General features: G+C 44.3%; 6 protein-coding genes across 7 annotated transcripts; 3 read left to right on the forward strand and 3 right to left on the reverse strand.

Annotated features, from left to right (window-relative positions):
* Positions 1-11,112: 11,112 nt before the first annotated feature.
* LOC117055955 (collagen alpha-6(VI) chain-like) lies at positions 11,113-104,155 on the reverse strand. Its single transcript, XM_033165923.1, has 40 exons — positions 104,091-104,155; positions 96,923-97,008; positions 94,845-95,453; positions 92,112-92,699; positions 90,172-90,777; positions 88,150-88,773; positions 85,512-86,063; positions 82,474-83,031; positions 80,719-81,303; positions 77,401-77,976; positions 72,280-72,629; positions 69,882-69,960; positions 67,679-67,824; positions 67,486-67,578; positions 57,429-57,482; positions 54,840-54,911; positions 52,754-52,780; positions 51,599-51,643; positions 49,850-49,903; positions 48,548-48,610; positions 47,742-47,807; positions 47,138-47,191; positions 45,021-45,056; positions 40,834-40,896; positions 40,525-40,587; positions 39,510-39,572; positions 37,628-37,690; positions 36,636-36,686; positions 32,171-32,206; positions 30,819-30,881; positions 29,533-29,595; positions 26,797-26,832; positions 26,234-26,270; positions 24,871-24,882; positions 23,477-23,970; positions 20,808-20,898; positions 18,275-18,946; positions 16,993-17,089; positions 16,631-16,794; positions 11,113-11,797 (listed from the first exon to the last, which is right to left on the reverse strand). The coding sequence occupies exons 2-40, from the start codon at positions 96,993-96,995 to the stop codon at positions 11,625-11,627; spliced, it is 8,151 nt and encodes a 2,716-aa protein (XP_033021814.1). The 5' UTR covers positions 96,996-97,008; positions 104,091-104,155; the 3' UTR covers positions 11,113-11,624.
* An 11,902-nt stretch (positions 104,156-116,057) lies between these two features.
* Positions 116,058-151,944, forward strand: CAPN7 (calpain 7). Of its 2 annotated transcripts, XM_033165567.1 has the most exons (21): positions 116,060-116,263; positions 119,602-119,710; positions 120,969-121,120; positions 122,766-122,833; positions 124,926-125,120; positions 126,260-126,346; positions 128,459-128,585; positions 129,872-129,957; positions 132,304-132,397; positions 133,379-133,525; positions 134,275-134,381; positions 136,603-136,723; positions 136,987-137,131; positions 141,433-141,532; positions 143,692-143,827; positions 146,372-146,447; positions 147,817-147,962; positions 149,538-149,600; positions 150,393-150,523; positions 151,165-151,248; positions 151,343-151,944. In XM_033165567.1, exons 1-21 carry the CDS (start codon positions 116,162-116,164, stop codon positions 151,485-151,487), a joined length of 2,421 nt encoding a protein of 806 aa, XP_033021458.1. In that variant the 5' UTR covers positions 116,060-116,161; the 3' UTR covers positions 151,488-151,944. The 2 variants fall into 2 exon arrangements, with proteins under 2 accessions (XP_033021460.1, XP_033021458.1); XM_033165569.1 differs by lacking the exons at positions 143,692-143,827; positions 147,817-147,962 and having other exon boundaries at positions 116,058-116,263.
* A 2,582-nt stretch (positions 151,945-154,526) lies between these two features.
* SH3BP5 (SH3 domain binding protein 5) lies at positions 154,527-211,383 on the reverse strand. The gene is made up of 9 exons (XM_033165364.1): positions 211,249-211,383; positions 206,578-206,640; positions 192,299-192,427; positions 167,354-167,518; positions 164,840-164,970; positions 162,737-162,779; positions 161,037-161,256; positions 158,167-158,424; positions 154,527-156,206 (listed from the first exon to the last, which is right to left on the reverse strand). The coding sequence occupies exons 1-9, from the start codon at positions 211,339-211,341 to the stop codon at positions 156,031-156,033; spliced, it is 1,278 nt and encodes a 425-aa protein (XP_033021255.1). The 5' UTR covers positions 211,342-211,383; the 3' UTR covers positions 154,527-156,030.
* Positions 211,384-238,756: 27,373 nt separating this feature from the next.
* On the reverse strand, positions 238,757-248,632 carry METTL6 (methyltransferase like 6). Its single transcript, XM_033165111.1, has 6 exons — positions 248,578-248,632; positions 245,599-245,975; positions 243,741-243,875; positions 241,701-241,871; positions 240,608-240,749; positions 238,757-239,080 (listed from the first exon to the last, which is right to left on the reverse strand). Exons 2-6 carry the CDS (start codon positions 245,893-245,895, stop codon positions 238,932-238,934), a joined length of 894 nt encoding a protein of 297 aa, XP_033021002.1. The 5' UTR covers positions 245,896-245,975; positions 248,578-248,632; the 3' UTR covers positions 238,757-238,931.
* Positions 248,633-248,674: 42 nt separating this feature from the next.
* EAF1 (ELL associated factor 1) lies at positions 248,675-260,064 on the forward strand. The gene is made up of 6 exons (XM_033165112.1): positions 248,675-248,856; positions 252,001-252,095; positions 253,658-253,794; positions 255,091-255,260; positions 257,131-257,349; positions 258,400-260,064. Exons 1-6 carry the CDS (start codon positions 248,754-248,756, stop codon positions 258,444-258,446), a joined length of 771 nt encoding a protein of 256 aa, XP_033021003.1. The 5' UTR covers positions 248,675-248,753; the 3' UTR covers positions 258,447-260,064.
* A 5,702-nt stretch (positions 260,065-265,766) lies between these two features.
* Positions 265,767-278,732, forward strand: MTURN (maturin, neural progenitor differentiation regulator homolog). The gene is made up of 3 exons (XM_033165485.1): positions 265,767-265,961; positions 275,972-276,094; positions 278,180-278,732. Exons 1-3 carry the CDS (start codon positions 265,797-265,799, stop codon positions 278,288-278,290), a joined length of 399 nt encoding a protein of 132 aa, XP_033021376.1. The 5' UTR covers positions 265,767-265,796; the 3' UTR covers positions 278,291-278,732.
* Positions 278,733-288,358: the final 9,626 nt, after the last annotated feature.

The following is a 288,358-nucleotide window of genomic DNA, read 5'->3' on the forward strand; positions in this document are numbered from 1 at the left end:
ATAATATAATTCAAGTACTTCCTTTGCTCCAGGGGCAGAGGGCCTTCTCGGTAGTGGCGCCCGCCCTGTGGAACACCCTCCCAGCAGAGGTCAAAGAGATAAATAACTATCTGACATTCAGAAAATACCTGAAGGCAGCCCTGTTTAGGGAAGTTTTTAACCTGTGATATTTTAAAATGTATTTTAATATCTGTTGGAGGCCGCCCAGAGTGGCTGGGGGAACCCAGCCAGATGGGTGGGGTACAAATAAATAAATAAATAAATAATAATAATAATAATAATAATAATAATAATAATAATAATAATAATAATAATAATTGCTCATAGCTCAAATCCTGCTCATGAGTTCATCATACTACAATATTTCTTTTTTCTTTTAATTGATGTTCAATTTTATGCATTTCAAAAAAATTAGTTACAGGTAGGTAGCTGTGTTGGTCTGCCATAGTCAAAACAAAACAAAATGAAATAAAAAATTCCTTCCAGTAGCACCTTAGAGACCAACTAAGTTTGTTCTTGGTATGAGCTTTCGTGTGCATGCATGCACACGAAAGCTCATACCAAGAACAAACTTAGTTGGTCTCCATTTTTTTTTTACAAAACTCAACTTCCTTCCCCCTCTTTCTGCGGTTCCTTACATTTCTTTTTTTATATTTTCCGCATATTCCAGATTATCTTAATTTACTCATTTATTCATCTACTTTAAATATATGCTCTTATAAACTGCAGGCTATTACAATAATCCTGCCAATGTTCTTATCTGTTTGCAGTTTTTGTGTGTGTAAATATTCGATAAACCATTTCCATTCTTTTATAAAAAGTTTGCTATCTTGATTTCTTATTTTTTTCTGGTAAGTTTCACCATTTCTGCATATTCCATAAGTATCCATTTTTCTTTCGCTGGGACTTCTTCTTCTTCTTTCCCTTTTTGGGCAAGTAACATTCTTGCCACTGTAGTTCCATACATGAATAATTTCTATATAGTTTGGGTAGTTCTGTCCCTATAATTCCCAATTCTGGCTTCTCTTCAGATCGTATAAATCTTTCACCCATTTACTATAATATTTCTTTAAGTAGTCTGAAAAAGGCATCCTTTCTTCCACAAAGCACTCAGCATTAGGTTCTCTTAATTTTGCTGTTAATGTTGCCAGCTCTGCATTGTTCATTATCTTATCCATTCGTCTTTGGTGGGGACTTCTTCTTCCTCCCATTTCTGTGCATAAAGAATCCTAGCCGCTGTTGTTACATACATAAACAACTTTAACATTTCCTTTGGGATTTATACCCCTATAATCCCTAACACCACTCTCCTCACTCTCCCAGCAAGTGGTATTCAAAGGCATATTGTCTCTTGGCAGTGTATGTAAAACAGAGCCATCATCCCCCTCCAAGTGTCCCTAGTTTCCAGGGACAGTCCCGGATTTACAGAAGCTGTCCTGGTTTCCGATTTGATCCCGGAATGTCTTGCTTTTCCTTAGGACGTCCCTATTTTCATCAGAGAAATGTTGGAGCATGTGGAATAGGAGGTCCCTATTTTTCAGCCAGAACTCAACGGAACTCAGTTCCCGCACCTCTCAGGTGGGAGTCATAATCATTATAAGAGAACAAGGTAGGCATTTGTGGTGAGTTATGGTACCTATTTTTCTGCAAAAATAGGACCAGGTGTCCCTATTTTCATTGGAGAAACGTTCCATACTAACACAAGAATGGTGAGGGAGTGAGACAGCAAGGACACAAGGTCTCCTCCTCACAAAAGAAAAATGTCTGAAATGGGTTCTTGGAAAGGCATGCTGTTCTCTTAAATCCTTGAATAAGGTGCCATTGGTTGAGGAATGCACTAATTGTTCTTTCAGGAGAATGCTCTCTGGCCTCCGATAACAGTTTTTGAATGAATCAACTATGCTAAAAGAAAACGTTGTCATTTGCTGGTCAACAACATCATAATGCAATCCTTTGTTTGAACTGGACAGCCACACAAATTATTTGTTTATCGAGATTTTCTTTTTTGCTTTACACTTCTCATTACACAGTTGCCCTTTCAACACGTTCTTGAAAACTTTCACACAATCTTCAAGTCCTGAGGTGGTAAAATACTGGCCCAGACCACTTGTCACTACATTGAAGCATCCAATTTTGAATAGTTACTCCTTTAGCCTCTTCTGGCTGAGCACACAGAAGTTCATTCATTTTGCAATGCAAGGCCTGGTCAAAGGGCTGTTTTGCTGCTGCCTGAGACTTCCTGCCATTTTTGGTATGCATACTGTTGGTACGCTTCCAAAATCCATCCTTCAGTGATCATCAAGTGTTATCAGAAAGCAAATGGCGAAATGCTTTCTGCTCGTTGTGGCAAAGTTCTCCCCAGATTACCCCGGACATCTGCTGAACAACTGTATTATCAAAGGTTTTCATTCATCCCAACAGGTGGCTTTCAATTACTTGCATATGGATCAGTATTGCCAGAATGGTTTTGTTAGATGCTGGAGGAACATCTTCCAAGTTTCTTTTTCTTCCTGTTTATAGTCACACTGAGTTCAGTCTCAACTTCATTCGATGTAGGACTCTTCTTCAAATTGTTACGCTTTGCACTGCAAGAAATATTTGCTTTCCATCCTGTGTCTATTGAAAGACGACAAACCTGCCTGATGAAAACTGAACAAAACGACTAGGAACAAGATCCTTTGGGATAATAAATGCATTTCTCCACTCCCCTCTACAAACACTTTAAGCTTTCGTTAGCAATAGTGATCCCAATGTGATCAACTGTCATGGGCTATACTGCATCCAGCAGCATGGAGACTTTAAGTTCTTAGATCTAGCTGTGTGGTGTATTGGCAAGTCTAACATGACACATTTCGGCATTTGTCTTCTCCTGCCCCTTTGTAGGTAAACCTAATCCTGACATATATTCAGTGTAGATCCTTATTATCTACAGCTTTCAACATCTAAGCCCTTGTTATATTTCAAAACCACATGGATAAAGACCACCAGGCCCAGATTTCCCTGATTAACTTTCCAAACTTTGATCCTAAGTGTAACATAAGCACAAGTTTTAGACACCTGCAAACACCTTCCTGAACTGAAAGCATCTTCATAACGTTTATGCAAGAATATGAATTTCTTAATAGATACCTTGGATTCCAGTGCTTGTCAAACTGGCAAGCCAGTCTTTTCCAACACAGATAGACAACCCCTAACAGAAATTTGTGTTTGCTACTTGTAGCAATGGATGACTTCAGACATCATGCAAGTCTGGGGTCACCTCCAGATGTTGTTGGACTCCAACCCCCAATAGCCCGAGCAGGCATGGCCAGAGGTCAGGGATGATGGGATTTGTAGTCCAGCAGAGGACCACATGTTGACAACATGAGTAAGCTGAGCCTTATCATGAACTTGCATGTTTCCCACCCAACAGGCAGCCAAGGAAAACACTTGGTGGAATTTTGCTTTGTCTTTCTGGAGAATTTATATACTAATATATTTCCTCGCACACAAAGTAAGATTTACAGAATGATTCAATGAGCCAATTGGGTGCATAGCTACTTCTCAGACATCTGGGGAATAGTTCAACATATCTTTCTAACTGGTCACAAGATGTTCACATAGCAGCTACCATCCATTTTTTGAATATTTGGTTTCTGAAGATGGGTTGGGCCACGAGATTTGTGGCTATTTGCACAAAGGAGCCAAATAAAATAGGCATCTTCTGACAGAAACCCAGTAAAGGCGTGCATACAAGTGCCATTTGTCTGGCCTTTGTGAAGCGTGAAGAACAACTCTTTAAGCAATTGCCCTGATGTGAAACAGAGCAGTCTATGCATGCGAAAACGCTTAGCTCACACTTGACAGGTACAACAAATATTGCCAACTTCACTTTGTGTATGTTTTGGCTTGGATCCTTAGATATTTTAAATTTCACATTCCACTTTATGCTGCAGTCTCTTGCACCTCTTCAAAAAAAAAACCTTCTCTGGGTGGGTGGGGGGAACTCTATTCAACAATGTAGGATGGAATATAATCCAGAACTGGTCTTGGAACCTGAGATAAGTTCACTTAAGGACATTACTCAAGAGCCCATCCACCCCCTACCATTTTGAAAGGCTTTTTTTTTTTCCTGAGGAATGCAGGTGGGAGGAAGAAATGGGAAACTTTCCTCACATGAACTGCCTTAAGGATCCAAGCTACAATGCATTTGACTTAAAACACACACACACACACACACACACACACACCACCACATTGCAGTCACAACTGGAAATAGATTTGCTTTGGTTCCCAGAGTTTTCTTTAGTTCTTAAGCCACTAAGTGTGTTGGTGATGTTTTAAATGGGACTTGTTAGGAGACATCTCTTGACAAGGGGCAATGCAAGGGAAAAAATGTTCAATCATTTTCTGGCCACGTTGCCCTAACATTTGGGGGGGGGGCGTTGGGAAGATGATGGGAGTAGAAAGACAGGCAAGGGTTTAGGGCTTCTCTGTTGACTTGTGTATATAATATTGGCATTTTAAGAAGGATAAGTAGGATATACAGGTATTACTTGATAGGACACAAGTTGATGCACACGTGACCTAGCAAGAATGTATTTACTCATTGTCATTTGGGAAAGCTTTGCAAGTTGTTCTATAAATGTATCTACATGATTTTTTTTGGGGGGGGGGAGAGAAGGAGAAAGGGAGAGTATAAGAGCAGAGTCACTCACAAGTAAAAATACAAGCAATCCTGCTCTACTCTGTTGCCCAGATTGGAGTTGTAATATGAAGGCTGACCATGGTACTCCGACATCAGAGGGGGAAATGGATTTTGAGAATGGAAGAAATACTTAGGTTTTTGTTAAAATGTATTGATTTTTATATTTTTTTGAAGTGGGAATCAGAAGTAACGAGGGCAACAGCTTTACTAAGTTAAGTGAAGAAAGGATATAAGAAGTTAAGATTTGGAATTTGATATTTTATTTGATAAGAACAAATTGTACGATTTGAGATATGTTGATTAAAATTGCAAGATTAAGTTTAGATGAAAGAAATAAGATTTTACAATGTTACAAAAGTTACCAAAGAAGATTAGAATTGAACGCATAAGAGAGGTCGTGAGGAAGTCCCAAGTTTAGGATTTTAAAGAAGTGAAGGATTTTTAATTAATTGTGCTGTTTTGTGTGCATTGTGTTTGTTTTGTGTGTATTGTGTGTATTTGTAATCTGGATAATTTTGAAAATCCAATAAATTCTTATTTTTTTAAAAAAAAGATTTCCTAAATGATCAAGCAAAGGAGGGGACCCTCAATGTCCTATTCAGCACCAAAGACAGTTGCTGCTACTTACCAAGAGAACAAAGAAGAAGATGCTTCTCAGGTCAAAACCCATTCAGCGGATCTCAGGAGCAGTGGAAGCCTCTGTAGAAACGATTTGCCGCAAAAGGCTCCTCCACATTGAAACGGGATGCATTTTTAAAGTTCTCCAGAGCACTTTCCTGGTCTTTTCCTCCCTGCTACCTAACCTTTCCCATCTCCAGCATGTCTTCTTTGTGCTGATTCCACCACAAGAGAGGAGAAGAGTGAGAACTACCCTTGCCCCGGGAGAATCTCTTACTAACCTGATTTGCTCTTTGGGAATCAATCCAGTCCTATAAATTCCTTAGCCAGCAGCGGTAGAAGATGGTTCCGGCGTTTTGCAGATTGTGTAGAGTTGGGGCGTGAGGGGTGAATCAGCATCCTAACCTAACTCCTTCAGGTGTGGGGCTTCCCCCCTCCCCAGCACTGTTTTGGCTGGCAAAGCCATGCCCGTTGGCAATGGCTCTGCAAGGACAATTTGGAGATGTATCTGAACTGCTGGTGAACCTTTCGCTGGTTGCTGCTGAGATGCCGGAGTTCCAGTGGGATGATCTATCAAGTGATTTTCCTGGCCTCGCTTGTCCACCGTTCTTGGCCAAAGAACACAGAGAAAATTAGCTGAATAGTTTCTACCTGGTTCTCTCCAGGAGCGGTTTTGGGGCTTGTGGTGGAGGGCAGGATGTACAAATATGATACATCCCTCTGGGGCTTACTGGAAAATGAACACTATGCCCAATTATTTACTTTCATCGGCGTCATAATTCTAACAGCGTTTATTGCCATTTCCAGCTATGATAGTGAGGATGTGCCGTTTTAAAAGGAGGTTTCGCATCACATTGTGACTACCTGCATCCTGCAGTGGGACCAGAAGCCAAAGCAGGAATGGGGAACCTGTGACCTTCCATCAACTCCAATTCCCATCAACCTCAGCCAGCATAAGCCCATGATCAGGTATGATGAGAGTCATAGCTCAACATCTGAAGGGCTGTTCCTAGTCCTGTTACAAAAGTTGGGTGCTACCTCCCACTCTCTGCCAAGCTGCAGCAAGATTCCAGGGGGTTCCAGGGCCTGTGTTCCTTTGGTGACATGGCAGAGACTGTTGTAGCTTTAATTAGAATGGTTCATTCACCTGTTTAGTGGGACGCGGGTGGCGCTGTGGTCTAAACCACAGAGCCTAGGGCTTGCCAATCAGAAGGCTGGCATTTCGAATCCCCGCGACGGGGTGAGCTCCTGTTGCTCGGTCCCAGCTCCTGCCCATCTAGCAGTTTGAAAGCACATCAAAGTGCAAGTAGATAAATAGGTACTGCTCCGGCGGGAAGGTAAACGGCGTTTCCGTGCGCTGCTCTGGTTCGCCAGAAGTGGCTTAGTCATGCTGGACACATAACCCGGAAGCTGTACGCCAGCTCCCTCGGCCAATAAAATAAGATGAGCGCCGCAACCCCAGAGTCATCCATGACTGGACCTAACGGTCAGAGGTCCCTTTACCTTTACCTTTATTCACCTGTTTACACCTTCAGTCTGCATGGAGGGAGTACAGACCTTACCACATGGTCATTTCAAGAGGGGCTTGTTCCCCACAACAGTGCAGCTGGAGTCTGGGTCATCTTTCCCAGTCAGCCTTTAGCCAGCCTGCCCAAGATGGATGACAGCCTTTCTTCTTCCTTCCTCTTCCCAGAACACCTTGCTAAAAAAAAAACCTTTCTTTTCCTATCTCCTCACTCCCAGTTACCCTGGCAACCTTCCAAACACCCAGTCTCTGTGTATTTTTCCACCCCGGACCGCGGCGGTGAGAGCACCGAATCCTAACCACTTGACCACCAGGGAGTCCCCAGTCTCTGTTCACAACTCAGGGCAAGGGGAAGACGGTTCTCTTGTATTGCCAATGGCCCAACTTGGCCTGGCAGTTCTGCCCAGGAATTCCTCTACAGCTTGTTTTTCTCCCTTCACATCTCAAGCCATCCAAATCCTACCATTTATTAATTTCTAGGGTTTGGGGGAGTCCGTCCCCCCAAATCTGTAACACCAACAACCAGTACCAACCCGGAGTGGGGGTATATTTAGGGCAACAGCCTGGGGAACTGGGTTCAAGAGACTCATGCCATGGGCTAACTACTCAACAACAACAACAACAGTTTCACTTCTTGCAGTGAGGGAACCGCCAGAAGGCTCTCAGTGTTGGACCTCAGTGTCTGGGATGAACAATGGGGGTGGAGATGCTCCTTCAGGTATACTGGGCCGAGGCCGTTTAGGGCTTGAAAGGTCAGCACCAACACTTTGAATTGTGCTTGGAAACATACTGGGAGCCAACGTAGGTATTTCAGGACCGGTGTTATGTGGTCTTGGCAGCCACTCCCAGTCACCAATCTAGCTGCCACATTCTGGATTAATTGTAGTTTCCGGATCACCTTCAAAGGTAGCCCCACGTAGAGCTCATTGCTATAGTCCAAGCAGGAGATAACCAGGGCATGCACCACTCTGGCAAGACAGTCTGCAGGCAGGTAGGGTCTCAGCCAGCATACCAGATGGAGCTACTCACCTACTCAATAGATGAAACAAATATTACAAATATTGGCCACACTGACCTGTGCTGTATTAACACTAGAAGATTAAGATGGTGGGTGTGTTGATTGTAATCTGATCCTGCCGCCTCTAAATCATGCACACCAATCAGACATCAAAAGCCATTCAAAATACGATGATCAAATGTTAAAGTAGTGCTAAGACCTTCCATGCCTGAGCAGCCATGGTTTTCCCCACAGAATCCTAGGATCTATAGTTTGTTAAGGGAGCTGAGAGGTTCTCCCAAATCAACACCTCTCAGGATTCCACGGAAAGAGGGATTGATTCTTATACCACTCTGAGAATTGTAGCTCTGTGGCAGGAATAACACCTCCTAACACCTCTCGGCACCCTGAACAAACTACAGCTCCCAGGATTCTTTGGGAAAAGACTTCACTGTTTAAAGTATTATGGTGCCATTTTAAATGTATAATGCAGACATGTTTAGTTTCAATGGGATTTATGCATCCCAGCTGAGTGTAGGACTGCAGCCGTGGTTCACGACATGCTTTTTGCTTTACTGGGGTATGTTTATTTTATTTTATTTTGTTCTGGGCGCCTGTAAGATATAGCATATGGAAAAGCCATTTCGGATCCTTTTGAGAAACCCAATAGCTGGGCTTCTATACACTCCAGACAGTTAGATTTATGAGCTTAATGAGCATAAAGAAGAATATGAAAAAATGCAGGAATGTAGCATGCTGTAAAATTCTTTATAGGCATCCGCTAGAGATGGTTTGCAGAGTTCGCTCATGGCTTCTCCATCAAGACTTTCTGTGTTTATTTGTACTACTAATATCAAATTCACTCAGACAGGTTTCAATTTAAAGCAGGCTGTGTTCCGGCGTTGTGACTCATGTCTACAGCCTCTTGCCCCCGAGTAGACTAATGGGAAAAGGAGGGATTGGGTCAGAAAGTGTTCCCATCAATTATTTTGGTTAATTTTAAACAAACCAATGCCCCCATTTTCATTTCATTCAGCCACGCATTACAATACAAGAGGGACTTGAGGGACACGGGTGGCGCTGTGGTCTAAACCACTGAGCCTCTTGGGCTTGCCGATCAGAAGGTCGGCGGTTTGAATCCCCGTGACAGGGTGAGCTCCTGTTGCTCTATCCCAGCTCCTGCCAACCTAGCAATTTGAAAGCATGCCAGTGCAAGTAGATAAATAGGTACTGCTGTAGCAGGAACGTAAATGGCGTTTTTGTGCACTCTGGTTTCCGTCACGGTGTCCCATTACGCCAGAAGCGGTTTAGTCATGCTGGCCACATGACCCAGAAAGCTGTCTGTGGACAAACGCCGGCTCCCTCAGCCTGAGAGAGACATGAGCGCCACAACCCACAGTCACCATTGACTGGACTTAACTGTTCAGGGGTCCTTTACCTTTTTACCTTTACCTTTTGCAAGACAGACTGTGTGAGGTGATATTTAGGAATATACAACAACACAAAGGCATAAAGTTTTTAGATATGCTGTAAGCTGCACAGAGTGGCTAGGGAAACCCAGCCAGATGGGCAGTGCATGTATGTATGTATGTATGTATGTATGTATGTATGTATATAAAAAATAAAGGTTTACAATGTCCCCATGGTATGGCATAGGGCAGGAATCCCTTCAGCAGCAGCCAGGCTGACTGATGATGGGAGTCGTAGTCCAACCAAAGTTTCAAGAATAAAAACTGAGAAAGATTTGTTGAAACTTAATCAGCATTTTAAAAGAAGTTTGGTTTTGGAGTTTTTAACAATGTTAAGCTGATTTACTATACTGGAGAAACTGACCTTTTTTCTTTGGATATACGTTTTTTCTTTATGTTAAAATTTTACCTAGTCCCTTTTTTAATGAATTGCTGGTTTCCAAGGCAGTGAACACAAATATTAAAACAGCAGTTAAACATCCCAAACAGCTAAAAGGTTAGAGAAGTGCACGCTTCTATTTCAATGAATGTATCGATTGGATTTTAATAATACTCAGCTAATACTAAGGTTTTGGGTTCGCAATAGGCATGCTGCATTACATCGCTTTTTCATATATTTTGTGTTGATTCTAAAACTGAAACCTCAGTGGTTTTTTGGAAATAAATAACACACCATTAAAAAGGACAATACAGTGGTACCTCTGGTTTAAGAGCAGCTTAGTTTATGAACAACTTGGATTAAGAACGCTGCAAACCTGGAAGTAGGTGTTTTGGTTTGTGAACTTTGCCTTGGAATAAGAAAATGTTTTGCTTCCTGTTGAGTGTGTTCCATTTGTAAATTGAGTCCCCCGCTGCTATGGGAAAGCACACCTTGGTTTAAGAAAGCTTTGGTTTAAGAACGGACTTCCGAAACGGATTAATTTCGTAAGCCAAGGTACCACTGTAACTTGCCAATGCAACCCTGTGGCTGTTTATTCAAAAGAAAGTTCCATTGGGTTCAATGGAACATACTCCAAAATAAGTACATTGTTTTTATCTGCCCTTTATACAGTGATGTCAGGAGAAATTTGTTGAGCCCACTGGTCCAAAAATTCTCTGGACTTCCAGCTGAGATCCAGCTTACCCTTTTACTCCAGGATTCTAACCCAACAGTAACCTTGCAAGTGGCAAGGTATCTGACTTCGGTTCTGAACCATAAGAGGCAAAATGGCCTATTACAGGAATCCTAATGGTTCTTTTCCATCCCTTTTGGGCCTATAACTCCTGATAGTATCATAGGTTGAATTTATATTTATTTCTCCTGATTGTAAATATTGTATGTTATTATTTCTATTTTAATGTAATTATTTTAGCTGTTTTTGCATGGATCGTAAGGCAGGTATGATTTGCGTGTCTATTTATGTATGAGCTTATAGCTGCAATAAAGTTTTATTATTATTATTATTATTATTAAATACAGTGGTACCTCGACTTACAAATTTAATCCGTTCCAAATGCACATTCGTAGGTCGAAAAATTTGTAAGTCGAAAAAAGCGATTTCCCCATAGGAATGCATTGGAAACGAAAAATTCGGAAAAATTCATAAGTCGAGTAAACCCCATCGAAAACCGCCGAAGGACCGAAATGGATGTCCTTCGGATGTCCAAAAATTCATATGTCGAGTAATTCGTAAGTCGAGGTACCAATGTAAATTGCATATTTTATATGAAACGGCAATGTGGGCTTCATATTCATAATATGTTGTTTTGGAAGAACTGCTTTTATTCAAATAGATTGTGTTTATTTCAGACAAAAAAAAACCTGGACTAATAAGAATCAGTTGCATGAAACATTTATTACCACAATTTTGTAATTTTACACCTTGGGGGGAAAAACAGAACAGTTCTACTAGCCGTGACATTGTGTCAGTGGCAACCCAGAGCTCACTTTCAAATGTCTGAGGTATCGTTTGTCTCCTGTACAAGGTGCACATCTTGGTAATGAAGTGATATCAAGTTTTAGTCTTTTTTTTTAATGTCCGCAGCTACTTCCATAGTCAACGAAGAAATTACTTTAACCCCTACAGAGCTGTGCTATTAATTGATTATAGCAGGAAAAAAACAACAAAACATCCTAAGGAAACCAGAAGTTCTGGTGGATAAATATGTCAAAATAAATTTGTCGCGTGTTTAAGGTGCCACAAGACACGTTGTTCTTATCAGATGCAAGCACCAAATTTTCTCTCTGCGCCACAAAATTTAACATCTGTTTCATTTGATCTTGGGTATTCATATTTGGGTTTATTAGTGGATAACTAGGCCCATTGTTCATGGCTGGCACTCTCCACGTTAGGATGATTTGATGCATAAAGCTTCGCATTCTTCTCGAGTTTCAAATCTGTTGGCGTTTCCTCCGCAGCCACCATACCAGAACTGGGTGCAGATGTGCAGCTTTTTCTCAAAATACCACTTCAGGGTGTAATTGTCACACTCACCATTGTCCATATCCACTATGCAAGCATCTGGTGGGGGGGAACAGGAACAAAACAAATGGGTTCATGGTTACCAATGTGAAAATGATGCATGTTCCTTTTAGAAATACATCATAGAATCATAGAAATGTAAAGTTGGAAGAGACCCCAAACCCCCTGCAATGCAGGAATCTCTGTCAGTTTGCGTTTCTTAGTACAATGGTACCTTGGTTTGCAACCGTTTTGGATTACAACCGTTTTGGATTACAGCCACGTCAAACCCTGAAAAGTGTGTCCATTTTTTTTGGATTACAACCCAATTATTATTTTTTGAGGCCCCGTTGGTGAAAGCGCACCTTGGGTTACAACCTGTTTTGGTTTACAGCAGGACCTCCAGAACTGATTATGGTTGTAAACCAAGGCATCACTGTACAGAAAGTATTGATCTGATGTGTAGAGATCTTTCCTGTTCTGCTTAGTTCAAGAGGGTTCTGGAAGCTTCTGGAAGCTTCTCTGTGTGAAAGAAGATTTGTGAATTGTGCTTTGAAATGGAACCTTAGCCAGTGATGTTGTTTCAAGAGAGACAAGATGTATTCCATTGGTCCTGGTCAACAGTCCTGCCACTGTGTGTGAAACCAACTGAAGTTTCTGAGTAGTCTTCAAAGGCAGAACCATGTGCATCCCATTACAATGGTCTAAATGAGATATTACCGGACCAGGATTAACTATAGTACTTACTTTGCCAAACTTTTATTAGGCATTACAGAATAAGTATAGTCTCTGTCTATGAAGGGTTCTGCCCCTTAGGGACCTATGAACACTATGGAGGATACTGTATGTGTTCCAAAACATAAACACACCATAACATAAGGCTTTAAAGAATGAGATATGTTATGTATTGAAGTTCTCACCCTAGGCCACTAGGGGTGTGTGTATATATTTCATTCTGCTGCAGTTTTCACTCAGGTCCGCATATGCAAATGAGGAATTGAAAAGTGACGTTCAGGGATTGGGTAACTACAGAAAGTTGTTACTGTTGCTTTGTAGCTGAGTTCTATATAAGCAGGCTGCTGAGGCCTTCAGCTCACTTCTGTTCCAGCCTGAGAATAAACAAGAGCTGCTTGGAAATCACTGTGTCATCTGCTGTGTCCACCCACAACTTAACAAGATATATCATATAAAAGAGCTTTTCTGTGTTCCAAAAAGTATCCACAAAGGAATCAGCATTAACAAGTCAAACTTCTTGCCATATTTTTTCTGCAATGTTCGAAGAGGGAGTTCACTCTGGCTTTGACGTTGGCAATAACCTCAAGACTCCTCTCCAATTCTATCAATATCTCCTGGCCCTTAAAGCCAGAAGGAAGCTCATACATAGGAGTAGCAGAGGCCAGAACATGATTTTGTGATTTCATCCTGTCCCCAGCCTATGACCTGGACCGTCTCTTTTCTAATCAGTTCCCATCTTCAATTACCAACATCAAAATCACTGAAAGAGTCCTGAGATCAGCAGAGGAGCCCCTACTGGTGGTCCTGCAGAAGCAACAACAACTGATATTTTAAAGAAATAAAAACAACTCAGATGGACAATACCTTTTTGATGCAAATCGGAAACCACTTATGACAAAGAACTTGTTGTCGAGCTGTTTCCCCCATAGACTTCAATGGCCTCAAATCAGTACAGAAAGTATAAGGAAGTCAAATGAGCTGTCAGCTGCAGGCTTCATTTGTGGAGGGAATGATAAACTCTTCTTAAATGTGTTGCTTAATGGACGGCCATCTGTCATGGATGCTTTAGCTGAGATTCCTAAGGGTCCTCTAGTCCAGGAGTTTCGACTAGAGGACCCTTAGGGTCCTTTCCAACTCTACAATTCTATTATTCTAATTGTCTCCAAGTCGGAAATATCCAAAGTCTATTTCACTAACGCAGGGCTAAATCCTCTGCTCAGAGCAGGACATGGTTGTTCAATGGCTCGGTTCCTGCCAGAAAGAGGTCAATTTATAAAGAAAGAGGTCTTCCCATGGGCCACTTGGATCTGAAGAAGACCCAGGAGTAGTGCTCCAATGTACTAAGAATTATAAAAATCTCTTCGAACTGGCAAAGACAAGCTCTTGTTGATTTGTAGGCTGTTTTCACAGAAAGAGCTTACCTCATCGTCAATTAAACACATGGGGTTTTAGCTAAATGTTGCCTTCTTCTGAAAGGAGGAACTTCTTCCAGAGAGGCAAGAGTCTGGCAGAAGAAGGGAATCTTTGAATGAAACCCACTTTATCTCATCAGCCTACATTATGCATGGCCAAACATCAGTATTACTACACTTTCGGGGTCAGTTGACACATGTTAGCCAAACTGGCAATCCTTCCCATGAGACAGAATGTTCACACGAATATCCCAATTATGTTGTACAGTGGTACGTTGGTTCTCAAACGCCTTGGTTCTCAAACACCTTGGTTCCCAAATGCCAAAAACCTGGAAGTAAGTGTTCCAGTTTTCTAACGTTTTTCGGAAGCCGAATGTCCGATGCAGTTGTCGGCTTTTGTTTCTGGGGTGCCTGCACCAATCAGAAGCTGTGCCTTGGTTTTCGAACATTTCAGAAGTCAAATGGACTTCCCGAATGGATTAAGTTTGGTGCTTTTGCTATTTATTTTGCGTTTTTGTTTTTGAGGCTTTTTCGGTTAATTTGTTTTTGTGACTGTGTGGAACCCAGTTCAGCTACTGATTGATTGATTGATTGATTGATTGTATGACTATGGAAATGGATAGAAGCCCCCCATCCAAACAATGACTATCATCAGTGAGGGTAAGAAAAATAATAATTTTAATTTCTATCATCTACAATACTGTCTAATTTATATTATAGTACAGTACATTGATTACAGTACATTGGGGGCGCGGGGGGCGCTGTGGTCTAAACCACAGAGCCTAGGGCTTGCCGATCAGAAAGTTGGCAGTTCGAATCCCTGTGACAGAGTGAGCTCCCGTTGTTTGGTCCCAGCTTCTGCCCACCTAGCAGTTTGAAAGCATGTCAGAGTGCAAGTAGATAAATAGGTACCGCTCCGGCGGGAAGGTAAACGCCGTTTCCGTGCGCTGCTCTGGTTCGCCAAAAGCGGCTTAGTCATGCTGGCCACATGACCCAGAAGCTGTCTGTGGACAAACGCCAGCTCCCTCGGCCTATAGAGCGAGATGAGTGCCACAACCCTAGAGTCGTCCACGACTGGACCTAATGGTCAGGGGGACCTTTACCTTTACCTGGATTATTGCTTTTATTTTATGGATCAATGGTCCCATTAGATAGTGAAATTCATGTTAAATTGCTGTTTTAGGAGTTGTTTTTTAAAAGTTCTGGAATTGTCAGATCTACCTCGCGGTTGCTCACGACTAAGCAAGTGTCGCGGTCACTCTCTCAGACCTGAGCAGCACCCCCGGACGTTTAACGGTCTATTGGTAACTGCCCCAACGACATATGGTATATCCGCTGCCACCAGCCAGTATTCACTCTGGCAATGAATAACTCACTTCAGATTCGGATTGTGGTAAAAATAAAACATAAGTTTCTTTATTGTTTGTACAAAGCGTAATGGTTTCAAATGACTTGGTAAAACGTTTAATATAACTGTATGGTTATTAAGATAAGTATATTTCAACTCTCTACCTAGTATTCCAATAACTATCCCTAATGCCTCCTGTTAATTATTCAACCTGCTCTAGCTCTGCTCATTAGCTCTATCTCCCTCTCTCTATCCCCCTCTAACTCAACTCAACTGCCTAACTTCCAACCTCTAACTGCCTTTTCTATCCTCTCTAACTGCCATCCTTCCACACTCTAATTGCCTGGAGATCTCCCATTGGTCAATCTCCTCCCTGCCAAGTTAACCCTTGGAGAACGTTCAGGGGTGAAACCAAGCATGAATCCCAACTGTCTTTTAACGGTTTATTGGTGCAGACTATTTACAGTGTAGAGAAACAGAAAAACATGACCGTCCTAGTCACTAGCAGAATCCAGGAGTGCCAGTTTCTGGCTGTGACCCCAACAAAGGAATTTTGGCATCCCCAGGCACCTCCTCCCCTGTCTCCTTTTAACTCCCCTGTGCAACTGGGGCGATGGAAGTGGTGTGCTCCCCTCTAAACGAATGTTGCGGGAGGCGCTGGGGCTCTCAGCAACATCCTCAAGCTGCTGCCTCTCCGGACTGCTGGTTCGCTGCCCTTCCCCACCAGAGGAGGAGTCACTTTGCCCGCTGGGAGATGTATCGCTGCTGAGGAGGTGTCAAGGCTCTCTGTACATCAGTGAGACCTCTCGTGGGGCCGAGGGCATATGACAGGAATGATCTGTTTTGCATCACTTTCCATGGAAAAGTGCGCCTTGGTTTTGGAACGCTTTGGTTTCGGAATGGACTTCCGGAACAGATTATGTTTGAGAACCAAGGTACCACTGTAATGTGTGGCTTGGCAGAACGCATATCCAGTTCTTGGATTTATTTCATGAAAGGGTTGTAACTGAAATATGCCTATATGCCAGGAATCACCTGTGGCACCATACATGATGGCAGTGCACAGATTTGATGACTCACCCTGAGAATAAGATTGTAACTTTATCGAACATGTAGGAAGACACAAGAAGAAAGGCCAGGTACTGTTTCTCTACGGTAACAATGTGATAGACATCACAATGACTGGATCCCTCTCTAGATTCCATTCTGGGGGGAAACAGCAGAGGATCGTTCTGCTTGCTGCAACCCACCTCAAACTTTAGCGCAGCAGATTGGAGTTACCAATGGGAACTATAACTATAAGGGGTGATGGACATCACAGTCATTCTTTCTGTCTATCTGTCTATCTATCAATACAAGCAAACATACCTACTGTTCTCTGAATTAGCTCAAAACGTCATTCACCTTGAACACCGATGTCTGTGAAATCACCATACTGTTTCTCCTCTTCTCTGTGCTTAATGGGTTCTTGGGTGGCTGCCATAATTTCTTCTGGCATGTTTCCTCTGGGTGACGTTGATGGTTGCAAAGCATCGTTGTAAACTATTTCAGGGAAAATGATACTAAAAAGGGGAGTGGAGTGCGGGAGAGAGAGAGAGAGATAGCACTTCAGATATGTTGGGCAGAAGATTCATACAAAACATTCTATTATTCTAAGATATATGGATACTCTAGGTCATTTCCAAATATTGCTTCCTGCACCTGCTAAAGCTTTTGTCCCTAATTCTAGAGGAGAGGAACAGGTTTATTTATTTTTCTACCTGTCAGTCCTCCTTATTAGCTGCTGGTAAGTGTCTCCTCGATCCAGGGTTTCACATTCTTCCTGCAGGCCTGGAGGAGGATAAGGATTCACTTCTCCTGAGGGGAAAAGAAAGGGAAAGGAAAGCAACAATGTAAGTGTCATGTGACAAAGACACATGAGAGCAGATGCAGCAAAGCATGCTGGGAAGTGCTGGGACTGCACAACCATTCAGGCCCACTAAAGTTATTCATGTGACTCATTCTCCTAAAAAGTAGCAGCCATTTTCTCTCTGTGTCAGTAAGTTCTCAGTAAGATTTCAGTCAGAGTCGGTCTGCCTCAGCTGTGAGCAGAGTCAGTATGTAATCTCAGTCAAACTGTTTGGAACCATGTTGTTTATGAAGGAGTTTACTTTAACTCAGTAAAGCCCTTATTCTTTCACCGAAAAAACTCTGCGTCGTTAATTTGCGCTGCGCGACAGTAAGCACAGAGTTCTCCGGGTAAATCCAAACTGAAAATATGGACTGCCATAGAACATGTTATTAGGAACTTTCAAATTTAGTAATCTCTGGACATATGGGGCACCCTCCATAAAAGTGTTGAGTTAATAATAATAATAATAATAATAATAATAATAATAATAATAATAATAATAATAATTTATACTAAATCCTGCCTAACCGTGGTTGAGAGCCACAGCTGCTTTCTTGCCGCAAAGCAACAGCAGCGAAGCTTTAGGAATGATGCACCCAGGAAACACAGACGGATGCCATTGCCTGGGTCTCCTTTAATATGCTGTTGTGCCTGTGAATGTTTTGATTGTTTTTCTAATAGGGACAACACCCTGAAAAACACTCAAGTGCAAACTTTGCAGCCTCTTCTGAAGAAGCTTGATGGACGTCCGTTTCATGCCAAGCTTCTTCTGCACCAAAACAATTCAAATCCTGCCCCAAGAAAAATCACATGCTGGGATCAAATTTGTGAATTGCTTAAGATAGGCAACCCATGACATGCTTACTCACTTCTGAGTGAATCCCACCATGTTCAATGGGGCTTATTCCCCTGTAAGTGGGTAAACAGCTGCAATTTTCTACCCACTTAACTGGATGCAATCCCCATTGAGATCTACAAGTGAGTAGGCATTTAGAGTATGTGATGGCACTGTAAGAGTATAATCTATCCTATAAATGGACCGGGGCAAATTTATGTATGAAGCAACAGGTCACCTAGAATGGCAGATAAACAGCCCCTAGCACAGCATCACTCAGTAGCAAAGGAAGCACGCCAAACTGCGTAGCACTTACGTTTTAAAAGATTTAAGAAGGCTCGACTAAATTGCAGAGCATATGGCAATTCAAGTTTACCAGTCCTGCCCAGTGCCAATAGGTGCTGCTCTACTGGAGCGCTGGAGAGTTCAGTCATCTCCATATCATCAACTCTACTTCCAAGAGCTAAGGTGAGCATGGTGAATCCTTGGCACTTGGCTTCTAGTGACATTTTTCTCAGTTTCTCCCTGTCCCAGGAACTGGTCTGACTCCCGAGTATTGTAAAGATGACCCTGTGTTTTCTTGGGTTGGGGGCTTCCAAAAATACGTTGCTGATGGTCCAATCTAGAGCATGTCCTACTGCTGATGGACCTTCCAGCTGGTGAATGGATTCTTCAATGTGCATTTTCATCAGGTTCTTATTGTCATAGGAGACCAACTCAAACTCTGTCTTCACTGGCCTTGAGAATCCATCAACAGTGAAATTTTGCGGAGCCTGCTGCACCAATGCTACCCTCGCCCCTCCGTCCGACTCCATGGGCAGGGAAGCAACGACGAAAGAATCCAACATGTTGCTCACAAAGGTCTTCATGGTCTCAAAGTCCTCGCTCCCCACGTTTCGAGAGCTGTCGAGGATGTATGTGATGTCCATGTTGATTAGAACGGGAAGGGAATCTGTTACCTGGCATTCTGGAGCGGGGTTACACTTATCTGTGAAAGAAGCATTAGGCAGGAAGGAATTGCATGGAGCAACAAATGAGATGTGTTTAGACACTGCTCACATTTTGCTTTGCTTCTCTCTTAAAGCTATTTCTAAACAATTATTTCTGAAATGCTTGCTATTTGAGACAGAGAACAGACAAAACAGCTCTAAACATATTTATTCTCTCTCTCTCTCTTTTGCATTTTTCAGTGTATAAGACTATAGTTTTTCCTAAATTTTTGAAGTTTAAAATAAGAGGTCGGATAGTGCATAGTGCATTTTCTTAATTTTGGGTTAAAAAGCATAGCTGCCAACTTTCTCCCCTTTTTAAGGGAAATTCCCTTATTCCGAATAGGATTCCTCGCAAGAAAAGTGAAAAGTTGACAGCTATGTTAAAAAGGGGGGGTTGTCTTATACACAGAAAAATCCGGTATATATAAGAGAGACTATATTTTATGGTGTATATCAGGGGTCAGCAACCTTTTTCAGCCATGGGCTGGTCCACCGTCCCTCAGACCATGTGGTGGGCCGGACTATGCACTTTCTCCATATGTTTAAAAACTACAGCTGCAATGTTTAGTCAATTAACCTGTTAGATTAAACAACTGGCAAAGCATGCATTCTAACCCCAAAGGGATCCTGACCTGAAATAATCAGCAATGTTTTACAATTATTATTAACAGGCATACGTCTAAAAACAACAGGTAAAGAGTATGTTATATGAGAGACGATCGAAAAGGTGTCTTCTAAGATTATACCTGCGGTGACATATGCTTTAATCATCCAGAAGCAAAATATGCTTCTTCTTGCAACAGTAATGGCAAAGCTACACCCTTTCCTCCTTTATGTACAAATTAAATGATAAGTGTAGATCATTTATGGTAACAGCCTTAGGGCTTGCCCAGGTGGCTATAATTTTGGCCTGTGAGTACGCTGAAATGATATGGGGCATTTGATTCGTATAGACTGGACATATAGGGCCATGCCACTGGTATCCTGGCAACTTATGGGGAAAGGTATCTGCTTTGGGGGGAGGGGGCAGCTCTCATGCTCCCAGTTGGACTCTACTGTGATGACGTCATTACCTACACAATCCTATGAATGCTTACTTAGAAGTCCCACTGAGTTCAATGGGGCTCTCTGTCCCATGCAAGTGGGCAGAAGATTTTAGCCTCAAGGTCTTTGTTGCCATCTTGACCTGAGAATTGCCACAGTAGCTTTTCCACTAACGACAATTAAACTCACTGTGCCTGTGAAGAACTTATAATTTCATTGTATCATGTTGAACATTACTGTGAACTGAAGCAGCTCTTGCGAAACCTGATAGATATCCAGAATTCAGGTCTTCAGATCCATTTTCGCCAAGGGACGGTGAAGGGGTGCCTGCCTGTCTGCAACCACCATCACGCATGACCATGTTTTGAAGCCCACCTTGCGACCGTTCCCTCTAGCATAACTCTGCACGTCCAGTTGTGAACTATCAGAAGCACTTTTTGCGTATTTGCACTGAGCTAGGACACTACCATTATTGGCAGAGTTGTGCCACGAGTATACTATTTGTTCATAGTTTCTCCAGGCTTTGATATGCACACTGCATTTTAGTATGTTTTATTGAGTAAATTGTTTCCTATATCTGCAAGCCACTTTGGTGTTTCTGTTTTTGTTGTATCTATTGTTATAACACCCGATACTTTTTTTGAGAATAATTAAACAACGTTTAGAATACTTGGCGCTTCTTATCCACAAACTCATCCAACTTCCAAATGAATAAGTTTAAGTTCTGAAATTAAGAAGACCTGTCAGAACGGGTGGGCGGGGGGATTATTCTACATACACTAATTTAAGAACAAACAAAATGAATGGCCTTACCGAAACAGAGAGCACAACGTGAGACGGAGTTCAAGTTCTCATCCTCCTTGGTTTCCCAAACAAATAACTGAAATCGCAGAGTATCATCTGCCTAAATAAATGCAATAAAAAAAATAAAAATAAAAATTACATTTAAACAAAAGGAAATGCATGAAAAATGTAGGGTAGAATCCATTGGCTCCCTTTCATTCACAGAAGGGTTTTTCTTCCGTAGATGCTTCTAGAAATGGAAGGAGGAAGCTGATTTTCATCCATTCTTCCTCTTCCCATCTCTACCCATTGATAATCCACTCCAGAAGGTTGAGGGGCCCTTCAGAACAGTATGGAAGGTAGGATGAGAGGCTGGGAAGGTTTGAGGTCAACCAAAATTGACAACCTTCCTCTCATCAATTAGCAGATGATCAGATGTCTCTGTTCATCACTAGGTATGACCCATGGTTTCTATAAACAGCGCTTTCTCGGTGTTGGCACCCTGGTTGTGGAACTCCATTCCTAGGCAAGTTCATTTGTCCTCCACATTGATAATTTTCAGGTTCCAAGACATATTTATTCACCCATTCTTGGGGACATAAAATATGTCAGAGGCTGATATGGTGAGCTGGCTGTGTTAAATTAGGTTTCTTATTGTAGATTGGTAGTTTTTAGACATTTTAATTTGAAATTTTATGGTGTTTGTATTGTAATCCTGCTGGGATCCTATGAGAGAAAGGGCAACACAGAAATAACAACTACTACTACAACATTGCTGTTGGAGGATAAGAAAACCATATTTATGCAGAGAATAACTGGAAGGTAAATTAAGAACTCATCATGTATTGCTCACACTGATAAAATAGAAGAGAGATGTCTCAACTTATGTAACTTGTCTTTCCATATCGTACTCCAACAATCGTACTCTCTTCAGAATTGGCTGGACATCTTTTAGGAGGTTTTGCTATTTCAAATCTGAATTATTATTTCCTCGCTGCTCTTTCTCGAGTTTACAGCTTGAAAAACTGAGAAGATTAAAAAGTTGGCAACCATTCAGAGGAAAATCTGAGACTCTGTAGAAGTCGTTAAATTGTTGGAATGGGAGTCAAGCATATGCTTTCACTCTCATGAATACATGCTACGGCAATTAAAAGAAATAGACAATACCGGAATAAACTATTGCTATATTCTGCCAGCCCTAACTTCCACAGGGGTTATGACTGAGGTTCTGTTTACAAACAGTGCTATGCAGACTGAGGTGGAAGAAAGCCAAATCAGATACTGGAAGAACAGATTTCTAGGAGTGAAGGTGCAGAGTGAGTTAATGGAAGTATAAATGCAATGTTTCCATAGAGATTAATTATGCTTTCATCATTATATGACTATGTTGAATCCATTCATACTGCCCAGATTTTGCTTCAGTGTGCTGTTTTTCTGGTGCAAACACAAATACAGTGGAACCCCGGGTTACGCACGCGATCCGTTCCGGGTCGCCGTGCGTAACACGGGCGTGCGTATCCCGAATGCACGGGAAAAACCCCAAAAACCCAGAAGTAGCACGATTTGAGCGCTCCAGAAATGTTTCCGGGTTGTGGGCATTCTTAACCCGAAGGTACGCAACACGGAGCATGCACAACCCGGGGTATGACTGTACTCAGTTGGCAATGAATTAAGCTCTAAGTCCTGCAAATTACCATTCACTCCAAAAAATGTAGATGAACTTCCACGTGTCACAAACCAAGATTACAAGCACTTAGAAACACTTAGAAACTGTGGAGTTGGAAGAGGCCCCCGAGAGTCATCTAGTCCAACCCCTTCTAATGCAGGAATCCTGCCCAAAGCCGTCCCTGGGTGGGTTTGAATCACCAACTTTCTGGTCAACAGCCAGACACACCAACCCATTGTGCCACCTCTGAAGTCCACTTGTCTGAACACGTTGCTGCTGTTTGGCTATTCTGGTGATGTCTAAAGCAACGTTTTTCTTAAGAGATACAAAAGAGCTTCTTGATCCACCCTCAAAAGCTGCTCAACATTACCCCAGAACAATTCTGTAGGACACTTCAGAATCTTGCTATATGTTTGTTAGGGAGCAAGCAACACAGAAACTAGAGCTGAAACTGAAATTCAAAATTTAACCAATGTCTGATTTCACAATTTGGATTTGTCACTGAAATCAGACCACAAAATGTTGACATTCTGATTCAGAATTAAAATTTGAATTCCGCCAGTCTGATTTCCATCTGCTAGTCAAGAAGATGCTTGGTTAAAAAAAAAAAAATAGTGCAAAATTTACTAAATGCTGTTGTAAATTAGCTGTCAGATTCTCCTGCAACTGATGTAATTGAATCCTGGTCTTTACAAACATCAGATGTGATCAGGTTTCTGCTTCTGAGATGCTTGTAGACTGTGCATTTAGATGCTCCCATTTAAATGCTTCTTGGGTGCTTTAAAACAAAAACAAAAACCTACCCCTGCAAGTAGAAAGCTAGATATTAAACAGATGTATTCTAGCCTGGCCTTCTCCCTGACATGCTTGCTCTCAGTACAGGGATGTTTTATAGTTCAGAAGAACCAAGCCAGAGAAGCACCGGACAGGAGCCTATTTAAGTAGCAAGACCCATTCACTCAGAATGCATTTGCTGACTGGTCGTTAATGATTATCATAATGCCAAAAGAGTTTCCGATTGCAGCCCGCTTACCGAAAAGGCTTGTCTCACATTAGGCACTTCCCTGAGGGCAATGACCACAGGTGTGATATCTAGGGCGCTGAATTCCAATACGGCTGTATTGATGGAGGTGGCATCCTGAGAAGGTCCAGCGGTGAGGAATACCGCAACGTTCCTCATGAGGGCACCTTGACGATGACGCTTAAAGGCATTCCTGGCCACAAACCTCATGGCCCTTCCGATATTCCGCCTGCCGGAGGACTTCTCCAGTGGAATTTTCTGAACTGCCTCCATCAGAAGCTCCTGCCTCTGGAAGTCAGAAAACCGGATGAGGTACTTCGTATTGGTGTTATAGGACAGAACCGACACCCGTGCGCCAGTCGGGCAGTTGCTCCTGCTAATCTCGATACCCTTCAGCAAAGACGTCATGATGTCTTTCATCCTGTCAAAGGATTCCGGGGTAACATCTCCAGACATATCAAGGGCAAACGCTACTTCGGTTGGGTATACTGGACACTTGTTCATACCTTGCAATTGTGGAGGAGAAGAAAAAAGTCAGAGGATTTTCAGGGGGGGGGGGGGAATATACCTTTTCCTATATGTCTGTAACGAAACAGATCTAAGTTAAGGGATTTTCAGAAACCCACGGTGTTTTATGAGTTAATGGGCACCCCAGTTTGAGTGGCAGGTATCTCATGGGAGGCGGGACATTACGCTCTTTAAAAGGAAGGAACAGCCGTTAGAGAGGGGTGTGTGGTGACTGGAAGAAGGAGGGCGTGGGGCCAGGATAGTGGTGGGTAGGTTAGGATAGGTTAGGATACATTGAAAATGTGTATATGATGCTGAAAGAAAGAGTTTACACTGTTATGAAAATAAGCTTTTAAACCATTACTGAAACCGTTATGTTCTGAAAGAAATAAAGACTTCTTATTGTTGAGCTAAGAAAATATCGTCGTTCATTTGGTCCAGCGAGCTAGGTATGCTCATGAGGAAGTGAACTCAGGGAAAGGACAAAACTGACCTGCAGGGTGATAGTTTGTGTCTTGGAGTTCCCTCAGGAGGGGCTAGTGGGCGGAAAACCCTGGTATTGCCACAGAGTTGCTAAGAGGGCTTAGCTAACTGATATAGTGAGGGATCTAATTAAAGAGAGACCCCGAACTGTAGGCAAAGAAGAGTTTAACCCCTGAAGCCCAGAGCGGAGGATATAACCGGCCACGGCCGCTGGACAGGAAAACTCCCATTACTAAGAGGTTCCCAGATTATAAATAAAAGGGGAGTGACATAACAGACGGACCTCAGAGGGACAGGTGGGGTGGATTGAAATTTGACCCAGAACACCTGATTAGAAATTCACTTAGTAACAAGGGGAAAGTGTGAAGGGGAGGTTCGTCGGAATGTCCAAACAGAATCTGTTCAAAGCTACTTACCTATACAGCAAGCTGGATGGGATGAAAGAAAGTTGGTTTAGTGTCAGTGTCTCTTGGTTTTGTTCATTTACATACAGCATATCCAATAACAACCCTCAAAAGCACACGGGACAGAACTTGTGTTGAGCGTTTCGCTTGTTGCGACATTCAATGAAAAATTCACTTTTGTCTTTGGATAGAGCAAAGTACCAGGAATAGAAAGGATGCAGCCATAGCATGTCTTATTTAAGCCGTGGAATTGTGAGTTCAGATTTTAGCCCAGCCATGAAATCGTTGGCTTGGTTTTCACATAACACTAAGCCATGTTTTCTTTACGAGTTCAACACAAGCTGTTCCTTAGATGATCAGTTAAATCCTGGCTTGTTTCTCTAAACTATGTTTTGTTTCCCAGCAGCTCTTGCCTCATGCCTTTGTAGGTCGGTAAGCATATGGGGTGGGGGTGGCCAAGCAAGCCATGGTTAAGGAAAGGTGCTGGGTTCACACATATTGCCAAACCATAGTTAACACAAGCAACTATGGCTTCCGATTATGGTTTGTTGGCAGTAAACAAACCACAGTTAAGCCGCTGAAGAGGGTTTGGACAATCAGCCAAAACATGCTTTAACATATCATGGCTCATTGTTGTGTGAACGAGGCCGTTGAGTAGCTACGAAACCTTGTAATTTTAGGCTTATTTATAAAATAATACCTCACTATAGCCATTGTGAGGATTAAAGACCATCTGCAAGCTGAAGATTTCAGGAGAACATGACCGATTTGAGACAGGTCCTAACTTGAATGGTACTAGTAAATAAAGTCAATTTAGATGCAAAAAAATATAATGCATGTATTTGTAAAGGTTTAATAATTTATCGTTTTCTATTTTTGTATATTGGGACAGTTTCTACGCAAAAATGGCAGGTGTATGTTCAAAGGATTGACAAAATTAGAATATGTGAGAGGGAGGGAGGGAGGGAGGGAGGGAGGGAGGGAGAGAGAGAGAGAGAACTTTTAACCAGTGGGGTGATATTGTAAAATATAGATCAACACATTCCAGTGCTGTGTTTCCGCTGTCCTCCATTTATGCTCCTAACCAAGGGCAGATGCAGAAGAGAGACAGGATTCTTCCACCTTTAACAGCAGCATTCATGAAAAAGTTAAATCTGCTGAGATACCTCTTCCAGACAACTATTGAAGGTGCAATAATTCTGTCTTCTTTTGGACACCACAGCTTTTGAAAGTAAGCTCCTTTGACAGAACTTGAAATCCCCCAAAGGATGGAGAATCAAACCTATTTAGTGCACACAACCTGCGTCAAATTACAACTATCAGATTGGCAAGGCCCTCTGCTAGTCTTTACTACTAAGAGAAGGTCATTACTTACGGCAGTTTCCTCTGGTGAAGTTAACAAGTTCACAAGGCTGTAGATAAAGGGGGGAAACCAATGTGATCAACGGTGCAATCCTAGGCATGCCTAAATCACAGCGAGTTCAATGGAACTTACTCCCAGGTGAGTATGCATAAGGCTGCAGCCCATTCTAAAATATAGCTCTCAATTTTAACAGCTACAGCAAATTTTTGCTGTCAAAGAAATGTCAGTTGCCATGTGGGCATCGGAAGGCTGCGTACAACAATCCTAAGAAAGCATGCAAAAATTAAATAAAATGCAATTAAATTAACCTAATACAATAAATAACCACCAAGCTGTCAAAAAATGAAGCTCTACAGTGGCAGACATTAGTTGGAACTGTACCAGGTTCCATGTTTCAGCCCAGATTTCCCACTTCTCCCATCCAATGACTCCTTGACTGATCATTTGTTGCCCTTTCCTTTAGGAAGGAAGAATTTTGAAGCTCGGCAGTTAAGAACACAATTATATGTATATTTTCATTTACTAGTTGATAAGTTTCTGATGCATCAGAAGTGAGGAAGTAGCTTATCGCATACCGTCATTCCTCGTTCGCCTTTTTGTCCTTTGTGGCCCTGAAAAAAGTAGAGTTTAGAGTTTGGATTTGATATCCTGCTTTATCACTACCCAAAGGAGTCTCAAAGCGGCTAACATTCTCCTTTCCCTTCCTCCCCCACAACAAACACTCTGTGAGGTGAGTGGGGCTGAGAGACTTCAAAGAAGTGTAACTAGCCCATGGTCACCCAGCAGCTGCATGTGGAGGAGCGGAGACGCGAACCCGGTTCCCCAGATTACGAGTCTACTGCTCTTAACCACTACACCACACTGGCTCTAATGAAAAAAGTATGTACACATTTAGGAAATCAAATCACCCTCTTCCCCCATTTCTGTGTACACTCATACATAAATACATACACACATGCTGATGAACACACCCTGATATGGTGTGTGTGGGGGGGGAGTTTCATATATTTTCCCAGTTTGCATCAGTCGGTAGAGCCTGAGACTTATAGTCATGGGTTCGAGTCTCACGTTGGATGAAAAGGTTCCTGCACTGCACAGACCAGATGATCCTCGCTGTCCCTTCCAACTCTACAATTCTATAATTTTATATCATGCTAAGCCAAACCACAAACAAACAAACAAACAAACATGTGGGTTCTCAAGCAGAAGATGGCAGCTGTTTTTCTCTGCTTAGTCTTACACCCAAAGTAGGGATGGGTGAATATGTCGGTTTCAGTTTCTCATTTCCCCAATCTTAAATTGTGTTCTCCACATTTTCAAATCAGTTTACAATTGCTATTTTTTTAAAGCCTTCATGAAGATTCATCAGTGTTTTTGTGTGATTTCTCCTAATAGATGTATTTTGCTTAATATACACATCTTTGCATGCAATTTCCCTTTAGTATAATTTCTGTATGTTATTTTCACTAATATATGCCTTTATGGGCACAACTTGAAGCGGTTAAAAAGCGGTTAAAATGTCTGTGGAAAGCTGGGTGGATGGCAGCCCGTATTGGAAAAGTTTGTTTTGGGGAGAATTTCCAAAAAAATAGCTTTTAAAAAAGTTTTTAAAAACCCCAACTTTCCCTGCCCTTCCCCCGAAAAAAGCTCAACAAAATACTCAACCACTTTTGTGTCCGGATCTTCACTTCTTGAAATACAACAAGCCTAGTTTTTGAACACATTACTTGGCTGAAGAAAGTAGGGAGACATGTAAATTTCAATGGGTGACTGTGTTTGATCTCACGTATTGCTTTGGAAAAGTGAAGATAGGCAAATTTGCCTTTAAGATGGAAACCAAAGCAATTTTTCCCCTCAACCCTAGTAAAAAAACAATTCTTGGCTTATCTGGCTCCAGCCAAGGTTGATTCTATAATTCTTACGGTTTGTCAGGGGCAGAGACATAATACAAAATTAAGCTGTGACTTGGCTCGCCACCTAAGAAGGAGCAAAGTTCTCTCTCTGGGAATCCATGCTTCCTAAGTCATGTTTTGGCTAAGCGTTACATGCAAACTGGGTCATATTCCCTAACCAATCACGATTCTCCAACAGGACAGTTTGCAATGCTTCCTTCAGCTTTCAATGCTGGTATTCCTTCACAGAGCACAGATGCAGGGAATACTTAGTATATTTTTCCACACATCGTAATTCTGTAAGGTAAAATGCCTTACCCCTCAGGTAGAATGATACAGTCCATGGGAGAGAATGTTCAGTTCAGAATAAATTGATTTCTGTGTATATCCACAGTTTGCTGTTGCTATCAATATTCTAGATTGAACTCAAAATCATTCCTTACCCCACCCCAGATTCTTTCACACATATGTGGAGCAACTTTGAAAAGGAAAGCATGATTTGAATTCAACACTAAGCTGCTTCTATACTGTGCTCTTGATTTTGCAGATGAAACTAATAGCCATATGTTTGTTTATATCCGGGAAAATATAATTTGATAATGTACTTCCACAGTTCAATATTAATCTGTATTTTTGGAATATGATACATGAAGAAACTCAAAAGTTGATCAAAATATCATACAGTAAAAAGGCAGAGTTGTATTTACTGGGTTTAGTAAACAATGAAATCCCAAGAGATAGAATAAGTATTTTTCTCTATGTGACAACTGCTGCAAGAACGCTAGTTGCGAAATATTGGAAAGGAGATCAATTACCATCAAAAGGAGAGTGGATTAGTAAAATAACAGAATATCTGGAACTTGCGAAGCTGACGAATATTATTAGAGGTACATCAAAAGATATAGTTAAAAACCAGTGGAAATACTTCAACGACTATTTGAATAAACAAGAAATGAATGGAAGATATTGGTTGTGTCTAGAATGAGGAGATGAATTAAGATCAGTAAAGTATAGAGTGCAACATTTGTACAACTCGAGATATAATATAAAAAAGACAGATATAACAAGAGATTTATTAATGATCAGGAAACGTTGTTAAAGCAGCGGAAGTACTTGTTGGAATTTAATTAAGTATCTTAAGTGGAAACCCTCTGATCTCTGAGGGTTCTGTTTTTCTCATTTTTTTTCTTTTATTTTTTCTTCTTATCATCCTTTCTTTGTCTTTTACTTTCTTTTTCTTTCCTTTATCTTTTGTCCTACTTTTTTTCTTTCTTTCTTTTTCTTTTTTCTTTTGTTGGAAATGTAAGCTGTAAATTTGTATATGTATATATTCATGTGTATATGTGATATATGTATGAATATTTTTAAAGAATTAAATAAAAAAATTTAAAAAATAATATTAATCTGTATTTCTTTTACCATTCTTCCAGGTTCTCCCCAGCGCCCTGGATCACCAACTGCTCCTGGTGTTCCACCAAGGCCCTTTAAAAAAATGCAAAGGCTCCATTAAAATAACACAACTTGTTTCAGTCTTCATAAGTGAAAGCAAAAGGTTTGGAGGTTTTTTGGGTTGGCTGAAAATTCCATTTTTTGAAAGTTTCATTTTTTAGGTCCCTTCCAAACTCTTGGAGAATTTCAGCTCCCTTGAAATGAAATTTCAGGTACCAGTGAAATGCCTTTTCTCTCTCTCTCTCTCTCTCTCCCCCTCTCCCCCCCCCCCCCCAGTTCTCTATCTGTGAATAAAGTAAGGCAGCTGTGGATTAAATATTATTTCACATTATTTTAATATTGCTAAATATAGCAAATGAGCTTCTTCTTTCTCAAGCATCGTTCAAAACTCCCATTGTTCTAGGCGCGTTTTGCAACAGGGAATTTCATAAAGGTAAAGGGTCCCCTGACCATTAGGTCCAGTCGCGGATGACTCTGGGGTTGCGGCACTCATCTTGCTTTACTGGCCGAGGGAGCTTCTGGGTCATGTGGCCAGCATGACTAAGCCGCTTCTGGTGAACCAGAGCAGTGCACGGAAACGCTGTTTACCTTCCCGCCGGAGCGGTACCTATTTATCTACTTGCACTTTGATGTGCTTTCAAACTGCTAGGTGGGCAGGAGCAGGGACCGAGCAACGGCAGCTCAACCTGTTCCATGGATTGGTGTGGGGATTCTGTGCTTTTTTCACGGCGCCATTTTTTTTTCTCACCATAGGGACCGACTTCCATCCTGGAAGTGCGCCAGAAATAGCGTTCCTCACCCACAGGAACGCCCGTACGCGTGTGTACACGCTATTTCTGGCGCACTTCCTGGACGAAGGAGCGCCTGTGCGCATACACACACACTATTTCGGGCGCTCTTCCAACCGGAAGAGCGCCGGAAATAACTTGAGCGCACGCATGGCCACACACGCTCCGGCCCACTGTGAGGTCTGCCGGGGAGTGGACCGGACCAGCCTCAAAAAACATTGCCGACCTCTGCAATAGACTGTCGCAAATTGCGGTGACTGGATTCTAGCCATAGTAATAATAATAATAATAATTTATTATTTGTACCCCGCCCATCTGGCTGGGTCTCCCCAGCCACTCTGGGCGGCTTCTGAAAGCAACCATGCTCATAGGCATCTGAAAGAAACCATCAGGAGTTTTAAGAACCGTTATAAAGAGAACTCTCCTTTCTCACATATCAAACCGCTTAGGATCGTTTATCATCCTCACCCGTTGTCCTCTAATTCCTTTGGCGCCTTTATCTCCAGGAATGCCTGGATCTCCATCTTCTCCCTAGAAAGGAATCAGAAGTAGAGTTTTGCAGCTAAGAGCCAAGCTGAATATTGCTCCTGTTTGGATTGCTTATCCTTTCCTTGCACAAAAATAAATTTAATTTGGATCAAAGCCATTGTGTGTGGCGTGCCTTTGTCCTTCTATGGCAGACCTAGTCCAACGGGTTCGTTTCATTTATTGCCCATAGCCTCGTTTTCCTTCCTGAGGGAAACCCAAAGCAGCTAACAGAGAATGGAAAAAACCTTATTGATACTGAATATGTTAATTATGCTGGTATTTTGTTCTAATTATGAGAATAATCAATATAACAAAACATAGCATCTATCGCAATACAGTGGAACCTCTATCTACCACCGTCTCTTCTTACGGTTGTTCCAAGTTGTGACCGCCGCAAACCCAGAAGTAACAGGTGGGTTTGCCGCCGTTCGCACATGTGCAAGAACGGCGGTCACTGTTCGCACATGAGCAGAAACGGGCAATCGCCGCCCACGTCTGCACACAACGGCGCCTCTCCCAGCGACCCATTTCGACCTCTGGAACGGATTATGGTCGTAAATAGAAGTTCCACTGTATTCCAAAGCAACCTTCATGTCTAAACAATAATCCATTCAATTGTATTAAATACATAAGGATTAATTCAACAGCAAGGGTCCTCTTTCTGGCCAGGATGTCACCACCCCAAATCTAGCTTAATGTGTGCAAAGATCAGAGCTGCTTCTTCGCTAGAAAGTTTTATACCAGTGGGGAGTACATTGTCCTGCTGCTGTCCCAAAGCTGCTATAGGCTGCAGAGGAGAATGGGGGTATGTGTTTAGCCACGTTGTGGCTTCCGAACTGGACCAGAGCTGTGGTGCAAGGTCAAAGTGTTAGGACTCCCCACCTCACCCTGAACCATGGCCCCAATCCACACATCTAGTTAAAGACTATGAAATTAAGGGGTGTACCAATCTAAAGGTAAAGGACCACTGGACAGTTAAGTCCAGTCAAAGGCAAATATGGGGTTGCGGGGCTACAGAACACCGTGACAGAAACCAGAGCACATGGAAATGCCATTTACCTTCCCGCCACAGGGGTACCTACTTATCTACTTGCGCTGGTGTGCTTTCAAACTGCTAGGTTGGCAGGAGCTAGGACACAGCAACGGGAGCTCACTCCGTCGCAGGGATTTGAACCGCCGACCTTCTGATTGGCAAGCTCAAGAGGCTCAGTGGTTTAGACCACAGCGCCACCCGCATCAAAACAACCCATACAGGAAACATAAATGAGTCACTTTAGGAGTATATGCAATACCTGCAGTCCAGGGTTTCCAGGAAATCCAGGCTGCCCCTGGAATTTAAGAAACAGAAACAAAACTTTGATCTCATGTGACTTCCTTGCTGGCTGTTTCACAACCTTTTCTTTGCTGTTGCTTTAAAAAGAATAGAAAACATGTCTCTCTCTCTCTATATATATATAGATTAAACACATTTGCAATTTGGTATCTATATTGGAGTGTGTGTTGTATTGATTTACATATGCAACGATTTTAACTATAAATGCAAATGCAATTATATATGTTATATAAGTTTTACTCAAGGCTAGCCCATCGAAATGAATGGGCCATACATAGTCATGTTCATTCATTTCAATGGGTATACTGTGGGAATGCTTAGGAATGTGGATGAGGATATATTGATTAAGATATCCTATCCCAGCTTGTGTTAACCAGCTCCAAACTTTGCAAAGTTGCATTCCCTTTCTAAAGCACAGCAGAAATGGTTGCACAGGCTTGCTAAAGCCTCAGAATAACATATATATTCCAGGTATATTCCCCTTCTTCCCTCTTAAAAGTAAAGGCACAACACAGTGCTTCTTTAAAAGTATAAAAAGAGTTTACTCACAGTTTTCATCCTGAGTTACAGTACAGTCTCAGAAGGCAGGCTAGCTTAGATAAATGTATTTACATGTATTTACCTCCCATAAGGGAGCAGGCTTCACCTGGCCTCTCTTGGCTGGAAGCCATGAGAACATCCTGTCCTAAGGTGTTCTTCCTTGAAGAGACGAATCCAAAAGAGCGAGGTGGCATCTGGTCTCAAGAGTTTTGTATACAGGTGAGACCACACCCACCTCTAGTTACACAGGAAGTTATCTCAGTCCAGGTAAACAGGAAGCTTTGGCTGGAGGACTGAGATACCCTTCATGTCCACTCTAGCAATGGCATGTTTTGACTGCTCTGTGTTTACATCCCACATATACTCTGAGTAAAGCCAAGTTGTCATCAAATGTGTCTGGTGTCATATCCCAGGCAGCTTTTCTTACATCTCATGGCCAAACCAACAGTAACTGAGTTATCTGCTTCATTAGAAAAGTTAACCATCAGCTTGAGAAACCTGATCTGCTGGTACTGTATAGTGGGCAAGGCTCCTCTCTTCCTCCGTATGATCCTAATCATATGAAGGATAATGTCTGAATAGGGTGGAGCACATGAAAATGTCACAGGCAATGACATTACACCAGTCGCCCAGGTGAGTTACTCTGGCATCAAAGGAGAGGTAGAATAATGCAGTAATGGAGGTGCAGATTAGTGCACTGTCAAAATCATTAATGCAGCACAGTGGTGAAGTGTAGAGGGGATTGCAGGGAGGTTGCCCTGGGCACAAAATTTGTTAGGGGCGTGCAATTTCAGCACCCGGTGCTGCCTCAATACAGCTAAGTGCTTCCAACACTGGGCTCTGTTGAAAACAGCTTCTCCATGCAAAGCAGGAAATGACCTCGCCAGACAACGGAACAATTCTTCTTATCTCTACGACTGCGATCTCCTGCGTAACGCAGATGCTTTAGGCAGTTGAATGCACATGCGTATGCTGTCTGTTTCCTTCCTTCCCTCCCTCCCACCCAGCCCCGGGCACTGGCAACCCACGCTACACCACTGATGCACCATCAGGAAGCAAGTGAAAGAAAGAGCAGGAGAGCGAATCCTGAGCTAGTCACAATAAAGCCGGTAGGATCCATTTGGCCTGCCAAAGCATCCTTCCACATTCCACCAGAAGGACTAACTTTCCATGAAATTAGTCCTTATACATCTCCCTCTGTAGTTTTTGGACGACCGTCAGACTGCAGAATACTATACTTGATATAGGAAAGATTGCCGTGCTTCTTTCCCAATCACAACTATTTATCATGCATTGGAAGTGTTGAGTGTTGCATTCCATTCCACTGTTTGTTTTGGACACTAGAAAAAATCGGCAGGCAAATATCCAGATCTCCAGGTAATGCAACAAAACAAACATTTATACTGGCTTTTAATGTTGGTTTCGAATGGAATCTATTTTGTTATATGATTCAGCAACATGGGTCCCTTGTCAATTATGGAATGGGTTGTGCTTGTGGCGTTGCGCTGTCCACAATCAACAGTGGAACGTTACCAAGGTGCTCTGCCTCACTCTCATCTGAAGGAGGCCTCTTGGCACTTTGTCTCATAAAGCTTCACTCCACATGTGACTACGCAAAGCCAGGACCTGAGCCAGAATGACAAAGGAAGCACTACGAATTGGCTGCCCTCTCTTCTGGGGATGGGGCGATTTAGGGCTCTGCGAGTGGTGTGCACGCATTGGGCCCTGAACGCTGTCTCAAAGCCCAGAAAGCGAGGCGTTGGGCTTTGGGAAAGAGGCATGAGGCTCTGGTAGGGTTCCAGAGTCCTCCCACCTCTTTCGCAAAGCCTAGTTAGCACATTCCCAGCTTTGGGAAGGAGGTGGGAGGGCTCCAGGATTTTGGCCTCTCACAAGGCACCAGATCCACCACTGAGCTGGCCTTACCAAAGCATAACAACTTGGATGTAAGCGTTGCTTTGTTCTGCTCCTGACCCTTTTTGCATGCAGTCACCACAAGCACGCTTCTCTGATCCCCACCAGTAAATTAATAAGCATCCCTGCATTAACAAAGATTAGGATTCCCACACCCAAGCAGGCAAACAGACCCAAGATTTTGGAAACTGCTCGCAGTGGTGACATACATGCAGGGGCGTAGCAAGGTGGGGGTGGTTTGCCCCATGTTCCATAATGGAGGGGGTGACAAATTATCAAGGAACAATTACTGCCTTACTAGGGCGGTTCATAAAAAACTTTTTTAAAATGCCTGCTCCAAAGGTCTTATCTTACTATACTAGGGATTATATAGCTATATGTGAAATTTCATGCATATAGGTTAATATCTTGTCCCTCCTCCACCAAAATAGCTGTTTACTTGACTGTTTTCCTATGTCGTGAAGGCTGAAATTTCAGTTCAGTGGAGCACTTACTGTTCCCAACCCTGACCCTGTGGAAAGCCATCTAATTAGACTTTAATTTGATTTTGAGATGTTTTCAGGAGGTAATTTAATTATTGTTTGATTTTATACCAATGTTATGTATCTGGTGTTAGCCACCTTGAGCCCGACTTCGGCCCGGGAGGGCGGGATATAAATAAAAGTTTTTTATTATTATTACTTGTTACTATTCCTTTGTAAGAAAATATGAAATAACATAAAACCATTTTTGTGGGGGGGATTAATGGGGGGTGACAATATATTTTTCGCACCGGGTACCACCTGACCTTCCTACGCCTCTGGGGGGGTGTGTGTGTGTGACAAAAAACAATTTGCCCCCAGGTACCAATTTACCTTGCTACGCCCCTGCATACATCCATGTATGGGTGCAAGTGTGATCAGGGGCACTTTTAACAGACTGGTTGGCAAGCATGGGCTGTGTTTTCAAAAAATGAGAATCCCCAATGTGTGCATTAGTTCAGCCGGTAGAGCACGAGACTCTTAATCTCAGGGTTGTGGGTTTGAGCCTCACATTGGCCAAAAAAAAAAAGAGGGGGGAAACGGTGTAAGAGAATTGGAATAAATATATAATTATTTGAAAGGATGTGATTAATAAAAATTTGAAATTGGAATCAGAAGAGATTTAGGCTACAGTAATCAGAAGTTAAGTTAAGGGAGGTTATAAGAAATTGGAGTTATATAATGTTTATTTCATTAGGATTAAGATTTTAGGTATAAGATGATTTGAATTGTAAGAGTAAGATTAGTTGTGAGAAAGAAGATTTTACAATGTTACAAAGTTACTAAAGAAGATTAGAAATGAACGCAGAAGAGAGGACGTGAGGAAGTCCCAAAATAATGATTTTAAAGAGGATACGGATAGATAAATAAGTGTGTGTAAGTGTGTGTAAGTTTTTGTTTTGTAGTTTTTTTTGTAGTGTGTGTAATTTGTGTATTTTTATTGTTAAAACCCAATAAATTCTTATTAAAAAAAAAAAAAGATTCCTGCGCTGCAGGACCAGGTGACCTTTGTGGCCTCTTCCAAGTCTACAATTCAATGATTCTATGAGTCTATTCAACAGTGCTCAATAAATCCATATGACTATTGGAGGCACAATCCACCAGGAACATCTGCACAAGCCCAACAGCAACTAAAGAAATCTGTGCAAGGGCACTCTCGTTTTCTTTTAATGAGGTTTCCATAAGAGACATCCTAAAAGATTGTACCGCCTGCTGTTAGTGGTTGTCATCAATGCTGGTGATGATCATCATTGTGTTGCTGTATAGCAGGGATGGTGAAGCTGTTGCCCTACAGATGCTACTGGACTCTAACTCGCATTAACCCCAGCCAGTACAGCTAACGTTCAAGGTTCATGGGAGTGTAGTCCAAAAAAATCTGTAGGGCCACAGGTTCCCCACCCCTGCTGAAGAGTGATAGTTGACTGCGACCGAAGCTTCACAGATGGCTCTCACCTTTGCTCCTTTTCTTCCTCGTATACCATAGCCATTGTCACCATCTAGCCCCTGCAAGGAATAGAAAAATCAAAAGAATTTTTTAAAAAAGACTTTCAGGGCCAGCCCTACCATTAGACAGAATGAGTGTAGTTAGAGTCATGAAAGGACAGCAAATTGCTAGGATTGCATTCAGCTAAGTTCTATTCAAATTAGACCGGATGAGACAAATGGAGCTGAGTTAGCTATGTCCATTAACTTCAGTGTGTCTTACTCTGGGTATGACCAGCTCTGGACACAACCCTTAATCACTAAGTTTATTATTATTATTATTGCGTTTTTATTGATAAGCTTGTGGATTTTCTTCCTTTAGTGCCAAAACAACACCACCAGCCTGAGGTACTGTTCAGATAGATTGGAAGGAGAAAACATTTACCGGTCTGCCTCAGGCAGCAAATTATCTTGGGCTTCCCCTGATTGTAAAAATGGGACTCTGAAGTCTCTGCAGGGCTTTGGGACAAAATCCTGATTGCAATAGCAAATGGATGTATCTGAGAAGAAAATATTGGCATCTTAGCATGAAACCCACAAGCTGTACCCCTGGCACATCTTGACTTTTTATATTTCACTCATTCTACAGGACAAGTTGCTTGTTGTGGATTTACTCTTGGGAACCATTGTGCCAGATCCTGCAGCAATTTCTTAAAAAGTGTCCAAATTGGTGCAGTTTGGAATGTTTTGGTCTGCCACCTGGATTCAAGATGGCGGCTCATAGATTTATTTATTTTTTAAGTTCCTCCATCTTGGGAACCAGCGTGCCAAGTTTGCCAATGATATCTCAAGAGGTTTCCAAATGCATAGGGACCAGACAGAAATATGGACAGACACATGACTTTCCAGTAGAGGAAGAAAAAGGATGAAGGAAAATCAAACGGAGCAACAGTTCTTTTTCAGAGGCGGAGAGAAATTCAGTCACAAACATCAAGACTCAGAATCAGAAAGGCAAAACTCACAGTCAAGCCTCTTGGTCCTGGTAGCCCCCGTTGGCCATTTTCTCCAGGATCACCATGTTCTCCCTTTCACACAGTACAAAACAGAGATTAACCATTAACCATTAAATACGGACCAATAGTATAGACCAATTGTATTGCTTTGGTGTCTATAGTCTAGCTCTCAATGAGGCAGTGAACTTAGGACTGTCTGTACTGCCACAGACTGAAAGTAGGGGCTTCCATAATGGATAGCTCCTCCAGACAAAATAATCCCCTTTACATAGAAAACTATGTAAGACATAGCCTTCTCCCTGACAGACTGCTGATTATATGAAACACTGGCTACCATTAGAGTTGATGAAGCTTTGAGTGAAATGTTCAGACATGTGAGAAGGGGCATGTTAGCACCTCATCCTAGTACCCACCTATAGAAAAACTAGGCCTCAAGTTTCGCCATGAGAAAAAGGCTGGGCCAGAGAAGTCTACAGAACTTATTTAGGGTTGCCATATTTCAAGTACAGTGGTACCTCGGGTTAAGAACTTAATTCGTTCCAGAGGTCCATTCTTAACCTGAAACTGTTCTTAACCTGAAGCACCACTTTAGCTAATGGGACCTCCCGCTGTGCCGCCAGAGCACAATTTCGGTTCTTATCCTGAAGCAAAGTTCCTAACCTGAAGCGTTATTTCTGGGTTAGCGGAGTCTGTAACCCAAAGCGTCTGTAACCTGAGGTACCACTGTAGTAAAAATCCAGACACAAAGAGCATATGGGGTGGGGGATCGCCCCAAAAGTTGTTGAGCCTCCTGGTTCTGTTTGCAAAACACCAGACATTTTGCTGATTTTTCAAAATTTCCCCCTGTATACTAATTTCGCTGTTTGGAATCACAGGAAAAACTGGACAGATGGCAACCCTAACTTATTTTAAATGGCAGATGGTACCAAATAATAGGCTACCTGTAAGAGTTATTTTCTTTTATTTTAAAATACCACACACACACACACCCATGTTAGACATGGATGATCACCACCATGAGCTCCACAACTCGGTGAGTCATTTGAAGTAAAGACAGCTGATAGCAACCAACAGCATTTTCATTCCAGAGAAGTTTAGTGAGCTTGAGCAGGGGACCGAACAGGGTGGGAGGCAGGGAGGTAAACAGTAGCCTAGGTGCCACCAATGCCAGGTAGAGCCAACAGAGTGGCAACACACACACACACACACACACACACAATCCTCTTCAGCTGATCTTAGGAGAAGATGGCAGCCCTTTTAAGTATTCTGACCTCCTCCCAAATCATTTAAGGCAGGGGTTGCCAGCCTGGCACCCATGGGCACAAGGGTGCCCACCAATGCCAGCGAGGTGTGAGGGCGACTTTTTTCATTCATTCATTCATCCATCCATTCATCCAGCGTTTATTGGGATAACAGGGAGCCTTCCCATACTGTTCTGTGTTGCTGTTTCTTTTTCTGCCCTGCCATTTTGTGTCATACAATGCCCCTAACAGCCACCATTTTGTGTTATGCCACACATCCCACGGCGGCCATTTTGTAACTGGCGCCCAAGGAATTTTCTCAAAGTTCCGTATGTCCCCACCAGCCCCCAAAAGTTAGCGGCCCCTGATTTAGGCCATTCATCGAGGGGTTAGCTAGTGCTTTGAATTGCAAGACAAATAGGCAGCAGACAGTGAAGTTGATACAAAAGTGGACTCGCATGTTCCAAAGGACCAGCTCCAGATACATTTTGTACCGAGTATAAAAGTACAAAAATATTCACAGCCCTGCTCAATTGCTACATGGGGCTGTTCTTTATACTGGACAAAACGAAGGCTGCGTTTTACTTCAAAAGAAAGGTGTTCAGACACTTTGTTGGAACACAAAAGGTACTGTTGAAATCAGTTCTTACCTTTTGACCTCTAGGTCCTTCTTTCCCCATGGAGCCGGGTGCGCCATCAATTCCTTGACTACCCTCCAATCAGAAACACATATCGAAAGTCACATTAAGAAAACCACAGCAATCATTGGCAGCCAGTTAAATAGCTTTTGTGTTTTCTCTATAATCGCATCCAGGTCTCAGCAGTCCTAAATGATGTCTGTTCAACTACTACGGAAGAAAAGGCAGACATAGAATCATAGAACTGTAGACACATATATACACTAAAGGCATTTATGTCTTTTAAAAGTGTCGGTCCACATCTTATGATAGAATGCAGCTGAGCAGATGAATAGGCAACGTGAGGCCCCAAAGTTGTATTTTGAGGGATTTTACTTGTTCAGAGAAAGTAGCAGTGAGAAAGTCATTTCAGAGGAAAGCTTTGGAGATGCGGGGAGCTGAAATGACTCAGAAGACTGGATGGATAGGGGGAAAGGGAACACTAGGAACAGGGATCTCCATAAATGATCCTAGAAGCAGCTTGCAAATTTAAACATGCATTGGCTGAAATGCACATATAAATCACTGGAAGCCGCCCAGAGTGGCAGGGGCAACCCAGTCAATTTGGGTATTATCATCATCATCATCAATGCACATGAGCAAAATTCAGGCTCAAAAGCACTCTACATAATTTTGCGTAGATCAAAATTAAAAACCCATGATACAGTGCATAAGCAAAGTCAGGACGCTCTACTACAGTTGTAGAGTGTAGACTACAAAACCCGTGACTAGGAACAAAATACTCGTGCACAGAAATATCTGGGGAATGTATAAGAGGCAAGAGGCCTTCGCTTGGGGCCCACACGGTCTCCTCCTCTCCCTGCTGAAATTAGGCTTGCAAGAAGCTTTCTCTTGAAGCCAACAGCAGAATGGGTTGTGGTGTGCGATTGGTTATGTCTGTGGTACCCGCAACAGTTTCTCCATTTTGCAAATGTTCCCATGGACTAAAAAAGCCTGGTGAAGTAAGATATATTATTTTAAGACATACTTGGGGTCCTGGAAAGCCTTGGAGTCCTCGAGGTCCAGGTATTCCTCGTAAACCTGGTGTACCCTGAGGTACAAAGGAGACAAAGAAGTACAATAGGTTTTTGATGCATGTTGACCAGGCCCCAGATGCAGCCTTATTTTAGTGACTCTGGCCTGTTGAATCAACCGCTTCAATACATGATGGCTACTGGAAACAGTGCCTGCCTGTTTCGATTCACAACCTGCAGAGAGTCAGTCACTACGATATGCAGAATTCAGCTTTGAAAAGACATCCCTTTAAGAACTGCGACAGAACACAAATTTATATTACCTGGTTTCCCTGTAGCCCCATCTCCCCAGGAAGACCTGGGTCACCTTCATTTCCTTTTAGGCCCTGTCAAAGAGAAGACAAAAGAACTAAAGGAAACATGCGTTTCTGACCTGCAGCATTCTGTGAGAGTGAATGAAATGAAGTTTGATCTTGCGCACAGTCAACCACAACCTCGACAACAAAACAGCAACAACCTGCCACTTTTGAATACTATATTGTTTAGACAGTATTGTTTTGCAATATGACTTTTTGTTAATTTTTTTGAAGTTTTTATGGACACTCTGGTTGATTTTACTCTTATATGTTGTATCCTTTCTTGGGTTCCATGATCACTGCAGATGGTGACAGCAGTCACGAAATTAAAAGACGCCTGCTTCTTGGGAGAAAAGCAATGACAAACCTAGACAGCATCTTAAAAAGCAGAGACATCACCTTGCCGACAAAGGTCCATATGGTTAAAGCTATGGTTTTCCCAGTAGTGATTGATGTATGGAAGTGAGAGCTGGACCATAAAGAAGGCTGATTGCCGAAGAATTGATGCTTTTGAATTATGGTGCTGGAGGAGACTCTTGGACTGCAAGGAGATCAAACCTATCCATTCTTAAGGAAATCAGCCCTGAGTGCTCACTGGAAGGACAGATCCTGAAGCTGAGGCTCCAATACTTTGGCCACCTCATGAGAAGAGAAGACTCCCTGGAAAAGACCTTGATGTTGGGAAAGATTGAGGGCACAAGGAGAAGGGGATAACAGAGGATAAGATGGTGGGACAGTGTTCTCAAAGCTACCAACATGAGTTTGACCAAACTGCAGGAGGCAGTGGAAGACAGGAGTGCCTGGCGTGCTCTGGCCTATGGGGTCACGAAGAGTCGGACACGACTAAATGACTAAACAACAACAAATGTATCCTGCATTGTTATATTTTGACTAAAGTTGAGAATTATAAACATGTCCATAAATAAGTACTTGTCTCCTCTGTAGAGTTGGTGGTCCCAGTTGACTCATGTGTAGCAGCATTGCTACCACCCATTGCTGCCATTTTAACTTCCCACAGTGTCCTCACCGAAGCATCACTCCTAGGCATTGTGGGAAAACTAAATGGTGGATCCAAACTGCATGGCCTGGAGAGATGAGCCCAGGTGTTAACAAATCTGGGGGCCCAGGGGCTGCCCAACCATGCAGTGTCCCAGGCTTAACAGATGATGGGCCCTCCATTGCTAAAAGAGTGTTCACATGTTCATCATGGGTTGAGCATTAGGGATGTGATTGAAGGTACTTAAGTATCATGGAGGAGGGTGCAGCTGAGCCCCTTGGTCTGATTTTTCCTTTTGACATAGAGATGGGGAAAGGAAAGCAAACAGACCCATAATTACCACGCTTTCAAAACATCAGGTAGTTCAACTGGCACTTTTTGCCTGAATCCCTGGAGCGAAACTGATGGGAGCTGCTTTCAAAGCTTTTGTTTGGTGACAAAAGAAAAATTACCAGGAGGAGCTGTGATCCAAGAAAACGTTTATTGACACCTAAGGCAATCATGAACCGGCGTGGAGTTTGTAAGGAAAGAAAGAAAGAAAACTAAGACGTTGCATTGCTGAGTAATGCTCAACTTTGGACAGAAAAGCAGTCTGCTGTGACAATTTAAACGTGTGTTTGTGGCAGGATGGGGAGAAGTAAATTCAGATAAAAGCCAAAGCCTGCAGGGCCCTCTACGGCTCCAAAGTAATATTGACACTGCAAAGAAAATATCTTACAAAGAAGCTAGTGTGGTAAAAGTTGGCAGAAGCAGGTGTGTAAGAGATGTGTAAACTTTGGGCAAGCGACATTTCATTTTGAGGCCAAACTCCCTTCATCCCACTGCGAAAATGAAGAACATAAGATGAGTCTGGCTGGAGTGGATTATTCAGTCTAGCATTCCATTTCCCACAGGGACCAGCCAAAAGGCCCGGGAAATTTGTTTTATTTATGTCAATGTCACCTGCATTCATTCGTCTTTTACATCCTGTTTCCACATCGTTCTGCAAAAGCATTTTAGGGCATTTTACCCTAAAATACCCTTTTCTGGCATATAGACGTTTCTCTAAAATGCACATTCTTACCGTGTTTTCCCTATTTTAAGACACCGTCTTATATTTTTTCCCCTCAAAAAAAACAACAACAGTATATCTTATTTTCAGGGGATGTCTTATTTTTATAAGGAGCATCCAGGATTCGGGCGAGAGGCGTCTGTTTTTTCGCGCCTCTCACTGGCTCGCTGGCTCCCTGCGCGCCAGGAAAGGAGGTGGCGGCAGCAGGTTGAGATTGTCCCCTGAAGGGACTCTGCGGAGGTTGGCTGGAGAGAGAAGGCTGCCTGAGGGGAAAGTGTGGGCAGGTGGCTGGGGCTGGATCCAGGCAGACATTAGGCGGGAGAGGGCTCCTTATTGGTGGGCGGGAGCGGGGATGTTCCGAGGGGAGGGAGTGGCGGTTGGGAGGGAGGGAGGGAGCTCCTCTGAAGGACTGCTCTCTCTCTCGCTCTCCTCCGTGGCGGCGGGGCCCCTGAGGTGACAACGGGTGACTTGCCTTCTCTGTGCCTTGCAGCTGACCGGCCTCCAGCTCTCCCCTCGCCAGGAGGGGAGGAGGGCATTCTCCAGAGGGGCCTGGCAAGCATGGGTAGAGAAAGAGAGGGTGCGGGCCAGCAGACTCTCCTTTGCTTTCAAAGCCCCCGTCCCTTCCAGCATCCCTACCGGCTCTGGAGGGCAGGTGCTGCTTGGAGTGGGGAGGGGGGTCTCTGAGGGCTTTGTGGGGGCTTTTGGCGCCCTCCAGAACTATGGCTTATTTTCGGGGTAAGGCTTATATTTTGCAAATGTGAAAAAATCCTGCTACGGCTTTTATTTTATGACTATTTCTTAAAATAGGGGAAACACAGTATATGCATTTTGGTGCATTTGAATCAAGAAACGTATCACAAAAGCAAAAGAAATGCAAAGGCTGAATGATAACTGCATGCTGATCCACGTAGGCAGACTGGGCAAAATTCCTGAGGAACTGCTAGTCAGTCACAGTCTGCCTTTGGAAGAAAAAAAAAGTTTCAAATGGTGATTTATTCTGCTTCATTCAGCCCAAGGAGATCAGGGCAGCTTATAATAGCCCTGCCAAGTAAGTTAGGCTGAAATGTAGTGAGTGGCTCAAGGACACCCATCCAGCTTCATAGCTTGTTTGCAAGCAGTGGCGTAGCATCAGTTGCTGGCACCCGGGGCGGGCACAATTGCGCTGGGTGGGGGAGCGCCAGCCCAGGCCTCACCGGCAACACCACTGGAGTGACCCTACCCCTACCAGAGCAAAACAGAGCTGCGTTGAGCTGCCTTCCTGCCCATGCAGGGGAGAGCCTGGCCGGTCAACACAGCCTTTGATGAGTGGAGAGTAGGACCGGGCCAGGCCGTTGTGGGGTCACCTGATTCATGCCCACTCAAAAATTGTGCACCCTGGGCCACACACCCCCTGGCAGCCTCCCACGCTACACCCAGTTTGCAAGAGCTGCTCGCATCTATAGCCAGTGCACAGAGGTGGCAGCAGGAGACCCCGATACCCACACACTTCCCAGACCCATCCTTGACGTCCGCACAGTGCACTGAACACTGGTGAATGTTGGCTAGCCTGGTTCAGCTGAATTCGCATAGCATGCCCCCTCCCTGTGATGTTCTACTCAGCACACAGACACTGGGGAGCAGCATCAGAAGACATGTGGCCATCAGAGGGTTGCTAGCGGACACTCCTCTTGCTACCCCCTCCATGCATTTGCTATATATAGGGAGGGAGATATTTTGAACACCTCTACATTTAAAAAGCAAAATGCACGAGCTTAGATGAGGATTTGAGAAATGCCATGAAGCCTAAACCAGGATTAAGAATAAACCACAAACTCTGATCTTGAAACAACAGTTTTCAAACTGCTGCATGTTTCAAACTGTGGTCCTTCCAGTGTTCCTGATCAATTTCCACTGATCAGTTGGGCCACTGGATTATCAAGAACAAACAACGCCCTTGTTTTCATGAAAGGCACATTTCTCCTGTCGGTTTCCAGCTTCAGAACAGGAACGGAACACAAGCCATTACTATTCAGAATGGCAATGCCAGTTCCTGCATCGGTTCCAGGAATAAGGGGCAAAAGCTAATAATAATACATTCAGCATTATGTGAGCACAGTGGCTACTGACCTCTAAGCCAGGACGACCTCTGCGGCCATTGGGACCCTAAAAGAAAGGGGAGGAAACAGCTTTTAAAACAAGTTTTAAAGAATGGCACTTTAGATAAGATGTCCATTTATACATCATCCAAAAAGAAGAAATGCATTTCCCCCCAGCACCAAAAAAGAGGGCAATAAATGACATACATTTGCATTACAATTTGCAAATGCCAAGTTATATTTACAGTACAGAGTATCACTCATGCAGAAGGACTTCCCTTTCCTCTCCTCTCCTCGCCCTGCATACCTGCAAAATCTGCTCCAGAGGGTCTTCCAGCTCCTTGGAGAAGATTTTGAGGGTGCCCAAGAGCAGGCCGCAGAGGAGAGGAGGGGAAATTCTGTTGCACAAGCAGAAGTCTGATGCACTAACAGAACAGCAGCGCTGGATATGACCCAGTTACTATTATTTAAACTGTGAGGTGCATTGTACTTCTTTAACAGGGAAGACTGCCAGTAGGTGACAAGCGTGGGTGGCCAATCTGCTGTTGATGGGTAGCTCCTGCTCTCCCTTATTATGGTTCTTTAAACCAGACTTGGACCAGGCAGCCCTTCAAATAGGGGACTCCTTCAAGTGGAGGACTGTTCTCTGTAAAGCATGGCCACCCTAACTGTAGACTATTACCTATGGGAAATATTCATCTTACATCAGACCCTTCCAAGTCAATGAAGGGGCTAGTCAGCTGCTCCAGCTTCCGCAATGGGACGGTCGCTACCTCTGCTTACTTGGAGGTGTTTTGTCGATCAGCCCTGCATTTTAAACCACCAGGAGTTAAAACCAGCTAGCCAGTTTGCAGTGAAACTAAGTTAGTTTATAGGGGAACAAAAAGTCACCAGCAGATGAAAGAGGACCATTTCCTAAAGTGTCTAAGATGAGCAGCGAAAGGCCTCAGGTTGCAGTAGGCCACGAGTTGGCACCTTTCTGAGAAACTCAGCCTACCAATGCTGGGTAGCATTTGGGCCCAATTACCTATGGCTTACAGGGACACGGGTGGCGCTGTGGGTTAAACCACAGAGCCTAGGGCTTGCTGATCAGAAGGTCGGCGGTCCGAATCCCCGCGACGGGGTGGGCTCCCGTTGCTCGGTCCCAGCTCCTGCCCACCTAGCAGTTCGAAAGCATGTCAAAGTGGAAGTAGATAAATAGGTACCGCTCCAGCAGGAAGGTACACGCCATTTCCGTGCGCTGCTCTGATTCACCAGAAGCAGCTTAGTCATGCTGGCCACATGACCCAGAAGCTGTACACTGGCTCCCTCGGCCAGTAACGCGAGATGAGCACCGCAACCCCAGAATTGGACATGACTGGACCTAATGGTCAGGGGTCCCTTTACCTTTTCCTTTTACCTATGACTTACAGCACAAGCCCATGTGTAATTGATTCAAAAGTAATTCAGTGGGGCTTATGTCAGGGAATGGTCTGAATCAGAGGATTGGGAAATGCATTCTCAGGCGGATCAGCTCCTCTTTGAAGAGGAGCGGGGGGAGATTCACCCTCCCTGTTTCCAGCGGTTTCAGAAGCAGAGGGAGACATAAACACTGAGCAGCTTAGACAGGAGTTACCTAGCTACGAGATAATGGGCAGAGAAACAGAAGGGAGGGAACAGCCAGCAGAGACGTCATTAGAGAGTGTGGGGGGCCCTCCCTCCCCAAGAACTAGGAGGTCCATCCGTTTTAGAGAACAAAGAATGCAGAGAGGAGGAACTTCTCGTTGGTGCCCAGGATGTTGCGGGAGACAGAAGGGGGAGGAGTTAGAGTAGTTTGTGGGTCCTATCTCTCCTTGTGGAGAGATGTGGATTTTTGCTTGCAACCAGATGATTGAATAAAAAGGACTATAAAATATAAACTGCTCGTTAATTCTTGTCTGTGAAGTCAGACTCTCTACACCTGACAGCTTACTTGTAGAAAAGAGTGTACAGGATTACAACAAAATCTTAGGGGGTTCTGTTCTGGGTTTTTTGGGTTGGGTTTTTTTTTTTTTTTTTTTTTTTTGAAGTAGTTACATATGAAGAAAGGAAGAGTTTGTCCCCTGTAAACTGAATCATAACATTTCCTTTATGCATTTGGTACATCTTCTCTATTACAGCTGCTCTTACATTTGCACCCTTCTCGCCTGGCTCTCCTTGCACGCCATCGGTCCCCGGGTCCCCCTGCAGAACACAGTGAGATTACTAAATTACATTTGTGCCTTTGACATACTCCAGCATCAGACATGTGTGATGAAAACTGACATGTAATTCAAGGCAAACATACACATCTGAATAGTTGTGGTATGGCATTGCTTTGTAAGCAGTTTCACCGTAGCCAATTGAATCAAAGTATATAAATCATATCTCCTTTGATGGAACAGAACAATAGAGACTAGTCTAGTTCCAAACTAAGCACATTGTCGGAGGCGTCTTCTTCCATTTGTCTTCACTGTGTCCCGATGATCTGCCAAAATCCACAGTGTTCCTGTGTCTCCAGTAATCAGGATTAAGGTTGCAAAATAGGTCAACTGGATCCAAGCTGGCAAGACTTTGGTGGAGTTTTCGCCCCCAAGATATATATTAATAAATATTAGTGAATTAATAAATAAATCCCTGTTTCAATGAAAGAAGCTATCAACATTCAATCTTGCAGAAATGATGACATCTCTTTTCAGATATTTCTAAATATGCACATTAGTTTGTTCTTCACGATTTCTAGATATTTGGATACCTGCCGTCCCGTGGTTCCTTTTGCACCAGCTGAACCAATGGCATTGTTGTCAATTCCAGGAACCCCCTGAAACAAACAAAAACACACTTAAGTGTTTCCAGTGACCTCTGCTGTGCTAGCATAGCTGAAAAAATGGGTGACCAACATCAACATTCATTTTAAGTTGAAATATAGGCCTGCAATCAAAAAGGTCAAATTCTTTCCCTGAAGAAATGAAAGGAGTCATCTGGCAATGAACTCAAGCGGGCAATTTGAGCTGATGACTTGATGATTGGAGATACAGTTTCATAAGGCAAAGAGGTCAGAGAGGTTGAAAAACACTTTAAATCTAAAATAAGGTCTGTGTCATATCCCTTTTAGAAATCCATTTGTGTTCTGTGCCAATAGTAGAACAGCAGATTGTGTCCACCTTCTTCTAACAAGGTGAAATGGATCTTCTGAAAGCACAGGCCAGCCATATGAGAGAGAGCTGTGTCTTGGGACACACAATGGCTGTGTTTTCCCTCTACAAGTGGGGAGACGGTTGTTGCACTCAGGTCATTCTTGCAGACTTCCCACAAGCCTCTGGTTGGCCACTATGAGTATCGGATGCTGGACTCGATAGGCCTTTCGGCCTGATCCAGCAGACCGCTTCTTATGTTTTTATAAGTCCAGCCACAACAAAATTTGGGGTGAGGGAAGGGCTGTCAATAGTTGCAAAGGCCAGAACTGGAAGCAGTCAGTTCTGTAAGAAAGGTGGGGTATAAATCAGATAAATGCATAGATTTTTGATTTAAAAAATAATAACAGCAGCCATCATTACTCACATTGTCTCCTCTTACACCAAGCTCTCCATGCTCACCAGGCTCTCCTCTGGGTCCTTTTCTACCCTTCAGCCGGGGGGGGGGGGGACAAACAGCAGTTAAAATGTTATGTACCACCTCACCTTATCAAATGCAATCTTTACCTCCTCAGGCTTTATTTCAGAATGATGAGGGCTGCTGGCTGAGTTAAGCAGTCTTATGCTCACTAACTGCAGTGGAGTTAAGTACATTTATCTTTCTACTGGATGGGGCGGAAGAAATGCTGACTAACATCAGTTCCATTTCCTGTGAATTAGATATATATTCCAAACTTGGGTCCTATCTGCAGTAGATGTTTAAAGCAGTACGATAGCACTGTAATGGTAATGGCTTCCACCAAAGAATCCTGAAACTCATTTGTTTAGGGTGCTAACAGTTGTTAGGTGACCCCTACTGCCCTTGCACAGTTACAGTTCTTAGAATGGCTTAACAGTCAAATCCTCTTCCCAGGTAACTCTCGAACCTGCAGCTTGGTAAAGGAAATAGGTGTGTCCTAAGAAGTCTACAGTTTCCAGGATTCTTTGAGGGGAGTCATAACTGTTTAAAGCATATGATAGCTCTTTGAACGTATAGCAGACCCTCCAAGTGTCCCTATTTTCCAGAAACAGATTTGGATTTAAAGAAGCTGTCCTAGTTTCTGATTTAATCCCAGAATGTCCAACTTTTCCTTAGGAAGTCCCTATTTTTGTCAGAGAAATGTTGAAGGGTATGGAGATATCCAATCCCTGAGCCATCTGAAGATAGCCCTGTATAGGAAAGTTTTTTTAATAAAAAAAATTATGTTGTATTATGTTTTTATACAACTTGGAAGTGACCCAGAGCGGTTGGGCCAACCCAGTCAAGTCGTGGGGTATAAATAGTAAAATGATTATGTTGGTGATGGAATAGGAAGTCCCTATTTTCATCAGAGAACTGTTGGAGTTTATGGTATAGTACGAATAGGGCCTCAGTCATTAGACAGTTCAGAGACATTTCCAATGGTTCAGAGGCAACCGTACACACAGGTGCAAGTTATCTCTACACATCTGCAAGTGTTTGTGTGAAAGCATGTACACTCATTTATTTGTGCAGCTCAACAATTGTGTGCACAGGTACATGGACTGTACATTTGTTGGGTGTTGCATGTGAATAAATATACAAGCAAGCATGCAGCTCAATTATCTGAGTACACTGGTACACAGGTTGTACCTTTGTTAAACGTAAAGAAGTTTGAACATCCCTAGTGCCTTTTGCCAATGGTCAGTCAAAATATATAATTATCTTTACCCTTCGTCCTGAGCTGCCCTTTTGTCCATGTGATCCAGGAATTCCTCGTTCTCCCTAGAACCCCAAAAGAAAAAGAAGTACAACTCAGTAATCTTGTGCAATATGCTTATCATAGAAATCTCAGGCAGAGTCTCCGGACTTTTAGAAGACATATAAAGCCATTTAAACATATAAAGCAAAAGGGAAGCTCCTGGGATAGCTTAGTACACACAGCACAAGACTCTTAATCTCAGGGCCATGGGTTCGAGCCCTGTGGTTGAAGAAAGATTCCTACACTGCAGGGGGTTGGACTAGATGATCCTTGTGGCACCTTCCAACTCTGTGATTCTATGATTCCTCCCCAAGCCATGAAAACCACCAACAAGTGATCAAAATCCCCCACCAAGCACACTTTTAATTCTGCTTGGTCCCGGTTTGCATTTGGGGAAATAAAAATGTAGATTTATATACTGTTCCGATTTAGACTGTCATTTAGGATTTGCTTTCTTGTTATAAGCAAACCCTATAACCTGTGGCTTAATCAGACCTGATACTTAAGGGAATCTGGAATTCAGGGCACGCTTGCTGATTAAGCTACACAGAAATTGGTGTTCAGGTGAGGTGCATAATGCCCATTGTTGACAGACATACAGAACAGATTTCAGCAAGCTGCAGCAAAATACCTTAAATTGACAAGGATTGTGTACCAGAGTCTTTCCAGGGGGGGAATGTTACATTTGCGGTTGAAGTGTGTGAACGGCAGAAAGTGATTTTCTGAATTGCTCCATCTCCCACACTGGAGTGAATTAGGTTTTTCTATGTCTGGGCCTCTTTGCCAGCTGTTGCCTATCACTTCTGGCACGGTGCAAAAATATTTTACTGGACAAAGTACGGACAAGTATGGCAACACAGAGTTAATGGGTGGCTAAACATAGGTCCCACCTATGCAGTTCAAAAGCATGTTAAGTGCAAGTAGATAAATAGGTACCGCTCCAGGGGGAAGGCAAACGGTGTTTCTGTGTGCTGCTCTGGTTCACCAGAAGCGGCTTAGTCATGCTGGCCACATGACCCGGAAGCTGTCTGCGAACAAACGCCAGCTCCCTCGGCCTATAGAGCGAGATGAGCGCGCAACCCCAGAGTCGTCCGCGACTGGACCTAACAGTCAAGGGGACCTTTACCTTTAAACATAGGTCTGTATGGGTTTGGTACAACCTATTATAATCCCCAGCCTGATATTGTCAACTTCCTTTCAAACAGAGGAAGGAGACATCATTAGCCTGTTCCAGAGTGATATTTTGAAGTATATGTGGGGAGGAATCTTCTGCAGCTCTGGACATTTGTGGTTAAATTTCAAAAGCCAACTTTCTTGAAACTGCAGTTGTTTACTATTAAAATGCATGTTTCATGACATTTATTTAAACAAATGTGTGCATAATTATCTAAATACCCTTTCACATGGTGTTAAAGTGCCCTTTGGAGTTTGCTGCCCTGTCCCACAGTAAATGTTCCCTTTTTAAAAAGCTCTGCAAAGACAAGCCTGTTTATGAAGACATCTGGGGAATGTTTATGGGTCTGCTCTCCTCTTTAAACCATTTTGAAACATCCACAAGATTTCAGTATTATTGATTTGTAACTTGATGATTGTTTGACTTTTGCAGTTCTTTTGAAAGTGGTACACTTCTTTGAACCATTCAGGAAAGGAGACTATCACACACACACACACACACACACACACACAAATCCACCATCAAATGGTCTGTCAAATGTTACCTCTTGTCCATCGATCCCGTCAAGTCCACTGTCACCATTTTCACCCTGTTGAAACAATTTGAAAACATGCTCACCATTATTTACCCCTGTAAATGAAATTTATGGGACATTTCTGCTGCAATAAACAGTAGGGGGTTATTGTTTCATTTGTTGCAGTTATGTTATGTTATGTTATGTTATGTTATGTTATGTTATGTTATGTTATGTTATGTTATGTTATGTTATGTTATGCGCATTTGTGTTTTTACACTGTAAACTGCCTTGCAATCCTCGGATGAGGATTTAATAAATAAAATATATAAAACAAAGAGAGTAATCCATAGGTGGTTATACAATGTATCCATTGCATATTTGGTATAGTGATCCCAAAGCCATCTCAGGCCACCTGTAAAACTGACTGCAAACAGTATTTAATAGTATCTAACAACCTTCCCCAACCTGGTACCCTCCAGATATTTTGCACTACGACGTACATCATCCTTGACTCTTTGGGTGGTCATACTAGCTGGGGCTCATGGAAGCAGGAGTCCAAAACATCTAGAGCTCACATCTATATTTTTTTATTATTCAAGCCATATCCCCAAACAAGGTGTGCCACCAGGTATTAGGATGCTCAGATCTCTGTCCTGCTGCCTCTCTTGGCTGCTCCATTCACCTCTTAATACAAACACATTACAGCCCCTCTAGGCCCAGCACGTTCCCTGTATCAATGACTACACTTCCTAGAAGGTCTGAGTCACTCCAGGAAGTCAAACTGTGCTGTTTCGCTCTGAAGACATTGTAGGAAACATAGGCATGAGCAAGACTGTCTAGGCACCTTGTATCTTTATGGTCAGAGGCAGCCCTGCCGCTTCCTTCTCCAAAAACAGCTGAGGCTTCCTCAGTTTGCTTGAAGAGATCCCAGAGGCACCTCCTTCTAAACCACTTGTTGCATAGCTGTCAACTTTTCCCTTTTCTTGCGAGGAATCCTATTCGGAATAAGGGAATTTCCCTTAAAAAAAGGAGAAAGTTGACAGCTATGACTTGTTGTTATACAAAACCCCACTTCTCATGTGAGGCTTTTGTAAGTACTTATGGGAAAGAGGCCAAAGTGAAACACCGGTGAGCATTATCAGAAGAGAAGTCTTCGTTTCCCTATTTTAAAAGCGTACATACCTTATTTCCTCGGAATCCTCTTGGTCCCTGAAATGCAAAAGAGACACGCTGCTAGTGAGCTACCAGAAAGAATGCATAAATTCTCAGCAGAATCCAAGTATAAAGGTGTTTTCCCCCCTGAAGTAATAATACTAGAAACCAGGGCCAGATTTAGGTTTGATGAGGCCCTAAGCTACTGAAGGTAATGGGGCCCTTTATATGTCCAGCTGTCCTTTGTAAACAACAAATTGTTGCTGTTTTTTTGAGTTGATTATATGCTATAATTATATGGTGCTGGAGGAGACTCTTGAGAGTCCCATGGACTGCAAGAAGATCAAACCTATCCATTCTCAAGGAAATCAGCCCTGAGTGCTCACTAGAAGGACAGATCCTGAAGTTGAGGCTCCAATACTTTGGCCACATCATGAGAAGAGAAGACTCCCTGGGAAAGACCCTGGTGTTGGGAAAGATGGAGGGCACAAGGAGAAGGGGACGACAGAGGACGAGATGGTTGGACAGTGTTCTCAAAGCTACCAACATGGATTGGGGAAACTGCAGGAAAGAAGAGAGTTCAACGGAAGGTGGTAAAGACTTTGGACATTGTTGAAAAACTCTCAAGGACATATGCGATAAGAATGGAGCAGAGGCCAGTTTCCCAGGACAGTGGAACTTTGGAATTTGAAAGGGTGGGGGTGGGCTGAAAAAATGATGGTTTTATGGAAATTCTCTTTGTATTATGGTATAAACATACGGTTTGGTAATGGACAATGGCTAATGTGTTTAAATGAATGGTGAATAGGAGGGAAAGGGGGGGGAAGAGTTAAAGTAAAATTAATTTCAATTTAGTCGTTGTAATGGATTTGGGATTAGACAATGGAGGTTTAGAAATACAGTGAATGCGGAGGATAATTTAAAATGATAAATTAGATTTGTAAGTTGGAAAAGTATTTAGTAAAAGATATATGGAAAATGTATATATGGGGGGGAATCGGGGAAGTCCGCGAAAGTAAAAATGATATGTGTAATGTAAGTGGTTAAATTGGGAAAGTATTATTGATTACCCCAGTGAGAGGGGGGTTTGTTTAGTATGCTCCTCTTAGTGAGAGAAAGGGGGGTTAGAAAAATTTAACCATGTATTGTAATTTGGATTTAATTGGAAAACCTTTAATAAATATTATTTTTTTAAAAAAACAAAGCTACCAACATGAGTCTGACCAAACTGCAGGAGGCAGTGGAAGACAGGAGTGCCTGGTGTGCTCTGGTCCATGGGGTCATGAAGAGGTGGACACGACTAAACGACTAAACAACAACAATCTCTCTTCCTTCTGGTGTGGTGTTCTGTACATAGTATGGTTATTGTTAAGTTTTAGACTTGTTATAAGTTATTGTAAGTTTAAGTTAAGTCTGCCACAACTGAATTTCTTATGGACAGTGCCAATCCTGGATGTATTGGATTTGTGACCATTATGCTCATTTGCCTTCAGTAGCAGTAAAGCTCTGCTGGGTGAAATATTAATTGCCTCTGGACTGTTTTTTGGGAATCTGGCAATGTGTTTAAGTTGCTACTCTGCTAACTATACATTGGAATCTGCTCTGGATCAATATTGAGTAGAATTTCCATGACAATCTTTTCTAACAACTCATGCCTCAGTCAAGAGGTAAACAGCTATACTAGACAGAACTTTTATAATGAATTTGCACCCATTCATCGAGACTCACTATCAGTTTAGTTTGCACATTGCTTTTAGTGGAACAGGGGTTGTCAATGTGGTCCCCTGCAGATGCTGCTGGACTCCTACCCTTAACATCCCTGACCAGTGGCCATGACAACTGGGGCTGATGAGCATTGGGAGGGTACCACATTGGCTACCTGGGTCTAAGGGATTTATCCCTGGAAATGGATTCATCCAGATAAATGAATGGCTTTAGAGATTGAAAGGCACATGTTCTGCATTCCTCAAGGGGAGGAATGTGAGCCCCAAATCCTCGAAGGTGTATGCTGGAACCGCACAAAAATCCACAGCAAGACATGGAGGGACAAAGGAAAATGAAATTGTGGCAAGAATAGTGATCTGAGGAAAAATATACTTCATGACCATTCACTTGCCTTTAGGCCTCTTGCACCAGCACAGCCTCTTTCTCCTCGTTTGCCAGTGATACCCATTAGACCCCGATCTCCCTAATGAAGAAAGAGAGATTGGTAAAAGCCACACTTTCTACATAAACCACTGCGTAAGGCTGACAGCCTTTGTCTCTGGAGGACCTTTGACCAGAGTGTCTGATATCTGCTGAACCACCCGCCGCCCACATAGCTGTGGCCGGCTTTTACTGAGTTAGGGGGTGTCAGCCTTAACAATAATAAATTAAAAGCTATCGTGTCACAGCGTGAGGTCTTAACATAACACAAACCATTTGCTCTCTCTGTGAATATTCAACTGATTCTCTTGAGTGTGCGTTCTTGATCCAGCCAAAGCAGCAGCAAAAAGGGAGGTGTCAGCAAGCACAAGGGAACCCCAAAATTTGCAGAAGTTAAAAAATATACAAGGTGTGACTAGAAAGTTTGGTGAACAGTCACAGAAATCGGACAGCGAGAAATATTCGAATATACAAACCTTACAGGCCTTCTGATACAATGCACCATTGACAACATTCATAGAACTGTTGGAAACTTCTAGAGAAGCCCTCTTTCAGTTCCCTCATCACAGCAGCTTGGACATGTGAAATGTTGGGAAATCTGTGCCCTTTCAGTGCAGATTTCAGTTTTGGAAAAAGTAAGAAATCCAGTGAGGCCAGATCGGGAGAATATGGAGGGTGGGACAACTCAGTAACCCCAGTAATGATTTCACACAGAATATGTGACTCTTCCGCAATCATTCGGATGGACAAACGCCGATCCCGCATCAGTAACTCAATAACTCTGTTGGCATTTGCCGTCATTCTGCCAGACCGAGGGTCATCTTCAATGGTTTGCTGCCCTTCACAGAAACACTTTAACCATTCATACGCTGTCTTACAGCTTCATCTCCGAACACAATTGTGAGCATTTTGTGGGTTTCCAGTGGGTTTCCAATGCTGATTGTGTATTTGAATATTTCTCACCGTCCGATTTCTGTGACCATCCACCGAACTTTCTGGTCACCTTGTATGCTTAGTGGGTCATGGGATACTGCCCGGCAGCTGAGAAGTGTGGGGCAAATGGAAAAACCAGGGGGTAGTAGCTATGGAATTGAGTTTCAAGGAAAGGGAAGGGCTGGTGGTTTGGCCCCTTGAACATTCGAACTTCACTCTGCAACATTTTGTTGTAGATCCTTGTTTCACTGCTGCTACTGCTACTACTAATAATAACAATAATAGAGATGGAAGGGCCTGTCAAATTCTATATTCTCAGTTTCTCGTTTTTCCAATGGTAAGTGCAATTCTTCACATATTTCATAATTTGGGGGGGGATCCCCACGGAATCTATCTTGCCGAACACATTTTTATACGCATTTGTGACCAATGTGCACATTTCAGCAACCCACTTTCCTAATGTAACACATTTATGCACATTATTTTCAGCACATTAACTTCCATGCAAGGTTTTCCTGACCGTATGCATTTCTGTAAAGACTGGAAAACTGCATTGCAAAATTCGGAAACGTATACATTTCAAAGTTTAGATGGGTTTCAGCTCATATATTGTTTCAGAAAGTGTGAATTTGACATGTTCAGCTTTAAATGTGTACTGAATCAAATTTCTCCTCCGTCCCTAAATAGTAGTAGTAGTAGTAGTAGTAGTAGTAGTATAGGAGAAGGAGCAGAAGCAGTAGCTTCTTCCTCCCACCATAGCCAATCAGCATTCTCATGCCACTGAGCACACAGCTCTTAATGGACTGTTTAGGGTAGGCATGTCCAAAGTCCATTTCGGGGACCTAATCCGGCCTGCCAGTCAGTTTAATCTGGCCCCTGTGGCAGTTTATTTCCTGGGGTAAAATCCAAATAAAAAAAACAACCTCAAAAAGTCCAACCATAAAAAAAAAGCTCAACAACTTTGGTCGGCCCTCATGGCCCTTCACTTCATCAAATTGGGCCCTCTTTGAAAAAAGTTTGGACACCACTGGTTTAGGGCTTCTGCCAACCTAGCCGTTCCAAAGCACACCAGCGCAAGTAGATAAATAGGTACCGCTGTGGTGGGAAGGCAAATGACGTTTCCGTGCACTCTGGCTTCCATCACGGTGTCCCATTGCGCCAGAAGCAGTTTAGTCATGCTGGCCCCATGACCCGGAAAGCTGTCTGTGGACAAACACTGGCTCCCTCAGCCAGAAAAATGATACGAGCGCCGCAACCCCATAGTCGCCTTTGACTGGACTTAACCATCCAGGGGTCCTTTACCTTTGCCTTTTTACCTCAACTGCCACCCTCCTCTTTTCTCCTCTTAGGCATGGCTGGTCTCATTTTGCCCTCAAGTCGACCAGGACTATGAGAACTGAGATTATTATTTGTGTGTATGAGAAAGCTAGCCTGGAGGTCCCATTCTCTCGAGACAGCAGGATGGGCTGTAAATTGTTATATGGGCTGATGAATAAACAAATAAATCTGCGTTTGGAATGCTTTTAAAAGTCGTACTTTACGCAGATTCCCAGGAACAGAACCAGGCCGCTCTCATGTAAGTGAGCAGGGCATTGCTTCTGTCCCACAGAACTATGTGTTTACTTACCGGTCCTCCTTCCTCACCCGGATGACCAGCGTGCCCTCGATAGCCCTCACGTCCCTGAAAAACAGCAGTTCGGAGAGAGGGAGTCACATTTAATTCAAAAATGCTGCTTCTTGCAAATTACAGAGCTTCTTTGGACTTATTTAGAAGACCTGAGGTGACTTCTTTTTATTCTTTATTCTTAAGTTATTCCTTTTTTAAAAAATTCATTTTTATTTGGCTTTGCAAATTCAAAGTTATATTTAAAAAAAAACCCAGATATATATCCATATAAGGAGATTTCTTCGAATCTTAGGACTTCCCCCCCATCCCCTCTATGGGGTCCCATTTTAAACCACAGAGCCTAGGGCTTGCTGATCAGAAGGTCGGCAGTTTGAATCCCCGCAACGGGGTGAGCTCCCGTTGCTCAGTCCCTGCTCCTCCCCACCTAGCAGTTTGAAAGCACGTCCAAGTGCAAGTAAATAAATAGGTACCGCTCCAGCGGGAAGGTAAATGGCGTTTCCGTGCGCTGCTCTGGTTCACCAGAAGCGGCTTAGTCATGCTGGCCACATGACCCGGAAGTTGTACGCCGGATCTCTTGACCAGTAATGCGAGATGAGCGCCGCAACCCCAGAGTCATCTGCAACTGGACCTGATGGTCAGGGTCCCTTTACCTTTACCTTTTATTCTTCAATAGTCCAACTTTTAATCAATCCATATTATCCATGGTAATTGTTACACTACAAGTGAATTCAAAATCCTGCTAATGTTTCCATCTGCTTATAGTGGTCTCCTAAATAACTTATTTTTTAAAATGTCCCATTCTTTTATAAAGTTTTTGTCCTCTTGATTTCTGAGTTTTCCCATCAGTTTTGCCGTATCGGCATAGTCCATCAGCTTGGTTTGCCACTCCTCTCTGTTAGGGACTTTGTCTTCCTTTCATTTCTGGGCTAGTAACATTCCTTAAGATATTTTCATCTCTCACTCCTGAAGGAGCCCAGGGTGGCAAACACACAAAAGATGAAATTAAATTAAAATGCTTAAAAACAATTCCAATATATATGCAGCCTGTGGTTTTTGTTTTGCTTTTAAAAAACTGCATCCTGTTTTTCTATCAGTTGGTGCTCAAGGCAGCAAACCAGTCAAATACAAAATGGCAATCTACCCCTCTATTACTATCCGCCCCAGATTGTTCAACCATTTTTTTTAATAAGAATTTATTAATTTTCCATAACAAACAAATAATCCAACATCATCACCAACATTAACCCAACACCTAACTACAAATAGACAAATACAAATATACCAATAATTCTTCTTCTTATACAAAAAAAAAATTTCTTGTTCAAATCTTTGGCTTTGACTTCCCCTGCCTTTTCACCTTCGGTTCCAATTCCAAATGTTATTTTAATAACTTCATATTTCAAAAAAAATTCAAATTCATTTTAAAAAGTTCAAAACTAAACATTCTTCTTAAAAATCTTATTTTCTAATATACAATATTTTTCCCGTTCTTAGCTTAACAAAAATCAAATCATATTGTAACTTCATATTAACTCATCACAAAATTCAATATCTTAACACATTATTCTTACAACAGATCATAACAAATATCCTCTTTCCCTTAAACTGCTGCTAATAACAAAAATTAAAATATCCCTTTTCTTATTCAAAAGCTTAAATTCTTGACACACCGGTTTCAGGGTACCATAATACATCATTTTTTCTTTACCCTTAACACAATTCACCCTATCCCCCTTCTGTCCATTTTCTTTACCCGTCTTGCTCCGGAGCCGCTTCTCAAGATGTCCTTTTTCCTTGCAAATCCACAGATCCAGACAAAGTCCATGACAGTCCTTGCATAGAGCTTCAGGGTACACACTTCCTCTTCTTCCAGCTTCTCCGGTTCAAAGTACCATTCTTCTTTTATTTGTAGACATATTAGATTATTCACCAACGCTCCCGAGCTCTCACCTTGAAAGTTAGATATAGCAATTTTCCCCGTCCTGGGTCTGCCACCCCCAAAGGACGTTTCATTTTTCCGGAGTCGCCAGGCCATTTTGCCCTGTTCTTCAATCATCCCTTTCAGCTCTTTGCCAAGGCTCTCTTCCAATGCAGCCATTTCCTGAAAAGTCTCCTCTGTGGGGTATATCTTTTCTGACATGTCCCGGTTCAATATCACCAATTTTTGATTAAGCAGTTCCAGTCTCAAGAAAGTAGTCCTTTGATCATCACTCAGTTCATAGTTCGTAACCAACTCAAAGACGAAGCCCAGCATGGCAGAAGCAGGCATAGGTGTCAAATTACAGTTTCAATTTCCAAACTTTTCCATCTTAGTGCCAGTAAATTTCCACTCAGTCACAAACTTTCGCAGCCATTTTCCCTGTAGCCAGGGCGCAAGAACCACAAATTTTAAAAAGAGATATTCTCCACAAACTTGCTCCCCAAAGGGAGATCGAAAAAGTCTCACTTATCAAAATTAAAATACTTTGTACCCATCATTGTAACAGCAGCCTCTTAAACCGGTTATTTTCTATCACCGAGGGGAGGGAGGCAGGCTTCCTTTCCAAATACAGCTCCCGGATTGTTAAAAACGAAATACGAGTCATATACTCACAACCACCGGGTTTCTTTAATTCCAATCCTGACAGGGAGAACATTGACGCTCGTCGCGAGCGGCGGCCGCCGCTCCACGTCCCGGTTGGGGCATATCCCCTATAGCCCGGCTCTGTTGTCCCTTCACCCCCATTCCCCCTTTACAGGGGGAACGAGGGAAGGGTTCAGAGCCATAATGGGCCCGCCGGGGAGCCCGGGGTGCGGGACGCTCTTCCCGCACCCCACCGGAGCCCCGCTTTGCGGTAGCGGGGCTCCAACCCCCGGGACGGACTGGGTCGCCTCGCAGCCGAGGCAACCCACGACCGCCCGCGATGGCGTCGCCACCGGAAGTCCCAGATTGTTCAACCATTGCTACGGTGTCCTTTCTTCTAGCGGATCAAGATAATCAGGTGGCGGCAAAAACTCCAAAATTTTCAGCAGGGGCAATTAGAATAAGATCTATTATTTGATTCTTGATATAAACCTCAAGAATTTTATTTTATTTCTGGATATGTTTTTACCTCTATCTTCAGCACGTTGTATTTTATTTTATTGCTATAGCTAGCGGCTGATGCAAATAAAGATTATTCTGATTCCGATTCCGAAAATGGCAATCAAAACATTGAAACAGGTAGGTAAAACATCAATCAAATATAGCAACAATAAAAGTTAATCCAGACTCAGTGAGGGGGATCCGCAGTGGTAACACAACTCCCTGAAACACTCCAGACATAAATAATAAAATAAATAAATAAATAAATAAATAAATAAATAAAGTTTAGGGGAATGCGTCCCCCTAGAAAAGAAACACACCAGACAAACTTTCCAGGCCACCAACAGACCCGCTAGTTAGAGAAACCTCTCAAAGAGCAAGAGGCCCTGGTATGATTGGTGAGAAAAGGCAGGAGCGCAGGGCTACTGAAGCCAGCGTGTCCTGCAAATGCTGTCCCTTGCTTGGTTTCCATTTCAGAAAGCAGCATGCCCACCCATCTACCCTGTATGTGGGTCCCTCGCTTGTGGGTTTCCCACTGGGATGAGGCTCTGTGGGAACAGGAAGCTGTACTAGATGAGTCTTTGGTGTGATCCAGTGGAACTCTTCTGCTCTTAAATGAGCCGAATTAATTTGACATATCCGAAATGCATCATTACGTATGTACACACAAAACAAAGCACCCTATCACCTCAATTAAATGAATATTTTGGGTAGAACAGGAAATGTAATAATATTATAGGATGTGTACACAGGGTCGCACTGACATTAGGTCTAGATGTAATGGAATGAGTTCGGAAAATTACGAGGCTGGGATAAGAGATATTCCGGTAAGTAATCTACTGCCAAAACATACAGTATTCTGAAGGGTTGAAAATGATTTTCTCCAATGAATTCTGCATTGTTAAATTTGCAAGGAGAACTTATGATTCAGAGGACAACTTGCCATTGGCAAGAGAAAGGGGCAAAAAAAATGGTAGATCATTCTTCTACCTTTTATGGTGCCTGAGTAAGAATCTTTATAGACATGCTATTTGATCTGCTATGAAAGAAGAAATACTATTGTACTGTCTGAAGACAGAAACAACGGCTCAAAGATGGCCTACCCCCAGTTGAATAAATCATAACTTCATTAACAAATTACTCTTTACACACAAACAAAGTTAGACACACTAAGAAGAACACAAACTGCCTTATATTGAATCGGACCATTGGTCCATTTAGTTCAGTATTGTCAACACCAGGGTTCCCCAAACGTGGGTCTCCAGCTGTTTAAGACTACAACTCCCACCATCCCTAGCTAGCACCAGTGGTCAGGGATGATGGGAATTGTAGTCCAAAAACAGCTGAAGACCCAGGACTTCTGGTTGAGCGCGGAGCCGCCATCAGTCGCAGGTTTTGCTCGGCTGAGCAAACCTGCGTGCGGCAGGGACGGGGTGTCTTCTACAGCACAGAAGACCCCCAAGGAACCCCAAATCGAGAGTTTTGGGGGCATGGTCGTCCGGCGGTTGCCAGAAGGGTGCTCCTCCCTCCCCGGTAAGGCTCTGTTTTGAGCCCCCGAGAGCGAGGGAGTGGAGCCCCAGCATATCGGACATACCGCTTTCCCTGCCTGCACGAAGCTGCGATACTGAGGGGCTACAGCGTTTCAATTCTTCCAAGTGAAAAAAAATGGACAAATGAACAAATCTGAAGAGAAAACTGTAAGTAATTTGAGTTGATTTGGCTTCGGAGGGGATTCTAAAAACGGAAGTCAATCCCTCTCTGCTGAGACTAAGAGACAGTGCGACTTTGTAACTGAAGCTATTTTCAATGCGATTGAAACAAAGAAACTTTTGTTTGGGTGTTTTTTAGCTTTAAAAGTGGATTGGATTTATTTTCCTCTTTCCCGGAGGTCCAGATGGAGTGGATATTATAAACTTTAGCAATAATTAAAAATAAAAATGGCGTACTTATGCAGTAAGGATCTACGTAGCAAGAAATAAATTGTTGTGACTAGCAACTTGAAGCTCGACCTTGAAATGACAAAGGGAAAACTGTCCTCGTGGTTTGTAAAGCAAGCTTTGGAACTTTTGCAGCAAGTAGCCGTGGGAATCAACAGCATTGCACAATTGGCACATAAAGAATTGGAGACTGAGACTGTGGACAATTTGGAGGACTTTACATTGGAACAGAAGGAGAAGGAAGAAGGGAACAGTGACAATGCTGAAAAAGAGGAGCTGGAACAGGATACATCAATTGGAGCCTTTAGGCAAGAAGAATTTAACACTGTTAAAGACTGGTTCCTGTTGCCACTGGATTGTGAAAAGACTACAGACCTGCGATTAGTTGGACAGTTACAGGATTTTCTTTTTTATGTCTCATGGGCCGGGCTCTTTGAAAGGGAGGGTATAGGGTAAAATATCAGAATTCAAAAACGAAATGGTATTTCATTATGGTTATGACAATTGGATATGGATACTGTGATAACGGATAATGTTTTGAAAGATAAACTCTGGGACCATAAGGGAGGGAGGTGCATGAGCAATATGAAAAATTTTGGTTAAGATAACGAGAAATTATAGAAGTATTTTGAGGCGGAGGTAGTGAAATGTTCAATAGGTAAAATGATGAGATGGATTTTAAATTAGAGTTTAAAGGTAAATAAAGCTGGAACTATGTAATAATTTGGAAATCAGTAAGAGGGGGATTGAGGAAGTCATTGTAAAGGAATAAAGATTGGAATTTAATTGACTGGCCTGGGAGGAAGGTCAGCGTGCTGTGTTGTGGAAAGTATGTGGTTAAATGTAAAATGACTTTTGCTACCTCTGTGAGAGGGGGGTTTGGTGCGTATTGCTCCCCTCGGTGGGAGAGGGGGGAGCTTGGAGTGTTTAACCATGTATTATAATGTATTGGCTTTAATTGGTTTTTTAATTGGAAAATCTAATAAATTCTTTAAAAAAACAAAAAACAGCTGGAGACCCAAGTTTGGGAAACATGGGTCTACATTGAATGGTCCTGGGACAGGAGAGAGAAGGAACCTGAGACCTTCTGCAAGCAAGGCAGATGTTCTGCCACGGAGCTTCAGTCCTTTGCTTGTCAGAACAGTTGTGTGGTCTTTCATTGGGAGGGTGAGGGCCCAAGGTATAGATAGATTTGCTATGTCGGGCTATGCAGGGCTAGTAAACCCACCGCTGTCAGGGTTGTGCAGTGGCAACTTTCAGCAAGATCTCACTGAAAGTGGCCACGCAACCCTACTAAGTGAGGGTTTGCTTACCTGAGGCAGAATAATGGGAAGGTCGTATGAGGAGGTGGGGGTGGAAGCCCATTGTGCATTTTGCTGTCCCCATCCCCCTTCCCATTACTTGCAGAGGGACGCAGGTGGCACTGTGGTCTAAACCACTGAGCCTCTTGGGCTTGCCAATCGGAAGGTCAGCGGTTCGAACCCCCGCGACGGAGTGAGCTCCCGTTGCTCTGTCCCAGCTCCTGCCAACCTAGCAGTTTGAAAGCACGCCAGTGCAAATAGATAAATAGGCACCACAGCAGCGGGAAGGTAAATATTGTTTCCGTGCGCTCTGGCTTCCATCATGGTGTCCTATTGTGCCAGAAGCGGTTTAGTCATGCTGGCCACATGACTTGGAAAGCTGTCTGTGGACAAACACCGGCTCCCTCGGCCTGAAAGTGAAATGAGCGCCGCAACCCCAGAGTCGCCTTTGACTGGACTTAACCGTCCAGGGGTCCTTTACTTTTTTATTTTTACTTGCAGGGAATATATACTATTTTCCTATGTTGCGGACTTCTTTGGTTTCTTCATTTGGAAAAATCTACAAACCACTTAATCAAAATGCTCTCCAAGCAGGGTACAAATAAAACTGTAGATTAAACATGGCTGGAACCCACAAACCCTTTTAAAAACAAAGCTTTGTAAAACCAGCATCATTAAAAACTAAGATGAAACCAATGAAACAAATATAGGTAGCTGAGTCTGCCAAACGGAAAGCTTTTTAGCAGCCCTCGCCCCGCCATTGGTGCCAGCTGAAAGCATTTTACCAGACCCCCAAACACAGGTTCCTCTTCCTAGCAAAGCTGTCCTCACTGACACTTGGGTATCAGGAAGGGGAACGTTTGAGGGAAATAAGCAAGAAATCAACTGCCTGCAACCACCTTCTCCTCCAGGGGCTTCTTTAAGTGGAATGTCAGGAGTTTAATTCATCATCCATGGGGATTGGCATCCAACCCCACTCCTAGGTCTGTGTTTTACAGACAACAGTATACAGCTCACATCATTTGCTGTCTGGGCCCATCTGCACTGTACACTTAAAGCAGTAACAAACCACTTTAAAAAGTCAGGACTTCCTCCAGAGAATTCTGGGAACGGCTGTTTAAGGCAGAGCCTCCAAGTGTCCCTATTTTTCCGGGACCATCCCGGATTTACAGATGCTGTCCCAGTTTCTGATTTGATCCCAGAATGTCCTGCTTTCCCTTAGGACGTCCCTAATTTCATTGGAGAAATGTTGGAGGGTATGGAGTTATCCGTCCCCCGAGTCAAGGAGATAAGTAACTATAGAACCTTTAGAAGATATCTGTTGAGGGAAATTTTAAATGTTTGATGTTTTCGTGTGTTTTTAATATTCTGTTGGGAGCCGCTCAGAGTGGCTGGGGGAAACCAGCCAGATGGTCAGTGTGTGTGTGTATGTATGTATGTATGTATGTATGTATGTATAAATATTATTATTATTATTATTATTATTATTATTATTATTATGAGATGCTACAAGTAGAGGAAACTGTTCTCTCTCCTCGTTTCCAAGTTTGTTGGCCAATCAAAACAATAGTGGGCCAGACCAGTAACTATAGAAGACATCTGAAAGCAGCCTTGTATAGGGAAGTTTTTTATGTTTAATGTTTTATTGTGTTTTTATATATTTTGGAAGCCAGCCAGACTAGGTGGGGCAACCCAGTGAGATGAGTGGGGTGTTGTTGTTGTTGTTGTTGTTGTTGTTGTTGTTGTTGTTGTTATTTAATAGGACATCTCTATTTTCATTGGAGAAGTGTTGCAGCCACAGAACTACCATTCCCAGAATTCCCTGGGAAGTGGGATGACCATTGCACCTCCCTAGGAACTGCAGCTCTGTGCGGGTAAATGGTGTCCATTTAAAGTGTTACAATACCGCTTGAAATGTATAATTCAACTAGGCCATACACTACTCTTGCTCCCTACCTATATAATATTTGGATTTCCTTTTTGTGTCAGCAGTAGGTCAACAGACCCTCCAAGTGTCCCTATTTTCCAGGGACAGTCCCGGATTTACAGAAGCCGTCCCGGTTTCTGATTTGAGTGCCCCGCTTTTCCTTAGGACGTCCCTATTTTCATCAGAGAAATGTTGGAGGGTATGGAGTTATGTGACCCCTGAGCCATCTGAAAGCTGCCCTGTATAGGGAAGTTTTTTTGATGTTTAATGTGTTATTATGTTTTTATACAGTATATGTTAGAAGCCTCCCAGAATGGTTGGGGCAACCCAGTCAGATGGGCAGGGTATAAATAGTAAAAAAAATATTATGGAATAAGACATCCCTATTATCATCAGAGAAATGTTGGAGGGTATGAGTCAATGGTATCTTTGCCTGCTTTACACCACTTTTTTGAAGTTTACTAAACGTTACTAAACAATCAAATTGGTATATGTTTTCAACTCAACTCAGCGTGTGTGGCAATCCACCCTTCCTTACTCTCTTTGAATCATCTCTTTGAAATGCAGGGGGCCCCAAGAGTTCGCCACAGACCCCTGCAAAAATAATTAGTGAATCATCTTTCAGTCATTCAAGTGGTAAAAGTTAACAAGAAAAACTGACAGCCGAACAATCGTGGGATCCATGGACTGACAGAAGATTCATGACCAAAGAAGCTGGAGGTTGGATTCTTATTGCACGCTTGAGGTTTGAAAGGTTTAATAAATTTTTGTACGAAGCATTCAGAATTTATGGAAGTAAGTGAAGAAACCACAGGAAACTGACTTGGATCAGTTTCGTGTTCGACCCTTACTTTTTCCAATCAGTTCATTCCTGTAAATACCACATTCTCACCATACATTTAAAGCACATTGTTGTTGTTGTTGTTGTTGTTGTTGTTGTTGTTGTTGTTGTTGTTAATATCCTGCCCATCTGGCTTGGTTTCCCCAGCCACTCTGGGAGACTTCCAGCACATCTGAAGGTTTGAAGTTTTTTTATTAATTATAATTATAATTATTATTATTATTATTCTGCTGGGAAGCACCCAGAGTGGCTGGGGAAACCCAGCCAGATGGGCGGGATATAAATAAATTGTTGTTGTTGTTGTTGTTGTTGTTGTTGTTGTTGTTGTTGTTACATAATAATAAAAAACTAAAAAGCCATGCCTTCCCCCAAAAGCATTATGGGAGCTGTAGTTTGTTAAGGGTACTGAGAGTTGTTAGAAGGCTCCTATTCCTTCACAGAACTCCCTATGAAGAGGGATTGACTGTTAAACCACACTGAGAATTGTGAGCTCACAGTAATACCTTAATATCCTTTTCATTTCTTTTAAGTCGTTGACGCCAAATGTCATCTGTATGGGTCCTAACTTCAATAGGAAATCTTGAAAGAGGAAGTCTGATGAGATCCATAACGCACCCTCCAACATTTCTCCAATGAAAATTGGGACACCCTATTCCATCATCATCATCATCATCAACATCATCATCATCATATATTCATACTTATTTATACCAAGATGTTGGACAGAATTCTGATGCCTCCTGACTCTGTATTAGGATGCTATCACTGTTCACAGGCTGGCAGAGGAAGGAAATCAGTATGGTATCTGGCTGTTCTCCTTCAAGCGATATTGAGTGTGGCAGCGCCATTTCGCAATTTTTTATCTTGTGAATCACCCTAAGATCTATTGATAAAAGGCGATATATACATCTAATAAATAAATAAACAAACCAGGCTTCGTCCCCACATGCGGTACACTCATACGCTCCACTCTCCTCTCAATTTTACCTTTATCCCAGAAGTTCCCGGCGCACCCCGAATTCCATCTTCCCCAAAACATTTGCAGCAAACATTGCAGCATTCTCGTTCAGTGACAGTATCCTGCAAAGTAATGGATTCTGGTCATTGCTACCATCGGCACCATTGAAAACCGAGGAGGGTGTCCTATCCCTTTCCCTCCTCCTTCCCAGAAGAAACTTACAAGCGCTCGCCATAACCTGCTGGGAAGTTCTGGGTTTCCGATGAACAAAGGTTCCATATATTCAAATCCTCTACCAAACTCTATTTCCTGCAGTTCATGCAATTCCTGAAAGCTTTCCAGGCCTATCGTTAGAAGCGCATTGAGCCCTGAAAAAGAAAAGGCGTTAAAACCAATTATTTGATTTTCTAAAGTGGACATTTAAAAATAAATTATTTTGAATTTCTTTTGTTTAAAAATCTTGGGAAGAAGTTTGTTTGTTTTTTTAAGAAGAAGACAGAGTTAATGATGCCTAAACAGCTTTTATTGGATGTTTAAACATTCACATTCTGGGAGTTGATTGACTGACTGAATGATTGATTGATTGATTGATTGATTAAATTTATATACCTGTGGGTCTCAGGGTGGTTCGCAGAATAAAATCAAGATACAAAACCACAAAATACATAATAGAACCGGGAAGTTTGCTGACATCTGCACCACATCACAGAACTCACAATCTCTGCTCAGTTGGTATAATATGGGAAAGTGTACTTTTCGCTTAACGGGTAAAGTTGTAGAAAGCTGGCTTTCATTCATTCCTCATTGGAACACAAACTTTAATGATAATATTCAGCCATATGTTTTACTCATATTTTTGCCGTTTCTATTGCGTTATATAATAAGATTTAATTTTGAAAGTCCCACTTGATTTCATTCCCCTTTAGGCCAAACGACTGTAGAGAATTCATTTACCACATCAATCTACGGGTGCCTTTCGTCAAATTGGGCCAAACAAGTCTGAAATCAGTAAAACCAGGATGGATCCTACAGTATGTGTTCCTGTGTGATTATTTTCTCAAGAATTGGGCTGGCCACATCAATTTCTTCATGCTTGAGCTGAATTCAAAGCAGAAGTGAAATATCATTTTTGAGCCTTCTTCTGGGAGGAAACGGGACTGCCAGAATCTGCTCTGTGCTTAACAGATGGTAGGTGTATTTTTTTCTGGATTTAAAATGAAACACAGCTGTATAAGAAAAGACGACATTCTTTATTTCCAGCGTGTTTCGAGAGAAACACTTTCTCCAGGGATGCAAACTGTACAAATCAGTTCGAACCTGACACCTATCTCTGACACCTATTCTACAGCAGCTGCCTTCATTCTCCTTTTTTGGAAACTTTTAAGACAAATGATTGATTTCTTCCTCTTTTTTTGCTTTTTGAGGACCCAAATGTGTACACACACACACACACCCCTGCAACTGATCCCTTAAGCTAAAGCCACGTCAACATGCTTTGAGGATTCCAGATAATTCGTAACCGAATTTTCCGAACACAGAAGTCTCGGGGAACATATTAGCTATCTCTTAATTTTGGACAACCAAGCTGGACAATGATCAGGCATCAACAGTCCAGTGTTTTTGAAATGTTAGTGACAGTATAAAACTATCACCGGAAGTTCTGTTTGTGTCCTGGCAGTCCGTACAAGATAGTCGGCTTTTGCAGAATGCCTAACGTATCCTGGCCCCACGCCCTCCTTCTTCCAGTCACCACTCTTTCTTCATAAGCTTAGTTTCATAACAGTGTAAACTCTTTCTTTCAGCAACATATACACATCTTCAATGATCCTAACCTAACCTAAGCTACCCAAACCTATCCTGGCCCCACGCCCTCCTTCTTCCAGTCACCACTCTTCACACTAACGGCTGCTCCCTCCTTTTAAAGAGCGGAAGGTCCCGCCTCTCAAGGGGTATCTGCCACTCAAACTGGGGTGCCCATTAACTCCTAAAACACTGTGGGTTTCTGAACATCCCTTAACTTAGATCTGATTCATTACATTTCTCCCCACCCCAAAGATATTGCATAGGCATACTCAAACCTTTCAGAGTAATGCCGGAGCAAGGAGATTATTCAATACCTTTATATTGCACACCCACTGCAGGAATCACCATTTACAATAACACATTCAGATACTCATACCCTCACTTATTATGTCATGAAATATCTTGATAGAGCATCAGCTATCACATTGTCTTTTCCCCTTATGTGCTTTATATCAAAGGTGTAGTCTTGTAGCGCATTTTGGTTATCAAAAGATAAAGGGCGGGAGGATAAGCAAGGAAAGCTCAAAACCATCATTGCATCCTTCCTTCTGCTCCTGGCTCGGCTTATAAGCACAAAGTCTTGGGTACCACCACGCAGAAATGTTTTCTAGCATCTATGTACCTTTCCTGCGAAGACCGTCGACTGTTGTTTTGAGCACTTCTATGCTGTCGTCTGGCCCATCAGAAAAAACTAAGAGAACCTGTGATGAAACGATACCAATGAGAATAGGAAAAGGGATGTGGTCGTTACCATATGCCAGAGGTTCTCAACCTTTTTGAGTCCGTGGCTCCCTTGACCAATTGCATTCCTTCTGCGGCACCCCTGTGGGGCTCAGGAGCCCAGTTATGTCACCCCTTGCCTGCAGAGCCCCTCACACTTTCTCGAACACCCTCCCTTGTGGAGTGTTCCCTCAGCCTCCACTCCCTTCTCCTTGAGAGTCCTCTGGACAGCCGCTGCTGCCACTCCTGGTCTCTGAGCTGCCCTGCCCTGCCCCAAAGAGAGGTGTCTCCTCACACAGCCCCACAGGGGCCTGGGACTTGTCTGTCCATTCCCAACAGCAAGGGCCGGCAGACGGCTCCCTTGCCTGCTTACTTCAAGGCCGCCTCAGCACCTGGCAACCAGCACCCCCTGGCCAGCCCCAGAGGCACCATTCACCTGCGAGGTTTGTAGCTAGGGCTGCTGCAACGAACAGCTGTGCAAGCCTTTGGCAGGCAGAGACGCAAGAGGGCATCAGAGGGACAGAGGGAAGGAAAGAGGGACAGAGGCCAGTTTTGCCCGCGGCACCCCTGACCAACATTCAAGGCACCCTAGGGTGCCACGGTACACCAGTTGGAAACCACTGCCATATGCAATGAGGGCTCCTATGCATCAAAAACAACCAGCAGTTAAGAACCGCCAGTACAAACATATACTTGCAATGAACAAGCACATAAAAATAGGACAATGAACAATGTAAACAGTATTCTTTGGGTGACGTCCAAATGATTCCTCAGTGGCTGATAAGAAGGCTTTTAGCTGAGAAGTTTCATTTTGACTGGGATAACCCAGTCAGATGGGCAGCATATAAAGAATAAATTATTTTCTTATTCTTATTCTTATTCTTCCTGTGAGGCCATTCTCCAGAATGCCAATTGGATGATACATTGTTTTGACAAAGGGGCATTCTTCCCAGGACAAGAGAGCATTTATAAAGAAAACCTTTCCCAAGGACCAATTGGGATATATCTAAAAAAGACTTCACGGTTGACACAGATCTATTATAACCAGTCTGTAGCATTCATGTTCGTTGTCCTACTTTTATCTGTTCTCAGAAGCATGTTAAAATATTTTCATATTGCGTGCCTTGTTGTTGATTGTCTTTGATATAATATGTATAGCTGAAAGGACAAGTTTAAGAAACATTATGTGAGGCTGCTTTACACCAGAAAAGGGACACGGTTGGTGCTGTGGTCTAAACCACCGAACCTCTTGGGCTTGCTGATCGGAAGGTCGGCAGTTCGAATCCCCGCAACAGGGTGAGCTCCCGTTGCTCTGTCCCAGCTCCTGCCAACCTAGCAGTTCAAAAGCACATCAAAGTGCAAGTAGATAAATAGGTACTGCTGTGGCGGGAAGGTAAACGGTGTTTCCATGCGCTCTGGTTTTCATCACGGTGTCCCGTTGCTCCAGAAGCAGTTTAGTCATGCTGGCCACAGCACCTGGAAAGCTGTCTGCGGACAAAGGCCGGCTCCCTTGACTTGAAAGTGAGATGTTCATCGCAACCCCATAGTCGCCTTTGACTGGACTCAACCGTCCAGGGGACCTTTACCTTTTTTAAAAAATCTTTTTTTACACCAGAACATAATACAAATTATACCACCACCAATGGGGGGGTGTTTTAAAGGCTGGTGATAAGCCACTATCTCTGACCCAGGTGGAACCAAAGAGGTCTCATTTATAGGAATATAAGAAGTTGTCCCATACTGAATCAGATCTCTGGTCCATCAAGCTGTGTATTGTCCAAAGAGGGTCTCAAGGTATTCAGATAAGAAGTCTTTCTACCTGGAGATGCCCGGGATTGAACCTGAGGTCTTCTCCATGAAAAACAGATGCTCTCTACCACTGAGCCACAGGATTCCTGCAGGTAGCAATGAGTGATGGGTAAGGTGGCTCACCAAAACCAGAATTGCCACAGCGTTTAATACCAGGCTTATGTGACTGCTGGATTTTTGACCACCTCCACCATCACAATGCAGCCATTGTGATGGCTGTGGTCTGTGGACTCCCTGGCTTGGTTGCTGTTCAGAGATGGGGCCGCATCACTAGCACCACCCAGCAACTGCCCAAAGGATGGGATCGTGCCTTTATATAATATTTTTATAGTCACTTTTCCCCCTGCAGCATACAAATCCTTGGGCGGTGATTTGGCATGCCTGGAACACAGCAAGGAACAGCTCAAAGTCCACCGAAATTGGCTGGTGTGTTGATGCATTTCCCGTCACACATAAAAGCAGGGACCCCCCCCCCCAAAAAAACCTATTACCTTCACTCTAGCGGAGGCCAGGCTGAGGGATCTGTCCCAAATGGACTGCAGAAAGTCTGCATTCAAGTAAGTGTCCACTGTTGTTTGTACAGCCAAGAATTTCTGAACGATCTCGTCATTGTAGGCTTCAAAATTAGAGTCAAACAGGGACTGGCCGCTTCCAGAAAACACTTGGTACCTAAACCTGATGTTGACAGGAGACTCGGTGACGCAACTGATATTGATCACGGAACCCATTTGCCGAAAGAGACGGGGCAAATAGGCTTGCATCCTCTGCTTCAAAGGCCAGGCAGATGCAGGCCTCGCGCGCTCCGAAAAATCGACTCCGACAGAAATGTCTATGTTGCAGTCTGTAAAGAGGAGCGGGAGAATAAACAGTCAGAAAGGCGCATAATTAGGAAACACGTGTTCATTGCGATCTTCTCAATCAGCACTGGGTGTAGGAGTAAGAGGCTGAGAATTCAAAGGCCGAAATTCTGCCGAGTTCACCTGGGAATTCAGCTAATGTAAACTGTCTGCATTGCATCAGACAGTGGCTGGTCGGCTTACGCTGGCTGAGGTTTGATGAGAGGCCATACCTAGCTGCCAGCGAGGACTGAGATGCTTGACGGGACAGTTTGTTCTGCTTCCAGCCACATCGGCAGCAGAAAGCTCTGCCACAAATTCTTGCTGCAGGAGGGCACATCAAATGGTCCTAAGATTGTTATGTACTGAGTTGAATAGGATCCAAACTGCAGCAGTCTGATTGGTCCTAGAACAATAGGATTGAGATTGCAGCAGTCTGACTGGTCCCAGAACAATAGGATTGAGATTGCAGCAGTCTGACTGGTCCCAGAACAATAGGATTGAGATTGCAGCAGTCTGATTGATCCGCAGGAGCCACCCAATCCAGCTCCAGGTGGAAGTGATTCTGCACTCCGATTGGCATACAGGAGTATCCCAGAATTAGCCAATCACGTGGGGCCCATTGTGTAAATAGTGTATATAAAGCAAACATTTTGGGGGAACTGCATTCCTCACTATGAGCTGAATAAAGAGCATGAAATTCACACTTGACTCCGAGTATATTTCAGTATATCGAAACCTAGGGAGAGCAAAGGGCAGAACAGGAGAGCCAGTGCAGTGGAGGGGTTGTGCTAGCATATGGGAGACCAGGGTTTGAATCCTCACTCAGCCGTGAAGCTCACTGGGTGTGACCTTGGGCCAGACACTGCCTCTCAGTCTGACCTACCTCACAGGGCTGTTGTGGAGGTTAAATGAGGAGGGGGAGAGGACCACGCATGCCACCTTGAGCTCCTAATGTGGGATATAAATGAAATAAAGAAACAGAAAACCTAGTGCCGATACTACTGCCAAAGATGGAAAGACTCAGGCTGGATCTACACTGATCTAACAGAACGTCATATTGAATAATGTTTAGAACGCTGAATGGCAGTTTTCCATTGCTCTGCAGCGCCCTCTGGTGTCACGTTTTAATAACCCATTTGAACGTTACAAATGACGAGTGTAGATCCGCCTTCAGTGAGATGTTCTTCACATCTGTAACTGTGCTGGCTTTCTGCACAGATCCACCAGTTCTGGGCCCCAGCATGGATCAAAGCAAAACAAAAGACTCTGCTGCATGTACTGGTTCAGTTTCCCAATCCTTAATGAAACAAAACCCATGGCTGCCTAGAGCGACATCTAACGCTTACAAAGTCCACATAGCGAACCAGGCCAACCTGTGTGTGCATCATGTTTCTTGGTGGTGACCTTTTCAATAAAGCTGTAATTTATCTCTCTCTTTTGTGACAACACGGATCATACGGAGCAATGGAGCATCTGCAGGGGCTTGCTTTAAAATTATGAGTCAGAGTCTTCATCTCTGATCCACCCATCTCTCTCTGCACAAAAGCTCTCTTTCTCCCCACTGTCCACCAGGGCTGTGCAAACCGCCCCTCTTGCTCTCTGACCCACCAGTCGTCGTCCCCGCCTGGGCAAAACCCAAGACTCCACCATAGCAGGCCAATGCACTGCAACCCCCCCCTCTCACTCTCTGTGACCCACCCTCTGCCCACGCAAAAACTCTGTCAAACTTCTCCTCACAGCCCCACCCCACCCTCTGCTCTCATACTGCGATAACTCTCACTCCCAGCTCCCCTCCTCATAGCGCCCCTTCTGTCCCCACAAACTCACACAGGCTCTTGCTTGCCTCATCACACTGGACCCACCCTCTGCTCAGGCAGTTTTGAAGAGGAGGAAGAGCATGGATTGGATATGTCTTGTTTGAGGTCTAAACAGGACAGGGCACACTTTTCTCCCCCCCCCCAAAAAAGGACCATCACATTTTTATAAGGACGGGTAGCAACCCTATGTGTGACTACCTGCCATCTTTGGGGCAGGGGTGGATTAGGGTTAATTTTGCTAGGCGGAATAATTCCACTTTTCCAGGGTAACTCCATCGGAGAGTGAATGTCCTTTGCAGCAACATTTGGTTAGTAAATAAAGCTCTGAACTCTTCAATTTTGGTCTGGTTGTTTATCCTATTGGCATAGCTGTCAACTTTTCCCTTTTTTTAAAGGGAAATTCCCTTATTCCGAATAGGATTCCTCGCAAGAAAAGGGAAAAGAAAATAGCTATGCCTATTGGTGCTGACCTGTGAAGCCCTAAATGCCCTCGGTACAGTATATCTGAAGGAGTGTCTCCATCCCTATCGATCTACCCGGACACTGAGATCCAGCGCTGAGGGCCTTCTGGTGGTTCCCTCACTGCGAGAAGCCAAGTTACAGGGAACCAGGCAGAGGGCCTTCTCGGTAGTGGCACCCGCCCTGTGGAATGCCCTCCCGCCAGATGTCAAAGAGAACAACTACTACCAGACTTTTAGAAGACATCTGAAGGCAGCCCTGTTTAGGGAAGCTTTTAATGTTTGATGGATTATTGTATTTTAATATTTTGTTGGAAGCCGCCCAGAGTGGCTGGGGATTGGGAAGCCCAGCCAGATGAGCAGGGTATAAATAAATTATTATTATTATTATTATTATTATTATTATTATTATTATTATTATTATTATTATTATTATCCTGGTATCCTTGCATTCCATTTGTGCAAAGGAAAGATCCCATGCTGTATGTCTCAGGAGCACAAAACAAGGCTGCCGTTTAAAGACCGTTTCAAGTTCCTTCCCCAAACTGGATCTGTGTACACCCCTCCTATTTCATGATACATTAAATGGGCCACTCTGACGGGAACATAGAATTGTGTTTTAATTTGGAAGGGCAGGGGAGAACAATAAAATTGTGGGTGTTTAGGAATCTTCTGTCGCAGGAGACCAGAAGAGAGAGAGTGTGTTTGTGAGAGAGTGAGAGAAGCATTTATGGTCCTTGTCGTTCCAAAAGTAATCAGATGCAATTGGACTAGCTCTGCTCCAAACAAACAAGTTCAAGATTAGATATCTGGCTGCCACTTGCTCATATCGCTATGCTTCACCACTTCTCCTAACTACAAACTTAGGCCTGGAAGGAAGTTATTATCCGCTAGAGGAAATGAGACTCTCTGGGCCGCTGGAGAAGATTGTCAAAGACCATATTGAATTGCTGTGGTTTTGCTTTGAGTTGCATTCTTCGTGGAACTGGAGTTAACCCATCCTTGGCCATTTCGCACTTTTTTCTTCAAAGAAAATGTTTGCCACCCACTTGCAGTACCAATTCTGCCACCACCCCCTCAAAAAAAGGAAAAGAAATCATATTGGTTATGTCAGGGCTTCTATTCCAGCAGGAACTCGCAGGAACTGAGCACCTCTCAGATGGGCACCTTTGCCATTACAATGGTACCTTGGTTCTCGAACATAACCCATTCCAGAAGTCCGTTCGACTTCCAAAACATTCAAAAACCAAGGTGCGGCTTCCAACTGGCACAGGCGCCCCAGAAACAATAGCCGACAGCCCATTTCCAGAATACATGGAAAAAATGCTGCTCTAAAAAGAATGCATAGATGTAAAGTGGATGTGTGGATATAAATATATGGTTAGCAAGTATAGATTAAGTATGTAAGTATGTAAAGTAAAGGTGAAAATAAAATCAGAAATGGCTGTAAGAGATGAAGATGAAGATTTTTAGAAATGGAATGAAATAATTAAATTAAAAATTAAGGAAGTCGAGCCGTGGTGGGGGGAGGTCACGGGGGTGGGTAAGGTGCCTTGTTTTAGTTTGTATATGTAGCATATATGTTTCTATGTGTATTTGTGGTATCTGTATGTCCTTGTTCATATATTTTATTTTCCTCAATAAAATATTATTATTTTTTTTATAAAAAATGACAATGATAATATGCAGACCACTAGGAGGGGCTGTGGGACCATTTTGCAATTCCTTTTTATCAGGTCCTTAGTCCCCAGGCCAGTTAAGACTTTGCAGCTTCTTGCTGCACATCTGTTTTGCAAACATCTGGGCCGTACGAATGCTTAGAAACGTTTTGCTCGCGACAGACTGTATTTATCATGGCTCCAAGGTTCCAGCCAAACAGCTTTCGGGTTAAAGAGAGGAAAAGATTCCTAACCGAAAAGCTGCCCAGCTTCTTTCTGAAACCCCTGCAGATTCCAAACCTGTTTTACCGATGGCTTGGGCCGTTTCTACCATCGCTTTCTTTGCACACCAGATATAAATCGGCCTGATCTGAGCCGTCATCATTCTCTGAACAGAGATGGGAAGCTCAGATTGTCATCCCGCTCAGCAAACATGGGGTTCAAGCCTGATTCTGCTATCCCGATTTTAATCTACCGAAACTGTTTCAGAAGTCACTCCTGTGAGGAACATTGACACGTCCGAGCAGAATTTGCACACGTGTCTACTTGCAAAGTATTTGTTTATTGTGTTTATACCCCCCACATGCACACACCTTATTCTTCAAGGAGCTCAAAGTTGCATACATGGTCCTCTCCTCCTCCTCATTCAAATCCCACCACAACCGTGAGGAAAGTTAGGCCCCGTTGTCACGGGAACCCAAAAGGCAGGTGCCTGCTCTGCTTTGCCTATGTGGTAATCCGGCACTGCTATTAATGGTGAATAATCGCCAACATTCCTATGCTAGAAAGAATGTATAGATTAAAAACACACACGCACATACAAAACGGCTGAAAACTTACCTCGCGTAGGCAGGTCTCCGGGTTTGCAGACCTCCTTGACAATTTTCCTCTCAATGGTTTGCAGCACTTCGAAGTTCTGCACCACAAACACTCTCCGAGCATCGCCAGCAATTCGAACCAGCTCAAAGGAATTGGTTGTCCCTATTCCTATAGCAAAAATGTGGATCCCGTCGTTTCTCAGAGCAGCAGCCGCCTCGTCCACAGAGTCATTGGACTTCCCATCAGTGATGACAATTAGCGACTGCAGGACATCTTTGCTTTTGCGGCCTCCGTTGACGGGTTCGAAAAAGCTCTTGACAAACCTCAAGCCCTTGCCAGTGTAGGTGCTAGCTTTTAACTGGGTGATGTTTTCAATCTTTCCCTTGATAGCAACGTCATTGTCAAACTCGTTGAGATAAAATTCTTTCTGGGGATTTTTGCTGTACTGGGCCACCCCAATCCGGACTTTGTCCTGAGCAATGATGAAGCTGTCTACGATTTCCTTCATAAACGTCTTCATCGTAGAGAAATTCCTTGGCGATATGCTTCCGGAACTGTCAATCAAAAACACAAGGTCCGCCTCTTCGGAGCCACAAGCTGGAGAGGGGAGAGAAACCCAATTTGCTTGTGAGAATTGAGTCTGTGCTGTGCTAAAGTCATGGTTAGGCTCAGACTGAAATTTGTGACGTGTTGACCTTTCATTTAATCTCCTTGTCCTGCTTTTAGTTTTATCCTCAGTAAACAGGCTTCAGGAATCGGAAAATCACAAGAAATTGGTTAGCCTCATGTCTCTAGAAGCTATAGACATTAAGTTATTACTTTTATCCCAAGAGAAATTCATTGAACTATCAAAGCTCGACTGGGGAGCAACGTGAAACTCTTTGTGGGGTTTAGGACTTGCTTATCATCATGACGCACCTTCTAAGGACTGGCTCACACATTCAAATCCTCTCACAATGCATTAAAAGTATCGTGTGATTTGGGGTGGGCTGTGTTTAACGAATGTGCGTATATGCCTGTAACTTCTGACTTAAGTGATCTTTCCCACTCAAAAAGGAGGACAGGATTGCGGAAATCAGGTGTATGGGGCATGCTTACCTTGTAGGGTCATACCTGTTGGGTTTTATTTGAATGATCAAAATTGCACCTGAGCCAGTCTGATGTCAGTATTGTCTGTTTAAGAAACAGAAGGAACAGGTGCCGGTGTTTTGTTCTTAATTGCCCAAAGTCTGTGTATATAAGGCTTTGTTGGGAAGCAGTTTCTTGTTGGGAGTTTTTGGGAGTTGAGAGGTATGGGGAGGTTGGGAGTGTGGGTTCTTTGATAAAGCGTATTTGGAATTAGTTTTAAAAGAGTCTTTGAGATAAGGCTAGCAGCTAACAGGGAGTTCTTACTACATTTGCTTAAAACTAAAGCTTAGATTAGAAAAACCCTTTTCTTTTACTCCTGGTGTCCTGCTTCAGCCAAGTCAGTTTCTGTTGCGTTTTTCTTCTTCTTTTAACTCTGCAGGAAGCGTACTTTTATGGGCCACTGTTAACTGGGGTGTGAGTTTTTCTTTCGCACCTTTGTTCAGTACCCAGTTATTTTTCCATTAATACCTTGGATCCTGAACGCCTTGCAAATCAAACGTCTTGGCTCCTGAATGACGCAAACACGGAAGTGTGTCCAGGTTTGTGAACGTTCTTTGGAACTCAAACATTTGACATGGCTTCCACAGCTTCTGATTGGCTGCAGGAGCTTCCTGAGCCAATCAGAAGCCACGCCTTGGTTTCCAAATGTTTTGGAAGTCGAACGGACTTCCGGATCGGATTCCATTCGACTTCCGAGGTACTACTGTACTTGCCAGTCTGTCAAAAGGTATTTAGGATTCCTAATTGAGAAGTAAGTGAACAAATCTTCAACTCGTGTCCTGTGCAGAAGAACTCGGCCTGCATAAACCTAGCTATCCTGAGACAATCATCCTTCTAAGCTGAGTTTGTACCCAAGCCACATTTCTTTCCACTTCTCACTCTCTTACTGATGCAAAATAATCACTCGTTTTCCAGTCACACATGAGCTCGCCTTAATTTGGCTAAGAAGCTAGTTTTCAGAGTCAGCTCTCCAAGACTGAGAATAGACTGCCATCTGTTGGAAACAGAAGCAAGCAAATGCAGAAGTACAGTTGTACCTTGGTTGTCGAACGCCCTGGAACGTGTATGTTTTGGCTCCCAAACACCACAAACCCAGAAGTGATTGTTCCAGTTTGCAAACGTTCTTTTGGAACCTGAACATCCAAGGGTGCTTCTGCAGCTTCTGGTTGGCTGCAGGAGTTTCCTGCAGCCAATTAGAAGCCACAGTTTTGTTTTCGAATGTTTTGGAAGTTGAACGGACTTCCAGAACGGATTCAGTTCGACTTCCAAGTTACGACTGTATTGTGTTTTTACTAATTTTTGTGGGGAGCTGCCCAGAGTGGCTGAGGCAACCCAGTCAGATGGGAGGCATATACACAATTATTATTATTATTATTATTATTATTATTATTATTATTATTTATTAATTCCTGCAGCAGCACCTAAATTCCCCCATTCACCTGCTGTTCCTGAGGTTTTTGAGGTTTCCTCAGGTATTTCTTCAGGTATTACTTGTGTTTCTAGTATTTCTATTAGTAAAGTATTAGTAAAGTGACAAATAAATATTGACAACAATAGTAACAGAACACTGAAGTAGGTTCAAACATACTTTACAGCAAGGTAACCGAAAAGATACTAATAATAAAATAGCTGCGCACACACTGCATGTTGCACTCCAGAAGAAAATTATATGAAAATGATGTGTAGGTGGTATTTAACTCCAAACAAATTAGTCAAAATGTATAAGAAGTTTGCGAATAATTGCTGGAAATGCAAACAGGTAGATAGAACCCTTTTTCATATGTGGTGGACTTGCAAGAAATTGAGGTCTTTTGGGGAAAAGATATATAATGCGATAAAAAAGATGTTCAAAGTGATTATACCAAAAAAAGTGGGGAAGCCTTCCTTTTAGGGATTATAGGGAGAGAAGTTCCAAAACAGACCTGCAGAATTGGCAAAGTCAACAGCCAAAATAAGTGAATCTAATTGATGGAAGCCCTTTTCGAGCAGGATTTGAAATATGGTCAACAAAAGGAATTAGAGAATACAGTACTGATGAGTTGATATAAGAAACAGAACGCGGGGCGGGGGGAATTAAAACGCCTTGGAAAATAGGTTGGGAAGTCAGGAAAAGATAAGTTTGTTATGTATTGATAGATATATATATCAATGAGAAAATTATTATAAATAAAATAGTTTTGTATAAAGTTCATTTCAAAGAATTCCAATTACCTGGCTTTGATCCATCACATATTTCACTAGTGATGTTTTCATGCAATCTCCCCAATGCATTATAACTTGAAGTGTAAAACCACCTTCCTTTGTCGCCAACAATCTCTTCTAGTTCTGTCCTGCTGGCCTCATCTATGCCAATAGCTATGACCCGGATGCCTTCTTGCCTCAAAGCCTGCACGGCTGATAGAAGATGGCGCCGATCGTTCGGTGCGGTTGGCTCATTGGTGATAAGCACAATGATCCGTGTGACGCCAAGGGATGAGGCCCGGCCACCGTAGGCTGCGTCAAACCTCTGCCTTGCAAAATTCAGAGCCCTCGCTGTAAAGGCAGGCCCTGCCAGAGGCCTTAGCTTAGAAATGGCTTCTCTGACCTGATTTTTTGTGGAATACTTAGCCAGCGGGAATTGCTCTTCGGGGACAGTGCCATAGAGAACGGCCCCAAACTGAACGTTGTCTTTCCCCATCACCGTGTCGTTCACAATGGCTTCCATGAGCTGCAGAGTCGCCTGGAACTGCAGTTCTGCAACGCCTCTTGAACCATGCACTACGAAGATGATATCAGCAACTTCCGTTCGTTTGCACTCTGCCGTTGAAAGAAGAAAGTGATACTGTTATAAATGGATTTTGACTCTCCCTCTTCCATCACCTGCCCAGACCCTGAGGTCATCTTTTTAGGCCCTCCTTCGTGTGCCTTCTCCTCGAGAGATCCGGAGGGTGGCAACACGAGAACGGGCCTTCTCTGCAGTGGCTCCCCCATCTGTGGAATGCTCTCCCCAGGGAAGTTCGCCTGGTACCTTCATTATGCACCTTTAGGCACCAGGCAAAAACGTTCCTTTTTAACCAGGCCTTTGGTTGACCTGATCAACATCCCATACCCTTTTATGATGTGGCTCTTTTCTGGGGCGGAGGGTGTTATTGGGTTGCTGTTTTTATTTTTATTATATATATATTGTGGTTTTTATGTTGATCTTGTTCTGTGAACCACCCTGAAACCTCCGGGTATAGGGCAGTATATGAATCCAATAAATAAATAAAACCACCAAGTTTTTCTCTGGCCCCCTTTGGGACAGAGCAACGGGAGCTCACCCCGTCGCGTGGATTCAAACCGTCAACCTTCTGATCTGCAAGCCCAAGGGGCTCAGTGGTTTAGACCACAGCGCCACCCACAGCTTTTCCGTGTCCCTAAATTAGCATCTAATCTACCCTACTGAAGAACCAACGGCTGGTGACACTTAATCCCATTCTGCCACTGTACACAATTATTATTATTTTACAACCGATGTACACACATTTTACAACCGTTTTCAAACGACAGATAAAAATACGGCAGGTATAAAACAAGGCAAAAACAAGGCAGTCCCTACGATCCTCAACCTGGCAGGTTATATACACAGGAGTGGCTCGAGTTATTTTGCTGCTTAACACGAAGGGCAAGGTGGACTGTCAAGCCAACTGGACTGACAAGTGAATCAAACCTAGCAAATCTTACAGCCATCAAATATAGCTTTGCTCAGGTCAGCCTTGTCATTGTGTCTGTTGAGTGTGAACACCTGGGGGTAACAGGCTCCAAAGGGAAAGCAGAACCAACTGCGTGGTACGTCCTCCGTGCGTCCTCCAACAACATACTGCTGCTCTCCCCAAATGGTAGAGCCGGCCCTGTTAAAATTCGCTCAATTTTTAAAAATTATTTGCTAGACAATGAAACGCTGGGAGAGAAGGCAGGGAGTTCCATCCTTTAGGTGTGGTCACTAACCTTGCTTGGCATTGCATATTTCAAGCAGGATAGTCTTGTCCAAAAACAGGAGGGTCTCAAAACTATCCTCGTAAAACACTCTCTCCTGTGCGCCAGCAATCTCCAAAAGTTGGGTGTCATTGGCTTTGATTACCCCAATGGCATAGATGGTGACACCTTTGTCCCTAAGGGCTCTGGCAGGGATTTCCACTTCATCACTAGATTTTCCGTCTGTGACCACGATCAGATGCTGCTTAATGCCCGGACGCCCTCCTTTGGGTGTGTCAAAGTACTCAAGCGTACGTTTTAGAGCGTTCCCAGTGTTTGTTCCTTCTTTAATCTGCTTCATTTTGATTATAGCGCTCCTCAGGTCAGCCTTGTTGTCGTGCTGGTTGAGTAGGAACTCTTCTTTTAGATTAGTGCTGAACTGGAGCACTCCAATCTGGACCTTATCAGCTCCAACATCAGACCCGTTCACAATCAAGTGAATGAATTCTTTTGTCTTGGCAAACTGGTCGTCATCCATGCTTTCAGAAGAATCAATCAGCAAAATAATGTCCGCTAGCAATTGTCTACATACTGAAAAGAGGGGAGAGAGAGAGAGAGAGAGAGAGCATATTATTATTATTATTATTATTATTATTATTATTATTATTACCACCACGCCCACTCTGGACGGCTTCCAACACACACACACACACACACACATCATCATCATCATCATAACATCAAACATTAATAGTAACAACCTGATCCAATATAGAAAGTCACAATAACTCTAACATAAACAACTAATAGCAAATAAAGTAATATTCAACAATCCGTTAGAATCCAATAGTATAAACTAGCCAGGGACGGAGAACTCTAAAGTGTTAAGATCGGAATGTGGAAAATATAAGAACAACAGAACAAAGCAGGATGAAGATATTGGAGATATACTTCAAGATCCAGACTATGGGAAGCCTGGGAAAAAATAATAATTAATAATTTGATTGTAATTTGGTTGTTTTTTATTTTAGTTTATTGTTTATTGTGAGCCAGTGTGGTGTAGTGGTTAAGAGTGGTAGACTCGTAATCTGGTGAACCGGGTTCGCTTCCCCGCTCCTCCACATGCACGATTAAGTCAAGGTGCAACATATTTGTGGGCAGTGATCAATCTGTTGAAGAATGGTGTTCTAGGTAATGGACCACCACAAGCTATAGAAAGCATCTTTAGCACCAGTCTTTTCACAGAAGCATGAAAAAGTATGATCTTGATCTCATGTTCGCTTAAAACATAAGTAGAGGTAAATATGCTAAATGAGCATTGCTTCTGTTAGGTGACAAATATAGCAAATAGGTAGGTAGCCGTGTTGGTCTGCCATAGTCAAAACAAAATTAAAAATTAAAAAAATTCCTTCCAGTAGGTATCTGAAGAAGTGTGCATGCACACGAAAGCTCATACCAAGAACAAACTTAGTTGGTCTCTAAGGTGCTACTGGAATGGAATTTTATTTATTTATTTATTTTGTTTTAAATACAGCAAATGTATGTTTCTAATCGTTATATTCAGCACTTGTTTTAACAGTCTAATGTGGACCGTGGTTTGCTCTGAAGTCATTCTTACCACCACATGACTTAATAGAAATTAATAGATTTTTTCCAGAATTTAGACTGTGGCGGCTCAGCTTTGCATTTCTGACTTTCAGCTGTTTCATGTTATGAGATTTCACCCCAAGTTTCCTTCAAAACATGGAGGATTGATGATGCAGACTTTTAAAGTCATTCTCTCTCCAGTATGAAACAAATACCGGTAGATCTGCTTCACACAGAAGAAGAAGAAGAAGAAGAAGAAGAGGAGGAGGAGGAGGAGTTTGGATTTGATATCCCGCTTTATCACTACCTGAAGGAGTCTCAAAGTGGGTAACATTCTCCTTTCCCTTCCTCCCCCACAACAAACACTCTGTGAGGTGAGTGGGGCTGAGGGACTTCAGAGAAGTGTGACTAGCCCAAGGTCACCCAGCAGCTGCATGTGGAGGAGCGGAGACGCGAACCTGGTTCCCCAGATTACTAGTCTACTGCTCTTAACCACTACACCACACTGCTTTACATAACAGCCGGGTTCTTTGGGGTTTTTGCCTGGTAAATGCATAAAAGTACGAAAACTACGCCAGATGCAGACCAAGGAGAAACAGCCAATTGTGTTTCTTTTCTGTGCCTGTGCAGTCAAATCTTTATGGAAGCACAATCCCCTCTCACACTGGATATCTGGGCCTTCTCTGTGACTCCTCCCAGACTTTGAAACTTGTTCTCTAGAGAAGCTAGACCGGCTTCCTCCTTGCTGTCCTTCTGCTGGCAGATGAAGACCTTTAGGAACTGGTTGTTTTTAAGGAAGGGTTTCCTCCCCCTAAATATTCATATTTTTAAAAGATTTGCAACCCAAACCTTTCTGCATGCACAAAGGAGTATCTCACAGCAGACATACCAAAGGATATGAATAATACTGGTGTCGCCATTCTCTTGGATTTCCCCCTGGGAAAATTTAATTGGTAAAGAAAAAATACCTCTGATACCATTTGCTTAATGCAGGGGTCAGCAAACATTTTCAGCAGGGGGCTGGTCCACTGTCCCCTCAGACCTTGTGGGGGGCCGGACTATTTTTTAAAAAAAAATTGGGAGGGGGAGAGAACGAAATCCTATGCCCCACAAATAACCCAGAGATGCATTTTAAATAAAAGGACACATTCTACTCATGTAAAAACTGCGCATGGTGCAATTTTCTGCGCTGGTGCAATTTTCAGCGTCTGGGCATGCACAGATGCAATTTCCAGTGCCACGCTACGCCAGTCCAGCCCACGGACAATCTCCATGAGAGTGATCCGGCCCATGGCCAGTAAACCTTGCCGACCCCTGCTTTAAACTCTCAGATTTAGGAAAACACCTTTTTCTGTTATTGTACACCAGCCTGATCTAAGTCAAGACTTGCTCTGATTTGTCTGTATTTGCTTTTTTTAGACTCGGGTTTCCTTTCTCGAAAACTAATAAAACAAAACTTTTATTTCCAAGGGAAAACACCTTACCCTCAGGAGAGCAGATATCTTGCGCAATATCATGCTTGATGAGCTTCAGGGAATCAAAATTGTTCACGAAGAACATCCGGTCTTTTGTCCCAGCGATATCTTCCAGTTCTTCTTGGACGGCATCCCTGACGCCAATGGCATAGATCACTATCCCTTGCTGTCTCAGTTCCTCTGCTGCTTTCGTCACCTGATCCTGTGATTTTCCGTCTGTAATGACGATGAGGAACTGGGGGATGTCGTTCCTGGCTGAGATTTTAAACAGGTGCTGCATGGCTCTTAAAGCATCTCCTGTGTTGGTCCCGCCACCTATCTGCTGGATCCTCTTGATGGCTTCCTTTAATTGTGCTTCACTATTGTACCGGGTGATCTCAAACTCTATTTGTGGAGTGCTTCCGTACTGAACAACCCCAAAACGGACTTTGTCAGCTCCAACCTGAAACATGCCGATCATTTCGTTCATGAAGGTTTTCATGTCTTGGAAGTTCTCCCAACTGATGCTGCCCGAACCATCGATCAAGAAATAAATGTCTCCCTCCTCGGTCTCCTCACAGCCTAGTAGAGAAGAAACAGGAGAAGAACAATTCATTTATGGTGGATTTTTAAAAAAATGCTCGATTCCCTTCCAAGAACTGAAATGGGGTTGCAGCTGATGTTAGTCATATTCTGCGTAGAGCTGCTGAAATTAATTGCCAGGGTGGAATCTACACGCATATTTAAAAAACGCTGTGAAAATGCTTTTTTAAAAAAACATTTTGAAAAATACATCGAATTTTGCATAGCTCACTCTCGCCATCTACTGTCACATTTGCATATTGTGCTTTACAACACATTTATAACGTTTCATTTGCAGCTGTGTAGATGAGTCCCAGGACTAACTTAGGCCCATTGTTTTCAGTGTGTCTGCTCTGAAAAGAACTTAGTTTGAGACAACCCCAAAATGCTGCATAATATAAAATTCCTTTCCCCAAACAAAAATGAGCAGTGAGTGAATACACAGCAAGCTATTATCTACCGAGTGGCGACAGTGTGCATGGAAGCACTTGCTGAAGGCCAGACTAATCTGAGTGTTAAAATGGAGATCACAACAATGCAGGAAAGAACGTCTCCAATCCAGTGGAACAGAGGCAAATTTACAAGATGGGATGACAGGGAGACATATTGAACCTATCATGCACCCAGCCTTCGCCCTCCAAAAATCACTGTCTCCCAACCGCTTCCTTTTCTGGTAGGCGCTGCATCCAGCCTCAAAGCTGTGGGGTGTGTTTTAATGGGTAGGAGAGGATATATTGATTGCAATTTATCCCTCTGAGCACCTGCATGGGTGGGTTGACCAGAGTTTCAAAATCCCATCCTTGGCAGCAAAATAAAAGCATAGGAATTAGTCTGAGAAACCTTGTTTTGAGCAAGTCCAGCTAGGAAGGAGGTTGGCTTTTCCTTTCTTAGCCCGCAACAACTTGGAAAGTAGGTTTAAAAATATGATTTACTCTTATAGTAGAGTAAATCATAAGACTGAATCAGATACAAGTGAAACTCGAAAAATTAGAATATCGTGGAAAGGTTCATTTCTTTCAGTAATTCAACTTAAAAGGTGAAACTAATATATGAGATAGACTCATGACATGCAAAGCGAGATACGTCAAGCCTTTATTTGTTATAATTGTGATGATTATGGCTTACAGCTGATGAGAACCCCAAATTAACAATTTCAACTTTGGGGTTTTCATCAGCTGTACACCATAATCATCACAATTATAACAAATAAAGGCTTGACATATCTCACTTTGCATGTCATGAGTCTATCTCATATATTAAACTCCAGTAGCTAATGAAGACAATTGCTTACATAAATGGACTTTTCCATGATATTCTAACATTTCGAGTTTCACCTGTAAGTGCTGGAGTTGGAAAGAGGTGGAGGGAACATTTTTTCATATGTGGTGGACTTGGGAAATGATCCATAATGAATAGGAAAAAATGTTTTAAAGTACTTTCCCAAAGAAAACCCAGAATCCTTTCTGTTGGGGATAATTCAGACTGAAATTCCCAGGTGTCAAAATGGTTATTTATGTATGCTGCTACTGCGGCTTGTGTTTTGTTAGCCCAAAAATGGAAAACGATTGAGGTCCCAACCAAAGAAGAATGGCAACTTAAGTTGGCAGAATATGCACAATTTGCAGACTTAACATATGCAATAATGGAACACTGAATGGTATAGTTTCTGTAAAATATGCAGGGATTTATGGTGTGTAAAATGAACCATGGAAAGAGAAGAAGGGAAGTCATTGATATCTTAAAAATGTAAAATGAGTATTTTAAAATGCAAAACAGGAAATTTAATAAGAATTATATAAAAAAATAAAAATACGATTTACTTACTTGTAATCTTGCATTGGTTCACAGCAATGGCAGCAGAAAAAACTACGCAGGCAAAATATTTGTATTTAAAGTATAGGCAGCTTCAGGCATGTGCCTAAAGCTGGAACAAGCATAGGCATGTCAATGGAAGAGAGAGAGGAACAGGAATTCCTGTATGCTCCTTCCTGTTCAGAAGGGATGTGGAAATGACATCACACAGAGCTCTCTCTACCCAGCTCGAAGGGACAGGATTTGGGGACCGATGGCGAGAGGAGTCTCTTACCTTCCTTCAGGGTACGGGACCGCACTGGGATGCTAAATGCAAGTGAAACAATATCGGTACAAATTCGTTTCTTTATCTTCCACTCGATGTTTGAGAGCTGCAACAACGATTCAACATTGGAGACGTGTTTCCTGGGGGGATGAGACGCAATCTTCTGCAGTTGGCCACTCTCGGTGCCGTTTTGGATGCCCACGGCGTACACTGTGATGCCGTTCCGTCGAAGCTGGGAGGCGGGTCCCGTGAAATCATCTACGGACTGGCCGTCCGTGATCACCACCGCCAGCTGCTGAACTCCTTCATCCTTCCTGCTCCCGGCTCTTTTGGTGAAAACATTCTCCCTCAGGAAGTTGATGGCAGCGCCGGTGTATGATTCCCCACCACGGTACGGCAACGTTTTCACATAATTCACCACCTCCGACTTGTCTCGAAATGCATTCAGGCCAAACTCCAGCCTGGGCTCATCGCTGTAAAGTACCAAGGCGGCGCGTATGTTATCCGAGGCTATATCCAGAGCCCCGATAATCTTGAGGAGAAAAGCCCTGATCAGCTGGAAATTCCTCTCCCCGATTCTGCTGGATTCGTCCACAAGGAACGCAATGTCTGCCACGGACGCGCTGTAGCAAACTGCGAACGAAACAAGCACATCGAAGTTAGAGAAATGGTGGGGTGGGGAATGTTTTCCAGCCGGAGACCCGCATCCCCTCCTAGGCTAGCTTCCAAGGACCTTATGATGGTGGGGAGGGGCGGAGTCAGAAGTGAAATATGGCAAGAGTGGGCGGAGCCATAGGTGCGACTCTTACCTTTTACGCTAGGCTGTATCCCAGCCATGCGGGTGCCAGATGTTTCCATAGTTACGTACCTCTCCATCCATCCAGGCAAGTGAGATGCATTATCACAGTTCAAGGACACGATCCTGCCAGGCAAAAGCTCTTGGAGAGGGCGTGGCCTGAGAAGAGGGTGTGTGGCCTGAGCAGATGGCTGGATGGGCCTATTTGGGGCCCAGCCTGAGAGTCCCCCCCCCATGACCTTCCATACTAAGAGATGTTGATAGCTTAGTTCTGGTGGAAAAGGTTGATAATAACTCATCTGCAGAGGAGAATTTACGCAAATACTCCACAACGAAATGCTGCGTGAGGGTTTGATTAGTCTGAAAGCCAGGACACCTCCCGAGGATATCACTTCTGCATGCCACCCCTTGCCTTATCCAGGCCATTTTCACAGGATTTATAAGGCTCATTTGAGCTCATTGGGAAAGAACTGGAATGTATGAAAGGGAAACACATGCTTGTAAATGCACATCATGTGGGGGGCACATACTGGGAAGCATACTGGGAAAATTCTAGAATCAACCTTCAGTCATGCGTAAAGGTAAAGGGACCCCTAACCATTAGGTCCAGTTCTGGGGTTGCGGCGCTCATCTCGCCGAGGGAGCCAGCGTACAGCTTCCAGGTCATGTGGTCCAGCATGACTAAGCCGCTTCTGGCAAACCAGAGCAGTGCACGGAGACACCATTTACCTTCCCGCCGGAGTGGTACCTATTTATCTACTTGCACTTTGACGTATGTGTTTTTGAAACTGCTAGGTTGGCAGGAGCAGGGACAGAGCAACGGGAGCTCACCCCATCGCGGGGATTCGAACCGCTGACCTTCTGATCGGCAAGCCCTAGGCTCTGTGGTTTAGACCACAGCGCCACCCGCCTCCCTTCAGTCATGCGTGTCCTATAACAAATGTCAGTAAAGCTAGTGGCATTTGCTTTGGGCTCTAGACAAGTTTCTTTTGATTGTATTCCTGGCAGTATTACTAACAACCCTTTTAAAAAAACAAAACATGCTATTCCAATTCAAGGAAGATTCAACTGAGGATAACTCTCCTTGCTACAAAAAGAAATGTTCAGGGAAGTTAAAGAGAACTCGCTTTCTGAATAACAATAATGCCATATTTGCAGGGGACTGGATGACTGACAGAACTCTCCACCCTATAATCCACTTTAGTGTGAAATTTTCTCTCCGGGGAAAGAATTACCTGCTGGCACATCTATGCCCAGAGCATCATCGTAGTGTTGATGAACTGATACGTCCAAAATGTCTACCACAGTCTGCTGAACCTGATTGAGGCTCTGTACATCATCGGCCTGATAAACCAAAGTGTCAGTAGCAATCTCTTCCATTTCCTCCCTGTCAGAATCCAAGATGCCAACTGTTACAACTTTCACTCCCATTTCTTTCAGCCGCTTGGCGGATTTCTTGACGTCGTCCTCAGATTTAGCGGAGGTGACGACCACCGTAAACTGTGGCGTCCCTTGGTTGAACCGGCTCCCAGCTTCCTCGGTAAAATAGACATCTTGCAGAAATTGCAGGGCAGCCCCAGTCTGCGAAGGGCCTCCCATGAATTCGATGCTGTTCTGGATGTGGTTGAGAACATCTTCCATGCTCTCGTAAGTGTTCAGCAAAAATTCTCTCTTCCCTTCTCCACTGTATTGCGCGAAGCCAATCTGGTACTTGCCAGCCCCGACATCTAGTTGTTCGACAATCTGAGCGGTGAATTTTTTGACTGCTTCAAAGTTGGGGGCGCCCATTGTGTCAGAGGAGTCGATAAGGAAAACCACGTCAGCATAGTGCTTTGCAAACGCTGGAGGAAAAAACAACATATTTTAATATACCGTTGCACTGCAACCTGCCAATCTGCAGGAGAAGTATAAAACGAAGTGAAATCATTTCCCAGAGTTCCCAGGATTTATGATCTGCTCTTGCAGTTTATAGTTGAATAATGTGTGTCATTATATGATTAAAATTACATTACTTCCATGCTTATTGAATTTCAGGAAGCAGGTCCCCTGCTATGAGCAGGTACCTGAAGCCGAAACGCAGTGCAGCACTCTGGGTTTGTTTGTATTTTTTTAAAATAAAAAAAACAATTTTATTGAAGATTTTCTTCGATTATAAAAGTATGTGCATTGTCACTTTTTCCAGGTTTCAGAGTCTTTTCTATAGATCAGTTACATTCAATTTGAGACATTAGTGTTGTATACAATATAGGTTTGTGGGAGAGAGGGGGGAAAGATTTATGTAAGGGGTAGTAAAACTTTCATTATTTTATTTAGTGTATTTGTGGGGTTTTCTGTCGGCATCACTTGGGTAGATTCTCTTTCTATTCATTTTTTTAAAAAAAAAATTCCTTGGCAGCGAGAGAGGTTGGTTGTCTTTAGTTGACTGAAGTGAGCGTTTTTTCCGTGTGTGAGGGGGTGGGCTGCGCTGTCGGAAATTATTTTGCAAAGCCACACACTGCTCTTTAAGCAGCCATTTTGTAGAGATTCAAACAGCAGCTCGGGGTTGTTTGCAGAATGACCGCTCCCAACATCAAATGGGGGGCAACGTTTGCGAGGTCGCGTGCAGCCCCATGAATTCCTGGGCAACTCCTGGTAGTTCGGCTGGCTGCACCCTCCCTCAGAAGGGATACCTGGGTGTCTCCACCTACCCAGTTAACTGCCCAATCCCGCCTGGGGGGAGGCGTTGCCAAGGGATTGGCCAGGTAAGGGGAGGGAATTCCCAGCCCACACACTAGAGAGTGTAGTGATAATAGGGTTCCCCGTTAAAGGGGTATTGGAGGGGAGGCATTGTCCATATGCCGAGAGGTTGTCATTGCTCTCCCCCACCAGTGGTGGCAAACGGGGGGCGGGCTCTCTGCTGGAACATATGTTCTCCAGAGCTAGCCCAATCCCCACACATTCTGGATAACCCTGCAGTTTCCCAGATCCCCGGCTGGGGGGCTGGGAAGGATAAACGCCCAATGCCTTAGCCAAGTTCTCCCTACATCTGAATCTTAATAAAGTTGTGGCCAATTTTAATCCCATAGCACATTGTCTTGTGTCATTATTCCGCTCGGGGGTCGCCTGGGGTTGGGGGGACTCCACGCCAAAGCTCCCGAGGAGCCCACAAGTCACCTCAGAAGACAACTTTGCTTACCTCTGATCTGGCTCTCCACTGCAAAGCACATCGTTCGGAGGAGACTGCCGGAGAGTTCTTCAAGGATATCAAATCTGTCAGTGCTGAACAGGAACTTGTTCAAAGGCCTGCTGGCAATTTCCTGCAGTTCGGTGGTGTTCTGGATGCCAACCCCCACCACATAAACAGAGATACCTCTTGCCCTCAGTTTGCTAGCGGGAACCTTGACTCCATCACTGGATTCGCCATCGGTGAGCAGAATGGCGACCTGAGGGAAGTTTTCCCGGGCTCTGCTCCCGGCAGATTCTGTGAAGTACTCTTCCCTGATAAAATCCAAGGCAGCGCCTGTGTTAGTGCCTCCCCTCCGGAATGGCAAATTCTCTATTTGTCCCAGAATGTCGCTCTTTGAAGAATACTGGTTTAAGAGGAATTCCCTGTAGGTGGTGTCGCTATACTGGGCCAGCCCAATTCTAACCTGATCCGGGCCGATGTCAAGGCTGGAAATCATTGTGTACAGAAAGCTCTTCACCTTCTGGAAATTCTCCTCACCAATGCTGGTGGAACTGTCCACCAAAAATACGATGTCGGCCACGGTGGCTTTTCGGCACACTAAACGAGAAAGAAGTTTTTAAAAGCGAGACGGGAATTGGTTATTGCTTTTCTGTTTGAGGTGGTTTCAGAATAAAACACAGCTGGCATTTATGTGGTCAGCCATTATTATTATTATTATTATTATTATTATTATTATTATTATTATTATTATTTATACCCCCAACCCATCTGGCTAGGTTTCCCCAGTCATTCTGGGCAGCTTACAGAATATATAAAACATAATGAAGCATCAAACATTAAAAGCTTCCTGATATAGAATTGTTTTCTCAAACAGCTTCTGTTGCGGATTCTCTCTAAGCTAGAACATGGTAAAAAAAAATCTCAGAATCAGGGCCACCAAAATATGAACACAGTACAAAGGTTAGCACTGTACCACATCCAGACTCTTCTTTCTTTCTTTCTTTCTTTCTTTCTTTCTTTCTTTCTTTCTTTCTTAGGAGGTGAAAGGGGTTATATGGAAATACAATGAGAAAGCCTCACTGTTGACATTTCTGTCTGTCAGATATATTATTTCGTATGTGTGTTTCCCCTGATTTTTTGGCCTCCCCAAATGAGGATACAAATTTGCAAATGACACAAAAATATACGGATTTTATGTGCATCTGTACTTCCTTTTGTGAGTGAGGTGAAGGGAGACAATGCAATGTGTACTGGGCCCAGAAAATCTTATTGGCACCCATCCTCAGATCAAGCCAGAAAAGGGCAGTTAAAGAGAAGAGATATTGGCTGATTTCACATACAACCTTTACAACTTTCTGTATATTTTCTCTTTGCATTTTGAATGTAAACATCTAAAAGTGGCTTAACTGTACCACATATTGAAAATTAGCTATCTTCCACGTTCTGTGCTGTTAATCATAGAGTCATAGGACTGCAGAGTTGGAAGGGAACCCTAGGGTCATCAAGTCCAACCCCTTATAATGCACGAATCCTGCCCATGGACATCCCTGGGTGGGCTCGAACCACCAACCTTCTGGTTAACAGCCAGAGGCACTGACCCAATGTGCCACCAGCGTTCAGAAATGACAGATTTCATTTAGTTTTCCTGGTTGTCTAATTCTTCTTTTTAAGCGACATCTCTGGCAATAAGTGCAGTACATGTCCACTCAGAAGTCAGCCCATAATGAGTTCAGTGTGATGTGTGAAAATATCCTTACCGGTTGAATTTATCTTGCATCAGGTTCTTTGTATAAAACACACACCCTCCTCTTTCTGTACACCAACCACCTAGTGTGAGGGGTTGGACTAGGGAAGAATGGTGGGAACCCACTCACCCTGCCTTCCTGCACCTTCCCGAGAAGAGGAGGACAGTATAGATTTAGAACAGTGGTTTGCAGAAGGTCATAGTTGAGAGGCTGCAGAGGGGAGGAGCTGGAAAATATTGGGAGAACAGCAGGAAGAAGCACCAGGGGAGAGACAGCTAACGCACTCAGTGTGTCTTGAAAGCATTCCTGACCCCCCCTCCCCTCTCCCAGAACCAGTCAGGCCTTGAAAGTAGTAGAACAGAAAGCTCAGAGGCAGAAAGCTCAGATCAGTCAGTGCAAGGGAATAGAATAGAAGAGACGGAGAGGGTGGGAATTACGAAGAAGAAGAAGAAGAAGAAGAAGAAGAAGAAGAAGAAGAAGAAGAAGAAGAAGAAGAGGAGGAGGAGGGGGGTGAGGAGGAGGAGTTTGGATTTGATATCCCGCTTTATTGCTCCCTAAGGAGTCTCAAAGCGGCTAACATTCTCCTTTCCCTTCCTCCCCCACAACAAACACTCTGTGAGGTGAGTGGGGCTGAGAGACTTCAGAGAAGTGTGACTAGCCCAAGGTCACCCAGCAGCTGCATGTGGAGGAGTGGGGAATCGAACCCATTTCACCAGATTACAAGTCCACCACTCTTAACCACTACACCACACTGGCCCTCACACTTGGAGCAACGCCATTATCTAAGAGAGCATTCCTTCATGTGAATATTGAATAAGCTACTTGGTAAGAACTCATTCCACAGTAAGAGGGATAGGATTCCCTGAAGCCTTGACACCTGGTAACATGCTGCCAAATGTAAAAGATTTTGTGATCTAGGAAGGATAAAAAAAAAAATCACTGTTCACACACACACACACACACACACACACAAACAAACAAACACTTTTGGATTTACCTGGAGAAATCTGAGTGATGTGTTGAGAGGCTTCTTCGCCAGTAGTACAAATCACCTGAAGCAGATTTTGGGAGATGCCCTGTAAGCCGGCAAAATCTTCCACATTGTAGACATGCGTCTCGTCCGGGTCGCTAGCGATTAACTGAAGCTCCGACAAAGCAGCATCCTTAATGCCCAAAGCATAGAGGGTGATGCCTGCGCTCTTGACCAGCCTTGTCGGCTCACGGATATCATCCTGAGCTTCCCCGTCTGTTATCACAACTGCCACTTGGGGGACGCCTTCGCGGCGCCGACTGCCGGCCACTTCGTTGAACTGATGGTCCAGCATAAACTTCAAACTCTTCCCAGTTTTGGTCCCCCCTCCTTTGTAGTGCAAGTTCTGAATTCGGGTTAAGATGTCTTCTTTGCGGTGGAAAGTGTTCAGGAAGAACTCGTTGTGAGGCAAGTCGCTGTACAGAATCAGTCCAACCTGGATTTTATCCGGTCCAATGTCCAAGCCGTCAACCATGGTGTACAGAAAGTCTTGCATGCTTTTGAAGTTCTTTGTTCCTATGCTCCAGGATCCGTCCACCAGGAACACGAGGTCTGCAATGGCAGTTTCTCTGCAGACTGAAGCAAGACATGGTAACCTTATTTTGTTCTTACACCAAGAGGCATTTGTTAGATTCAGGTAAAGGTAAAAGGTAAAGGACCCCTGGACGGTTAAGTCCAGTCAAATGCGACTATGGGGTTGCAGCGCTCATCTCGCTTTCAGGCCAAGGGAGCCGGCGTTTGTCCACAGTTTTCCGGGTCATAGGGCCAGCATGACTAAACCACTACCGGTGCACGGAGAACCGTGACGAGTGCCAGAGTGCAATGGAAACGCTGTTTACATTCCCGCCGCAGCAGTACCTATTTATCTACTTGCACTGGTGTGCTTTCGGACTGTTAGGTTGGCAGGAGCTGGGACAGAGCAAAGGGAGCTCACCCTGTTGCGGGGATTCAAACCGCCAACCTTCCGATCGGCAAGCCCAAGGGGCTCAGTGGTTTAGACCACAATTTTTACCTTTACCTTTAGATTCAGGACAGGCAAAAGAAAACATTTCTTCATGTAACCCAGAGGTTGGGGGACATGAAGTCTGCATGATGTCGCTGGTCCCCAACTCCCATCATCCCTGACCACCAATAATGCTGGATGGGGTGATGGCAGCAGGAATCCAAAAATTTTTGGAGGGCTACGGGTTCCCCACCCTTGACATTGCACAAGTTTATTTACAGTTACAGGTCGGTAGCCATGTTGGCCTAAACCAGGCATGTCCAACAGGTAGATCAGTGGACGTCTGCGGGAGATCACTGGTAGATCATTGGCTCCCTCCTCCATGAAAAAACTCAACAACTTTGATCCGAACCCCAAAAACGTGGGTAGATCACTGCCAGTTTTTAACTCTGTGGGAGTTTGGCCACCCCTGGTCTAAACCAATGTTGTACACTGAAATAGAACTATATGAAAATGATGTACCGGTGGTATTTGATTCCTTCTAGGTTATCTAAAATGTATAGAAATAGTTCAAATATCTGCTGTAAGTGTAAAGAGAAAGAGGGTACCTTTTATCATATGTGGTGGTCATGTAAGATAATAAAATCATTTTGGGAAATGATATATGATGAAGTGAAAAAAAATGTTTAAAACAACATTTGGTTTAAAAAAAAACTAAAAAAAAACCCTGAAGCTTTTTTATTAGGAATTATAGGTACCGAGATTCCAAAAGACCAGAAAAGACTTTTTATGTATGTGAGAAGAGCTGCACGAATGTTACGGTCCCGACCAGGGAAGCAACGGTCCCGACCGGGGAAGAGTGGGAAGCCAAACTGTCACAGGGCTTACTTGTTAATTAAAATGGGTGGTTGTTTTTTACCACCACCCCCTTTTTTGGGTCAAATGTAGTACCCTGCCACACCATTTTCTAAACCGCTGTTTCTTTCTGTGCTGCTGGTCGCTGGTTGCTCTGCCCTGCCCCCTGGTGTCACACTTTCATTCTTTCTCCCTCTTTTGTTATCTGCACATGGATACTACTAAAGAAGCACGAATATTGCATTACCAGTAGTTTGGGCATCGGTTGAGCACAACATGGTCAAAAGCACAAGAATAAACCTTTGGTTCCAGTTGTCCATCCTGGGAGCACCCCTGAAGAAAACAACAATAATAATAATTTTAGTAACAACAACAACAGCAACAACAACCTTTCATTCTTATTGGAAAAATCCAGTTGTATACATGCCATACATCCTGGACTTTTTTAAATATGGCAACCCTAATACACACCAAGCCTTTAACGCACATTCAGAGCACATGGCTTCCAGCAAAGAATCCTGGGAACTGTAGTTTGTTAAGGGTTACTGGTGACTGTAACCATGTCCCCTGCTATCCTAATCCACAATTTCTCCCATATCAAAGTTTCAGGATCAATGTACACATGAGGACGTAACAAGAGTTCCGTAGGTAGAGCCCTGGTCTCAGGCTCAGTCCCTTGCAGGGCTGGGAATGAGCTCTGCCTGAAACCCTGGAGAGCCCCTCTGCCAGTCGGTGTAGAAACCAGGGGTGAGGAACCTCGAGGACCAGGGAATGAATGCTCCAGGTTTCTCCATCTGGCCCTGGAGGATCTTCCCAGGCTATGCGTATTAGTGATCCTACTCCCTCCTCAAGTGCTTTGATCTGGTTGGAAGGTGTCCGTGAACAAGGCCTCTTGGTTGCCTGAATGGAGGATGGAGATGTGTCTGTAAATCTCTGGTTTCTACAAGAGTGAATTGACAATAGTATTGTGTTGTGTGATGTTTTACTTGTGACTTCTGTGTATTAGTCATGACTTGACATGGCATCTATTGAGTAGTGGACAGGCACCTGTTAATCAGCCTTCTGTGGCTCTACGTACACTCAATAAAAAAAATTGGATTGAGGAATAATCCTCTTCACAGGCTGCATTCAGATATCATGCCAAACTGTGGTTTGGCGTCGTATCTGCACCTGTGTGGCAAAACCCTGGAGTGTGACCAGGATATCAACCGTACTTTCAAGCTGGCTTCCAAGCTACAGTTTATGCTAACCATGGTTTGCTGTTATATCTGAATTAATAAGCCAAAATAAGAACCACGGCTCCACCCGAAGAGGCTGCTGCCCCATGAAAGTGCGCTGAATAGATGGGAAATGAAAACAAGTAGGTTGCCCTAAACCATGGTTTGCTGTTATATCTGAATTAATAAGCCAAAATAAGAACCAAAGAGGCTGATGCACCATGGGAAATGAAAGACCAGTAAGTGGCCCTAAACCACGGTTAGCCTATTGTATATCTGGACGTTAGTATGGTTAGGCACAAGCCATTATTCAGCACAGTTTTAGCCACTACAGAGATCTGTACTGTGATGTTGTGTCTGTGGTCTTTTTTTGATAGTGACAGGCCAGCTGGGGATCACCAAAGCTTCTGGCAAATATCTATGACAACAATTAAGTGGGGGAAATAAAACAGCCATCTCTGAATTAATGATGACAAACAAAGCCCTGCAGACAAGGCTAACATTGCTTATGGGATGCCAGATGATTAGGATCTACCTCCAAAAGACAAACTGTTTATGTCGTGCACTCCAGCAGCTGCACAGGACCCTGGAAAGTTTGTGCAAACAAGCTGGGTTTATGTGTTTCAGAAGCTCCTCCAGGTTGACCTTCTGAAACTATTTGAAACGGCACTGCATTTTTTCCACCAGACTGAGAATCTGGTTCCAAAAAATTAGGGTCTTGCTGTGCCACTAGTCAAAGCACAGCCCCAAGAACATTGTAGTCTTTGACCAATACTCCTGCACAAAAACCCTTTTTGGAAACTAGGTAAAGGTAAAGGGACCCCTGACTGTTAGGTCCAGTCGTGGACGACTCTGGGGTTGCGCCGCTCATCTTGCTTTACTGGCCAAGGGAGCCAGTGTACAGCTTCCAGGTCATGTGGCTAGCATGACTAAGCTGCTTCTGGCAAACCAGAGCAGCACAAAGAAACGCCATTTACCTTCCTGCTGGAGCAGTACCTATTTATCTACTTGTACGTTGACGAGCTTTCAAAACTGCTAGGTTGGCAGGAGCAGGGACAGAGCAACGGGAGTTTGTGGGGATTCAAACCGCCGACCTTCTGATCGGCAAGCCCTAGGCTCTGTGGTTTAGCCCACAGCGCCACCCGTGTCCCAGCCAAGTCTAAATGCCCCATCTAAAGACTTGAGAAACATTTTTGTTTCATTAAATGCAGAGGAGTGGTTGGGGGAAAACCAGTCGCAAACAGCATGAAAGATGTGCACAGATAACCCACGCCAGCTAAAGTCTAGTTAATTATGGTTCACAGGAACATCAACCTCAAGGGCAACAGATACTGGTGGGATGTAGGAAATCTATCCAAACTAATCATCATCATGAATGTTACAAAGTCATCCCAAATGTTTTGGATTCTTGCCCACTTCGCAATCTGGGTCCTTTGCTGCTTTCTCACATGAGTCCCGGCCTAAAAATCTTTGCAGAAGGATAGCCCTGCATAAAATCATATAACTTCCTCAGAATAGATGGCTCAAGTTCAGTCAAATCTTTGCTTCTTAACCGGTATGTGTTATTGAGATTGTGTTTCAAAGCACTGGCTGGGCTTGAAACCTACTTTCTTTCACAGAGCCGGCCCACCAATGAGGCGGGGTGAAGCACAAGCCTCAGGTGGCAGAAGCAACTGAGCCATCTTCTCCCCTGGAGTGGAGATGATGAGTGGCATAGTGCAAACCAGATGGATCAAGCGACCTACAGGTGAAGCTCGAAAAATTAGAATATCGTGGAAAGGTTCATTTCTTTCAGTAGTTCAACTTAAAAGGTGAAACTAATATATGAGATAGGCTCATGACATGCAAAGCGAGATATGCCAAGCCTTTATTTGTTATAATTGTGATGATTATGGCGTACAGCTGATGAGAACCCCAAATTAACAATCTCAACTTTGGGGTTTTCATCAGATGGACGCCATAATCATCACAATGATAACAAGCAAAGGCTTGACATATCTCGCTTTGCATGTCATTAGTCAATCTCAAATATTAAACTCCAGTAGCTAATGAAGACAATTGCTTACATAAATGGACTTTTCCACGATATTCTAATTTTTCAAGTTTCACCTGTATATATGCCCTTGCACGTGACCCAGAGCTTCCTCTTTCGGTGCGTGCATCAGAACACCCGCCCACCTCTCCCTACTTTTAGGGCTTGTGCGCTTGACCTTGCTATGCCATCGTGTGTCATCTGTCGTTGGGACAGGGGCATGGCAGGAATTTTCACCACTTGGCTGATTGGCTGGTGCCACTTGGGTTTTGCCTGACGCATAGCAAATCATCACAACTTGTAAGGTTGTGGATAGGCTCTGGTTCAGGTGATAGGGATGGGGGAACGCTCTCACCATCCCTATGTGAAGGGTATTCCATTTAAGGAATCTAGGGACTCAATGGTTTGGTCAACTCCTGAGAGGGGGTTGTGCCCATGCCTGAGTCCAGGGGGACATCTGGGTGGTGGACATAGCATGTCCCCGGCTTTCCGCCTATCCAGGTGTTTACCCTAGGCTGATGCCCTGGGTCAGCGCTACCTGCAACTGTGAGGGAGCTAGTCGAACCAGAGCCTATGTAACTACTCACTTGCTGTAATCAATAAAGTTGTGGCCTAAATTCTGCCAAAAACCAAACCAAAATTTGAGTCATGTCTGAATTTATTTAAGGGGGAGGTTTAAAGGTCTGAACATGCAATTCAGACTGAAATTCCCATGTGTCAAAAAAAAGATTATTTATGTAAGCCACTACTGCGGCCTGTGTTTTGTTAGCCCAAAAATGGAAAATGAGCAAGGTCCCAAATGGCAACTTAAGTTCACAGAATATGTGCAGTTTGCAGACTTAACATATAGCATAAGAGAACTAGAACATACGTTTAGAGAAGTTTGGAAAACGTTTATTAAAAACATGGGAAATAATTGTGTACAGTTGAAAACGCTATTAGCATTAAGACAAATTCAACAGTGTAAATAAGTTTTGATGGATGCAATAATGGAATACTGAATGGTATAGTTTTTGTAAAATATGCAGGGATTTATGGTATGTAAAATGAACCATGGAAAGAGAAAAAGGGAGGTCATTGATATCTTAAGGATGTAACAATGAGTATTTTAAATTGTAAAACAGGAAATTTAATAAAAATTATATATACACACACAAAAAAGATATATCACTATACCACGATATTTGGCTGGTGATACATCGCAATGTTGAAAAGCTGGCACTGCCCAGCCTTAATCCCTACTAGCTGTAGCAATTTCCTAGAGTCCTAATATCGCAACAAGCTGTTTACGAAGCAGAGTAAAGCTTCGTAGATGTAGTAGATGTAAAAAGTGTCGTAATTCTGCCATGGTAAAAGGTACCAGTTCAATGGCAACACTAACTTGGGTTTTTTTCATTAAAAAAAAGTCTTTAATAACCTGGTATCACTACCACGTTTTTATGCAACACAGAAAAAGGCATTGTGCAAGCACTGAAACTGTTTATATCTTGGTTTGGAGGCAATGTGGCCTCAACATAGCAAAAATTGTCGTCCTTTTTAAGCAAACCACTTCTTTCCTCTGGCTTATTTCCAACAAGACAATCTACAGCAATCGATTACATCTGATAAGCATCCTGTTTTTGGATGGCTTTCCAAGCAACATCCTCAATGAATAAACATCCGGAGAGAAATGTTGCAGGAGGGGTGTGGGTAAATAACCTGGGTTAGTAATTCTATTCATGTGGTGAAAAAGCTCGGGACCACACAAGAGGATAAATATAAGTCAACGTCCATCTTGGTCTGAAAAAAACAGGTTACGTTAAACAGAAAAGTAGGGCAAGTGTTCATTAGTCATGAACACAAAGGGAAGAAAGTATAATTCCTTTCTCCAGTGCAGGATATAGTTGTTATCCAACCACTTTTCAATGCATATACCTATCCTTTGAGCTCTGCTGAATGTGAATATGAGAGAAAATTTAGATTTTCCCTCTGAAAAAAGTGCTGTGTACTGCCTCCCACCCACATATTCTTAAAATTTGCTAAATATTAATAATATTTCATCCACCGAAGAATTGATGCTTTTGAATTATGGTGCTGGAGGAGACTCTTGAGAGTCCCATGGACTGCAAGAAGATCAAACCTATCCATTCTCAAAGAAATCAGCCCTGAGTGCTCACTAGAAGGACAGATTCTGAAGTTGAGGCTCCGGTACTTTGGCCACCTCATGAGAAGAGAAGACTCCCTGGAAAAGACCCTGATGTTGGGAAAGATGGAGGGCACAAGGAGAAGGGGACGACAGAGGATGAGATGGTTGGACAGTGTTCTTGAAGCTACTAACATGAGTTTGGCCAAACTGTGAGAGGCAGTGAAGGATAGGCGTGCCTGGCGTGCTCTGGTCCATGGGGTCACGAAGAGCCGGACACGACTGAACGACTGAACAACAAAATTTCATCCACATCAATGAATACTGTTTTGATACTCTTCTACCTCCATCACATTTTTAAAAATCTCTTTTTCTTAAGGATGACAGCAAGATTATTATTTACAGGATTTACAGAAGCCGTCCTAGTTTCTGATTTGATCCTGGAATGTCCCACTTTTCCTTAGGATGTTTTCATTGGAGAAATATTGGAGGTATGGAGTTATGTGATCCTGCCCCTCAAGCCAAGGAGATAAGTAACTATACAACCTTTAGAAGCCATCGGAAGGCAGCCCTGTATAGGGAATTTTTTTAATGTTTAATGTTTTATTATCTCGTTATACCTGTTGGAAGCTGCACAGAGTGGCTGGGGCAACCCAGTCAGATGGATGTGCTATAAACAGCAAAATACCGATAATAATCCTCCTCATCATCATCATTTTTGAATAGGACGTCCCTATTTTATTCAGAGAAATGTTGGAGGGTATGCGATTACCCATTCACTTCTGGGCCTCCTTTAAGATGCTCTTGGGAGAAAAGCAATGACAAACCTAGACAGCATCTTAAAAAGCAAAGACATCACCTTGCCGACAAAGGTCCGTATAGTTAAAGCTATGGTTTTCCCAGTAGTAATGTACGGAAGTGAGAGCTGGACCATAAAGAAGGCTGATCGCCGAAGAATTGATGCTTTTGAATTATGGTGCTGGAGGAGACTCTTGAGAGTCCCATGGACTGCAAGAAGATCAAACCTATCCATTCTCAAAGAAATCGGCCCTGAGTGCTCACTAGAAGGACAGATCCTGAAGTTGAGGCTCCAGTACTCTGGCCACCTCATGAGAAGAGAAGACTCCCTGGAAAAGACCCTGATGTTGGGAAAGATGGAGGGCACAAGGAGAAGGGGACGACAGAGGATGAGATGGTTGGACAGTGTTCTCGAAGCGACTGGCATGAGTTTGGCCAAACTGCGAGAGGCAGTGAAGGATAGGCGTGCCTGGCGTGCTCTGGTCCATGGGGTCACGAAGAGTCGGACACGACTGAACAACAACAACATGCGATTACCCGTTCACTTCTGGGCCTCCTTTAAGATGCTCATATAAATGTTCCTGCCCTTAGGCCCAAATATCTGAAAAACCACTTCCTTCCCTACACAAAAACTTGCCCTGGGACCATGTGGTGAAGGGCAGGCCAAAGATCCTATAACCAAAAATAATCAATAAATAAACCTCAGGCCACCTTCCTCCTACAACAGCTTTCGGAAAATAAAAAGGCAGGTGCACTTGTGGGTGTTCTTGCCTGTTACTTTATATTATCAACTATGAAAAGCAGCCATTTTGAAACTATGAAAACTAATGAAATGCTACATTTTAAAAAGGAGGGTTCAAAATGTTTCCCCAATCTTCCCACTATTGCTAACAACTGAACATACAGCCTCTTCTTAAGAGGTAACCATGTTAGGCAATACTTGAATTTTCTGCTAGAAAAATAGAAAAAAAATCTGATACACTCTTGGATTTGCCAATATGATCTCCCTCATCTTTTTTCCTAACTGGATGAGAATTTACACTTGAAGAACCATCTCTAAGATTTTGTATTAGGATGGAACTTAGTTCCCAACACCAGACAGACCATCAGTATCTCATGTCGCTTTTTACAGCTTCCTGCAAACATTCTATTATTATTATTTTTCATTTACTGAAAATATGCATCATCCTGTTTGTGGCAAGTTGAAGTACAACTGCATCCTGTTTGAATAAATTATTCCTCTTACCTGGAGAAACCTTCCTTCTTGTATACGCTTGCTTTTCCTGAACTTTCTTCCTCACAGAGTCGTATGCAAAGGCTAAAAGCCCTGAAATGCAAAAAAAAAAAATTGCGTGCAGAGCTTTGATGCAAATGTCCAGCGTATTGCCTCTTTCTAAAGTATATTTAAAAGTGGATTCCTAAACCTTATATTTCTTCTCAAAGAAGCAGCAGCAGCAGCATTTGGAAACAACGTCCTCCCTGTCCATTCGACCCACCTCTCACCTCTTCAGATTCCTATATTTTAATTCCAGAATAAATCATTTGGATCTAGACATTAAACTTGCAATGCATCTCAAGTCTAAACATTCTGTGAGATAAGACGAAACATCTTGCACTAGCCAATGTCTTCCTTATCAGTGATGCATGGGAAGTGCTTTCAGAAATTTTATTAGTACATTTTTGGGGAAAATAACATTAAAATGTCTCTGTGAAGCCATAAAAATCATTTAAAAAAAAAATCTCTGTGAAGAAAGACACCCATTTCTTTTGGGATCTGATATGAGTGTAAAGTTTATATTTTCCGTAACAGAAGGACAAACAGAACGATGGCAAATTAATGGAGAAGGAGATCCTGAATATTGCACTCACCTGACTTCTTAGAGGTCCATCTGTGCAGTGTCTAATGGTCCGTATGATGGAACATCTGTCCTCTCTCAGACCTGTCTGGAAGCATCAAAGATTCCAGCTGTGAGCTGACACTTGTGCTGTTGGAAACAGACTGGGAGCCCTCCTCCAAAGACAATCCCTCCGAGACAGAACTCTCAGTCTCTTGCGTAAACTCTGGATTGCCCCAGAAGGAAAAGTTTTCTCTGACGTGTATGCAGGATTAATAATAATTTTTAAAATGTTGCCAGTAATGGAGGTCCTAAAGTATATATTCGAGTCTATGAATTCAAGATATTCACTTGCTGGTCTTCGAATCCGAGATCAGACCCCTGATTGACCCCTTCAGTGACCCCAACTGTAAAACTGTACAGTGACAGTCGTACCTTGGATCTCGAACACCTTGCAACTTGAAATTTTTGGCACCCAAACGCCACAAACCCGGAAGTGAGTGTTACGGTTTGCGAACATTCTTTGGAACCCGTATGTCCGACGCGGCTTCCGATGAGCTGCAGGAAGCTCCTGCAGCCCATCGGAAGCCGCGCCTTGGTTGTCGAACGTTTTCAGAAGTCAAAAGGACTTCTGGAATGGATTCCATTCAATGACCAATGTATGATTGGATCATTATGATGCTGCTGATGACACTCGGCTCTGTTTCTCCTTTACATCTGCAGGTGAGGCAGTGGAAGTGCTGGACCAGTGTCTTGCCTTGGTAATGGACTGGATGAGAGCCAACAAACTGAAGCTCAATTCAGATAAGACTGAGGCACTGTTAGTGGGTGGTTACCTAGACCAGATTGGTAGGTGATCGCCTGCTCTTGATGGGGTTACACTTACTCTGAAGGAGCAGGTTCGTAGCTTGAGGGTACTTGGGGATCCTTTGCTGTCACTCAAGTCTCAGGTGGCCTCAGTGGCCCAGAGTGTCTTCCATCAGCTTCGGCTGGTAGCCCAGCTACGCCCCTATCTGGACAGGGATAGCCTAACTACTGTCCTCTATGCTCTGGTAACCTCAAGGTTAGATTACTGCAATGTGTTATATGCAGGGCCGTCTCGTCCATAGGGGCTGGTGCCGCGCCGCGCCAGGGCGGCATGCCCCCCAGGGGCGCCCCCGCGAGCCCGCCAGCATACCGGGCGCCCCCTCCCCAACCTGCCCCCGCCCCCACGGGCGGGCGGGTGGGCTGAAAGCCAGCCGCCCTCGCCTCCCGGAGCCCCAGCTGGAGCGCTGGAAGGGCGCGCAAAGCCCCGCTCCGCTCCAGTGCCACACCCCTCATCCCCCAGCCAGCGCGGGAGGGAGGCGGGCAGAGAGGCGGCATGCCGAGGGATCGCCGCGCCACAGCGGCCGATCCCTCTAAGACGGCCCTGGTTATATGTAGGGCTGCCTCTGAAGACGGTTCGGAAACTTCAGCTGGTGCAGAATTCAGCGGCCAGGTTGCTCACGGTTTGAGCATATTACACTGATTCTGGTCTGACTGCACTGGCTACCAATTAGTTTCCGGGCCCAATTCAAAGTGCTGGTTTTGACCTATGAAGCCTTAAACGGCTCAGGAGCGCAATACCTCAAGGACCGCCTCTTTCCATATGAACCTAAAGGCTTTTCAATACAGTATGGCTCATTAACAGCACAAGCCTATAGATACTTCCTTGGAAATGTTCTGCTGTGTTTAAGGGGTATTACTCCCAAGTAAGTGTGTGTAGGAGTGCAGCTTTAAAAGTCTATGTAAATATGGTCTTACCAAGAATTTCAGAATCAATAAAAGGGGCCTTTCATTGTACAACATCCTACCATCAGTGTGCTATAATATTTATAAGAAGCTGTTAACTTGCACACAGTACTTAAAATTGCCCCGGAGGCAAGGAGGACAAAATAGAGCTAATAATGAATTATAAATACAGTGGTACCTTGGTTCTCAAACTTAATCCGTTCCGGAAGTGTGTTCCAAAACTAAACTGTTCCAAAACCAAGGCGCGCTTTCCCATAGGAAGTAATGCAAAATGGATTAATCCATTCCAGACTTTTAAAAACAACCCCTAAAACAGAAAGTTAACATTAATTTTACTATTTAACGAGACCATTGATCCATAAAATGAAAGCACAATAATCAATGTACTGTACTATAAAATAAATAAGGCAGTATTGTAGATGACAGAAATTAAAATTATTATTTTTTCCAAATCTGCACTGATGATAGTCATTGTTTGGATGGGGGGGGGGGGGGGCTTTTATCCATTTCTGCAGTCTCACAATCAATCAATCAATCATTAGCTGAACTGGGTTCCACACAGACACAAAAACAAATTAGCTGAAAAAGCATCAAAAACAAAAATGCAAAATAAATAGCAAAAACAAAAACGCCAAACTTAATCTGTTCCGGAAGTCCTTTAGACTTCCAAAATGTTCAGAAACCAAGGCGTAGCTTCTGATTGGTGCAGGCACCCCAGAAACAATAGCCGACAGCCATATTGGACATTCGGCTTCCGAAAAACTTCGAAAACCGGAACACTTACTTCCGGGTTTTTGCCGTTTGGGAACCTAGGCGTTTGAGTACCAAGGCGTTTGAGAACCAGGGTACCACTGCAGAGCTAATAACTAATACCTGGAAGGTATTCATGAACTTCTCTTCTGAAATCTTATGTCATGAGAAGCTGAGAACCTGGGGCGGGGGGACGGGACCAAAAGAAAACTGACAGATCTGTCCATCCCTACCTCCAACATGACATATATCATCATCTGCTTGTGATGCCCTTTTGCACTCTGTATATAGGACAAAGAGGTCAGTCTCTACACTGAATTTGTATTGTGTGTTAATGTATGTTTGTTATTAGTTGTTTTCAGGTGGAAATACCAATAAATTTTCTTTTACAAAAAAGGACATAAATCTAACCTCACAGTTTGCAACAACAACCCCCCTCCACTATGTTTGTATATACTGGAAAATGCATCTGACGAAGTGTCATCCTCCATGAAAGCTTATGCTGTAAAAACATCTGTGAGGAGGAAGGGCAGGCTAGTGTCTGCCTCCATGGCACCATGTGACTGGCCCAACAGGAAGTAAACATGGCCAGGCTGGATGTGTTGTGTTGTGACAACGCTGGCACCCCAGTCCCCTCCAAGTGCAGTTGATGGAGGAGGCCAAAACACACAGAGGATCAGAAGCAGGAACTTCTCTGAGATGGAAAGCAGTGTTATAAGAATTCTAAGGTCCCAAATACGAAATAAGTGTTCATAAATGTACAAGGCAAACACATACATAAGTATATAAACCACGTGTCTGAAATAGTACAGGAGACCATTCCTGAAGTCATTTTGACTCTCCCAAACCATTATGATGCTCCCAGGGACCTCAAATATTTCTCTGCAAGGAGGAAGGAAATGGGAAAACCTCTCCATTGTCTTTTGCTTACCTGTCTTTAGGGCATCTTTGTGTATGAAAAGGGTGAGCCTGTGACCTGGTTTCAGGAATTAAAGCATTTACCATCACAAAAGAATGGCCAGGCTGTCCAGGTGGAGCTATCAGTGACCACTGTCAGGTATCCTGACAAACAGGATTCCTGTGGTAGACAGCCCCCTGTGATGTATTTCTGTTGGAGACCACCTCCTTCTGTGATGTATGTATGATGCTTTGGGGGTGGTCTTGAGCTACAGGGTGGGCAATTTCAAAAGCCTATATAAGGGCTTATACACTATTGTTTGGGGTCCCTCCTGCATGTGGCAGTGAGCACCCTGTTGCAACAGTTAATAAAGAGCAGGCTTAGTAGCTGCCTTGCTTCTCAATATTCTCGGGTTGGCCTCTGTTATTTTTCTCCTACTGATAGGGAACCTACTTAAGGATTCTATAAAGGCTCTTGGATACCCCATAAGGGAAAAGGAGCAGTAGGGTTGTTGTTGTTGTTTTTTTTTTTCTTATAACAGCAGGGACGTGAGATGTGTGTGTCTGATGCCAAGGGGTGAGCCAGGGACTGAAGGCCCACTTTGGGGAGTGTTGGCATTGAGAAAATCGTATGGAGCACTCAAACCTCCTACCAGGAGTAATTCAGTTACCAGCCAATCAAATTTTAAAACATAGTAATGCATAGAAGCATTTGCAATTTCAGTGAATTACAGTATATTCTGGCGTATAAGACTACTTTTTAATCCAGGGAAATTTTCTGAAAAGTCGGGGGTCGTCTTATACGCTGGGTGGAGAATCTGTGGTCGAGTATATCTCAAACTCTATATTTTAACTGGAAAAGTTGGGGGTCGTCTTATACGCCCAGTCGTCTTATACGCCGGAAAATACGGTAAATTACTATACTTAACAAGAGACTCGCCATAGCTCCTCTGAAGTAAAAGACAGGTGTGGCGTTCTGTAGATTTCTAGCTCTTTAAGACCACCAGGACCCAGGGGTATCTGGCCAATGTCTTTCAAGTGCCACAAGACTCCCTTTGGAAGTTGCTTTAAGCTGCCTTTCTATGTTTCAGAACTTTCCAAGTAAATTTGTTATCTAGTTAAGATCAACAACAACAAAGGCTGGAAAGGGTGCATGATTTGTGGATTTAGCAAACTTATACAGAGCATACTTCGAAACCTGGAAGCAACATAGTAAACAAAGAAGATCAAAGTGGTTGTTCATAACGAATTGCGATTACACCGTTTGATGTGTTAATTGTCTTGTATTTTCTTTAAAGCTTTAAAGGGGAAACTTGGCGGAAAGCACCTGCCATTTATTAAAGCTCACTGAAAAAATTAAGATCAAAGAAAGAACATGGGATACAGAGGCAACTTGTGACCATCATAACCAAGCCAGAAAAGTGAAAAAGGACATGGACATTCTGGCTACGCAACTATTCTACTGCTCTGGTCCTTCAAGAGAGAAAAGGAGAATGCAGTCTGGATGAAATAAAAATAGGTCCCTTTGATTTATTCTAGATAGCTGGGAAAATTTCCTAAATTGAGTTCCTGGATGACCATTTGCTATCCCTATCTAAGGGTCTAGATCAGAAGTGGAGAACCTATTTTAGCCCTAAAGCCAGATTCCAATTCAACCAACCTTCTGAGGACCACAATTGATCCTGATTGTTCCTTTTATTGTTTGTTATTTGTAAAAATATATTTAGTTTTTCAGTTTAAAGTTTTACAATCAATTATCCAACAACCAACATAAAAACAAGATTCCAAAGAAGTCCCTGAACTTCCCTCCACCCCTTTGTGGCTCCTTTTGTTAACCATTTCCTCCTGCATCTTTTATAATAATCCATATCTTTTACATCTATTATATCCCAAATTCAACATTAAACTACAAGTGTTATTCCAATCCCACTAATGGTTTTAGGTGTTTACAATGGTTCCTAAGAAAAATTACAAATTTCCCCCATTGCTTATTAAAATTTTTGTCTTCCTGATTTCTGATTCGGTCATTTTTGCCATTTCGGCTTAATCCATCAATTTAATCTGCCATTCTTCTCTGGTCGGGACTTTGTCTTCTTTCCATCAGGCATGGGATAGGGAAAGCTATGCTGCCCTGATTGTTCCTTTACACATGATGTCAGGTGATTCGCAGGTGGGTGTGGCTTCCCCAAAACTGTCTTGAGATTCTCCACTGTCAGTCTAGATCAAGCATGCCCAACCTGCGGCCCTCCAGATGTTTTGGCCTACAACTCCCATGATCCCTAGCTAACAGCACCAGTGGTCAGGGATGATGGGAATTGTAGTCCGAAACATCTGGAGGGCCGAAGGTTGGGCATGCCTGGTGTAGATCATAGCTGTCAACTTTTCCCTTTTTTAAAGGGAAATTCCCTTATTCCGAATAGGATTCCTCACAAGAAAAGGGAAAAGTTGACAGCTATGGTCTAGATGGAACATGAAATTGTGTTCGTGTGCATTTTAAGTGTTTAAAAAACAACAGGGGTGCTGATCCAGGTCCAAAGCATAGAACAGTTAGATGTGGGGAAACGCTTTCTCCCTGTACCATTAGTGGTTGGTGGTTCAGAGCAGTGCTGCCTATTTAACCTCCTGCCACTGCTGCCACTGTGGCATACCGGGAGGGACGAGGCAGAGGCAAGGCCGGCGTGGTGCAGACATACCAGCAGAACCGATCTGGGATTCGTGCTTGCACCACACCAACCTTGCCACCACCTCATTCCTCCCAGAACGCCACGTCGACAGCAATGATGGGGGAGTTCATACTGGAAAGTCCATCTGAAACGTGAGTGCATCACTTTAGCAGAAAAATAAGAGATGCAAGTACTGCCTAACATTGTGTTAAAGTTTTCCTCTTAAGAAGAGGCTGTATGTTCTTTAGATGAAGTATTTAGCAATACTGGGAAGATCAGAAAAAATATGTTCAATCCTCTTTTTAAAAGGTAGTATTTTATTGGTTTTTACAGGGGAAACCCAGCCAGATGGACAGGGTATAATCGTTGTTGTTGTTGCTGCTGCTGCTGCTGTTGTTTAAGAAGCACCATCCTGCCAACTCCTATTGCTAATTAATCCTAATAAAAATTATCTCCCTCCAGAAAGACTGTGGGACATGGATATAAAATTTACAGCGTGTTATGGTTTAAGAGAGAATTATATGAAAATGTTATACAGATGGTATCTGACACCAAGCAGATTGGAAAAAAAACGTATGAATCAAAATCAAATATGTGTTGGAGAATGACATGTGTTGGAGAATGACTGCCGCGAGAATGACATTTGCCCAAAAATGGAAAGAAGGAGTAATGATGAAAGAAGAATGGCTGCAGAAATTAATGGACGATGCAGAAATGGTGAAACTTACCGGAAGAAGAAGAAATCAAACAACAAACTTTTTATTAAGGAATGGAAATCGTTTATTGAGTATTTACAAACGAATTGTAAATAAATGAAGACATTAGCAGGACTATTGTAAAAACTTGCAGTTTCTAAAACATATATGAAACAGATGAGGAAAAGAATACATAGAGTTAACTGGAATATGCAGAAGAAGAAAAAGAGAGGGTAAATCTATGGAACTGCCGAAAGAGGGGGAGGGAAATCAAGGTTTGATAGGTAAGAATTGTTTTAATTTTTGTTGTGGTTGTTGTTGAAATGTTTATTTGTTAAAAATGAAAATTATAATCTCTCTCTCTCTCTCTCTCTCTCTCTCTATATATATATATATATATATCTCCCTCCAATTTGTTTATTGAGGAAAGTTGCAATGAACTTAGAACAAAGAATATACTTTTGCCACAGGTTAGACGGGGTAAGTTTAGGACAATATAGCCGGCTAACACTGACATATCGGTCTCATCTGACCGTGTAACCACAGCAGAATTGCCCTTCCTGTATTTACTTATGTCTCATCCTGTGTTAGTTTAGCTAATGTAATATATAAACTGCCGGTGCTCCTTGTGGTTTAAACAGTACATTAGCCTTTTTGCTCCACTTCAGAGAGGATGCAGATACTTTAAACAGCAGCGTGAAAAATGTGTAGCAAGCAAGAGAACTTCTGCACCGCACAGCCTGGGCTCCAGTCCAGCTACAGTGAGTTGCCACTGTCTCGTTGAAAGTACTAGATCTTGAATTACTGCCAAGTAGCTGCTTTTTCCATTTGCTTCAATGGGACTTACAATGGGCGAACAATGCTCGAGGCCATAGATGGCAGGAGGTGGAATCTGCTGCCTTTGTGGATCATGCCGCCCAAGGAAGTTGCCTCATCTTGTCTCATGGGTGAGCCGGCCCAAGCAGATGGAGGAACTGAACAGCGATGCCTAGCAGGCAAGCTGGTGGGAGGATTTGCTGGGAGGGCTAAACCAGATTGCGATGGTGGAATGAACAGCTGCAACCTTCTGTCCCCAAGGAAATTCTACCCACTGTGGAAAGCCCGTTGCAGACACCGGTTGAGGAGAAATTCCAGCCGGGATCGCAACACTTGTTGGTTCTTCAGAGGATGCAATGGATACAATGAGGGGACCAAAGCTAAAATCTGAGCTTTAGGAGAAACTCCAAGTGCGAACAATCTTCTTCCAAAGACTATCCCAAGTCTTGTTAAAACTGACCTACTCCATGTTCCTTAGCTATAAATTTAAGTACATTTGAATAGTCCAGTGACTCTAGCTTTGGAATAGCAGACATTTGGCTATCCTACATAAACAGTAGCTTTTCCAGAGAAGCTTGGAAAGACCAGCTTGCAGCTTTGCAACGTTTTCCTTCAGGATAAGCAATCTTTTCCATCTTCCACATTCTCAAGGAATGATGCCGTGTTGGAACCAGTTCCTCAGACAGCTGCTCCTCTTTTCGGAGCCTTTGAGTAGTGGAAGCAACGACTGGGGTTCGAGGGTCCTCGTCTGATTTGCCAACTACCAGATCTCAGAAAATCCAAACTGTTTATGGACATGCAGCACGTATTCAAAACACGCTCAAAAAGAACATGCGCTAAAAGACAGACACACACACACACACAGAGAGAGAGAGAGAGAGAGAGAGAGAGAGAGAGAGAGAGAGAGAGAGACTCTGCTAAACGAAGTGTCCCAATTTCCATTTCACTTCTATATAGGGTAATGGTGTTGTAGAGGGTTTTTTTTACTAAGTAGTGGAGAGAGTCCAATTGGCCAGTGGCCACAAGAGTAGCTAGCTTTAAACTCGCCATATTATAGCAAAAATAGAACAGATTCTGGCTTTCCCTGCTAGCTACAAGCTCATATTTTCTGGTCTTTACATTTTAGAAAATAGCAGCTAAATCTGTCTGGGAATCCTCAGTGTGTTGCCATATGCAGGGGGTTGCAATATGTACTGTGGTCCCAATAACTGCACCCAGTCTTTCATTATTATTATTATTATTATTATTATTATTATTATTATTATTTAAAAACAGATGTAGCTGCTAATCAGCTCTCTTCATCTCTGTCTGAACCCCCAACACAGCAAAGGAATTGCCCATTCAGGGAACCGTTCACAGTCATTATTAAACACCACTGTTCTTTTCTCAGCACCCCATATAGTACAATAAAGTTCTGGAAAGTAACGAGGCTTCTCTTTCCCTCACCATGCGACACAGATAGCCTTTAAGCTGACACTTTTCAAAAGAGGCTTATATTTAGTCGTAATACAAGTTCAATATCCATAATGAAGGAACACCACCGGCTAGTGGCATGTAAGAGTACTGGCTGTGGATATTCTGGTTCTAAATATATTATGGAAATGAGGTTGCATCACAATAAGCGAAGCTGACTTCTACACAGCATGTTTAGGATCACTAGAAGGCTGCTTGGCTCATTGTCTACTCTCTTCCCGAAATCAGACTGCAAAGGGGGAAATAGTCACAGAATCACAGAACTAGAGAGTTGGAAGGGACCTGGAGGGTCATCTGGGACATCCCAGATAGCTCAGTTGGCTAGAGTGTGGTGCTGATAATGCCAAGGTTGCAGGTTCGATTCCTATATGGGACAGCTACATATTCCTGCATTGCAGGGGGTTGGACTAGATGACTCAGGGTCCCTTCCAGCTCTAAAACACTATGATTCTATGATCTATTCTAGCCCAACCCTTGCAATGCAAGAATCACAACTAAAGCATTCCTGACAGGTGACCATCCAACCTCTGCTTTAAAACCTCAGGTGAAGGAGAGAATCTGTCCCACTGTTGAACAGCCCTTATTGTCAGAAATTTCCTCCTGGAGTTTAGTTGGAATCTCCTTTCTTGTACTGTAACTTGAAGCCTGAAGAAGTGTGCATGCACACGAAAGCTCATACCAAGAACAAACTTAGTTGGTCTCTAAGGTGCTACTGGAAAGAATTTTTTATTTTGTTTTGAAGCCATTGGTTCAGGTCCTACCCTCCAGAGCAGGAGAAAACAAGCTTGCTCCATCTTCCATGTGACAGCCCATGAGATATTTGAAGATGGCTATCGTATCTCCTCTCCGTCTGCACACCCAACTTGGGGAAATGTCAGGAATCCTCATAGACGTTATATTTATATAGACTTATATGCATTATTTCATTCATTCATTCATTCATATATAAAAATACATTGACCACTAATAATAAACCATACTGTACGTTGTAGATATTACTCCACATTTATTATGCTATTTTTGTGATATACAAATGACATGAGAAAACTTGGTATGCTTATTTGTACAGCATTATTCTTGTTTACAAAACTCAATAAAAAGTTATTCCAAAAAATATATAAATAAAATAAGAAGAAGAAGAAGAAGAAGAAGAAGAAGAAGAAGAACGAATAAATAAATAAACCACTGGTTGTAAGCGGTTCTGCGTACTTGACTAGAAAAAACAGAGACCAGCAACGAGACACGCGCTTTTCCCTTCGGAATTCCGCTGCCCTACGCGAACTCCTGGCGGATGAACTTCACTTTTGCTGACTGCGCAGGCGTCCAGGAAGGGGCTCCGGGAGCGGAGAGACGTAACGTTTCTCCTCCTTTGGGCCATAGAGTTAGAACGTTCCGCTCACACATAGCAACCGACTTCCGGATTCCCGTTGGACGCCGCTTTCCATCTCCCCGAGCCAGAAGTGAAGAGGACAGTGAACATAATAGACAGACAGGATTTTAGCGGGACTGTGACTGGGTAGCAACTCCCCAAAGAACAAAAGGAGTAACTGCGAAGGCAAGAATGCGCGTGGGGAAAAATTGCGACAAGGCGAATGCATGGAAGTTTATCAATGGAAACAGGACTTTTGCCTACAGTTGAGTGCTGAGTTTGGGAAGCCTATTTAAATGATCTTCAACAGAAGAGCTGCATCGCATGAGTTGGCGCTGTAAATCTAAACCCTTCTCTAACCTGCAATATTGACAGCAGATCCTATTGAATGGCTGCAGTAAGCCACTCTTTCCAACCATGTCCCCATGCAGGGGTTTATGATATGCGAAATGAACCGTGGAAAGAGAAGAAAGGAAGTCATTTTAAGGATGTTTAAGTGACTATTCTAAATTGTAAAACAGAAAATTTAATTATATACCTGTGTTTGTGTGTGTGGGTCAATCACAGGTACACTTTTTTTAAAAAAAAAAACCAAGAACAACCTGGATTTCCCCATAGAATTTCAGAATCATAGGGTTGGGAGGTCATCTAGAAAAAGGCATCTCAACTCGATCACACGTGACACCTCCAACCAACAGATAACTCTCTTCAGCCTCTCTCCGCCTTCGAGTCCCCAGATTCCCTGGAACTACAACTCCCATCGTCCCTGACCTCGGGCCATTCCCGAAAAGGATGATGGGAGTTGTAGTCCAACGGGCACACCTGGGACCCTAAGGTTGAGTGCCTATCTCTCTCCAGTCGGAGGTGAAGGGGGGGAGGAGCGTTCTCCCGCATTGCGCAGGCGCACCGTGACGTCGACGCCTCAGCCGCATGGGGCTGCCGGGAAGTCCCTTCCTGAGCGGGAGGCCATAGGTGGAGACGACGGGGGGCTGCCGTGACGTCAGCGAATGCGGAAAGGAGCGCGCTGAGGCGTCTGCCCGGACCCGACCATGGAAGCGGCGGAGCTGGAGCAGGAAGCGGTGAAGTTCGCGCAGCTGGCGGTGCAGCGGGACCAGCGAGGCCACTACCACGAAGCGGCCTTTTACTACAAGGTGCCCGGGGGAGTGGGGTCGTCGGGGGGGGGGGGAGAGAAGGAAATGGGGTGCTACCTATGGGTGTAGCCAAGGGGGGCAATAAAAATCAATAAAAATACAAATATAAATATAATCCAAACCACATGAGTTTCTGCCCCCCCCCAACAAAATACTTGGCCCCCTAACAAAATGCTTGGTCCCCTAACAAAAGGCCTGCCCCCCCAGCAAAAGGCCTGCCAACCCCAACAAAAGGCATCCCCCCCCCCCAAACAAGAGACTTGGCTATGCCCATGTTGCCACCTGTCCTGTACAATACAGAAAATACCCAAATGGGTATTTTCAGGAATCTTCTCAACTTTGCACCTTATCAGCTCCATTGCAACCAGAAGGCCACTCTGAATTTTTTCACGCACACACCTACAAATGAATTTGTAAATTTGCTTGTGCTTTGCTACCCAGAGCTGAAATACATGACCTTTCACACAACCTGTACAGCAATACATGCAGGTCAGGGCAAAAATAAAAATAGGGGGGGGGCATATTCTGATGAGGGGACGAGCATGTCAAATTTGGTTGTTCTTAGATTGCAGGTATCAAATGCCACAAATATTTTGAAAATGCACCTTGACTTGCTGTCAGGACCATACCAAGGGTGTGGTTATAATTCTGCAAACTAATTTCAGTCATGCATGATTTTACATTGTCCGCAGTGTACAGTCGTTTCATAAACAATGATCTTCCACCTTTTTCCATGTGCCTAGATTTTTCTGTGACTAACGGTGACCGTAAGCTAATTGCTTCTCTTCAATAAAAAAGGCAAATTGTTTGTGGAGTCAGGATACTCTGGCTGTGCAGGAAAGGTCTGGTTAGCTGGAGCCAAAGTATTTCAGACACAGAGTGGAGATCTATAATTTTGGCTGCTCTCCAAGGTCTCGGGTAGAGGGATTTCCCAGTCCTCCTTCCTGAGATGCTGTGAATTGAATATGGGAGCTTCCAAGTGCTATGTAGGGGCTCCACCACTAGGCTACGCACTCCCTGCAAAATTAGAATTGTAGAGCTGGAAGGGACCCTGAGGGTCATTTAGTCCAACCACCTGCAATGCAGGAATCCTTTGCCCATTGTGGGGCTCAGTTTAACCCACGACCCTGAGATTAAGAGTCTCATGCTCTACTAACTGGGGCATAGTTAAAAGATATTTGTGAACGCTAGATGTTGCGGGTCAAAACGTTAGCATGAGTAACTCGGGTGCAAGCCTGTGGGGACGAAAGGGCCTCTTGTATGAACTGTGATGCTTGCACTGGTGTTAAATATATGTAGAAATGGTGTTTGTGTACAGTGATGTGATGGCCTGGGAGTCAGACAGATGCTGAAGCTGAGGGATCCCAGCCTGCACAGGATTCCCCGCCTCCAGAACCAGCTGAGACAGGGCCAGGGCTTGAGCCGGAAGGATCCCCACCTGTGCTGGATCCCTAGGTGCAGGCATCAGCAGAGTCTGCTCTGGCTCCTGATGGGAGGGAGGACCCATTGCCTGCAGGTGCTCCACTCCCAGCCTCATCAGAGGAAGCGGAGGCAGCCCCTGGGTCCAGTAACCCACCAGCCTCTCCTGAGCTGCAGAGGCTCAGGGCAGAGAGGCGAAGAGAGCTAAGTACTTACAGGAGGAGTGCTCGCCTCCAGGCCCGGAGGAGAGGCGAGTCTCCAGAGGATCAGGGCCGCCCTAAGCATAGGGCCAGATAAAAGCCAGCCAGCCCCAGCCCAAGTTGCGTGAGCAACTTAGCTGCGTGAGCAACTTAGCTGCGAACGTATGCTTGACCCACAACCTCGTGCCTGCACCTGCCTTGGACTTTGACCCGCTCCCTGCCTTGCTCCCCACTGGACTGACCTCCTTTGGACCCCTAGACCCAGGACAGGACTTGGACCTCGCTTCACGAACAAGCCCCCGGGGCCAGCACAAGCGACTTCCATTTTTGGGAGGGGATTTTGTGGGAAAGAAAATATATAATTCCGTGTGCATGTTCTTAAACCTTTAAGTATGGAGTGGTTGCATAGCTCTTGTGAATAAAATTTGGTAGGATCTTACGCTCAAAAGTACCTGAAAGAATGCTTTCTGTATAGACTTGCCTGTTCATAAAGATCTCTACCAGTTGGGGAGGTCTGCTTGGGATGTGGGTGGTGCTGTGCTCTAAACCACTGAGCCTCTTGGGCTTGCCAATCAAAAGTCGGCGATTCAAATCCCCGCAATGGGGTGAGCTCCCGTTGGTCTGTCCCAGCTCCTGCCAACCTAGCAGTTTGAAAGCACGCCAGTGCAAGTAGATAAATAGGTACTGCTGCGGGGGGACGATAAACGGCATTTCCATGCACTCTGGTTTCCGTCACAGTGTCCTGTTGTGCCAGAAGCAGTTTAGTCATGCTGGCCACATGACCCAGAAAACTATCTCTGGACCTATGCCAGCTCCCTCGGCCTGAAAGCTAGATGAGTGCCGCAACCCCATAGTCTCCTTTGACTGGACTTAACCTTCCAGGGGTCCCTTACCTTTTACCTTTTTACTATCTTCAGCTGAAGCCTGCTGAAGGTGAGGAAGAGCCTTCTCAGTGGTGGCTCCCTATATATGGAAACTCCCTTCTGTGATGCAGCTGGCACATACTCTTTTGCACTTTATATACCAACTGAAGGTCTGTTCATTTCCCCAGGCTTTTAGTGGGATCTGACGCTAATATTGATTATTTTTAATCAGCTGGTTGTGCCTTACCTGCCTTGCTTTGTAGCAACTGTACTGTGACTTCGAAACTGTTTTTATTTGTAGTCCAGTTGGAAATGGCTGCACAATGGTACCGGTAATTGGGTATGAAATGTGTTTAAAGGAAGTAAATAAATAAAGTAGCTCTTCCGGTTTTTGTAGAAAGCCATGCTTTTGTATGATGCAAAACACCACAGTGTGAGAAAGGCTATGGTCAAACTGAGTCAATGAGCTTAAAGTCACCAATGAATAAGTCCTACTAAGTTCAGTGGGACTTAGTTTCTCAGCAAGGATCACATTGTGTCTTCACAAACTTTGGCTGTAGAACTTCCTGGAGAGGCTCCTGTCTTTCCTTTGCTTGGTTTTTGTAGTGGATTTTTTTCCTACGTGAGGAGAACAGTAATTGAGAAGGCATTTGTGCAAACGAGGTTATGCTTTCCCTGACTTTTGAATCCATCCTGCTCTCTTCATTGTAATTTGTTTTAATTGACTTTAATATTGTCCTGTAATGTTGTCCTGGGGGTCTTACGGTGAAGAAATCTAATAGTAATATATTTGGAGGAGATAAGCTTTCTGGTTGCCTTAACTTTTTAACACTTGTGTTGTATTTTCTCTCCTCAGGAAGCTGCGCAGTCTTTGATTTATGCTGCAATGGCAGGATCAGTCTTGGAAAATATTCCAGAGAAAATAAGTGAATATTTGGAAAGAGTTCAAGCCCTGTACTCAGCAGGTTAGTAAAGACAAAACCTAAAAGCTTTCTCCCTTCATTAGGAAATCAACAAGGCATGTTCTAGAAAAGATGTTATACCCAGTGTGGTGTAGTAACTTAGAGGTAACCGAGAAATTATAGAGTTCGAAGGAACACCAAGGGTCATCTAGTCTAACCCCTTGCAATGCAGGAATCTCATCACATGTTCTCCCAATCTGAAAACATACCAAACCCTGTGTTGTATGCAGACCTGAGAGACCAGGGTTGAAGTTACCACTTGGCTGTGAAGCTCGCTGGGTGATCTTGGACCAGTCACCAACTCTTAGCCTAATCTACCTTATAGGGTTGCTTGGAGGATAATAGGTTCCCCCTCCCCAGCAGAGACAGCCCCAGCGACCCTGCCGCTCACGGGCGAGCGGGCAGAGTATCAGGGCTCCTTTAGCCGCTCGCTGTGGGGAGCGGCAACTGCGATCCCGTCAGCTGAAGAGTTTCACAGAGCCCCCACCCTGCTGCCGGCTTACAGGAGCCAGCGCTGGTTGGGGGCTACTTTAACAGCTCGGCTGAGGCTAGGGCAGCTGCAGACCCCTCAGTTGAGCAGTTTAAAGATGCAGGGGCAGGAACAAGCTCTTGACTCCCTCCAGCGGACGCTGCTAGCAGAGGGACTTGGGAGCGGTGGCGATTTCACCAGTGGTATACCGCTGAGTGGAACCGACATCGCAGTCTGCTCCTCATACTTGTCCTAAGCGGATATTGATATATCACCCAGGCCTACCAAGAGGGATATCTTGTCGCTTGGACAACCCAGGTCCTCCATACACACTGACCAGGCTTGTGCCCCGGTGAGGTCTCATCAGTGCTGCTTAGACAGTGGTTTGACTCCCCCCTCCCCCAGGCGCACTCCATTGTCTCTTGAGACAGACAGATGCCCGCAGCCACCGTGTACATAAAAGTACAGCCATTCATTCCCTGTGCAAGGCTAGTGTTGTCCGTGAACACCATTATTTTCAGAGCGGAGAGAAGGATGCAGCTCAGTGGTGGAGCATCTTTTTCGCAGGAGGTCCCAAGTTCATTTCCAGCATCTCAGTGTAGGACCGGGAATGTCCCCCTCAGAAATCCTGGAGAGCCATAGACAGTACCATGCTAGATGGACCCAATGAAGAAGGCAACTTCCTATGTTCTGATGGAAGCCGCACAGCACATAACCTGACCTGCACCTTAACAACTATAATCATGAATCAGCTTAAATAAGGAAAGTGAATGGTTCTTCTTCTTACTCCAGTGCAAAGAGTCGACCCCTTGAAGTCGAAGCAGCAGCTGGACTTGGAGCGGGCCCGTTTTCTGGTTACGCAGGCTTTTGACGAAGACGAGAAAGGCAACGGCGAGGAAGCGATAGAGCTGTACACGGAAGCCGTGGAACTCTGCCTGAAAACGGTACGTTAAGCTACCAACTTAACTTGGTGGGATTGTGTCATGGCAAGAAACTCCTCCGTTCCTGCAAATGATTGACACGCAAGGGTGTGTCCACACATCAGGTTTCAGAAATTATTATTTTGGAGCCTCAGCTCTGCCGCGTGTAACACAAAAACAACCCCGTGGAAGGGGAATCTCACGGGTTTTATATTTTAGTGACTGTGTTTAGGCTCCACCTCCAAGCAGCGTGGCACATGAATTTATGTTATGTGTCAGAAACCATCCTCTCACTGCTTTTAGTGGAAAACATGATGGGGATGCGCAACTCTTGATGCCGGCTCAAAAAGTGGTATATGGATTTCCTGGGAGGGTTTCTCACCCCTCATTTCCCATTTTTGGGTTTATTTTTCTTTTGAAAAAACTGCACATACCATATCCCCTTTTCATGTTTATGTGTCTGTCTATTTGTAAGTAGTTTCAGGAGCGTTTTCATTACAGGTGGGTAGCCGTGTTTGCCTGCCGTAGTCGAAACAAAATAAAAAAATTCCTTCCAGTAGCACCTTAGAGACCAACTAAGTTTGTTATTGGTATGAGCTTTCGTGTGCATGCACACTTCTTCAGATACACTGAAACAGATGTCACCAGACCCTTATATATAGTGAGATGGGTGATTGGCTGATGGGTGTGGTAAACCTGTTGACGACTGTTAACAACTGCAATTGGTCTTACAGGAAAAAGCAATGAGCGTTTTCAGTTACTGCAGGAATTTTCCCACGCGAAGGAACTTCCTGCAGTATATCTTGCAGAAACAGAAATAAGTGGCAGAGAATTGTGGAAGGGGTGGCTATCTCAATTGCCCGAGCCCCAGTGTCTTCAAATGCTATTCTGACTTCTGGAGAGAAGCACCAAAAGTTGCAACAAAGTCCCATTGAAATCAATGGGATTTAAGTCATGATTAACTTACCCTGTTGATTTCAGTTCAGCTAAGGACAGTCCTATGTGGGATGCGGGTGGCGCTGTGGTCTAAACCACACAGCCTAGGGCAGGGGTCAGCAAACTTTTTCAGCAGGGGGCCGGTCCACTGTCCTTCAGACCTTGTGGGGGGCCGGACTATATTTTGAAAAAAAATATATGAACGAATTCCTACGCCCCACAAATAACCCAGAGATGCATTTTAAATAAAAGGACACCTTCTACTCATGTAAAAACACCTTGATGCCTGGACCATCCGCGGGCTGGATTTAGAAGGCGATTGGGCCACATCCGGCCCCCGGGCCTTAGTTTGGGGACCCCTGGCCTAGGGCTTGCCAATTGGAAGGTCGGTTGTTCGAATCCCCGCGACGGGGTGAGCTTCCATTGTTCGGTCCCAGCTCCTGCCCACCTAGCAGTTCGAAAGCACACAGTGCAAGTAGATAAATAGGTACCGCTCTGGCGGGAAGGTAAACGGCGTTTCCGGCGCTGCTCTGGTTCGGCAGAAGCGGCTTAGTCATGCTGGCCACATGACCCGGAAGCCACATGACACCGGCTCCCTGTTAGAAGGATTTGTGTCGCCAATCTGAATAGTATACATGGAAGGAATTAACATTTGCTACCCCCTGGCCTCTTTGTTTTTTCTGGATGTAGATTGCTGGTTAGGCTTCTTAAACCCCCCTTTTTCATATTAAAGGCCAATGAAACTTCAGAAACAGCTCTCCAGGCCAAACTGAAGCAGCTGGCTCGGCAGGCACTGGACAGGTGAGTTTTTTGAAGCTTTGTATGAGCACATTGCGTGAAAACGCTGTTTCCTAAGTAGTAGTTGTTGTTATTTATTGACTTTACATACCGACCTTTCCCACAGGTCTCTGTTGCATTAAAAAAAACAAACCAGTTTTTTCTGCCTGTCAGGTGGCTTTTAAGGGTATGGGAAGCCTTGCTGGAGAAAAAGCTTGCAACTTTATCGACACTGCGACGGCATTTCACTCCTTGAAATGTTCATTGCCTGCAGATGCAGTGTTTTGCATTATCAAAAAAAAGTTCTTATTTATACTTTTCAAATTTATACATTTCATTAATTTTACAATCATTTTAACATTTCACAGTTTGACCTCCTTCCCCCTTCTTCTACGGTTCCTTAAATTCATTTTTTAATATCTTCTGCATATTCAAATTCATGTTTTGCATTCCTTGTTAATTTTAATAAAGAAGTTGGTGCAAATCCATAAGAGTCTAAAGCAAAGTCCGCATGGCTACCTTCTGAAATGCCATTTGCTGTTTGCATTTTTGTTTGAATATCAACAGTAAGTAGTGGTTTTTTTTAATGTTTCCAAATAAAATGTTTGTGTATTAGATTTATTTCCTACCCTTACACCCAAAGGGAGGGCAGCAACCAACAACCGACAAAGCAATAAAAATGTATTTAAAACATGAGCTATATTTTTGTGAGTGTGTTTCTAATCGGATTTTTGTTTTAATAAACTGAGCTTATATAAATGTGTTAGTTGCATTCTAATCCAGAGGGTTGCATCCAGCAAAATTGTACTCGTAATAGACTTGTTGAAATGAATGAACCAACATTATTCGTGTCCATTAATTTAAGTGGGCCTGCTCTGAGGGTGGCTAGCATTGGATACAACATGGTATATTCTGAAATTCTGTATATCGTCAGCACTGCTGATATCAGCAACCATTTGTTTCTTTCATTTACAAATCGCTGCCCAGAAGGCCTCCCAAAGGGATTTACAATATAGCAACGTATATAAAATAGCTGCATATATTAAATCAGTTATGAGGATAAAAACAGTTTAAAAACAACAACAGCACATTTATAAAATACATTTGTTCATATGTTTTATTAGTTACGCATCCTTCACTGTAACATCCCAGGACGGGTTGCGGCGTTAAAAGCTGTGTAAAACTTTATCCCAAGTGTGCTAAAGGTTTCAGAAGGTTTGTCGAAAGCGGAATACCCTTAGCAAGAAAGCTAATGGAGAAGGCATCTGTCTGATATGCAGTGGGAAGGAGTTCCAAAGGCCAAATTCCAACATTGTGCAGAATGGACTTCCTGATAGGATGGCGTCCACGAGATGCCCTCTCTTGCAAAACACTATGATCAGTTGGGTATTTAGAGAATGAGCCGTGTAGATGCAGTTATTCTTTTTGGTCATCTACGGTGAATGGGAGCTGCTTCCAGGCAACTATGTAGTGATTTTTGTTGTACAAAAACCAGTTCTTCCCTCTTAGTTCAGGCCAGTCACGCCTTGCATAGATAATTGTGAGTGTGGATTTATTTGCATTGCACTAGGGTTGGTATAAGAGCTTGGACCATCAAGGATGACTGTTTAAATGAAGGAAATCCTGAAGCATATTCTGATTATCTGTGTACTGTATTTAGAATAATGGAATAGCTGTTTTCAGCTAAATTTCTGGCTGTACACAAATCTCTAGCAAGACAACACAAAAAGAAGCTTGCTAAATAAATTGTTGCATGATTCCTGTTAGTATGCACAAAACTGTCAGGTTTTTTTTTTAGTTGAAAGAGCTGTCTTGAGCGGTTTCTATGCCGTTCTTGCTGTACGTTCAGGCTGTATGAAACTAAGGTTTTATGGGACATTTAACAGATAGAGTATACAGAGAAGCCTAAGAATGCAAAAACGTAAGAAATATGCAGTCACTCTTTCCGCATTTGTTTTTTAATCATTCGTTCTCACAAAAGAAATTAATATTTTTTGCATTTTTATATAGTAAAATGAGTAGTATATGATTGGTGGTATTTATAGGTGTTGCAATGTACTGCCACCAATGAAATAAAAACTCTTGATGCATGTAAAATGCAAACTCTCTATTCTAGAGCTGAAGCACTGAAGGATTCAAAGCCGTCTCAGAAAGACAAGCCGGTCCCAGCGAAAGCAAATCAGCAAGCCAGGACTTACTTTCCATTAGGGCCCGATTTTTCCTTGAACGATAAGCCACAGGCAGTCAGAGCTGTGCAGGCCAGTGAACCTCAAGGTCAGCGATACACCGCGGAGGAGATTGAGGTGCTCAGGTAAGGAAAGGTAACGGTTTTCTAGGCGTATTGACAATGGGTTGCCTCATTCAGGCTCCAGTTGTGTGCACACCTAAACCTGGCAGCCCATCCCACTGATCACAGTGAGACTTACTTCTGAGCAAGCGTGCATGGGATTCTTGAAAGCAGCAAATTGTAGACTGATATGATGATTCAACAGCAGCCAATGTTGCTGGAGAGCCAGTGTGGTGTAGTGGTTAAGAGTGGTAGACTCGTAATCTGGGGAACCGGGTTCGCGTCTCCGCTCCTCCACATGCAGCTGCTGGGTGACCTTGGGCCAGTCACACTTCTCTGAAGTCTCTCAGCCCCACTCACCTCACAGAGTGTTTGTTGTGGGGGAGGAAGGGAAAGGAGAATGTTAGCCGCTTTGAGACTCCTTCGGGTAGTGAAAAGCAGGATATCAAATCCAAACTCTTCTTCTCCTTCTTCTTAAATATCAAGAAGGCATGCCAACTTTATCGAGGAGTTTATCCCAATGATCAAGCAACGTGTTATCCTAATCGCATTTCCCTTCGGGATACAAATGTACTAAGGCTAACAGCGGGATATTTAGCTGATAAATGTATCCACATATTTGGACGCGGAATAGCATTGCTGCTAGAGGAGATACAGGTTTGCCACGCTTGTTTCCCGCCGCCACCCCTGCTGCCCTTTTAAAACAAGCCAACACAAATAGGACTTTGTACAGCTTTGGAGGAAGTCAGGGGAAGGCTACAGTAGTAACTTCCTGCCTGGCAGGCAAGCTTCAAAGAGATGGAGCCCCCTGGTGGTCTGGGGAAGCAGTGTCTGTTTTAAGATGCTGTTTTTGCACCACACTGACCTCCCCACCTCTTTTATCTAACTCAACCATTTCTGCTCTGAACCTTTGGTGGCCAGAACATTCAGGGGAAATGACCGTGAGAACAAAGCTTTTAATGCAAAAGTGAAGGGGGAAATTTGCTGGCTTTTTAAAGCGAGACCGTCCACTGCGTCTTTCTCCCGTTCCCATACTAAAAATGGTGAAGGTATTAAGCAGGCAGGTATACCTCAGCTGTTCATTTAGAGCCTGACTGAGTGGGAAACAAATGATGCATTTGAATAGCATTGTGGTCCTGACATTTTGCATCCTGCCTTCATAGGAAGACGTCAAAGATCAACGGCATTGAGTACGTCCCTTTCATGAGCGTTGACCTCAGAGAGCGCTTTGCTTTCCCGGTACCTTTCTCGTAAGTGAACATAAGTTGCCTAGCTAAGCTATGGACTCGCCAAAATGCTTTCTCATTCCTTATTATTCTTCAGAATTGCCTCTTGGGAACAATGTTCAGATACTCCCTTGAATATTAGGGCGGTGTGAAAAGTAAGCTGTTGCCACCTGCTCATCGTAGGTGAATTCATTCAACTATAGGCACTATAGAAATAGTCTTGACATCTGAAGTACCACTGTTAAATTTTTGAACGCTGCTACTGTTAGGAAAAATGCTTACAGGCCATCCGACTTCAGATTAAGGAAATTTGAAGCCCTGACAAATGTTAGAGAGGCCGCAAAATAGTGGGCACCTCTTTGTACTTGTGGGTTTTTTTTTTAATAAAAAAAGGGACATCTCTAATAGACGAAATGCAATCAATTAATGGGCTTCTTGAACCCTGACTGATCAGTGCAGTGGAAGCTGGAAGAAAACTTTATTTTATACATACGTATATTCTTTATTGAAAGATAAAAAGTACATAATTACAAGTGCACAGAGTAAGATAAGACACAAAAAATAAGGAAAGAATTACTACCCGTGTAGAAAACGAAACAGAACAAAAACAAAAATTGTATATATTTCTAAAAAAAGTTATTGTAATTAATCAGATCATAACCTAATATGGTATTTATAAAAATGAAGAAAGCTTTGTTTTTAACTTGTAAGATTCCAGAGATCTGCTCACTCCTGTTATTAGTATCTCCAAGTTTTATCTGTTTCACACTGACTTAGGTCCGTAGAATCATGAATGAGTTCACTGGGTAACTTTTCCAAAGCTTTTTTTTTCAAAGTGTTTAGAAGTTGTCTCACCTTTGTCGTCTCTGAAGTGCATCTCTTGTTATTCTCCTACGCTCCTTGAAGTAACTCATGAGCCCTACAGCCCTAATGCTAAGGAGGCTTGAGAAGTGTTAGATGTAAAGAAAGTGTGGCAGGGAAAACACGTACACATTTGTGTCCGGAAGCTGCTGAATATTTGCTCCATTCATTTCAGTAAGTTATAGGCTGCCTTACGGAATTAACCTTCCCAAGGCAGCCCGCAGCATATTAAAAAGATAAAATTATGTGATCACACATTACAATTCATGAAAGCTACAGTCTAAGACTGTTATAACAGTATTCTGACAGCAGCAGTTGAGTGATACTGGCAGAACAAAACTGTGTGTGTGTGTGTGTGTGTGTGTGTGTATTTAAAAGCAGCAAAGAATGAAAAATTAAAAGCAGATTGTAAAGCCACTATTGCTAGGAAAGAGCTATTTTATATTGTGGCTATTTTATATTTTGGCTTTCTGGAACCCAAGCAGAGTAGACTCGTGTGCGAGGAGCCTAGGAGATAAACTCAAATGCAGATCGATAGCAGGGATCTGCATATATTACAAGGAGATTGCTTTGGTTGTTGGTCATGAGGCCTAGGTAGTGTTCACAGCAGTAAATATTGGGGCAAGCAGGGTATAATTCAGCAGGTGGCGCTGTGGTTCAAACCACTGAGCCTCTTGGGCTTGCCGATTGGAAGGTCGGGGATTCGAATCCCCGTGACAGGGTGAGCTCCCGTTGCTCTGTCCCAGCTCCTGCCAACCTAGCAGTCCGAAAGCATACCAGCACGAGTAGATAAATAGGTACCACTGTGGCATTTCCCTGTGCTCTGGTTTCCGTCACGGTGTTCCACTGCACCAGTAGCGGTTTAGTCATTCTGGCCACATGACCCAGAAAGCTGTCTGCGGACAAACGCCGGCTCCCTCAGCCTGAAAGTGAGATGAGTGCCGCAACCCCATAGTCACCTTTGACTGGACTTAACACTCCAGGGGTTCCTTACCTTTTACCTTAATTCAGTGTAGGATTCCAAGCAAGACTGATCATGAGCTGAAGGCTGGAGTTCTAGGTTTGGGGAGCTGAGAGCCCAAAGGGAGCAAGAACAATTAGGAGGGAGGCTTACGTGGTCTTTAGGATTTTCATAGGTGGGCAGAAAACCTTTGGGATGTTGCTTCCTGATTTGCCCTGATAAAAATGATGTGTGATTTAAGTGATTTTACCAGCCCATGGATTTCATACTTAGCAGTGACTTCTGGTTTGGGGTGGGGATTGTTTTGATTGCAGAGATAGATGCGGCAAGCTGCCGTTGTCTCCGAAGCAGAAGGCAATGTTTTCTCGCTGGGTGCGGCCCGATGAGATAACGAACAGCCCCACCATGATCTACACAGTGTCGAGCTTCAGCATAAAACAGGTAAGGAGGATCGTTCTGATCTGACACAGCTGGCTATCCTCAAATAAGAGAAGCGAAGCAAGACAGCAGAAGTTGACACTTTCACAGTCTGAAAAGAGAGCTTTCGCTTTTGATGTTCTTTCATACACTGTTCCCTTCCTGTGAGCAACATTCAGAACCCCCACGCTACCAGAAAGTATGAATTACGTTTCAGAGCCCTAAATCAGAAATCGAAACGGCTGTTTCATTTGCAGGCTGTAACACGGGTAGTATTGACCTCCAACTCCCATTAGTCCCGAGCAGCTTAGCCAGTGGTCAGCCAGGGTGGGAGTTCGAGTCCAGCCACATTTGGAGGGCCGCAGGTTCCTTAGCCCTGCTCTGCTGCAGTTGGGGAAGTTGTGTTTAGAGGAATGCTTCAGAGGAAAACAGAATCAGTGGCTCTTTCTCATTTGTCAAAGTGAATGGAGAATATTTTCTTCAATGCCTTTGGATCTGATGGAGAATCCAGAGGTTTGGGTGCTTTGAGGTTGGAACTGGTATATCAGAGATGGGGGCTATGTGGTCTTGCAGATATTTCTGGGCTTCCAATTCCCATCATCCCTGGCAATATGGAGGGCGTCTGGCTCCCCATACCTGTGTGATTAACTGACATTTGAGGAAACTGGAGTTTACAGTTTCAAGCATATTTATTTGCCGAAATGGCTCAGTTCTTCCCCCAGATTTCCGATCAGTTGAGAGATCTAATTTATTGTTGGGTTCCCCCCCCCTCAATTCTCTTTACAATGGCCTGCTTGTCAGTGGCACTTCATTTTTTATATATTTTATTTATGATTTTCAGTTTTACACATTTCAGTAATTTTACAATCATTTTAACAGTTCAAAACTCGACTTCCTTCCCCCTCTTTCTAAGATTCCTTAAATTTATTTTTAAAATTTTCTGCATATCCGGATTAACTTAATTTGCTCATTTGTTCATCTACTTTAAATATATACTCTTATGAAACTGCGGGTTATTACAATAATCCTGCCAATGTTTTTATCTGTTTGCAATTTATAAGTCTATATTCAATAAACCACTTCCATTCTTTTATAAAAAGTTTGTTATCTTGATTTCTTATTCTTCCGGTAAGTTTCACCATTTCTGCATATTCCATAAGTTTTTGTATCCATTCTTCTTTTTCTGGGACTACTTCTTTCCATTTTTGGGCAAGTGACATTCTTGCCGCTGTAGTCACATACATGAATAAATTTCTGTACAGTTTGGGTAGTTCTGACACTCCTTGACCCTTGACTCTTTGTGTCCTCAGACAATCGTGTCAGATTGTTCCTTCGTAGCTTCTCTTGCTATCAGTGCGGCTTACGAAAGACGATACAACAAGAAGCTGATTACCAGGTATGCTCTGTTCTGGCAGATAGATCTGCAAAGTTTTTGTTTCCAATTTTTTTTAATATAAAAAATGTGCTGGAAGGAAGTTGGCAGCTTCACTTTCTGTGTGCTTTATCACCATTAAAAAAAAAAAAAGGTTTTTCAAAGTATAATTTTACAATCACATATTCAACATTCCAAAATTCCAAATAATCTCCTGGACTTTCCTCCTCCCCTTGGTTGGTCCTATTATTAATCATTTCCTCCTGCAACTTTTATAATAATCCAAATCTTTTACATCTCCATTATATCCAAAATTCACCATTAAACTAGAAGTGTTATTCCAATCCTACTAACGATTTTAACTGTTTACAATGGATTTTAAGGTAAATTATAAATTCCCCCCATTCCTTATTAACATTTTGGTCTTCCTGATTTCTGATTCTTCCGGTCATTTTTGCCATTTTGGCCATTTTAACTTGCTCTGGAAACCTGCAGCCAGAGTCCTGACCGGTGACTTCAAATTGGTCGATGAAGCTTCACACCACCTTTTTGGGCCATGATACCCAGGCCAGATCTAGACACATCAGTTAAGCACGTTGCAAACTTTCTATGAGAAATCGGGTTGGTAAAAAATGGCCTCCACAGTGCCATCTGGTGTCACAGAGTTATAAAGCATAAACAATGCGTATAAAGCGCTTTTTCTTTGCCAGTGTAGCTGAGTCCCCAGTCTCCCAAGCACTCCTGTCTGCTTGCTCATTTCCTCACTTTCACAGAAAGCCTCCCTCTCTCTTCTAGGCCTTTATGGTGTGTTTGAATCAAGATGGCTGGTTTTAAGATGGCTACTGCATCTTCCACTCCTGTTGTGTTCAGATATCTCCCACTTTCAGTCCATGTATTTATAGGCACTCTGAAATCATAAATCCTCGGTTGTGAGAGGCATGGGGAATGCATTTGGGGAGGGACCATAGCTCAGCTGTGGGACGCAGGTGGCACTGTGGTCTAAACCACTGACCCTCTTGGGCTTACCAATCAGAAGATTGGTGGTTCGAATCCCCACGATGGCGTGAGCTCCCATTGCTCTGTCCCAGCTCCTGCCAACCTAGCAGTTTGAAAGCACACCAGTGCAGGTAGATAAATAGGTACCGCTGTGGCAGGAAGGTAAACGGCGTTTCCGTGAGCTCTGGCTTCCGTCAGTGTTGTTTGTAGCTTTCTCACCACCTCAAGGGGGACGCTCCTGCCCGTGGGGTGGGGTCCTGGCCATCTGCTCCAAAGTCTGGCTGGGATGGCACTGCTGATGTCACAATACTCTTGTGATGTAGTTTAGTCTGCAACCAGGCAGGATGACAACAAGTGCAAGGTTGCCCCTAGAAACAGGAGCCCAGTGCTTTGTGTCTATCTCTCCCAATATCTAGGGAAATCAGTGCATGACTATATCATTCTCAAGTTCCCCATTCACTCCACCCAGAGTTTTGCCTTGGCAAGGAAGGTGCTGGCTGCATTATTCACAGCGGAGCAGGAAGCTCAGTTGTGTCAGTATGGTAGGAATGACTGGGCTATTCATGACATGATCTGAACACGCTGCCCCATTGTATGGCATAAGTGGTGAGGTTATAATAGTTATATAGTGTACTTTGTACTTACTATCTATCTATCTAATTAGGATGTGGGTGGCGCTGTGGTCTAAACCACTGAGCCTCTTGGGCTTGCCAGTCAGAAGGTCGGCGGTTCCAATCCCCGTGACGGGTGAGCTCCTGTTGCTCTGTCCCAGCTCCTGCCAACCTAGCAGTTCAAAAGCACCAATGCAAGTAGATAAATAGGTACTTCACTAGCGGGAAGGTAAATGCCGTTTCTGTGCGCTCTGGTTTCCATCAGTGTCCCGTTGCGCCAGAAGCGGTTTAGTCATGCTGGCCCCATGACCCGGAAAGCTGTCTGCAGACAAACGCCGGCTCCCTTGGCCTGAAAGCGAGATGAGCGCCGCAACCCAATGATCGCCTTTGACTGGACTTAACCATCCAGGGGTCCTTTACTTTTTACCTATTGCTCAGCTGTAGAGCATCTTACATGCAAAAAGTTCCAGGTTCGATCCCTGGCATCTCTACCCTAATAATTTGTGTTTGCTTCAATTTTATATGCCTAACTCCATTGTGGTCACTGGTGTCCTTCACTCTTTGGGCTCTTCAGTTCTCTATATAACTGAGAACCTTTCCCTCTCAGGTATTAGTTTAACACCAAATAGCATACAATACCACTCTTTCATAAGCTTTAAGTTGACAACACTGGATTGAAATAGACTTTACATAGTCCACAACATGCGCACAGAATATATTCTAATATTTCCCCCGGTCTCTTTCCTTCCCCCCTTCAAAACAGCATTATTTATCCGCAGAATAAAAAAGGAGAGCCGGAATATAATCCGTGTGGGAAATACATGGTTAAGCTGCATATCAATGGGGTCCCTCGGAAGGTAAGATCCTGATTGTTTGCTTGCTAGGTTGATGTTTAGAATTATATGTAATTATACCCTATTAAGTTGTTGACTGAACACAGGGAGGTCTCCACAAGGATGAATATAGCACAAAAACAAGACAGACACACACCCCGGACACACACAATTCACAGCTTTTGCAGGGGGACAACAATATTGGCAGTTGTCTGTTACATTTACAATGCAAATGGAATACAAATGCTATTTCAAAAAGAATAAATGGTATTGGGGAAAGGAGTTGGCTGGTTATTCTGTTAGTTGTTTCTTTGACTGAGAACGTGAGTGTGTGCTGATTTCAGGCAGACGCTGTCTGGAGGAGTTTGTGAGGACAAGCAATCTGTGGATTAATACCTTAGGCACTGCTATGAAGGAGTTTTGAAAACAAAAAGGACTAAACCCTCTCTTGGGTTCAAGGGAGAGAAACGCATTGTATTCATTAATATACAGTATACAGTCGTATCTTGGAAGCTGAACAGAATCCGTTCCGTTCGACTTCCAAAATGTTTGGAAACAAAGTACAGCTTCTGATTGGCTGCAGGAAGTTCCTGCAGCCAATTGGAAGCCCCGTCGGACATTCCTTCGAAAAACCGGAACGGTCGCTTCCAGGTTTCGATCATTCGGGAGCCAAAATATCCGAGTTCCAGGGTGTTTGGGATCCAAGGTACGACTATATGAATAATACTTGTTGTTCAACTGTTGCCAACCTGACAAGCAAAGATTTATCTTGCAAGTCTTGTGTAAGGTGTCTTTTTTAATCACAAATAGCTAACAGTGTCTCCATGTCCCCCGCATCTCATGTTTTAATCAACACAGTGTCAGAACGCTTGGCTGGAGCCAATGTATCTGGTTTGTTCTCTGAGCCTGTCTCTTCTGCATGACTTACTTCATTCCACGTGAAGCTGCTGCAGCCTGTCTTATTTGCGCTCTTGGTTTGATCTCTCTCTGTCCTGTTTTGCCCAGGTGATAATCGATGACTTGCTACCGGTAGATCACAGCGGAGAACTTCTCTGCTCTTACTCCAACAACAAAAGCGAACTCTGGGTTTCCTTGATAGAGAAAGCTTACATGAAGGTTATGGGAGGTTATGATTTTCCAGGATCGAATTCTGTGAGTACCGATCTGTTCTTGGCAAGGAGTAAATGATCTGTTCAGGCAGATCTTCCCATTATGAAGAGCTCTTCCATTAATCCCAAGTAGAGAATGTAAAATAGATGGATGCCATCATAAACAAAACACGACCTCTGCTTTTTGTTCATTGTAGCATGTGTGCTTTTTTCCAGCATGGCAAATAATCTCTGTAGGAGTAAGTTATATTTGAGTTGGCCTTATTTGGGGAATGTTCTTGGCAAATGCAAGTTAGCACGACTGAAGTCTAGTATGGATGAAATTCTAGAGGGAAAAGATGCATTTGGGTACCACAACTTGTACTCTAGTTTCTGAGGCTTTGGCCCCTATTGATATCACATTTTCAGCTTCATCTCTGTGATGGTGGAGGGAAGAAACCATTATATTGTGGCAAAAGGTAAGGAGGAAAGAAGCCGAGTCAGACGGTGCAGTTCTGTCTCCTCTGAGTCTGAAAATTTCTGACGGCTGCTGCAAAATCCATGGCGTTTTCAACAGATCACCTTGCAAGCTGCTTTTCTGTGAATTAGCCTTCTGTTACTCCTAAAAAGTTTCGTGTAGGCCAGCACCGAAAGGAAATGAAAACTGGAAGTTTCAGAACTGGAACCATACTTTTTATTAAACCTCTTGCTTTTCAAAAAAAGCAATTCCCCCCCCCCCCGCATGGATGGCTTTTTCACAGTCCTGGATTATACTGCTGTTTTGGTTACCGAGGAAATCTGCTTTTATTTCAGAATATTGATCTCCATGCGTTGACTGGCTGGATACCCGAAAGGATTGCCATGCACTCAGGCAACCAAACTTTTGACAAAGACAGTTCCTTCAGGATGCTTTACCAAAGGTAACTTACAGCTGATATGTGTGTGTGTGTGTGTGTGTGTGTGTGTGTGTGTGTATGAGGCTCTGGTGTTATAAGCAGAATAATTCCATTGTATTTTTACACTTGCCAGTGCTATTGCTAAGCAAATACTGATGAGCAATTGATGAAGTTACAGTCTTTATCTATAACGAGAGAGACTGATGTAGAAAATGGCACTTAGGTGGCAGTGTGTTTCAGTCCTCTGTTAAACTTTAAAAAGAAATATGCCAATTGGCCAGAAATATTGACAAGCTTTTGGCTGAATTCTGCCTTTCTTTGGACTTAAGGCAGAAGTAGAAATATTTTTCAAAGGGGCATATGAAGTAAAAGCTGTGGTATGTTTGGTGTTCGAGCTTTTGCTGTTTCAGATGCTGCAACTAAATATGGATGACTTCAGGACAGGATTCGAATCTGGTTTAATTAGAAATGCTTTTTTATATAATACTTTTTAATAGTTTTTCATTTACAGCAATCCAATAATAGCCTCACTATAACAATGCCAAATTATAATACAATTCCTAACACAGATCATTCAAATTCCAAATTATATAATTTAGGTGCCCCCCCTCCCGCAGGCTAGAATAGATGATTTTGATGATTTTCTTTGTTTCTGCGTTCCAAAATCATACTGATTTCAATTACGTTCCCATCATAGTAGTAATCCATTATACAACAGCTGCAGTATTTATAACTTCTATTCGTGTTGACGCATTAAGTAGTTTATAAGACTACAAGTGAAGATCTCATACTGTATCATTGTTCTTCCTGTGTGTCGCATTTGTTCAGTCCATGAAGTTTCATCCTGTCCTTGTATGTCAATTCCCCCCCCCCCCGGTTGTTGCAGCAATCCATCACGGCTTCAGCGGAGCTGATATCCCAGTGTTGTTCCAGAAATTTCTCCCTCACTCAGTCCCATGCTCTTTGTTTTTGCAACTTTAACAATAGCTGCAAAAGTCACTCTATCCCAGTTAGTAACCTGTTTCCGCCAGTCAAGTGCTATTGGACTTCAATCAGGGTGGATTTGATTTAAATCACGATTTAAATCACTAGTCTGTAAGACTTGGTTTAATTTTTTTTTTTTTTACAGACTGACTCATTCTTGCATTTTTACAACTAGATGAAGGTTTCATTTTTGGAATAATAAATTTTCAGAATAGTTTTTACAGTTATATCAAAAATTACTGATTTGGTTATACTATTAGAAATTCATGGACAAATAATTATGACATTATCATGATGTTTAATAAGTTTGTTCATATTTGGACAACTTTTCTGCTGTACTTTATTGGAAGGAGAAAAATAAACATTTCCTCAATAACAATTTAAACAATTTATTTAACTAAAACAATCACATTGTAGCATCCATGTTTGTTAACTGATGTGGTTAAACAATTTTTTTAAAAAAAACTTAAGACTGAGTTTTAGCACACACGAAAAACTTAAAAACAAATCCTTATTTCCTGATGAATATAGCCTTTGGACTATACTGTAACTTAAATAGAAACCTAAATCCTGAGAAAGATTTTTCCTCCTAAAGCATTTTATTTTAAAAATTTGATTTAATTTTTTTAAAAAATCTTATTATTATTATTTTTAATAATCATTGACTTTTATCCACCCTGACTTCAATTCCCATCAGCTCCAACCATGGCGGAAGATAATAGGAGGTGGTTTCCACCAGCTACGGGAAGAGAGGAGGGGAGTTACTTTTGTTATAGCTTACAACTCCTGAAATAGTTCTTTGAGATTTCTTATCTGTCTTCCACCCCTGTGCCGGAACCTTTCAGAGGCATCAGTTTATGCCACCGCTTCGTTAAGGTTTCCAGGATGCCATTTGCCTTTCTTTTCTCCACTTTAAATGGATAAGGATAGACTAATAAGAAGTACCAGTGGTTCTGAGAGCCAGTGTGGTGTAGTGATTAAGAGCGGTAGACTCGTAATCTGGTGAACCGGGTTCGCATCTCCGCTCCTCCACATGCAGCTGCTGGGTGACCTTGGGCTAGTCACACTTCCCTGAAGTCTCTCAGCCCCACTCACCTCACAGAGTGTTTGTTGTGGGGGAGGAAGGGAAAGGAGAATGCTAGCCGCTTTGAGACTCCTTTGGGTAGTGATAAAGCGGGATATCAAATCCAAACTCCTCCTCTTCTGTTACTCCATCTGTAAGCAAACTCTGAAAGTAAACATTCTTCTTCTTTGTGGCCAGATTTCGCAAAGGGGACGTGCTCATTACAACGGCTACGGGAGTGATGACCGAGGAGGAAGGAGAAAAGTGGGGTTTAGTACCAACCCATGCCTACGCTGTTTTGGATATCAGAGAATACAAGGTACCCGTGGGAATAAATGCTTCAGAGCTTTTGGCAATACCTTCTTTAAATTGGCAGGTTTTTATATTTTAAAAATCTTGCATCCTCTTGTGCTGCTTAAAAGCTGAAGAATAGGAAACCATGGGACACCTTTTCCAAATCAGCTTTATCCTGATTGTTTTAAGACTTTCAGGTCATTTGTTTTCCTGTAATCATTGGGAGTGTGGGGTGGTACACCCTAATGGAAAATGCCAGATATTCCTTATTTTCTTTTCTTTGTTTAGGGGCTTCGATTCCTCCAGCTGAAAAATCCCTGGAGCCACCTCCGATGGAAGGGAAGATACAGTGAAAATGATATGAAGAACTGGACGCCGGAACTTCAGAAATACTTGAATTTTGATCCCAGGACGGCCCAGAAAATAGACAACGGTAAAGGAGCAAAACACTTGGAGGTTTGAGCAAGCAAGATTTTAAATGGCTCATCTGCCCCAGAATCTCCCCAGTGGAACAGGACTGGAGCTTGGGGGAGTAGTGGGGTGGCCCGATTTTCACAGCTCCCTAGAAGGATCAGATCAAAGACCTTGGCAGGCTCTTTTAGCTTTTACAGTCGAAACTTGGAAGTCAAACACATTGCCAGTTTTGACTCCCGAAATTCACAAAACCAGAAGCGAGCGTTTCGGTTTGCGAACTATTTTTGGAAGCCGAACGTCCAACGTGGCTTCTACGGCTTCCAATTTTTGGAAAAAAGATTAGAGGAAGGGATCTAATCCTTGTCTTCCCTGCCATGGTCTCCCCGCCATTGCTTCGCCCATCTCTCTGGCTCCCCTCACTAGGGCTGGACGATATAGCGATACAGTGGTACCTCTGGTTACGTACTTAATTCGTTCTGGAGGTCCGTTCTTAACCTGAAATTGTTCTTAACCTGAAGCACCACTTTAGCTAATGGGACCTCCCGCTGCCGCCGCGCCGCCAGAGCACGATTTCTGTTCTTATCCTGAAGCAAAGTTCTTAACCTGAAGCGTTATTTCTGGGTTAGCGGAGTTTGTAACCAGAAGCGTATGTAACCTGAAGCATATGTAACCCGAGGTACCACTGTATATTATCCCAAACTGGTTTGAAGTCCACCATCATTTTTGACCTGGCAATATATTGTGAATCACGATGTGTGTGTGTGTGCTATGCAAAAATCACAATGGGGGGGGGGGACCGTGGAGCCAGCAGATGCCTCTACATCAGGCATAGGCAAACTCAGCCCTCCAGATGTTTTGAGACTACAACTCCCATCATCCCTGACCACTGATCCTGTTAGCTAGGGATGATGGGAGTTGTAGTCCCAAAACATCTGGAGGGCCGAGTTTGCTTATGCCTGCTCTACATAGCTCTATCCTTATTTCAGACATTGTGATATATCAGTATATTGTGATGTTTAGCTGGTGGTATATCACAGTGTTGAAAACCAGGTATCGCCCAGCCTTACTCCCCCACCCCTCTGACTGTACCAGGTGGCCCTAGCAGTCCCTGAAACAACTTCTTCTTCTCCTCCTCCTCCTCCTCCTCCTCCTCCTTTGCTCTAGTCCTTTTACTTTCTCAGAATGCTTTTGGAGGTAAGTGGGACCCAGAGACATTTTGGAGAATTAACAGTGGCTAATGTTTGGATCTTCACCCTATTACTGCGGCAGCAATGCTCTTGCGGGGATTGCCAGCCATATTGGCCCTGTCATTTAGCAGAGCTCAGGGCCTGTGAGCCCACCAACCTGTGCCCTTGTGATCCGGCCCTAGCAGTGCCCCTATGTAGTCAAAACAGCACCACATTTACACACACACATACGCACGAGGAAGGTATTAGCAGGCTGGGGGGGAACCCAAGATTGGCAGAAGTACAGAAATAGATGGAGGAGTTCTAAAGGGGGGAACCCAGAAACACTCCCATGAGGGCTGTGTTCAGCAGGCACAGAATGCTGAATTTCTGTATGATAGGATGGAACGGAGTGTTCTGAAAGAGGGAAGCCTGCCTGGCAAAAGCACTTCACATTTCAACATTTTGCTTCAGGTCTCATTTGTTCCTAACAAGTATCTGAAGCAGAGCTGCCGTTGTTGTTGTTGTTTTTGGTAAACGTTATTATTTCATTTTTTGACGTATATAAAATAGAGAGAACAATTATTTTTTAATATTTTTATTGATTTTCCAAATTATTACAAATCAGTCCAAATTATTTAAATTCAAAACAATTCCTTAAAATAATTAGGTTTCCCGCTCCTGTTGCAGGCATATGTCCATTACTTCCTGATGTCGCCACTTCATTCTTCTTTAATCTCCTCTCCATCCTTCTCTTGATGTTAATCCATTCTCACAGCTAACCTTTATAGCTTCCTTACATACAGCACCTCTGTTATTTTTTCATAAATATAAAGCATCCATTTCACAGTTAGAACAATTATAACAGCAGGCGAAAATTCTTTTTCTTAATGGTGACATGGACCATTCATAGCGGAAGAATATTCTTCAAAACTGGGAGCAGGGCGGGGGTGGGGGGAGAAATTACAACAATTAACTGCAATGTTGTTCACCGCTCCTGCTCAGGATGGACATAAAAAGCATCTTCGTTCCCAAAATTCATTCTGATTGTGCAGATAAAATATAACTGATTGAATTCTACAGGACGTGATAATAGTGCGTGAAAACAGTCCAGGTCCCAGACATACAACTCCAGATGGTGGAGATGTCCGGCATCATCCTGGCTCCCAGGCATCTTTACTTGGTCGCAAGCGGCCAATAGCCAGGTGCAAAATGCGCCTGGCGCCTGGCTAATTTCAAACACTGCTTTAGGCACATAATATTGCTGCTATCATCCCTGTCCGCAACAACCCTAGCTACTCAATTCAGAGCTAACACTGATCAGATGTTCACTGTTGGCGTTCCTTTCTCTGTGGGATTTAAATGCCGATTTAGGGAGGGAGCCGGTGGCGACATATCAAGGTTAGCTCACTGCGTTGCTGTCTATTAATGGCACACCGGCTAACGGGGTTTATTCTTACACATGCTGAGTGTGTTGTGTGAGGGATCCTATTCCCCCCCCCCCCAATACTTCCCCAACAGTGACTCTCCCTAGGTTTCACTGACACCTTCAGTGTTCATATGGGAGTTGTCTCTGGAGTAACTCAGGGCTCTGCGTTTGAAAACCTCTTGCCACCTATGGGATCTCCCTACCAGGGTTTCCAACTACTGCAGTTTGCCTTCCCTTTAGGCAAACAAGTGGCACACTTGGCTTCACTGTCCAGCCCTCTGTATGACAGGAGAATAAGCAAACAGTTTCCTCTTCCACAGGAAAGCTTTGTTCTCTCCTCTTAGTCACACCTCTTAAGGTACTGATACACTGCCACAGTCAACGAACGTTTAAGCACATTTAACTTTATTAGGTAACTTGAAAACATGGATGTCTCGGGTTATTACTGGTACAAATCTTCTCATGTAATTCAGCTTTGTTATAATATTTCCTGCATCCCTTTAGCAATGCTAATGACCTTTCTTCCCATTCCCCAAAGCCTAACCTCGCAGTTTCTCTCTCTAATCCTCCACCCCCTACTGCCAACCCCCCAACTGCCTTTCAAGGTTGTTCCCCCTCCTTTTAGAATGCCAACTAGCTCCGCCTCCCAGGGAACACCTACTTAACATGGGAATGATGAACCTGAATCATCAGCAGGCATTATTCCGCCACATTTTGAGGGGCCTTTCAAATCCACCCCCACCCAGGCAGAGCCTTTCGCTCTTGGACTGAGCTGCGGCGCCTGAAACGCACAAACCAGATCCGGAAGCCGCTCCTTGAGCTTCACGGCTTGCCCTTGACTGAGTTGCCGAGGTTGGCGGAGGCGCTTCTTGCACAGATGCTGCTTCTGCCACCCTGAAGCCATCTAGCTGTTTCCTAGCACCCGAAGGCACCTCCATTCTGGTGCAGCTTGTGACTTCACAATCGCTTGTGTGCACATCTGCAGCTTGTCTGCAAAGGGAGAGAGGTCTGCTGTGGGCCTTCCTGGAACCTCAGGGTTAGGATGAGCAAAGAAAGAGGAAGATAAATAAACCACAAGATTATTACCAAGTGGGGAGAGAGAAGGGGGGAGCAGCAGCAACAACAACAACCAAAACGTGGCTTTGCTTGCTCCTGTTTTCTTATCAGAGGTTTGATATGTAGAAATTGCTTAGGTCCTTTTAGACTCTGGACTTCGTGGTCTTTCAACCTGTGGTGTTTGGTGGTCAGCCGTTCTGCTGAGTATGTCCCTAGATCTCTGCCTCCCAAGTCCTGCCCTGATGGTGAGGCTGCCACTTCTCAGTGCAAGGAGCTCAGCAGAGACTGTTCTGCTTATCGCAGGGCGGGGTGGGGGGGGGGAGAGAGCGAGCGTTTAAAGGGACAGGGACCGAGGTCAGCCCAGTTCAACAGCTGGCAATCAATCCTATTCAGTAACCATATAACATCGGTCCTGAAAGACCTACATTGGCTCCCAGTACGTTTCCGAGCACAATTCAAAGTGTTGGTGCTGACCTTTAAAGCCCCAAATGGCCAATCAGAAGTCCCGCTTTGGTTTCCGAACATTTTGGAAGCCGGACTTCCAGAACGGATTCTGTTCGACTTCCAAGTCACGACTGTATTATCACTGACTCCTGTCATTATGTTAAATGGCTTTTTTGAGGAAAATATAACATGTTTTTTTGACCTAGATCCTTTCCTTTCTCTTAGGGATTTTCTGGATTGCGTGGGAAGATCTATGCAAGTATTACGATGTTATATACTTGAGCTGGAACCCGAGTCTTTTTAAAGAATCAACATGTATTCACAGGTTTGTCCAACGGAAAAGGTTGCAAGTTTACTTCTTCACAGCTGTTCTGGACTCCCTCCCACCCACCCCAGCCCCCAACTTCCCTTGTGAGGGAGCATTACAGCAGTGTTTTTCAACCACTGTTCCGTGGCACACTAGTGTGCCGCGAGATGTTGCCTGGTGTGCCGTGGGAAAAATGGAAAAGTATTTATAAAATACTTTCTTTGTGTTTATTTGATTCCTATTCAAGAGAATTACTTTATATATAGTCAATATAGGCACAGAGTTAATTTTTTTAACATTTTCTAATGGTGGTGTGCCTCGTGATTTTTTTCATGAAACAAGTGTGCCTTTGCCCAAAAAAGGTTGAAAAACACTGCATTACAGTATTTGAGGCTTTATAATTTAGAAAAAAACGGTAAGGGGGAGGTGGTGAAGATGCATAAAATTATGCCCTGGTATGGAAAAGGTTCACAGGAGAAAAACTACTTCATAATACTAGAACCCAGGGCCATCCAAGGAAGCTGCAAGACAGGAGAATCCAGAATAAAGCATTTCCTCGTCATTTTATTTTTTTATTTTGGAGGTACAACTTGGGCATTGTAGCTTAAATGTTTGGGAGCATTTGGCATGCAGAATTTGAATATTCTGGCTGTCACGCCGCAATTCCACTTGAGCATTCGTAAGTTTTAGTCTTGCATTTCAACAGCTGTTTGCTTTGTTCCTTGGATGGATCGCACCAAATAATATTTCGTATTTCCTTTTGAGATCACTGCTTGCATAAAAGGAGTGATAGCCAAAATATGTCCTCTTAAGGGGTAATCAAGTTTTGTATGAATGAATTGCAATTCCAATAAGCGAAACAGTGGCGTGTGTTTATCTCTTACGTTTTTTGGGGGGGTGTTTTTTGTGTTTGATGTTCAAGCTTATATATATATATATATATTTCTGTTTTACAATTTAGCATATTCATTTAGACCACCTTAAAATACCAATGATCCCTTCTTCTCTTTCCATGATTTAATTTTGCATAATATAAATCCCTGCATTATTACTTCCATCAAAACTTACCGTATTTTTTGCTCCATAAGACGCACTTTTTTCCTCCTAAAAAGTAAGGGGAAATGCCTGTGCGTCTTATGGAGCGAATGGTGGTCCCTGGAGCTGAATTGCCCAGGGGCCAAAAGAGGATCATGCTTTTTATTTTACAAAGAGAAAAGGGAGTGTTGAAAGGACCCCGCTCAGCAGCTGATCAGCAAGAGATCGGGAGAGAGATAAGAGTCCCGGCTCCCTTTCAGCCCCGCCCTCCTTTGTTGAATGTGCTGTAGAGGGAGGTTGTTTGTTTCCCCAGGACATGTGCCTGGCTGATTAGATTATCTGTCTGGAAACTGTAGAAATGGCTCCCTTTCCTTAAGATTTTTCAGAAATGTGAGTTAAACCTCATAAAAATGGGGCTTTTCCTCTTTGCTTTTCCCCCTTTGCAAAAGGAGCTTTGCTTTTCCCCCTTTGCAAAAAAAGCTGCAAAACTTTTAGCTGATCCTTAAAAAAGCCTTTTGCCTTTGCAAAAACAGCTGCAAAACTTTTAGTTGATCCTCAAAAAAGCTAGGGCTTTTCCCTTTGCAAAAAAGCTGCAAAACTTTTAGCTGATCCTAAAAAAAAAAAAAAACACAAAAAGGGCTTTTAGAGGAGGAAAACCAGAAAAATATTTTTTTTCCCTTGTTTCCTCCTCTAAAAATGAGGTGCGCCCTATGGTCCGGTGCGTTCTATGGAGCGAAAAATACGGTATATACACTGTTGAATTTATCTTAATGCTGCCAACATTATCAAGTGTACACAATTTTCCCTCATATGTTCAGTAAATGTTTCCCAATCTTCTTTGAACGTATGTTCTTCTTGTTCTCTTATTCTATATGTTAAATCTGCAAGCTAAGCATATTCCATCAGTTTAAGTTGCCATTCTTCTTTGGTTGGGACCTCGCTCGTTTTCCATTTTTGGGCTAACATGGGCCACAGTAGTGGCATACATAAATAACCTTTTTTTTTACACCTGGGAATTTCCACCTGAATTATCCCCAAGAAAAAGGACACTGGTTATTTTGGGGAAAGGTGCTTTTTAAACATTCCCCCCCTCAATTAATTACAAATTATTTATAACAGAATATTTTCTTTTTCTTTTTTAGTACCTGGGATGCAAAACAGGGCCCTGTGAAAGATGCATACAGCCTAGCTAACAACCCACAGTACAAACTGGAGGTTCAGTGCCCACAAGGTGGGGCTGCAGTTTGGATCCTGCTCAGCAGACACATTACGGACAAGGTACCCTTGGCATGAATGTTTGAACCCTGGTATGAACAGGGGACCGAACCCTGAAATGCCGGCGCTTCTCTCAGTATTTGAGCTAGCAAGAGGAGGATAAAAGCCACCCATTGTTTCATATAAAAGGCAAACCCACACGAGTGCGATTCCTTTATCGGGCCAAGCAGAATGTTATGAAACAGCCTATGAGTTTTCGGGTCCCCCAGAATTCTTTGATCACAGCAGATGTCAAAAACACAAGGCGGGGGGAAATTGGAAATCTGCTTGCTGTTTTGTAACATTTTGACTGGCCCTATTCCTAATGTGGATTTGGGTTTGTTGTTGTTGGCCGACGGGGTTACCTTTTAAACTTTTGTCAAGCATATTTCGTAGAACTTTTCTCGCAAGCCGCTTACAGGCTTTGGTACAATTCAGCGGTATAGAGATTTCGTAAGAGATAAGCCACGTTTGCGTTAACTAGAGCAGTGTGTTCAACATCTGATCTCACAACCAGGGGTAGGCAACCTAAGGCCCAGGGGCCAGATCCAACCCAATCACCTTCTAAATCTGGCCTGCAGATGGTCCAGGAATCAGTGTGTTTTTACACGAGAAGAATGTGTGCTTTTATTTAAAATGGATCTCTGGGTTTTTTGTGGCGCATAGGAATTCGTTCAAACCCCCCCCCCCCAAAAAAAATAGTCCAGTCCACCACATGATCTGAGGGACAGTGGACCAGCCCACAGCTGAAAAAGGTTGCTGACCCCTGGCTTAGACTACTGCAATGCGCTCTACGTGGGGCTACCTTTGAAGGTGACCCAGAAACTGCAACTAATCCGGCAGCTAGACTGGTGACTGGGAGTGGCCGCCGGGACCACATAACACCTAGATTGGCTCCCAGTACATTTCTGAGCACAATTCAAAGCCTTGGCCTTGTATACCTGAAGGAGCGTCTCCACCTCCATCCTTCAGCTCTCACACTGAGGTCTAGCACTGAGAGCCTTCTGGCGGTTCCCTCCCTGCGAGAAGTGAGGTTACAGGGAACCAAGCAGAGGGCCTTCTTGGTGGTGGAGCCCACTCTGTGGAATGCCCTCCCATCAGATGTCAAGGAAATAAACAACTATCTGACTTTTAGAAGACAACTGAAGCCAGCCCTGTTTAGGGAATGTTTTAATGTCTGGTGTTTTGTTGTTTTTTAATATTTTGTTGGGAGCCGTCCAAGTGGGCGGAGTATACCGGTAAGTAATAAATAATAATAATAATAATAATAATAATAATAATAATAATAATAATAATAATAATAATAATAAATAATAAATAATAATAAATAATCTATAGAAATAAAAATGTAACGTCATTTCTTTGTCACCAATGGACTCCGAAACTACTGCACCAATTGCCTTGAAATTTTGACACAACGTTGGGTTCCATGCCTGGAGTGTTTTTACATAAAAATATTACTTAGATGTCACTTCAGTAAGCGGAACAAAGGAACAAACATACTAACCAATCAATCACATAGTGAGCAGCATGACATCACAAAGCCTCATAGCCACATCCAATCCTAACCAATCACATAGTGAGCAGCATGACATCACAAAGCCTCATAGCCACATCCAATCCTAACCAATCACATAGTGAGCAGCATGACATCACAAAGCCTCATAGCCACATCCAATCCTAACCAATCACATAGTGAGCAGCATGACATCACAAAGCCACATAGCCACCACCATTGTCACAAGGTCAGACAGCCCAGGAAGAAAGAAGCGAGGGAGATAGATAGGGGGAATTTGGAGACGACAAACACAATACAATGTATTGTGGCCGAAGCCAGCATTTTTACCGGAGGCAGGCGGGGGTTCAACAGGAGAAGCTGTGGGGAGGTAGGCAAAAACGTCTCCTTCCACTACGGGGGGGGGGGGGGGCAGAGAGGAGCAAGGCGGGAGTTCAACAGGAGAAGCCGTGGGGAGGCAAGCAAAGCAGGGGGGAGACTGAGAGGAGGCAGGTGGAAGTTCAACAGGAGAAGCTGTGGGGAGGTGTGTGCTTTCTCTTTTCTATCTATTCACTAGTTATTATTAATAAGTGCGCTAAAGTAGAACTGCTGATTTGCTGTGGGAAATGCAACAAAAAGGCTCCTGCGATTCCATAGTTTTCAGCCACACAAGAGCTGCCGCCTGTGCCTCTGTGTGATCCACTGCCCTAAACTTCCCTCGTTCCAGTAGGCCTTCAACATGCAGGCCTCCCCAGATTCGGGGGTTGGTTCTTTTTGAGAGCTGACCGTTTTTACCCTTGCATTGTCTTAAAGTAAAGCCTGCCGTGTGCAAAGTGTGTCTTGTTCTGCTCAGAAACTGAAAGTCTCTTGAGTCATGTCAGAATGTGGAGGGATTTGTGTGTGTGTGTGTGTGTGTGTGTGTGTGTGTAACTAAGACTAACCAACTAAAATACCAGATGAATAATAGGAATAATGCATAGATGACATAGCGATCGATGGTAAATGTTGCTTTTGGGTAACTTTTCTTATTTTTTTTTCTTATGGGAAGCTGATTTTGGTCATTGCTTTCGCAGGATGACTTTGCCCACAACCGGGAGTTCATCACGATGGTGGTATACAAAACAGATGGGAAAAAGGTTTATTATCCTGGTAAGTGTTTTAACAGCCCCCCACCCCACCCTACAACCTATGAATACAAAGCTTCAAAAATAATATTAAAAGATTTCCTTTTTCAAGGAGGACATACGATTGAGAAACTCATTGCTGAGGCAGGGTGAATGTAACCCTATTTCTGACGTATATGTTTATGGGCTGAATTCTCTGGGTGTCTCAATTGACAACCTGAGAAGGGTCCAGCGACTCTGCAACTAACGACTGAGTTAGGTCATGTTGACACCAAGCTGTGCCTCTTCTTGTTTCTGCAGTGCATTAACTGTGGGACCATTAGCAGGGCTGGCATCTCTGTTGCTTTGCCATGAGCATCCTCTAGAAATCCTAAATTCTAACTAAAGAATTCCATCTTCTCCAAGGATGAGGAACCTGAATGGACTCCCATCATCTTCGGTCATCATGGGGGGGGGGGGCAGAAGATATAGTAAAGAAAAGATCTGTTTACTACATCTTCTGTCCCCGCTCCCATGATGACCGAAGATGATGGGAGTCCATTCAACCCAGACACTGAGGTCCAGCTCCGAGGGCCTTTTGGCGGTTCTTTCACTGCGAGAAGTGAGGTTAAAGGGGACCAGGCAGAGGGCCTTTTTCGGTAGTGAAGCCCGCCCTGTGGAATGCCCTCCCATCGGATGTCAAGGAAATAAACAACTATCTGACTTTTAGAAGACATCTGAAGGCAGCCCCGTTTAAGGAATTTTTAAATGTTTGATGTTTTGCTATGTTTTTAATATTCTGTTGGGAGCTGCCCAGAGTGGCTGGGGAAACCAAGCCAGATGAGTGGGGTGTGTGTGTGTGTAAACATCTAGAGAGCCAAAAAAATTCTATCCCTTTTTTAAATGCATATATCAAACCAAAATCTATAAACCTCTTTATTTCTTTATGGGTGGCTTATACAATTCTTTTTTGTGTGTGTAATAATGTATTCTTTTTCCATATTGAAAGTCACATTTGTTACTCAACAGTTATATTCCAATTCAACAAAACTAGTGACTTCCCGCTTACCCAGCATCAATGTTTATAACCCAAATTACACACAATTGCGTTTTAAGGTTATGTCTTACCAAATTTCATCCTCTCCCAGCATGTTTCTTAATCTATTTCTTACTCTTCAAACCCCGCTGTGGTCTCTGCATATGGGAAACAACTTTTGAAATGGACTAGAAAGGTCTTCTTTAAAGGATTCTAAATTTGTGTCCCTTAACAATTTGTGCTGTGACTTTTGCCGTCTCTGCATATTCCAAGATTTTCACCAGCCCTTCTTCCTTGGAGGCTGTCCTCTCCTCCTTTCATTTCTGTGCATGGAGAATCATCGCCACTGTCGTCACATGCTTAAATCTTTCCTTTTCAGCCGATCCTCCTCCATATATCGACGGGATTCGAATCAACAGCCCCCACTATCTCACCAAGATCAAGCTGACTTCTCCGGGAACCCATACATTTACTCTGGTGGTTTCTCAGTACGAAAAGCAGAACACGATTCACTACACGCTCAGGGTATGTGTTTATAAGCAGCCTTGCGAAAGAAGTATTTTAAGACGCTGGCCATCCATACCATCAGCTCTTTTCAGAGTCGGGCAGGGCAGCGGGAATCGGCTTGAAGGCAATTCTTTCTACAGGGGAGCAGGCAAGTTGCTATTTTTAGCCCCGCTTACGGGGATTATATGGTAGAGCAGTTTTTGTTTCATTCAGAATCACGGGAAACACAACAAATATGTTAAACTGCTTTAACAAAAAGGCATCTCATTCCTTTTAATAATGGAGTCCTTTTAATGATGATCATTGGCGGGGGCACGGAGGAAATCTCGTTGCTGTGATGACAGCTGCCAAATACAGTTGTACCAGGGAAGTCAAACGCCTTGCGAGCTGAACGTTTTGGCTCCTGAACGCCGCAAACCCGGAAGTGAGTGTTCCGGTTTGCGGACGTTCTTTGGAACCCGAACGTCCTCCGCAGCTTCCGAATGTTTTGGAAGTTGAATGGACTTCCTGAACGGATTCCATTCGAGGTACAACTGCATAGTCACCACGTGATAACTTTGACGTGTGCAGTCGCCAGCTTTCCTTAGAGCAGATTAGAGTGACCAGGGGTGCCAACTAGAAAAAAAAATGGGGGGGGGTGGTCAGGTAAGCCTTGCCCCGCTTAATCAGTCACAGGACACAGCATACCCACACCCATTTGAATGGCAGTGCCCATCAACTTTTGGGGGGGAGGGGGGCCAGACCACACAAATAATTTACAGGGGGGAAAGGCGAAGAGACCTTTGCCCCTAGGAGTTGGTTCCTATGAGAGGGAGCGCTGGGCTTCTGCCTAAAAGCAAAACCCAAATGAATTTGCAGGTTCTCTCTTGGGTGTGACGACAAAAGAATTTTGAGAGAAGCCAAAAATGTCAAACGGGAGAACATTCCAAGTAGATATATCACATCCCTAGATTATGTGTGATCCTGGGGGAACTTGTGAGACATTGTTGAGGGCCCTCATCCCAGTTGCAGTTCCTTCCTGTAACTGGAGACGGCTAAGTCGAGTTGTGATGTGATTACATTTCTCTTACAAGAGCTCACATTAGGGCTGGGCGATATCTGGTTTTTCAACATCAAGATTTTGTGATATATCAGGGTGTCTGAAATAAGGATGGAGTTATGTGGTTCATGGTTCCTCCCACATTGTGATTTTTAAATAAAACACACACACACACACACACATGATTTGTGCTATCTTGGCCGGTCAAAAATTATAAAACTGATATCACGATATGGGATTCAAACCGGTTTTGGACGATATATCACCCAGCCCTACTTCACATCTTGCAGAAATCTGCATTTACGTGTGTGGGTTTTTCTGTAAGAGAAAACAAACCAATTAGGTTCTGCTAAGAACGTAAGAAGACATTGCTGGATCAGGCCAATGGCTCATCATGTTCTCACAGTGACCAACCAGATGTCTGTGAGAAACCAGAACAGGAACCCAAGAGCATCTTGGCCTTGTGTGTTTCCCTAGCCGTTATCTGCTTCTTCTTTTTTTCACAATGTGTGGATCCTTCTGTGTGAAGCTTTTCCATTTCTTTGTCAACTCAGGTGTATTCGGCGTGCAAGTTTAACTTCTGCAAGATCCCGACCCCGTATACTATATCCAAACGGGTAAGAAAGAATTGCAATCTCTACGGTCGTCTGCTGGGTAGATCAAAATAAGATCTACAAGTTCCTCGCTATATTCTTGCTCGGTTTAACGCTTGTCTGCGTAACAGAAAAAAACCAAAGTTGTGCTAGCTAAATGCTCATTGTAGTGAGCCTAATCTACAGACGGATTCAGGATTCAGGATAGTCATTCGTGTCTGGAGATCATTTGAATGGCCAATGCTGAATCTATCCAGGCTCTTAATGGCACGACAGCAACCTTTGCACAAGAGAGCACTTCAGTGATGTATTTACTTAAATGCAGCTATAACCAAACCAAATCATATGGCTCCAAGACACGCCTTTTCCCAAGCCATGTGTTTTGAACTTGGGGAAGACTGCACTAAGGCATAAGGCTCCCCTCTTTTTGAAACATATTAAATGTGCTTCCCGCACTCTGCTGCCAATATCTATTGATCCTGGGCAGCCCCTATTTTAAAAGAATACAGTTGGAAGGCTTTGCAAGAAATGCATACCTAAAAGGCACTTGACACTTCAGTCTGAATCCTGCAACAAAGGAAAGACTTTTGGAGGAACATTTTCCATAAAAGGACATAGCAGTTAAGTCAAGGAGCCGGTGTAAAACCTTTGCCTTGTTCCAGTGTAAGCTTGAGCGACTTTGAGATTGAAGTTCTAGTAGAGCGTTGGAAGTCAACCAGAAGGGAAGTTAAATTGGAACCAGGTTTGATTAATAATTTGTTTTTGTTCTAAATAGTATGTGCTGCTTAAGAACCTCTTGAACTTTCTTTTGCTTAGGTAAATGGGCAGTGGAAAGGTCAAAGCGCTGGCGGGTGTGGGAATTTCAGAGAGACCGCCAAGAACAATCCTATTTACCAGTTCCAGTTGGAAAAGGCCGGTCCCCTCCTCATTGAGCTACGAGGACCAAGGTTTGTGCATGTTTGAAGGAGCGGAGCCGCAGAGTTAGTGCGGTGCAACGCAAACATTGTTTGTTGGCCAAACTCAAATCATTTGTCCAGTGTTATAAACTCCCATTTGTTTTTGTTCATTTATGGGGAATCTAACCAGCAATTGCTGCAATAATAATAATAATAATAATAATAATAATAATAATAATAATAATAATAGAAATATGTATACCACCCTTCATCCAAAGATCTCAGGGTGGTCCACAGCATGAAAATACAGAGTAAAACCAGAGTACATAATCAGAGCAAAACAATAACCCCCCTCCCACACACATTTGAAAGGACATACATTCCTTCTTTTAATTAATTGTTCTAAGAATGCTGAGTTATGCGATGGGTTCTAAATCTTATAATTTTGGTGTCCATAAATACCCTTGCCCACTGCTTCCCCCCCCCCAAAATGTTTATGGGTACTTTCATTTTGATTCAAGAAAATCACCATTTTATAGTTCAAATCAGGAAAAATAAATACAGTAAATGGACGCAAGTACAAAGATTCACAAAATGTTTAGGGGTATGCGTACCCCCAGAAAAAAGCACTGCCCTTGCCATAAATCACTGTGTCTAAAAGGCAATCACAACCTCCGATTTGGTTTTTGCAGGCAATACAGTGTTGGCTTTGAAGTGGTGACAGTCTCTGCAGTGGGAGAGCAAGGCTTTCAGAAGAAAAACAGCGGTGATTACAGGTAACGCCTTGACTGACGATACAACTTTCTGGATTTGCATTGTGCTAATCTTTTCCTAAGTTTGCCCCTTTTTTTCTTCTTTTCTCCCTCCAAGGTGTGGGTTTTGCTACCTAGAACTCGAATGTCTCCCTGCTGGCATTTACAATATTATTCCAAGCACTTTCCTCCCTCAGCAGGAAGGACCCTTTTTCTTGGACTTTAATAGCGTTACCCCTCTTAAGACATCACAGCTGCAATGAGGTCACCCATTTCAATGACTCTCTTTCGACGGATGCGGCAGACCCAGCACCTTAAGACTCTTTTAAACGCTGGAGGGCAATCGAAAGAACCTACCTAAGGGGGAAAAATGTTTACATGGGCTGTGCAAAACAAATCTGGACTTTCTCAAAGGGAATTGCACCCTGAAGTTGGAGCGGATAACCGATGCTGTGGATTGATTTCGAACACCTACAGGTTTCTACCACATATGCACTTTTATAAGGTCAGGTGTTCATTGTCCATAGGAATCTCTCTTAGCCTAGAAGTGGCCAACTGGAGGGCAGGCCAAGGGAATTGCTTGTTTGTCTAAAATGTCCTTGCTTTTTGCATGGCTTTCCTTATAAGAATATTTTCATCACGTTTGGGCTTTAAAACGTTTGCCTCCCACCAACTCCCCTCCTTACAGGTTTGGTTTTTCCAAATACACCAGTGAAACAGCTCAGGTCGTTATCTGTCTTGAATTAGAGATGGCTGTACATGTTGAAATATTTCCTTGGCTCTTTGCTGCAAGGGTGAGAACCTGTGGCCCTCCAGATGTTTTGGAACTAATAATGATAACTTGTTGTTGTTCAGTCATGTCCGACTCTTCGTGACCCCATGGACCAGAGCACGCCAGGCACGCCTATCCTTCACTGCCTCTCGCAGTTTGGCCAAACTCATGTTAGTAGCTTCGAGAACACTGTCCAACCATCTCATCCTCTGTCGTCCCCTTCTCCTTGTGCCCTCCATCTTTCCCAACACCAGTGTCTTTTCTAGGGAGTCTTCTAATAATAATAATAATACAATGTTATAATAATGATAGTAACATTGTATTATTATTAATAATAATAATTAATACCCTGCTATGTTGAGGACTGGGAGAAACCCCTACCTGAAATAGCTGTTGGTAGAGCTAACCCTCACTTTAGCTCAGGGTGGATAAAAATCAAGGATTTTTTTAATATATTTAAATCAGATTTTTAAAATAAAATGCTTTTGGAGGAAAAAATATTTCTAAAGATAGCTTTCTATTTAAGTTACATAATAGTCCAAAGGCTATTCATCGGGAAATAAGGATTTTAGTTTTTCAGGTGTGCTAAAACTCAGTCTAAGGCTTCTTTTTTTAAAAAAAAAAACCACTTAACAAACATGGATACATATGCTATAATGTTACTGTTTTAGTTAAAGAAATAGTTTAAATTGTTATTAAGGAAATGATTATTTTTCTACTTCCAGTAAAGTACAGCAGGAAAGTTGTCCAAATATAAACCATTATTTCATAGTTACCATGCTTTGTATTTCTAATAGTCTAACCAAATCAGTATAATTTTTGATATAACTGTAAAAACTCTTCTGAAAATTTATTATTCCAAAAATGAAACCTTCAGCTGGTTGTAAATACTAAGATAATACCAGCAAGGAGGAGTCTTTCTGTAAAACAAACGATTTAAATCAAGTCTTACTAATGATTTAAATCGTGATTTACATCAATTTGATTTAAATCAAATCCACCCTGCTTTAGCTGATTTCCCCCTTAAATGTTGGGCTTTGGAGATGTACCTATTTCTCTTTAAAGCAGGGTTGGGGACTGTGCTCCTCTATAGTGCTGGATTCCCAGCTCCCTTCAGCCCTAGTCACCCATGTCTCTGACGGTGGGTGTTGTGGTCCCACCATCCATCTGCAGGGCTGCAGGTTCTCCATCCCATTTACAGCGCAGAGGACGAGGCTATATTTTGTTATCGGTATGTACCATTTGTGAAAGACACTTGGCATTCCCAATGGAGAAACAGAAGCTTCAGGCCAAAGGAAGTAGGGGCTGGAACAAGCCTTATTTCTACCCAATTTGCGACTTAAAAATCCATTTCCCTAGTTTGTTTTCAGCCAACTCTACCTGAATTTTTTTTTAAGTTCTGCTTTTCTCAAGAAAATGAATGCCCAAATACGCAAGGCAGCTCCTTCCCCGTTTTCAAGCGACTCAACAGGATGATGTTGCTTTTGCTATTTTCTCAATTGGTATAGCTCCCTTTGAAAAGGAAATCAAAACCGGGTGCCTTGTAATTGCTGTGCTTTGAGCGACCAGCTAGGCTAGGGGGAATTGAAACACGCTGTGCACTTACCAGTAACTCAGCTTAACTGCTTTGCAAGGCAATTAGTAAGATGAAAGTTACAGATGTAGCCCCGACTGCAAACAAGTCAGTAATAAAGAGACAGAAGGCAACAGATTTAATTGACTCTTTAGAGGACTACAGGCAGTAATATTCTATGTAAGTACCAAAAAATGGATTCTATATGGAGTTTGTCATGTATACATATAGGTACACATAGGATGGGGATTTATATGCACAGGTACTTAACAAGAATTCATCCTTTGTTTATGGCGATGCATGGTTTATTTGTACATGTACTGCTAGTAAGGTGTCTCCCATCTTACATTTGTGCCTCTGGTTTTTCCTCTCTAAGTGCAGAACCTGACATTTGTCACTATTGAAATTCATTTTGTTAGCTTGGGCCCAGTTCTCCAACCTGTTAAGGTCATTTTGAATTCTGATTCTGTCTTCTACATCATTAGCTACCCTTTCCAGTTTGGTGGCCTCTGCGAATTTGATGAGCGTCTCCTCAATTCCTTTATCCGAGTCATTTTCTAAGACGCTGAACAACGACAGGCCCAGGACAGAATCCTACAGCATCACCCTTGTCACTTTTTTCCATTGACAGCATTTGTGACTGAGCTTGTCTTTTATTTCCTCCCTCCTAACCGCTTTTCCTTTTGTGTCATGTCTCTTTAACATAGTGAGCCTGAGGACAGGGACTGTCTGGGATATATATTTTTTAAATGGCTGAAATGCTTTTTAATTCTACAACTTGGGTGCTCAAGGGAAGAGTCTATGGCGCACACAATAATATTAAATCCAGAGCTTTTGGTGGTTTTCTTTTTACTATTTATCACTGTGCCACAAATGGGACAAACAATTGTACCCCTTCGCTCTGATTCCAATCTTGAATCTTGCCATGTATCAGAGGGAAAAAAGAAAACACACTACAACTGTTTAGTTTTCACTTTATTATTGACCGTTCCATTTGGCACTCACAGAGTTCATTTCCTCAGTCGAAACATAAGCCAAATGCACAAATGGAAGTTGTCTGTATATTGAGGGGAACAAATTGGTAAAGGCTTCCCTAAAAGAATTTTAAGCACTTTCAACAGAACTGTACTGCACATGAAAAGCAAAACTGAAGAGTGAAAGATTCACTGTAGTGTGAAGGGTATATACATATTTTTTACATTTGTTTTCAGAATAGCTACACAAAGCTGTAGTTGGGGACAAAAAACACAACAGAACTAAGCTAAGGAACAGAAAATCTGAGGACAGGGCAGCCCAGAAAACAAGTAAGTTTTATTAGCAATGGCGTATGTCAGTTTCAAAAATGCTAACTACCAAAACAAAAGTCCTATGATTTTAACTACCTCTTATTAGCATAACTACCAGACATCTCTACTGTGTAACAGCTGTCACTGAACATGCTTCGACACCCTTCCCAATCTTACTCGACTTCTTTTCACTCGAGGGGTGCTCAATTTATAAGTCCTTTAATTACTCTACAAACCCTATAACATGACAACCTACAGCAATATTTCGAAGTACTCACTCACCCCCTTAGAACCCTAACTGGCAAATAGACCATCTGTTCATGCATCAAGACAACTCCCCCTTCTAGCTTGGCAGGCCCAAGGTGTAAAAATAATATTTTCCTGCTCCTACCTAGCAACGGACACCAGCCATACCGGAGGAAGTCATCTGTAACAGCTCCGATGTACATTTCATTTTGCTTACTGGATCCATAATAATTTGGACATCATCTCTTACCTCCCCGAAACATGGTACACTAAGAAAGGGCATATGCATCAATATTAACATATTTATGTTACCCTTGAGGTATAATTTTTAATCCTATATGAGGTCTAGAGACACACGGACGGTTTCTAGACTCTGCAACATGCAACAGTATCCTTTTATAATCCAAAATATAAATATAGACTTTTAAAGTACAAGGTATTTTAGAGGCTAGGCCACTGGCACCTTGAAATTCTAGGTCTAAAACAGCAGCTCGGCTCAAAAAAACGGGCATTGCCTACAAAATGGACACCGGCTCCTCCTCCTAAACATTTGGCTCAGGTCTTCCGTTTCCAGACTGGCACAGAACTCCATACGCGGACGAACGCAACTAGTTATTGCTTCTGCCAAAACTGCTACCAGAATATCTTGCAAAGGCTGCAAAGTCCGACAAGCACAGCGGATGTTTGTGACCGATTTCCGTCACGGCAAAAGATTTTGCTTGCATTTCAAAAAATAAAAAAATGCAGAAACACGTACCTCAGCCCTCGACACCGATGGAACTCTCAGTGCAGTTTCCTAAAGAGTAAATGCTTAAAAGATTTGGCATGTATTAAATAGTTATTGGCACAAGGTTCTTCTGGCATGCAGAAGAGAGTTTGTGTATAAATTAATCAACAAGTTCCTCCTTCGCTCCGAGGGGACGCCGACCTCAGCCAATTTGTACTATTTTCCTGTCTGCGCAGATCCCATCTTTGACTTTCAGGCATTGGAGGGAGAGCTGCTTCATCCGGTTGTCCAACATAGGGCCACTGGAAGAGGAGTGACTATTCCGGTTCTTGTTTGCTTTGTCAAGAGCCTTATTCTCTGCTCCTTCTGCTCTGTCCCCTGTGAAGATGAGATGGAAAGGTTCAGCAGCTTGAACCAGGGAATGACGTGGGTTTTACAGAACCTAGGACTTTTATCAAGTCAGACCATTGGTCCAGCTAGCTCAGTACTGTCTGTGCTGATTGGCCATGGGTCACCCAGCCCTACCTCAAGATGCCGGGGAATAAGGGTTGTACCCAGCTACATCCTACTCAGTCGATCCACTTAAATTAATGGTCTTAATTTAGTCATCTCCATTAATTTGAGTGGGTCTGCTCAAAGGATGACTAACATTGGAGACAATCCTGAATCCAGACAGATGCTCTACCTCTGAGTTACAGCCCCTTCCCTGGCAATATTATTATTATTATTATTATTATTATTATTATTATTATTATTATTATATTTTATTTATTCAATTTATGTACCGCCCTTCATCAAGAGACTCCAGGGCAGTTCACAGAATACTGCACCCTAACAAATACAGTGGGGGTCCCCCTTGCCGCATTCATAACCACCCATTCATCTCAGGAAATTTGGAACAAGCTGTAAAGCAAAAGGCACTGCATTCGAAGTATGAGTGGATACAACTGGAATTGGGAGAGTTTCGCCAAGAAGTACGTTGACCATTCTGCCATTTTCAACCCCACTGAAGTCCCTCCTGAACTACCTAATCTCAGCACAAGTTTGTTCTTGGTTTTTCTTACTCTGTAATAAAATTGTAATCCTGTGGTCGTGCTGCAGTTTGCATGTCCTCCAACAGGTGGCGACAGAACCAGCAGGCTATTGAGCAAGCAAGGAGTATGGGTGGGCTGGCAACTCAGGTGAGCTGTTTAAAGTAGAGGGGGAGATACTACAGAAGAAGGGGTGGCCCTTGGGGCAACCTGGGAGGGGGGGGAGGAAGTGTAAAGGGTACAGCAGAAGGGAAGTTGGCAAAGGAATTGGGGATGGCCGCCCCTAGTAAGTTCCAATTTTTGAACCCTCAGGAAGAAAAGCAGCCCAGTGTGCATGCGTGCAAATTTTTGATTATAACGTAAGCATAATATTGTTAACCTTTTAGCTGAAGGTTCTCTGAAAGCAACAGCATGTTCTCCATAGTGTGTGTGTGTGTGCACGGCGCACACACATATACACACAGCTACAGTCATACCTCAGGTTGTGTTCGCTATCGGAACAAGTTACTTCCGGGTTTTGGCGCGCTCGCTTGCGGTCTTTTCTTCACAACCAGAGGTACCACTGTACACAGCTGTAAGATTGAGTCGTAATACCCAGTCTCCTAGTCTCTCGCACTATTCTCCCTAGGACTGGTAGCACACATTTTTTTATTATTATTTTAAAAAACACATCAGTATTCCTTTCCATTTCTTCAAGCAACAATAAACCACCACATCCCATGAGCTTTATTTACAGCTGTTAGCTTTGACTCTTTGCTGCCGATTTTTGGTGACTTTAAGATACAAGCGCTATCGTCTTTGGGGGAAGAATGCTCTACGCTCCTCAGAAACCCCTTGCTGTGCAAGACTGGTCTGTCACCTTTGGAAATGGAAACTCGGGAATTTTCCTTCAGGCAGGCATTAACTTCCTGCTTTAGGAAGCAGGAATCATTCACAGAATGATTTCACACTTCGGGTATAGGGAGGGTGCTAGTTACAGGTTAAACTTGTTCCTGGCTAAGCTTGACATACTTTGCAGCATGACAACCAGAAAGATGAAGGGCGAGAGCTTTAAGAATACCAGCCAGATGGGCGGAGTATAAATAATAAAAGTATTGTTAGAGATTTTAGGAGCAGAGGAAGGCTGGGCTTTGGTCCCACCCTATTTATGTGGGTTACAAGATGCTTAGAATGTCTCCAAAGATGCACTTGGTCTCACATGCTCCATTTGCAGGGGGGAAACACACACACACACACACACACCCAGACCTTCAAGCCTGTTGATCCCTTCCCTAATAATCCCTAGCCTGGGATTCAGTCCAACTTACCCCTTTCAATTTCACATTCAGGAGAGGAAGCCCCGCTGCATTCACTGCGAGGTCCTAGTAGAGGAAAGATGCCAAATTCAGACAGCGAGATGGGGCTGGACAGATCCAGGCTTCTAGGCCGTGCCACGGGGAGAAACTGAGATGGCGTCTCAAAGGGGCTCGTCGGACCAGAGCTGAAACTGGATACGGACTGGGTTTCAGAGTCGTCTTCGGACACCAGGCTGTTGCAGGTGTCGTCCTCAAATACTTCCGAAGCAACTGTGCAAAATCAGAGCGCAAAAAAAAGTCAAGAGAGCAAAATCTGATTAGAAGGATTTCCCCTCCAAGCCCTCCATCTGCTTGTACGTCTTGTTTATAAACCGTCCTCTCGAGGGCAATAGTTACAAACGGTATACGAATGCTGGTTTTCTGAAGTCTATCCAGTCAAGAGCCCTGTTTTAGAAAAGCATTTTGCCCTATTATCCAAGGCTAGGTGTAAAGCAGGGGTGGGGAAGCTGTGGCCTCCCAAACGTGACTGAACCACAACTCTCATCATTCCTTGTCGCTGGCCATACTGATGGGAGTTATAGTCCAGCCGCAGGTTTCTTGCCCCTGCTATAAATAAGGCATGGAGCTACCACACTCGGGCGTTATGTAGAGGTTGGCAAAAGCAGTTTCTGAACGACAGACACTTAATGCTGTAGTCTCAAAAGTCAACAGCACCAGAAGGAACAGGTCACCAAAACAGTAGCAAAGTACAGCGGAACCCTGGTTCTCAAACTTGATCCATTCCGGAAGTCCATTCGACTCCCGGAACCATTCGAAAACCAAGGCATGGCTTCCGATTGGCTGCAGGAGCTTCCAGCACTGAAGCAGAAGCCATGTCGGATGTTTGGCTTCCAAAAAACGTTCGCAAACCGGAACACTAACATCTGGGTTTTCAGCGTTCGGGAGCCAATTTGTTCATCAATTAAGCCGTTCGAGAAACAAGTATGACCACAGGCAACGCCCGGTTTAGGCCCATCTGAATGGCATGTGATTGTGGCACACACTGTCAAACCCAGAAGTAGCCCACAAAAGTCACAAACGTCATGAAAAGGGGTAGAGCTGGGTGAAGTGGGATTTCCGGAACGGAAACCCCACGCAAAACGAGGATTGCCTACATAAAGAAAACAAGCAGCTGACAGTTCATCTTATACTCCGGGAACAAAACTATCAAGGGTGCCAGCCATTTCCAACCAAGCCACAGGCTTCACAACGGGGAATATTGTTTATTGACGATAAATAAATAGGAGTTTGGGTGGGAACGATAGTTCTTATCCCGAGACAAGTCGGTGATTCATCTGAACACAGCAGGTTCGATCCCTTCCCAGTTGCCATTTCCATTGTTTTAAAAGGGAAAGCAGCTGGCTTTAACAGATATGGGTCCTTCAGGGTCAACGCTGCACAGCTTTCCGTGCTGTGTTTAGTTGCTGTGGTGACCTACAAACAACACTGTTCTGCCGCAAGTATGTGTTTTGTCTTCCAGTAACTCTCCAATACAAAACGTAGCCAGAGAAGGTGCTCTGAGGTCCCGGTCAGGGTGGATGAACCGCTGGCCTAAGCTCAAACTGTATTTCAGGCAAGGGTTTTTAACCGCCTGATACAATATTTTACATGGTTAAAGGGATAACGGAAATTCAGCGTAAGCAGGAAAACAAGTAAAAAATTGAATCGTTTATGAACACAAATCACACATAGCTTCAAGCTTGCTATATAAAGAATCTCCATTGGCCCCAAGGTCCACAGGATGGTACAAAAACTGACTGATGCAAGTTTCAGAGACAAGGCCCTGCACGTTTCCAAGCTTTTTGCAAGAAGTCCAGAATTTCGCAATTGATTTCAGAACATGACCTTTCAGAGTAGTTCAATATTCAATGTTTTTTCAATCTCTGTCCCAGAAACCCTATTTTGTATCCTGGGGTTCAATCTTTTCAGACTGCAACGTGTTGTTCTGTGCTTCATAAAAGTTTATGAGGCAGAGGACTTTTGGAGTCTGAATGCGACAATATCTAGCTCGCATATATTTTGTTTTTCTTTATTACATGTTTATCCCGTCTTTTATCTTCACAATAAGCCTGAGAGGTAAGATAGGCTGCAAAAGAGGGTCATAGTTGAGTGGGGATTTGAACCCAGGTTACCCTCATTCTGGTCCGACACTCTAATCCCGACACCACACTCGCTCTCTGTGACCACATTTGTATATTAGGCTAAACTACAGTTTAGTTGCTGCTGCAGTACTCATATCTCCTGCTTCCCCTCTTCTCTGTCATGGTGGTAAGGAGGAATTCAGAAGCTTTTTCTTCAAGTTTCCACAAACCACATTTTAGTGTGTCACTGAAACTCTAAACTATGGTTAAGGTTAGCTATGGCTGGCTTAAACAGGGCAGCTTCACAACCCATGGTCTGAAGCTGGCTTGTTTCAAACAAACGATCACAATTTGTAGTGTTTGGATGATACAACAAGCTGCATTTAATCTAAACTGGAAGGGAAAGCTCCCAAACTCCTTGCAGCCACACTGGAGAAGAAGGGAGTATGCAAACCTGGCATAGGCAAACTCAACCCCCCAGATATTTTGGAACTACAACTCCCATCATCCCTAGCTAACAGGACCAGTGGTCAGGGATGATGGGAATTGTAGTCTCAAAACATCTGGAGAGCCGAGTTTACCTAGGCCTGATGCAAACCTTGGGGACACTGAAGCTTGTTCTTATTGTGCTAAACCATGGTTTACCCCAGCATCCAAACCGAGCCAATGGATGGAACCAAATTGTACAACGTGCCACGTGGTCATTGTGGAGTAGTTGTCTTTGACAGGGTGCAAACTCTACAGCTACTTCCTTCCACTTACTGGAGATATTATCCGGCTCTAATTTGCACACAGAAAGGTTTCCTGCCGACGCATTGTTGCCTTCAGCCCCCACGCCGCATCCCCTGGGCCCCATGGATGAGGCTCGCCGCCTCTCGTGGATCTCGTCGGAGATCATCTCCAAGTTTTTCAAAGCTGTCTTGTATTCGCCTTTGGCCAACGCCAACTTTGCTTGCAGATCGTCTACGGTCTTCTTCAATTGCTAATGAAGCAAGCGGAAGAGACATGTTAAGTGTAGAAATATTGAAGCGATGATTCTTCAACATCAACTTTGTTGGACTGGTCATGTTGTGCTGATAACCTGACCATCATCTTCCATAGCAACTACTCTATTCCGAACTTAAAAATGGAAAGCGTAATGCTGGTGGTCAACAAAAGAGGTTTAAAGACTCTCTCAAGGCAAATCTAAAAAAATGTGGTATAAACACCGACTACTGGGAAACACTGGCCTGTGAACGCTCCAATTGGAGAAAAGCCTTTACCCAAAGTGTCATGGAATTTGGAGATGCTCAAACTCAGGACAAAAGGGAGAAACGTACCAAGAGGAAGGCACGCTTGGCAAACCCTCACCATGATCAACTCCCGCCCAGAAACCTATGTCCCCACCATGTGGATCCAGAATTGGCCTCCACAGTCACTTACGGACCCACTGTTAAAGCTGTGCTTATGGAAGACAATCTTACTCGGCTACAAGTGATCACCAAAGAAGATTAAAGTCCTGCTAAAGAACTTCATCCACTCCAGCAATAGGGAACCTGTGGCCCTCCTGATGTGTGGACTCCAACTCCCATCAACCCCTCAACCCAGACCATGGCAGCTGAATCTGATGGGAACTGTATTCTAATGCCATCACCCTGGCATACAGGAATGGAATTGTAGAACCCTCTTCTGCAACTGCCACCACGGAGATGTTTCAAATGTTTGCTGGTAAGCCGCTTTGGGCGCATACAGTGGTACCTCGGTTAAGAACAGTCCTGTTTACGAACGATTCGGTTTACGAACTCCACAAAACCGGAAGTAGTGCCCGGGTTTGCAAACTTAACCTCGGTCTAAGAACGGAACCCGAACAGTGGAAGGGCACCAGCGGCAGGAGGCCTCATTAGGGAAAGAACGCCTCAGTTTAAGAACGATTTCGGTTTAAGAACGGACTTCCGGAACGGATTAAGTTCGTAAACCATGGTACCACTGTATAAGTAAAATCAATCAATAAATCTATTAAATATTCAGGAAAAGTCAGAAGCCCAATGTAACTTCGTTTATTCAACAGCTCACTCCCATATTAAAACAAGAACACACTCTGAAAGCCCCAACAACAAGAACTGACAGTTGGCAGTTGACAGTTGACAGAGCTTGCCATTAGAACTTTCGTCCACCTACGCTCTGCGATTGGTTAGAATCATAACGTGTTAAACCCAATACATAACAAAATCAGATGCTACAACTTCTCCTGAATGCCTGAATAGGGACCGTTTTTGCATGACGTTTCCCAACCATCACCTTTGTAGTTAAATCCAAACAAGATCATTATTATTGTTATCATTATTATTATTATCCCTACGATAGGACATGATTAAGGATACAGACAAGTTTTTTTTCACTGAAACACATCAACTGCAGTCATGATTTGCAACAGATCTGCTACAGATTGCCAGTTGCTCCAGGAAGATGTATTTGATACGTACCTCTAACTGTACATAATACTTTGCCTTGAGTTCGAAGTAAGGCCTGTAAGGAGAACACAGAGAGGGAGGAGAGAATGGGTTTTATCATTCTTGGTAGAACAATCCACAGAGAAGGATGGAGAAGATCTCTACTCCGCGCTGGCACAGGGGCTTCGCGGAGAATGTTCTAGAAACGATCAAAGCTTTGGTGGGAAGCGTACCTTCCCCTGTGCTTGGTGCCCACACACATAGGGCACAGCTCCTGTCTTCCCAGTCAGTTCCACAAAACAGTTGCTATTTTGTGGTAGGGTTCCATCCAGTGCTCTTTTTCTAGAAAAAGAGGTGCTAGAACTCACCACGAACGCCTCCCTTGTTCTCTTATAATGGCAATGGTGCCCACCTGAGAGGGGGCAGAATTGAGTTTTGGTGAGTTCCAGCTGAAAAAAACATCTGGTTCCATCGCATATTGGCAAGTCAGGTAGCACAACTATAGGTGATTGGACTTGCACAACAAACCTGCTTTCTCCAGAAGGTCGTATTTGGGGGTGGGGGGGATAAATGCAGTGCTTTGCAAATTTGGGCCCCCAGCTGTTGTTGGACCACAGCTCCCATCATCCCTGACTACTGGTCCTGCTAGCTAGGGATGATGGGGGTTGAAGTCCAACAAGTTTGAGAAACGCTGGGATGAGGGACAGGAAAAAGACGGGACAAAGCGCTGGAAAGGGTGGGATTATGCTTGCTTTGACACACCATCATCTAACCTCCCAGCAGACAAATCAGAATGAATGCTCAATGAAACAGCACCCTACATGCGACACACAGAGACCAGGAGGAAGTATATGAGGTCTAATAGAACTGGCTTGCTTACTTGGATTATTTAGAGCAAGTCTTCAGTCCCTCCTCTAGAGTAGCATTTAGTCGCAATTAAGGCACACTGCTTCAAACCTGCATATCTTCTTTGGCTGGGTTGCATGGTCCTGCCTTGTGGTACAGATGTGTGTTGGACACCTGATAACTGAAATGCCAAGTGAAGGTTTGCAGATACGAAAAGAGCCTGGGGCGTTGCTAGGTATCTAAAAAGGCTCAAGGAACAGACCCACGACACACATAAAAATTTGCAGGTGCTACTTTTGATATGTAGATGTGCAAATCTTGGCCATGTTTCAGGGGGAAAGCAAAACAAAAAGTTTCAGAAGTGGGGAGAAATTATTATAAATTAGTTTGGAGATGGTATTTAGCACCAGTAAATCAAGTAAACAAGGAATATTCGGTGTTACATTAGAGGGGATGCCAGGAAACCAGGAATTATGTTCACATGTGGTGGGGGTGCAAATATGTACAATTTTTTTTGCAAAGGGTGTTTAAGGAGGTAACAGAAATCACAGGCTAGGAAGAACTTGCTCACAAATTTATTGACAGCTGCACGAATTATGATAGCTGGGAAGTGGAAGGGGCAAGCAGAATATACAATGAAAGAATGGTATAAAGAGGTGTGGGATGTAGCTATTAACGATAAATTAACAGGTACCATTAAGGTAAGACGGGGAATATGCAGGAGGAATGATTTTGAGGAGATATGGAGGGTGTTTGTAGAATTTGTACTGTTAAAATGGAAAGGGGTCAAACCATCACAAGAGGTGTTGAAATTTTGGGAGGTTGGATAGTTACAATGGAATGGTCTCTGTGGTGGGTGCACATTTTTGTTCTTATGTATGATTATTACTTTGTCAAAATAAAATAAAAATAATAAGGGGAGAAAGAAGGGGGGGAAGTGGGGAGAAGAGGTTGGAAATCTAGGGCCGAGTGCATGTTTGGGGCCTCTGTGGACCATCCCCTAACACTACTCTTGAAAAGAGCCGCCCTAGATCAAAAACCTAAGAGTTTCACATCACCCTAGAGAGCAGTTTCCCAAACTTGGGTCTCCAGCTGTTGCTGGACTACAACTCCAATGATCCCTAAGGAGAAGGACCAGTGATCAGGAAGGATGGGAACTGGAGTCCCAAAATAGCTGGAGACCCAAGTTTGGGAAACCCTGTCCTAGACCATGTGCAGACAAATGTCCAGCGACCATCCATGCACGTGCAAAATTGCCCCGATGGATGCACTGCAAACAGCTCCACCTACTTAGATTTATTTATGGTCCTTTTGAGCTTCTTCTCCAGCTGTTTCATCCTGCCCATGGCAGCGTTGTATTTGGCAGCTGTCTCCTTGTGCACCAGCTCACTTCGGGTTTTCGTCTGCTCTGCTTCCATGACCTTTACAGAAGAAAAGGGGAGGGGGGGAGAAACCGCAGTTTTGAGTTGAAGCAACTGCAGGCCTGTTAAGATGCATCGCTTGGGTATGTTTTTCAAATGGCACTGTTTCTGCACGTTCTCAGTCAAGGATACCAGGGGTGACAATTGCCACCAAGATCTGCAAATGGAAGCTATAAATCAGGGGTCAGCAAGGCTTAACTTGCCTGGGCCAGTTCACTGCCGCGGAGCCCCCTCCGTGGGCCAGATTGCGGGTGTGCGTGAGCACACCTCTCCGCAATTTCCAGCATCTGTATCTGCGCAGACGCGATTTCTGGCGCCGCTTGGCGAGTCCCCGCACCACACTGTGTCGGTTTAGCGCAGCGCGCAGGGACTTGCCAAGCGGGCGGCTCATGAGCCGGTAATAATAATAATAATAATAATAATAATAATAATAATAATAATTTATATCCCGCCCATCTGGCTGGTTTTCCCCAGCCACTCTGGGCGGCTTCCAACAGAATGTTAAAATACAATAATCTATTAAACATTAAAAGCTTCCCTAAACAGGGCTGCTTTCGGATGTCTCCTAAAAGTCTGGTAGATGGTTTTCTCTTTGACATCTGGTGGGAGGGTGTTCCACAGGGCGGGTGCCACTACCGAGAAGGCCCTCTGCCTGGTTCCTTGTAACTTGGCTTCTCGCAGCGATGGAACCGCCAGAAGGCCCTCAGCAGAACGATGGGGTGGAGACGCTCCTTCAGGTATACTGGACCGAGGCCGTTTAGGCTGCTTGTGGCCCATGGGCCTTAGGTTGCCAACCCCTGCTGTAAATGCTTAGCAAGAATTCTTTAGTATGTGAGTGTGGTTATAGGGAGATATCCTATACATATGAGCAAGCGAGTGAGAATATGTATAAGTATTAGGGACATATTTTTGACCATCTGACTAAATTTTCAGTATGGAAACACAAATGGGTGGTGGTCATAAAGAGACAACAATTCTGCTTCTGAGCACTTGTTATGGCACTTACAAGGGAAGAAATAATTCTTAACTTAGGCCCACATTCACAGCATACATTTAAAGCACCGTAAACTGTAATGGCTTCTCCCAAAGAATTCTGGGAGCCGTAGTTTGTTAAGGGTTGCTAAAAGCTGGAAGCTGTTAGGAGACCCCTACAATTCCCAGAGTTCCCTGTGAAGAGAGACTGATTCTTAAATCACACTGGGAGCTGTAGCATTGAGAGGGGAACAGGGGTCTCTTGACAACTCCCACCAACCTTAACAAACTACACCTCCCAGGATTCTTTGGGACAACTTTTTGAAGTTGTATTTGTGGTGCTTTAAAGGTATTGTGTGAATGTGGCCATTTATCCTAAGTGCTGCCCCACAATCTGTTCCTGAACAGCTTGATCACAATACTATCGAATTTAACATATATGCAAGGGGAAAGCTATCTGTGAAATTCAGCACAGCCTCATTTAATTTCAAATGTTAATGTGCCTCAAAAATAAAATTAAAAAACAGGGGAGGAAGCCATGCATAACGTAGGCCCAACAAAAAGACTCCCTTACGTTCCATTACATATCTAAGATTGTTCAGTGGAGCTCATTTCGTATCATTTTATGTGACACATTCGAAACAAAAAGGGCACTCAGAAAGAAGCCGTATTTTTGACTGCTCTGTTCTTCTGGAGTACTGCCATAGTCAGAGCCTGAGCATCTGAAAGCCATGTTTCTCCAGGCGTCGGAGTTAGACTGACACGAGGGATTTGGGCTTTTAATGTTTTCCAGTTTGACCGTGTTTTAGTGCCGCGAAAATTACTTGGCATTTCCACAGATTGGGCTTGACAGCATTTCATTCTCAGCTATCATCCGATGGCCATGTTTTCACACCTGTATCCCTCACTGGATAGCTGCAACATCAAGTGATGGCTTAAATGTGTGAAAGAACCATCAGAGATCAAAACACATCTAAACCAGCCTTGTAGATACACCTCTATAGGCAGAGAAGGGCTTTGTTTCTATGCTGGGCACTGAGAAGGGGTGAGGTGCTCTATTCCTTCTTCACCAGCAAATTTGTCTACACGCAATTCGCATTGTGACTACCGAGTTAGTGCTTCAATACAAAGCTGATCTGGAACCCGACACAAACCAGAGGCAGTTCATACTTTCAGCTACACAACCTACACTCACAGCAAGACTCGTCCCACTTCGTAGTAGAAGCTGGAAAACGCAACAGTGCAAAAGATTTGTGCGTCTTCTTCCCTGCTTGCAAGAGCCAGCTGTAAAATGCATGCCACCCAACATTCTGCACGAAGTATCCAATAATCTTTAGCTCCCCGTTCTCCAAGGCAGCAGAGGCACAGGAAAGGAACAGCTTTTCCAAGGCAAGCCAGCAACAGATCTTACCCTCTGAGTGGCGTGGTTGAGCATCTCCTGCCAGGCAGAATCAAACTGACGCTTGTCATCTTCCAGGAGCCTCTGCTCGGCAAGAGAAATGGTCTCTTTCGCAGCTCGGAGGACCTCCGTAGCTCTCTGAAAATCCTGGGTCGCTTTCTGAGCTTCCAACTGTGCCTAAAAGGTGCGAGAGAGAGGCAGGGATTTAGCACAAACGGATTTCAACATGTAGAAAAGAAGGGAAGATCAGATACAAAATGGTATCCTTTTATTGACTTTGTTAAGACAATCGAATGTGGTTTTGACCCTCCACCGACACATGGAACCTTATGGAGAGACACAAGCATTTCTGGAGCTCTATTAACCTGTGACCCTGAAATTTCAGGTGCCCTTCCCCCCAAAATGATGCCTAAGATTTGTGCAAGTTTTGCGCCATTTTGTGCCACAAACCAGGCGTTTTGTGCTGCCTCCCAAACTGAGTACAGTGGTACCTCGGGTTACAGACGCTTCAGGTTACAGACTCAGCTAACCCAGAAATAGTACCTCGGGTTAAGAACTTTGCTTCAGGATGAGAACAGAAATCGTGCGGCGGCAGCGGGAGGGTCCATTAGCTAAAGTGGTACCCCACGTTAAGAACAGTTTCAGGTTAAGAACGGGGTTCTTGGGGTCACGACTTCATTCCCCCAAAACCTAACCTTGCCCAACTGACTTCAAACCAGTACCAAAGCTGCATGCCGGTTTGTGCAGCGGGGGGAAAGAGAGAAATGGATAATTGCCGGGTTTCAGTTTTGCCCAATGGTTCCCCATCTCGTTTTCTATTTCAGCTTGCCCTCCAATGAATGATATCCTTAAATGCCATTAGCGGGCAACTTCTAATTTGATTTACCTCAAGTTAAATATTGCAAATTTTAATGGGGCACCATTGCTACAGCCCTTTTCATTACGCAAAACAGTATACAGTTCTTCACCCATTCAGCATCACAAGAGTTTAACCATGTTAAATGAGGCCAAGATAGCAAGCTTATCAGTGCTTACAAATGTCAGGTGAAGATGTCGCTTTGTGGGGGTGTCTCCAACACATTTCACGGGACCCAAGACCTTTCACGGGACCCAAGACTGGAGAGCCAGTGTGGTGTAGTGGTTAAGAGCGGTAGACTCGTTATCTGGGGAACCGGGTTCGTGTCTCCGCTCCTCCACATGCAGCTGCTGGGTGACCTTGGGCTAGTCACACTTCTTTGAAGTCTCTCAGCCCCACTCACCTCACAGAGTGTTTGTTGTGGGGGAGGAAGGGAAAGGAGAATGTTAGCCGCTTTGAGACTCCTTCGGGTAGTGAAAAGCGGGATATCAAATCCAAACTCTTCTTCTTCTTCTTCTTCTTCTTCCCTTCTTCTCTACCACCCACGACTGCGCAAAACTCACACACAGTTATAGTTTTCCCTAAGAAGGTGAGCTGAGCTGGAAGCAGGCTGCAGGCAGATAAACATCTGAAGGCAGCCCTGCTTAGGGAAGTTTTTAATGTTTGATGTTGGAGGGCTGGACCAAGATAGCCGCAGTGTAAGGATACTCCCTCCAGCTCTCTCCGCCCCCCTCTCCTGAATTGGATTTTAAAATCATTGGAGTAAGTTTCTTTACTTTAGTTTTGCATTTTGTTAGACAAGTAATTGCTGGACTCTCCACTGGGTTGATGCCAGATTTTAATTAACTGGACGAAGGAGGATTTTTGAGATTAAGGCTGGGGAAGACGCCGAGGGAAGATACAAAGCTGAACTCTCTCAGCGTCAAGATGAGATAGAAGTTCTAATATTATAATATTCCACGCTGCGAGTTTCTATACTACTGTGCAGCCTGTGTGACACTCTATTCCTTATCTAAATTTTAAAACCAGCTACAGACCTGGCTATGGGCCTTTCCCTTCTTCTCTACCACCCACGACTGCGCAAAACTCACACACAGTTATAGTCTTCCCTAAGAAGCAGCTCCATTAACAGCCACACCTGTCCTGCTTTGCAAATGATGTTGGCTTCCTCAAGGTTGTCTATCTTTCAATCCAAAGTTGCTACTTATATCAATCATGCTTTGGCAAAATCCTTGATGTTTGCAGGTGTCCATATACATATATATCCCCGTGGGCATGTAGAAACGTAAGAATATTGGGGAATGATTTATAATGAGTTGGAAAAAATGTATAAATTTAACTTTAAAAAACAATAACAACCAGAGTCCTTTTCGTTGGGAATAACCCAGACAGAAATTCCCATGTGCCAGAAAAGTTCATTATTTATGTATGCAACAACAGCGGCCCGTGTTTTGTTAGCCCCAAAACGGAAAGTGAGCGAAGTCCCCTGTAAAGAGGATTGGCAACTTAAGATGTCAGAATATGCAGAACTTGCAGGTTTAACCCACAGAATAAGAGAGCAAGAAGAACGTATATTTAAAGAAGAGTGGAACGTATTTATTGAATATATGGAAAATAATGGTACACCGCTGAAAACGCTGGCAGCATTAAGAGAAATTCAACAGAGCAAACAATATTTGATGGATGCAAAAGTGGGAAATTGATTTGAATGGTTGTAGTAAAATATGCAGGAAAGGGTGATATATAATATGAACCATCAGAAGGAGAAGAAGGGAAGTCATTGGATATTTTAAAGTTTGTAGAATGTTTAATTTGAAATGTAGAAAAATGAAAATTAAATTATGTGTATATATAAGAGAGACTTACACCCAGAGCCCGGAAAGATACATACCTGCTGTCTATTACACAAAGGTCTGAGGACATCAGTGTCCTCGCTTACAATCAAACCTATTTGATATAGGCATCAATTTCCTGTTGACACATACTCAGATGCCCAGGGGGCTCAAATTAATGTAGATGATTAATTCCTAGATTCATGAATCTGCTATGTGAACTGATGGCGGTCCACTGTTATTCTTTGTATTTTAGGGCTGGGCAAAATCTGGTTTTCAACACTGCGATATGTCACCAGCTAAACATCGTGATATACTGTTATATGACAATGTCTAAAATAAGGATGGACCTATGTAGAGGCTTTGGCTGGCTTCACAGGTTTTCCTGCATCATGAATTTTGCATAACACACACACACACACACACACACATCATGATTTGCGATATATTGCCAGGTTAAAAAATTATGAAACCAATATCAAACTGTTTTTTTGACAATATATCGCACAGCCCTAATCTGTACATGATGGTGGAAAGGATTTTTTTTCTCTTCTCTCTCCTCCTTTCTTCTTTTTAATTCCTTTTTTCCTTTTTCTCTCCCCCCCCCTTCTAATACACAAATATGGTACAGTGGTGCCTCGTTCTGCGAGTGTCTTTGTCTAGCGATTTTTTCGTCTAGTGAAGCACCAAGGCAGAAAGCGGTTTTTTCCGTCTTGCGAGGTAGCCCCATTGACTTTTTCGTCTTGCGGGGTAGTCTTCCGCTAGCGAATGCCTTTTGTCTAGCGAGTTTTTCGTCTAGCGAGGCATTCGTCTAGCAGGGCACCACTGTACTTTTCTAAACCTCTTTGCTGCATTCGGTTGGCTTTCGGCTCTTTACCCTGAGATCGTTAAACGCTGGCGGAAGTCGGAGGCATTAGAAAACATTTAGAAAAGCTGCGCGTTATTTAGCAAATAAAATATCATGCAAATTCACTGCGAAAGAGCTCCAGCTGAGCAGGCCGGCTTGCAACAGCTTAACGTGGCCTTGGCGTTCCTAAGCTTTCCTGCCAGCTGCTTGCTTGCAAGGAATAAGTGTATGTTATGCCTCCCAAATGCCTTTGGCTACATAACATATCTAAACAGCCCACCAGCCCAGTCTGGAATGATTATCATTGTATAATCCTTAAACAGTCATTGGCTATGCCACTTATGAGCTGGTTTGTCATAGGTGCTGGGAGCGGCCAATCTACGCAGTCTTGAATTACAATAATCATATAATTCTTAAATAAGTGTTGGTTATTCTACTTTATAAGTTGTGGGGTTGCCAACAGCCAAGCCATTTGAATTTATTCCCTTTCAGGTCAATTTCCAGAAAAGCAAGGGGAACAAGACCGGGTTATTCTCTCCTTCGTGGTTGTGGTTATAGGTATTCCAGTGTTAGAAACTCACACCTTGGGCTAGTCACACTTCTCTGAAGTCTCTCAGCCCCACTCACCTCACAGAGTGTTTGTTGTGGGGGAGGAAGGGAAAGGAGAAGACTCCTTCGGGTAGTGATAAAGCGGGATATCAAATCCAAACTCTTCTTCTCCTCTTCTTCTTCTCCTTAAACGAAGGTTGCAGTCGCCAAACAGAACGCCTAGTTGCCACTGTTGGGCAAGATGGCACTCAAGTCTTATTTTTCAAATGATGGACTGACTGTGATTCAGCCTCAGTTAAGCATTTAGCTTGTTCAGATGACAATTAAGCTAAGTTATGAACTCTGAGAGCTTAAAGAAGAAAAGTCACATGATCCAAGATGGCTGTTCCGACATCTTTTTCTTAATGGTGACAGGGACCATTCATAATGTGAGAATATTCTTCACAACTGTGAGCAGGGCAGTGGGGTGGGTTAAGTGAAGACAAGTTACAACAATTGACTGTATCGCTGTTCGCCGCTCCTGCTCAGATTGCACAGAAAAAGCATTTGGGTTCTGGTACAATTCTACAGGTAAAGGTAAAGGACACCTGGATGGTTAAGTCCAGTCAAAGGTGACTATGGGGTTGTGGTGCTCATCTCGCTTTCAGGCCGAGAGAGCAGGCATTTGTCCACAGACAGCTTTCCGGGTCGTGACTGAACTGCTTCTGGCGTAACGGAAAACTGTGACGGAAGCCAGAGCGCACGGAAACGCCGTTTGCCTTCCCACCGCAGTGGTACCTATTTATCTACTCACACTGGTATGCTTTCGAACTGCTAGGTTGGCAGGAGCAGGGACAGAGCAACAGGAGCTCACCCTGTCACGGGGATTCGAACCGCCAACATTCTGATCGGCAAGCCCAAGAGACTCAGTGGTTTAGACCACAGCGCCTCCTGCATCTACAGGATGGGGTATTAGTGTGTGAAAACAGTCAAAATCTAAAGATCCCCAGGCATGCACCTCCAGATGGTGGAGATGCCAGGCGCCATCCTGGCCCCCAGGCATCTTCACTCGGTCGCAAGTGGCCGATAGCCAGGTGCAAAATGTGCCTGGCAAATTTTGAACACCGATTTTAAGCATGTCCCAAGGGGATGGATTAGCTGGGGGGGACAGATCACCACAGATTCCTGGAGGCAGAACTAGCTGCTACTCCCATCTTGTAATGGTGGCAGAAGCTTGAATGAAGACGTCCCACACCAACACATCTGTAAGAAACTATTAGGCCTGCTCAAGTGCCCCCAATTTAATTGCTGTAATCTGCTTCATTACTGGGGAGAAGACTCCCCTGTTCTTACTCATTCTTATTTGATCACTAAGCAAACTATAGATACTAGCTAGGAAAATAATTAACACCCCCTGGCCGGACTGTCAGAAGAAAACACATCATGTTGGGAGTTTGTCAAGGTCATGAGCTCACTTACGGTACATTGCCAAGCCCTGTTGCTATGTAACCAAGCAGAGCGAAGGAGACCTTATTATTTAAAACAGGATCTTCCCTTATCAGTCATTAGGGATTTGGAGCTGCTTATTTCCCTTTTAACATCTTCTGACTCTCTTATCTACACACATTAAAAACCATTTGTAGAAATGCAAGAACCCACACAATAGCTGAGCGCTGCTACAATTACACGAGCTGACATGGTCCCTGTTAGGGGGCAGACCCAGATCTTTTATGCCAGGCTCCAGATCTCCAGCCCCACCCCACCCCATTTTCACAGACAGACACACACACACACACACACACTTTTATTCACAAGGCAGTTGGACCCGCTGCAAAGTGCTATGTCACCACCTTTATTTCTCCAGAGACATCTATAAATAACCATATGTGAATCTCTGCCACAGGCCTGTGCCCCTTACCAAGTCGACTAGTTATTTTAAATACTCTGTAATCGTAAGAATTTCCTTACGTTTAATTGGCAATTAATCAGTTATGCATTTGGTGTTTTCATTCTTTATTCTTTATGTTCATAGAATCATAGAGTTGGAAGAGACCACAAGGGCCATCCAGTCCAACCCCCTGCCAAGCAGGAAACACCATCAAAGCATTCCTGACAGATGGCTGTCAAGCCTCCGCTTAAAGACCTCCAAAGAAGGAGACTCCACCACACTCCTTGGCAGCAAATTACACTGTCGGACAGCTCTCACTGTCAGGAAGTGTCCGCTTCTCTGGCGCAGCAGAAAACAACCTTTCACCCTCCTCTATATGTTGTGAACTGCCCTGTGACCTTCAGATGAAGGGCAGTATAAAAATTATTGTTATTATTATTATTAGTTTTATATGTAATTGCATTTTCTCGGTAACCCTTAGAAGAGGGCAGCCATTGTGCCATGTCCATTTAGACTGCAATTATGAAGGCCAGGAACATCTTAGAACAGATTTTTCTAAGTTGCCCCAAAAGCACTTTTTGACTTAAGGGCAGAATATAGAAGAATCAGTGGCAGCAACAGCAGAACTGATCTCAGTCTCTTGCTCTCCTCGCAATGTATGTCAGGATAGTCAATATGGAAATCTGCAGGGTTTTTTTAGAGGTGGGGTGGATTTCAATTCCCATCAGCCCCAGGCACCCCAGCCAATGGTCAGGGAAAAGGGGAGTTGCAGTCCAACCATATCTGAAGGGCACCACGTACACAAATGAACATATTTTCTGACGTGGTGAAGAGCAGGAAGTCCATCTGCAAGCACACTCTTGTTTGCTGCTAGTTTTCAGTCACGCACAGGAGCCAGTCCATGTCTTCAACATCAACTTCGATGGATTGGTCATGTTGTTCGGATGGCGGATGATTGTCTTCCAAAGCAACTACTCTATTCCGAACTTAAAAATGGAAAGCGTAATGTTGGTAGTCAACAAAAGAGGTTTAAAGACTCTCTCAAGGCAAATCATTAAAAAATGTAGTATAAGCACCGACTACTGGGAAACACTGGCCTGTGAACGCTCCAATTGGAGAAAAGCCTTTACCCAAAGTGTCATGGAATTTGGAGATGCTCAAACTCAGGACAAAAGGGAGAAACGTACCAAGAGGAAGGCACGCTTGGCAAACCCTCACCATGATCAACTCCCGTCCAGAAACCTATGTCCCCGCTGAGGAATGGCGTGTGGATCCAGAACTGGCCTCCACAGTCACTTGTGAACTCACTGTTAAGACTGTGTTTAAGGAAGACAATCTTACTCGGCTACAAGTGATCGCCAAAGGAGAAGGAAAAGGAGAAGCTGTCCAGGTACTGAAAAGTCCCGTTTTCACTTCTGTCTTTAAAATATATTACACGACACAACCATTTAAAGTTGTCTTTCCTAAGTGCTTTTTCATGTTGTCCTTTGAGGTGCTCCAGCTAAACTCCCAGCACGCACAGCATGAACTATTTCTTTCCTGCAGCATCAAGTTCTGATGGCCTACTTTACGACAGTCGTTTTCTTCTTTTCGTGAAATCCCTCGAGAATGTTACTGTTCAAGGAACTAAGAGCAGCACAGCCAGGGAGTGTGGCATAGTGGTTAGAGCGCTGAATGACGACTCGGGAGACCAGGATCTAAATCCCACACTGAATGAACTCAGGCCACTCAGGGGTCTCAGTCTAACATACCTAGTATGTTATAAGAGCAGGAGGTGGAGAATCAAGAATATAATCCTTGAACTTCTTGGAGGAAAGGTGGGGTATTAATGTCACGATTAAAAAACGCCAGATCCTTTACCAAATATAGGGGCCCAGCAATAAAACAGGAGTCTGACCCAGGGTTCAGATTCTCCATTTGCGAGTACCACAAAAAATCTTGGCACCATTTTTTCCCACCTGGCTGACACTCAAGGATTACTGAAATGAATGTGCTTTGAAGCCTTGAAGTATATGTTCAGGACAGGCAATACAGGTGAAACTCGAAAAATTAGAGTATTGTGGAAAGGTTCATTTCTTTCAGTAATTCAACTTAAAAGGTGTAACTAATATATGAGATAGACTCATGACATGCAAAGCGAGTTATGTCAAGCCTTTATTTGTTATAATTGTGATATTATGGCGTCCGTCTGATGAGAACCCCAAATTAACAATCTCAACTTTGGGGTTTTCATCAGCTGGACACCATAATCATCACAACTTTAACAAATAAAAGCTTGATATATCTCGCTTTGTATGTCATGAGTCTATCTCATATATTAAACTCCAGTAGCTAACAAAGACAATTGCTTACATAAATGAACTTTTCCACGATATTCTAATTTTTCTAGCTTCACCTGTATGTTAAGGAGATTAACAGTAAAGAGTAGAGCGTTTTGAAAGCTGAAGTACGGTACCGATATTTTTATTGTAAACGCCAAATTAAACATGTATTAACCATTTCTGCTAAAAATGTGATGCTAACAATGTGTCGCTTATGTGAATTGCGTATTAATTCGTGCTTATCAAAATAATAAATAAAAAGCGTTGCTGAACCCCCCCCCCCCCCAGGCGACTAGACATTCTGTTTTGGCACCCACAACCCAAGTCCCAGAAACCATTTGGCTCCTAGCTTTTCCACCCGCGTTTCTGACACTGGTCTGACCCCAGGTAAGCATGACTGGAACACACACCAAAGGACTCATGAGTTCTACTGGATAACAGCGTAAAATGATTTCTGAAATCATTTTCATGAATTGAAAATGACTCCACAGCTTGCGCTTTGGCACAGAACAATCAAGGTCATTTTTAAGTCTATTAACAGCAGAACTGTATGGAAGACTTTGAAGTCAAGGCCATTCTAGTGTGGGTGGTCAACATGCAGAAACCTACTTTCCTTTCTCCTGCCACCCTTTCCTCAAAGAAACTAGAAATATGACCCTAAAACAGTTCCAAGAGGGTTCGTGTGTGTGTGTTTGGAATCACTTGAGATCACAAAGAGAACTTCCATTATTCGCACACACAAAGACCACAAGCAACAGCCCAACAAAGGATGACATTATAAGAAGCCTTTCTCTCCCTCTCTCTGTTATGGTTCAAGCAAGATACAGTTCGTTCATTGTACCGGGATGCAAAACACAAGCCATGCCCCCCGCTCCCCTAAAAAGTAGCAAGCTCCTTCCTTCCTTCCATCATCCTCAAAGCTAGCATCGAGGACTGTCAAACCAGCATCTTCCCAAGAAATCTTTGTGGCACTTCCGCAGAAAGCATTTCAACATCTAAGTGACAAAGGAAGACTAGTGAAGGAACCCTTCCCCCACACACACACACACAAGGCAGTAAATCAGAATTCAGAAAGCCTTAAGCATATCTCTATGGTATCAAATGTGTCACTGAACCAGTGTTTGAAATTAGCCAGGCGCGTTTTGCGACTGGCCCGGGGTCCATTTGCAACCACATGGAGAGCTCTGGTTGCCAGGTTGGCAACTGAAATCTCCATCTGGCTGGCCCCTCCAGCTTTATTAAGCAGCTAAGCAGAAGAGATGTTGTTGTTGTTGTTTAGTCGTTTAGTCGTGTCCAACTTCTTCGTGACCCCATGGACGAGAACACACCAGGCACTCCTGTCTTCAACTGCCTCCCGCAGTTTGGTCAGACTCATTCATGTTGGTAGCTTTGAGAACACTGTCCAACCATCTCTGTCATCCTCTTCTCCTTGTGCCCTCCATCTTTCCCAACACCAGGGCCTTTTCCAGGGAGCCTTCTCTTCTCATGAGGTGGCCAAAGTATTGGAGCCTCAGCTCCAGGATCTGTCCTTCCAGTGAGCACTCAGGACTGAGTTCCTTCAGAATGGATAGGTTTGATCTTCTTGCAGTCCATGGGACTCCCAAGAGTCTCCTCCAGCACCATCATTCAAAAGCATCAATTCTTTGGCAATCAACCTTTATGTTCCAGCTCTCACTTTCATACATGATTACTGGGGAAACCATAGCTTTAACTATACGGACCTTTGTCGGCAAAGTGATGTCTGATGTATCAGGAAGCTTTGAATGTCGGGTGTATCATGTGTTCTTTATATTCTACTGGAAGCCACCCAGAGTGACCAGGGCAACCCAGTCAGATGGGCAGGATGATGGTGGTGATTATAGTTTGATGATATCACAGCTTTATGTGGATCACCACAAAATAAATAAACAGACAGGCAGGAGACCCTTGCTTACTGTGCTCTAGAGCAGTGTTTCCCAACTGGGGACCATATGGCCCCCTGGGGCCCCCCAAGATATTCCAAGGGGGCCACGAGTGAAAATCGTATAAATGGGGGGCCACAGCACAAGGCTAGGGGGCCACAGAGGGAAGTGAGAAGTGAAGAAAAAAATCTTCAAAAAAAAAAATCCTGAGTGGCTTGGCCAATCACAAGCAGGTAAGGGGGTTGCCCACCAGGAACTCGTGCTCCTTTTTCCGACATGCGTTTTATTGGAGCAGTCCTGGTTTGTTTCCAGCGGGAGAGGCCGATCATCGCGGCTCCCATTTTGACCAGTACAGCCAGCGATCCAGAACCCCCAGGTCAGGTTAAGTGTGGTGGTGGGGTGGCAATGGGTAGGGCTGGGCGAGCCGGAGCTGCTTGTTGCTGCTGCTAGTGCTGGGCCCGGTGGCAGCCTGGGCCCGACTCTGCAGGGCGCAGGCTGCAATCCACCCCAGCGCCTAGTGGATCTGGGCCTTCGGATGTTGCCAAGGGCCGCTCTGCCCATCAGCAGCATCGGCCCGGCTCTGCAAGACGTGGGTTGAAATCTACCCCAGCGCCTAGCCAAGCGGGGTTGTCTGCTGCTGCTGACTTGCATCTGGTAAATAACTAAGTGCCTACTCAGAAGAAAGTCGCAATGAGTTCAGTGGGCCTTGCTCCCAGGTAAGGGGGGGCACTATAGTGTTTTATCTAGGCAGCCAGGGCTCCTCAGGATGACAAGATCTTTTTGCACCAGGTCAGTGAGGAGTCCACTTGCTATTTAAAATTATCCCATATATACAGAACTCCCTGTGCGCCTTTTGGAGTGTATCTGTAGGTCCCCCCCCCCCAATGTCAAATAACTGGGGTTAATTAAGTGTTGTTTAATTTTTATAATACATGGAAGATGGGTTTCCCTTCGGAGGTTCTGGACTCTCCAATCCTTGGAGGTTTCTTAGCAGAGGTTGAGTGGCAGCTGCGCCCCACCCCCACACCGGCTACACTCATGGGGAGCACAGGAAGGGAACAAGGTCTGAAGGGGGACACGGATGAAAAAAAGGTTGGGAAACCCTCCTCTAGAGGCTCTTGCGAGATCTCGCAGGGCCGTCAAGAGATCCCACAAGCTCTAAGATGGCCCCGATCTTACAAGATCTTGGAGGTGGACGGTTCCAGGGATTGTTCTGACTGCGCGATTTTGCCTTTATACGCAAGCATTGGAAATGCAAGTGTCACATAAATTGCGATCTCCCTTTACAGGCAAAGTATCCTAAGAGCCCCAGAAGCAATGGGTCTTTTGGAAAATGCGCTATAATATTATTCATCTCAAAACACTTAGAATGCGCTTAAAATAAAAAAAAAAAAAATTAAAGCCACTTAAAGCGCTGCCTAAATTATCCAAGCCAAACAGCCACACCAGAGCAGCATTCAAACTGAAATTGCCCAAGACAGCCTTTCCCACAAACAAGAAGAGTTCATAGGTTACTTTTGCAAGCCTTATCACAACTGACAGCAGGCAAAGGCTATCCGCTTTAAAACCACAGGCCAGGAAGGAATATTTTAAGTTCCAGCAGACAACACAGCGCACATTAATCATTTCTGTGGCAAAAACTCTGCCTTATCAACATGACCCCATCTGCAGAAAAAAGGCATTTGGACTCTCCCTCGCGCACAAAAAAGAAATATTTGTGTTAAATTATCTTTACAGCGCTTTTACTCTCAACACACACACACACACACACACTGCAAAAATTGCGTGCTTAGTATTACTGGCAGATGCACAGAGACTGTGTCAGGCTTAAAGGTCCACCCTGGGTATCCTACCCAGTGCTATTTTTCTAGAAAAAGGGGTGTTGGAACTCACCAGGAACGCCTCCCTTGTTCAGAGCCGATGAATCAGACTGTTATAAAACTGGATTCTTGGACTATGGCTGGGTGATGTAGGGTTTATTTTATTTTTTTTATAAAGATTTTATTATTTTCCATATATAAACAAAAGAAAATACAAAAATACATAATAAACAACAAACAATAAACAACAACAGTAACAGTGACAATAACAATAAACATAAAGCACAAATACATAACTAAACATACACCTATCTCAATCTTCTTCTTAATTCTATCTTCTTTACATACTTTTAGACTTCCCCCGTTCCCCCCCCCCTGCATTCAAAACTGATATATAATTTGGGTAGCTTTGTATCTTTTTCCATAAATCTTAACCTTGTCTCTCAATAAACTTTAAGTTAATTAAACAAATATAGTTTCTCACTTAAACTCAATATCTTTAGATACTCTTAAACATTCGTAACATTCACATCTAAACTTCTTCTACACTATTTTATCTAACATACACATGCTAAAGCCAATTCTGCTAGCTAATTCTGCTCAAATATTCAATTTTACACATTTAACTAAATAATCCTTGAATTTCTTCCAATCCTGCGACACCTTCTCCTCCCTCTGGTCTCGGATTCTCGCGGTCAGTTCGGCGAGTTCCATAAAGTCCATTAGTTTCATCTGCCATTCTTCCACTGTCGGGATCTCTTCACCTTTCCAGTTTCTTGCCAATAAAATTCTAGCAGCTGTTGTGGCATACATAAAGAATACTCTATCCTGACTGGGTATCTCTTCATTGGTCATGCTCAAAAGGAATGCCTCTGGTTTCTTACTAAAGGTAATTTTCATTACCTTCTTTAGTTCGTTATAAATCTTGTCCCAGAAAGCATTTACCCCTGGGCATGACCACCACATATGATAAAAGGTACCTTTCGTAGATTTACATTTCCAACACGTATTAGACATTGTAGGGTTCATCTTTGCTATCTTAACTGGTGTTAGATACCATCTGTAGAGCATTTTCATGATATTTTCTCTTAAACTATTGCAAGCTGTGAATTTGATACCTTTCTTCCATAATTTCTCCCAGTCATCGGGTGATGTAGGGTTTAAAACCGGTTTCAAGTCCATATTGTGATATTGGTTTCATAGTTTTTGACCTGGCAATATATTGTGAATCATGGTTTGTTTGTGTGTGTGTGTGTGTGTGTGTGTGTGTGTGTGGCATATGTGGGACAAGAAGCTACAGTTAGAACCGGATATGGAATAACTGATTGGTTCAAAATTGGGAAAGGAGTATGACAAGGCTGTATATTGTCTCCCTGCTTATTTAATTTATACTGTATGCAGAATTCATCATGCAAAAGGCTGAAGTAGATGAATCCTAACTCGGAATTAAGATTGCCAGAAGAAATATCAACAACCTCAGATATGCTGATGACACAACCTTGATGGCAGAAATTGAGGAGGAATTAAAGAACCTTTTAATGAGGATGAAAGAGGAGAGCGCAAAATATGGTCTGAAGCTCAACATCAAAAAAACTAAGATCATGGCCACTGGTCCCATCACCTCCTGGCAAATAGAAGGGGAAGAAATGGAGGCAATGAGAGAGTTTACTTTCTTGGGTTCCATGATCACTGCAGATGGTGACAGCAGTCACGAAATTAAAAGACACCTGCTTCTTGGGAGAAAAGCAATGACAAACCTAGACAGATCCGTATAGTTAAAGCTATGGTTTTCCCAATAGTGATGTATGGAAGTGAGAGCTGGACCATAAAGAAGGCTGATTGCCGAAGAATTGATGCTTTTGAATGATGGTGCTGGAGGAGACTCTTGAGAGTCCCATGGACTGCAAGAAGATCAAACCTATCCATTCTTAAGGAAATCAGTCCTGAGTGCTTACTGGAAGGACAGATCCTGAAGCTGAGGCTCCAATACTTTGGCCACCTCATGAGAAGAGAAGACTCCCTGGAAAAGGCCCTGATGTTGGGAAAGATGGAGGGCACAAGGAGAAGGGGACGACAGAGATGGTTGGACAGTTCTCAAAGCTATCAACATGAATGAGTCTGACCAAACTGCGGGAGGCAGTGGAAGACAGGAGTGTCTGGCGTGCTCTGGCCCATGGGGTCACGAAGAGTCGGAAACAACTAAACAACAACAATTTTGCTTGGCTGAATAATAGCAGAAAAAGAAGCCAGATGCTCAGAGTTGATAGATGCCAGATCAATAATCAAAACCTTCCTTAGCCATTCAGCCCAACCTGCTACTCATTATTGAATGTCTATTTGCCAGATGCCCCATGTTTTCAATGTACGGCCCATTTTTCACCCCCAACATACCATTCTAGTTCCAAGACATTTATTACTTTTGTTAACACCCCAATATTATTGAACTTCAGGTCAGTAAGAACCCCAGTCGACGAGAACAGTAATACATTTATATTCAAATGTGATGCATTGGGGTTCTATCTTCAGTTAGTTTTTCAACCATCACCATCAATGTCAGTTATAGTTAAATTTAGCATTGACACAACATTACACAGCATTTTACTAAGATAATGCTCTCAGTAATCTTTACAACAGCCCTGTAAAATAGCCTGTGTTGCCATCAACATATTGCGGAAGGAGAGCACTGAGGCAGGGAGAAGAGATACTTGTTCATCAAATGAGACTCGGGGTAAAAGTAAAATTTGAGCCATAGATTTCTTCCTTCACAGTTTAGCAACTCTCCTAAATGCATGTTTTTGGAAGTAAATTCCACAGAAATCCACAGGATGCAGGTAAATTTGCACAGGTAGGTAGATGTCATTTATACACACAAGTCAATTTCATGATAACATTTGGCATTCAAGAATTGTCCTTTAGCACAAGAGATGTACACAACATCTTCAGATGCAGCATCAATGACATTCGCCAAAAAGCAACCCAATGGCCAGAATGGTCCAGGATAATTATTTGGCATTTGTTTTCTCCTCGTTCCCCCAAAAAGCTCAGAAAGGGGGTTGGTGAAAATCTTATTTACATCAAGAAAACCTGATTTATATCCAAGGGAATGAGAGTTGTTTAGTAGATGCAAAAATGTCACATCAATTAACCAGATTTACAAAAAGAAAAACAGGCAGCGGTAAATAAATTTTAGAAAGGGCCAAGATTAGACGCAGATCTGAGCTCAGTGGTGAAGGAAATAAGATCATTCCGGGATCGGATCAGATGCCAGGATGGCTTTCATAATTCTGAGACTGTCACTGGAAAATAGGGACACTTTGAGGGTCTGCATGTGCAAGTTACATGGCTGTTCCAAACCCCATAGATCCAGAGACAGCGTCGCATGCTGCCTCTAAAACTCATGGAAATTTCAAAGTTATTTTGTGCAGCAAACATGTGCAGGGCAGTTCCCACATGTTGCACTCTGCTTGCCAGGAAGTCAAACTGTGGCCCTTACTTCAGAGTAAACCTGTTTAAAGGTAAAGGTAGAAGGATCCCTGACCATTAAGTCCAATCGCAGACGACTCTGGGGTTGCGGCGCTCATCTCGCTTTACTGGCCGAGGGAGCGGCGTACAGCTTCCGGGTCATGTGGCCAGAATGACTAAGCCGCTTCTGGAGAACCAGAGCAGCGCACAGAAACGCCGTTTACCTTCCCACTGGAGTGGTACCTATTTATCTACTTGCACTTTGACGTGCTTTCGAACTGCTAGGTTGGCAGGAGCAGGGACCGAGCAATGGGAGCTCACCTGCCGTGGGGATCTGAACCACCGACCTTCTGATCGGCAAGTCCTAGGCTCTGTGGTTTAGACCCACCCGCGTCCCAAACCTGTTTAGGGCTGGGCAAAAGCCTGTTTGGGGCAGTGTGGTTTCTTTAACAGCCAGAGAGCAACAGTGTGATCATTTTCATCCCTAGCGGCGAGCGGCTTATGCAGAACAGCTCACAGCCTACGATAGCAAACCTGTAAGAGGCTGAAATTTAAAAAAAATGAAAAATCATACCCGGCTGCGCAGAGGAAAACCTAATGAGCGAAGTCATGCTTTGGCAACTCTACAAATCACTCCAGTGGCTGGTGTGAAATATTTCCTTTACCAAACCGAGAGGACATCCTGCCTTAGAAAAGCAACACCACTTCTCTGGTTGCTAAATTCCAGAGTTTGGGGGACAGGAAATCATTTTGCTTCCTCCAGCAGCTTTTCAGAAACAGGTCATGCTTCCATTCTTCCTAGAATTCAATACTGTGCAAAAATCCAATTAAACCCAGTCATCCAAACAGTCTCCCCAGGCGGATATGGTTTCAAAAGCAAAGCAAAGGGCCTGGTTTTGTCAGGCATTTCATGCCTGCATCAGTCCTGGACTCCGAGTGACATCCAGCCTACACTTCCATGTAAAATCAATCTAGAACTTTATTAACTGTGGCTCGGCGGTAGAGCACATGCCTTTCATGCGCAAGGTCCCAGGTTCAAGCCCCGGCCTCTCCAAGTTTGCTTTTAATCAGCGCTTTAGTCCATAGATCAATCAACTAGTTTTAGTTAAATGATTAGCAAAAAAAACGACTTAAAATCAGCTTGGGCAAAATTTTAACTGAATTTATGAAGCTCGGAATTAAGCAAAGTTTTTTTTCTAGACTATTTTGATTCTGGTCAAATAAAGGTTGACAAATGGCCCTTTCCTTCTAACAGTCAGTAGCCTTTGTTTAGACAATACTGAGCTAAATAGAATAATAATAATAATAATAATAATAATAATAATAATACCCCACCCATCTGACTGGGTTGGCCCAGCCACTCTGGCTAGCTTCCAGCATATACCGGTACAAAAACGTAATAAAACATTTAAAACTCCAGGGCTGTCTTCAGATGTCATCTAAAGGTTGTATAGTTATTTATCTCCTTGACATCTGGTGGGAGGGCGTTCCACAGGGTTGGCGCCATAGCTGTCAAACCTCCCTGCTGTTTCCCAACGCTATAATAAGGGAATTTCCCGCAAAAAAGGAAAGGTTGACAGCTATGGTTGGGGCCACTACTGAGAAGGCCCTCTGCCTGGTTCCTCACTTCTTATTCACAACTTGAACAGCAAACAACTTATAAAATACAGATGAAGACAGAATCATGGAATTGTAGAGTTGGAAGGGAAATTAAACTCTCTCTCTCTATATATATATATAAAGATTATATTTTTCAGAATTACATTTTTCAAAACCATATTCACATTAAAATAAACACTTCCTCATTCATATCTTTCTTTAAAATAAACCAATCATTCACAACTTCCCTTCTTCCCCTTCCCTGGTTTCTTCCCTCCCATCCTGCATATTCTTATATATCTTATATTCTTATATATCTTATATTCTTATTCCTTTGTTATGTGTTATACTGTTGAATTTACCTTAATTCTACTAACCTTTTCACATGTCTACAGTTGATTTCCTAATACTCCACAAAAAATTCCATTCTTCTTTATATACTTGATCTCTTTATTTTACTCGTTAGACCCGCTAACTCTGCATATTCTGTCATTTTTAATTGCCAATCCTCCTCAATTTTTGGACGTTCCAAATTCAATACATTCACTTATAACATATCACACATGTCTGTACAACATCAATCAACGTGAGCTGAAATTTCTCCAAGTAATCAAACTAACTGACAGGCTTGCTCCTAACTTTCTGTTCCTTTTTCATTATACATAATATATTACTGAATCATCACAATGTCCTGTAGCAGCAGATACCCGGTAAAGCGAGCTCTCTTGTGCAAACTTGATGTCATGCTCCCACAAGATGGCGAAAGCAGGAGGGCACCCAAGATTTAATGATGTTTCTCAATGAAAACGAAGTAATCTCAGAGGTGAAAGGTTGCAATGAAGTGCAGGACCTAAGGGGCTAATAAATCACACGGGGTCATGGGAGCGAAAGGGTCAAGACCAAGGCACTGCAAGCTTCCAGGGGGCTCTGCATCACAACCGACGTTAGAAGCAGCAGCAGGAGGAGGAGGAGGTTGAAGATACAAGCCTGGTTCTCTCTCACATTGGCAAGAGCTGCAGAGACACCTCCCAAACATAATATATACCGTATTTTTCCATGTACAGTGGTGCCTCGCTAGACGAAAATAATTCGTTCTGCGAGTGTCTTCGTATAGCGAATTTTTCGTCTAGCGAAGCACCAAGGCAGAATAGCGGTTTTCACGACAAAAAAATTTTTTTTTCCGTCTTGCGAGGCAGCCCCATTGACTTTTTCGTCTTGCGGGGCAGCCTTCCGCTAGCAAATGCCTTTTGTCTAGCGAGGCATTCGTCTAGCGGGGCACCACTTGTATAAGACAATGCTTTTTGCTTAAAAAAAAATAAGGCAAAAAGTGGGTGTTGTCTTATACACGAAGTGTGAATGCAGAGGGGGGTGCGATTAATGGCAGCAGCAAGCAGGGGATTGGCAGCGGCAATTGGGCGGGTGATTGGTGGCTGTGGCAAGGCCTGCTGGCAATTGGCTGTGGCAATTGGGCAGGCGATTGGCGGCTGTGGCAAGTGGGCTGTTGGTGGCAGCTGCAGTGAAGTGCGCGATCGGCAGTGGCTGTGGCAAGCAATTGGCAGTGGCGGGCAGGCGACTGGCGGAAGTCACCTCCCCCACCCCCCAAAAAAGCTAAACAACTTAATTTCATATTTTTGGGTTAAAAAAAAATAGGGGTCGTCTTATACACGGAAAAATACAGTAATGGACTGGATGCGAGCCAACAAACTGAAGCTCAATCCATATAAGACTGAGGCTCTGTTAACGGGTGGTTCCCTGAACCGGATGGGTGGGAAATTGCCTACTCTTGATGGGGTTACACTTCCTCTGAAGGAGCAGGTTCGTAGTTTGAGGGTCCTCCTGGATCCTTTGCTGTCGCTCGAGGCTCAGGTGGCCTCAGTGGCCCAGAGTGCCTTCCATCAGCTTTGGCTGGTGGCCCAGCTATGCCCCTATCAGGACAGGGATAGCCTAACTCAGTGTTTTTCAACCACTGTTCCGCGGCACACTAGTGTGCCGCGAGATGTTGCCTGGTGTGCCGTGGGCAAAACGTCCCGGCCGTTGTTGTTGCCTTCCTTCAGCCAATCAGGGTCAGCCCGCGCGTTTGTACAGAGAGCCGAAAAGAGACACCCGCCTTGCCCCAGCAGCGCCGAGGCTACACTGCACTGCATTGCACGGCCCTGGATGCGGCAGCCGGGCCAGCCGCCTCAAAAGCGCCTCCCTCCCTCCTTTGCCCTCCTGCCGGCCAATCGTCAGCGCCCTCCGGCCTGCCGGAGTTCCCCGCCTCCTCGGCCGTCGCCGTGGCCCTGAAGGGATCCTGCGCGCCGTGCGCGCTTTGTCGCGAGTGGGGTTCCGAGGCCAATGTAGGCGCGCGCATCTTAGAAGCGGGAGGGGGGGTGGAAAGAGCGGGCTGGAGATGAGGAGGAGGGAGCCGGCGGTGGACGTGGGTGGGGGCTTGGAAATAGCGCGCGCGAGGCGGAGGCCGGGGAGGGGGGGGGGGAGAGAGAGAGGATTCAGTACCAAATCGGATGCAAAACCGCATCTATAACCTCTCAAGGGAAATGTTTCCCAAAGTGCAGTAATCTCCAACCTACATAAATTAATTAAGAATTCTTTTGCTGTTTGGAGGAAATAAGAAGCCTGGCTCCTTTCAGCTGGGTGAGAGCACTTTGCTAATAAATGATGAATAATTAGGATGTGTAGGTTTCCTTTTGCATTTTTTTCGCACTTGCTGGTTCAACCTCTTTGAACTTCCCAAAGCACAAGATCATCACAAAAAAGGGAAACACCACATTGGCTGGGCTCTCAAGTGTGGCATGGCAGTTAATTATATCATGTCAGGATGTCTCAGGAGCTTCTCCACTCATGTCTTTGTCACAAAAAGTCACTCAGGTACAAGACTAGAGTCCCTCAGACCTTACTTGGGGCTGGACTATATTTTGAAAAAAATATGAACAAATTCCTATGCCCCACAAATAACCCAGAGATGCATTTTAAATAAAAGGACAGGTTCCAATTCTGTAAAAACACGCTGATTCCTGGACCATCCGCAGGCAGCAGTTAGAAGGTGATTGGGCCACATCCGGCCCCCGGGTCTTAGTTTGGGGACCCCTGCTCTTAAGTCCAAGAATTATAAAATACTTTCTTTGTGTTTATTTGATTCCTATTCAAGAGAATTACTTTATATATAGTCAATATAGGCACAGAGTTAAATTTTTTAACATTTTCTAATGGTGGTGTGCCTCGTGATTTTTTTCATGAAACAAGTGTGCCTTTGCCCAAAAAAGGTTGAAAAACACTGGCCTAACTAATGTTGTCTATGCTCTGGTAACCTCAAGGTTAGATTACTGCAATGCGTTATACGTAGGGCTGCCTCTGAAGACGGTTCGGAGACTTCAGCTAGTGCAGAATTCAGCAGCCAGGTTGCTCACCGGAGCAAGACGGTTTGAGCATGTTACACCGATCCTGGTCCAACTGCACTGGCTGCCAATTAGTTTCTGGGCCCAATTGAAAGTGCTGGTTTTGAAATATAAAGCCTTAAACAGCTCAGGACTAAAATACCTCAAGGACCGCCTCTTTCCATATGAACCTACCCGCACCCTGAGATCATCTTCTGAGGCCCTCCTTCGTGTGCCTCCTCCTCGAGAGGTCCGGAGGGTGGCAACACGAGAACGGGTCTTCTCTGCAGTGGCTCCCCGTCTGTGGAATGCTCTCCCCAGGGAAGTTCGCCTGGCTCCTTCATTACACACCTTTAGGCGCCAGGCAACAATGTTCCTTTTTAACCAGGCCTTTGGCTAACCTGTATGACATCCTATACAATTTTAAAATGTGGCTCTTTTCGGGGGGGGGGGTGTCATTGGGTTGTTTTTATCCTCATGTTGTGATCTTTTCTGTGAACCACCCTGAGATCTTCGGGTTTGTTGTTGTTGTTCAGTCGTGTCCGACTCTTCGTGACCCCATGGACCAGAGCACGCCAGGCATGCCTATCTTTCACTGCCTCCCGCAGTTTGGCCAAACTCATGCTAGTCACTTCAAGAACACTGTCCAACCATCTCATCCTCTGTCGTCCCCTTCTCCTTGTGCCCTCCATCTTTCCCAACATCTGGGACTTCTCCAGGGTGTCTTCTCTTCTCATGAGGTGGCCAAAGTACTGGAGCCTCAACTTCAGGATCTGTCCTTCCAGTGAGCACTCAGGGCTGATTCCTTTAAGGATGGATAAGTTTGATCTTTTTGCAGTCCATGGGACTCTCAAGAGTCTCCTCCAGCACCATAATTCAAAAGCATCAATTCTTCGGCAATCAGTCTTCTTTAAGGTCCAGCTCTCACTTCCATACATTACTACTGGGAAAACCATAGCTTTAACTATACGGACCTTTGTCGGCAAGGTGATGCCTCTGCTTTTTAAGATGCTGTCTAGGTTTGTCATTGCTTTTCTCCCAAGAAGCAGGCGTCTTTTAATTTCGTGACTGCTGTCACCATCTGCAGTGAATCTTCGGGTATAGGGCGGTATATAAACACTAATAATAATAATAATATTAGAACATTTTCAACAATTATATGCACTTCACAGCAGAGCCACTTTGCTACACCAACTTCCAGTGGATTTTGATCTTCCTATAGAAACACAGAAATATTTTCAGTCTGTACGGTTCTCTCTTCTGGACAAAGAAAGAAACTCCTTCCTCGAGTTACCGACGATTACCAAGCACAACTGCACCAGCAGAAGAGGTCAGCCAGCTATTGTACTGAACTACGCCAGCTCTTTCGCTTGTCACCGACTCCATGGCAGGCGGCCAAACATGAATCCAACTCTGCCCCATTTTCACAGACATAGGATTTTTGTTCTCAAAACTCATCCTTCCTCAGAGCTCTTGCCAAGAAGCGTTTTTGCAAGACGGGGCAAATCTGTACAGCTGCTTAGTTTACCACAAGTTCCAGAAAAGCAAAAAGTGAAATTTTAACGACCCTGAAGATGGCACTGGTGATTCAAACGATCGACTGATTTAGGACACATTCACACCATATGTTTAAAGCGAGTAACTTCCTCCAAAGAAATCCTGGGAACTATAGTTTATCCCTTGCAAACTTACAATTAGCAGCATTCTTAAAACACTACAGTTCCCAGGATTGTTTGGGGGGTCCCACCTGCTTTAAATGCACTGTCTACTGTCTCTCAGACCTTGTGGGGGGCAGGACAATATTTTGGAAAAAAATATGAACAAATTCCTATGCCCTACAAATAACCCAGAGATGCATTTTAAATAAAAGCACACATTCTACTCGTGTAAAACCACACTGATTCCTGGACCGTCCGTGGGCCGGATTGAGAAGGCGATTAGGCCGCATCCAGCCCCTGGGCCTTAGTTTGGGGACCTCTGTCATACTGTCAGAAAGTTCTTCCTGGTGTCTAGTCAGAATCGCCTTTCTTGTAATTTGGATTGTGTGCAATTCCACACCACACCCTTCTCCACGCAGTCACGTAACATCCAAAATGTGCAACGATGTCAAAGAGCAACTCCGGAATTAGCAAATGGGTAGGCAACACAGGCTGGGTTTACTACAGGGGTGGGGGTGACAGGGAACAATGTGTTGTGTTCTAAACCACTGAGCCTCTTGGGTTTGCTGATCAGAAGGTTGGTGGTTCGAATCCCTGCGGTGGGGTGAGCTCCCGTTGCTCTGTCCCAGCTCCTGCCAACCTAGCAGTTCGAAAGCACGCCAGTGCAAGTAGATAAATAGGTACCACTGTGGCGGGAAGGTAAACGGCATTTCTATGCGCTCTCGTTTCTGTCACGGTGTTCTGTTGCGCCAGAAGCAGTTTAGTCCTGCTGGTCACATGACCTGGAAAGAAGTCTGTGGACAAACGCCGGCTCCCTCAGCCTGAAAACGAGATGAATGCCACAACCCCATAGTCGCCTTTGAATGAACTTAACCGTCCAGGGGTCCTTTACCTTTTTTGCAACAGCAGCTCCTTATTCTACCCTAGCCACACAAGCCTTTTTCATAGAACTGTAGAGTTGGAAGGGACCCCCAAGGGACATCTAGTCCGACCCTCCTTTTTTTTTGGCAAGCTGCACTCTGCACAAACAGTGCTCCAGAGTAAGCTACAAACATGATCGGAGCAAAAGAATTGCTGACAAGTATGTTTGGGTTGGCAGTGAGCCTAATGACTTTCCAGAGGCTGATCCTTTAAATTAGTATCACAAACAAGCATGAAAAGCGACTTATAAGCTGGTAACAAGATGACTTTGAGGGGCTCCCACCCAATTCAGCTTTGTCAAGCCATCTGACGGTTTATAGAAAGAGCCACCTGTCTCGGACTGCTCACCACTACAAGCCCAGATCCCAACTCACCTTCCCATTAGTAATAATCAAGGCTTAGATTCAATTGTGACGCAGCCACCCGACTGCTTCATCGCTCACTGCTCCTAAGAGAAATGAGCACACATTGCAAATAATCCCAGAATGTGGGGTCATGAGAACTGGCCCCATGTCTCACAAAAGTGAAAGGCCTAAGGACGGAGTCGTCGTCCCCCCACCCCGGTAATCATTACAGGAGAACAAACCGACGGCATTAACCACAATTGCACCATTGAATATCATTGTTCCATTCAATGCACCATTGAGTCTAGCCATACTGTTCGCAGGTCATCAAATCAAAACTGGATCAAGTGGGGTATGGTAAGAAAAGAAAACCATCTCAGTCACTATTATGATATTTAAAAACAGTCAGCGTGTCACAATATGATGGTCACAAAGCGGCTGCTCAGCCAAGTCAAGTCACAACTGTTTTCACACCCTAACCCACAAACAGTCACTTTTAAGCAATGCCACCAGAATTTTCTGTTCTCCTTTCTGGTTCAAAACTGCAGAAAGAGAAGGTGCGAGAGAGAAACTCCTCCATATTTTAGCTTGCCATCGGTTTCCATAACAACCCCAAAAGCCCGTGACTAAGCAACGCCCAAACGTCTTCAAATTACAACACACCCACATGCTTTTTAAAATAAATTTACAATTCGAGCTTCTGAGCATCCAGGATTTTAAAAAATCGGAACAAAGACATGGAAATCCTGAGACCAATAATTAGTTGTGTTCTGACGCAATTGCTGGGAATCACAGCTGATATGTTTTTGGAAGGATCTGACAGATCATTCTTATTAGTGGGGATGGGGAAAGAGAACAGAGCAAGTCCTTTCAGAGTTCTCTTGCGCGTGGGTGATATTTACAAGCAGCCGGAGAGGGTACAGAAGGAGAAAAACGGTGTCATCAGTCCCGCGACCATTACGCACAGTTGAAACATCCACAATGACGTTCGTCAAATGCTTACACATTGCACAATATAAACAGCAACTTTGTGCAGTGGTACCTTGGTTCTTGAACTTAATCCGTTCCGGGAGTCTGTTCCGACTCCTGAAACCATTTGAAAACCAAGGCGCAGCTTCCGATCAGCTGCAGGAGCTTCCCGCACTCAAGCAGAAGCCGCGTCAGACGTTCAGCTTCCAGAATGCGTTCGCAAACCGGAAAACCTACTTCCGGGTTTGCGGTGTTCGGGAACAGATTTGTTTGGGAGCCAAGCCATTCGAGAACCAAGGTGCCACTGTACTCTTGGGTCGGCAGATCTGGATGATCATTCACTATGATTTATAAAGCTAGGAACGAGCATTGCGGCGAAGCCTTCAGCTTTGGCTCGAAGTTCCTGGCTTGTATGCAACCAGTTCTTTGTTCTGTCCAAACCGGGGAATTCTGGCTTCACAAACCGAGAGAATAAGTCAAGATCACACCCTTAATACAAAGCCAGTGCAGAACAATTGCAGTATATGAACAATCGCAGTATATGAAGCTGCCAACCATGATTCAAAGCAGGCTAAAGTGTACTCTGTGTGGCTAGAGAGTCACACCCTCCCAGCTCAATAGCGAAGGCTTTTTGGCTTACCTGCCTGGCAACCCTCCGAGCTTCCCAGTAGGGTTTCGAGTCTTCGACAGCTTTCCCAATCTTCTTCACTAGCTCATCGAGTTTTATTGTAGCCTCAACCAGGATGGAGCGGAATTTCTGGCGCGCATCCTGCAACAGAGAAGGGAAGCAAAAAGGTTTCAGGAGGATATTCTCGTAGTTGTAATTCACTAAGCCTGCCCATCCTGAACAACATAGAGGAACCTTGAGGATCACGGCTGTTGGAGTAAATAAGAAAATGTGTGCCGCTCAACCTTCTGGAGAGTAAATAAGGATCATTGTGACAGGGAAAGCCTTAGATAAATGTCCAATATGTGCATATAATATCTAACAACTTTTGCTGGCAATGCCAACTAGATTTGAACAGAGGTCAAAATCCTCTCAAGATAATAATAAAAAAAAACCGGACATGAACTTTTGTATTCCTCAAAAGAAACAAATGACTTTTGCAGGGTGGGTAGCGATTCTGGGGCCCTTTCCCCCCCTTAGCACTAACTGATAATGTCCTTTCAGCTGTGATCGTACTTGTAATATTTGTTTGGGGACTATTCGTTTTTTAACGAAAAAAGATGAAAACCGTGACAATGAAAAAATATGTCCATTGCAACTTGATAGAGTCACCCTCCATGGAATGCTATCTAGGTTTATTTGTATATAATTTTTTAATTAAATTTCCTAAATTACATTTCAAAATATTCATTTAAACAACCTTAAATCAATGACTTCCCTTCTTATTTTTCGGTGGTTCATTTTGCTTAACCTATATCCCTAACTAAACCATTCAGTAATTCATTGTTACATCAATCAAAACATATTTACACTGTTGAATTTATCTTAATGCTACCAGTGTTTTTAGAAGAACAGCAATCTAGGTTTGAAGTGTATCGCCTTGGTGTAATGTTTCCTAAACACAAGACAGATTGGGCTGCAACAACCTGCTGTTCCTATAGGCCTATTTACTGGCATTTTATACCATTACAAGTCAATACGCGATTGTTGGCCTTGCCCAATATCTCACTAGCTGCCATACCAACTCAACCACCAAGCAGAATGTTGTTTGTAGCTTTCTCACCACCTCAAGGGGGACACTCCTGCCTGTGGGGTGGGGTCCTGGCCATCTGCTCCAAAGTCTGGCTGGGATGGCACTGCTGATGTCACAATACTCTTGTGATGTAGTTTAGTCTGCTACCAGGCAGGATGACAACAAATGCAAGGTTGCCACTAGAAACAGGAGCCCAGTGTTTCGTGTCTATCCCTCCCAATATCTAGGGAAATCAGTGCTCGACTACGTCATTCTCAAGTTCCCCCACTGCACCCACGCCACCCAAAGTTTTGCCTGGCACAGGAAGGTGCTGGCTGCATGATTCACCAGGGAGCAGGAAGAAGCTCAGTTGTGTCAGTATGGCAGGAATGACTGGGCTATTCACAACATGACCTGAACACGCTGCACCACTGCGTGGCATAAGTGGTGAGGTTATAATAGTTATATACAGTGGTACCTCGGGTTACAAACACTTCAGGTTACAGACTCCGCTAACCCGGAAGTAGTGCCTTGGGTTAAGAACTTTACCTCAGGATGAGAACAGAAATTGTGCTCTGGCGGCGCAGCGGTAGTGGGAGGCCACATTAGCTAAAGTGGTAAAGGTAAAGGTAAAGGGACCCCTGACCATTAGGTCCAGTCGTGTCCGACTCTGGGGTTGCGGCGCTCATCTCGCTCTATAGGCCGAGGGAGCCGGCGTTTGTCAGCAGACAGCTTGCAGTTCATGTGGCCAGCATGACTAAGCCGCTTTCTGGCGAACCAGAGCAGCACACGGAAACACCGTTTACCTTCCCGCCGGAGCGGTCCCTATTTATCTACTTGCACTTTGACGTGCTTTCGAACTGCTAGGTGGGCAGGAGAGCTAAAGTGGTACCTCGGGTTAAGAACGGTTTCAGGTTAAGAACGGACCTCCAGAACGAATTAAGTTCACAACCAGACATACCACTGTACTTTGTACTTACTATCTATCTATTTATCTATCTATCTAGGATGTGGGTGGTGCTGTGGTCTAAACCACTGAGCCTCTTGGGCTTGCCGATCAGAAGGTCGGTGGTTCGAATCCCGGCAACAGAGTGAGCTCCTGTTGCTCTTTCCCAGCTCCTGCCAACCTAGCAGTCCGAAAGCACACCAGTGCAAGTAGATAAATAGGTACTGCTGTGGCGGGAAGGTAAACGGCATTTCCATGCACTCTGGTTTCTGTCATGGTGTTCCGTTGTGCCAGAAGCGGTTTAGCCATGCTGGCCGCATGACCCGGAAAGCTGCCTGTGGACAAACGCCGGCTCCCTTTGCCTGAAAGCGAGATGAGCGCCACAACCCTTTAGTTGCCTTGGACTGGACTTCACCGTCCAGGGGTCCAACGGCATGGAGCTGTGGTCTAGCTAACTCCAGTTTTGAAAAGCAACTATCTCTTCTAAGGGATAGCTCAGTTGATGGAGCATTTAGACTCAGGGTTGTGGGTTTGAGTCCCATGTTAGGCGAAAGATTCCTCCATTGCAGGGGGTTGGACTTGATTATTCTCGTGGTTCCTTCCAACTCTACAAATATATGACTCCTTGCAAGGATTAACACACCACACACACACACACACACACAGTCTGACATCCCAACAGCAAGCCAGAAAAGGATGGTAATTAGCAACACAAGGTTTCATTTACTGGTGAAGCAAACGTTTTAATTATAACCAACGTCTCTAAAAGCTTATTTCTGACTCTCTTTAAGAACTATGTGCTAGGATGACATCAGCTTTTATAATTGAGCAGCTGCAAAAATAGGACAGGAAAACAAGACAGGAAGACCATAATATGTACTTTCTGGAGCGTTGATGGCTGGGCATAACCTTACTGTGAGCAGCTTAATCCTATTAAATAAGATGGGGCTTTCTGTGAAATTAAAGACTTGGGTGTATTATCAGCACTTTCGTTTTTCAATAATTTCAAGTACTAGTCTGTATTTAATATAAATCCATAGAGAAGGACAAATAAAACCTGCTCTTGCGGGGGGCGCAGAGGATTTCTGTGCAGCAAAAACCAGCTGATAATTCCGTCCCCGGTATACCAGGTATGACTTCCTTTCATGGTGGATGTAACATGCTGTCTCAAGAAAGAGAAACCAGACAGATTTCAAGGCCCTTTTAAACCATGTGGTGATTTAAAGCAGCGACAACAAAGCAAATGCTACAGCCACTCACACCCTTCCAGATATCCCCAAGTGAATTTTGAATTCCAGGCCTGAAAGTCAGACACAAGATGATTCTCCTGCCCTTCACAGGATGACAGGTTTTCAGATACACAGCGCTCAATTCTCAGCTCTATGGCAGGCAAGCATGGGAATGAAATTTATTCTCTTCCCGGGGTTCATATAGCAGAGAGAGAGGCTGCATTATCCTCTTGACAGGCAGGGATTGGGATTCTGTTGACAGCTCATTACCCCAGTAGAAAGGAATAAATTATTGACTGTAAGATACGCCGGCTTTGAAGCTGGGAAGGCTCTAGCTTGCAACTGGCTTTAATAATCCAGCACTAAACGTTTAAATAGTCAGAGTAAGGCCAATATTCCTGTTTCAAGATGTCAGGCTTTGGGTTGCCCCCCCCCCCAAAAAAAACACATTAGGATCCATTCACACAGCCCCTTTCCCAACTGTGCAACTGCACAGAGTAACTTATTCCCAATGTATGATAAACTGGCAAAGCTCTGCTGACTGGATCTGATGGGAGTTGTAGTCCAAAACATCTGGAAGGCGCCAGATGTGTACATGGACCCCTTTAAGAAGTATAATGGCTTTCTGTAGCCACGCCCTAGTCTCTGTTGAGCTTAGATATGATCACATCAAATCTGCAAATAAATTCCAACTTCTCATTGGAGTCTCCCTTTGGAATTTTGACCGCCTTCGTGTTAGAGACTCTTCGGAGAGTCTGAAAATGCTCTCCCAGGGGCTTTCTCAGTATTAGCACTGAGAAATTTGAAATGCCACTGTCTGATCTACACTTGATTCTCCAGTGGCACAAAATTGTTAGGGGCGCAGTATTTCAACACCCAGTGTTAACTCAAAACAGCTCAGGGTGCCTCTGTCACTGGGCTCCATTGAAAACGGCTTCTCCATGTGAACCAAAAAGTGGCCTCTCCAGGCAATGGAATGACTCTTATTTTCTTATCTCTGCAGCTGCCATCTCCTGGGTGACACGGACACCGTTAGGCAGTTGAATGTGCATTCACACTCTGTCTTTTCCTCTCCCTTCCACCTCTGCACGGCCCCGGGCAATGGCAACCCACGGTACACCACTGGCAAGACCAGAGAGAACGGGTGGGCTGTGAGCATCTACTGGGAAGGACACTGCCTCAAACCATGTTGCCAGCCAGTGTGAACAATATTGAGCTAGATGGACTCTGCATAAGGCAGCTCCCTTTGTTGCTAACATTTGTTACGCATTCACACGATTCTCAGCTTCGCCAGTGATTTTTCAATAACTTCCCCAGTCACAGTGGCAGCTGTTCTAAACCGCGCAAGGGTAGGTCTCAAATTCTGCCTCGCGACATACTGCCAAGAACATGAACCACAGCGGGTGGTTGTTAGGCTACATCTGCCCCAAAATTGGAAGAGCCTTGACATACTCTGGCTAAAGCGCCTCATTCATCGGCTCAAAGCTCCAGAGTCATTCTGCCGTCGCTCCCAGCTGCTCTGCTGCAGGCCTCCCAGCTCTTGACCAGCTGCCCTACCTCAATGGGCCATTAAATATTTCCTTCCTTCCTTCATCACCATTGTGTGCAGCATTCTGTTTTCTTAAAAGCAGAACAAATAACCTAATTCCGTCCCCCTTTTCTTTTTTCCCCAGGCTGGTCCACATCACAGCAAATTCCGGTTCAAACTACAAGGTCACGAACGGCGGAACAAGTGAGTGGATCAGCCCAATGGAAAAACCAGTTAAGTGGGAATATGTGGTCCTCAATCAGTTTCGTTTACTGCAGTCCGCTTTGAAATGATTCCGTTTTAACTGGTTTGTTGATATGTTAAGAACTGTGAATGGGTGTCATGGTGGGATGTGGAAGAATCAGCTGAGGAACCCCTAGGAAAGAAGGTTCAGAGCCCAGGAGTGGTGGTGGGATGACAATCTGTGGTCAGAGGGAGAAGACTGGGAGGAGGAGGTGTCAGAAGCTGAAGAGGTAACAGGACTTAATGAGCAAGGAGAGTCTGTGGCGGGGAGAAGTCCACAAGAGGCAGAAACTGAAGCAGGAAAGGAAGGAGGCTGAGAGGCAGAGATGAATCAGGTTGGTGAAGAGTCACAAGTGTCTCCGCCTCCTGTTGCAACAGGCTCCCCTGCCCCAAACCCCCACCTTGTCTCCCAGAACCAGAAGAGGCATGAAAAGGGCAGAGGAGAGGTTGGCGGCATGCAGGCACAGTCTCCGAATGCTTGGAAAATGCCTTGGAGAGGAGGCAACTTAGGACGGCTGTGGGGAGGTGAGGGCTTGGTGACTGATGCATGGGCTAAGACCTGCTGGAGATGAGGTGCTGTGCTCATTAGGCCTCACGCTCAGCCAAGTGAAGATCGTGTTTTTTTGCTAATAAAGAGTTAAATCCAATTTGCACAGTGCAATTTACCGCCGGCTCACTCTTTGACACTAGCATTCTTCAACACCAACCTCATTGCACTGGTCATGTTGTGCGGATGCCTGATTATCGTCTTCCAAAGCAACTACTCTATTCCGAAATTGAAAATGGAAAGCGTAATGCTGGTGGTCAACAAAAGAGGTTGAAAGACTCTCTCAAGGCAAATCTAAAAAAATGTGGTATAAACACCGACAACTGGGAAACACTGGCCTGCGAGCTCTCCAATTGGAGAACAGCCTTTATCAAAGGTGTCATGGAATTTGAAGACACTTGAACTGAGGACAAAAGGGAGAAACACGCTAAGCAGAAGGCACACTTGGCAAACCCTCGCCGTGATCAACTCCTGCCCAGAAACCTATGTCCCCACTGTGGAAGGATCCAGAATTGACCTCCACAGTCACTTATGAATCCACAGTTAAAACCGTGTTTATGGAAGACAATCTTACTAGGCTACGAGTGATCGCCAAAGAAGCTGACGGGGAAAGGAAACTGTATCCCTGGGCTAGCTCCACTGGTAGAGCAGGAGACTTTTAATCTCAGGGTTATGGGTTCGAGTCCCACGTTAGGCAAAAGATTCCTGCGTTGTGGATGACAAACCAAGTTGATGGACTATGCCGAATTGCCAAAATTAACCGGAAAGCTCAGAAATCTAGAAGACAAGAACTTTAATAAGGAATGGAGAAAGTTTATAATTTATTTACAAGACCACTGTTAGCAGGATTTTAACCACGCTTGTAAAGCAATGGAAAGTATGGATAATTTAGGATGAAAAATTTGGATAAGTATTGATATGCAGTTGTACATAATAATCCCGTTAGGACCCACGGAAGGGATGGGGGGGAAGTCAGGAGATTCAGAGTAATCTTGATATTTGGATTCGGAACTATTTTATGTTGTATGTTTATACTTTTTTAAAATCAAACGTTAAAAAATTATACCGGGTGTGGGGGGTAGAGATGTAGATTCCTGCATTGCAAGGGGTTGGACCAGAAGGCCCTCGTGGTTCCTTCCCACTCAATGATTGTAACCCTGAAGAGGGTAATAAAAACTTGGGAGGTCAAACGCATGAGGCACAGCATCAACTGAATTGCAGATTACTAAGATATTTATGTGTAAGTGCACACTGCGATCCTTCCTAGTCCCAATTCAGTATGCATGGATGAGCTAGAACCATTTCCTGCCTCCCCGCCCGCCCCATATAAACACACACAGCTTCATTACTACCGCTAAGTCTTAGTTCTCGGAAATCAGCATTTACAACCAGTGCCCATGAACTTTTTGGTCTCAAGCACAGCAAAGGGCTACGTAAATATGGGTCACAGCTCACGGTCAAAGCATCATTAAACGCTTGCCACAAATGAGAACACTGCATTCGGTCTGAGACAGCATCAGGATGGAGTGTGGGCAAGTTAACCCTTTCCCCTCTCCGTGGTCCCAATGACCCTCCCCGAAATAAATTCTCGGAAAGGGAAAACTTGCACTGGTGCCAATGGAAGTTTGACCTCTCAGGGCTAAGGGGTTGGGTTGAGTTCCCAGCCCTGCTCCCCCTGCCCAAGCTATGCAAATGTTTAACCACCAACATCAACTGCTTATGCACAATTCATGTCATGCTAAGCTTTGCCCTCCATTTCGAGCTTGGCAAATAAGCACTCAAGTTACTACCCTGCTGTTTTATTTTTATTTTTCCAGCCTGGCGGGGCCTGGCAAAAAGGGGGTGGAGAGACCCCACCCCGTTTGCAACAGGGCTGACTATCAGAGGGGAGATCTTTCATAGAATCATAGAGTTAGAAGAGACCACAAGGGCCATCCAGTCCAACCCCCTGCCAAGCAGGAAACACCATCAAAGCATTCCTGACAGATGGCTGTCAAGCCTCTGCTTAAAGACCTCCAAAGAAGGAGACTCCACCACATTCCTTGGTAGCAAATTCCACTGCCGAACAGCTCTCACTGTCAGGAAGTTCTTCCTAATGTTTAGGTGGAATCTTCTTTCTTGTAGTTTGAATCCACTGCCCCGTGTCCGCTTCTCTGGAACAGCAGAAAACAACCTTTCACCCTCCTCTATATGACATCCTTTTATATATTTGAACATGGCTATCATATCACCCCTTAACCTTCTCTTCTCCAGGCTAAACATACACAGCTCCCTAAGCCGTTCCTCATAAGGCATCGTTTCCAGGCCTTTGACCATTTTGGTTGCCCTCTTCTGGACACGTTCCAGCTTGTCAGTATCCTTCTTGAACGGTGGTGCCCAGAACTGGACACAGTATTCCAGGTGAGGTCTGACCAGAGCAGAATATAGTGGTACTATTACCTCCCTTGATCTAGACGCTATACTCCTATTGATGCAGCCCAGAATTGCATTGGCTTTTTTAGCTGCTGCATCACACTGTTGACTCATGTCAAGTTTGTGGTCTACCAAGACTCCTAGATCCTTTTCACATGTACTGCTCTCAAGCCAGGTGTCACCCATCCTGTATTTGTGCCTTTCATTTTTTTTGCTCAAGTGTAGTACTTTGCATTTCTCCCTGTTAAAATTCATCTTGTTTGCTCTGGCCCAGTTCTCAATCTGTTAAGGTCATTTTGAAGTGTGATCCTGTCCTCTGGGGTATTAGCCACCCCTCCTAATTTGGTGTCATCTGCAAACTTGATCAGGATGCCCTCAAGCCCATCATCCAAGTCATTGATGAAGATGTTGAATAAGACTGGGCCCAAGACAGAACCCTGTGGCACCCCACTAGTCACATCTCTCCAGGATGAAGAGGAGCCATTGATGAGCACCCTTTGGGTTCGGTCAGTCAGCCAGTTACAAATCCACTGAATGGTAGCATTGTCTAGCCCACATTTTACCAGCTTCTTTACAAGAATATCATGGGGCACCTTGTCAAAGGCCTTGCTGAAATCAAGATAGGCTATATCCTATATGTTTGGTCTATTTCATATCAAAAAGCCATCGTGTCCACACACACAAAGCCAGAGCACTGCTGACGCGGCAAAGCAGCGCTCGCCTGTCTTAAAACAGTATTAGCGAAGAGTCGACTTCACAAAGGCTTCAATCATGAGAAGGAACACCAGACAAAGCCGCACATTAAAAATCCCTCGGAGGACCTCCATAATCCTTGGCTGGAGCATTAGCGCTCAGCTCTGCACTTTGTGCCAACAGAGTTGTGGATTTTAACCAAGCCCAATCAAAGGCTCATTAAGAAGCAATAGATTAATTTATACAAAACCATCAATAGCCCAGTGCCTTTCAATCCATTTGCTCTCTACCTTGCCGAGGCCACCGCAGAAATACACAGCACGCTTCCAAGTCATCGGAGGAGCAGCAAGCGCTCCAGGGGGCCATAAACAATTGGGCGGAGAGGATACAGGATGCTGTTTATCGTCTTGCAGAACCGAGGCTGCCAAGGATATTGACTTTGCAGGCTGCTAGCCAAACCTTTGCATTTTTTTAATAGGAGAACATATATGCATCAGCCACCGATTCTTGGATTTACGTGTCATGGAAATCATTTCCACCATGTCAATTAGTACCATTATTTATTAAATTTGCATACCGCCCCTCATCCGTAGATCTCAGGGCGGTTCACAGCACTGAAACACCAAAACGAAAACACAAAATACGTAAGAAAAACAAGCGAGCCAGTAACTATACTGCCGCGACTGTCGGTTCTGCACAGCCAAGGATTTTGATACAGGATCTCAAAATCATCGTCATCGTGCAAACGAGCCACAGCACACCGAAAGTGGCGTCCAGCACATAGCGGCAGAAGCTCACAACAACTATGCATGCGCTGGGAAGTGCTGGAAGTTGCCGCAGAGTAGCCTATCGCAGGCATTAAGGGATGCAGAAATGAGGAAGGCCTGCACAACTCACAATTCCCCAGACCTAACAGGACTTGTCAATCTTGTACTGTGGTCTCCCAAATGCACGACTGATTTATTGCATTTATATATTCCACCTTTCTTTGAAGGACCTCATAACGGCACTTGTGGTTCTCCTACCCTAGCGGAATTTTATCCTCACGACCCACATTCAAAATTCGCCAGGCACATTTTGCAGCTGGCTATCACCCACTTGTGGATGGGACGCGGGTCGCGCTGTGGTCTAAACCACAGAGCCTAGGGCTTGCCGATCAGAAGGTCGGCGGTTCGAATCCCCGCGACGGGGTGAGCTCCCGTTGCTCGGTCCCTGCTCCTGCTAACCTAGCAGCTCGAAAGCACGTCAAAGTGCAAGTAGATAAATAGGTACCACTCCAGTGGGAAGGTAAACGGCGCTTCCGTGTGCTGCTCTGGTTCGCCACAAGCAGCTTTGTCATGCTGGCCACATGACCTGGAAGCTGTACACTGGCTCCCTCAGCCAGTAAAGCGAGATGAGCGCCACAACCCCAGAGTCGTCCGCGACTGGACCTAATGGTCAGTGGTCCCATTTACCTCTATCACCCACTTGCAACCAAGTGAAGATGCCAGGATGGCACCTGATGTCTCCCACCATCTGGAGACACATTCCTGGGGATCCTCAAAAACCTTCAACTGTTTTCACACTAATTCTATCCATTATATTTTATCTGCAGAATCAGAATTCATTTCAGGAACCAAAAAATCGTATTGGGGAAAATGTGACTTTCACGCCACATGTCTCAAAAAAGGCAACGAGTTGTCCTGATTTGGCGATTGCAACCCTGACTTAAGGAGCCGTGTGGTGTCTGGCTTATATATCTGAGTTTCTAACGCCCCTCGCGACAACCCTTGGAGGTAGGTTAGGCTGAGAGAGAGTGCAACTGTTCAAAGATCACCCCAAATTTCATGGCTGAGCGGGGATTTGAACCATAGTCTCCCTAGCCCAGAACTCTTAACCAGTAGTTGCAGACGTCAATGCCAGGTTTATCAAGCACGCAACGTGATGGGTCGCAAGTCGTGCAGACCTAGAATAATGATGGCTCTGCAAAGATCAGGACGTGGAGAGATCGGTCCACCTCTTCCGTGTCTCTCGTGCCACAGAAAAGGATGCAAAGGAATGCCTAGCTAAACAAGGTGGTGCCTGTGGGTGGCATGGCACCCTTGAGATCTTCCCCTGGCACACACAAGGCCTCAGAACCACCATCACATAGACCCCAGTGACAAGGTGGAGACAGCGGTTACCATTTTCTCCCTTGGAAAGTACGTGGAGCTGAAAGAGGAAGCTGGAAAAGTGCGAATCCTTCCCACTTCCTCTTTCAGCTAAATGTGCTTTTTAAAGCTCAGAGTAATTCTACGGAATCCAACCTTTACCTTGGGAAAAGGGTGAGCACGCATGCTCTCTCTGCCTCCTTCAGCCTCTTGGAGAAAGGCTGGTTTGAGGGAGGGAGGAGAGAGGTTTCCCACTGCACCCGCTAAAAAAAACCCACACGGGGCTTTAAAAGGTTGGTAGCCTGGGTATAAACAGCAGCAAAGCTGTACAGACGTACCTTGGAAGTCAAACAGAATCCGTTCCAGAAGTCTGTTCGACTTCCAAGGCGCAGCTTCCGATTGGCTGCAGGAGCATCCTGCAGCCAATCGGAAGCCGCACTGGACGTTCGACTTCCGAAAATCATTCGCAAACTGGAACAATCACTTCCGGTTTTCGATCGTTCAGGAGCCGAAACGTTTGAATTTACAGGCATTTGGGCTTCTGAGGTTCCACTGTACAAAGGATGCATCCTCTAGCTACTCTGCCTTCCCACAAGGGCGCTACTGACCAAATTACTGGCATACATTAGAGAGGGGCAAATTAGTGCTTTCGTGCAATTCTCGTCTGGGAACCACCGCCTCAAAAAAATCCCCCAACCTTCATAAATTACAGTCGTGCCCTCAATTGCCCTTTGTTTGCAGAGATTGGTGCCCAGAGAACTTATTAAGAGACCTCTTCTCCGAAATGGCGACATCTGCCCAGAATAGCCTCTTCTCCTTTGCCAGGTCCCTGACTGACAACATCGGTTACCATCAGCTGGAGGTAGGGAGCTAAAGTTTAAAAGGCCAGGCGACAGGAAAGGAGCATTTAAGTAAGCGCTATGTTGCTTCTTTCGAAATGGCCTAGGGAACAACAATGTTGATATCGGACAAACGGGAGCACAGAACAAAAGGGGAAAAGAAAGAAAAAAATCTACATGATTGCTGCCTCTCTCCACCCCCCGACAAAACAAAATGCTATTACCTGCTTTCGGTCAGCATTCAATTTATTACGTTTTTACTATGTTTTTATCATTGATGTTCTGTAATGTGTTTTTAATGTTGTACACTGCCCTGGGATCTACTGTTAATGGGTGGTATGTAAATTGATATTGTTGTTTCATATGTCAGTGCAGCATAATTCGGGCATCTCGTGAACATTTATTTCTAAACAGCAGCTGAAGCAAGAAAAACCCTTTAAGGCACAGGATGTGGATCCTGTGGTCTTCCAGTTGTTGGACAACACCTCATAAAGCTAAAGGGACCCCTGACCGTTACATCCAGTCGCGGACGACTCTGTGGTTGCGGCGCTCATCTTGCTTTACTGGCCGAGGGAGCCGGAGTACAGCTTCCGGGTCATGTGGCCAGCATGACTAAGCCGCTCCTGGCGAACCAGAGCAGCGCACGGAAATGCCGTTTACCTTCCCACCTTTACCTTCTACTTGCACTTTGACGTGCTTTCGAACTGCTAGGTTGGCAGGAACAGGGACCGAACAACGGGGGCTCACCCAGTCACGGGGATTCGAACCGCCGACCTTCTGATCGGCAAGCCCTAGGCTCTGTGGTTTAACCCGCAGCGCCACCCGTGTCCTTAGACAACACCTCATAGAATTGCAGAGTTGGAAAGGACCACGAGGGTCATCGAGTCCAAAGACCCTACAATGCAGGAATCCTTTTGCCCAGCGTTGGGCTCAAACCCGCGACCCTGAGATTAAGAGCCCCACACTCTACCCATCAGCCAAAGTCAGTAAAGCCAATAACCGGCGATGGTGGAAGTTGCGAACATCTGGAGGGCTCGAAGCTCCCCATCCCTGCCTTAAGATTCACTCCATACCACCAATCCTACCAGAAACATGCATAAATGTAATTTGGGTATGGGGAGCTGCACTCTGCCGACGGGGGTTGATGGGAGCTGTAGTTTGCCAACATCTGGAGAGCCACATCTGGATTCAGTTCTGTGCTCCAAAAAAACGGAAAGCGTGGCTTGCAGGAATGAGATCGGCCAGACTGAAGTAGGTTAGAGCTTCAATTCTCATTTTGCTACCTGAGGCAGACCAGCGAATGTCACCTCCCCACACAGCTGTTTCCCTCAAGTTGAGGTACAGAGTACTCAAGGCTGACCAACATATTTGGGCACCCGAGGCAGAAAAATCCCACAAGCTTCCCCTTTTCCCTGGCAGTAAAAATGCAGTAACGGTCAAGTCCCGTAATTAACAACTTGCTGCCCTCTCATGACACTCACTCTGTCTAATGGTAGGGCTGGCCCCGTCCATTTTGCATGCAGACCAGTGCAAGGATTGCTAAAGAGCATTAAGCCCGATACCCAATACTCCTTCGGTTCTGTCAGACCTGTGGCTCATTCTCTCCCGATTTGTAAAATGGAGACGGGGGAGCAGAAGAGAAATATTCCCACAGCCCAACATACTGGTCCACTCTGTGGCTTGCTTGTTCTTACGCTCGGCTGCCGCAAGGAGAGACAAACGCCCCCTTTTCAAACCTTTCTGAGACTACTTAACGTGTAATACATTTTCGGCAACCTTTCCTCATTTTGACAATGAGCAAAGTTCTGAGTTTTGAGACTACATCCTTGCGGAACTGGGAATTTTACAAGTATGCGTTCCGCTTTTGTGAGAAAGCCGCCCTTCGGTGTGGCTGCACCCATAAATATTAGGGCAGGCGCTTCTGTCCTTTTTCCCATACCTTCTTTAAAAATAAAGAAAATCAAGCAAGCCTACCCAGATGGGAAATCTGTACCCGGCCTATCTGTATTTTAAAACTATCCGTTTTAACTATCGTTATGATATTTTCATTTTGCCTTCCGGTTTTTAAAGCCCGTTGACTTTCTTTGGCGTTTTCTTAGGACTTTCCCGGGTTGTTTTCGATTAAGCTGTATATAAATCTGGCAGAAATAATAAGAAGTCTTTCTTTCATTTCGAAGCAGCATCTCAGGATCCCGCATATGTTGGCGGAAGCGCTACAGGAGGGAGAAAGGGAGGGAGGGATCCCTACCAAATTCAAAAGCACTTTTTGCATACCTACATGTAAGATTAATTACCACTTTGATTGCTACACTCCTTATCCCTTGGTGCAAGATATCACAGGACTAATGAGATTCAAAGCACTGTGCAAAGTAACGTCATTCAGTTTCAGTGTCTGAGCAGGAGATGTGTGACCTACTTTCTCTTCATCTGCTGGCTTAGTCCATGCAGACATTTTTATTTTTGCGTTTCTCTTGAGTTATTGATGTTTTTTTTAAAAAAAAAAAAGCGGCAAAGACAAGAAAAATCCAAACAATTACCATTCTCTTAAAATAAAATAATAATAATAATAATAATAATAATAATAATAATAATAATAATCTTTAAAATGTATATACAAGATCTCTGAGAAGAATGGGTATTCATACAAAGCGGGAAAGCATTAAAAAAATGGTACCTCAAGCTCTGTTTCTCTCCGATTGATAGCATCTGTGGATTGATTCAACTTTTCTAGTTCCCCCTGGAAGAAAGCCAAAAAAAAAAACAGCACATGTTGAGAAATAAGACACCGACAGAGCTGGGATGGACTCGGGTTATTAAGTGTCATCTGGCATTTCGGGGAGAAGGGCCTCATCTGGAATGTGAAATGGAAACGGAACGGTGGAAGGTATTTTAACTGCGAGGCCGAAATTTATGGCACTGGGGCCTCTGTGGTGAGGCGGATTTGGGGACAGGGAAGAGGGAGAGACTTCGGACACCTTTCGATGACTGCAACGGAGGCTTACGTTTTTAAGAGTTATTCTAGTTCAATTCCAAAGCTGTTCCTCTTTAGGACTTGCAAGTCATGAGTGCAAATCGAGAACCGAACTTCTCCCAGAAGGGCGAGAAAGTGCATCTAATGAAGAACAAACAGTGCTTAGGGAAAGAGGCCTAAGCCATCGCTTAGCGACAGGCAAGATCCAAGTTCGAGAGAATGAAATGGATTTTCTCCCCCCCCCCCAACTACCACATTTAAGATTCCAGGTATCCAATCCTCCCCAACCCCCACCGCCTTTTCCTTTCTTCTAACCCTGCTAAAATTAAGAAGTATTTAATTACATGTTTATCCCACTCTTTCTCCACAGAGCTCAGGGTGGCATACATGATTCTCCCCCCCCCCAAAAAAAATATCATTTTATTATCCTTACAACAACCCTGTGAGGTTGCTAAGACTTCAGAGTGCATGCCTGGCACAAGGTTCACAGCTGCGTGAAGATTTGAACCCGGGTCTCTCCAGCAGGTCCAATATTTCGACCCAGGAATACTTAGTATTTATATGGGCTGTTACAACAGTCCCCTGCTTCGCGTACATTGAGACAGTAATCCTGACAAATGAGCTGCCAGATTTTAATTTAATTTTTTTTTTAATTTAAATTGGATTTTTAAAATAAAATGCTTTTGGAGGGAAAATCTTTCCAAAGATAGTTTTCTATTAAAGTTACATTATAGTCCAAGGGCTATTATCAGGAAATAAGGATTTGTTTTAAGTTTTTCATGTGTGCTAAAACTCAATCTAATGTTTTGTTTGTTTTTGTTTTTTAAAAACCTGGTCAACCACATCAGTTAACAAACATTGATACACAGGCTATGTTATTGTTTTAGTTAAATAAATTGTTAAAAAAGACAATTGTAATTGTTTTTCTCCTTCTAATGAAGCACAGCAGAAAAGTTGTCCAAATATAAAAAGTTAACTTATTAAACAGCACAGTAATTTCATACTTATCGGTCTATGTGTATTTCTGACAGTACTACACAATCAGTAGTTTTTGATATAACTGTAAAACTTACTCTGAAAATGTATTATTCCAAAAATGAAACCTTCATCTGGTTCTAAATATATTAAGATTATAGCAGCCAGAATAAGTCTTTCTGCAAAAAAAAAAAAAGATTTAAATCAAGTCTTACTGACTAGTGATTTAAATCGTAATTTAAATCGATCTGATTTATATCAAATCCACCGTGCGCTCGCATTCCCACAATCCCTAGTCGCAAAATGCGCCTGGCGCCTGGCTAATTTCAAACGGTGGGGGATAATGGTCTTTCATTCTTTTGCATACCGTATGTGCAGAGTTTTTGTGTGATAGGTTCTTTATGCATTTGTTTTTGTCGGCGGCGAGAGAGGTTGGAGAGCCCAGAGCATGTTTGGTCCTCATTTTGCAGATAGCTCACCTCAGGTTGCCCCAGAGACATCTGAGCCAGGAGACATCTGAGCCAGGGACTTTCTGCCCCACGTATCAGCTTAACAACATGACATTTCAAACATCTGGCAGCATCTCTCTTATTGTCGGTATGCATGTGTGGGAAAGGCACAAAGGCCATTTTAAAGACACTTCGATCGGGTTTTGAGATCAACTGGTGGCTATGTAGGAATGAAGGTGGACAGCTGCATTCATTTCTCACGTTACCTGTTTAGCTAAAGACCCTTTCTGACTCTCCACCCATCACTTTGCCCCCCAACTGATTTGTTTATAGAATCATAGAGTTGGAAGAGACCACAAGGGCCATCCAGTCCAACCCCCTGCCAAGCAGGAAACACCATCAAAGCATTCCTGACAGATGGCTGTCAAGCCTCTGCTTCAAGACCTCCAAAGAAGGAGACTCCACCACGCTCCTTGGTAGCAAATCCCACTGCCGAACAGCTCTCACTGTCAGGAAGTTCTTCCTAATGTTTAGGTGGAATCTTCTTTCTTGTAGTTTGAATCCATTGCCCCGTGTCCGCTTCTCTGGAGCAGCAGAAAACAACCTTTCACCCTCCTCGATATGACATCCTTTTATATATTTGAACATACTTATATATTGAACATACTTAGCATGGGTAGGCAAACTAAGGCCCATGGGCCGGATGCGGCCCAATCACCTTCTAAATCCAGCCCGCAGACGGTCCGGGAATCAGCGTGTTTTCACATGAGTAGAATGTGTGCTTTTATTTAAAATGCATCTCTGGGTTATTTGTGGGGCATAGGAATTCATTCATTTTTTTATTCATTTTTTTTTTCAAAATATAGTCCGGCCACCCCACGAGGTCTGAGGGACAGTGGATTGGCCCCCTGCTGAAAAAGTTTGCTGACCCCTGGTTTATAGTGAGGATTTTTAAAGAACTTTTTCATGTGTCAACCTCTCCTCCACAGATGGAAATATATCTTTGGTCCCAGCTGGCAGAGAAGATCCTGCTCAACTACTCCTCTCTCCTGACGGGGACATCTGCAGAACCTGTCACAGGAGAGGGAGGGAAAGAAAACAGTTTCTCTGCCGGGATAGCTCAGTTGGTAGCGCACAAGACTTTTAAGCTCAGGGTGGTGGGTTCAAGCCCCACCTTGGATGAAAAACTCCTGCATTGCAGGGGCTAAGACTAGACGACCTATGCGGTCTCTTCCAACTCTACAATTGTATGATACTATGACCCCATCCACCCCTGCAAGAACAGCTGACAAGAGGAAGGAATTGTCATTTTCATGGGCATAGGGGTTTTTTTTGTCACCAAAACAGTGCACACAATAATATCTTAATTTGGAGGAGAAGAAAACCTAAACAGTGAAATTGACAGGGATGTTATATATTTATAATTTTAGTCATAGGCCACTTGCGCACCTGAAGCCTTTCAAAGCTTGAATGTTGGATGAGATGGGGCAAGGAACTGTCTTTTCCTGTACTGCAGGTGCGGGGGACATTTAAAGCAGGGGAAGCTATTTGTGAACCGGCAGAGCGGAGAGGGGCAGTAACTGAAACTGAGAGCAGGATCTTCGTCAGAGAGCACTAATTCACTTCTGGTTGTAACCAGCTATCTCAGCGTCTAACGCTAGCTGAAGCTAGTGTCCCAGCAGGATTGCACATTTGATTTGACCCTGGTGAAACAGAGACCATTGGAGCTCGTGGTATGCGAACAAGGTTGCAGTTGATCAACTCTGTTGGTAATATAGGCCAGGAATGTGGTCAATGGTTTTAAAACTATAGGGAGGCAGTGTGGTGCGATGGTTATAGTGTATAGAGAGATCGGGGCTCAAATCTGTACACGGCCAGGAAGCTCTTCGCCTGACCTACCTCACAGGGTTGCTGTGAGGATGACGTGGCGAGGAGAACCAATGTACACCACCTTGAGATCCTTGGAAGATAAAGGAGGTACATAAACTAAACAAACAAACAACAACAACAACATTGGGGGGCCCCCCGAGAGGCTTGGTTCAGTGGCACAGCATCTGCTTGGCATTCACAAGGCTCCAGGTTCAAAATCTGGCACCTCCCCGTGGGGCTGAACCCCGGACAGTGGCTGCCAGACAGTGTAGAAATACTGAGCCAGTATAATAGTAGCGCTCGCTCTCTTCTCCCCGCCTTTCTCTCTCTCAAGAGGCCACCACGACCTTCAAAAGCGCTCTAGCGCAACCTCCGGCCTGGCATCCCTAGGCGAGAGCCCCTCTCCACCCTCATCCCCCCTTCTCCAGCGCTCGCCCGGAGCCAGATCCCTTGCCTTTGGCACGACATCCTAAAACACACACACCAAAAACCCAAGGAGCCCGACCCTCTGACAACGACCGAAGGCAGAGAGACACCGCCACCAGAACAGGGTGTGGGTGTTTCTCGCCGCTTGCACGTCGCTGCTGCTGCTTTTTAGAAAAGGAGAAGAGGGAAGGCGACGAGGAGAGGCGGGTCCTCCTCTTTCCCCAAAAGCACCCTTTGCAAAACTGCAAAGGAGAGATCGGCGGACCCCCTTCGCTTTGCCGCCTGCAGAAGCACCTTGGCAGAAATCTAATGAAGCACCCAAGGGTGGGGGGAGCGCATGGCGGCAGGCAACGCCCCCTCCTCCTTTTTCAGGAATTTACACGCGGCTTTTTTGGGGGGGGGGGGAAGAGGAGAATCGGCTCGGCTGGGCAGGCGCAAGCGAGCGCCACGCACGCACACTTTCCCAATAAAAGGCGCCCGGCCCTGCAACCTCCCCAAAATGCGCACGCTGATTCCCACCCCCCACCCCCGCCGCCGAAGCGCCCACCATGTGCGCTCCCCGCGAAGGGGCGTGAGTGAGCCGTGGGGGGGGGGGCTAAATCGGATCCCCAAGAAAGCGATCCCGAACCTGTGCCTCCTCCCTCCTGGCCATTACCTGGATCCTGGGATCCACTTCTTCCTCTTCTTCCGGCTGCTGCGGGAGCTGCTCGGCGTCCTCCGCCTTGGTCCTCCTGGTTGCAGGATCCATGTTTTTGGCGACGTTGGTGGGGGTTGGGGGGGATTCTCCTGTTCCCAAGGAGGGAGGATCTGGCTGATCCTTCTGAACTGCTGCTGCTGTTGCGGCTTTCTTTTTCCTTCCCTGCCGAGGGTCGTCGGTATCCTCCGGAGGAAGGAGAAGGGGAGTTTGCAGCAGCCGCCCCCCTCGCCGCCTGCGCTTTGCGCGCGCCTCGCTCGTCGCCAGCTGCCGCTCCGTTAGGCGGAGAGTAGAGGAAAGGAAACGCGCCTCGCCCCCTGGCTGCAGCATCAGCGGCTGCCGTCGCCAAGCGGCGCTCGCTGACACCCAGGCATGGTCCGCCTCCTTCCGACGCTGCTGAATCAGAGGCCCTGCTTTTTAAAAAGAAAAAAAAATCCATCATCCACTTTGCACTCTCCCTCCCAGCTCAGCATTTCCTCCCCTTCTGTTATATTAAAAGGAAATAGGAACAGGTGTGGTGGTGGTGGTGGGGCTTGAAAATAGGTCAAGCTTTACGGAAGAGTCTTTGCTGCTTTTATGTTCCTGGGATATTTTGTGTGTGTGTGTGTGTGATGTAATTTGCAGCAATCTACTGAGATAAAGGCACGCACCTTAAACACCCGGTTATGGTGGATTTATTTCCAGGGAGAAGCACATCCACGACAATGGGGATGCAACGCAAGTGGGAGACTTCTTGCAAGCGTTGCTTGCGCCCCGACACCTAGCTGGGGCAAATTTCCCTCTGAATGTCACCTTCGTTTCCCAATGCTCTTGCGTCGCGCACTGAAAAGTAGTGTCACCAGGAATTCGCACAACGCCGCGTCGCCAAGGGACGCCCCCCCGCATTCTGTTAACACCCTGCCATAAAGGCTGGATCAGGCCAGTGGCCCGCCCACCCGTTCCCTCATCCTGTCCTCTCACGGAGGCCGACTAGATGCTTCTGGGATGCCCAGAAGTAGGAACGCAGGGCCACAACTCTCACCCGTCCTGAGATTCCCAGCAACTCCAAGACATAATACTCCCTACGCTGGAAAAACAGCAGAACCATTACGTTTAGGAGCCGTTGATAGCCTCACCCTTCTTGAATTTATCTAATCCATTTTTTAAAGCCATACACACCCGTGGATCCCAGTCACTAAGGAACTATTTTCACGTTTGCCCCCTCAATAAAAAAAAAAAACGAAGAGCCTTGTGGCACCCTGAAGACTATTTTTTTTTAATGGCATATAAGCTTTCGTGTACTTCATGCATGAAGAGTTACCTTCAGTGGGCAGGCGCCACAGGGTAGAGACGTGCCTGGGGAGAGGAATATTCCCTTTCAAATAAGGGACATTTAAGGCATATAAAAAATCAGGGATAGCAGCGGGAAACGGCTTGGAATAAGGGAGTTCCCCGCAAAAAAGGGAGACTTGACAGCTAGGCAAATAGGCAAATAGACAAACCTATCTTCAGTTCAGGCTGGCTGGGCAGGATACACTGCAGGAAATTTCACTGTGTTTCCATCCGCTGGGCACAGCAGCTGACAGGATGCCTTCTAAATACCTCATCATCATACATTTAAAGCACACAGCTTCTTGCCAAAGAATCCTGGGAACTGTCCTTTGTTAAGGGGGCTGGGAATTGTAGCTCTGTGCAGGGCAAACTACAGCTCCCGGGATTCCTTTGAGGAAAGTGGTGTGCTTTTGCTGTATATACAGTCGTACCTTGGAAGTCGAATGGAATCCGTTCCGGAAATCCGTTCGACTTTCAAAACGTTCAAAAACCAAATTGAGGCTTCTTATTGGCTGCAGGAACCTCCTGCAGTCAATTGGAAGCCACAGAAGGCCTGTCAGACATTTGGCTTCCAAAAATAGTTCGCAAGCTGGAACACTCATTCGCAGGTTTGCGGCATTCGAGAGCCAAAATGTTCGAGAACTAAGCTGTTTGAAAACCAAGGTATGACTGTAGGAAATTCTTCTTCTTCTTCTTCTTCTTCTTCTTCTTCTTCTTCTTCTTCTTCTTCTTCTTCTTCATACCCCGCCCATCTGGCTGGGTTTCCTCAGCCACTCTGTGTGTCTCCCAATAGAATATTATTATTATTAATAATAAAAGGGATAAAATATGAAACATTTAAAAATTCCCCAAAGAGGGCTGCCTTCAGGTGTCCTTTAAAAGCCATATAGTTGTTTATGTCTTTGACATCTGATGGGAGGGCGTTCCACAGGGCAGGCGCCACTACCGAGAAGGCCCTCTGCCTGGTTCCTTGTAACCTCACCTTTTGCAGTGAGGGAACTGCCAGAAGGCCCTCGGCGCTGGATCTCAGTGTCTGCGTTGGACAATGCGGGTGGAGATGCTCCTTCAGGTACACCGGGCCGAGGCCGTTTAGGGCTTTAAAGATCAGCACCAACACTTTGAATTGTGCTCGGAAACGTACTGGGAGCCAATGTAGGTCTATCAGGACCAGTGTTATATGGTTACTGAATAGGGTTGATTGCTAGCTGTTGAACTGGGCTGACCTCGGTCCCTGTCCCTTTAAACGCGCTCCCCCCCCCCACCTGCCCTGCGATAAGCAGAACAGTCTCTGCTTAGCTCCTTGCACTGAGAAGTGGCAGCCTCACCATCAGGGCAGGACTTGGGAGGCAGAGATCTAGGGACCTACTCAGCAGAACAGCTGACCACCAAACACCACAGGTTGAAAGACCACGAAGTCCAGAGTGTAAAAGGACCCAAGCAATTTCTACATACCAAACCTCTGATAAGGAAACAGGAGCAAGCAAAGCCAGGTTTTTGTTGCTGCTGCTGCTGCTGCTCCCCCCCCCCCTTTCTCTCTCCCCACTTGGTAATAATCTTGTGGTTTATTATCTTCCTCTTTCTTTGCTCATCCTAACCCTGAGGTTCCAGGAAGGCCCACAGCAGACCTCCCTCCCTTTGCAGGCAAGCTGCAGATGTGCACACAAGCGATTGTGAAGTCACAAGCTGCACCAGAATGGTGCTAGGAAACAGCTCGATGGCTTCAGGGTGGCAGAAGCAGCATGTGTGCAAGAAGCGCCTCCGCCGACCTTGGCAACTCAGTCAAGGGCAAGGCGTGAAGCTCGAGGAGCGGCTGCCGGATCTGGTTTGTGCGTTTCAGGCGCCGCAGCTCAGTCCAAGAGCGAAAGGCTCTGCCTGGGTGGTGGCGGTTTTGAAAGGCCCCTCAACACACTCAGCATGTGTAAGAATAAACCCCGTTAGCCGGTGTGCCATTAATAGACAGCAACGCAGTGAGCTAGCCTTGATATGTCGCCACCGGCTCCCTCCCTAAATCGGCATTTAAATCCCACAGAGAAAGGAAAGCCAACAGTGAACATCTGATCAGAGCTAGCTGTGAATTGAGTGGCTAGGGCTGCTGCGAACGGGGATGATAGCAGCAATAATAATAATAATAATAATAATAATAATAATAAGAAGAAGAAGAAGAAGAAGAAGAAGAAGAAGAAGAAGAAGAAGAAGAAGAAGAAGAAGAAGAAGTGCCTAAAGCAGTGTTCGAAATTAGCCAGGCACCAGGCGCATTTTGCACCTGGCTATTGGCCGCTTGCGACCAAGTAAAGATGCCTGGGAGCCAGGATGATGCCAGACATCTCCACCATCTGGAGTTGTATGTCTGCCATCTGGATTGTTTTCATGCACTATTATCACGTCCTGTAGAATTCAATCAGTTATATTTTATCTGCACAATCAGAATGAATTTTGGGAACCAAGATGCTTTTTATGTCCATCCTGAGCAGGAGCGGTGAACAACATTGCAGTTAATTGTTGTAATTTCTCCCCCCACCCCCGCCCTGCTCCCAGTTTTGAAGAATATTCTTCCGCTATGAATGGTCCATGTCACCATTAAGAAAAAGAATTTTCGCCTGCTGTTATAATTGTTCTAACTGTGAAATGGATGCTTTATATTTATGAAAAAATAACAGAGGTGCTGTATGTAAGGAAGCTATAAAGGCTAGCTGTGAGAATGGATTAACATCGAGAGAAGGATGGAGAGGAGATTAAAGAAGAATGAAGACTCAGGAAGTAATGGACATATGCTTGCAACAGGAGCGGGAAACCTAATTATTTTAAGGAATTGTATTAAATTTAAATAATCTGGACTGATTCGTAATAATTTGGAAAATCAATAAAAAATAATATTAAAAAATAATTGTTCTCTCTATTTTATATACATCAAAAAATGAAATAATAATTTTTACCAAACACAACAGTGACAACTGCGGCTCTGCTTCAGATGCTTGTTAGGAACAAATGAGACCTGAAGCAAAATGTTGAAATGTGAAGTGCTTTTGCCCAGCGTGTCAGCCAGCCAGGCTTCCCTCTTTCAGAACACTCTGTTCCATCCTATCATACAGAAATTCAGCATTCTGTGCCTACTGAACACAGTCCTCATGGGAGTGTTTCTGGGTTCCCCCTTTAGAACTCCTCCATCTATTTCTGTACTTCTGCAAATCTTGGGTTTCCCCCCAGCCTACTAATACCTTCCTCGTGCGTATCTGTGTGTGTATATATGGTGCTGTTTTGACTACACAGGGACACTGCTAGGGCCGGATCACAAGGGCACAGGTCGGTGGGCTCACAGGCCCTGAGCTCCGCTAAATGACAGGGACAATATGGCTGGCAATCCCCGCAAGAGCAGTGTTTAATAGTTCCATCCTTATTTCAGACATCGTGATGTATCACAATGTTGAAAACCAGTTATCACCCAGCTGTACCCCCCACCCATCTGCCTGTACCAGGTGGTCCTAGCAGTCCCTGAAACAACTTCTCCTTCTCCTCCTCCTTTACTCTAGTCCTTTTACTTTCTTAGAATGCTTTTGGAGGTACCGGTAAGTGGGACCCAGAGACATTTTGGAGAATTAACAGTGGCTAATGTTTCGATCTTCACCCAAAGTTTCTGATTTGATCCCGGAATGTCCTGCTTTTCCTTAGGACGTCCCTATTTTCAACAGAGAAAGGTTGGTGGGTGTGCAAATGTTTGCGAGCAATGTGTAAGCAGGCTTCCGGCTTTGCTTAATACCGCATGGCACCAGAAGCATGCTGAAAACTGCTGCATCCAGTGTTTAACAACTTCAACACATTCCAAAACAGTATCGCTGTAGCTTATCTTTGCCCAGTAAGCCATTGGCAGGCAGAACCGAAAACAAGGGGTCATATACACTATCCCCCCCCACCCCCCACCCCAGATAACAGGCTTCCCTGATAAAGCGGCTAAAGGGTTCAAACCATGGAAACAAGTGGAAAAAGTCAATAAGCCTGTAATCTTTGGGACGAAATACCGCTCAACTAGGTGGTGGAGTTTACTTCCAAATACAAACCTAAAAAGCAGAGGTTGCCAACACACTGCTATATATATTGTTGGACTCCAAAATCCATCATCCCTGACCACTGGCCATATTGGTTAGTCCCAATAACATTTGCAGCCATTACACCAGCTATTCTAAACCTATTGTGATGGCCTGGGAGTCAGACTCTGATGCTGAACCTGAGGGATCCCAGCCTGCACAGGATTCCCCGCCTCCAGAACCAGCTGAGCCGGGGCCAGGGCTTGAGCCTGAAGGATCCCCACCTGTGCTGGATCCCCAGGTGCAGGCATCAGCAGAGTCTGCTCTGGCTCCTGATGGGAGGGAGGACCCATTGCCTGCAGGTGCTCCACTCCCAGCCTCTTCAGAGGAAGCTGAGGCATCCCCTGGGTCCAGTAACCCACCAGCCTCTCCTGAGCTACAGAGGCTCAGGGCAGAGAGGCGAAGGGAGTTAAGTGTCTGCAGGAGGAGTGCTCGCCTCCAGGCCCGGAGGAGAGGCGAGTCTCCGGAGGATCGGGACCGCCCTAAGCATAGGGCCAGATAAAAGCCAGCCAGACCCAGCCCAAGTTGCGTGAGCAACTTAGTTGCAAGCGTGTGCTCAACCTGCAACCTTGTGCCTGAACCTGCCTTGGACCTTGACCTGCTCCCTGCCTTGCTCCCCGCCGGATTGACCTCCTTTGGACCCCTAGACCCAGGACTGGACTTGGACCTCGCTTCATGGACAAACCCTTGGGGCCAGCACAGTTTGCTCACGCCACACCCGCACTCCCCCTTCGCTGGGGTGCGTTCGGGAGGAACTAGTAGCCATGGCTGACCAGGCGGCTGCGCTAGTGGCATTGGCCCAGGAGAACCAGGCCTTGACCCACACCGTGCAGCAGCTAAGCAATGCGGTTACGGCGCTTCAGCAGCGTTTGGATGCCCTACCGGCTCCTGGGGCCGCCGCCCCAGCTCCTGGCAAGTACCCAGTGGCCCTGCCAGAGAAATTTGATGGGTCCCCAGCCAGCTTTCCCATGTTTCTCGCCCAGGCCAAGCTGTATATTCAGGGGCGAGCTCGGGATTTCCCTGACGACCGCACCAAGGTGCACTTCCTGATCAGCTTGCTGAAGGACCAGGCGGCCAAGTGGGCGTTGCCGCTGCTCCGGCAAGACTCCCCCTTGCTGACAGACTATACGGGGTTTTGCAATCATCTGGAAACCACGTTCGCCAACCCTCAGAAGGGGAGTCAAGCCAATCGGGCAATTCGGCGGTTGAAACAGGGCAAGTCCACAGTGGCCACCTACGCCACGGAATTTCGGCTGCTGGCGCAGGACTTGACCTGGAACGACTCTGCCCTGCGGGACCAGTATCTCGAGGGACTTTCAGACGAGATACTGGATCAGCTGGCCACGTTGGATCGCCCTGCCACACTGGATGCCCTCATCCAACGGAGTCTGCAGATAGACGATCGGTTGGAGGACCGTCGCCAGGCCCGGGGCCGCCGGCACTCCGGGCTCCCGGCGCCGGTGCTTCCCTGCAGTTCCGTGGCCAGAGCTGAGTCATTGGAGGAGCCGATGCAGCTCGGGGCAGCGCGGCCTCGCCTCTCCCCCTTGGAAAAGACTCGGCGTCGGGAGGGGAACCTGTGTCTCTACTGCGGTGGGAGTGGACACTACGCCCGAACCTGCCCTGAGAAACGCCAGCCGCAGGGAAAACTGCCAACCCCAGTAGCCGATGGCCCAGGCTACCTGGGGACCCAAGCATCGCATGATGGGCCCTCACCAGTGGAATTGCAACACCTCATGATACCGGTGCGTCTATACCCCCCCGGTGGGCCCTGGATTCTCACCCACGCTCTGGTGGATTCGGGGGCAACCCGCTCCTATATGGACTCTGCCTTCGCCACTCAGCATCAGGTGCCGCTTCAGAACAAGCCGGAACCAGTACAGGTGGAGGCAATTGACGGACGGCTCCTACGCTCGGGCGCTGTTACTCGGGAGACCCAGCCCTTGGTCCTGTGCTACCAGCAGCACCGGGAGGTGCGAACCCTGGACATTGCCACCATGCCCCGGTTTCCCCTGGTGCTTGGGATGGACTGGCTGGAGTCACACAATGTTCAGATCGACTGGCTCAATCGGACTGTACGCTTCCCAGACCCGGGTTCCCGTGCTCAGTCCGAGTTAGTAGCAGCTGCCCCCATGGGGCAGGCTGTGTCAACGCTCCCTGCCGTGTACCAGGACTATTTAGACGTGTTCGAGGAACAGGGAGCAGACAAGCTGCCGCCTCATCGGTCCTTCGACTGCGGCATAGACCTACAGCCTGGGGCGCCCCTGCCTGTGAGCCGCCTATATTCTCTTTCGGAGCCAGAGCGTGAAGCCTTGCAGGACTTCCTTCGCAAGAACCTGGAACGTGGGTTCATTAGACCCTCTACCTCACCCACTGCCGCTCCTGTACTCTTCGTTAAGAAGAAGTGTGGGGAGCTTCGCCTCTGCCATGACTACCGGGCCCTGAATAAGATCACCATCCCAGACCGGTACCCCTTGCCCCTTATTGCAGAATTGCTGGAGCGGGTGCAGGGGGCGCAGATGTTCACCAAACTGGACCTCCGAGGGGCCTACAACTTGATTCGGATCCGTGCTGGGGACGAGTGGAAGACTGCATTCGGGACCCGGTATGGGCAGTTTGAATACCTGGTTATGCCGTTCGGATTATGCAACGCGCCCGCCGTGTTTCAACGGTACATCAACCACGTGTTCCAGGACTTGCTAGACAAATACGTGGTGGTGTACCTAGATGATATTCTGATTTATTCCCGTGACCCAGCCCGTCACGAGAGTCATGTTCGGTCCGTGTTGCAGCGCTTGCGGGAGCACCGCCTGTACGCCAAGCTCAGCAAGTGCGAGTTCCACCAGCGGTCAGTGGACTTCCTTGGACACCGACTCTCCCCTGACGGGGTGCAGATGGACCCTGGGAAGGTGGCTGCGGTTCGAGAGTGGGCAGCGCCCCGGAACCGCAAGGACTTACAGCGGTTCCTAGGGTTCGCCAACTATTACCGGACCTTCATTGCAGATTATGCTCATCGCACCACCCCATTAACCCGACTGCTGCGCCCCAAGACGCCCTTCTCCTGGGATGAGGAGGCTGAAGTGGCATTTCAGGGGTTGAAAGCCTGTTTCCAGAGGGCGCCGATTTTACAGCACCCTGATCCCTCTCGTCCCTTCGTGGTGGAGACTGATGCCTCCAGTACGGCTCTCGGTGCCATCCTGTCTCAGCAACACGGACCCGATGCGCCACTGTTACCCTGCGCTTACTACTCCCGGCAGCTCCTTCCGGCGGAGCGTAACTATACCGTGTGGGAGCGGGAACTACTGGCCATCAAGGTGGCCTTTGAGGTCTGGCGCCATCATCTGGAGGGGGCACGACACCCGGTGGAAGTGAGAACGGACCACCGGAATCTGGAGTACCTCCAGACCACCCGCAAGTTGAACCAAAGGCAGATCCGGTGGGCGCTGTTTTTCTCCCGGTTCCAGTTCCGGATCCGCTACATCCCTAGCTCCCAAAACCGGAAAGCGGATGCCCTGTCCCGGAAACCTGAGGACGTCGCAGACACTGTACAGCAGGCAGTACCGACGACTATCTTACCACCAGCCGCATTCCTGGCCACTCAGGAGGCCAAGCCGCTGCAGGCTCGGGTGCGAGAACAGCAACGGGTCGATGCTTGGGCACAGGAACGGCTTCGGGAACTGTCTGACGGGTCATGCCCTCGATATCCGGGGCTGGCCCTGCACCAGGGCCTACTGCTGCACCAGGGTCGTCTATACATCCCACCAGGACCATTGCGGGCTGAGGTTCTCCAGATGTCCCACGATGCCCCAGCAGCAGGGCACTTTGGGCGGTACCGGACCACCCATCTGGTAAGCCGGGAGTTCTGGTGGCCCCGCCTGAAGGCTGATGTGGCACGCTATGTTGCTGGTTGCGACGTCTGCCGGCGGGCCAAGGGTCCTACCGGGCGACCCCCCGGTCTGCTCCAGCCATTACCAGTCCCACCGCGTCCCTGGCACACGGTCTCGCTGGACTTTGTGGTGGACTTGCCCCCATCTCGTCACTGTACCTGCCTCCTGGTTTTCACGGACCATTTCACTAAGATGGTGCACTGTGCCCCCTGCCCGTCCATACCCACAGCTAAGGAAACGGCTCAGCTGTACTTGCAGCACATCTTCCGCCTGCATGGCCTGCCCGAGCGTGTGGTTTCTGACCGCGGCGTCCAGTTCACATCCCACTTCTGGCGAGCCCTGCACCAGACCCTTGGGACGGAGGTCTGTCTATCTTCGGCCCACCACCCGCAGACCGATGGCCAGACGGAAAGGGCAAATGCGGTGCTGGAGCAGTACCTCCGGTGTTACTGCAGCTTTCAGCAGGATGACTGGGTCGATCACTTGCCATTGGCGGAGTTCGCCTACAACAATGCAGTGAACGCCTCCACCCAGCAGACCCCGTTCCAGGCCTCCTACGGCTACCATCCACGTTTGTTCCCGGACGTGCTGCCAGCTTCCGCGGTCCCCGCAGTGACAGACTGGCTTCAGGAGCTTCAGTCCCAGCAACAATTATTGATGGAGCAACTGCGCCAGGCCAAGGACGCATACAAGGCCCAGGCTGACCGACATCGTCAGGAGGGGCCAGAACTCCATGTTGGCGATCGGGTGTGGCTCTCTACCCGTCACCTGCATCCTTCTCGGCCCTCACGAAAGCTGGATGCACGGTTTGCCGGCCCATTCACCATCACTGCGCAGGTGTCGCCGGTGGCGTTTCGCCTCCAGTTACCTCCATCGCTCAAGGTTCACCCAGTATTCCACCGGTCCCTACTTAGTCCAGTCGCCCCGCCCGACGAGTTCCACCCGGACAATCCACGACCGCAGCCAGTTTTGGTTGAGGGGGAGCCTGAGTACGAGGTGGAGCGCATTCTCGACTCACGATACCGCAGGGGGAAGCTCCAATACCTCATCGACTGGAAGGGGTATGGGCCTGAGGATCGTTCATGGGAACCAGCGGGAAACGTCCACGCACCTGCCTGCCTCCGTGATTTCCATGCAGCTTACCCCAGCAAGCCTGGTCCGGCCCCTCGGTTGAGGGGGAGGCCTGGGAGGGGGGATGGTGTGATGGCCTGGGAGTCAGACTCTGATGCTGAACCTGAGGGATCCCAGCCTGCACAGGATTCCCCGCCTCCAGAACCAGCTGAGCCGGGGCCAGGGCTTGAGCCTGAAGGATCCCCACCTGTGCTGGATCCCCAGGTGCAGGCATCAGCAGAGTCTGCTCTGGCTCCTGATGGGAGGGAGGACCCATTGCCTGCAGGTGCTCCACTCCCAGCCTCTTCAGAGGAAGCTGAGGCATCCCCTGGGTCCAGTAACCCACCAGCCTCTCCTGAGCTACAGAGGCTCAGGGCAGAGAGGCGAAGGGAGTTAAGTGTCTGCAGGAGGAGTGCTCGCCTCCAGGCCCGGAGGAGAGGCGAGTCTCCGGAGGATCGGGACCGCCCTAAGCATAGGGCCAGATAAAAGCCAGCCAGACCCAGCCCAAGTTGCGTGAGCAACTTAGTTGCAAGCGTGTGCTCAACCTGCAACCTTGTGCCTGAACCTGCCTTGGACCTTGACCTGCTCCCTGCCTTGCTCCCCGCCGGATTGACCTCCTTTGGACCCCTAGACCCAGGACTGGACTTGGACCTCGCTTCATGGACAAACCCTTGGGGCCAGCACACCTATGGGACTGGGATGTCTTTTCTCCATAGTCCAGTGCAAGCAAACTGTAGAAAATAGCTGTGTCCATTTGACTCGGTTTGGGCACTACAGTCGTACCTTGGATTCTGAACGCCTTGCGAGTCGAACGTTTTGGCTCCCGGACGCCGCAAACCCGGAAATGAGTGTTCTGGTTTGTGAACGTTCTTTGGAACCCGGACGCCTCACAGGGCTTCCACGGCTTCCGATTGGCTGCAGGAGCTTCCTGCAGCCAATCAGAAGCCGTGCCTTGGTTTCCGAACCTTTCGGAAGTCTAACGGACTTCCGGAATGGATTCCATTCGACTTCCGAGGTACCACTGTAATCAAAAATAAGGAATTGTTGTACTAGGGACAGATTTGGCTGAATGGTTGGGATGAGGACCTGTGGTTGCATATGGCCCTTGTACCAATTTTATGCGGCCCTCAATGTCATCTGGCTCTCTGGATATACTGGACCACACTTGATATACTGGGAATTGCTTCCTCATCCACTGTGTGTTTGCACGCATGTGAAAGAGAATGGGTGGGATGGCGCAGAGAGCAATTTCTGGCTGCTGCCAGCTCCGCTAAACAAACCTTTTGTAGGGGAAAATGTCCCTTACCCTTGCTGGGAGATACAGGTGACAGTTTCATGGACAGGAGGAAGGGGAGGGGGGTTGTTGGCATGCGGAAACCAAACTGGTAATGTGCACCGGTCAAAGGCAGGCATAGGCAAACTCAGCCCTCCAGATGTTTTGGGACTACAACTCCCATCATCTCTAGCTAACAGGACGTGGTCAGGGATGATGGGAATTGTAATCTCAAAACACCTGGAGGGCCAAGTTTGCCTATGCCTGGTCAAAGGCATCCCCATTCCACCCCTCTGGTGTGAACGGTATCCTGCAAAGGGTGATTCAAAACGCAGTGTGTAGGAATGATCTCACTGTGTTTTAAGCAGCTGACGTGCACATCACTGAAATTGACACGCGTGTTCATTTCAAGTTTCCACTGAGTAGGATGGGAATGACTTCAGGGCCAGGCATCTGAGCCCCAATAAGATCAGAAAAACTACTGGAGATGCTGGGAATTTAAAGAAAAAAGGCACCTTCTACCATATGTGGTGGAAGTGTAAGGTAATAAAAGCCTTCTGGGAAATGATATATAATGAATTGGGGAAAAAAATGTTTAAAATAACTTTTGTTTTAAAAAAAACAGAAGCTTTTTTATTAGGAATTGTAGATATCGATATTCCAAAGGACCAGAGAAGACTTTTTACGTATGCAACAACAGCTGCCACGGATGCTACTAGCCCAGAGATGGAAAGAAGACAAAGTCTTCTTGGCAAACTAAGCTCTTGGAGTACGCCAAAATGCCAAAACTGACCAGAAAGCTCAGGAACCAAAAAGACCAAAACTTCAATAAAGAAGGGGAGGGGGGAGTATAATTTATTTAGGAGACTACGGTAAGCAGATGAAAACATTGGCAGGATTGCAATAGCACTTGCAAGGTAGCAAATATTATGGACAAAATGGAGACAGCACTTTCCGTAGCAGAACAACAAAACATATAAAGCAATTCTGATTCCCAGCTTTGTTTCCCTCTGACATTCAGCTGCCAGTAACTATTCCAGTGTTTGTTGAAGATAAGCGTATGAGGAACCTTTCTTGTTTAATTTTGTTTAAACGTTAATGGCCTGATTAAAAATGCTGTGTAGCTGACGGTTACCCCTTCAGTCAATTTTTTTTTAAAGTTCTTAGTTCTCTCCGTCTAATAGAAAACTGAAGTGCTTGCAGTGGCTAGCACCTCTGTTTGCTATGCTGTCAAAAGGACAGCACTAAGGAACAAAAAGTTTAGAGAAGTACAAAACTTTGGGGTGATATAAGGGGACAAGCTCCCCCCCCAAAAAAAACACAGTCTGATGAGGAATGAGCAGGCCTATTAAATGTTGACTACCATGTTTCTCCTAAAATAAGACACCGTCTTATATTTTTTTTCGCCCAACAAAACACAGTATGGCTTATTTTCAGGGGATGTCTTATTTTAACCACGTCACATAGGTACGCTGCATAGGCACGCCTCTCCAGGCTGTTTTAATGGGAGGTACCATGTCACTATGGCTTATTTTCGGGGTATGGCTTATTTTTGGGGAACGGCTTATATTTCGCAAATGCATAGAAATCCTGCTATGGCTTATTTTATGGCTATGTCTTATTTTAGGAGAAACAGGGTATCTGTAGAGAAAAGGGACAGGAATGGAAGAAAGCAACTTATAAAAGGTTGTGGTTGGGATCCCCAGGAATATGCCATACTGCAGCATTTTGTTGCAGGTTCCACTTATATTTCCTATGTCCTATACAGCTAGTTGCACTCAGGTAAGGTCAATGGTGCTTATTCTGAAGGAGCATGACTGGGGTTTCGGTTTAAGATGGTTCAATGCCTTTGAATCAGATATCACTGGACCCTTTATGACATAGCAAGAGTTCCAGACAGTTAAAGGTAAAGGTAAAGGGACCCCTGACCATTAGGTCCAGTCGCAGACGACTCTGGGGTTGTGGCGCTCATCTCGCTCTATAGGCTGAGGGAGCCAGTGTTTGTCCGCAGACAGCTTCCGGGTCATGTGGCCAGCATGACTAAGCTGCTTCTGGCGAGCCAGAGCAGCGCACGGAAACGCCGTTTACCTTCCTGCCAGAGCAGTACCTATTTATCTACTTGCACTTTGATGTGCTTTTGAACTGCTAGGTGGGCAGGAGCTGGGACCGAACAACGGGAGCTCACCCCGTCGCGGGGATTCAAAGTGCCAACCTTCTGATCAGCAAGCCCTAGGCTCTGTGGTTTAGACCACAGCGCTAAAGCTAAGGGGAAGAGAGAGGTGGGAAGGGTCAAATCCAATTATTTCACAAAACAGTCTGCCAATGCTATTTCAAGAGATCAACTATAGTTGTGCCACAATGGATGTTTGACAAATGAGGTTTAAGTTGGTATGTGCTTAAATACATATAAAATTAAACTTATGCAGCGGTTGGTCAGAATATAGAATTGCTCCCCCCCCCCCCCCGCATTTCCTCTGCATGTTCTGGTAAGTATTTGAGCTTCCTCATCCAGTGGCAGTCAGGCTGGTGACTACAAGGAGCAGGGCTTTTTAGGCAGTGGCAGCCATATGTGGAATCCATTCCAGGTGAGATCCCTCAGACCCCCCCCAACGTTGTATTCATTCAGGCATTTGATTCAAACTTGGTTGTTTAAGATTTTGCTGAATTATTAATTTTTGGGAAGTGTTATCATAATATTCCCTACATCAAGGCACTCCAGATGTTGCCACACAACAGCTGGGGCTGATAGGAGTTGTTGGGCCAAAGGTTCCCTAGCTCTGCCTTAACATGATTTTCTTAGCATGGTTGTTTGATACGCTGTTTTCACGCTGTTATTTTAATCATCCCTCTCGCTGCCCACCTCCAACTGATGGGCTTCCTAAGAAGCTTACATTGTGAGTCGCTCTGAGCTCAAATTATGGAGAAAAGCAGAATGCATGCTTTTAAAACAAATACATTTGATTAAATAACTGTACTGCTGCTATGCGCTAATGTGGGGAAAGCACATTTGAGTAAGCAACCGCTCCCCAAAGGCACATTCAGTGCAGTTCCCTCAGCACAAGTGCAACACCCTAGGGTGTACCACTTCATAATTCAACAACATCTACAGGGCAACAGGTTCCCCTTCCCTGAATAATGGGATCAGCCGTCTGAGGAATTTCTGAGCTAGAGTCTTTCACTCCTATTCACATATTTCATTGCCTGAATTCTGAATGAATCACAGAGTAACGGGGGTGGGGAACCATAGCGCAGGCAGTTTTTTGGTTCCCCCTTCAGGGGAAAGAAATGGTTATTATCAGAAGCTTCTCAGCCCAGTGTTATAAGAATTTTAAGGTCTCAGATATAAATATTCATAAATGCACACATATCTAAATATATGAACCATGTGTCTGAAATACTGTGGGAGAGTAATCCTGAAGCCATTTTGGCTCTTCCAATGACCTCAAATATTCCTCTGCAGTAAGGGAGGCAAATGGGGAAAAGCCTTCTCATTGTCTTTTTGCTTACAAATCGTGTCTTAAGGGCGTATTTGTGTATGGATAGGGTGAGCCTGTGACCTGGATTCAGGAACCATCACAAAAGAACGGTTCAGACTGCCAAAGTAATGCAATCAGTGACCATTATCAGGTATCCTAGCAAACAGGATTTCTGCCGTAGACCATCTCCTTCTGTGATGTATGTATGATGATTTGGGGGGTGGTCTTAGGCTACAGGTTGGGCAATTTCAAAAGACTTTTGAACGGCTTGCGCACCATTGTTCAGGGTTCTCCTCCCTCCTGTGTGTGGTGAGTGGGGACCCTGTTGCAATAGTTCCTTGAATAAAGATCAGGCTTACTAGCTGCTTTGCTTCTCAATATACTCTGGCTGGCCTCTGTTATTTTCTCCTACTGATAGGGAACCCACTTAAGGACTCTATACGGGCTCTGGAATACCCCATAAGGGAAAGGGAGCAGTTTTTCTTAGAAGAACAGGGTCAGACATATGATGAGACAGAGCTAGAGAAGTTGGACAAGACTTTGTGGAGGAGGTCTTCATTCTCTTGCCTGCTCAGAGTAGGTCCCGGGGGGCTGCCCATCCCTCTTCCTCCTCATACCAACTTGCCAGGTGCATCCTCATTCACTACCAACGTAGCCTTGATACTTGGGCAGCACCTGGTTCCGGTACACCCAATTTGCATTACCTCTTTCTCTTCCCCACCACAAGCCGGGCTCTGCAAAAGCTTTATTTTCCATCTGTTGGCTTGGATCACCTGCATCATAATGCCCCAACACTTTTACACCTCCCTATACTTCAGAAGTTGGCAAATCTCTCCCCCCCCAATTCATTCTTTTATTTATATTTTATACATTTTTTTACAAAGTAATAATCATAAATAATAACCCCTTTCTGTTTTAACAGTACAAATTCTACAAACACCCTGCATATCTCCTCAAAATCATTCCTCCTGCATATTCCCCATCTTACCTTAAAGGCACCCGTTAATTTATCATTAATAGCTATATCCCACACCTCTTTATGCCATTCTTCCATTTTATATTCTGCTTGCCCCTTCCACTTCCTAGCTATCTTAATTCGTGAAGCTGTCAATAAATTTGCGAGCAAGTCCTTCATAGCCTGTGAACCTTCCACCCCAACGTAAATTGATAATAATGCTACCTCTGGACTTGCGGTCAGCTTTAACCCAGTGATTTCTGTTATCTCCTTAAGCACCCATTGTACATATTTACACCCCTACCACATGTGAACCTAATTCCCTGTTTCCTGGAATCCCCTCCAACATAACACCAAGAGTTGGCTAATCTTGTTCACCCCAAAGGCCACATGCCGGGGTGGGACAGGGCAAACGAAGGCAAAAGTGGGAAGGGAAACTAATGTAAATTGCACCTTTGTTCAGTTGGCTAGCTCTACATGCACTCACATGCCCAATAAAGCAACTTCTGTAAATCCAGGGACTGCTCCTGGAAAATAGGGACGCTTGGAGGGCTTGTGTTTGAGGAAGAAAAACACAAATGCTGCAGGGGAAACCCATGCCATGTCTAAAAAACTACGGCGTGCTTCCCCCAAGCTAGTGTTAATAGTCTCACAGTTTCTGTCAATATTTGGTTTCACTTCTACAGCCTTTAGAGACTTTGCTTTCAGTATTATTCTCCCTACTTGCTGTGGCCCACTTGATACTGAAACACACCCCACAATTCCTGCCCGTTTCTGAATTTGGCACACAACTATCTGGGCCATGTGACCGGCTTGGTAGCACCAGGGCTCATCTGAATGAGAGTTTCCTCCGCTGAGTACCAAGCCAGGAGACGTTTAACCAATACCATGGCATGATGTGGCACCGCAGGCAGGGGAGAACACTGGCCACCAGGTAGTGTAGAAAATGTTCTGCAAGCATTAGCAAAAACTGAGCAGGTTCTGCTAAAAGCAGGTTCTGCTAAAAGCACAGTCAAGTCAAATCAAATACCTTTATTGGCATCACAGTATAAAACATTTCAGGTCACTGGGATAATTAAAAGGACACGGGTGAAGCTGTCGAGGGTCATAAGGTCACACTGTGATCGTGTGCACTTAGGTATTCTGCTTCGCCCTGTCTGTTCCCCCAAAGGATGGTTCGTTGCGAAACCTTTCAGGTAAAATTGTGGCTAAAAAGGAATCTACTAAAGCAGTGATATCTTCGTCCCGATCTGCCAGGAGAAACCTCATTTGACTTCTTCTCGGAGTTATAGGCCGGAGGTCCAACATGCTCAGCATCAGTTGGCGAGGTCTACTGTGTAGAGAGCAATCTAAGAGAATGTGGTCCATTGAATCAGGTACTCCTTGGTTGCAGGCACACAAACGTGCTTGATGTGGAATGTGTGAGAATCTACCTGTGGTCACTGCAGAGGGGAAGGCATTTAGTCTCACGAGAATAAAGGCTCTTCGATGGGAAGGGAGTAGTAGATCCTTTAGCTATTTGGCACAGGTTCCGTAGGGTGTTGTAATACCTAAGGCCTCCGGAGAACAGGATCTCGGAGTATGAGGTAACAAGCGCTGTCTCTCGTGGTCGTAGAGCCACTGCTTGATTATTTGGAATATGTAACTTTCGTCAAGGCTCTTGAGAGCAATTAAAGCTCAGTCCTTTCCCAGCCATATGTGTGTGTGGCTTAGAGCAAGGAAACGGAACCTGCGGCTCTACAGATATTGCGAGATTACAACATCCCATCATCCCTGACCATTGGTCATATTGCCTGGGAGCTGCCCAGCAACTCCTGGAAAAAAAGTCAAATATTAGCCACCCTCTCCAAAATAAACCAACATTTCCCATGGATGCCTTCAGAGACTTTGCAACAACAGTCCGCTGCGACCAAATAGTTGCGTGCAAACATTTTAACTCACCTCTCTTCTTTTCTCAAGAAAAATTAGGTGCCGGAACTCACCGTGAAGTTGTCACAGGAAGCCGCTGGGCAACTCAGGGCAGCCCTGAACAGATGCTTGTTTGGCAACAGACGCATTCGTTGCTCATGGAGGTGCTAAAAACTACAGCAAGCTGGTTTGGGGGTCGCCCCTGGTGGAAGTCAAATAAATGCACTCCTGCCAGAAGCATCATAGCCTGACACTGGAGAGACCTGTCAGGAGTAAACATGGACCAATGGCATCAAATAATATGCGAAACAGCCTTACTAGAAAAGGTAACCAATAAACTGAAACTGACACGGGGACAAATAGAAGAAGATGCCTTCACCCCAGTATGGTTCCCCTTTATCACATACATAGCCCAACAAGACGACAACAATAATCCACCGACAGCATACGAATCAATCTGGCTAGCCTGATCCAAAAACCCACCCTCTCACACAACCTCTCTCACCACCAAGGAAATATAACAAGCAAATAGAAAGAGGTCTACAAGAGGTCTGGAGGGAGGCAACGCGAGAACAGGCCTTCTCTGCAGTGGCTCCCCATTTGTGGAATGCTCTCCCCAAGGAAGTTCGCCTGGCGCCTTCATTATAATATACACCTTTAAGTGCCAGGCAAAAACGTTCCTTTTAAACCAGGCTTTTGGTTGATTTGATTGACATCCTATGCCCTTGTAAAATGTGGGGTTTATTGGGGGGGGGAGTATTAGGTTGTGGTTTTTAATTTGATTATATATTTTGTGGTTTTATATTTTTATTTTGTTCTGTGAACCGCCCTGAGACTTCTGGCTGTATATAAATTCTAATTATAAGAAAAACAACAACAACAACAACAATGAATGTTTGCTTTTGTGAAAAATGCAGTCAAGAATAAAGAATATTCTTCTTTCAAAAAATAAAATAAAATAAAATAAATGCACCCCTGCTTCCCTCGTTTTCTTAGATTCGGACGGATCGCAAGGGCAGCTCGGAAGGGCCCTTGCACAAACGTGTGTGCATATAACAGTAGAGGCCTGGCTGGAAAGCTTGAAGCCTGCCACCATTACACGGGAGGGGGGTTGAAGAAAAGGAAATACAAATTAACCCCGCTCCGCAGCTCGAACAATCCCAGCTAGGAGCTAGGTGGTGTCATAGATCTAAAAAAAAGTGTAGACTCACACATGCTGGCCAGCTTCCTTTTTGACTTGATATGTTCATTTTGGGCTTCTAAGAAGTACGTAAAAGCAAGAAGTGGCCTGCAATGGCACCCATCTGAGAGGTCCAGCTGAAGGGGGGGAGCACTGCCCCTAATACCCCTGTGGTTTTGACCACCACCATCCTCACCGCAGATCTACCTACATAATGAATACTTTCCAAAACAAAATAAAAAATTCTTTCCAGTAGCACCTTAGAGACCAACTAAGTTTGTTCTTGGTATGAGCTTTCGTGTGCATGTACACTTCTTCAGATACACTGAAACAAAAGTCACCAGATGCTTAAATATAGTGAGGGAGTGGGGAGGGGTATTACTCAGAAGGGTGGTGGGAATGGGTGATTGGCTGGTAGGTGTGGTAAATCTGTTGACGACTGTTAACGACTGCAATCATTACCATAGAGTTTGTGTAAAGTGACGCAAGCAGCATGATTGACTGGACAGTGAGCATGCACACAAGACGTCTAGCCTGATGTACTAGCTTTGTAACAGGTAATGGGTGGTGGGAATGGGTGATCAGCTGATAGGTGTGGAAAACCTGTTGACGACTCATACCAAGCTCATACCAAGAACAAACTTAGTTGGTCTCTAAGGTGCTACTGGAAAGAGTTTTTTTATTTTGTTTTGACTATGGCAGACCAACACGGCAACCCACCTGTAACTGAATACTTTCCACTCCTTCAGTCCTTTTCTCCAGAAGTGAAATAGAATGGGGAATTTGCAGCAAGACCATAAAATGAGCCCAAGGTCATAGAATCGTAGTTGGAAGGGACCCCAAGGGTCATTAAGTCCAACCCCCTGCGATGCAGGAATCTAAGCTAAAGCATCCATGGCAGATGGCCACCCAACCTCTAATTAAAAACCTCCAAGGAAGGAGAGTCCACAATTTCCCGAGGGAGACTGTTCCACTGTTGAAGGGCTCTTACAGTTAGAAGGTTCTTCCTGATGTTTAGCCGGAATCTCCTTTCTTGTAAAATTGAAGCCATTGGTTCGAGTCCTGCCCCGCAGAGCAGGAGAAAACAACGGAGCGAAGGATAGGATGTGCTTGAGCAGAGGAAATTTCCCTTACCGCTAGGCAACCCGCTGTGATTGAAGGGTGGGTTTCAGTTCAATTATGTCTCTTTTTAGAGATAAGGGACTGAGTGTATGAATACTAATAAAAATAAATCATCTTTTCTCCTTTTCAGTGAGTAATCTGTTGGGGAGAGCTGTAATGATGCATAACCCTCTTTCAGAGGAAAGAGACCATTTCCTCCGCATCAAGGAGAAAAGGAATGGTTGGAGGCATCAGTTCCCAAAGGGATCACCCTAAAGCTTTAGGAAGCATTGGCTCGGGGCCAACCGTTAACACCAGCATTGTGTAAGCATGCGTTTCTAATAATGGAAAATAGAATCTAGCAATGATAAACAACCCCTTGGAGAAACAAATATCCCTGCTTCCGACTCTTCCCAGCGCTTCCGAACAGCGAAACACAGCCGTTCTAGTCTTATTAAGAGGCAACTTAACAGCAGCTGCTGTGTAATCATCCGCCTCTTTTTCTTTTAGTTGCAGTGTTGTTTTTGCAGCCACTCTGTAATTAAGTCACACACTTCAGAACGGGAAGGTTGTGAGCCACGGTTTACGGTCGCAAGGAGGAAGGGAGGGCAGGCGATGGGCAGCTTTTGACTTGAACTGCAAAATAAGGCAGCTGCACAGAACTGACCTAGAGGCACTATGCCAAAACCAGAAGGGAAGTCAGACCCACCACAATGGACAAGAATGGGCAAAGATACAAGTTATGTTGCAACACAAGCTACGGAGATCTTTTGCACCGAAACACCCAACTATTGGGCATAATTTGACTCTTGCCACGAGATGTAAGGAGACAGAAGAATGAGTCTGGCTATGTTCTAAAAGGTAAAGGTAAAGGACCCCTGGACGGTTAAGTCCAATCAAAGGCGGCTATGGGGTTGGGGCGCTCGTCTCGCTTTTCAGGCCAAGGGAGCTGGCGTTTGTCCAAAGGCAGCTTCTGGGTCGTGTGGCCAGCATCACTAAACCTCTTCTGGCACAACGGAACAGCATGACAGAAACCAGAGCGCACGGAAACACCATTTATCTTCCCGCCACAGTGGTACCTATTTATCTACTTGCACTGGTGTGCTTTCAAACTGCTAGGTTGGCAGCAGCTGGGACAGAGCAACGGGAACTCACCTGTTGCGGGGATTCGAACAGCTGACCTTATGATCAGCAAGCCAAAGAGGCTCAGTGGTTTAGACCACAGCACCACCCACATCCTAATTAGATAGATAGATAAGATAGTAAGTACAAAGTACAGTATATAACTATTATAGCCTCACCACTTATGCCATACAATGGGGCAGCGTGTTCAGATCATGTCATGAACAGCCCAGTCATTCCTACCATACTGACACAACTGAGCTTCCTGCTCTGCTGTGAATCATGCAGCCAGCACCTTCCTTGCCAAGGCAAAACTCTGGGTGGAGTGAATGGGGAACTTGAGAATGATATAGTCATGCACTGATTTCCCTAGATATTGGGAGGGATAGACACAAAGCACTGGGCTCCTGTTTCTAGCGGCAACCTTGCACTTGTTGTCATCCTGCCTGGTTGCAGACTAAACTACATCACAAGAGTATTGTGACATCAGCAGTGCCATCCCAGCCAGACTTTGGAGCAGATGGCCAGGACCCCACCCCACAGGCAAAAGCACCCCCCTTGAGGTGGTGAGAAAGCTACAAACAACACTGACGGAAGCCAGAGCGCACGGAAACACCGTTTACCTTCCTGCCACAGCGGTACCTATTTATCTTCCTGCAGCCAATCAGAAGCCGCACTTTGGTTCCTGAACAATTTGGAAGTTGAACAGACTTCCGGAATGGATTCCATTAGACTTCCAAGGTACAAGTGTACTCCTAAACAGGTGTCTTTACCAAACAGATTCCTTATTTCTTTAGTTATTTTGCCTTTATCCTAAAAAGCCCAATAACTTTCATAATTGGCAGAGGCCTTCCGTTCCCCAGTTGGTTTCTTTGCAACCCGCAGTGACCGCAACCCGCAGCGCTGTGTCTGCGCGCGCACATGAAGTGATTTGGTGATTCTGCACATGCGCAAGCACCGGAACCTGGAAGTAATCTGTTCCGGTACTTCTGGGTTCGGTGCGTCCGTAACCTGAAAACGTCCAACCCGCAGAGATCGCAACCCGAGGTATGACTGTAGTTGTGTGAAAGGCTTATATTTTAGATTCCGTTTTAATGGGTGATCTCACCTCCTTACTCATTTGCCGTCCTTTTCTTTCCTGCTTTCACACCAACGACTCACACTTAATTGGTACCCAGGTGTGCACAGCTAATTCAGTGGTTCATCAAGCACTCGGTACAGTTTTCTATCCTCGTGAGATCAGATACTGCCGAGTTCAGTGGGGAAGAATTAAAAAACCGTGACAATAGAAAATATATATCCATTGCAACTTGACTGAGTCACCTTCCCTGGAATGCAATCTAGGTTTATTTGTATATATATGTTTAATTAAATTTCCTAAATTACATTTCAAAATGTTAATTTAAACCACTTTAAACCAATGACTTCCCTTCTTATTTTTCGGTGGTTCTTTTTGCTTACCCTATATCCCTAACTAAACCATTCAGTCTAATTCATTGTTACATCTATCAAAACATATTTACACTGTTGAATTTTTTTAAAATTATATTTATTGAAAATTTTTAACACATTAAAAAAAATACACACATACACATTTAAATCCAACAAAAACAAACATAAAAACATACAAATATATCTTATACCTAATATTTATTCCTCACATTGTAATAGACTTCCTCCTATCTCCTCTTCCCGCATTCCTTGTCTATCATCTTTAGTAATTTCTAAACATCTTACCAAATCATATTTACTATAAAACTTACCTAAATATTCAATCTTAACTATTTTTCTTAACTTATATTCATCTGTCTTAAACACTTAACCTTACACTACGTCTACAGTCTAGCTTTCCTTCCTAGTTGTATCTAATTCTCAATCATACAATACTTTTTAAATACAATTTAAATTTCTTCCAATCTTCTTCCACTGTGTCGTCCCTCTGGTCACGAAGTTTCCCAGTCATCTCAGCAAGCTCAATATAGTCCACATATTTACACTGTTGAATTTATCTTAATGCTACCAGTGTTTTTAAATAAACAGCAATCTAGGTTTAAAGTGTATCGCCTTGGTGCAATGTTTCCTAAACACGAGGCAGATTGGGCTGCAACAACCTATAGGCCTATTTAGTGGTATTTTATACCATGACAAGTTAATACGCGATTGTTGGCCTTGCCCAATACTCACTAGCTGCCATACCAACTCAACCACCAAGCAGAATGTTGTTTGTAGATTTCTCACCACCTCAAGGGGGACGCTCCTGCCTGTGGGGTGGGGTCCTGGCCATCTGCTCCAAAGTCTGGCTGGGATGGCACTGCTGATGTCACAATACTCTTGTGATGTAGTTTAGTCTGCTACCAGGCAGGGTGACAACAAATGCAAGGTTGCCGCTAGAAACAGGAGCCCAGTGCTTTGTGTCTATCGCTCCCAATATCTAGGGAAACGCTTTGATCCGATTGCTGAGAATGGGAATGAACGTTGTCTTATACTGCTTTAGGAAGAACACCATAAATGTGGTATTTTAAAGAAACGAACTGGTCTTGCTGACCTGAATACCTGCTGTAGACTAATAACCTTAGAATTCTACATAATTCAGTTGTGACAATGATAATAATTAACAACAGCAACAAAACCTTCCCTTTGGAAGAGGCATGGAATGGACTGCGGATCAAATCCCCGTATAAATTTCGGCAACGACAAGAGAAAGAGCCCTCAAAATCGCACATGGTTGGTTTTTTTACACATAGATGTCTAGCTTGTATAAAACCCAACAGATCTCCTACGTGTTGGAGAGGGTGTCCCACTTTTGGGACATATAGACGTGTGGTGGGAGTATTCAAAAATAGAAAAATTATGGGGAAATGTCTTTGCAGAGATATCTTTGATTACAAGGCAGATAGTTCCTCTGTCCCCAAGACTGGCATTGCTTAATTTGTACAGTCGGGACTCACCAAGAATTAGAAATAAAGATCTTATACTCCATTTATTGACCACAGCGAGAACCACCATAGCCAGAACATGGAAAACATTGCAACTGTCAACCATGGATAAGTGGTATGAAGCGGTCTGGCAGACATCTTTGTTGGAAAAGCTAACATGGAAATTGCAGGTAGCAAGAGGCCAAAAGAAGAAGAAAAATGATAAACAGTATGGGTTGGTTTTATTAAACACACAGGTAGTGAGGCATATGGGGAAGTAGTGTTTGGGGTGGATAACACAGTCTGGAATACCTGAAGTACACATTTTAACCTTTCAAATTGTTGCAGATATAATGTATTCCTTCCATTTAATGAGATGATGTGTAATTTTCTGGTTTTTCGGATTATAAGAATGTTTGAAATATATGCTGTGGCAAATAAACTATTTTTAAATGGGGGGAAAACCCACCTTCCCTTTAACACCAATGATCTGGTAGTTGTTTTCTGAACCCTGGGTGATTTTTTTTATGACCAGGGTTAAAGAAAGATAGAAGTGGAGAACATAAAGGTGGCTTCTGTTGAAGGCTCAATGGATATTTAATTGACGGCTTTTCCAAATGATGAGGGACACAAAAGAAGTCCTTTAACTTGGACTGAGGAGGACACAAACCAAAAGGACACTTGGAGGAGAGGAGTCCCTGCATGAAAGGCAGAGTGGAAAGCATCTCCCAGGGTGAGAGATGGGAAGATCTATCTCTCTGTATGTGGATAAATATATGATATAAATATGGTAAAGGGCCTTACATGTAGTAATAATAATAATAATAATAATAATAATAATAATAATAATAATAATTTATACCTCGCCCATCTGTCTGGGTTTCCCTAGCCACTCTGGGCAACTCCCAACACAATATTAAAAACACGATAAAACATCAAGTATTAAAAACTTCCCTAAACAGGGCTGCCTTCAGATGTCTTTTAGAAGTCAGGTAGTTGTTTATTTCCTTGAAATCTGATGGGAGGGTGTTCCACAATATGGGCTCCACTACCAAGAAGGCCTTTACCTGGTTCCCTGTAACCTCACTTCTCGCAATGAGGGAACCGCCAGGTGAATTCTCAAGCAAAGCACTCAAATATGAATTGCAAATGATTTAATTTACCCCCGTTGCAGACTTTGGGACCTGTTGAGGACAGAACTGCAGACCTTTCTCCATCCCATTAAAGGCCAAACACAAGTCTCATCATAGAATTACTGGAGGAGCTGTGCTTGTCTCTCTCTTTTTTTCCCATACACTTTCTGCGAAGCATATTCCATGCTGTTATTATTTTTAAAAGGTTTAATGTGTTTATAAAAGTCTTTGCCCAGAATCAGTGCAATTTGATCTTTCTGGTTTGGGCTTTAAAAGTCTGCTTGCACTATTAAAAACAAACAGAACCCTTAAAGGTCGCAAGAAGGGCAGAATTACAGGAAACGGCAGTTGTTTGTCATTTGTACACTGGTCCATGCGTATGCCTAGCTGGGTTTCTCATAGCCCTTCATGCCAGCATCTCCTAGGCCCTGCGTCATCCTATCCTGCATATAAAAGACAAGAGCACTTGGTATCATGTGCTAGTGGCATTGTTATGGAGAATTAGAAAGTGCTGCCAGCCCACCTGGCAAATAGGTCCTCTGGATCTATATTTGCAAGATTTAAATGGATAATGGAAATCAGCACATCTGTCCTGAGTTTTAATGGCTTTTACCATGAAGTACACACAGCCAAAGTGGTTTTCTGTGGTCCCATTTCAGTACTGTGGCACACAACTGGGAACAAGAGATGTGTTCCTTTTTTGAAAAGGCAGGAATCCTTTCCTCTGGGAGCTTCTTGTGCTGAAAGTAAACAAGCTGTATAGATTTTATTCAGGGCAGAACCTCAATTGGCCCCAAAGGTGGAGTGAGCACGTGGGGGCACCAGCCTGTCCAATCCGTCAAATAAGAACTGACCTTCAGCTCCCCAGAAACCACAGTTCTGACGCAGTTCTTCCAGGACAGCACCACTTTGGCGGAAGCACAATTTAATGCTTCCCATTCCTGTTACAAAGCTAGTACATCAGAGAGAGGCTAGACTTCTTGTGTGCATGCTCACTGTCCAGTCAATCATGCTGCTTGCGTCACTTTACACAAACTCTATGGTAATGATTGCAGTCGTTAACAGTCGTCAACAGATTTACCACACCTATCAGCCAATCACCCATTACCACCACCCTTCTGAGTAATACCCCTCCCCACACGCTCACTATATATAAGGGTGTGGTGACTTCCGTTCCAGTGTATCTGAAGAAGTGTGCATGCACACGAAAGCTCATACCAAGAACAAACTTGGTTGGTCTCTAAGGTGCTACTGGAAGGAATTTTTATTTTATTTTTTATTTTGTTTCAATTACAAAATGAAACGTCAGATTTCCCATCTGAAAACAGGACTTCCTAAACTGCTTCAGGACATTGTAAACTGGAAGCAACAGACACATTTAATCAGTCTGAGCAAGTGAACAATCACAAGCAGAGACACAATTTAGGGGAGATTTGACTTGCTCTCCTGCAGGTTGATGGGATGCGGGTGGCGCTGTGGGTTAAACCACAGAGCCTAGGGCTTGCTGATCAGAAGGTTGGCGGTTCAAATCCCTGCAACGGGGTGAGCTCCCATTGCTTCGTCCCAGCTCCTGCCCACCTAGCAGTTTGAAAGCACGTCAATAGGTATTGCTCCAGCGGGAAGGTAAACGGTGTTTCCGTGCACTGCTCTGGTTCACCAGAGACAGCTTAGTCATGCTGGCCACATGACCTGGAAGCTGTACACCGGCTCCCTCGGCCAGTAACACGAGATGAGCGCCGCAACCCCAGAGTCGGACACGACTGGTCCTAATGGTCAGGGGTCCCTTTACCTTTACCTTCAGGTTGTGCTCAGGAACGTTACCCTTTCCCCTCCACCTCTTATTTCTTATCTCTTTTTAAGTGGCACATTTTACAGGGGGAAAGCAATTCTAATTGTTCAATAGGATACATGGACTGATGATACAGAAACTTTGTGTACAGCGCCATCTAATGCCAAGATTAAAAAACAAAATGTATTTGCTTTACAACAGGGATGGGGAACCTGAGTCACGGCAAGACATAGTGGCTGCTCACATCAGTTCCTTTATTCCGCGGGCTATTCACCTGCACCGAAGAAAACAGGACAGCAGCTTTGGCAAGCACAGAGTCAGTCACCCTAGTATAACACCAAAGGAAAGCCACTTCTGTGGAACATCCAAATGCCAACTTAAAATAGTCCAGGTGCCCATGAGCAAAAATCACGTCTCCCTTTGAGGCTTCCGAAATTTGCTTTGGAGAAAAACCCTCGGCACGCAGAGGCCTTCCTTCTTGTTCACCGTCTCTCGCAGCACGTATTCATTGACCACCTGCTCATACCCCACGGAAAGGAAAAGTTCAGCCAAGAAATCTGAAGAGAAGGAAGATAAAGCAGTCATCGTGCGTAGGTGGAAGCGCGAACGTGAGATGGCAGTGTGTAACTACACGGGCTCCTCTTCTCAAACCAGCCCTGCCCAGAGCCATTGCATTTTAATAGAATTAGAAGCCCCAGGTAACGAGAAGGTTTTGCAGCAGGCAACTAAGACTTCAAAAGTCAAAAGATAGAGGGTTGGGGCAGTTCTCAAGCATCAGCCCCTAGACTTCATTTGCTGAAAAAATCGCAGTTGTCGTGATTAAGTTTGTTGTTCTTTCCTCCGTGACTGGCTGAACTTTTAAGCGGACAAAATTATAATCCAAATTTGGTAAGTGGCCTCCCCAAAATTGTAAGGACACCTTCTTACCATCAATCAGACCTTAATTTAAGGCCTTCTATGAATAAGCAGCAGTTCTACAATACTTAATTGGCCGTGTACCGCATTATATCTGCATCGCTGGAACACTAATCCCAACACCTGCCCCCCCCATATCTGTGTACAGTTTGAAGGTTACTGTTTTGCTCTGGTGGGGTTTTGCTGCAATGCTCTCCTCTAACTCACATCACCAAGACTCAGAGAACTTGATGGTACCTGACACCTAACAGTTTAGCAAAAATGTATGAATACATGCTGGAAGTGTAAAGAAAAAGAAGGTACCTTTTTCATATGTAGCGGAACTGTAAGAAGCTAAAAGCCTACTGGGAGATGATATATAATGAGTTGAAAAAAAGTCTAAGATAACCTTTTCTAAGAAACCAGAGGCTTTTCTTTTAGGAATAGTAGGACTAGAGATACCCAAACAATATAAAAACTTATTTATGTATGTGACAACAGCAACACGAATGATTTTAGCTCAAAGATGGAAAGAAGATAGTGTTCTGACCAAAGAAGAATGGCAGCTAAAACTGTTGGAAAACACAAAAATGGCAAAACTTACTGGAAGAATAAGAAATCAAGATGACAGTTTTTAAATTTAGAATGGAAATTGTATATTGGATATTTTAAAAACGATTGTAAACAGATCAAATCATTAGCAGGATTAATGTAAAGATATGCAGTGATATAAAACTAATTTTGATTGTTCTGGACAAATAATAACTAGGTTTAACTTGGAGATGCAGCAAATGTACTATAAACATAAGTAACCACAGAAAGGGAGGGAGGTTGAAATGGGGTATTGAAATTTGATGTAAAATGGAAAAAAAAGACTCAAGAGGATTTAGGAATAGTGAAAAGTAATTAGAGAAGCACAATAAAGCCCCATGCACAGTACCAATGTGAAATGACTACTGAATCCCATGATTTATACTTAATGGAATGCCACAAGACCATACAAGTGGAGATTTTAAACCCAATTTGTATTCTTTTTTTTAAATGGTTTTTGTATTTGCTTTGATTACATTTTTATTGTTAATCGCTTTGAGATGTTTCACAAGAAGTGATTCATAAAATAACTGGGGGGAAATGAAATAAAAATACAATAGTTCTGGGAAGCAAAGTGTAAACAAAGCCGAAGGACTCACCATCTGTGAAAAAGTAGGACCTGGTTCCATCTTGTCTGACATAGAAGTTTTCTCCAAGCTTGTTAGCAGACTTAAACCGCAGCATAGCATGATCATAGAGGCCATAATCTCTGAACAGCACACATTTGCCTGGTTTTAATACCTGACAAATAAGTAACACAAAAATAAAATGGACATTATAAAACAGAAACATGGAAAATGGAATGTTTTGTGTCACGAGGATCAGCTGTTTCAGATATATTTTTACAGCACATCAAACGCACTGGTCATTTTACTCCTACCATTACAAGGTACGTGGAAAAAAACTTTTCTCTGAATGCTCCAATCATAGTTTTATCCAGTGCTTTCCCCCCCTGGGGGTACGCAGGGGGTACGCATACCCCCTAAACATTTTGTGAATCTTTGTACTTTTGTCCATTTAATGTATTTATTTCCCCCAATTTGAATTATGGTTTTCTTGAGTCAAAATGAGAGTACCCCTAAACATTTTTTTTAGTAAAAAAGCACTGGTTTTATCTAAGTACAGTGGTACTTTGGTTCTCGAACTTAATACGTTCTGGGAGTCTGTTCGACTACCGAAACAGTTCGAAAATGAAGACGTGGATTCCGATTGGCTGCAGGAGCTTCCTGCACTCAAGCGGAAGCTGCATCGGACGTTTGGCTTCCAAAAAACATTCACAAACCGGAAAACTTACTTCCGGGTTTGCAGCGTTCGGGAGCCGATTTGTTCAAGAGCTAAGCTGCTCAAGTACCAAGGTACCACTGTGAAGGATTATAGAAGTGGGATTAGACCCCAGTGATGCCCTGCATATCTAATTGCCTTTCCTCAGTGACTAGCAAAGCTGAAATTAAACAAAATAGGGCTTTTGAACTGCCCAGATTTCATTTTGTTTTTACCTTTTTAGTGAAGGTACATATAGCCCTGACAAGGCAAACCCATGCCTTTATTTCTCATTATGCGGTTCAGTAGCTCACCTGAGCACCAATGTATTTTGGAGGAAGGAGGCCACAGGATGCAAACATGTAGCAACTTTTCGGAGCAGACATGTTTGATGATTTTATGGGAGATTGATTAAAATGCCAGCTTACTTACTTTATAAAGATTGTGCAAAACTAGACGCATCTTCTCAGGATGAACAGCAGACAGCACAAATATTAAGGTCACAACATCCACGGAATCTGACGGTACATTTTCCAAAATGTCATCTTTAGTAAGGTCACACTGGAATGCTTTGCATCTCTGGGCATCATACAAAGGGTTTTGCTATGAATGGAAAAGGTTTTTTTTTAGAAACATTTGCAATCAAATGCTCCAATTTCACTTTCTGAAATGAAAACTTTTTGAAAAGTGCCCCAGGAAAGCATGAAACAGCAGGAGAACAATCATTTCTATCCCTTTGTGGCACAGATATACCACAAACATGTCACTAAATCAAGATTTTAGATAATATATTATGTTATATTATATTACATTACATTATATTATAGTAGAGTCGTACTTTGGAAGTCGAATGGAATCCGTTCCGGAAGTCCATTCGACTTCCAAAACATTCAGAAACCTACTGCAGCCAATCAGACGCCACAGAAGCCCCGTCAGACATTTGGCTTCCCAAAATAGTTCGCAAACCTAATAGTCACTTCTGGGTTTGTGGCGTTCGGGAGCCAAAACGTTTGAGAAGTAAGCTGTTTGAAAACCAAGGTTGATAGTTATCAAATAATCCTTACAAAACTCATTTAGTGTTGAAATAGAGAAACAGATTTTTATAAATCAAACTAGCATTTTAGCCCATCATTCCAAACAATAATTTCCAAACATGTAAGGCCACTGTGTATTACACTGGGGTTTTCTTTATGGTGTCTTCTTGGGTTGTTTTTTTTTTTTTTTTGCAGCAGGTATGATAACTAACTGCTTTTGAACTCATTAACAACTAGCCTTACCAGTGATCAGAATCACTGTGGCATGAATAGTCAAGGAAGTCCCATTCTGTTCATTGAATTATCATACCATCAGCCTCCTGGGGTCATGGTCGATATCTTGGACAAGTCACTTTTAATAAACTGATCATTTGAAAACCTGTCTTCAAATATGCTAGACTGCATTGTTATAAATCTTCAAAATCCAAAAATATTTTTCTTTAAAAACCTAATAAAAAAGGATAGATAGCATCTTTGCCCCTGGTTTTTGAAATTATTGGAAAATACCTGTCTGCATCCCGAAACCTGGCAACAATCTCTTCCCTGACATTTTCATATTAGAAAGGAATTTATTTAATCCTTATAACGTCACAGATATACATGAGTTAAGGTTAGTCAAAATATGCAGTATGATAAAAAGAGCATAGGAATATATATTTTTCTTCTGTTTATCTGAGCACATTCTGCTATGTACTGATTATGGTTGCAGAAATGCATGTGGCTAAAACAAGGGAGACTATTGCCATGCCAGCCTTAACCAAAGTTGACCATGGAAGTTGTGAAGATATTCAAACTTTTTTTTTGCTGCACCTGCTGAAATTTCTCTTTTACACAGCTACTAAAGGTGCAGGAGCCCTGTCCTCTTGTGTTACCCAGGCTACCCTGTCTATCTGCAAAGAAGGTGACTTGATTTCTTTTCAAGCCTCCAATTCAATATTTTCAGTCATATGACACCTACTTTTTTTACATAGCGCATAAACATTCCAACTGAACAACAGACTTTTAATGGAGTGTTTGTGCCTGCTGATCTCAACATGAAATAGGGAAGAAAGGAAACCATGACTGGGACTCAATGCCATATACTGTAGCATTCGAGAATAAGTATTCATCACTAACCATATAATCAAATGCAAGGGTGGGGAGAGCTAAGCCTTATTTGGTTAGCCTGGTGTAGCAGTCACTCTCAAGAAATTGCTTTATCGGCCTAACCAAATGTGTAAATGAATAATAATTGGGAACAGCCATGTATTAAACCCTACACAACATTTGTAGGTACCCCTAAATTTTGGCACAATCTGTCCTCCTCCCCCTCTTTTCCTCATTTCTTTTATCATTCACTTTTTTAAAATAGGGAATTCCTACTTTCCCTTTTCAAAGAACATTTAGGCACTGGTCTCTTGCACGGGGGGCGGGGGAGTAAAGCAAACATCTCACCAACCTTTACATATTCCACAGCTCGGGGAGAGAAATCACAGGCATAAGCAAAGATATTCAAATCCTCTTCTAAAAGTGGAAACAAACAATTCCCGACACCACAGCCTGCTTCAAGGATGGTGAGTTTCTGATCCTCAAACTGTTTGGGAAAGAAACAATCGCATTTGATATACCGGTATCTTTCCAGAACGAAATGCATCATTAAAAAGCTGCAATGTTTTCAGAAACAAGGTCCACACATATTATTCACATTATAGTGCTAAATTTTATCACACTGGAAATCATTCGTTTACAATGAAGACAGCCAAGGAAGGGACGTCTCTCTTCATTGTAGTCATCGCTTTGGGATCTCCATGAGGGCACAATACTCTTCTGTGTGCTTCGTTTTTCTGTGTGTGTATTTGCTGTGTTGCTACTGCGGAAAAACAGGGTGCAAGGCTGTTGTTGCAGATGCTTACAGGCAACTATTCAGGATGACAGCCTGTTTGGGTTGGAGAGCAGGGGTGACAGGCGTTAAGTTGTTCATAGGGCAACAGAGTGGGAGTTTGTTGGCGCAGAGAGGGACCTCTTTATGTGGCAGACCAAGGGAGAGAGCTTATTTAGTGATGGAGTTGTTCACTGCTGATGTCACAATACTCTTGTGATGTAGTTTAGTCTGCAACCAGGCAGTTGTTCATATGTTTATGTTATATGCTGGATCTGTTTTTAACAGATTCTGCAATTTTTACACATTGTTATATTTACTTTGTATTTTATTTTATTTTTTATTTTTTTTACAGAGCAGTATTGCCCCCTGATCTGTAACTGAAACATCCAATTAAGAGCAGGTTATAAATACTGCTAATCACAACAAGAACATCATCTCCCACTATGATTTAAACTGTATGATGCACTGTGATTTCACAATGAAAACATATGTATATACAGACTGGCTTATCCATACCTCCCCTTGTTCTGTTGCTTCCATCACCCTTCCGTGGAAAAAAACTGCTCTTTAGTGCTCAATCGGAGTTAACAGGAATCTGGGTTTTCCCCCAGATTGCCATTTGTTCTGATGCATTATATTTTTTATCTGCTTGTAAGCAGCCCAGCATGGCTGGGGAAACCCAGCCAGATGGGCGGGGTATAAAATCATCATCATCCCGTCTTCATTGTCCAACAGATACAATCTTCCAAGCAAATTAGGCTCCAAAACACCTCTGTGGGGGTAGAATGGGAAGCTATGTCTACTACAGTAATACTATGATTCCCAGTGGTCCCCCATCGAAGCACTAACCAGATTTATCCCTACTTAGTGTCAACATCAGATCCTTCCAGGTCATTCACTAATCTATACTGGAGGCATCTGGAATACTATTGTTGTCCTGATTTCCTTTGGGGGGGGGGGAGTAATTCTAATACTGACTTATCCTGCAATCATTGCAGGGACTCCAGTGTACAATGTCTAGGATTTGTTAGATGACATATTATGTAATTCTGATTAAATAAAATACACCATAACCATCTAGAGCAAGGAGGACATTGGAGCTGAATGAAGCATTTGTGCAAAGGATTGCAATGTACAATTTCCGCAGAAATGGGAAGTTCTGTTTATATGAGCAGGACCTTTGCACGCTAAGTAACTGACTGGCATCAGCAAAAAATATCTGAGGAGTTGCCAAATCAAGTTTTACAATAGTAACTGCCCAGGCAGCATCATGGAAACAGCAAGGTGCATCTATGTACCCATTGCATTCAAGCAAAATTTTACATAAATTAAGATGGAACAAAGATTGGCTAGGGCTTTCCAGCTCACTAAAAATACATTTCTACTGTAGCTCTTGCTTTCCCTCTGATGCTCTCGCATGCATAATGACACTCACTTCACGGCATGCTTTTAATTCTTCAAACTCTCTAGTTGTCCAGTGCCTGTCCTTGAAAAAGTTGGTGCTGTTTCTTTTGTAAAACAGATCCCAGTTCTTCTGTGCTTCCTTCTCTAGTTTCTGTTGTTTGAAGTCAGAGACAAAGACCTGTTCTTTGGCCAGTTTTTCGGCTTCTTCGGGGCTAAGAATTCTTGCTTTGTGCCCTCTCTTTTGGAATGCCCCGTCTTCACAAGCTGAGATGGTTACATCAAGCTGAGCAACAGACGATTCACCTTGCAGAGGCCTGGAGTCGGTCATCTTAATTAAGGAGGACCCTGGAGATTCAGAGTTGCTTTATTCTTCAACTACCGCAATTGTCTGTTCGGAAAAGAACTAGACTGAGAAGGACAATAAAGACAAGGTTAGCATTTTTCATCTTTTGCTGGACATGTTACAAAACGATAAAGGGGCCCTTGAAATGTGTGGTTTTCCTCTAACATCACCTTTGGAAAATGTAGTTGAATTTTTATTTTATTTTTTTAGATAGAAAGAACGAGCTCTGAGAACCCTGCCAAGGTTCAAGAAGAAATCTATCCCTACCAGGATAGATTGGTGTACAACTTTTAGAAGACATCTGAAGGCAGCTGAAGTTTTTAATGTCTGATGTTTCATACCCACATAATCTCACTGTTTTCCTATCATCTGAATGCAGTTTCCCAACTTTCCTATGAAACTGAAGATCCAGGTGCTTGACACACCTGGAAGATGCTCTCTCTCTCTCTCTCTCCTACTACTACACCTAGCAGACCAGATGATAAAATAATTTTTTCCTTGATCTAGGAATGTAAAGGAAGAGTACATAGAAGAAGTCCATCAGAGCCACAGTACTTATGGTAGCAAATGAGATAACAAGTTTTTAAGGATTTGGTGGGTGGGCATGCGTATTTTACAGTAACACCAGAGGGAGCTGGCTAGCTGCAGTGTAGCACCTTAGAGACCAACTAAGTTTGTTCTTGGTATGAGCTTTTGTGTGCATGCATACTTCTTCAGATACACTGAAACAGAAGTCACCAGACCCTTATATATAGTGAGAGGGTGGGGAGGGGTATTACTCAGAAGGGTGGTGGGAATGGGTGATTGGCTGATAGGTGTGGAAAACCTGTTTGAAGACTGTTAACGACTGCAATTGGTCTTATAGGAAAAAGCAATGGGTGAGATGGCTAAAGATAGTTTTGTCATGTATAATGAGATAAGAATCCAATGTGTTTGTTCAGACCAGGTCTCTCCATGGTTTTAAGTTTGGTAATTAGTTGCAATTCAGCAACTTCTCTTTCCAGTCTATTTCTGAAATTCCTTTGTAGTAGTAAGACAGCTACTTTGAGATCTTGTATAGAATGTCCAGGGAGACCGAAGTGTTCTCCTACTGGTTTCTCCGTCTTGTGATTCCTGCTATCAGATTTATGTCCATTTATCCTTTGGCGTAGGGTTTGGCCTGTTTGTCCAATATAGAGAGCTGAAGGGCACTGTTGGCATTGGATGGCATACACAATGTTAGAAGATGAGCAATTAAATAGTCCTGAGATGGTATGTTTGATGTTGTTGGGGCCACCTCCCACTCCGTGGGTCCTATTGTACACCCTCTCAACTGCATATTATTTCATAACACATATTTTGTATCTTTCCAAATTGTCCACGATATTCGCTACATTACAAGTGTTGTTAAAATCCTGCTAATGTTTTCATCTGCTTACAGTGGTCTCCTAGACCCATTCTCCATTTGCAGTCCACTTCACAGGAAAACACATCCCAATTTCAATCCCGAGCTGCTATAGTCACCGAATCGTAGAGCTGGAAGGGACTCCCAAGGGTCATCTAGTTTGACCCACAGCAAGGCAGGCATCTCAACTGAAGCATCCATGACAGAGGGGCCCAATTAGGCAGCTTCATTAATGCGTTTTTTACCCCCCATCTCCTTGGGTGTTGAGTGTCACCCAATGAACTACCGTCAGGGGTCCAAGCAGCGCTGCGGAAGGTCCCCCCCAGGGGCGCAGAGCCGTAAGGGCGCAAAATAAGAATAATTTCTGAAGCCCCTGGCACTCTGGACGTGCTCAGAGGCTACGTTCCTCCCCAAGCCATAACGGCGCAAAATAAGAATAATTTCTGAAGCCCATGGCACTCTGGACGTGCTCAGAGGCCACGTTCCTCCCCAAGCCATAAGGGCGCAAAATACGAATAATTTCTGAAGCCCGTGGCACTCTGGACGTGCTCAGAGGTCACGTTCCTCCCCAAGCCATAAGGGCGCAAAATACGAATAATTTCTGAAGCCCGCGGCACTCTGGACGTGCTCAGAGGCTACGTTCCTCCCCAAGCCATAACGGCGCAAAATAAGAATAATTTCTGAAGCCCATGGCACTCTGGACGTGCTCAGAGGCCACGTTCCTCCCCAAGCCATAAGGGCGCAAAATACGAATAATTTCTGAAGCCCGTGGCACTCTGGACGTGCTCAGAGGCCACGTTCCTCCCCAAGCCATAAGGGCGCAAAATACGAATAATTTCTGAAGCCCGTGGCACTCTGGACGTGCTCAGAGGCCACGTTCCTCCCCAAGCCATAAGGGCGCAAAATACGAATAATTTCTGAAGCCCGTGGCACTCTGGACGTGCTCAGAGGCCACGTTCCTCCCCAAGCCATAAGGGCGCAAAATACGAATAATTTCTGAAGCCTGCGGCGCTCTAGACATGCTCCGAGGCCGCGTTCCTCCCCGAGCCTTAAGGGCGCAAGATAATAATAATTTCCGAAGTCCGCGGCGCTCTGGTCGTGCTCCGAGGCCGCGTGTTCCCAGAGCCGTAAGGGCGCAAAATAATAATAATTGCTGAAGCCCGTGGCACTCTGAACATGCTCAAAGGCAGCGTTCCTCCCCCCCCCCCTAAGCGTCTCTCGGGGGCTTCGGCGGCCACGAGGGAGCGCGGCCTGTGCTGGGCCTAGCGGTGGTTGAGGCCTACCTTCTCTCTCCCCTCAGGCACGGAGCGCTTTCCCGGTCACACGCCGCCGCCTGGCAGCCCGGAAGGGAGGACAGGAGGAGAAGAAGCGAAAGGGCCCGGGCGGGCCTGGTCGTCGTTGTTGCCGGCGGTGGGTGTCGGGGAAGGAGCCGCCGCGCTTGCTTTTTCGCTCGGCGGCCATGAACGGCTCGGCGAACCCGCTGCTGGACAAGGACGAGCACCCGCTGCAGCTGGGCGAGAGCTTCGAGAGGCACCCCAAGGCCTCCTTCCACACCATCCGCTGTGAGTGAGGGGGAGCCGAGGGGGGGGGGACACGGACGGTCGCCCAAAGCCACTCGGGCCCCAGGGAAGCGGCTCCTGAGGACAAAAGGCCTACTCGCGAGCAAGCCCAACCGGGCCGACTCCGGGGAAAGCGAGCGGGAGCCCGATGGGGAATGGCAGCCCTTCCTTCTCTCAGGACGGGCCAGGGGGGCTTAGTCCTAGTGGAGGGGGCTGAGGGTCGAGGGTATAGGCCGGTATACTCAGTGCCGGATTTACGTATAAACTAAACAAGCTACAGCTTAGGGCCCCACTCTCTTGCGGGCCCCCCAAAAAATTAAAGGGAAAAAACTCCAAAAATATAAGATAAAAAAACAAATAAAATAAAACCCACATACAGCAATAGTGTTTTGTGTTGTGTAGGCTCCCATGATGTAAGTAATGAGCACCACCTGCTAGCCTGCTCCCTAAAACATCACTGGTTTGCTCATTTCTATATATAGGGTGCCTACATTCAGCATGGACTGGTTGCATTGCGACATGTGCAAATGGCTTTAGATGCCTATTAGGTCCATAAATTAACACATAGCATATATTCAACACAAAAACAGTGACAATCTATCGTTGACAAAAGGACAGCAGGACATATAAAGTGCCCCATTACCGTCAGTAGCTTAGGGCCTCATGAAACCTAGATCCAGCCCTGGGTATACTGATATTAATTATTATAATAATAATTAATACTTTTGTTATTTATACCCCGCCCATCTGGCTGTGTTTCCCCAGCCACTTTGGGTGGCTTGCAACATACCTAAAAATGTAATAGAAACACCCATCTTTGAAAACTTCCCCAAACAAGGTTGCCTTCAGATGTCTTCTCGAAGTCAGATGTTTCCTTGACATCTGAAGGGAGGGAATTTAAGGTGGTGGTAGTAGTAATAATAGTAATAGTAGTAGTAGTAGTAGTAGTAGTAATAGCAGCAATATAAATAATCCACTAAATTTGGTGGGGTCATACAACAACAACAACAAACAACAATAATAATACTGAATTTGGTTGGGTTGACCTTCTCAGTACTAGGCATGCACAGGATTGCACCATGAAGTGCTTTTGGGAGTTCAGAAAAGCCATCGCAGCATCTCCTCCTCCCTCCCTGTTTTCAGTTCTCAGTATTTCTGTTCTGTTCTGTTCCTTAACTGGTCCTGGTCTTCCTGTGCCCTTAAGAGCAGCTGCTTAGCCAGAAAAGCATCAAGAGAAGCTTTTCTCCATAGGAAACTACACAACTTTTAGAAGACATCTGAAGGCAGCCCTGTATCGGGAAGTTTTCAATGTTTGATGTTTTACTATGTTTTTATATATGCTGTAAGCCGCCCAGAGTGACTGGGGAAACCCAGCCAGATGGACACGGTATAAATAATAAAATTATTATTAATATTATTAGTATTAAGGAGATGCAGTTGCAGGAGCATCACTCGCCTGCTAAATTTCTGTATGTGTGTGTGTGTGTTAGGGTCATAGGCATCCAGGAAATAATACTGTAAAAATACTTAAGTAAAAGTAGAAATTGTAGAAGGATTTTGACAGCTTTTTCTTAGAGCGCTTGGGGTCAAAAGAAAGTGATTTGCAACAACTGTTGTTTAGACATTTCATTCCAAAGCTGCTAGACTAGTGTTTTCCAAACATAGGTCTCTTGCGTTTTTTGAACTACAATTCCCATCATCCCTGACCACTAGTCATGCTAGCTAGGGATGATGGGAGTTGTAGTCCAAAAACTGCTGGAGACAGAGTTAGACAGAGGTTGATGACAGGTGGGTGTCATGTCCCCCCCAAACACATATCCTGGTTATGCCCATGGTCACAGGGGCGACAAACTGGCAGTCCCTACTTCTTGTTGGGGGGCAGAGTTAACTAACTGTCTTTCGTACTCTTTACACATATTGTTTGTTGGCCATAGCATGGCTAGAACACAAACCCTTCCTATAACCGTTCCTTCAGAGTTTGAGATGCAGACATCAGGAGGGAAAGCTTCCTGTGTCCTGGAACTAAACACAATCCCCGACTAACTGCTATGGAATCAAACAGTTGTTAAATGGGCCGAGACAGGAGCAAGTTAAGAAGCTGGCAACCCTTTCTGTGCACAATCGGGGACAGATTTGGATTGGGCCAACTGCCTGTGGTCAAAGCCTATTTATCATCTGTGCCCCATGATGAATGCTTGGGAGGGTTGCCAGCTATTTCTGCAGACAATAGGGTATGTGTCCTTAATAGGAGGCACAGCGAGCAACCAGGGGTTGCCAACTCTTTCTGCTGTTAACAGTAGGTTGCAAAGATCAGGGCATCGTGTTTTTTCCATACCTTGAAATGCTCCAGCTGAAGATTTCTGCACATCAAGCTGTGTTAGAGGTACAGGCCAGGCCTTCGCCTTTCATTTAAGTTGGGAACCCTACAAGGAGATGTTAAAAAGCACAGAGCCTTTGTCAGTTAAAAAAATACAATTTTTCTTAGCCAGAGGAATCTTGCTAGCAAGTTTTTAACAGCATTTCCAAAATTGATAATGGATACATCTTTTTCCAGCCGTGAAACATGCAGCAGGTAGTCATTTGGCTGCTTGGTTAGGACCACTTGTTGGTTGCCCAAAGTAAGTAGGTAGTGCTATTCCCCCACTTTTTTTTTACTGGTTCTATTACAGTAGCAACTTTTTTGACGTGAATAAATTAAGTAATTGAAACTTCCTAGCATATCACATTACTGTTGAAAGAGACAAGAGGCATTTCTTTAACAGCAGACACCCAGACAGGACACTTGAAAAACTACTTTTGAAGTTTGGAAGGTTTATTTAAAAGTGTGTTATAGCATGATGATTTGCTGCTGGGTGGGTGGAGAATTAATTTTTTCTTGGGGCACCAGCAAAAGGGAGCTTTGTAGATTATGCAAAATGACTGGGGGGGGGAGCTTTTAACAAAACAAAACATTCTGATGCAGTAACTGTTGGGGTTTTCTAAAGCTTTTAAGCTACCCTTCACGGTTCCCTTATTCCCTTTATATCCACCACAATAATACATTTCATCAGTAATAGCAAAGAGGGGGTGAAATTGCCCCAGATGGATGTTAATCAGGAATCCTTTAAAGCCCAATAGATATTTAATATTAACTATTGTTCTCTCTAGATGACTTCAAACCAGCATCTATCGATACATCTTGTGAAGGGGAGCTTCAAGTTGGCAAAGGAGACGAAGTCACAATTACATTACCACACATCCCAGTAAGTTTACTGTGTGTCCCATTTTTGCTCCTCCTTTCCCCCAGCTATGCTTTTTTGCTCTGAACTACAGTATTAAATTTGTGTCCAAGAAGAAGACGACTGTATGCATTTTTCCAAAAGAACCCAGTAACAGCTAGTGGTGATTTAATAGAAGATGCCAGCTTTACCTGTTCTAAGTTGCGTTATCTAACACCAATAATGTAGTATGTCTGGGACAGGGGTCCCCAAACTAAGGCCCGGGGGCTGGATGCGGCCCAATCGCCTTCTAAATCCAGATCAGCGTGTTTTTACATGAGTAGAATGTGTCCTTTTATTTAAAATGCATCTCTGCGTTATTTGTGGAGCGCAGGAATTCATTCATTATTTTTTTCAAAATATAATCCGGCCCCCCACAATGTCTGAGGGACAGTGGACCGGCCCCCTGCTGAAAATGTTTGCTGACCCCTGGTCTGGAATATGAGTATATGCCTATTCTAAAATTGTGTGTGTGTTTCTATCCCCCTCCCCTCCCCAGGTGGCCTCTTTCTATGTATATTTTACTTCTATGATTGTGGACCCCTTCTTTCATAGCCTATGTTTATTATTTTAGTTCTAGATAAACTTCAGTGTATGCCTGGAACCTGCATTTCAAAGTCTCTTCTGACTGAGTTTTGTAGAATCTTCTTTTACATATATGTGATTAGGTCATTGCCTTTAAAAACGCAGATCACCATTGGATATAAATGATATATTGATGTTACCGTATTTTTCTGTGTATAAGACAATCCCATGTATAAGACGACCCCTATTTTTTTTAAACCCAAAATTAAGAAATTAAGTTGTTTAGCTTTTTTGGGGGGTGGGGGAGGTCACTTCCGCCAATCGCTCACCTGCCTCCCCTCCATTGCCAACCACTTGCCACAGCCACTGTTGATCGCACACCTTGCTGCAGCCACCAATTGTCTGCCTGCTTGCCGCCACTAACAGGCCGCCCGCCCACTTGCCGCAGCCGCCAATCACCTGCCCGCCTCACCACAGCTGCCAATCGCCTGCCCAGTTGCCGCGGCTGCTGCCAATCTCCTGCTCGCCGCTGCCATTTATCACACGTCCCCCCCTCTGCATTCACTATCTGTGTATAAGACGACACCCAATTTTTTTTAAGCAAAGCATTGTCTTATACACGAAAAATACGGTATATATGAATTGCTTCTGGTAATAGTTCTACCTACAGGCATTGCTAGAGCTCTGATTTCTCTTTGACTCCTTACTGAACTACCAAGAAGTATCCCGAAGCCTACAATAAAAAAATCTGCAAGACTGCACATTTCGCAAAGAAGCATGAAGAGAGAGATGTTAAATATGCAGGCATTTGTTTTTCCTTACATCTATAAAGGCAAACTGTTGAAGTGCAGTTCAGTGACCACATTACAACTGAAAATATTCAGAGGTAGCCTATTAAAGCGTCCAAATGCAGCCTTGAAGACGAATGACTAGATATAGCATTTTAGGAGTCAGTTTTTCTTGGCACGAGCATGTGCACTTGTTCGGACTTCAGTGTAATCTCTGCTTTTCTTGACAACCAGGGTTCTACTCCTCCAATGACGGTGTTCAAAGGAAATAAAAGACCATACCAAAAGGACTGTGTACTTATTATCAATCACGATACTGGGGAGTATGTGCTCGAAAAGCTAAGCAGCAGCATCCAAGTCAAGAAGACACGGTAAAAATGGTTGGCACAAACACACAGGGCCACTAATTTGGAGAAAACAACACACGGCATAGCCCTATCTCTCACTGCAGGTGGCATATTTCAAACCCTTGGCTGTGATTACTTTTCTTTTTTAATATAATATTTTGATGAGTATATATTACAATATATATACGTGGTGCTTGTTTGTTATTAAGTGGTATATAAATAAAATGCATATATAAATAAAATGTAACACCAGCATCTCAGAGAGAAGGCAAGAACCCTGGTTTCTGACATGTACAGGGAATTTTTAAACCTGGAACAGTATTCCTCTGCACTAGAGGTAGGCAGTTTGTTAAGGGTGCTCCAAGTTGTTAGGAGACCCCTATTCTCCTCATGGGGGTACAGCTCTCAAGGGTTTCCTGGGAAGAGCGATTAACTGTTAAACCACTCTGGGAACTGTAGCTGTGTGAGGGGAATAGGGGTCTAACATCTGTCAGCACTCTTAACAAACTGGTTCCTAGGATTCTTTGAGGAAAGCCTTGACTTTTAAGTGGTATGATACTGCTTTAAATGGATAGTCCATATGGGACCCACTGCAACTACTGTTATGGAAAACAAATGAAAGTAATTCCTTTCTTACTTTAGTGTGACACACACACACAAAGCAGAAGCTGTGGAAAAAGCTATTTTCCCCAAGGCGTACAACCAGGGAAAATGGTTTTTTTTTAAAAATCAGTTTTTACTGATCAATTTTTTTAAAAAAACTGCAGCTTTGTTCTGAAATGAAATAGAAGGTAAGGAGCACACTTCAAAAGCCAAGAAAAGAACAGGGAGGGAGGGATTCTGATTAGATACTGGAACTGATCAGCTTCAGGAGTTGAGGGCTACAGAAAATGAAGTGTGGGCTGCAAGTTGCCTACCTGTGATATATACAATCCTCAAAGTGGTACAGCCTAAAAAGGAGCCATGTCATTTGCTATTGCTGCATATTTGAATTTGATCCATTCCATAGATAGGGGGGCCTTTTGAAATTACTAGAGGGAAATGTTATATCCGGACAGTGTTCCGTTTCGTTTCTTCGCTTTTTAAAGGACCATTTATTTCCTAAGTAGATTTGAGCAAGTGCTTATGTCTCATTCTCTCCCTGAAAGTGCTTAAATTTGCTTGGATTGTACAGTTACTGATTTTACACAATCCTGATAGAATTTGGGATTTTTCAGACATTTTGGAAAGGATGGAAGAGGGGGGGGAGGGAGTTGAGAAGATGCATAGGTGTTGTGTTTGAGGTGTGATTGTATCTGTGTGTTCAAAATCCTGTTCCAGAGCTGAAGGAAGCAGCAAAATCCAGGCCCGGATAGAACAGCAATCGGCCCGAGCCTCACAACCTTCCTCTACCCAGTTCAGAGCTCCTACAAAACCAGCAGCGGGTCCCAAGACCTCCCCACTGAAAGACAATCCTTCACCAGAGCCTCAGCTGGATGACATTAAGAGAGGTATGGAAATCATGATGGTTTTGTATAAATACTTGAGAATTCTCTATGGATTTTCTATGAATCCAGTTTTCCTTAATCTTTTTTAGACAAATTTGTGGAAATTGATTTGTTTCTCACTCTGAATAATGTGACAGCATCCACAGTAGACCTTACCGCAGCAATTTCTTTTCAGCTAAAAATTGGCATCAGGGGGCCTGGCTCCAAAGTGGAGAGGCCAAAGTTGCATTTCTTAGTCTACAGAACTTTGAAGTCCTTGCATAAAGTGGATGAAGGTGGGTCCAGTGATTTCTCTTCTGTTTGTCTACAGAATAATTGGGTTACATGTTCTGCACTGGTTTAAAAATGATCATCTACCTTTTAAAAATATGCGTTGTGTAAAGTTAATTCTGCAAAAAGTTTAAAAGGCACTGAATTTCAGTTGTGTCTGAAATAAGGTATAAAATGTCTTGCAAAACTCAAAAGCTTGGTAGAATATTGACAATAAAATGATCGCTGTATGTTTGCCCCTAAATAGTAGCCTTCCAAATAAAATTTTGTGCTGTTGTCATGATACATCACCTATATTTCAGGGGTTTAAAAATAACAAATAAAAATGCTAATTTATTGTATTGGTTTCACTCAAAATATCTATAGCTGCGCATTGAAGCTTCTGTTACTGATTTGCCTATCTAGCAACAAATATTGTCAGTGTGAAACTAGTGGCCAGGCTGTGGTAAAATCTAAGTCTCATTAGTATTTCAGGTCAATCGGCGTTTCCAAAGACAAGCCCTTCTTAGTAAGCCAGTTTAAGTGCTCAGAGCAAAACAAAATGCAGTTCACTCTTCTTTGAACTACAGACACTGGAAAAAGTATATAATCCTATTTTAGACTCCCCATTACATAAGAATTCAAATTCCCTGATACACTGGAGTATTTGTCAGAGTAAAACAATTAGGTAAGTAGACGACAGATATGTTAGAATCCCATAGAAATGTTGAGTTGAAATACTTGCCTAGTCCATCTTTTTGCAATGAAGGGAAAGAGCTATCATGTGTAATACATTTCTTTTCTAATATATTTTTCGAATCAATGGTTGGCAGACTATCATATTCTGGTATACCCCAATATTTTCAAAAAAAAATATTGCATTTTTTTGTTAACTGCTCTTCATTAAAAAGATTCCAAGGTAGTGTACAAAGGTGTAAACAAAACCTTTACATACATACATACATAAATACAACAATAAAGCTGATAAGATTTGTATAAACAATTTACAGCACAAACAGGTTAATTAAACATTATGACTAAGGCTGTAATCCTAAAGGCAGCAATCTTAGCTTCTCTTACCTGAGAGTAAGCCTCATGCGGTTTACTTGGAGTTACTTCTGAGTATACATGTCATCAAAAGTGCATGGGCAAACAGGAAACAGCTAGCTAGCATTGTGCTGAAAAAATGCAATGTCTGTGAGAGGAGTCACCACAGAAAAGGCCCTCTGTTTATGCATAACACATACCTCTGCTAAAGTCAGTACTTGGAGAAAGGCCTTTACAGAAAATCTTAAGAAAGGAGCTGCCTGATATGGGAAAAGGCACTCCTTCAGGTATTTGATTCTTAAAGGCTTAAAGGTAAGATAAACATCTAAAATTGGGCTTGGAAGCAAATAGGCAGCAAACATAATGCTTAAAGAAGGGTTGTGACATGTGTTAAGTCCTTCGGTGCAAGCCAGAGTGCTGGCAGCCACATTCTGCACCAAGATCTTCACAACATCTAAAATGCTTTTAGATTTTGGTGGGCAGATCTCAACGATCTGCTATGGTTTGGTTTGGCCGTCTGCGCCGACGGCCCGTGGAATCATTTATTGACCTCCTCGCAAACGTCCCTTTTTTCCAGAGTTGAGAGCCGAGGTTGAAATAATTGAGCAGATGAGTAGCAGCAGCGGAAGCAGCTCGTCGGATTCAGAGAGCTCTTCTGGGAGCGATGATGAAACCTCGAGCAGCGATGGGGATGTCGCTGCACACCCTTCCCCTTCCCAGCCGGGTAACAACAAGAACTCTGTTGCCAACGGAACCAGCAGGCCACAAGGAAGCAATCAGCTCATGAGCACGCTCAGTAAGTTTCTTGTCTTCTGTATGTATTTATTACAGCACATGCACTTTCTAAGGGTCTAAATACACATTAGACACACAGATGTGTAACTGAGACCCAGTGCTGGCTTTTTAAAAAGCGGCTTTGGGAGAGAAGGGGATGTGGTACCCAGCCCTTTCCCTTCTCATAATTTCCTTCTTTCTTTTTAAATTCCTCTCTCCTGAAGCTAGCGTTTCTGTTTTTTAAATAAAACATGGTGTCTGGTTCAGTTACATGTATGGGTGTGTATTTAGCCCACAGTTGAATGCAGATCATTCAGCAAGTCGTCAAGCATGAACTACACAGATGGAGGTCTTTGGGTTTTTAACAGGTTTGTTTCTGTTTCATTCATTCATGTTGTAAAGAGGCTTAGTTCAGAAGTCCCCTGGCAGCCCATTGACTTTACTGAGCTGAATGTTAGGGGTGTGAGTGGATAGAAATAATTAACCACTTCCTGCCTCTTTTATGGTGCCCAAGTGCTGCTTTTAAAAAATAAATAAGTAAATGCTTAATAATTAAGAATTTACATAGATTTCATGGCCCCTCTGCAAATAGTGGTATGATTTCACAACTTGGCGTCATATGAACGCAAAGCAGACTCGGTCTAAACTCTTCCAGCTGTGAATGAAACTGGTGCCAGCAATTGCTGCAGAAAATGGGTGCTGCTGTTCCAGTCTGTCATCTGCTGGGCCAAGTCTGCGATGAGACAAATGAGTTTATTCTTTTTTAAATGTTAAACGCTACATGAAGCCAATAGGCAAGTAGATTGAAAGCTACCAGTTTGCAGGGCAGATGAGTCACTGCCACCTGCAGACTCCTGGTGAATCTTAAGCCAGTGAATGCTGAGCAGAGGTCAACGACAGTGGCAGTCGTGTACATAAATTCCATTAGAATAAATATATTTATGACCCAGGAATAGTGTGTTTCAGCCTAACGCCCTATTTTTCTCCCTAGTATATTTGAGGTCAAATACAGCAATTCTTCAATGTAGATCACAGCCAACGAGTCATTCTAACTTCCTCTTTTTAAAAACAGGAAATGACTTGCAGTTGAGTGAATCTGGAAGTGACAGCGATGATTAAAATGAGGTTTCTCCATTGGTTTTCTCTTGCAAATATGTGAAGATGTAAATCTCCTGAGGAGTAAGAATGATGTAAGTATAGAAGCCGGCTCACAGGACACAGCTGTATGTGGCATTTGACGGTGAAGGGGGCTACAAATATTCCTGAAGCAAGGCTTATACGCTGTTTACTTATGTATAAATTGTGTATGTTGTGTATATCTTTTTGAACGTTTTTTAATGGATGTGAATATACCAGTCTTAATTCAGTGACCTGTGCTCTTAACATGCTGGCGCTCTGTAATTTTGGTGTACTCCAATATGATTCTTGCTGTTAGGAAAGGCTGCGTACCCCAATAAGATAAAGCAAAAGCTGTCACTGGGGTAGATGTAACTCAGGTTTACCATTTTAAAAACAAAATAGGAAGTGGAGTACAAATTTCAAGGGTTTTTATGCAAAGATGTCGAATAGCATTAAGGCAGGTGTTAATTGTCAGTAGCCTTGTCACTGGTGATGAATACAAATTTCACCCAGGCAAGGGAATTTAAAATACTGGGGTTTCTTTTCTTTCTTTTTTCCTTTTGAGGTTCTCAGTATGACACAAGTGATTGATAGAGGTATATGTAGGCAGAGAGTTTAGTAGAACCATGCATAGGCTAATAACTTGTGGACTCACATGTAAGGCTTTCTTACTACTGCTCAGAGATCGTATGCCGATTAAGTTTTTGTGACCGTACAAATAGGAAACCTAACAATGCCTTTTATTACTTCCATGTTAGAAATTCATCATACCTGTGCCCCATCACACATGAAAATGCATAGGTCTGCTGGCCAATATGCACTGTAGAAACCCACACCACTCAGCGCTAAGAATGGAGGAATGTTTTTAAATGGTTTTATACACTAATTTGGGCAGTTCCAACCCCATTCAGTTTTGCTCGTCTTGGACTGCCTCTTGCCTTGAGCACCCACTTATGCCCAAGCCAAGCCCAACTAATAATATGCCAAAAGAAAATAATGTATATCAAAGTATGATGTACATAAAAGAGTCAATCTCTATGCTTCAGTATACTTCATCATAATTTTATAAGTAAATTAATGCATATGTATTTCATATGGTTATATGCATAATTGTACCTATTTATGTACTGCTTGCTTTAGGAAATCTGGAGGGAATATACATATAATAATGCATATAATGGGCAAGAATTGTTGGCATTTTTAGCAGGACCAGCACAGGGGTGGAGGAACCTAACCCCATCAAGATTAAAGAGCAAGATGAAAATTAGAAGGGGGGGGAAATCTGTGCACATAAACTTGATATTGAGATTTTAAGAAAATCCTATCCCTATCCAGTGCTTTATGTTATGTGAACATACTGTGTAGCGAAACAGTTGTGTACACATGGGGGGGGATTTTAATTCCCACTCATAGAAGTGATACTCATGTTGGAAACTTACCTCATTTGGTGAAGTTACTGGATTGTTGAGACCCATAACTTTTCAAAATGAGAAGCATGGAATCCCCCAGAACAAGAACTACCCATAACATACCAGATTTAGCCTCTCCAAAGTTCCACCTGCCAATCTGTGTGGGTCAACAGGAAACAGAGGACACAATCCTTTGTGTATTTGTTGCTTGCAAATGGTACAACGGTTGCAGTGAGAAGCAGAAAACTAATTGTATAAAGCTTTTCAAATTTATCCAAACTTAGCTTTGGCATTATCAGAAGCCAGGTGCCCAGCAGTCCATTGCTGGAGGCACCCTACCTCTGAATACCTGTTGCTAGAAATCACAGGTGGGGAGAGTGCTGTTGTGCTGAAGTTGTGCCTGGAGGCTGTTGCCATCTACACAAGAGGAGCACCTGGGGCTTGGGTTCCTTGTGAATTGCTGCTTGCCTCATCTGGCAACCTTTGTTCTAGCTTGGCGATACTACAACTCATTGAACTCAGTAGGGCTAACTCCTCAGTAGAACTGTATCATGTAGGATTGCACTGTAATCTATTTTATACTTTTGAGGCTGCGTACCTGGGAGTAAGCTCTGCTCAAAGAGTGGGTCTTCCTTTTGAGTTAACGTGCATAGGATTGCTGTTCAAATTTTATAAACATGTCAAGCAGTACCATTTTAGATGCTAACTACGTTCTAAATGATACATTTTATCTTGTTAAAGCAGTAAAGTTTGGGTTTGATAGGAAAGTATCATGTATGTTTCATTCCACACCCCTTTCCATTTCTGCTTTTGCCCAGGGCCTCAACATTTCCAGAAATGTTGCATCTCTAATTCAGCCACCTCCGTCTTTGAATAGGCGAGTCCCTAAACATTCTCTCAAAGCAAGGCAGGAAGCCCCTATTGTGTGAATCAATAGGCTGATCATAATTGCTAATAGGAGAGATTTTGAGAGACGAGGAGAGCAGAACTGTCTAGGGTTGTCCCTCTTGCGTCGTGTGGAAAGATGCTATAACCTTTGTTGCAGCTACAACCAGGGGTGGGATTGGGTTGCAAGTCGTTCTTTTGAATGCCTGTCTTGCAATCTTTCAAATGCGATGTGAATTGGAGGAAGATGGATGCATCGCTTTAAAATGTTACGCAGCTATAAAACAAATTAAATCCACTAGGAGGAAGATGAGCACTGTTCACGTTTGGCTTTCTTCTGCATTTGAGAGAAGGGGGCAGGGGGGAGAAAGCATTCATACGTTTTTGGAATGTTATGTGCCAGTTCTGAAGGGCGTATAGACAAGGCTGTGCATGTACCGCAATTTCTGCAGAAATTAGAAACTTAGGTACTAGAAGTGGTGTTTGCTATGGGGCAGAACCTTGCTTTGTTTCTAGTTTGTGGCCTGCAAAAAGATAGACTTGAAAATATGCAGCCACTGCTTGAGATGAAACCTTAGGTGTACTTCAGAGTGTCTTGCAAAGCTTTTGTCCCTCTTTGTGACTAACAGAAGAAAAATAAAAAAGCAAACAAACTGGGGCTGCAGTCCTGTGTGCACTCACATGGAAGTAAGTCAGATTCAACTTAGCTGGGCTTGCTGCTGAGTTGGCCTAGATATGGATTCTGCTGCAAGGTGTAGGATTTGGTAATGGCATCTAGTAATCTGAAGGAATTGAAACGACTGTACTCCCAAAGCTGGAAAGACTCTGGGATTTCCAGAGATATTATGGTCCACACCTTGTGCACAAAGGCTGTTGTATTGAATAGATTCCTAATGTTTCTCATAAGCCACGTGTTGGCCAACTGAGTTAGCAGGCAGGACTATTTAGAGAACTGAGAACTATTTCAAATGTTACTGGAATAAAATAGGATCGAGACCGAACTCAGATGTATGATCTACTATTTTTGATGCAGTTTGTGCCTCAGATTTATCTGCATCATTAGTTTAGACATAGTATGTTTACATTTATATGTAAATAATATATATATGCCTTGTAAAATTTTGTAGGTTTTTTCTTTTTAAAGTGTTATTTAAATAAAAAATGAACTTCAGCCATGCAAGTTGTGTGCTTATTTCTGAGTAACAAGATGCTTCCCCACCTGTCCATCCCAAACCGATAAATCACATATTTCTAATAAATGTTGGTGACAGTATATTTGTGGTACATGGTTTTTAAGGACTCTGATCACTCCCAGAAATCTTGCTATCCCTCTCTGAGAGGAGATACCCACATAGCGGAAGTTGCCCCTAGTTCCAGTCACCAAACAGTGGCAGCTTAAGGTCCTAAATTGTTTACTGATGCAGAAGATCAGGCTTCAGTAATACAGTTCTGGACGCTGATATATACCGGTAAACAGCTTGTAGTCTTTGCAGATACAGATACAGATATATGCAAGTAGAAAGTACGGCTGATGAAAACCCCAAAGTTGAAATTGTTAATTTGGGGTTCTCATCAGCTGTACGCCATAATCATCACAATTATAACAAATAAAGGCTTGACATATCTCGCTTTGCATGTCATGAGTCTATCTCATATTAGTTTCACCTTTTAAGTTGAATTACTGAAAGAAATGAACCTTTCCACGATATTCTAATTTTTCGAGTTTCACCTGTAAATACATAGTTCGAAGTTGCTAGCCCAGAGGCAACCTAGCTTGTTTCTGATGTGGCCATGAGAATCTGAATGTTGTGAAAAGGATGTTCAAAATAACTTTTATAGAAAAAAAACAACCCCCAGAAGCTATTCCTTTCCGAATTAGGGAACAGAACTACCTAAGTTGTATAGAAATTTCTTCATGTATGCGACTACAGCAGCAAGAATGTTACTTGCCCCAAAGTGGAAAGAAGCAGAAGCCCCAGCAAAGGAAGAATGGAACTTACGGAAGATCACTGGACGTCTGTGGTAGATCACTGGCACTGGCCTCTCCCCAAAAAAGCTCAACAACTTTGACCTGAACCATCATGCTGGATGGGGTGATGGCAGCAGGAAACCAACTTTAGGAGGGCTACAGGTTCCCCACCCCTGACGTTGCACACATTTATTTACAGTTACAGGTAGGTAGCCGTGTTGGTCTAAACCAGGCATGTCCAACAGGTAGATCACTGGACGTCTGCGGTAGATCACTGGTAGATCATTGGCTCCCCCCAAAGAAGCCGAACAACTGTGGCTCCCCTAAAAAAAGCTCAACATATTATCTCCTCCCTGAAAAAACTCAACAACTTTGACCCGAACCCCCCCCCCCATGGGCTTTCCTCCTCCCTAAAACAAGCTCAACAACTTTGACCTGAACCCCAAAAAGGGGGTAGTTAACTGCCAGTTTTTAACTGTGAGTAGATCACAGTCTCTTGAGAGTTGGCCACCCCTGGTTTATTGAATATTTACAGATAAATTGTAAACAGATTTATCTGTAAATAGCAGGATTATTGTAACAACCTGCAGTTTTATAAGAGTATATAGTTAAAGTAGATAATTAAATGAGCAAGTTAAATGAATTTGGAAATGCATATGATATTAAAAAATAAATGTAAGGAGCCGCAGGAAGAGAGGGAAGGAAGTCAAATTTTGAAATGTTAAACGGATTGTAAAACTAATGAAATGTATAAATAAAAAAACTTTAAAAAAGAAAGAGCATCTGAACTCAAGTATCGTTAGAGAGGTCCTGGTCAAAGAAACTGTGCAAGCGCAGAGAACTGATAGTCTGGACTGTGGAAGCTTCTAGGTTCCTGTGTCAGCTGAATATATTGTTGGGTTGTGCTGGCACAAGCTGCTATAGGTCTCTGCACAGGTGCATTTTGCAAATCCCAGAAATATAATAGAATTGATCGTGCAGCAAGTTTGGACACAACTCACTGAATGAACTAGGAATAGTCTTTTGTCGTGAAGCATGCCATATCCTGAAAGCATGCTGGCTGTCCAGATTTTTCTTGAAAACTTCCAAGGAAGCCAATGCCAAATTAACCTAGTCAATTTATTCCTGAAGTGCTTTGCTTCCCAACCTGCTTGTCTGTAAATTGGCCCTTTCTCGGCTGAAATTTTGTGGGGGCAATTGAAAGCAACACTGCGCACTGCCGCCTAAATGGCTCCTTGTCAGCTATAAGAGCAGTTTGGTGTTGGAATAAATTGGCCAATTGTCCTAACTAGCACATCTTACTACTTGAATTTTTATTTTAAGTTCTGCACACATGCACACCAACACACAGAGCTGTGAGGATCTTGGCCAGCGAACACGGGGCACTGCACATTTTAATGCATTCTTTCAACAGAACGGAGCTCATACCGCTTCTGGCAGAGGAGCCTACCTTAAATTGCCAAATGCCTCCCTGCAAAAATAGATATTTGCAATGCTCTTGTGAATGTGAGATCAGGGTTGCAAACCAATGTGTCCTTAGCTAGGAATAAATATTATTCAACACAGAGGCAACTGATTCTGAGAAGACTGGGCTGCATATGTTCCACATATTTATATGTAGAATCATAGAATTGTAGAGTTGGAAGGGACCCCAAGGGTCATCCAGCCCAGCCCCCTGCAATGCCAGAATCTCAACTAAAGCATCCATGACAGATGACCATCCAAGCTCTGCTTAAAAACCTCCAAGGAAAGAGTCCACAACCTCCTGAGTAAGATGGTACAACACACATATATTGCTATTATGTTGTTATCACCAGAAATCAGTTCCAGCACCTTTCAGGTGGGCACCATTGCCATTATAAGAGAATGAGGTGTTCATGGTCAGTTCCAGCACCTTTCTCTAGAAAAATATCTGTGTGTGCGTATTACATATTCTATTATATACAGTGCTTTTTTTCTTAAAAAAAATGTTTAGGGATACTCTCATTTTCCTACTCATATTGAAATACTGCCCCTCAATGAGGCCAAACTTAGATTCACAAAATGTTTTGGGGCATGCGTACCCTTGCGTACCCCCAGAAAAAAGCACTGATATGTGCATATATTATATGCATATTATATAATATAATATGTAATACACACATACACTGCTATTTTTCTGGAGAAAGTATTTTAATCCCATACCTATACAGCATATATTTATATATAGCTGTGGGGTTAAAATACTGGTGTGTGTGTCCGTGTGTGTACACCCACACCCGTGTGTGCGTGTATACTGTGCATATATATGTGTGTGTGTGTGTCACCCCACAAAAATCCCAGGCCTAGGTTACTTTTTGTTTCAGCTATATATATTGTTTCAGCCACACACACACATATATATATGGCTGAAACAAAAAGTGACCTAGGCCTGGGATTTTTGTTGTTACGCTCGCCTCTGGATTGCTTTCAGGCACTGCATTAGCAGAATTCGGAGCGCGGCTGCAAAAGCCCGTGGGCGTTTTTGCAGGATAATTGGGGATGGCCGGATCCACTGGGCTGCCGCCGCCCTCCTGCGCGTTATTTTGAGGGCGTCTCCCTTCTTTCAGGCAGCGAAGAGACCCCGAGGCTCGCGCCGCCTCCTCCTCCTCCTCCTCCGCGAACGGACGTTCGTTCCCGTTATTTCCACCTATCTGCGCGACTGCGCGTGCGCACCGCGAGGCTCCTAACCCGAAAGGGGCGAGAGCGGCAGCGGCGGAGGCGGCGGGTGGCTTATTCTCCTCGAGATCCAGCAGGATCCGGCCGAGGCGGAGCGACCGAGGAGCCCCCTATGTCGGGCTGCTGAGGCGGGGAGAGGAGAGCAGGGAGAAGAAGAAGAAGAAGAAGAAGAGAGGGCGGGGGGCGGGAAAGCGGCCGTCCCCTCAGCATGTAAACCGGGAATGCGAAGCCCGGCGGCCGCAGCAGCAACAGCAGCAGCAGCGCCTGGGGGAGGAGCAGCTCCGGCCGAGTAAACCCCGAGGAGGAGGAGGAGGAGGAGGAGGAGGAGGAAGCGGGTCCCGTCAGCCCCACACACACGGCCTGAGGTGGCGGCGGCGGCGGCCTGAGGCGATGGCTTTCCAGCAGCTGGCGGACGCGGCGGACAAATGGTGCTCGCGCACCCCCTTCGAGCTCATCGCCACCGAGGAGACGGAGCGCAGGATGGATTTCTACGCCGACCCGGGCGTCTCCTTCTACGTGCTGTGCCCGGACAACGGCTGCGGCGGGGACAGCTTCGTAAGTAGCGACCGGCGGCGGCGACGGCGACCCCCCCCCCACCTCAGGGGGTGGCCTCCCCCCTCCCCTCCCCCTCCCCACAACTGGAATAAAATATTGAGTGGGGGGCAGGCCAGGCCAGGCCAGCCCCGCCCCGCCCCATCACGTGACGCGACACGCTTTGAATGGCCACAGACCTCAACTCACCCCCCTTTTGGGGTCCCCCTGGCGTATTTGAGCCCCATGGAGTTGGCCCCTAAGACGCACAAAAAATTAAGGGGGGGGGTTTGGGAGAGAAAGACCAGCGAGCCCCTTTCTGTTTCTTTCCCCTGCTGTCTTTTTTTCCTTTGGGGTTTTTTCCAATAAATAAATAAATAAATTTATTATTATTATTATTATTATTATTATTATCATTATTATCATCATCATCATCATCATTTCCCCACCTTTTGGGGGGAGGTATTTCTTAAGAGTGAGCACAGGAGCCAAGACCTAGGGGCAGAGGCAGTGGTTCCCAACCTTTTTTGGGCCATGCCCCACCTAAACATCTCTAAAATCCTCATGCGTCCTCCGCCCCCCCCCCCAATATATAATTCATATTATTCCAAAAGTGAGCTATTCACATGGAGGAAGACTAAAAGACCATTCACTGTTAATATCTCATTCTCAAATTGTCCCCCCTAAAAAATAAAATCCCCCCTAAAAAAATCAAATTGTCCCCCCTGCTGTTGGGAACCACGGGGCTGAGGTGTCTTCGCTTTCCTCCCCCCCCCCCGAAATATCTGAAATACTGCTGATGAGCATTGCTATTAGAGTGGTGTCATGGGATCAATTATGCGGGGTGGGGCTTCCTTGCACCCCCAATATTTAATTCAAGTTGGCACCCCTGATAGAGAGGTGGGGGGCACACAGAGAGAAAAGGGGGTCTTGACCCTTCTGGGGCCTTTCAGCCTTTTCTGCTTTCCTGATGGTTCCAGTCTGGCCATCCACACTCACAGCACTTGGGATTTCACCTGCTTTTTGGGTGCATCCTTTTATTCTGGAAAGTGCTGGCCCCTCGCCGAATTTATTTTTATATCTCGTCCTTGCTCCCAAAGGAACCCCCCCCCCCCCAGGCAGCAGAACAATTAAAACATTGGGGCTTCTCTTGACCCTTATGGCTTACATTTATTTATTTCAATTCCAGCCTGTATTTTTCTCCAAGGAGCTCAAGGAGACCTGCGTTGTTATTCTCCCCTCCTAGAATCATGGAATTGTAGCATTGGAAGGGACCCCAAGGGCTGTGTTAGAAATGGAGATATGAAAACTAAGAGCCCAATGGCACCTGATACCGAGGTTACAGGCGCAACAACGGAACGTCTAAGTGTGCTTTTTTAATAACAAGAATGCAAAGCTGAAAATGAATGAACTGAAGCTAAATTAGATCACCCATTCCCACCACCCTTCTGAGTAATACCCCTCCCCACTCCCTCACTATATTTAAGGATCTGGTGACTTCTGTTTCAGTGTATCTGAAGAAGTGTGCATGCACATGAAAGCTCATACCAAGAACAAACTTAGTTGGTCTCTAAGGTGCTACTGGAAAGAATTTTTTGTTTTGTTTTGACTATGGCGGACCAACATGGCTACCCACCTGTAACTAAATTACTGTGTTTGTTTTTCACATGGTCCAGTCCTTTCCCTGTCCACCCCCCTAATATTCTTAAGAGGGTCTCATCTCCAGTCTTCAGAGAGTAGCTGGAAGTGGGGAGGCAGAAAAGGTCCTCCTTTCCTTCCACTCTGGAGTTTTAACCTGAAATCTTGGGCACAGGACTTCGCCCAGAGCTCAGAAACTGCTCTTCTGTTGTAAACAAGAGAAGAGCATATCTGAGCTTGTGCAGAGTGCATCTCCCTTCAGCAACGTGTAACCTCCTGCTAGATATGAAGGCAGGCGGTTCCCCTTTCATCTTAGACAATTCTGGAATTGGGTACCTATAGGAACTGGTTTGCAAACCAGGAGTCTTGAGTCCCTTGGTTGGGTGGTGTTTGGTGGATCTCATGTGATCCATTGAGGGCATCTCCATCTTTCAGAGCGTTGAAGCTCCAGAGATCTGATAGTGAAGCTCAAGGTACTCCTTTTTCTGAAAATGTTGCACATCCTTCTCACCCCAGAGGAAACGCCAGGCCTTGAACGGTACAGTTCCCATGTTGTTACTGCCTTGCATTTACCCTGGGAGGGGCTGGTGGGAAATTTCAAGTGTCGCTCTGTGCATAGCTTGCTAGGGGAAAGGACCTCCTAGCAGGCCTGGGGTTGCAGCGATATAAGCAAGGATGGGGTCACTTACTGCTACTAAGCAGGAAGAATAGAAAATGTGGGTGCCTGGGATGATGATGTAGGAGGGAAAGGGCAGAGAATGCAATCCTTAGGATTCCTATTGCTGGGAGCATCGTCCTTTCCAGATCGTATGCAAAATGGAATCTGCTTCCCGTGGTCACTGGCAGGTTGGCCAGAATTAAAAGGCAATAGGTAAAGGATCCCTGGATGGTGAAGTCCAGTTAAAGGCGACTGGGGTGTGTGCGGTGCTCAATCTCGCTTCAGGCTGAGGGAGCCAGTGTTTGCTCATACCAAGAACAAACTTAGTTGGTCTCTAAGGTGCTACTGGAAGGATATTTTTTTATTTTTTTATTTGTTTTAACTATGGCAGACCAACACGACGACCTACCTGTAATAGAAAGTAGTAAGTTGAGTGATGGTTTGAAATCAAGAGCCAGCTCTGTAGGTAGCATATTCAAAACCTCCTCCCAGAATCTGCTATTTTTCTCTCAGAAGGCAGGTACCAAAGGATGGGGGAGCAAAGTGTAGGTCTGCCCCATTTCACCTCCATCAGCGGTTTGGCTAATAGCATGGGTGAATTGCTATCACCCCATCCAGTGGAGAATGTGTTGTGATAAAATGGAGCCAGTAGGATAACTGCCCTCTCCTCAAGGGGCACCCCTGTACCCATTTAGTTCCACGAAGGGCTTCCTGAAAGGAATATCTTAAATTTGTTACTCTCTGGAGGATCTAGAGAAAATTCTTTTCTGAGGGGATGCCACTTCTTCCCTTTTGGCGGCCTCTTGGCTGCAGCAGAATCCAGGCAGGTGATGGCTTCTTATGCTTTACTAGCAGAAATAATGAATGGTCCTTCACTAGGACCATAATCAACACCATGCATTTAAAACACTATGATACCGTCAGGGCTCCCCCCAGAGAATTCTGGGAGCTGCAGCCAGTTATGATTGCTGAACTAAGGAAACCCCTATTCCCCTCACAGAACTACAATTCTCCGTCATTTTACAATAAATGCCTCTTTACAAGGAACTCTGGGAGGGGACTAGGGGTCTCCTAACAACTCCCAGTGCCCTTAACAAATGACAGCTCCCAGAATTCATTGGGGGAAGCCATGACGGTTTAAAGTGGTGTCATAGTGCCTTAAATGCATGGCATGAATGAGTTTGAGTTGGTGGCACCAGATTCAGTTGTGCATAGAAGAGACCCATTGAACTCACTAGGCCTTAATTTAGCAATGGCTAATGGAAGTCTCCTTGATTTCAATGGGTCTACTCGGAGCATGGCTTAAGTCTGCATCTAATCCTGTGTATCACATTTAAGGGGAATTATTGGATTTTTATTTGTAGCTCACCATCTCCCATGGGCTTAAGGTGGGCCACATCAATTTCACTGGAAATGCCTTGCTGTCTTAAGTACATTCCCATGGGGGAATAGGGCTTGCCACTCTGTAAGTATGCCCATGACTCAGAAGCCATGCTGCACCTATTGCAATTAATTTTCGCTACAAGCTGATCATCAAAAGCCCCTTTGTGGAAAAGGCCAAAGTAATTAAAGGAGAGCATGAGACACAGAACTAGCGTGGTGTAGTGTTGGTCTTGGGCTAGATCTGTGGAACAGTGTACAGTACAGCACAGTACTTGGGGAAAGGTTGTAGCTCATGGTAGAGCATCTGTCTTGCATGCAGAAAGTCCCAGTTTTGATCCCTGGCATCTCCAGGTAGCTCTGGGAGAGTCCGCTTACCTGAAACCCTGGAAAGCCACTGCCAGTCAGTGTAGACAATATGGGGCTAGATAGACCAATGGTCTGATTCAGTATAAACTAATTCCCTATGTTCTTGTGACAATCTGAGATGGGAGGTCTCTCGCACGCCTGCCCTTGGCTTTGTAGTGTAATTGGAGACCTCACCAATTATCACAGCCTAATTTCTAGACCTCTTCTGAATTCCCAGAGAGAGGAATTACTCATAGATGAAAATGGATTAAAAATATATTTTTTAATAATAATAACTGGCCCCAGGACAGTGTTCTCAATGACACTAGGCACTTTGCCAGGGCTTTTGCAGGGTAAAAATGGAGAGCAGGCAAAAACGTTACTGCGTTGATAATGCAGTTGTGTCAAGCAGGTTATGCTTTGTAAAGTTCATTTGAAAGTTTTGAAACATTGGATCTGCTTAACAGAAAGCAGCCCACAGTTGATTGCCTTAAGAACTAGGGCTCCATATTTGACTAGAGTTGCCAGATCTTGATATAAAAAGTTGTGGTTCCTGGGAAGGTTCAACCACCAAGTGGACCTTTGGGATTAGGGGGCAGAGCCAAGTGTGGGCCTTGTTGGAGTTGGGTGAAAGCCTAATAGGAGTTTTGTGAATCCAGAGTGATGTCGTGGTTTTGGAAGGTCCAAAGGAGTTCCACACAAAACCTGTCTCTATCCTTTCTAAGTTATATATGGTAGTTTTGTTGTGTGTTTACTGCCTGAAGGGTGGAAAACCAGCCTTGCCCATTGCTTTTCTGGCAACTGGAAGCAAAAACAAACAAACGCAACAACAGCAGCCAGGCCAAATAAATATTTGGTTGATTAACAGTCTTACAATAAAATACAGTAATCAACTGAGTGGCTAGAACGACATCTGGGCTGCTTTGTGCCTTGTTTCTTAAAGACATGGATTTGAAGGCTTCTGTTTCGTTGCCAATTCACAACCATTCTATACATGTTGAAGCCATGCAGAGCTATTCCTCTTCGTCCATGAAGCATTGTATGTGCTGAACTAAATCAGATGCTGTTTTTACCACAAATAACCTCTAAAACATTCCATTCTTGCTACATCTTGCGTCCTGTGCACACTTGCATGTTTATATCACTCATTCTCTCCATGCTAGATCTGCCTTCTTGCTCACTGGTGTTATTGGGACTTTGGCCCACACCTTCATAAACCATGGCTTGTGAAAATGTAGACGGGTGTTGTATCTCTCGCAAACCTGTGCCCACTTCCCTGCTATTAACCCCCCCCCCAAGTGTTTCCGTTTGCATATTTCTTTCTTCCCCCTGCCAAGATGGGATAGTGATTGTTACTGCTCAACTCTGCTGCCTTGTGAATAATAATAATATTTCAGTAGCTAAGTATACAAACATATAAAATATAAAACTAACAGGATCAAGCATAGAACACCAACCAAAAATATAAAGCGGTACAGAAATGAAATGAATCATAATAATAATAATAACCAAAACAAAACACAGACTAGGTGTCTACCCTCCAACGCCAGCATTGCAACAGAAGCAGGGGTGTTGGAAATCCTTTTACAGACTCGCAATAAAAATTAATAGCACATTACAAGCCTCATGTGTTGCTTATGTCTTGGCATCTGTAGTTTTCAGGCCAATGGCCAATAATGTTTGGAGTTCATATCCAGCCACACACATTTCTGAGAGGGAGGTGGAAGATTCTGACCCTGCTGTTGGGTCACATAAGTTATGAAAGGTTACAGGTGGGTAGCCGTGTTGGTCTGCCATAGTCAAAACAAAATCGAAAATTCTTTCTAGTAGCACCTTAGAGACCAACTGAGTTTGTTCCTGGTATGAGCTTTCGTGTGCATGCTGAAGAAGTGTGCCATGGTTTGCAAAGCAGAGGTGGTCTGTGGGGTCTCATACCTCTCCCCCCTCCCTCCTCCAACTTTGTGAATTCCCTTTCTTTCCATTCTAGAGCTAACCATGGTTTAGCATTGCATAATTTGTAGACCCACTTCTAACCACGTTGCAAACTGTGGTTGGAGCAAACTGTGGCTTGCAAAAATGCCATTGCAAAGGTCTAAGAACGTTAGCTCCAAAAAATAGGAGGGAAATATTTAAGAGCAGAGGGAGAACAAAGAAATAAGACTACAGGGCATTTCTTGACCTCCAAACCATGGTAATCTAGCGGTGGGGACTGAGTGGCATTTGTTGTATTTCATAGTTGTGTGGCTTTGTCTACTCTGCTAAATAATGTTTGCGTATGATCTTGTATATCATGTGCTTTCAGTTAGGTCTTTGATGTGATCCTTGTGTAATTTTCTTTCTGTTCTTTGGATTATGCTTGAGATGTGAAATTGATTTTGCTCGTATGTTGCAGCTGTCATAGTTATATGTTCTAATATTCACAATGAAGTAGTAATAAAATAATAGTTTGACACCTATTTTTCTTTGTGAAAAACTGGAAACTGGACAGTACAGGAAGTGTGGGGGTAACCTGATTTGTCCCTCTTTGAAATATTCTATGTGCAGATGCCCTGGACCTAAAATCTGGGGTTCTTGACATGTAAAAGTTAATATATTGACATTGTTCAAAACATAGTCTTGAGATTTTTGTCTCGTTTTCACGCATAATTGCTTGCTTTCCTCCTAGAGCCAGTTTATGCAATCAGCAGAATTGAGTGGTAAACATTTGCCAGTGATAAAGCCTTTTTCCAGATTGTACCAATTCAAGCTAGATGGGGGTGGGGATGGTGCCTGGTGTGGTGGGTGGAGGAATCCTTAAAGAAAATGAAAATAGCACCTCAGGGAGACTTGTTCAGCATCATCCATGATGCAACATTTTTCATGGAGGCAAATTCAGACATGCAGTCTCCAAAGAGAGATGGTCCAGTCTAGGAAAATCTCTGCTTCCCAATTCTTCAGCTGACTGTATGAACTGTATAGAGTGGATACTGGTAATACAGGACAGATTTTGTGTAATAGCTATTTATACCTATATGCTTTTATCATTGGGAATCTCATTGCAAATGTGCTTATGTAACAAACCTTTTGGAAACGACTTTGAAATTAATCCTCTTTAGATCTGCCTCCTTTTGGAGACAACATGCGACCTGGTTATGGTGGGGTGGCCACCCTGGTGCAGGGGCAGTGCCAGTATTTTCAGCTAACTTAGCCAGCATCTGCCAACAGCTGAGTTTGAACCCTAGGAAGATGGAGGCTCTGTGGGCAGGCAGTTCACGTATCTGGAAGGTAGGGCGGTTGCCTGTTCTGGATAGCGTTGTATTTCCTCTGAAGGAGCAGATACTTAGCTTGGGGCTACTCCTTAATACAGGAGGCTGTTAGAGGTCGAGGTGACCTAGGAGTGCATCTTATACTAGCTTGGTTTTGCTACGCTGGCTGCAGCCATATTTGGATAGGGATCACTTGGCCACTGCAGTTCATGCACTGGTAACCTTCATGCCGGATTACTGCAATGCATTCTATGTGGGGCTGCCTTTGGACCTGATCCAGAAGCTGCAGTTGGTGCAGAATGCAGTGGCTGAACTATGGATGGAGGTACACAGCTGACAGCATGTGACACCTCTGCAAAAACATCTGGCAGCTCATATGCTGCCAAGCCAGGTTCAACTGTGTTAAAATCCCCCAGCATAGTCCATCCATTAGGAATGATCAAAACATTCAAATTCACCTGAGTCTTACCTTGGGTGCTAACAAAATTAGTCTTCACTTTCCCCAATAATTTCTATAGTTTGTCAATTTTGTTCTTTTCCTCTGAAAGGTTTTGTGAGGTGCAAATGGCTTTGGTACATAAGACAGACCTTACTTCTGTTTCCAAGGGACGGACGGACACACACACACACACACACTGTGGGTGTGTGGGTGGGTGTGGGTGTGGGTGTAGAGATGGATGGATAATGGATGGATGGATGGATAGATATTTCATAGATGGTATTAATTGCATTTTATCCTTCTTCCAAGTGGTGCACATGTCTCTCAATTCCTGCTTTATATTTACAACAACCCTGCAAGGTGGGTGAGGCTGAGAATCAATGACTGGCTCAAGGTCACCCACTGAGCTTCACAGATGAGTTGGGATTTGAACTCTGGTTTCCAGAGTCCTGATCCAGCACTCTTATCCACTGAACCGCACTGGCTCTGATGAGCCCCTCTGCATTTTGAACCCTACTAGCAAGTCAGTTTGTAACCTAATTAAGTGCCTGCACTAATGAACACCCTGCTTCTTTGTTCTGAAAGACTGCAGATGTGGCTAGATCAATACTGTAGCTATGTGTTGTCCAAGACCCATTGGATGTGAAATATATCTGAATTAGAGAGTTGCATGGAGAATAAAAGGGTGGCTGTGTGTGATAACTGGAGGGGACATTATAATTTGAGTAAAATGTTAAGTCTGTACAGTCATACCTCAGGTTACAGATGCTTCAGGTTGCATGTTTTCGGGTTGTGCACTGCGCCGAACCTGGAAGTACCGGAATGGGTTACTTTTGGGTTTTGGTGCATGTGCAGAAGTGCTAAACCGCACTTAGCGCATGCGCAGAAGCGCTAAATCGCGAGCCATGCCTGTGTAGACGTGGCGCTGCAGGTTGCGAACGCGCCTTCCGCACAGATCACATTTGCAATTCGAGCGTCCACTGTATAATCAAAAAGCTGGAGATATCAAGATGATTTTTTGTGATTATCTTTCCTGCCTTATCACATCCTGGTGATTTCCCAATGCTGCCTTCAAATTCTGGGGATCTTTCAGTGAGAAGACTTAAGGAGTGAGTTCCTGTCCACCACACCACTCCCCATTTGCTTGCCCTCTTTGTTGGAGGCCAGTCTGTATGGCAAGCCATGTTCTTCAACTTGGGTCCTCATATATAGCATTGAACTACAACTCCCACAGTCCCCAGCAGTCTGGGATGATGGGAGTCGTAGTCCAGCAACATCCAAGGACCAAAGGTTGAAGAGGCAAGTAGAACTTACAGCTCATTCCCCTTGCCTCTGCCATTGCTTGCTTGCTTGCAGATGTCATGTGAGCAGTAACTGAGGGCAAGGTGGAGGTGCAGCAGGACTGCTGGTTCCATGGATGGGCAGCGGGCCACATCCTGAGACTTGTGGCTTCTGCAGGTGCCTGTCAGTGCCAACCTCTGGTGCTGGCCCTGAGCTCTCCTCATTCGCTGCGTTGCTCACCAAGACACCTGGCTGCCAGCGCAGGAGGGAAGGGAGGTGCAGGACCAATGCAGGAGCTTCTGCATTGCACGGGGGAAGTCTGTTCAAATTCATGCTTGCTGTGTTACCCGAAAGGTACAGAAAAAGCTGCCAGTGATCAGACTTGAAGTCACTGCCTGTCAGCTGATGGACAGTGGCTTCACGGATCAATTGTGGCTTTTTCTGCACCTCTGAGGTAACACAGCAAGCATGAAGAGGGCCAGGGAATTTCAACATGGGCTGGGGAAAGTGGCTCATGGGCCAAATTGATTCTGCACCCCTGCGCTAGGGTGACACATCACTTTCATCCACTCTAGGTGCGCAAACCTAAAATTCTGATATGCCCTTGACTCCTTCCTCCAAAATGCTGACCGTCAGGAGGCACCACCCACTATAACAATTCTGCTACTTTGACTTGGTGCTTTAGCTTGCTTTCTCCCCTCCCCATCCCCTTTCCTTTTGTGTCATGAGCCTGAGGGCAGCGACTGTCTCACTGTCGCTCTTCGTAAGTCACCATGTGGCTGGAGAGCAGAGTAAAAATCCTTCAAATATACGTGGCAACGCTGAGTCTATGGCAGAGGGAGGATTTGTATGCAACTACATAGCCACTGGACAGCAGAGAGTTAGATGGGGGTTAAGGCCCCTGGGTTTTAACCTGTTCCTCCCCATAGCTCTCTATAGATCACTCTACAGCTCCGGAATCTCTCCCTATCCATTTTATTTCTTTTTAAACTTCACTGCCTGCCAGCATGATTAATCCCTGCTTTGTCATGGCTTGCCTTTGCAGCACGTCTGGAGTGAAAGCGAGGACTGCTTGCCTTTCCTGCAGTTGGCGCAGGACTACATCTCCTCCTGTGGTAAAAAGACACTGCATGAAATACTGGAAAAAGTCTTCAAGTCATTCAGACCTGTAAGTGCCCATTTTTTACCCTTTGGCTTTATTGCGTTAAGAGGCTTTGTTTTCAACATGCCAGACCACAAACACCACACGCTTCCACAATCGTTTCCCATCATTACACTTAAATGTATATAAGCTTAAGTTTATTTTTAAGAGCTTTATTTTTCTGTCTCCCGTTTTCCAAACACACATTCCCAGCTGGGATGGAAAGCAACCCAAAAGGGTCTGTCCATCCCATATGAGAAATGATACACACGTTTCTTTCATTTCAGCATGCGACATCTAAAGAACTAGAGTAGTTGGCTGTGCTGGCAGACTCTGATGTGGAATTATTTCCTGGCACCTCTGGTGAAATTTCACGATATACTGAAATTGAAAAGGGTGGAGCATGTTCTTTCCCCCTGAGAAAACATTACACTAAGAAGAATCAGATGTGTTGCTCCTCCTTCCGAAGAATGAGGAAGCATTGGCCTTCCAGAGATCGTAGGACTTCATCTCACATCACCCCTGACCTTTGGCCATGGAAGCTGAGGCTGATGGGACTTAGTGTCCAGCAACCACAGGTGGAGGAGCTTCAGGTTCCCCAGTCTTTCTCTGCCCTGTTCTGCTCCAGTAATGCTAAACCAGGAACCTCAGGTCAGGGGTGACAACTGTGGTTACTCTCCGTAGGGGCATCTTCCCTGGGTGCACACAGCCACAGGAAGCGATTCTCTTATCAGCCCCTGCCATGTGATCTCCCCTGCTTCTCATGTGTCTGGAGTGGCGCAGGATGGAATCACAGAGGGCGCCATAGTTTCACTCATCCTGTATGCCCTGAAGATGTTGCTGACTATTGGCCACGTTGGCTGCAGCTGATGGGAGCTGGAGTCCAACTTGGCCCCGAATGCGCATCTCTCAGTTATGGTTTAACCCTAGGCAATCCTGACATTGTAGGGCTTGCATTAGATGCTCTCCATAGGGCTGCTTGCAGCCTGGTGATCAAAATATCACAACCCCAAAATGTGGAAGTTAGTTTTGTTAAAAGTGAATGGACAGCAGTTCCATCTAAGGGCGGATGTCACATTCACCTTTTATCCAGCTCTGAATACAACCTTGCCTTTAACAACTTACCTGGTAGCTACAGGCAACCAGGAATTCTACACAAACAAGTGAACAAGCTGGTGGCAGCGTTGGCAGAGGGATTTCTCTTTCTCTTCCTCCAGTCCACTTGGTTTCCTGGTTGTCTGTTGATCCAACCCTCTGTTCTGTCATCTTTCTTTTTAACTACATTGTTAAGTGTGCTGCGTTTCCTTGCTGTATGCAGAAGAGAGGGCTTCCTGGCTAACTTCCCAGCAGGTGAGTCAGTGCTTCTTACTGGGGGGGGGGGGGAGAGCAAGGCGGCAGGGCGGTCAGTGCAGTGCAAGAGCACTACCGGAAGCAATATAGTGCATTTGCACTGTGCTAACTGCTTCACCTGTCTCCCTCCTGGTAAGCACCTGCTGGGAATCTAGCATAACAGTTCCTCCTCCTACTTCTGCTGGAAACGCAGCCTAGTGCCTAGCAGGCTAGTAATGTCTGCAGGCTTATTTACAAGGCTGCATGAATGCATTAGAGTCAGACTAATGGCCCAGTATTATCAATAGTTCTCCAGGTTTGCAAAGCTAACTCTGGTATCTAAAATTCTTTAAGGGAACTCAAGAAGTATGGCAGCCCCCATTGCTGTGAAGAAAGGAGGTTTATGTGCCTGGGTTTCTTTACACATTTTTTTTATTATTATTAACACCAAAGGTGTGAAAACTAAATGAACCAGAGGTGTCTACAAACTTCATCATCCTACAGGTGTGCTCATTCAGGGAGCTGGAGCTGGCCACATTTTATTGATAAGTATCTTAGGAACAAGTCAAGTCAACTGCTGCCTAATGTGTGAATTGGCCCTCTCCGGCCCATGAGTCACTGAGCTGCTACACCCCTTCCCCCAATTTTAAATGCTTTTATGTGGTGCTGCAAATAACCACATCCTCAGTTTGTTCTTGGTCTTAGAACATCAGTGCTGTTGCCTGGTTGTTTTGCCCTTTTGTATTACACTCACAGTTTTATTTCTGTCGTCTTTATAAATAGCTATTGGGGCTTCCAGATGTAGACGATGATGCGTTTGAAGAATATAATGCAGATGTGGAAGAAGAAGAGGCGGAAGCCGATCACCAGCAAATGGGTGTCAGTCAGCAGTAATTTTCAGAGGAATTGAAATATATTTTATCCTACCAGGTGGGATCGCTATGCTTCTGCATTAGCATTTTTGAATGACGCATCACACTGGAAAATCTGACTCCCAAACCCAAAGTTTAAAGAAAACAACAATATTTTTCAAAGTCTGTGATGAGCTTTGCTAAGAAGTGGCCTGAATTTAACTCCTGCTTCAGTGAGGTTTCTATGGTGTTGTCTCAGTAGCGTTCTGCCATTGTTAACTTAGAACTAGGGTTTTTCTTTTCTTCCTGCTGACTTGTCTTTTGTTTTAATTATTATCATTTTTTTGTTTGTATAGAATTAACATTTCACTGACGTGAATGTGATTTGAATGTAGGAACTATTTGGTTGGTGTGTTAAGTACTTGCGTGACCTTACAGAGGACCATCCATGCAGAGAATAAATGCAATCTGCACTTTCAGTCTTAGAGATCTCTCTTTTTATTTTATATATATACATTTTAAAAGCAGAACTAGACTATTAGTTAATGTACTGAATGGTTAATGTTCCAGCAAAGGGTGCAACTGGGCCAAAATGAAGCATTTTAAAATCTCCTTTCAGTGGGAAAGATTTAAACATGTACTTTTAACTATGATATCGTTGAGGCTCGGTGTAGGTGGAATGAGAGTCATCAGGCACCTAGCAAGCACTATTTACCCTACTCTTGTCCCTCTTCAGCCTGGATACCACCCTCTTTTCCATTGTTTGGTTTAACACTGGTGTAGTATTATATCTGGCTGTGTGCTGACCATGGTTTGGCTTTAAACCAGGGTTGGAGGCTGGCATGCCAACCCTGGTTAAAATTCACCCTGGATGCCATTCATCATGGCTAGTTCTTATCCAGGCAAAAGGATGCACCATGGTTAACACTACCACAGGAAGGGAGAAGAGAATTTGTGAAGGAGGATGACCACCACTCTTATCTTCTAGCCATAAATACAAGATTGGGAATGTTACATCTGCACTGGGCTTGAGACTCTTAAGTGTTTAGCTTGAGCTCAGTCGCATCTCTAAATTTGTGCTGTTTTAGCAGTGATAAATGCAGAAGAACCCCTAAAGTTTGAACAAAGATAATTGGATTAGGTGGAAATTTCTTGCAAAACACATCAGTATTGATCCAATAATAATAATTCAACAATAATAGGTTTACTGAGTGCCTGAAGCACTTTATTTACAGGTGTTGGTCAGAATAGAAATTTACATTAAGGCTTTCAGATATTATGGTTATGAATTTTATTATCAGCAAATGCTGAGCCAAATATTGCTGTAACAAAAAATTAATATAAATTTAAAAATACATGTTGGACATGTTAGCACAAATCCGCATTTATCAGTACAATAAATCAGCAATGAGAGGAATTCCCTAATCATTTGCCTGCACAGGAAATGGTTAGTCAGATAACTAGTATCCCCTAAATTCTTTAAAAATTATCTTTCTCCTTCATAAATGCCTAATTTCTCCTTCACTCTTTTTAATCAAATGAGCAACGATTAACAGCCAAAGTGAATTGGAAGTCACAGGAGATAGAAACGGCATTTGTACATTTCTACTGTTTCTTTCCAATATGTGCAAAATGATTGTGGCATGCTGTCTGTTCAGAACGGTGGTTCATTACACTCAGTTAAGTTCACACTTGGAAGTTCTTCACTTGATAACTGCATTTATCACTTCGGTGGAAGTGTATAGCCATCAGTCTGTAAGATGATTGGCCACTGCAGATCATTGTATCTAATAGGCAATTGACCACCAACGGGAGCCAGGCTGTGAGATAACAAACCCATCGCTGAATGAGTTTTGGTTAGAATAGCTTATTTGTTTTTGAAGACACTCTGTTTTCCAGGCAGTGGTCTGGGAACCATGCTACACAACCTTATCCTTTCACGTGTGATCAGGCTGCAAAATAGTGAGCAATAAAGGCTTCGCAATTAAGATGCACAAATGCTGTCTTGGGCTGCGTTCACACAGCAGTTTATTCCATTTCCCTGTTAATTTCCAAATTATATTTGAGCTTTCACACAATGCAAAAGCCACTTTCAGAAAACTTAACGGAATACAGTGCATGTTTCACACACATTTCTGCGTTACTTGATTCCAGAGAAAAATCCTTTGCAGCCCCCTTGACCCAAAAAGTGATGAAATGTGGGGCTGTTTGGAATCAGGGAAACTAATGCACTATTCCCCGTGTCTGAATGCTCCCCTGTTCTGCTCCATAATATGGAACAGATGTCTGAGAGGTGTGTGGTCAGTTCGCCAGTTGGGCTGGAATTGCAGGGCCAGGGTTATCTTTCATCCGACAAAAATTAGTTATTACATTTGTATACCGCTGTATACCCATAGATCTCAGCGTGGTTCACAACCTAACAAAACCAAATCCTTTTACCCATTCCAGGTTCCAACCCCTTTCTGACATGTGACAAGCTCTTAAAAGCAGCCTGAAGCTTCTCCTTCTTCACTTCTTATTCAGTGGCCTCTCATTCACTCCTAACTCGTGCCCCACCTGGTACAAAAAGGGGGTTGGTTCCTCAGGGGACTCGTATCTCAAGAGACGATGCATCTGGATGTCCCAGTTCAGGGTGCTGTGGTGCAAGAGTTCCCCTCTGCATGGCAATCACGCAGTAACATTGGGGAAGTATCCCAGAACAACTAATAAAACATAACTACGTGTGAGCAATCCAGTCTAAATCAGCTACTAATGCCCTGTTATTGCGTCATGGCATGCTGCAGAAACCCCTCTTTAAAAAATGGCCTGGAAATGCCTTTCACCTATTTCCCTTCATGGTGTCGCCCAAAGTGGGTCACTTCCTCCTGCTATATGGCAGAGCTGAGCCCATATACATAGAAGGATAAAGTTGGGGAGTGGGGGTGTATAGTCTTCTACTTCAACTCCATATTTGATGCAATGATGGCTGCCCATTATCTTCTCCAGCAAGGGAGAGCCTAGCCTTCTCTTGTCTTGGATTACTACACATTGGATGATTGACGGTTGAACTCCTGGATAGCTGCCCCCATTGGAAAGCATCCATTTCATTTCAGCTGACGCTGTTTACATATGCAAGTCATATGGAGTCTGCAGTGATGCGGGTGGCGCTGTGGTCTAAACCACTGAGCCTCTTGGGCATGCCGATTGGAAGGTTGGCAGTTCAAGTCCCGTTGCTCTGTCAGTTGGAAAGCGCGCCAGTAGACAAGTAGATACTGCTGCAACGGAAAGGTAAACAGCGTTTCTGTACGCTCTGATTTCCATCACGGTGTCCTGTTGTGCCAGAAGCGGTTTAGTCATGCTGGCCACATGACCCGGAAAGCTGTCTGTGGACAAACACCGGCTCCCTTGGCCTGAAAGTGAGATGAGCGCTGCAACCCCTTAGTCACCTTTGACTGGACTTAACCATCCAGGGGTCCTTTACCTTTACCATATGGAGTCATCAAGTAATGGCCGAGGAGGTAAGAAAGGGCGCCAAGTGAGGGGCTTTCTGAACACAGATCAGGACTACTTGCATCTAGGAGCAAATAATTTTGTTTTGCGAATTCACCCTCAGAAACAGATGGTTCCTAATCACCCATGGCTTGCAGAGCGGAACCCATCCTTAATTTTTTTTGAAAAAAATATCAAAACCAGCTGCCCTGAAGTTGATCAGATAGTTTTATTGATGCAAAACATATGTCACAGGTGCCTGCTGGTCCATTATAGGGCTGGGCTGGTCTTTGCTGCAGACTCCAGATGCTGTTCTTGGGAGTCAGTTGAGCCGACTCCATCAGCCACCCTGTGGTCTGCAAAGATAGCATGCCTAAAATCTAAAAGAAAATACTGTTACATGACCATATTTTAATACAGTGATACCTCGGTTTTAAAACGTAATTCATTCTGGAAGACAGTTCGACTTCCAAAACATTTGAAAACCAAAGCATTTACTTACGGAAAACTCAATACAGAAGCCGCGTAGCATGTTCAACTTCTGAAAAGCGTTTGAAAACTGAAGCAGTTTTTTCTGGGTTTTCGGCGTTTGAAAACTGAAACATTTGACTTCCGAAACGTTCAAAAACCGAGGTACCACTGTATACAGATATGTATATTCTTTTTTGTCAATAACCTAATATATTCTGTGTAAATGCCTAATAATAACAATAATAATAATAATTTATTTATGCCCTGCCCATCTGGCTGGGTTTCCCCAGCCACTCTGGGCGGCTCCCAACAGATTAAAAAAACGATAAAACATCAAACATTAAAAACTTCCCTAAACAGAATAAAAAAAAAATCCTTCCATTAGCACCTTAGAGACCAACTAAGTTTGTTATTGGTATGAGCTTTCGTGTGCATGCAACACTTCTTCAGATACGGCAGACCAACACGGCTACCTACCTGTAACTTCCCTAAACAGGGCTGCCTTCAGATGCCTGCCTGCCTTTGGAAGAAGCAAAATGCCCTGCATCGGCCTGCCCCTACGCACTGCTTCAAGTGCAGCTCACCTGGCGAGGCAGAGCCACAACCCTAGGCACCTGGCAGCGTCATCGATGATTTTCAGGAGGGACAAGGCCAGGGCTGCACAGGAAATCATCCTGGCGCTGCTGGTACGATCGCGCATCCCCACCTTTGCTCCCACCTCGCCTTCACCCTCGTGGCAGGCTATTCCTGCAGCGCCACCCCACTGGGTGAACCGTTCCTGACCTGTACAAGTCTGCAAGTACAGAAAGGTATGTAATTACTTGGCATCTGCAACATGGAAAGCTGGAAATGGGACCTCGGTAGCTACTATCAGAAACAGCTGCCCGGCCTTTGCCATCCTTTGCCAATGCCCAACTTAAGCCTGGATAGCATTGTCACCGGCCAAAGTCCAGGGGCTAAGCAGAATGAAACAGTCGGCTATATTCTGCACACAGTGGTGCTTAAAAGCTGCCCCACCAGACAGTGCTAGCCCACTGGGTTGCCTGTAGTCTGGTGAAATGGAGACCAGTACCTTGCCAGTTTGAAACTACGGGGACAAGGGCCAAAGGAGAGGCGTCGTAACTCCATCAATAAATGGCCAGACCAAAGCATTAGAAGCACCGTGTGATGTGTGTTTCAGCAGCCAGCGTGCATTTAAGTGGCCATCTGTTCTCAGCCAGTGGATCTTAATGGAAGACATTTGTCCGTGTGTGTGTGTGTGAAAAATGGCTTGATGTGCATAGCACCAAACGGAAGGCAGCAGAAGTGCCATACAAAATTATTGGCCGGAGTTTCCCGAAATTCCCTTTGTGTGTTGTGACGGGACAATGATGTGAAGACACCACTGCCTGTCAAAGGCCTTTCATTCCTCGGCTCTGCAATTAGGCCATAAAAGTCTTGTTTTAAAAAATCCACACGATTTCATATTTTACTTTATTAATGCAGATATTGATCCAAGCACCATGGTATGTGAAAACGGCAACAGCACCTCTCTTGCTAGGAGAGAGAACCGTTTGCCACACTGAAAGTAGGGCATCTATTGGTGCTTGTGTTTCCTTCTTCAAAGACGCGTTTCTTTTTGGGACTATAAATCTGAAAGATTGCCTCCCCAGAATGGTAACTTGAATAAAAGATGTGCCCTTTCGATGCATTCGTACCCATTTTTGCCTTCTCCCTGCTGCCTGGCCATCAAATCCAAAAATGCAGCTCAATATCAAAAAGTTGCCATCAAAGTGCTTGTCACATTCTTCATGCTACAGTTCCCCCCTCCACCTCCGAGAATTCAAAGCCAACTTTGTGCGTTGCACTTTTTCCTAAACAGTGATAATCTCTGCATAGGAAACACTTTTGGCAGACATGCCAAAGCATGCTTCATTTTTATTTTTTTTAGTGGCGCTAAATGGCCAAGGTTCAAGTTGGAGGGATGAGCACATGAGACAAAGATCAACAGTGTTTTCCCCCACATACAAATTTATACAGTTGAGAAACGTCCTACCTATAGTTACTGTTGTACAGAGGCACTGTGTTCGGCATAGCATTGGAGCAGCTCGTTGAATGTGTGTGACATCACATGTGTGATGTCACGCATGCCGGAAGGAGGTCACAAGGCCCAACAAGGCTCTCTGCCACAGCGGGGAGGCCAGCAAGGCCCTCCGCTATTGTGGGGAAACCCAGCAGGGCCCACTGTCATAGCGGGGAGGCCCTCCACTACCATTGGGAGGCCCAGCAGGCCCCCCAGCCAGTGTGGCCCCCCAGCCAGTGTGGGGAGGCTTGGTGGTGCCTGCTGCTGCTGTGGGGAGGCCTGGTAGGGCCGGTCCCTCAAAATTGGGGACCTGAGCCCTATCCCTGCATGCTTTGTGGAGGCTGAGCTGTCCTCTGCCCCATAGAGTTGGCGTGTATATTTGTCAGGGACTGGGCAGAGGAGGAATGGTGGAGATCGTCTTCAGCTTGACCCTTCCAGGAAGACAATTTAGATTTACAACAGGGGGGCTGAAGGAGGTCACAGCTCAGAGGCAGATGGGAGTTGTAGTCCAAAAACAGCTGGAGACCCAAGTTTGGGAAACCTGGAACACAACACGAATGAACTCTCCCTGTTTCTTCACTGAATATATCATACATGGAGGTGAGTCTGTAATCAAGAGGTCATAGAGCCAAGAGATTCAACAGAGTGACATTAGATGCATTTCCAAATCTTATTTCATAGTAAGGTGGCTGGTTTCTAAGGTCACTGATGTTTCTGCAGCAACTGAATGGAGACCTCCACCAGACTGGCATTTATGGAAATGTTGTGTGCCAACATTTCTTGTCGACCTCTAGAGGTCAGTATAAGCTATGTTTTTGGTGGCTTACTCCATGGAAGCACATTGAATTTTCACCTCAGCTATTTGATGCCACAATATTCTTTGTTAACGGGGTCACTGTCTGTTGCAATCCACATCAAGCTTCCTTATTCAACTGCAGGGGAATCAATGCCAGTTGCTTGGCGATTGATCGAGCGCTGGATTTTACCTGGCCGAGGGGTAACAACTGCCCGACTCACATTTTCGCCACTGGATTCAGATGCTATTGTCGCTGTATTGAAGAAAGCAGGAAAAACAGAAAGGCAGAAGGTTTGCAGTGGAGGAACCAAATCAAAGAATCATAGCAGTAGTTGGAAGGGACCCCAAGGGTAATCTAGTCAACCCCCTACAATGCAGGAATCTTTTGCCCAATGCGGGGCTCGAACCCACAACCCCGAGATTAACAGTCTCATGTGCTACCAACTGATCTGTGTGGGAGCCTAAGAGCACACTGAAGGAAGCCATCATAAGCCAAAATGAAGCAATACAAATGAAATGTTAACAACATTGAAAATAAGTTCAATAAATTTGGGCAGGGGACACACAAGAGCTTGGCAATCATCTCAGTGTGCCTTTTTATTTGCTGGACAGAGCGCTGGAAGGTAGGAGCAGTGAGGCACAGTGGTTAAAGTGTCGGACTAGGATCAAGGTCTGGTTAGACAAGGAAAATCTCCTGATCGTTCCAACTCAGACAGCGGCAGCACCAGAATAATAAAAATTATGGGAGAGGAGGCACAGAAGGGGCAAAGTATATTTCTTGGTGGGTGAGAAAGAAAAATAACAGCATATGTTAATGACAGTTCAGAAAGTGGGGGGCAAGTGGGGCCAGCTGCTTCTTTTGGGGGGATGCTTGCCTCTCCTCCCCCCCCCCCCATGGCACGGCCTATGATCTCAGTTTTCTGGGGAGCAGAAGCGAAAATAAACCTGAAGGATTTCAAATTAGCGGTGCCTGAAGCTTCCAGCTCAGCCCAGATCAAGACACTGGCTCTTCTTCGCGTTTCAGAAACAATACAGGACTTGACAGTCCAATGACAGGGTACTTGAGTTCCTGTTCCCCGGGGCTGGGTCTCTGACAAGGAGGGCAAACGCAGAGTCCCTGGGAGAGCAGTTCAGAATGGATGATAGGAGGCAAGGGAAGAGGAGAAACGCGTGGCAGGAGGGCAAAGGAAATGACACTTGCTAAGCCCGCTCCCTGCAATATCTGTCTCTTCCTGCTGTGACTTCGCCTTAACGCCTGTCAATTATACCACTCAGGAGGGCTGCAAACTTTGTTTCCCAGCAGCTCGAGATGATAGCCTTCAGGATTGCTGTTCAGTAATAATATAATCCTTCCCCCAGATGCACCTACTGCTACTGCCCCACTTTCTTTGTATAGAGAGAGAAAAACATTTTTTTTAAAGATCACAGAATCATAGAATTGTAACTAACCAAGCTTGGGACCCCCTAATCTCTCGCAATATCATATATATCTATATCTATCATCTATCTATCTATCTATCTATCTACACACACACACACACACACACACACACACACAACATATCCACAGGACACTGACACAAATCCCTACAATAACACTAGGCAACAAAACGAAAGAACAATACCCCCATCTCTCTCCTCCCTCTTCCCCCCCAACCGCAAGATGTCTATGAGAAAACTGTTTCTCACTAAATGTAAATAAACTGTGAAAAAGACACTATGAATTAAAAGTGGAGATGATAAATACATTTCCCTGCTTATCTGTTTCATAACACAAAATATCTTTAATAAAAACTAATTTTTTTAAAAAAAGAATAACAGAATTGTAGCGTTGGAAGGGGACCAAGGGTCATCTAGTCCAACCCCCTGCTATGCAGGAATCTCAATGAAAGCAACCATGACAGATGGCCAGCTTTGCCTTAAAGAGTGTGGGATTTGCCCTACTTGGGAAGCCTTGCTTAAGATCATCCCGAGGTCTTAGCTTTTAAAATTCATGCAAAGATGCATTGTTGGGGACAAGGAAAGACATGCCCCACTCCCTGCCTCCAGCTCTTCTTCTTCCCCCATCGAAAATGCAGTCTGGTGATACAGTAGGAACAAAAGAAGCTTCCTTATACTGAGTCAGACCATTAGTCCATCAAGCTCAGTACAGTGGTACCTCGGAAGTCGAACGGAATCTGTTCCGGAAGTCTGTTTGACTTCCAAAATGTTTGGAAAACAAGGCACGGCTTCTGATTGGCTGCAGGAACCTCCTGCAGCCAATCAGAAGCCACAGAACCCATGTCGGACGTTTGGGTTCCAAAGAACGTTCGCAAACCAAAACACTTCCGGGTTTGCAGCGTTCGGGAGCCAAAACTTTCGAGTAGCAAGCCGTTCATCAACCAAGGTACGACTGTAATGTCTACAGTAAAGAAAAAGAAGGTACCTTTTATCATACGTGGTGGTCATGTATCGTAATAAAGGCTTTCTGGGAAATGATATATAATGAAATGAAGAAAATGTTTAAAATAACTTTTGTACAAAAAAACAAAACCAGAAGCCTTTTTATTAGGAATTACAGTATACGTACCGGTATCCCAAAGGAACAGAAAAGAATTTTTATGTACGCAACAACAGCCTCAAGGATGCTACTAGCCCAGAGATGAAAAGAAGAAAGAGTCCCTACCAGAGAGGAATGGCAAACTACACTGAAATGGCAAAACTGACTGGAAAGCTCAGGGACAAGAAGACAAGGAATTCAAGAAAGAATGGGGAAAGTTTATAATTTATTTAGGAGACCACTGTAAGCAGATGAAAACATTGGCAGGATTTTAATCTCACTTGTAATGTAACAAATACTATGGACAATATGGATAGACATAAAATAGAGATTACGAAATAATATGCAGTTGAAAATGTTGACAATAGGACCCATGGAGGGGGTGAGGGGAAGTCCCGAGATTCAGCGTAGTCTCTTTATATGGTTGTGTATCTGGTATGGTTATAAATTAATATTTGTAAAATCAAATAAAAATGATTTCATTAAAAAAGATGTCTACGCTAACCGGCAGCAGCTCTTCAGGGTTTCTTTCGGGGGTCTCTCAGACCTTTGTGAAAATATCCCGCCTGGTCAAAAATCTCTAAATCACCATCGCAATCTGGCTCTGAAACCAGTCCTGGACGATGCATCAATAAATCGCCCAGCCCTAACCATTAGTGCCGTAGAGAGTGGTACTTTGCAAAGGGGCTAGCTGTTTTATTGCCGCACCACTAGGTTGGGGGAGCAGTACCTCATTTGCCCCAAACCAGCATCCTACACAACAAGGACTGCCACA

Source organism: Lacerta agilis, chromosome 12 (assembly GCF_009819535.1).
Source record: "Lacerta agilis isolate rLacAgi1 chromosome 12, rLacAgi1.pri, whole genome shotgun sequence".
NCBI classification, from domain to species: domain Eukaryota; kingdom Metazoa; phylum Chordata; class Lepidosauria; order Squamata; family Lacertidae; genus Lacerta; species Lacerta agilis.

Bases quoted from the DNA above. Each gene is read 5' to 3' on its own strand.
- EAF1 (XM_033165112.1), top strand. From the start codon at position 248,754: ATGAACGGCTCGGCGAACCCGCTGCTGGACAAGGACGAGCACCCGCTG. The intron at 248,857-252,000 runs GTGAGTGAGGGG...TGTTCTCTCTAG, and splicing joins CTCCTTCCACACCATCCGCT to ATGACTTCAAACCAGCATCT. The intron at 252,096-253,657 runs GTAAGTTTACTG...CTTGACAACCAG, and splicing joins TTACATTACCACACATCCCA to GGTTCTACTCCTCCAATGAC.
- MTURN (XM_033165485.1), top strand. From the start codon at position 265,797: ATGGCTTTCCAGCAGCTGGCGGACGCGGCGGACAAATGGTGCTCGCGC. The intron at 265,962-275,971 runs GTAAGTAGCGAC...TTGCCTTTGCAG, and splicing joins GCTGCGGCGGGGACAGCTTC to CACGTCTGGAGTGAAAGCGA. The intron at 276,095-278,179 runs GTAAGTGCCCAT...CTTTATAAATAG, and splicing joins TCTTCAAGTCATTCAGACCT to CTATTGGGGCTTCCAGATGT.
- CAPN7 (XM_033165567.1), top strand. From the start codon at position 116,162: ATGGAAGCGGCGGAGCTGGAGCAGGAAGCGGTGAAGTTCGCGCAGCTG. The intron at 141,533-143,691 runs GTTTGTCCAACG...TTTCTTTTTTAG, and splicing joins GAATCAACATGTATTCACAG to TACCTGGGATGCAAAACAGG. The intron at 147,963-149,537 runs GTATGTGTTTAT...TTGTCAACTCAG, and splicing joins CGATTCACTACACGCTCAGG to GTGTATTCGGCGTGCAAGTT.
- LOC117055955 (XM_033165923.1), bottom strand. From the start codon at position 96,995: ATGGACAACTGGAACCAAAGGTTTATTCTTGTGCTTTTGACCATGTTG. The intron at 67,825-69,881 runs GTACATAGATGC...TTTCTTTTTCAG, and splicing joins CGACGGTCTTCGCAGGAAAG to GGCTCAATGCGCTTCTAACG. The intron at 51,644-52,753 runs GTATGTACGCTT...TTGTTTCAACAG, and splicing joins GAGGATTCCGAGGAAATAAG to GGTGAAAATGGTGACAGTGG.
- METTL6 (XM_033165111.1), bottom strand. From the start codon at position 245,895: ATGACCGACTCCAGGCCTCTGCAAGGTGAATCGTCTGTTGCTCAGCTT. The intron at 243,876-245,598 runs GTGAGTGTCATT...TTTCCCAAACAG, and splicing joins AATTAAAAGCATGCCGTGAA to TTTGAGGATCAGAAACTCAC. The intron at 239,081-240,607 runs GTGAGTCCTTCG...CCTTCTCTTCAG, and splicing joins GTCCTACTTTTTCACAGATG to ATTTCTTGGCTGAACTTTTC.
- SH3BP5 (XM_033165364.1), bottom strand. From the start codon at position 211,341: ATGGATCCTGCAACCAGGAGGACCAAGGCGGAGGACGCCGAGCAGCTC. The intron at 167,519-192,298 runs GTAAGCCAAAAA...CGCACCTTTTAG, and splicing joins CTCGGAGGGTTGCCAGGCAG to GCACAGTTGGAAGCTCAGAA. The intron at 161,257-162,736 runs GTACGTATCAAA...TTGCTTCATTAG, and splicing joins AGTATTATGTACAGTTAGAG to CAATTGAAGAAGACCGTAGA.